Genomic DNA, 288,358 nt, shown 5'->3' on the forward strand with positions numbered 1-288,358 from the left:
ATTAAATGCCAAGGGTACAGATAATGTCCCTCCATTCATAAAAATTAGTCTATGGAAAGACACATTGCAAATAAACAGTATACATGAAACTACATACATATGTTTCAAGGTGATAAAGGTGGGGAGGGCTTGATTAGTCAAATGAAAAACATAGTCCAAAGCAGAATGAAAACAAGTGGATTAAATGGCACCTATAAAAGTCCATTAAATAACTGATCTAATGAGGGAGAGATAATGTCTGGGGACAGGAGGAGGGGAAAAGATTATGAAGGACCTTGGAAACCTTCTAGAGAATTTAAGAATAAAGCAAAGCAATTAATGACCAAGGAAGTAGTCTGTTAAAATGAGTTTAACAACAGACCTTGGCTCTTTTGTCTATAGTGAAGATTGACTCTTTGTCTTATGACAGGATAATTTTGTGGGTGAGAAAAAGAAGTCAGGGAAAGGAACTGAGGAATTTTAACAATTTGCCACATTTGTCCCTATTTGCCACAGGTTTTACTTGTGTACTAAACTGGAAACATATGAGGTCTGTCCAGAAGGTATCCAGTCATGTAATGTGAAAACTAGAGACAGTTATTGAGGAAGACACAAAAAACATTGTACATAGGACAGCGATGCCTCATTCCCCTTCAAAAGTAGGCACCTTGGGGCCTCACACAGTTCACATCATCATCAGCTGCTTTGTCATATTTTCCTGAATTTCATCAACAGTCTAAAATCTCTTCCCTTTTACAGGTGATTTTAGTTTTGGGAAAAGTCAGAAGTCACAGGGCACCAAATCTGGGCTGTAGCAGGGCTGAGTCACTTGGGTCATTTGTTGTTTCACAAAATAATCTCTGCATGAGATGTGATGCATGAGCAGGTGCATTATTGTGATGAAGCTGGCAATCACCAGTTGTCTCTAGCTGTGGCCTTCTGAATCATCCAAATAGTTTCTGCAGAAGAATGTTCAACCTTAAAGCAAAATTTGATGCAGATTCATTGCTCTACTCACTCAATCGTGTTGAATGTGATGGCCACACAGTACACATTCTCACTTAACGGCATCTACTGTCCTCACTGACTAGTACAGTGAAGTCATCAAGTGCTCACAGATGCACATCCCAGTCCACTCTCCTTGGCTGCCAGGTTATGTTGATGTTGTGTAAACCATTATCATTATATTAACAATGGCTGTACTTTTTCCAGACAGACCTCTAAATGGAGAGGAAGTGGATTCAAAGTGCTACTTTTAAATCTAAGTTAAGAATAAAATCAAAAGGTATCTAATCATATTATTAAATTTAGAATAACTCACAATAAATATTATTAAATATATTTTATTGATTATGCTATTACAGTTGTCCCATTCCACCCTTTATTCCTCTCTGCTCTTCTCCCCTGCCCCCACATCCCTGCCCCTTAGTTCGTGTACATGGGTCACACATATAAGTTCTTTGGCTTCTCCATTTCCTATACTGTTCTTAACCTCCTCCTGTCTATTTTGTGCACTTGATGCACTTCATTATGGTACACTTTATTATGCAATTATTAGAGCTAAATATTTCTCATGTTTGAAGTATCACTGAGAAGTCCCATGAATTCAAATAGAGAATCCTGAGGAAAATTTTAGGATATATGTTCTCTTCTTGACTTTACCTCAACATGGTCATCAAACCACTTTTCTAAGTCTAATAGCCTGACATTTTCCAGTTTCTACTTGGGCACACCAAATGTAAATAATAATAATAAAGTAGATAGAAACTACCTTCAGAAACACAACTTTGTTAATTTAAACTCATATTTTTTTATTTTAATATTTGAGTTATTTAGTATCTCTTATTCTGCTCACCCAAAGAGATCTTATATTTGTATATAATAAAAAGGATTTTAAAAGTTAATAAAACAAAACAGAGCATTAAGTAATCACTGCCAATATAATTGACTAGATCACAGAAAATAATTTTTATTTGAATGAATTTATTGTTTACAAATAGGGGCAAAGTTGAATGTAAAATTCAAGAGGCTTTTTTTACTTTCTAAACTCCACAATCAACTCTCTGAAATATAAAGAAGAACCACAATATATTAATGCTTTCAAATAATTTCTATAGGAAGCAACAAAGATATTTTAACGCTTTCAAAGGAAATGCACCTAAATTAATTATGCTAGTTAATTATTTTCTAGACTCCTTACCTTCCTCCTCACATAATTTATGAAAGTCAGAACTATGTCTTTTGTTGCTTAGTTGGATAGCATGTCTGTTCTTACATCATAATAAATCAGAGCGTATGTTCTAGTGATGGTGAAATTTGCAATGGTGAGATCATATAGCATAAACACATCTTTAAATTTTACCTTTTAGGTTTTTAAATTTTACCTTTTTTCTGAAACAGATCCTCCACTCACAGCCCTTAGAAGAAACTAAAACCCTGAGCACTGATTCCAGGGACACCGTCTGTACACTCTCCAGCAGCTACTGGGCCAAGGGCTCCACCATATCTCATTAAGTCCTGTGGTTTTCATCCTTACCTTGGTTGAACTAGCTGAACAGCCTCTTCTTTCTGCCTCTCTCTATACAGGGTGGGGCAAAAGTAGGTTTACAGTTGTGAGTACACCCAACAGTTTATTCTTGTATTGTTATTTATTCATTATTGTATTATTTTCCATACAAACTGTAAACCTACATTTGCATACATTGCATTTCTTTTTCTGACTTTTTCTCAGTTTCTATGTCTCTAATTATACATCATTTTGTTTTCTTTTGTTCCTTTTAATTTTTATTTATTTATTTATTTTTTGCTTTTTCCTGCTTTCTCTTTCCAGGCACACTTCTTTTATTTAATTCTCTGTCTACCTCTCCTTATTTTTTCTGCCAGAGATCTTTCCCTCTTTCTTTTATACTTGTTGTTTCTTCCTGTCTCACTCTATCCCTCTCTATACTTAGCTCATCTTCCTTCCCTCTATGTAACATTTTTCTCTATTTCCATGCTCCTTTGGTCTTCTTTCTTCTATTTTTCTTTCTTTCTCCCTTTATTCTTTTCATTTTCTTCTTTCACTTTGGGCTTTTCTTTTAAATATCTATCCCTACTTCATTATCTCTGTCTCTTTTTAATCTCTCTTTTCTGTGGGGATCTCAATTTGTCACTACCTACTTCTATCTAAGTGTCTACAGGAGTAGCTAATTCATTTCCCTGTGTATTTTTTATTTCTACCCTATCCTCTTCACCCAGTATCTTCTTGTATTTTTTGCTCCTTCTCTTCTCCTTCATTATCATTTTGCATCTTACCAAACCCCTTACTAAATCTTTGTTTTCATAGCCTTTCTTTCCTTGCCTTTTTCTCTCCTCTGGTTTGTACACACACATTCTTGTTCTCCTCTATCATTTTCTTTTACCTCTATGTTTCACTCACATTTTTGCATTGTCTGTATTTTTGTTGTCTACACATGCACACAGGAGTCAAAAGGGGAGGGGGAGGGAGGCATGAGGCTGGAGCAGCAATTTTCAACCTTTTCCATCTTATAGCACCCATAAACTAATTACTAAAATTCTGTGCACACCAAAAAACAACTTTCTCACCTATCTGACAAAAAATAGGTCTAATTTTGATTGATTTACAAAAAAATATAATAGTAGTTAACAATGTTTTTGCTCTACAGTGACTTTTTTAAAAGTCAGGTGCCTTGACTTGTATATAAGGACTTCCATTACCAAAAATTAACCAATCAGATGTAATCTTATTTTGAGACATGACCAATTAAATGCATGTCTATTTTATGGCCTATATATTTATGGTTCAAGACAGGGCATTCACACCAGTTAGCTATTGTTGTGTTGGCTGTTGCACCCATTGAAAGATGCAGGGCTAGAGTTACCCACATGCTGGATATGTGGCTTTTTACTTTGGATACCCATGGGAATTGACTGATTTATTTTCCTGGGATTGGGCCAGTGAATCCAATAAGCATCATGGGTTGAGATCCACTAGTTTAATGATGAAAGCCCTTGAAAGCCAGGATTAATCATATGTACTTCATGCAGTAATCAATACAAAAACAAAGGAGGTTTTGAAGATTATAGTGTAATAAGATCTTTGTGTGAGAGATCATCTGAAAACATTGAGAGTAACAGGACTTGTAAGCAGAGAAACTAATGTAAATTTATATATCTATCTTATTGAGCCTAATTCAAACAGCACTTTGCTAAGCTTCCATTTGAAATCCATTTATTCTTCCCATAACCTCCTGCAAATGTTTATTTCTCTGCTGCACCTCTTATCAAATTCAAGCTTATATTTTAATCACTTGTACATTTGTATGCTTTTCCCTGGACTGCAAATATGTTAGTTGGCAGCACTAGGGTACTTTCTCCACTATTTTCTTTTTAAAACTTTTTATTGTATTTTTTCCATTATCATTTATCCTTCTATACCCTCATACAGCACCTACAATCACCACACTGTTGCCCCTGTCCATCAGTCCTTTTTTTGCTTGACCCCTCCACCCTATAGTCACACCCCCTCCCAGAGCTGTCAGTCCATTCTCTGAGTCTGTCTCTGTTTTGCTTGTTAGTTCAGTTTGTTCATTAGATTCCGCAGATGAGTGAAATTATACAGTAATTGAATTTCACTCTGACTGGCTTATTTCAGTTAGCATAATGTTCTCCAGGTCTATCCATGCTGTCAAGAAAGGTAAAATTTTCCTTTTTGTGGCGAAATGGTATTCCATTATGTAAATGCCCCACAGTTGTTTCACCCACTCATCTACTGGATTGGCTGCTTCTGAATTTTGGCTATTGTAAATAATGTTGCAGTGAATATCGGGGTGCTTATATTCTTTCAAATTAGTGTTTCAGTTTTTCAGATAAATTCCCAGGAGTATAATTTCTGGGTTATAAGGCAGTTCCATTTTTAATTTTTTGAGGTGACTCCATAGTGCTTTCCACAGTGACTGCACCAGTCTGCATTCCCACCAACAGTGCAAGAGAGTTCCCCTTTCCTCCCCAGCACTTGATTTTGATTTATTGATGATAGCCATTCTGGGATGAGGTGATATCACACTGTGGTTTTAATTTGCATTTCTATGATGATTAGTGACACTGAGCATCTTTTCACATGTGTATTGACCATCTGTATGTACTCTTGGGAGAAATGTCTATTCAGATCCTTTACCCATTTTTTAATTGGATTTTTTTGGTGTTGAATTTTATAAGTTCTTTATAAATGATGGATATTAACCCCTTATCAGATGTATGGTTAAATATGTTCACCCATTCAGTGTGTTTTTTCATTTTGTTGATGGCTTCCTTTGCTGTGCAAAAACTTCTTAGTTTGATGTAGTCTCATTTGTTTATTTACTGTTTTGTTTTCTTTACTGAGGAGATATATCAGATAATATATTGCTACAAACAATGTCCAAGATTTTACTGCCTATGTATTCTTCTATGATTTTTATGGTTTCAGGTCTAACATATAAGTCTTTAATCCATTTTGAACTTACTCTCATTTGTGGCATAAGAAGGTGGTGTAGTTGCATTTTTGTGCATGTATCTGTCCAATTTTCCCAACACCATTTACTGAATAAACTATTGTTAGCCCATTGTATGTGCTTGCTTCCTCTGTCAAATATTAATTGACTATAACATTGTGGGTTTACTTCAGGGCTTTTTATTCTGATCCACTGATCTGTCTGTTTTTATACCAGTACCATGTGTTTTTTGATTACTATGGCCTTATAGTATAATTTGATATTAGGTACCATGATTCCTCCAACTTTGTTCTTCTATCTCAAGATCACTGTTGCTATTCAGGGTATTTTGTGGTTCCATATAAATTTTTAAATACTTGTTCTAGGTCTCTGAAATGTATCATTGAAATATTGATAGGAATTATATTGAAGCTATATTGCTTTGGGTAGCAAGGACATTTTAATGAGGTTGATTCTTCCTATCTATGAATACAATATGTGCTTCCACTTATTTGGATCATCTTCAGTTTCTTTTTACAGTGTCTCATAATTTTGCAAATATAGGTCTTTTACATCCTTGGTTAGATTTATTCATAGGTATTCTATTCTTTTGGAAACAATTGTAAATGGGATTGTTTCCTTAATTTCATCTTCTGATGGTTCATTATTATCATATAAAAATACAATGGTATTCTGCACATTATTTTTCATCCTGCTACTTTACTGAATTTACTTATAAGTCTAGCACTTTCTTGGTGGAATGTTTAGGGTTCTGTATGTACAGTATCATGTCATCTGCAAATAATTACCCTTTTCACTTCTTGGTTTCCAATTTGGATGCCTTTTATTTCTTCTTCTTGTTTGATTGCAATGGATAGGACTTCCAGTACTATATTCAATATGAGAGGTGAAGGTGGACATCCTGTCTTGTTTCTGATCTTAAGGGGAATGCTTGTAGTTTTTTGCCTGTCATGTACAATGCTAGCAGTGGGTTTGCCCTATATGACTTTTACTATGTTTATGTATGTTCTCTCCATTCCCACTTTGCTAGAGCTTTTATCATAAATGGGTACTAAATTTTATCACATTTTTTGCATCTATTAATATGATCACGTGGTTTTCATACTTCATCTTGAAGTATGAAAATTGATTCCATCAATTCTTAGCTGAAATTCATCACCCACAGTTTATGGTGGTAATTGGGAGAGAAATTACACCCAACAAGATGGTCTGGCACAATTTCTGGCAAACACTCAATACATGTGACTTTTGCTTTTCTTCCCATCTTAGGTCCAGTCTACAATACAGCTATAACTACTCATCAAATATTTTAGCTTTATTGTCCTTGAACTACAGAACTATTGTGCTACATGAAGAGTTGCACATATATTGTGTAATTTTGTGTTTTTTGAGCAATTTTCTAATTAATTTTTTAGAAAGAGGAAGAGAGAGACATTTATTTGTTGTTCCATTTATTTATGCATTCATTGGTTGATTCTTTTATGTGCCTTGCCTGGGGATGAAACCTGCAACTGTGGTGTATGGGAATGATGCGCTAACAAATGGTGCTGCCTGGCCAGGGCAGTAATTTTATGTTCTGTTAGAAAAGTTGATGAAGTATTGGTATTATTCATATAAATTTTTAAAACAACACCAATTTTTCATGTTTTATGTGATATAAAATATCTATAGTGGAAAAAATTTATTTTTTATACCATCAATGAAATACCAGATATATTCCTAATGTGAATGGTAGAAGTGATAAAACTACTTATTTCAAAAACACATTATTAACTCTGTCCCTCTGTTGTTATTCTTTTATTAAAATCTATTTTAGTTTTCAATCCTTCTTGTCCTTCAATAATCAGTAACCTTCTGGCAACTTACTCTGGTGATTAAAGTTGGAATCAAGGAGCTTCCTAGTTGGAAAAGTAGGAGCTTCTGCATTATTCAGTCTCTCATTCATTCTCTCCATCATTATGTTCTGCTTTTTCTAATCTACAGCTTGTGTGACCAAACACGGCCCCATTTAAGGAATGTACCCATCTCAGTTTTCATGCTCATCCCAACACAAGCTAGTATCTCATCCTCAGATAATCCAATTAGCAACCAGCAGGATTCATAAGTGATGTTGTCTTGAAAACTTGTCCCACTTGTTTTCTGATGCAGTAAAACTACTGGGTTCAAAAGTGAAGCCAGCGACAGGGAGATGAAGCCAAAGCCAGTACCTCTGAGGAACTGTTTTGGAGTAAAACTTTAAGACCTTCCACTCAATTAAAATTAATAGGCCACTCTTTCTTCTTCTGCCTTCACTAGGAAAACAGAAAAACTAATAAAATAGTATCTACTATGATCAACAGTACTTAATCACATGAAAATTTGTTTATTTTCTTGCCTTCCAAGAAAAATAGATATTTAAACACCAGTTACTGATGGTACAATTAAAATTTACTTTTATAAACATAAAAATGAAGAAATGTCATTTGTAGTAAAAAACTCCAATTAAAAATTTTTATGTTTTACATTATTTAATTTCTACACAGCAACAGAGGTAAGAATTTTTTGTGTGATTTATATTACAAGAGAATCTTGTTTTCTTGAAAAGGGACCTTTTTAAAATTCCAAGAAGGTCAAAGTACTATAAAATAATCAAGGTCTGCCCATCCGTAAGTAAAACCCTCTAACTGTTATTGAAACATAAGTATAATTACACCCAAGAAGAAAATGTTATCAGTAGAGAAAAGATGACTTAAGGACTCTTGTTTTCTAAAGCTGATGGACATGAGTGAGCTCTGATATCGTTGTGTTTAAAAGTGGCTTCGTCCAGATCCAGCTGCACGCCGTTAACGTTCACTTCCATACAGCCATTATAAAAGGCATCCACTGGTGTCACATCGAGTGGAACAACTGGGAAAAAGAATATTAAAATATTAGCTGGAGACTTTTAGCATCTTATTTGCTTAGTTACAGGAATTATTCAGACTTCTCATTTCTAACCAAAAGTTAATAATGTAATTTGCTTTAGTAAATTTATATTAAAACACTCCTATGTGTATAAGGTACTGAATTCAGCACATGAGTTACTCTGACTTCATAAATGCAGTCAGTTCCACCCAAACCTAAGATAAACACACCTTAAAAAGAGAGAAATGAGCACATTCTTATTTATGATATTCTACTTCATTATTGTCTCTTTAAATTTGAGCAATAGTTTAAACATTGTTAAATCACTTTTCAACTCTAAATTACAGCTACTTAGAAATCTTTTTTAAATGCCAAGATAAATATTTTTGTTATTATTACTGGAATAAAAGCAAATGTCTGTATTTTCCAAAGAAATAGTTTCTTGCTGAGCATACAGGGAATTCACTTTTATGTAATATTTGTTTCTAAAAAATAACAACTTTCATGATGCTTCTGTGAATAGTTTAGGCCCTTGGGCCTTTTTACACTTTCATCAAACTTAATACTTAGGTAACACCCTCAGATTCCTAAGAACTATGGTTCATCTTAAAAACATCCATCCATCTGTGTGAGTGTGTGTGTGTGTCTGGCATCTCTTCATGAATCTTAATTCCCAGTGAATATTCTCAGTCTTTCTTCTTCTTCAGTACTTTATGCAAAAATATACAGTATATACTTTAAATTTTTCACCTCTAAATTGACAATACAGTGAATAAAGTCCATACTTTCCTGTGGGCTTATACCATGTACTAAGAAACCCTTTCAAGTCTGGCTGAGCACTATAGATTATGCCATTATTTGATTTTTAATTTATAACATGCAATTTAGCACGCATATTTTACATATCAATTATAATTTACCCATCCCACAGTTTATACTCTTAATATCTCAATTTTCAATCTCCCTTCATCTTTCCTCACTCTTTGCTTAAACCCGTCTTGCCTGAAGTCAGGCTTCAGTGCTGTTGCCAAAGTCCTGGAACCACTGAAATTTTCATATTTTCACTTCTTCTGAACACTTTGGTTGTTCGTTTAATTTCTTAAAATTTCTTTTTTTTAATATATTTTTAAAAGATTTTATTTATTTTTAGAGAGGGAGGGGAGGGAGAAAGAGAGAGAGAGAAACATCAATGTGCGGTTGCTGGCGGCTGTGACCTGCAGCCCAGGCATGTGCCCTGACTGGGAATCAAACCTGCGACATTTTGGTTCGCAGCCTGTGCTCAATCCACTGAGCTATGCCAGCCAGGGCTTGATTTCTTAAAATTTCATTCAAATATTTGTGAATAAGATAATAGGTGGATGTCAATGCAGAATTTTTTCATTTGAACTGTAATTATAATTCCTAATACTTCACCATGTTAACTTAACTAACTTCCTAATAATCAACCAACCTGCTTAATACTCTCTGTCTCCCTCTCAACTGTTAGAGCCTCTTTCCTCCTATTCCTCCAAAACCCAGATAAAAATTCCTTTTATGGGAAATGAAGACCCTGCTCAGTTACAGTAATATGATGGTTACTACATGTCCAGACATCAAACTCAGAATTCTCCCCATAAGAATAACCTGCAAAGATTTTTGAAAATTCTTCTCACAAACTTTCTGCCTCAATTTTTTTTGCCATTTAAAGTACAATATTTGTCAATTTCATATTTTCTAATATTACGTTAAAGTGAACCTACTTTTCCTCTAGTTCTCTCCATCTTGGTTTGAAATCTCCACCCATGCTACTGCTCATGTCAGATACCTAGGAGATCCCACATCTGCCTTTCAATCACTAAATCTCATTAATTTTGTTTTTTACATACATCTACAATCATCTCAAGTATCATCACCCTAGTTCAGCACCTTCTTCACCTGGAGACAATAACAGTACCTACCTCACAGGACTATTTTGAAAATTCAGTGAGTGGATACATTTGAAGCACCCTGCTTTCCAGATTATTTATTATGCACCAGTGGATGGTAGTATAGTTGTTACTGCTGTTATTAATACTGCTTCTTCATCTGGACTACTTCAGAGGCCCCCAAGTCATCTTGTCACTTCTGCCTCCCAGCTGTCCACCTCCATCCATTACACAGCATGATTTTTTTAAAAACTCCTATATTGATGATATACAACTTCCTTGTCTAAAGCTTTTTAGTTATTTCCATAGCTGTTAAAATAAGACTCAGAACCCTGAACCAGGTCTAAACACCTCCCAAACCACCCCCAACCCCCACCCAGTTCAGAGCCTCACCCTGCACTGCCATTCCTCCCCTTCCACCCCACGAAACATGCTTTCACCATTCTGATCTATATATTCCTCAAGTATGTCAACCCCTCCCCATTTTTCCCACACAGAGACCTTTTTACTTGTGTAGTAATGCCAATCCCCATCCCTACCACCTGGTTAAATTCAATTAATCCTTCAAATATCTTAATCTTTTCTTCAGGGAGTTTGTTTCTGGCCCTCACAACCAGAGCACTGCCCCATTTCAGGCTCTAGAAGCAACCCATATTTTTCCTTCACAGAAGTGACGGCAATTTTAGTTTTTGAAAAAAATTTCCTAATTATGTGTTTAATGTCTGCCTCAGCCACTAGATTGTGTTTAATGTCTGCCTCAGCCACCAGATCGTAACAGCGGGGACCACATCTATTTGTTTATGACTGCATTTCTAGTTCCTGGGGCATAAATTCCTAAGAAATATTGGGTGGGTGGTGGATGAACTGAAGAATAAACATTGAGTTCACAAGACTATTGTAAGGATGAAATGGAATAATAAATTCTTTCTGGTGAGCATAGTCAAACGCAGCAAAATTTGGTTAGTTTCAGTTAATCGGTAAAAAAATTTAAAAGTACCAATAAATGCCAATACAAACACTCAGGAAAAGAATAATGAACACTGGAATTTTATTTTTCCTTCTGATGCTCTTTGACTAAAATTACATATTTAAAATACTTTCAATTTGATTAAAATACTTTCAATTTGATTAAAAGTAAAACTGATGGAAGCCCTGGATGGTGTAGCTCAGTGGATTGAACGTGGGCTGTGAACCAAAGTGTCACACGTTTGATTCCCAGCCAGGGTACATGCCTGGGTTACAGGCCATAACTCCCAGCAATGGCACATTGATGTTTCTCTCTCTCTCTCTCTCTCTATCTCCCTCCGTTCCCTCTCTAAAAATAAATAAATAAAATCTTTTTAAAAAAGTGAAATTAAAAAAAAAAGTAAAACTGATGGAAATGTAAGCAGATACCTGGAAGGCCACCCAGGTAAGTGGCTACTGTTCCTTTCATGGCTTTGTCCAAGGTGTCAAATTGTCTTTGAAGATCTTCAGAGGAGATGGTACCACCTTCAAGTGGGGTTGACAGCTCCAGACCTTTTCTGTTGATTCTGAATTCCAGATGGGATTGTTGACTGGAACAAAGACTTAAGGCCTCTATCCGAGCTAATACCATGTTTCCAACAGATACCAGGATATCCTGAGGAACAGGCAGACTCAGTATAAGCAAGAACTGATGGTAATGCCACTTAAGAGTGACTTAGTGTTTTTGAAATTAAAAAATTGAATTTCAATGAGAAAAAAATGTATGACAGAGTCTCCAAGTTTAAATGGAAAAAATTACTAATTATTATAAAAACCATAATATTAGAATATACATTAGTGTTATAAACTTAAGGTTGAGCTAAGACATAAATGTATGGTGGCTTCTGAAAATTCAATAAACAGCACAGTTGTGACACCAACAACGGGACCCTCAAGTAGGGTCTTAAGCAATACTTTCCTGTCTGTGAGTCTTCCTAACTTCAAAAATTACATATGAAAAAGAAAGAAATGAATCACTATTTGTTTGGAAGAAATGACTTGAAAAATTTAAAGTGCTTTAGTAAGCATATGCCAGCCAGACTGAGGATTTTCATGCCACCCATGCAATACTATAGACTTGGGATGAAACGTATGAAGAAACTCAGAGACAGAAAAACCAGGGATTGCCAGCAGGAAGTTACAGATAATTTATCAGAAGATTCTCAAAAGACAAAATGTATTCACTTTGCTGAACTTTTCAAACTACTGATACACAAAATTACTTAACTTGTTGAGAGTGATCTATGCATATAGCTTACATAATACAGAGAGGAAATGTAAAACATAAGAGAAAATAAAACCAAAACTAGGAGATGCAGTGCTGTCATGGTTCCCAGATGGCGGAAAGGCAGTCTGAAGTGTTCATTTACGAATCCAAGATACCTACATTAAGTGAAGTCTATACATCTCAAATGTTGGTTATTCCAGAAAATCTGTTACTGTGTTATACACCTTGTATCTATGAACTCATTAAGACTTGAAGATGGCCGGATGAGAAAATGTTCCCAAATGATCAGTAGTGTATGGAATAATGTTATGAAACAATGTATACAGACCTTGAGAAAAAAATAGGACTTGCAAAAACAGAGGACCATGGACACAAACACAAAAAGATAAATATCAGAGACATGGCTGGCAGGAGTTAAGAACCTTCACTGAATAACTGTACTGTTAAAGATGGAAATTTCATTTTGTTTTTATAAACAAAAAACAAACAAGCAAATAAAAAGCTTAAATCCTGATGTAGCAAGCTCCTATGGTGGTAGGTTGGAGATAATAACTCAGCAGGATCTTTTTAGGTTGCTTATGGTTAATAACCACAAACTCCTCCAAATCATCTTTTAAGTTACAGACAGTACCCTTTTTATTACTGCAGGCGTTATTCAATTATATGTCTCTTTCTAAAAGCTACCAAGAGCATCCAAGTCCACCGTGGCACAAATGCAAGCTTCCTGCTGTAACCTGTTGGAGTCCACTGTCAATGACCCATGGACAGAGCTATTATCCTCTAAAAGAAAGATGAATAATACAGATCTGGTAACTCTCGTGTTCCCTTTGAAGAAAGAGTTCTTCCTGTTCTTCCTCCTTATTTCAAATCAGAATCGCCAGCAAGAAGCCAAGTAGACTGGTTTTAGTTTTCTAGAGACTCAATTGGAAAGACTAATTTTCTAGACTCTAGACTCTAATCTAGAAGACTCTAGTCTTTCCAATTGACTCATGGGAGAAAAGATTAAGTGTGCCAGAAAGTACAAAATATTGTAATTCAGCACTGAATATCTGAGAGCCAGATTGTAGTCAGGCTCACTCCTATTGCGTTATTACAAACTAATTCCCATGATACCTCAAGGATTCTGAAAAAGGGTGGATCCCTGTGCACTCTGAGAAGGCACCAAGTGGCCTGTGTGTGAATCTGCCTCATCTTAACTACAGATGCCAGAAGCTTTTCAACTGCTCACCCTCACTTCCTGGTTCAGACCTGGGAATAAGCCAGTAAAAAAGTAACAGTAATGGACATAGTGAGTCCTTAATGACGTGGTAGAAAAGGTAACAAATACTTTACATCAGTTCTCTCATTTAACCTTCATAATAGCACTTTGAGACAGCTACTGTCTCAAAGAACATCCAAAGTTATCCATTTTGACATATTAAAAAAAGAAAACAAGGATCATGAAGGTTTAGAATAAAGTTACCTGAAGCTTTTCAGAGGAGGAGTCCACCAAGGACAAGGCAAAAGGCACCGTGCCACCAGAAACCAAGGCAAACATAACGCCAGTACCCGTAGATGGGCGAATATTCAAAGTCACATTTATTTGCCAAGCCTCAGGATTCGATACATCATCTGTGTGGACAATAAAACAAAATTAGAATCAAAGTACACCAGAAGGAATTATTACAATCTTATTGGTACTCAAAGCCATTTTTGTGTAATACTAGAGATTTTAGTTCTCCCTTCTCCATGATCTATATAACCTAGGCAAAACAAACCAAAAGAAAAAAATCAATGCAGGCAAGAAACACATACATGTAGCCCCATCTTTCTGTTCTTCCTGGAATAGAATACTGGACTATGGTATTTAGGATTATTGTGACTTTACCCTCTTTGCTCTTTAATTGCTCTTTTTTCTGCTTTGCCTATTCACCAATGCTCAAATCTCAGAGTGGTTATATTTTAAAGTACATGTTTAGAAGGAAGTTCAACAAATTACAATGTTTTTGAGGGGAAACTTCATTATGGCTGCCATCACGACCCTGCCACTTCTCATCCATAGAGGGGTCAGGGTAGAGCTACAGAAAGGAAAGATATGATTAATATGCATAGAGGAGTCCAGTAGTTTGATAGAAAAACACTCTTTAAGAAATACTTAAGTCAACGGATAACTCTGACATTTGAATAGAAACTCTTCTCTGTGATTCTCTTGCCATAATACCTAACACCCTTTTTCTTAATGACTAGTTTAATTGTCTACTACACTAGAATGCAAGCTCTCTGCATGTCTCTACCATCACTTTGTTTTCACAGAAATCACTCAACAAACATTTGTTGAATTAATATGTTCCCAAAATAGATTCCTAAAAATGTTAATTCGCAATCTGAATGAAGCCTTCCTCATTTAATATAAAGTAATATATGACAGTAACTTAGGGGCTTTGAGAGGGTGAATGTGAGAAACAATTTTCCTTTGACAAGATGTTCTTCCTTTTAGCCACATCTAATGATGTTACTTTTTTTTTTTTCATTATAATCGTCTAATTCCCACCCACAAGAAAGTATATATATTATGTATAATCATTCTGAAGTAAATTTAGTGTAAGATATTAACAAAGTCAAACTGAAATGAATGTGCAAATGCACAGAAATTATGATGTAGCATTAAATAGTAATTTAGAAGTAGGTCTCTTTCAAGTTATTTATAAAAAACTAATTAGTTATTAAAGTATTCAAATACAATATAACCCTTATTTTCAGTTTTCCTGAGAGTTATTCTCCTTTCAACAAACTGTTGTGGGCCAATTATTTTCCTATATTCAGCCATTAACCCAATTTAATTGGGATTTTTAAAAAATCCTTCATTTACAAAATGAAGTAAAAGTAAAGGCATTGTATTAATTTGTGTTAGAAAAACAGAAAGTACTGGTATAAAGCTCTTCCTTAAAACTGTAGTAGGCCTTTTTTAGGCTGCAAACACAGTTAATATATAATTTTTTCTTACAGCAGAGATATCAGACTAAGCTTACAACTCAAATTCTTAGTAGCTCAAATAATAAACTCCTAAAACAGAAAAAGACAAAGATTTCAATAAAATAATTAATATATACCATATGAAGAGATATTCAACTTCATTCGAAACTGGGATAACACTATTTAAAACTACATATAATATTTAATTTTTCAAATCTCCAGTAGAAAAGAAATCTCAAGCATAAGCCTACTTATTCTGCTGGTAGAAGTATAAATTGATAAAACATCTTTGGAAGAGAGTCTGATCAAACCGTAAGAATTGTACATTTGCATAACCTCTGAGAGACATAGATCTGAGAATCTCTCCCACAGGATTAATTAATAGGAGTACAAGGATGTATGTCCAAGGATATTCAGGGAAGTGTTATTTGAAAAGGTAAAAAACCTGAATCCTGCTGATAAGTCACTTAGTCTGTAGAAAACTGGGAAGAACACTGCTCCCACCCTTACAACATCAAGAGCCCAATTATCTGTAAAATCACAACTTTTCTCAGATTGTCAAAGAGCTAGGATTGCAAAGTAACTACTACAGAAACCTAAAGAAAGGTGCTTCCAAGGAGGGACAGGATGAGAGTACTAACCCATAGCAGACACTAGATACTATATAATTTGGTAGGAAGAATTTGGGTAAAATTTTAGCGACTTGCTAAAGTCCTAGTGGGAGCTGGTATGATATAGAAGCTCTGGGAACTGCAGACACACGAGAAATGCATACCCATTCCCAGCCTTTCTACGTGGACCTTCCCAGGTGCTCCAGAGAAGAACTGGCGGCAGACAAAGAGGAGCAACAACCTGCAGGAAAGGCACAAAGTCCCACCCACATCCTTCTCTGTCACTTCTTCAAAACAAAAGCCTTAAAGCATGCGGGAAGGGTAGCAAACCTGCCATATTGGGACACATGGGAAGACCCACAGTACCTACAGATTAAGAAAAGGAAACAAGAAACAACAACAACAAAATAATCTACCAAGGAAAAGGAACAGAAGAACACCTTGAATCCTAACTAGCAGACGTCTCCCCAACTGGTATGAGGGAGAGACAGACAATGAAGAGTCCACACCCTGAGACCGAGGAACATAACACTCATCTAAGACTGAATCTGTACCAGAGCAATAGAGAACGCTCTCCCCACCAGTCCTCAACTCCCAAACCCCTCTAATATGCTAACAAATGTCAAAGAACAAGTAACAACATTTTGCTGGGTGACAAAGCCCATGGAGAGACACTTTCTTAACACATATCATAAAGAGAATACCTGAACCTTAGTATGGATCAGCTATTAAGAAAAATCCTCTGGTAAACCATCTACTACCCTAGGCACAAGGTAATATTGAAAGAATTTGAAGACTAGTGGCAGAAGCAACAAGGCCTAAGCCATTAGACTCTTGACTACATTGATTCAACACACCGAGCACAAGCAAAGGTGTGCTCATTTTCAGATCTAAATAGTATTTACTCAGTGTCTACACTTCTATATAAGATGCCCACCTTTAGAACAGAAATTATGTGATACACAAGAAGGAAAGGAAAAAAACCAACATTATAGTCAAGAGACAAATCAATCAGCCTGATCAGGCTTAGATGTGACATAGCTGTTGGAACCATCAGACAGGGAACATTTTAAAATTTTGATTACTGTGTTGAAGGTTCAGGTGGAAAAGCTGGGCAACATGTATGAACAGTTAAGAAATTTCGTGAAAGAGGTGGAAATTTTAAGAAAAGATCACATGGAAATGCTAGAAATGAAGATGAATCCTTTTGATGCATTAATCAGTAGACTTAATACAACTGAGAAACTGCTGAACCTTCCACTGAATTTACCCAAAATTAATCAGGCTATGTGTCAATAATCTTTAAATAAAAACACATGCATACTCAACTATCCTCCCCTCAATATGCTGGGAAAATTTTATAAAACGTATATAACAATATGAATAGGCCTAACACTGTGCCTGGCACAAAGCAGGTACTCATAGTTATTTACTGAAGGAATTGATGCTGTTTGTCAGTGAATAAATGCAGTCATTAATGAGAACAGAATGACAAAACAGAAATCACTCACAGTAATCTATGTCAAATTGAGCAACTCCAGAACCAGGGTAGTAGGAGCCCTTTTCCACAGTGATGAAACAATGTTTATTTTGTTTTTCTTGAATAACTTTCTCTACTCTTGAAGTTCCTTGATTCATCAAATTCCAGCCTCGTATACATCCATCTAGACGAGGATTAATCTAACAAAACAAAATATACAACAAGGAGTGCATTTTTAACTTCTAAGTCAGACTGATAATTGTTTAACTGATTATAGATACAGATTTTTGTTTAGAGGGAAAACTTTTTCTTGATGGCATTTTTAAATATTTTAAATGTTTTGAGTTTTGTCTAAAATTTTATTTTCCAAATGTCCTTCAGATGAACAGTCTTTCCCAGTGAAAGTAGTTTAGGCCACACAGGCCTCCACTAAAGTCTTAATAACTTTTAAACCTCAAGCCCTACCTGCCTCTTGTACATCATTCAGGGGTAATTTTTCCGCTATCAGTTTCCAAATATGCTTCTGGCTGTGGCCCTGGGCTCTCTGCTGCTTTTTGTTTTTCTTTAATTGCATTTAAAACACAGGCTTGTCTTGCCACCAGACTCAAGTCATCTTCAGGAACTAAAGTGTTTTCACCCTTCAGCCTCCTCATGGCATTCCATCAGACTGAAGACAAGCAGTAATCATTTCATAAATAGTTGATTCTTTTTTAATAATTTATTTTACTGTTAAAATGGCTTGATTTTTCAATTTAAAAGGACAGGTATATTCACTCTGACATGGGTCCACTAATTCAGGTTTTATATCATATCACAGAACTCATTTGCGCTAAGGTAACTGTGAACTGCCATGAGTGAAAGATGGATATAAAATAGTAGATATTTAAGTTATATCAGCAGGTGCAATTGGCAGATGAAATATTTAAAACTCTTCAAGGGCAGTGATTAGTCTTCTTCCTGAAAGCTATTCTACAGTTAGACAAATATATTAAAAAAATCATCTAGTATATCTAACTTCAATTTATGATAGGCTACAGTTATACTCTCAGTAAAGATTTATTAAAAATAAAAAAAAATCCATATTATATGTCATTCTTATCTCCCAAATTTAAGTCCTAAAATAGACCTAAGAAAGCTCTTGGGCTGACTTTACAAAATAATGTATTTTTGGATTCAAATATATGTGTTTATATGTTTAATGGCTAAGTATGGACTATTATGATGTCAGCAGTGGATTGAGCTTAAGAATTTAATTTTTTTACTTCTCCACAGGTAATACTGGAGGGTTAAATGGGCTAAAAAATACTACACTCATTTTCTTATTTCCTTAAATAATTTCAAAGGCCACTAGTGTTATTTTTCCATGTTCAATTCAAGTTGTCATAGTTGGTATGTTCAATAAAATAACTTCTTTTGACTTTGGTAATACTTTTACACCTATTATAAGCAAAAGGACTTTATCCGCAATGAATGATATCAGCGTGGATCCATTACCGGTTTAATGAGTGTATCCTCCACTTTCCGAGGCAATCCTGCAAAGTATACTTTGGTTTCTACAGATCCATTCGTGGACTCAAAAAGGCTTGTTGGTATATTTATATTCATTGTGGCTTCTTTAGCTATTTTCACACTAATACTTTTTTCTAATTCTTCCACAGAGACCTAAAATTATAAAGACAGAGATTATCAAACAATTAAACATTGCTGCATGTCATTTTAAATACTAAATTTGAAAAACTCTGTTATTGTTCCAGTAATTTTCCAAAGTAATCATTTTAATGTAATTATTAATTTGTTCCAATCCATTTGAAATGTCAAATGATTATAAAGGCAATAAAAACGAGTTTTGGAGGAATAGTACTTGATTGAAAATTAAATGACTTTATATTTTAAACTTCATATTTTAAAGTTTAAAAAATCAATATTATTCTATTAAATTTAAATATCCTATTATATGTCCTTCAAGCCATATACCATAAAATAGCTTTTTAAAAAGTGAGTCACTCTACAAACCCTTAAAAAACTTTTAAGTGCTCTTACTTGGCAATTGTCTGAGAGTGTACTAGAATCAATAATGTAAATTAATTTTTCATGTAAATTAAAAGAAATCAGTACATTTAGCATTCTGGTCATTATACACAAATTATATTTTATTTCCAAGTTCAAAGGTAATTGAGGTTATTAGAAAGCAAAACACATGAAATTAAACTGCTTTTTTCAAATTTTGAAAGTAGTCTGGGTCTCAAAATAAATATTGGTCATAATAGTAAGCAACAATAAAAAATCCTCCTATAAAGGCAATTCAAAGAACCATTGTTGCAATCTCATGTAAAACTGTAGAGCTCAATGTGCAAATTCTTCCCTTATTAATCACAGTGGAAGCCAAACAATAGGCATGTTAAAGCACCACTGCAAGAAGAGAAAAACTATTCTCTAAAGTAAAATAAACTTGGTGACATTTACAGATTTAGATGACGCACACTCTGTTCTTAATGTAACCCTAATGACTATTCCATCTTTGAAAGACATCCCTAATAGCCACGAGGACCAAAGACTGCTTGGTTCTCCTACCTACTTACCATTCCTTCTTGTTCTCCTTGATACATCCTCCTCTTCTCAACATCTATAAAAACCCCAGGGCTCCACCTCCAGACCTTTTCCCTTTAGCCATGCAAGTGTTTCTAGATGGGCACTCTATTGCCCCAGCCTAGGGCTCTTGGAAGATTTAGGGTGGGGTTACTCTTAGTGGTCACAATGAGTAGGAGGTGTGCTGACATTGTAACATAAAGGATAGTAATGCAAAATAAAAAATAAAATATCCAATATCCTGCAAATCTTCTGAATATCCCTACTGGATATTCATGATTATAATTACCTGAGTTTGTGTATATATAAGCACAAAATATTCACTGTACTATTTTAGCATTTACTGAATTTTTCAAGAATGTAATAGTCTTGTAAACCAAGAATGGATTGATTTTGTTTTGTTTGGATCTTCACCAAGAGGTTTCCACCCTTTTGAAAAATTACTATTACTGATGACAACCCCATTTATGCCCCTATGGTATTTTAGTTGCCAGTACAACAACCAGCATAAGTTTGAATTTGTAGCTTTCACATTATTCTATGTACGGGAGCAATATTTGACAAGTATTATACTTGTACTTGAATATTTATATATTGAAGTATACATTATTTTCTTACAAAGTACTTTGCTTCATTTATATAATAATTAAAGTATTCTATTGATTTTGTGTTAGGGATATGTGAAGGTAACTTACATTATTAATACATTTCATTATAGGACAATAAAGGAACACTATAAATATTTGGGCATTGAATGAGAGAGTTTAGAACAGCAAGTTGACATACCCAATTTCATGGCCTTTACACCTCTCTTTATGCTGAATATTCAAAAGTTTATGTCAATCTTGAAGACTTGAACTTAAAAATATATCCAGGATCTGATCACTTATCACCACTCACACCTCCAACACTACGACAAACGTTGCCATCTTCGCGCTACTGGATTATTGCAATGGTCTCCTCATCCCATGTCCTTTTCTACACTTACACTCTACTATTTACTTGTCACAAAGCCATGAGGTCCTCATCAGAATTATCTTTTAGGATGAAAATTAGATTATATCATGTCTCAAACCATCCAAAATCTTTCCATTCAGCATTAAAATCTAAGTGTTCAGTATGTTCCTCAAAGTCCTACACCACATTATTCCAGATTATATTTCTGACCTCATTTTCTACTACTCTCTTCCTGTCTCCCTCCCCTGCATCTACACTGACCTTTGTGTTACTCCTCAAATGCAACGAACACTTCCTCTTGCTGTTCATGTGGCATAGAATAATCTTCCCCCATATATTTCTCATGACTTGTGTGCTCAAGTCTCTGGTCTGTTGTAATCTCATCAGAGGGCTTTCCTGATTCCATATGCACACTCACCATCATCACTCTCTATTGCCTGGCCTTTTCTTTTTCCTCATGGCATTCATCACTATCTGACATATCTATTTGTCCATGTATTTCAGGTTTTCGTCTCACCAACAGAATGAAAGCTCCGTAAGAGCAGTGACTTTGTTTTATTTACTATTGTATTCTCATCACCTAGAAGAAGGAATAGCACATAAAGTGCTCGATAATCATTTTGCTGAATGAATGAAATTATGATAGAAATGATATATTTCCCACCAATATTAGGATTAAACCTAAAAAGGAGATATAAATCACTTATAAAGAATCAATATTTCTATGGATTATAGCCATGCTAACTACTTAATAATTACATATTCTATTCAATTTATCTGAATTATAAAACAATCAAAAGTTATATATTTTAATTTTCATTTCTTATTTTTAAAGTATTGTATTTAAAATTTTTAAACAATTTAAAATTAGTAAAACAACTGCTATATAGTAAATAGTCCACCTGACAGAGCGATTAACTTAACAACTTTGCTGATTAAAATGCTACTTAGACTTCCAGTCAAGATGGAGTCACAGGTAAACACTTTGCCTCCTCGCACAATTAGAGCACAAATTACAACTAGACTACAAAACAAGTAACACCCAGGTTTATCAGAAATGGAGCTGTATGGAAGTTCAACAACCAAGGATTTAAAGAAGCAATGTTCATCCAGATGGGTAGGGGGGGCAGAGATGAAAAGACGTGTGGAGAGGTGGAGATGTGCAGAGAAATGAGGAGACTTAAGTAGCTGGAGAGGTGGCAGAATGGGCAGTCCCACATTGATGTGTAGTGGATAAAAATTGGGAGGGATACCTTGGGAGCAAGGGATCTCAGCCCCACCCAAGACCACCCAACTCAGGGTTCCAGCACCAGGAAGATAACTCTCCATAACTTCTGGCTGTAAAAACCAGTAAAGGTTGGGACAGTGGAAGAAACTGCAGGATTCTCAGGAGACTCCTCTTAAAGGGTCCCCAAAGGACACAGGACTTACACAGACCCATTCCCTCTGGGATTTAGCACCAGAGTAACAGCTGGAAGGGCACCAGTGACATATGGGGAGAAAGTAAAGTGACTGGCAACAGGGCAAGTGCTAGGAGACAACTTCCTCCCCAGCAAATCTCAAGAGGCCAGGCAGTGGCACTAACCCTTGGGCCTTCCCCCACACAGAGCTACGAAGCAGTGAAATGAGTTGCCCCACCTGGGTGATTACCTAAGCCTCCACCCCACACAATTTACAGGTGCCTTTCCTACAACAGGCCATACTACTAAGACAGGGAATCAAGCAGCTCTACCTAATACACAGAAACAAATGCAGGGAGGCTCTCAAATTAAGAAGACAAATAAATATGACCCAAATGAAAGAATAGTACTCCAGAAAGAGAATGAAACAAAATGGATAAAAGCGACCTATCAGATGCAGAGTTCAAAACACTGGTTATCAGAATGCTCAAAGAATACATTGGGTATTGCAGCAGTATAAAAAAGGTCCAGGCAGAAATGAAGGTTGCCTTAAGTGAAATAAAGAAAAATCTACAGGGAACCATCAGTGGAAGAGATGAAGCTGAGAATCAAATCAACAATTTGGAACATAAGGAAGAAAGAAAGCACTTAATCAGAACAACAAGAAGAAAAGAGAATTAAAAACAAATAAGGATAGAATAAGACAACGCCAACTTACCAATATCTTAATCATAGGGGTGCCAGAAGAAGAGGAAGAGCAAGAAATTGAAAACTTACTTGAAAAAATAATGAAAGAAAACTTCCCTAATTTGGTGAAAGAAGTAGACATACAAGTCCAGGAAGCATAGAGAATCCCGAACAAGTTGGATCAAAGAGGACCATCCCAAGATCCATCATTAATTAAAATGCCAAACGTTAAAGATAAAAAGAAAATCTTAAAAGCAGCCAGAGCAAAGCAGATAGTTACCTACAAAGGGGTTCCCATAAGACTGTTAGCCATCTTTAAAAGAAACTTTGAAGCTTAGATGGGAATGGCATGAAGTATTCCAAGTGATGAAAAGCAAGGACCTACAACCAAGATTACTCTATCCAGCAAAGCTATCATTTAGAATGGAAAGTCATATAAAGTGTTTCCCAGACAAGGCAAAGTTAAAGGACTTCATCATCACCAAGCCATTATTATATGAAATGTTAAAGGGAACTATATAAGAAAAAGAGGATCAAACCTATGAACATTAAAATGGCAACAAATTCACAACTATCAACAACTGAATCTAAAAAGCAAACTAAGCAAACAAGCAGAACAGGACTGAACTATAGGTATAGAGAACATATGGAGAATTATCAGTTAGGAGAGTGAAGGGGGAGAAAGGGGGAAAAGGTGCAGAGATTAAGAAGTACAAGTTGGTAGGTACAAAATAGTGAGATGTTAAGAATAGTATAGGAAATGGAGAAGCCAAATAATATGCCTGACCCATGGACATGAACTAAGGAGTGGGGATTGCTGGAGGGTATGGGGGTACTTGGTGGAGTGGGGCAAAGAGAGAAAAATTGGGACAACTGTAATAGCATAATCAATAAAATATATTTTTGAAAAAAGAAAATAAAATGCTACTTAAAATATTTACTTCAAGTAACTTCTATGCTGCATAAATTTGTTTGAAGCATTTTATTTACTAATAAACCTTCAAAATTATAAGCTGATAAAATATCATGTGGTAATTTTTTAAAACAAAAGATATGAAGTAGGAAAAAAATCCTACTTATATGGGGAGGAATTCATAAATTCTTCAAATACTGAATTAAGAATTTAAGAAAAACCACCAGTACCATATTTACTGCCAGATTAACATTTTTCTGTGACTTGTTTATTTTTCCTAAATTCTGTTTTTAGTTTATTTTTCCTAAATTTTGTTTTTATATAAAATGCATTCAGTTTAAAAAGGGAGATTTTAACTAAATTTTTAATGCTCACCCAAGGACAATTTTTCTTCACTGGTTTTAGAGAGAGAGAAATGTCAGTTGGTTGTCTCCGGCAAGCTCCTGGACAGGGGACCATACACACTGGACCAGGGATCAGGGATTGAACCTACAATCTAGGTATGTCCCCTGACCAGGAATCAAACCCCCAACCTTTCAGTTACATGATGATGCTCCAACCAACTGAGTCACACCAGTCAGATCTTAACTAAAATGTTTTCATTGAAATGTGGCTATACAGTAAATAGTTTCTTTCAAACAAGGATCATAAACATAGGAGATAAAAATGTATGGAACTGAGTTTCTGCCTTCCATCCAACCCTATATCCTGCCTTTAACAGTATGATTCACAGACAATTCTTTAATGAACATGATCTGCAACTCACAATTGTTAATCTCATAGCTAAACATTTGCCTTCTTCATGATCCATAATAAAATCTAATTAGGCATTTATCAAAATTCTACTTCAATCAACTTTTTTCTATTTGTATAAACTCATTGGGGGGGAAATGCTCTCTTTTGCTGAAAAAGTGATCTTAGTGATTTTCCATACATTATTTTGGGACATTAGGTAATCCCTTATCCAAGAAAATCTCCATTTTAATCCAGTTTATTAAAATGATGTTACTGATCATTAAAATAAAGGCCTATTCTTAGGGATTATCTAAACTGCTAGTTTCTAGGCACTCTAATCGCTACTGGCAAATGTAAACTGCACAGATTGATTACCTATATGCTAATATTTAAAATTGAATTAACTTTTATTTTGTTTCTATGTGTAATTCTCTTTCATTGAAAAAAAAATTGGTGGCTACCCAGTATAGCTGTCCTTGATCAGTGGTGTTTTTGCATAAACTATTATGACAGCTAATAATCCACGACCTCTAAGAGAGACACCACTGTTCACCCAGCGACAGCCACTAAAAAGGGTAAGAAGTTAGCTCTGGCCAGTGTGGCTTGGTGGGTTGGAGCATCGACCAATAGCAGAAAGGTCGTGAGTTCAATTCCCAGTCAGGGCACATGTCTGGGTTGCGTGTTGAATACTCAGTCCCAGCGCCTAAGATCCCCAGTCCTAGTGTGTACAGAAGAAGCAACCAATCAACACTTCTCTTTAGCTTCAATGTTTCTATTTCTTGCTTCTCTTTTCCCTTCCTCTCTCTGGGGACAATGAAAAATGTCCTCCAGTGATGATTAAAAAAAGGGTTAAGAAGTTAAAGATAGACTAGGTCAAGCAAATAACTGAAAACAACTTCAGTCATGAGAAAACCTTAATACATTAAGTGAGGTTATCATTCTTCAGGCCATTTCATGGATTTGTAGTGCACAGAATATATTTCCTATAACGTCAGATTAAACCCAACCCCATCTGGTTCAGTATCACAATAAAAATTAAGTATTAATGATTTATACAAACTATGTCAAAGCGGAAAGATTCTTTATAAAATCTGCACAACATACCATATTCCACACACCATTATTAATAACTTGGCCTCCAGTTGTGATCTGGGTTGTATGTTTATTCTTAACCTGAATTTCAAGCTTTCCATCACGAACTGCAATCAGGAACCAAGCTGACTGGTCAACAGATTCTGCGTAAAGTATAACACCTTCTGAATCATATGTCCGGAAATCAAATGTGGCTGAAAATCTAAACAATAGACAAAGAGAGAGTCTTAATAGTGAGAATATGGAAGGCTCAATGTATTATTCTGTTTTTCTTGTACTGGCAAAAAACCAATATGTTGAAACAGTCAACTATTTCTGTCCCTGGGATTAATAAAAGACCAGGGCAGAATTAGACTGCTGCTGTATTATCTCTGGTTCCATGTGTGTTAAAATTAAGTTATTACACTTTTTTGCTTATTCTTGGAGTCTTTCATCCCAGTGAACAGATAGTATTTCTCATCATCTTTGGTAATTTCTCGTCATTTTTTGGCACTTGTTTTGGAGGCACTCTTTCAAATGTTCAAATTAATATGCATGTACCAATTTTAGCCATATTGTATCCCTCCTAGGATCTTTTATATACTATATAATTGGGTTAAGATTTTTTTTGCTGAATCTGTAAGTGATTAGTAAAAGAGATTACAATTTCATTATTGGTTTATCCATCAAAAAGCATATTTTCCCTATGATTTCATATATATCAGGAAGAAATGACTCAAGAGATACATAAAATATCATCTGGATGACTGCAAACACAGTTAAGCCTTCATGTGTGGTTAAAAAGGTAAAGTCAAAAAATGTATCTGTTAGCTTGATTTCAAAAAGATCTTCAAAACTCTAACTGCATAAATCATTCATACTAGAATACATAGAAATAGAGCTTAAAAGATATAGTCTAATACTAACAAACCAAATTCAACCATACATTAAAAGGATTATATACCATAACCAAGTGGGATTTATTCCAGGAACGCAAGGATGATCCAATATCCACAAATCAATCAACGTGATATACCATATTAACAAAACGAAGAATAAAAATCATACATCATCCCAATACATGCGGAAAAAATATTTACTAAAACTCAACATCCATTTACGATAAAAACTCTCAATAAAGTGGGTATAAAGGGAATGTACCTCAACATAATAAAGGCCATATGACAGACCAACAGCTAACAACATATTCAGGGAAAAAAGTGAAAGCTTTTTCTCTAAGAGCAGGAACAAGACAAGGAGCAGGACAAGACAAGACAAGTGGCTTTCTCTTGCCACTTTTATTCAACAAACTGTTGGATGTCCTAGCCACAGAAATTAGGCTAGAGAAAGAAATAAAAGACATCCAGACCAGAGAGGAAGGAGTGAGAACCATGATTTGCAGATGACATAACACATGTAGAAAACCCTTTACACACCACCAAAAAACTGTTATAATAAATGAATTCAACACAGTTGCAGAATACAAATCAATGTACAGAAATCTGTTGTTTCTATCCACTAATAATAAACTATCAGAAGAGAAATTAAGAAATCAATCCCATTTACAATGGCATCAAAAAGAATAATACCAAGTAATTAATTTTTCCAAGGAAGTGGAATACCTATGCACTGAAAACTGTAAGACATTGATAAAAACAACAAAAACTGAGGAAGATACAAATAAATGGGAAAATATTTTGTGCTCATGAATTGTTAGAATTAATATTGTTAAAATATTCATACTACCCAAAGCAATCTACAGATTCAGTGCACTTCCTATCAAAATCCCAATGGCCCCACCCTCCAGCCGCCTGCCCTCATTGCCACTAGTGTGTGGCAGGCCCCTCCCTTGCAGGCCCCAGGCTGGGCACAGCCTCCACTTCTGTGACTAGTTCTTCTCTCCTTCCTTTCTCCTGGTCACTTTTCCAGTCTCACTGGGTCTGGTTTTCTGTATTCTTTCCTTTCTTTCTCCACCCACCTTTGTCTCTCAGTGTCTCTCTGTGCCTATCTCTGTCTAACCTTCCCAGCCCCGTGTGTTCTTTCTCTCTTTTTCTGTCTCTGGTTCTTCCCATTTCTCCCCTCTCCTTCTCCCTCTCCCTTGTCTGTTTTCTGTCCTTGGCTTGCTCTCTCTCTCCCCATGGCTCCCTATGCTCCCTCCCCCTGGAACTCTCTTGCCTATCTCCCATCCGGTAGACTACACTCCTTTCCATCTCCATCTGTCCCCCTTCTTACCCCCTCTGCCTTCCTGGTCCATAGCCCTCCCTCTCCCTATCCCACAGAGTTTCTCCCCATTCATCCCCTTTTGCAGGGCACTGTCCAGGCCTTAGACCCCAGGCCTGGGCACCCCCAGGGCCAGCTGGGCAGGGGGCACCAATCCATGGTCCCCATGATCTGTCCCCTCAAACAAGCCCATCAAAAATTCCAATGGCATTTTTTGTGGAACTAGAATAAATAATCCTAAAATTTGTAGGGAACCATAGAAGATCCCAAGTAGCTAAGGCTGGAGGTATCATGCTTCCTGATTTCAAACTATACTGCAAAGCTATAGTAATCAGAACGGCATCAAAATGGCTAAAGAAATCGACAAATCAATGGAACAGATTGACAGCCTAGAAATAAAACCACACATATATATCAGCAATCAATTCATGATAAATGAGTTAAGAACATACAATGGAGAAAGAACAGTCTCTTCAATAAATGATGTTGGGAAAGCTAGACAGCCCCTTACAAAAGAATGAAACTAGACCACTATCTCACATCATATACAAAAAATAACTCAAGATGGATTAAAGATTTGACTATAAGACCTGAAACCATAAAATACATAGAAAGCAGGATGTTAGCTCCTTGACATGTGTCTTTGCAAGCTTTTCGTGGATCTGACTCTAAAGGAAAGGGAAACAAAAGTACAAATAAAAAATGGAACTACATCAAATTATAAAGCTTCTACACAGCAAAGGAAGCAATCATCAAAATGAAAAGGCAACCTATCAAACTGGAGAAGATATTTGCAAACCATACCTGCAACAAAGAATTAATAGCTAAAATATACAAAGAACTCACACAACTCAACAACATTAGTTGAAAAATGAGCAGATAATCTGAATAGGTGTTTTTCCAAAGAAGGCATACAGATAGCCAACAAACACATGAAAAGATGCTCAACTTCACTAATAATTAGAATAATGCAAATTGAATCTATAATGAGATATAACCTCAGACCTGTTAGAATACCTATTATCAAAAAGACAGGAAAGAACAAATGTTGGGTAAGATATGGAGAAAAGGGAATCCTCATACACTGTTAACAGTAAAGTAAATTGGTGGACCACTGTGGAAAACAGTATAGAGATTCCTCAAAAAATTAAGAATAGAACTACCATATAATCCAGATTTCCACTGCTGGGTATTTATTCAAAGAATATAAAACATTAATTTGAAAAGATAATGCACCTCTATGTTCCATGTAGAATTATTTACAATAGCCAAAATATAAAAAACAATGTAAGTATGTGATGGATGAATGGATGAAGAAGATGTAGTACATACACACACATGAACACAGAGGACTACTACTCAGCCATAAAAGGAATGAAACCTTGTGATTTGAGATAAAAAGAATAGAGTGAAATAAATCAGATAGAGAAGGACTAATACTGCATGAATTTAAAACAAACAAACAAAACATGAAAACAAAACAAATTCATAGATACAGAGAATAAGTTGGTAGTACTAGAGGGGGAGTTTGGGGGGGTAGGTGAGAATGGTGAAGGGGGTCAATTGTATGGTGAAGCACAGAAACTAGACTTCTGGGGGTGATCACTCAGTAGCATAAACATGTATCAAATTATAATGTACACCTGAAACTTATATATGAGGGAAAGACCCCCCCCAAAATGGAATTATCTTCTAGAGGGCAAGCCCCTTGTAGTATAGGATTCTCCTGCTAGGTGAGTGTTCTAGAAACACATCTGTTATCAGCTGGCATTGTGAGAAACTGCCTTCAGCTTCAGTGAATTTTTTTTGAAGACTCAACACTTGGCCCACTTCATGATGGGTAATTTAGGAGTGCACCTTCCCACACTGCACTGAGTGTTCAGCAGTTTTTGATAAAAAATGGCATGATCCCTATGTCCTCCATCCCATTCATAGGGTCTCTCTGAGAGAGACTTTTTTTTGTTTCCCCACATGAGAAAAGTGCTTAAAGGGAAACATTTGCTGATGTGGAAGAGGAAGAAGCACTAAAAGGCATCAAAATTGAGAAGTTCAAAAACTCTTTTGAGCAGCGGAAAAAATGTCTCGATAGGTATATTGCATCAAATGGAGGGTACTTTGAAGGTGACTAAAGTTTAACATGTAAGAATAAATACACAATTTTTTATAAATAAATTTCAGATTTTTGCCCCCTGCCCCATTGTTGTTATATACTGATTTTATCTTTAAAAAAAAAGAAAAAGAAAGAAATAGTCTAGCCATGTGCTTTGGGCTATTAGAGTTCTGGCAATGCCTGTTGCTATTAAGACTCTGGACATAGATGTAGTTATTACAAGGGGAAAAAAATCTAAAGGATGCTATATTTTAAACTAACATGTACTGATTCAGTGACAATTGGACATTTTAATGAGAATCAGCAATAAATTATCAAAGGGACCAGCAAATCAAAATGATCAAAAAAAGACAAGGAATACAAAAGTATAACTATTAGTCATTTGAGTTCGATTAACACAAAGATAAGTTAAAAAGTTAGGACTTTTGCTAAATACGACAAGGAACCCCACACCTTATCCCTAAGTATAACAGTAATAACAGAGGTACCATTTGCAATGCAGCACTGATCTACCTCAAATGGAACAAAGAAAAGGTGACAGGATAATCTTTTTAATCTTGGAATTCTCCGGAAATATTCTAAAGAGGTAAATGTGAAGTAAAGTGTGGTAAATGGATAACAATGTAGTAGAAATATACTGAACTCAGCTTATTTTATAAGTAATTTTTAGTAGAAAAAGTACTTCTTTTTCATAATCATCCTATTTTGCTGATGCAAAGCATGTGGTATCTTGCCAAAACCTAAATCTGTGTATGCTCAGAATCTTCCTTAATAATTCTATTATGGAGATAATTTCTGTCTCTTTGTAAAATCATGCTGAACCAGTAATTCAGAGCCCTGTTCTGCATTATTTCTTTCTGAAATACATCAACATACTGATTAATGAATCACTGGGGAACAATTCACTATTTCTTCATAAGTACTGTAGAGTAAAAAGAGGAATGAATCTGTTAACTTTTGGGTAGAGTATCTGATCATGGAAAACAACTGAAGGAATTTGCAAAAATAAAAAAAAGTCAAAAAAGCACTGGCAGTTTTTTTCATTGGTTACACAGGTGGCAGTTCATAAATATTTATCAAGCTGTACATTTAGGATGTGTACATTTCTGTATATATTATACCTCAATGAAAAGCTTAAACTAAGTAATTAACTAAGTAAATAAATAAAACTGGGAAAAATAATTATTTGGCCAATTTGATCCAATGTTAGACTCTAAGCTACTGTGAATTGTCTCTGAGAAATGAATACCCCTGAACATGCCTAAAAGTATTCAATAGTTATTTTTTCCTCTCTCATTTTCATTATTCACTTGGCACAGAACAGTCATCTCCAATCTATCACTATACGATATTATCTATTCTGAGATGTTAAAGGGGAAAACCAGGTTGTAGCAGAACATAAAGTGTTTAAGAAGCACAATTAGATCAGTGAATCTTAGAATAAATTTCAATGACTCTAAGTGGTACGATTTCTTTGATTCACATTTAATGAAAAAATGTTCATTGCTCATGCACATAATGAATTAAATTCTAAATATGGTTGCTTATTTAATTAAAGTATTTTAAAATCTGGACTCTACAACCACTCTCAAACATGTTTCCTTTACATTATTCCAGCTCCAATTTCTTTTTTCAGATAATGTATGACTCTGAGAAAATTTGATAATTAAAGTAGAATCATGACTCAAAAACATAAGCAACTACTTCTTCCCTAACATCACCCTAACTACAGAACAGAAGACAGAGTACTCAGAGAGTCTATTAAAACCATGTGATTCATTTCTTTAATTGCACTTAAGCAATCTTATGAATTTTCCTTAATAAGTATGAACATAATCATATTTAAAAGCAATACTTTTGAGTCTTTTCTCATTATTTAGTTTTTAAAACATATATAAAAAACAATAGAAGTTTTACACGTACACTAAATCTGCTTTCCCAGCTTCTTAGTAAATGTGTATTCACTAAAAAAGGAAGGATGAGGGAATAAGGGAAATATGGTCACTGGGGAAAGCCCACCTATGATGACCCAAATTGTTTCTGGCATGAAAATTACACATATGAAGGAATGAATTAACTTTATGGATTTCCATATCATTTGATTGATCATATACCAAAATTTCTGATTTAAAATGCAACTTCATACATTTCAAACTTTTTTAGTCACTTCCTTCTTCTGTCCTGACCTGCTTACCTCTAGAAATTGTCATTGACATTGGTACCTCACCTGATGACATCCGGTAAGCGAAATTTTAGATATAAAACAACCCCTGCAAACTGCTGTGCCAAGTAAAGTAGTTCATAATTTTTGTCAAGGTCCAAGGGAAGGCATACTGGAACAGCCTGGAAGAAAGAAAAGAAAACACACAAACAAAATGCATAATTCACTGCTTGATGTTTTTGTCAGATGACACATTGTTTCTTTGGTTGCTAGAGTTCTTGTCAAATGTGTCCTCTATGATACACTAAAATAAATTTAAAATACCTTGGTAATAAAAAGCACTATCTTTTACTTTCTTATAGGGTCCATCAGTATAGTCTCCAAGCATATGTGTGTTTTAAAAATCTTGTTGAATGTGTGTGCCTTCATATTTTTGTCTTTGATATTTCCTTTGTAAATCACAATCCAAAACACAGACTTTTTCTCCTAGTAACAATAGGCAACACCTTATTTCACTGATACAGGTATCAGGCCTTCCACGAATTATTTTTGAAAATTATTTTTATTTGGAATCATAAATAGGTTGTTGGAAAATTAATGTACCAATAAATGTTACCTAATTTGTTCACTTATTCATTAGTAAGCAAAAAGTTTCTGAGCAAAAATTGTGCTATCCAGATAGGAATGGGAATATTGAAAAACTTAGATGGAATAAATATAAATAAGGTATCATTGTAGTCTCCAAGGAAGATACCAAAAAGTGATTTAGAGTCATTAAATCTGAAATCCAGTACTTTCTTCTGAAAAATAAAAATAAACATTAAAATGAAAAGTCTTTTAGAGATAAATTATTAGGCATATATATGGCTATTTTGGAAGGAATTGGATACACAGCACTATATTAAATCTAGGTCCAAAAATAACATTCCATCTCCTCTTACAACTTTAATAAACCTATTCAGAGGTAGATGGTGATGCATAGCTACAATAAATACTCAAATTACAATAGTAAATTACGAAACAGATGTTCATACAGCATGGCATTCCAAGTAAGTACTTCCAAAGTCAGTCCACAGGCCAGCTATCTCACCTTACCACCCTCTACCAAGTAGGTAGGAAAAACTGAATGTCACATTTTGGGGCACATAATACAGCTCTGTCTTGATGATAAAGAGGCACGTGTATACACATGATCAAATTGTTATTAGGATTTTTGTCTTTTTACTGTTTGCCTCATAATCATAAAATTTCACCTTCACTTGTAAAACTAAAAGAGATACAAGAACTACACTAAGAATCACAAACACATGATCCTCATTCAGAAAAGAAAAACAGCTTTGGAGGTTAATCTATTTATTTGAATAAAGGGAAAACTATAACCTACCCCCAACATTCAATTTCTGTGTCAATTATACGTTAAATCTGAGTAACTAAAAGCAAGTTAATACATACAGATGAACAAAATCAGCCTCTAAGAATTTCAACATATTCAAACCCCACTCAGTGGTCTAGTCTGACAGAGTTGTTTCTACCCGAGATTTTATGAGCACTCTTGCAGGTACTAACATGCCTAAGGTGTGCTCAAACTTGTCAGAATGGTGAATAAAGAAAAGTACACACTGGGAAATGTTTTCACTGTTTCAATGCAAGATTTTTTTTTCTCACAAAGAGAGGTATAAACCTCAGCTTTCCTTAAGTTTCTGAAATCAGCACATATATTTTGTATTGTATAAACATACATGCCATATAGATGACCTTCTCTGAACTGTGACCCTGCAGCTTTTCTTCTTACTCAGGTAATAATTATTCCCAATTGTTTATGACTTTCCATGACCACAATTAGTAAATAGATTGTGACTCTCAGTGTAAATGGAACAGTGGCAGTAATTGTAGAACACCTATATTTTCCTGAAAAGTTCCTGGACTCTTCTTTTAGAAGAGACGGGATGTTTAGCACTGCAAAAGTTACCTCACAATTCCTCTGATCTTGGGCAAGTTTGAACCCTTTCTTCCCATCACAGTAACAAGAATAACCTCCAGGGTAATTGACACAAAGCTGAGCACACACGTTGTCAGAGCATTCATCCACATCTGGAGTAAAAGAGAACATAAGTCTTAGTATCTCCTAAATGCTCAATCTAGTAGAAGGAGTATTCTGATTTTAGTATGAGATATCAATGACAGTAGATCCTTAGTGAAAGAGATCTCTATATCAAATTACATTTAAACACTGGGCATGAAAATTTAAATGAGTCACAAGTGTAATTCCTATGAATTTACAAACCCGGAACCACAAATTTAATGTACAAATTCCATTAACAATTAACAAAAATATAACAAGTTTACTAATTTTCTGACTGTGAATTTGAAGGAAAAAAGACTGAACCTCAAGTTAGTTGTCATTTCTGATTACATCATTCCATTGAGACAACCTCCCAATTCTTTTCTTCAAAGAAAAGAAAGGGAAGGGAGAGAGGGGAGGAGGGGGAAGGAGGAAAGGGAGATAGGGAAGAAAAGATCCCTTTTAACTGAAAGTCAATGTAGTTGAAGATTAAATAACAGTATCAAAACCACTTGACTGTTCATAATACAATGATTAATGGTGGCAATAAATTTAAGGATACATCTTTTTTCTTATCTTTAATAAAATAACAAAAACAAAAACCTCCCTGTGCTATATTATCTCCCATATCATGAAATCTTGTGGTCCCTGTTCCCACTCCATATTTTGAGAAAAATCATTCTTGAAAATTTGTAATAATAAGCTTCAGCTAAAGTCCACTTCAGAGCTACTAGCCTTTTTCGATGAATGCACCCAATGAGATCTTTGAAAAGTCCCAAATTCATTGGTGCTATATAACACAAAATGCTTTAAAATAGAACCTCAAAATTAGTGAACCCTCAATACCACTAAAATTGAATGTTATATAATTAAATAAAATATTATGTCATATAAATCATTTTTAAATCTGTCATTCACTGAATAGAACTACAACATCGATGATAAAGTTGGCTAATGTTCAATCTACAGATGCCTAGGGTTTACCACAGTAATTTCTATCTGGAGTGGTGGGAGAGGAGAAATGGTGTGCATGTGAAGGGCGGCGGGTGTTTCTGGTGAGTGCATGAAGGGGTAAGGCCTCAAAATCTCAAGAGGAGTATACATAAATGAAAGACTGTATTCTAAAATTATTATTATTAAATTAGGCAAATTCATGGAGACAGAAAGATTAGAGGTGAACAGGGTTTGGAAGATGGAGAAAGAGCAATTACTGCTAATGGTTAGAGTTCTGTTTGGGATGGTGAAAAGTTTTAGAACAGATAATGGTAATGGTTACATGACTATGTAAAATATAATTAGTGCCACTGAACCATACATGTAAAAATGGTTAAAGAGCCACATTATATCTAATATATAGTTTGCCACAATAGAAAAATTACTATTTATTTTATCAGTTTTAGTCATAGTATTAAATTCATTTTGAAATTTTAAAAAGTTTAAAAGAGGGTGTGAGATAATTTGTATATATTCATGATGACAAAAATAATAATGCCCTAATACATACACCCAAGCTGCCTGAGGCATGCATGCAGCACCACTGCAGCCAAATGAAGTAATACCAAGTCCAAGGGCTTCTGCCCTCATCCACAGGTGCTGACAGTGCTAATCAGTGCTTCTCTCATTTCTAGAGCTGTTATCATTTGGTTATGATTTTATTTGTCTTTTATATGTATTTAATTATAATAGAACTTTACCATTTCCTATTTCACACCCAGAAAATCATAGTTGGTATAAAATTAAGGGTTTCTAACCACCCTTGTTGTAGGTAATGCCTACATGATTCCTTTTCTTTTTTTTTTCCCACATTTTTTTATTGTTGTTCAAGTATAGTTGTCTCCATTTTTAAGCTTGTCTTTTTCTATATGTGTTATTCCTTCCAGCTTCAATTTTTTTCTTTGAATATTATTTAAATGGTGTAAAAATGTGTGTATTTTGCTTTTCTCATACGTGTGAGGTCTCCAATCCATATTTAGCTTAGACAACCAATCAGAGCACATAACACTAAACCTAATGATCATGTGTCTTACATATACTTTTACTCTGGAAGGAAGCCAATGATTACTCAACTGACCAAACTATAAGATGAATTTCAGCACCTTAGAAAATCTGATTGTTGATGTCAAACAGAACCAACACTTCTAACATTAAATCAGGGTTCAAACCCACTCTCTGCACCATCAACAATGACACCACCACAACTCTACCTTCACAAGACTTTGATGTGGGATTGTATCTGTAACCTTCAGCACATTCACATTCAAAGTCTCCTGGTAAGTTCTTGCACACAGCTGTGCCACAAATGCCAGGCTTCACAGAGCATTCATCCACATCTATAAATGAAACCAATATGTTAAAGAACATTTTTCTCATATCAGAACATGCTAGCAAAGAACCCTTGATCTGTGTTTCCTGGACCTGGTTTAATATATGAAATAAGACAAAGAGTGGCCTGGGAATAGCAAAATATTAAATCTATCACCATATTTTAGTTCACTAAATATATCTTTATGCAAATGCAAACAATCTGACTGATGTTTGCAATGTTCCTGTGTAGTTATGTAAAAGAAAAACAGGACTTTACTCTCTTATCTACCAGGTTACAGTATTAAAATAAGTAAGATAAGGGATTCACCATATTCTTAATATGTATTCCTAAATATACATTACTGAATTATGGTCTTAAAAGTGTATTCTTTGTGTTATCACAAATATAAAAAATAAAAATGGGCCAGTTTATCAGTCTTATGTTTTTATCCCTTGGAAATGGACAATGGCTAAATCTGCATACCATTATTGTTGCCTAAAATATTCAAGAATGATTCAGACTTAAAATGAGATTGGTGACTGGGGAGTAGGGGTTAGGGGGTTGGACTGGGCAGAGGAGAGCAAAGGGGGAAAATTGGGAAAACTGTAATAGAGTAAAAATTAAAAATAAAACAAAATAAAATAAGATTGAATAAGGTCTTAAAGTATTTACAAATCTGCAGTTAATCCAATACAAATTTTAGTGCTAAATTATTCCTGAAATTTCAGATGCATTTACTGTATTATATAGTATAGAAGGAGACAAAATATTGATTGCAATTAGTTACTAGATAAACACCTGTGAAAAAAAGAAAAACAAATGACAGAAACAGTTCAATGGAGATCTAATTATAAGTGAACTTTCCTCATCTGTACTCTCTGAAGAAGGTCAAAAGTTAGATTGAAAAATGTATTTTCTACTCTAAAAAGTTGAGAGTTCAATTTTTCAAGTGAATACTAGCCAAAATTTTAGACATTACCCTATTTAGAGTGACATGCACAAAAATAATAGAATCAATCCCTTGTGGTAAGGGAATTTGTCTGTATTTTGACTGTATTAGTGTCAGTATCCCAGATGTGATCATGTACTATAGTTTTGTAAAATGTTACCATTGGGAAAAACTGTGTAAAGGGTATACAGGATCTCTTTTTATTATTTCTTACAACAGCATGTGAATCTACAGTTACTTCAAAATAAAATATTTAGTATTTTTAAAAGAAAATAAAAACATATGCCTACATTATTTGGTCTGAGAAATATTGCAAGGAATTATTTAAGTCATATGAGTTGAGGTTATAGCCCATTGATTTTACGACTCTACAGTGACATCAAATGACTGATGAGAGGTTTTACTCTTGAATTTTTAGACATTTACTGGCAACCTGATCCAAGCATATTCACATGTTGACAAAGGCCTTACTATAATAGCTGTATACATATTCTTCTAATAGTTCTGTACTGTATTCCTTAGCTATCATGGATAAAAAGTTATGCAAATGAAGACCACAGGTTCTAGTCATTGGGGACATTCTTATTTGTAAGTACTTTCTATAATAATTTACAAACACATGTATAAATTCAGTATATAACGATTAAGTGCCTTTTAATTAAAAATGTAAATCACGAGCTTTTCAGGACAGACTATTCAGTTTTTAAGTATAGATGTATGAGTGGGTATTATTTGTTTATGGCATACATATGGTGTCCTGCATTCTGATGTTTTTCTATAACAGGTGTTCTAATGACATTGGTGTTCTAAATTTCTAACATGAAACAGACTTTCAAAAAGGCAACCAAGAAAGATATATGGTCACAAATTAGGTATGTGCTTAGAAGAAATTATTAGTTAATATAGTTCACTTTAGTCATTTAAATGTGCTTTAAATAATATTATACTAAATTACACTATACTGAACACTACAGTGTAGTGAGGGACAGACCATTCCTTGACTATTTAATTTAGCGGAGTTACCAAAGTAGATAGAAATGGAGTTGAACAAGAAAATTTTACATTTTAATTTACTATTTTTTAACCTTGTAGCAAGAACAGGATGAGGAGGAGGAGCAGGAAGAGACAGAGCAAATGGGGGAGAAGGAGAAGAAAAAGAAAGGGAGAGAGGGAGGAAGAAAGAAGGAAGGAGGGAAGGAAGGAAGGAAGGAAAGGAGAGGAGAGGAGGGAGGGAGGGAAGAAGAGAGGAAGGAAGTACAGGGAAGAAAGAAAACTTACTTTCAGTTTCTAAAGGCAAAATTTAAATTCAGGCGAGAAAATTTCATTTTTAGTCATCCACACACCTAGCACTTACACCTAAACATTTAGTTATGGCAGTTAAAGCAGCCTAACGGAAAAGACATTATACAGAAAGAAAAAGGTCAAAACTTGGGGAAAAGAGAAGCATAAAGAAAAAAAAGAAATAAACTAGTAAAATGACTGTTAAGCTAAATTGACAGGAATTATTTAAGTCTGAAATTTTAAAAAATTAAGATTTATGAATAATAATGTGCTCTTGTATGTATAAAAAGAAAGAAAATCAGTTCTTTTTTAAGATTTTATTTATTTATTTTATTTTTAGGGAGGGGAGAGGGAGAGAGGGAGAGGGAGAGAGAGAGAGAGAGAGAAACATCAATGTGCAGTTGCTGGGGGTTATGGCCTGCAACCCAGGAATGTACCCTGGCTGGGAATCGAACCTGGGACACTTTGGTTCCCAGCCCACGCTCAATCCACTGAGCTCCGCCAGCCAGGGCCAGAAAATCAGTTCTTCATTCTTCCAAAACCACAACCAGAAATGAGGTGCAAGAGGAAGCCTTTATATTAGAAATTAGAAAGGTGCTGACAAGGAAATATAAACTACAATAAAGAAGTTACTAACAATTGTGCTGAATTTCTTTGTATAGTTGTTTATCTTATTGAAATAAAGGAACTAATAATACAGAGTCTGAAAAAGAAAGTATAAACAACCATTTTTCAAACACTGTAGTATGCAAGAACTTGCACTGAAATTTCACTTTATCACCGTATAATGAAATTCTTTATTAAAATGTAATCACATGTGTATACACACATATACACACAAGAAAACAATATAACAAACTACAAGAAAACAATAAAATATAAATGATAAAATTCCCTATAAATAATAAACTAAAAGGTAGTACCATAATATCACAAGGCTTCAAGTAGATAATAATGTATATTTACTATAACAGCTTATAACCACAGAGTTTTACAAGAATTTCCTGTGGAAATTTCTTTAACTAAATTTTACTCTCACATGGTGAGTACCTTCTTATTCTACCCTCTTGCTCTTACCTTTGCAGTCCTTTTTATTTGAAAGTAGAACAAAACCAGTTTTACAGGAGCAGTGGTAACTTCCAGGTTTATTAACACAAATCTGAGTACAACCTCCATTTATATTAAAGGGATTTTTGCATTCATTTATATCTGAAAAGGGGAAAATAAATTATTTTTTAAAGTGATAAAGCCTTAAAAAAATTTTCAGGAGGTCAGTCCAGATAAGCCAGATGGGTTTATTATGACACATACCTGATTCACACTTCTCTCCTTGCCAACCAGATTTACAAATGCAAGTAAATGTACCTCTGCCATCTTTGCAGCTCACATATCCATCTTCATTGCATGGCAGAGGCTCACACTGGTTTGGAATGGCTAAAGGAAACAGACATCTATTTAATTTTTTACCATAAGCCATGGTGAGATAAATTATATGCTCTTTAATAGAAATCTTGTGTATAAATCTATAATAAACCAAAAATATTGTAACTCCTTCCTTCATGTAATACTTCTTCATAGAGTAGTGAATCCAAGAGACAAATCTTTATTATTTTCAAAAGGAAACTATTTTTATATTTCTAAATATGTACATTATTTTAGAACTGTAATTTAGATATTTTCATATATATTACCTTATTTGACCCTCAAACCAATTCTGTGAGATATGCAGAACAAAAGTACTCTCAATATCAATAGGAAAAAAAATGTGGACTTCCAATGTAGGCTAAAATGGAGTAACAGGGGCCAGATTTATCTCCCTGCATTAACTACATAGAACTCTGGTCAAAATACATGAAACAATGGTTTTTGGACATTAAACAACAGGTAACAGAGTACTGTAATTCTTAGGGGTGGGGCATAATCATCATAAAATGTTATAACACTTTATCACTATCTTAAATGATATGCCCATTTGTTTCTTTACTCATTTGTGGTTTCTCTCTCCTCACCAGACACTGCAATGGTCCCTTGGTTTCTGCACATTTCCATACTTCCTTCTCAAGCCCTGGGTGTTCCTTCCATTCTTCCAATACAGACCCCTCTGCTTAAGGTAGCTAAAAAAAAACTTGTTACTTGCAAAGAAAAAAAAAATTTTAACCTAGTTGAAACTTAATTACTGAATTTTTAAAAAAAATGTTCTTATAAGTTCACAGTTTTTTGGAAATGTAGTAATAAATTAGGTATTAGTTAAAATGATAGAAAAGGTAATCAGGGAATTGTTATCAAATTATTTCCCTGCGCTTTGGTACACTGAAAAAAGATTAACTGTGAATTAAATATATGTGTTCAAACAGTTTTACGTATGTAAGTAAAACTTACTTTAAATTAGAGAACATCTAATGTACTGGGTACATCCCAAATTACATCTTGAAATTTCACCTTTTTCTCTCTGACTCCCAGTTGGGAAACTGGTAAAGCAGAGACAGATAATGTACTAGACCCTATGTGAACTTCAGAGGGAGAAGACTAATTTGGTATCATAACATTTTCTACATTTATGTTCTTGATACCAGAACTCAGAAGAATAAACATGGCTCCATTTTGATCTGTTATTCAACTATAACATTTGGTCATACTACATGATTATGCAACAACAGTCAAAATATAGCTGTTGGGTATAAAATTCTGATGTCAGTGATTTAAACTTAGTAAACAAGGCACACGGTTTAATTTAAACATTAGGTGGAAATCATTATGCCTAAAACAGCAGCATTTATACAAGAAAAACATTTTTTAAATGCATTTTGAAAATAACTCCTTTTTGGGCATAACCTTCAAGGGTCCATTTGTTAATTTTTAAACATTGTTATTTTCATGGGTGTGCTTTACATGCAGGTTTTTGTTTGGTTTGGTTTTTAAATTGACTGCAGTGATGGTTACCATTGACACAGCTCCTTAGGTCAGTGTAAGCATTACTTGACTGACGTGCAGTAGTGAATAACCCAGCTCGGAAAGAGCCAAGACAACCTGTAAATACAAACAAATGTAATTTTGTTAGAGTATACTTGCTTACTTGATCTGAAATCATGGCAGAAATTATGATCCTGTGGATTTACAGGATTCAGCATTCAAAAACAAGATTGCAAAAATACAGAATTATGAAAAATAGGTTTATGGAAGCTTTTCTTTGGAGTAGAACCTTAAAGCCAGAGGCAAAAAAGATCCTGAATTGGCAAAGAAATTTATTGTCACAAATCTATGTTCTTAATTCTGTAGCAGAGACCTACATTTATCCTCAAATCTGTAGACCAGAGTCTGATATAAAAAATGTCTGTAATTAAATCAATAGAAATAGTGTTTCTGGTTGCTGTAGACAACTTCCAATTCTTCCAATGTTGCATAGAGACTAACATAATATTTGCATAATGCCTCTATATTACAAAGCAAAACAGGTTTACTGTATTCAGTTTATTCCTCACTCCGACCTTTTGAAATTAGATATGGCAATCTGGAAGAAATAACAATTGAGATAATAGAGAAAAAATACTTACAGCCTTTAAAATAATTAGGAAAAAAACAAACAACCCAATTAAACAATGGGCAAAGGACCTGAATAGACACTTCTCCAAAAAGGACACACAGATGGCCAACAGACATATGAAAAGATACTCAATGTCAATAATTATCAAAGAAACTCAAATTAAAACTACAAAAAGATATTATCTCACACATGTCAGAATGGCTATCATCAATAAATCAACAAACAACAAGTGCTGGCAAGGATGTGGAGGAAGGGGAACCCTTTTGCACTGTTGGTGGGAATGCAGACTGGTGCAGCCACTGTGAAAAGCAATGTGGAGATACCTCAGAAAATTAAAAATGGACCTGCTTTTTGACCCAGCAATCCCACTTTTGGGAATAACTCCAAAGAAGCCCAAGGCACGAATTCGAAGAACATAAGTATCCCTATGTTCACTGCAGCATCATTTACAATCACCAAGATATGGTAGCATCCCAAATGGCCATCAGTATATGAGGGAATAAAACAACTATGGGACATTTACACAATGGAATACTCCTTAGCTGTAATAAGGGAGAAAATTTTACCCTTTGCGACAGTATGGATGGACCTGGAGAACATTATGCTAGGTGAAATATGCACTGACCCCAGACCATTGTTTATGTCCGTGGTTCAGGCATGCAAATTCTTTGGCCACTCACTTCCTATACTGTATTTTACATCCTCATGGCTATTCTGTAACTACCTATTTATACTTCTGAATCCTCTCACCTCTTCACCCATTCCCCCACACCCCCCTATCTGGCAACCATCAAAATGCTCTTCATATTCATGATTCATCTCTGCTGTTTTGTTTGCTTACTTTGTTTTTTAGATTCAATTGTTAATAGATATGTATTTATTGCCATGTTTTTTGTTCATAGTCTTGATCTTCTTTTTCTTCAATGAGTCCTTTTAACATTTCATATAATAGTTTGGTGATAATGAACTTCAGTTTTTTTGTCTGGGAAGCTCTTTATCTGCCCTTTGATTCTAAATGATAGTTTGCTGGGTAGAGCAATCTTGGCTGTAGATATGTTTTTCATGACTTTGAATATTTCCTGCCAATCCCTTCTAGCCTACAAAGTTTCTTTTGAGAAATCAGCTGACAGTCTTATGGGAACTCCCCTGTAGGTAACTAACTGCTTTTCTCTTGCTGCCTTTAAGAGTCTCCCATTATCTTTAAACACTGTCATTTTAATTATGATGTGTCTTGAAGTGGGCCTCTTTGCATTCATATTGTGTGGGACTCTCTGTGCTTCTTAGACTTATGTGTCTATTTCCTTCACCAAATTGGGGAAGTTTTCTTTCATTACTTTTTCAAAGAGCTCAAATTTCTTGCTCTCTTCTCCTTCTGGCACACCTGTGATGCAAATGTGGGAATTCTTAAAGTTTTCCCACACACTGCTTACACTACTCTCACTTTTTTGGATTTTTTTTCTGTGTGTGTATGATTCTGATTTTTTTTCTTCCTTATGTTCCAAATCATTGACTTGAGTCTTGGCTTCATCTATTCTACCATTGTTTCCTTGTACATCATTCTTTATTTCAATTAGTGTGTCTTTGGTTTATGACTGGATCTTTTTATGCTGTTGAGGTCCTAAGTAAGTTCCTTGAATATCCTTATAACTAGTATTTTGAACTCTGCATCTGATAGATTGCTTATCTCCATTTTGTTTAGTGCTTTTTTCTGGAATTTTGATCTGTTCTCTCACTTGAGCTATGTTTCCTTGTCTCTTCATTTTGGCAGCCTCCCTGAGTTTGTTTCTATATATTAGGTAGAGCTGCTACGACCCCCTCTCTTGGAAGCATGGCCTAATGTACCAGGTGTCCTACAAGGTCCAGCAGCACAACCTCCCCTATCACTCAAGCTGGGTACTCAAGGTACACCCTTCATGTGGGATGAGTATACCCTCCTTTTATAGTTGAGGCTTGATTGCTGTTGGCAAGTCAATGGAGGGATTTACCCAGGCCAGTCAGCTGCAAGGAATGGCTATGACCACTGACCACAAAACTCTACCCTCCATGGAGGATCAGCTATTCAAAGGCAGGGTGCTCCCACATAGTCTGTAGCTGTCCACTGGGTGTGCAGGTTCTAGGGTTTCCTGGGTGGGGCAGGCCAAGGTCATCCCCCACTTGTGTTCTGCCTGTGGCCAACCTGCATGAGCTATAAAGCAATCTGAGATGGCTGCTACTTGTGATGGGCTTGGAGATTCCCAGTGGAAGCCAACTATGAATCTAAGCTGGCTGCTGTTAGTACTTGGCCTGGGGTCACTTAGCTATTGCCAGTTTGATATTATTTAGGAAGTTATGAAAGATGAACCAACTATTAACTGTGACTTTTCCAGCCATTCATATGTAAAAGTCACAGTTAACAGTTTGGATGGCCCTGTAAGTTGGGTGGAACAGAGTCTCAAGGGATCTCCAGGGTTGGGCGAACAGTGTTAGCCAGGTTGATGTAGTCTCCGATATGGCACGCATCTGTAGGCTGTGTGGCTCCATGGGGGGAGGGTTCAGAAAACTGACAATGGCCTCTGTCTGCCTTTCAGTCTGGGAGAAAGCTGTCCCCCAGCTCAGTTCAGTCCCTCCCTTTGCCACTGCTGCCTTTCAAGCTGTTACCCTGGCAGTGCTCAAGCTCAGAGGGAATGTGTCTGTGTAAATTCACATGTGGGTTCTTTTAGGGGAATTTGTGGGACTCCAGGAGTTTTTCCCACTGACTCAATCCCCATGGATTTTAGCAGCCAGAAGTTATGGAGACTTATCTTCCTTGTACTAGAACCCTAAGCTGGAGGGTCTGGTGTGGGGCTGAGAGTCCTCACTCCCAAAATATTCCTCCCAAATTTTTATCCATCACACATGGATGTGATACTATCCCATTCCATGATCTGCCCCTCCTACCAGGCTGGATGGATGTAGTTTCTTAGATATTCCACAGTTGTCATATTTCTATTCAACTAGATTTCTGCCAGTTGTGGGTGATGGTTGTTCTATATTTTGGCTGTAATTTTCATGTAGTTGTGAGAGGCCATGAGCCTTGCTTACCTATGCTGCCATCTTGCAGCCCTTTCTTTTTCAATGACAGAAGGTGCCATCACATGAAAGTCTAAATGTTTGCTTATTTTAATTTCAGAAGTGGGAAGACTGAGTTATTCATACTCCTCTCTTGATGATACATTACTATTACTTATCTCTGTAAAGCCTGTTGCTTGCTGCTTTTAAAAATATGTCTTTTTATTTCCATTTCCATCCCCATTTACCTCTTATGCAACTATTCTAATGAGTTAATGTGTATTTTTATTTGTATGTATTCTTATAAAACATGTATTTATAATTTCGTGTCCATGAATTTTCATTTCTGTAAATGGTTGTATATTATAAATCATGTTCTCTGACATTCCTTATTTAGCATTGTATTCATATGACCTATTCATGCTACAACATATAATTTACTGTTTCTAACTGTTAAACATTACTCATGGCATGCAATCACCATTTAAAAAATCCTTGCTACCTGCAATACTCAGATTGCTTCCAATTTCCCACCTCTATAAAAGTAGCACTGCAATGAATATCTTCATGCATGTCTCATTACTTCATAAACAATTTCTTTGGAATAGGTTCTGAGGAGTTTCTGGAATTGTAGGATCATTCAGTAGGCATAAACTTAGTGGCTAGGTGCATTCTCTCAAGCAGTGCATATGAATTTCTATATCCTGTCCTAGCCAGTATGGCTCAGTATGTTGGAGCACTGTCTCACAAACCAGGAGGTCATGGGTTCAATTCCCAGTCAGAGCACATATTTAGTTTGAGGGTTCAGTCCCCAGTTGGATTGAGTACAAGAGGCAACTAATCAATGTTTCTCACTTGCCTATGAGAGGCAACCAGTCAATGTTTCTCTCACATTGATGTCTCTCCCTCTCTCTAAGATAAGTCAGCATATCCTCAGGTAAAGATAAAATAAAAAGAATTTCCATATCCTGGTTTTCTAATTGTTGCAGAATAGGTAATAAAGTGACATCTCATTGTTTTTCTGATATCCAGGGAGATGGAGCATAACTTCATGTCATTTTAAAATATTTTGGGTTTCCTCTCTGAATATTTTATTATTTTGTAACCACTTTTCTACTGGCACTTATTTATTGTCTATGTGGGTTCGCAGAAATTTAAAAATGTTTATAAATATCAGTTTATTCTCTCATCTGTCTCCTTCTTAAAAATATATTTACTGTCTTGTGAGAGAGAAGAAGGGAGGGCAGAGAAAAACATCAACATCAGATAGAAACATCAATTAGCTGCCTCCTGTATGTGCCCCTTAAAGAATCGAACCCACATCCTAGGAATGTGCTCTGATCGGAATTGAACCCCCAACCTTCTGATGTAGGGGACAGTGCTCCATCTGAGCTCAGTTGGTACAACTAAGCCACACCAGCCAGGGCCTTTTATCTGTCTCTTAACCTTATTTTTATATCTGTTTTTTAAGAGAAGTTCTTAATTTTGTGTAATCAAATCTACCAATTATTTGGCATTATGGTTTTTGCATTTGAAGATTTTTGTTCCATGCCATTAATTGTGAAAATAGTCTCACACAGTTTTTGTTTAATTCCATAGTTTTACTTTAACATTTGTGACTTTATCTCATCTACCATCCATTTTTACATTTGGTGTTAGGAACACAGATTTATTTTTCTGATTATAGTTAGCCAGTCTTCCCACCATGATCTTCTCAACATTCAAAGTGGTATGTGATATGATCTTTATGAAATATTAGGTTGCCAAATAGAGAGGCATCTGTCTCTGAACTCTGTTACAGTCATTAGTGTACATGTTCCTCTGACAGTAGCAAGTAGTTTTCTTTCTACAGCTTTGTATTATTTATATTTGGTGAGGTGTTTCCTACTGTGCAATTTTAAGATTAATTTAGGCATGTATAGATTTTTACTCCCTGATTTAAATACAGAATTCCTTTAAAAAATCCAGCTGGAATTTTAAAAAGGATTGCTCCAAATACGTAAGTTACTTGATCTCTTTATAGCATCACTCAATTCAGAAGCATGAAATATCTTTCTATAATTTCAGTTCATCTTCTATATCCTTAGTTTGACTTTCAAAGCTTTCCCTACAGAGGTTTTATATATACTTAAGATATTTCTAGATATTCTATGGGATTTGTGAATGGTATCAACTTTTTATTTTCTAGTGAACTACTGTGTAAAGAACTACTACTGAATTTTTATGGGGTAGACTTAGAACTATCTAATATCTCTTACGTGTTCTAATACTCTGTCTATGGATACTGTTTGTTTCTGGTGTATCATCATATCAATTACAAACACATAATTATAGACATATAGTTTGCCTCATGATCTACACAATTCTTATTTTTCTCTCCTTACTGAATTATCTGTAAACCTGTCCTGGATCTCAATCAGAAAGAGACTGCATCTATCCATTAAGTATAATGTTTATTGTAGGTTTTATTCTTTTTACTTCCTTCCTTCCTTCCCCTTCTTCCTTTCTCCTTCTTTCCTTCCTTTCCTTTTTCCTTCCATTCTTCCTCCTTCTCCCTCCTTCCCTTTCCCTTCCTCTTCCCCTTTCTTCCTTCCTTCCTTCCTTCCTTCATTTCTTCCTTCCAGGTTGTCTGTGTATCATCAGCATGACCACACATGCCAACTTACCCAGGAGAGTCTTATTTACTTTTTACTTGACATTTATATGGCAAAGAATTAGTCCTAGACAAAATATAAAAATCTGGAAGATAAATTATATGGTTACTCTATATAACCTTTACTAACTTCAGAAAGTTCTTCTATAATCATAGTTTGCTAAAAGTTTTTTTTTATCACAATTAAGTGTTGAACTGTATCAACTGCTTTTTCTGTGTGAACTGAGGTAGTAATAAACTATTTATGTGGAGAATTATATTAATGAATTTTCTGATGTTAAACCATTCTTGAATTTCTGGAATAAAACCTACTTTACCATGATGTATTATGTTTAATATGCTTTACATTAGATGGGACATTTTATTTAGACTTAAATTATAAATGGGAAGAAATTGTATTTGTATTTTTTGTGTTATCCTTATCTGGTTGGAGAATCAAAATTATAACAGTCTTTTCAAATTAGCTCACAGCATAGATCTTTTTCCTATTTTCCAAGACAATTTTATAAGAGAAATTTTAATAATTTCTTTACATGTGGAAGAACTCACCTAAATAACATCTGGATCTGAATTTGGGAGCTTATAGAGGAGAGGGCTTTGGGATTTTAGCTTATCTAGTACTCATTTGTACAACCAAGTTCTCCATTTCTTCCTGTAAAATTAAAGATGTTCAATATTTTTCTAGGAATGCACCCATTTTATCCAGTTTCTAAATATAGTTTTATAGCTGTTTGTAATACTTTATGATATATTTTATTTTATCCATATGATGATCCATATTTATTTTATGATCACAAATCTCATCTATATTGGGGTTTACAGTATTTCCCATTTTTATCCTATACTTTGTTCTGGCATTCCTTCTTTCCTTTTCTTCTTTTTCCTTGATTATTCTTGCCAGAGGTCAGTCTAACTTATTATACTTTTCAAACAATGAGATTTTGTTTTGTTACTCTCTCTGTTGTTTTCCATTTAGCTTATTTCTAGCCCTATTTTTGTTATTTCCTTATTTCTTGTTACTCAGGGTTTACTTTTAAATGTTTTTTTATTTGGTTGGAATGTTTAGATCATTTTTTAAAATTCCTATCTATCCTCTGAATGGTGTCTCATCACCAATTCCCACATGCACATACTAGGACAAGCTGGCTTTTAGTCTACCCACAGGTTTCTTGTATTTCTTGTTGTATTTTTTATTTTGTTATTATTAGTGCCTAGAATGCTATTGTTTCTCTTGAGATGATTTTAAGAGAAGTCATCACTCTGGGCTAACTCACCAACTTGGCAAGAACAAGAAATTAAAAATTATTTCTAATGTTTATATTTAGGCTCCTAATTAGCATTCTTTTCAAGAAGTTCCTCTCACATTAATAGAATCTTCCACTCTATCAGGTGATATTTTAAAGGTCAATGTCGATGGTAAAGTTATTTATTCTATTTTCTAAGGAAAAGAACATGACTGAAAAACACAGAGTTTAAACTTTGTCTAAAATCTGTTTTCAATGCAGTAATGGAAGATGTGGGTAGACTGAAGTCTTTCTGAATCTCTGAAACTCTACATCTAAGCACTGTCCAAAAAGTATGCGTTATTAGTGGTGAAATCTCTTGGGTGTTCTTACCTTACTGTAAGGTGCTCCATGCATAGGCTGTGGTAATTAGTAAAATTACTATTAGGTTTACCAGGGACAGAATTATAGAAGTTTCTATCAAGTAGGAAAATCTGGCCTACAGAATCTATACATCAAATGACAGAAAAGGTAAACTAAGAGCATTTCTTTTCTGTTTTCAACAGTGGAATTCATCACACATGCCTATGTGTAAGTAAGGTCCTAAATATAAAATTTTAATAAAAAATAAACCATAATAAAAATAATTTTTTGTTTCATATATGGACTGGTTAAGTAATATGTTACATTTAAAGAAAGTTTGATCCAATAAAAAGTATATCTCCATAAGTACTTATTTAGTATTCCCAATAGCTCTGGGGTAAAAAGATATAGCATATATTTAAATGTATTTAAATATATTTATATATTTGTATGTTTCATATTTATAAATTTTATAAAAGTTTATATTTATGTTTATATATTTATAAATATATTTTATATTTATACATTTTAATATATTAAATACATTTATATATTTAAATGCATTTATATTTAATATATAAACATATTATAATTATTTAATATAATATAATTAATTATAATATGTTCTACAACCATGATATATCATCAATTATTCAATTATCAATGATGTAATTAATGTTTATATTTAATGTATAAATATATATTTAAATATATAAAATGTTAAATTACATTCATAACCTGACAGTAGACATTTTTATGACTGGGACTAGAACCTATATCTTATTTACTTATTTATTTATTTGATACTTAGCTTTTCTACTATGCTGCCAAATAAGACAGGCAAAGAGAAGAAAAAGTTAGGTTAAATGAGCAAAGGGGAAGATGAAAGGGATAAAAGGAGAAAAAAGAAAAAAAATTTTATCTAAGGTACTCTTCCAAAACACATAATGTTGTATTGAAGTGTTATTTATCTTTATACAAATACACTCTGTGATCAAAGATATGTATTTTCTAGAGTGTTGACACTCTAGAAAACAGTCTCAATACAAGGACCTAAGAAATGGGGATTAATGCTATGATTTTAATGCAAGCTTGTAATTTTTAATACCCAAATACTGTCTACCTTAGGATAAAATATTCAAATTTCTACCTAAAAGTGAGAAGGTTAAATAGTCTTATTATTCTCTTTTCTCCACTTTAACAGTACAGACCTGTAGTTTTTCCTTGAGAAAGTGAGTCATGTATAACTTTATAAAAGAAAAGATGTTTTTCATGGATGTGTATCTATATCCCATTGTTCTTTTAAGATATAGCAGATACAGGTTTCAGAAAGTCTTGTATCTTCATATGCAGAGACAAAAATAATATCACTACACAATTTTTATAGTGTCCCCTTTCCAAGTTTGAATTAAACTGTTTAAGTCTGTTATTAGTGGCTAGAAAAGGGAAGCGAAGAAAAGAATAAAATGGAAATTAAGAAATCATAGAAAAAATTATCATAATTTTAAGATCTTGAAGGAGAAATGTTGGATTGGAAATTACAAAAAGAATTATAATAAGTCAATTGGAAAATACCTAGTAGCCCATTGAACAGAAATGGGTCATGCCATGGAGTTCTAAAGAGAGATCCCACTGAACTGAGGTCCTGCAGTTGATGAGAGGGTGAAATGAAATGTAGTATGCTATGGTTGAGTCTCCTGGGCCCAGGATGTGCCACACAAACAAGATTCAGACCATCATGGACACTCAAAAATGAAAGGATAACCACTTCAGGGCTACATAAAAGAGCACCTGGTTCTAACAGGGTCTTCTACACAGTGGTCCTAGGCTCTTATTTGTTAATTGTTCTGAAAGGTAGATATAAGTATATACCAGTTTCAATGGAGCTTCCTTAGGAAAGCAGGGAAGGAAGAGACATACCCCATCTAAAGACAGTCTCTGGACTCTTTGCATGGGTATTCAGAAATAAAACAAAAGCAAACAAGAAGTAAAACCCTAAACTGTAATTAAACCCTCAAATTTCAAGAGAAATAAGAGTTTAATAGAAAGTTACTTACAAACTTATATTAATAAATTTTAAGCTGCATAGTAATTAATGTATATCAGAGTACATTTCTACTTTTTATCCAAGGAGGATTAACTTTTCATTTCTAAAAAGCTTGCAGCTCAAGTTGGCTGGGATGAGAGGTGGGGGAAAGATGAACAGATGGGGAATATCCTGAGCCTAAAGGAGGATGGAGAGCACACCTTTGTGGGCTGGACCTATAGAGAATCCCATCAGAAAGAGGTGAATAAATTACACTCAACTTTTATTATGGAGAATGCTGACAACTATCCCAAGTAATATTAATACAAAATGTTTTTATATTTGATTAAAGCAAACCAAAATCTTCTTATCTTTAATTGACATTAAGTTGAAATCATCTCATCTATTTGGGTATGGAAAGGACACCTCACTCCTTGAGAGTCCAGAATTGTGTACAAAAGGGGTACCGCAGGAAATGATGAAATGCTGTTTCCAAGAGAGAAGTTGTTGATAATTTCAATAAGTGTGTATTCCACAAGCTCCAGAGTACAGAGAACTTTCCTTTCATTAAAAGATAACCCATGACCTAAATATAACTTAACATTAGCCCAGTGGGTCTATAAGACAGGAAATTAGGAAACTGAAAAGACTAAAAGTCAAAATGCCACATGTTAATTAGAGAACCATTAAAAACTTTCTGGTGTAAGTTTAATAAAAGGACAGCAATATTACATAGAGAATGGGATCTTACTCCCAGGGCTAATTAAACTATGTTGGATGAAATATACAGGTAGAGGATTGGGTTTGATCATATCTAAGTTCCTTTCCATATCTAGAATTATATGAATGAAATCCTTGGAACTTACCTAAATATCTTGGATAAAAAAACTCCTAGAAAGACAGAAAAATGAATAAATTATCTTAGCAAACCTAAATTTCACTATAAAGTTAAAACAATTTTAAAATGTTTTTATTTTACAAATGCAATTTTTTCCTTTTTATTGAATTTATTGGGGTGACACTAGTTAACAAAATGATATAGATTTCACATGCACAATTCCACAACGCATCATCTGTACACAGTATTGTGTGTTTACCACCCCAAATCTAAAGATACAAATAAATTACATATAAATGTCATTTCCACATTATAAGATTTTTTCTATAGTAAAATATACCAGGAGTAGATAACTAGTAACTTTAAGCTAATAAGATTCTTAGGCTTAAGGCAATATTGATCAATTAAATCATGCTTCAAAAGCTTCTAATCTGAAAACAGGTTCTATTGGAGCAATTAAATGTAATCATATACATCCCCTTTTGTAAATCCTGTATTTTTCCCATAATGATTAGATACCCATTTGACACATTTCGTGCCATGCTGATTACACACAGCAGATTAAATGTTGAATAACACTGGACATTTATCTTTTAGCATCATAGGTACAAGTAATACCTTTTGTATTAATTGGTTAAGTATGCAAAGGTTGTCTGTAAATCAGTACTTTGGAATAAAAATGTACTTTACCAGAGAGAGAAAAAAGTTAAAAATGATTTCTAATGGTAAAGTTCTCAATGGTTCACAAAAGCCTTCTTAAACCATAATGTATCTAATGTGTAACATTACTAGCACAAGAACACCTCATGAGAAACCAGTGTTTCTACACAAAACATTAAGTACAAAACATAACTTCATCCAGTACACAGTCAAAGTCCTCACTGTTTCCTCCTCTCAAATATAAACCTATACAACATTTACCTACTAATTTATAAGGATGGAATCTCCCACCAAGTATTTCAGACAGTGGTGTTACCTTCTACAGAACAAAGGTCAGGAGGATAAGCAGCAATGAATGGATTCAAAAGATTATGTGATGGGTGAAACAGCAGGGTAAAGATTGGGAATGTGGACTAGAGTATTAGGGATGTGGGGCAGCATACAAGTGAGAAGCAATAACAAATGTTTTTTTCTTTTTTCTTTCTCCCATTTCTTCCTTTCTCTGTCATAGCTTTCTCTTCTGTCAATGAGACTGATGTCAGAATGAGTGGAGAAGAAACACACTTCTGAATTTCCCTTCTAAACTATCTTTCCTCCTCTCCATTATCATCTTCAACCTCACTCCTCATTTGCTACTCATATGCTACAGTATAAGAACATATCTACAGTGTTGGAAATGCAGACTCAAGTATTTCTTGTGATATAATATGATATCTCAGGCAATGTGTACTTGCTTTAAAATGTTCAAGCAAAACACAACAAAATTAGAATGAGTAAAGTAGAAAACAGGCAAAACAATCATGGCAGATTGTTGATCATTGCTGAAGTGAGAGAAATGTATTCCAGGGTTTATTATATTGGTCTTTCACTTTGGTATATTTAAATTTCTATAATAAAACTAAATGTGTATGTACACATGTGTGTACAAGTACCTATTTTCTACAAAGTAAGAATACTCTGTATATTGTGTAAAATAAAATATTTTTGTCTTGCTGATTGTTTATCCAAAATAGCAACAAAATTGAGAGAAACATTTTGATTCAATGCCAGAGAATATTAAAACTGAATCTTTGGGTATCTACTAGGGTAAGTGGAGGTAAAAGATTTGAAGAGAACACAGGTTACTACTGTCTCCGACAAGTTCTCCAACTACAGAGATGGTTCTTGATCATTATCTCTCAATTAGTCTCATGGTCCCAAGAGCCATAGCAGAGGTAAAGGAAGTACTTTGTGTACATTTTCACCCTCGTTTCCCTTTGGTTATATAGTTCATCTCAGAAAAAAATAAATGAGGTAACCGCAAAGGTTATCAAACTTGAATACTTAGAGGCACTATTTACACTCCTGCCACCCACAGGATATGTCAGAGAATACCTGCCCCCAGGAAACAAGAGGACTAAAGATAAGGTCATATTTCTGTATGATATTTAGGGATGCTTATGACTAGATTCTTCTAAACTAACTTGGAAACTTTTATACACTAAGATATAAATTCTAAGCCCAGGAATCACTGAACACATAAAATGGCTCAGGAAATTTCCCAAGGGTTTATAGAATAAATTATAATATACTCAGGGAACACAGTGTTGAATGAATTCTTTAGTAAGCATTCACTGAGTACCTATTATTACCAAGCTTTATGTTTAAAGGCTGGTTAAAAAGGCAATGAAGGCATTTAATGAAGTATAATGATAATGATGCAATCACATACTCATGCATGCACACACACACACACATACTTGAAGTGTCTTCCCCCTCACCCAACACTCTCAAATTCTGGTTGGATGAAAGTATACAAACCATGAGGTCAATAACTGAATTATACTTGGGTCAAAGCACATTGCTTTTAGCAATAATGTCTTCCTAACTAGTCCACTTTCCTTTGAAGGTACTTCTTTCTGAAATGCTTAAGTGGTTACATGTGAAACATGATATATGCCAATCATTAACTATACAAAGGAAAACAATGGAACACGGACTCAAGCTGGAAATATTCTGTTGTTTCTATGCTTGGGTAAGCTAACATTAATTTTCATGAGTTCTTACCGTTTCAGGGTTATTTTCAAAGATCTCCCTGGCTTCTTCTTTATTGCACAGTTCTTCAATGCACTCTCTTTCAAGATTACCCTGGTGGGCTTCTTCAGCCCAAGCGTTTGCACGGCGTTTCCTAACCAGAACTTGTGAAGCATGTTGCTTTGACAAAACTGAAGGAAAACAATAAGTTCATATAAATAAATCTTTCATTTCTCCAGCTAAAATATATTATTGTATTAAACAATGAGAATTAAAATCATTTCATTCTTTTAAATTGTATGACATTTAAAATCAGTATGGTTGAACTGAGAAAAAATGCAGATACATAACATTTTCATTAACAACTCAATGAGCAAGTTTGGTATACAGCTACAGTGCTTTTAATAATCTACACAAATTATTCAAGTTCCTGCTAGAGGTCATACGTAACAGACAATACTTACTGTTTACCTTATGAACTACATTGGCAATAGCACCATGCTGAAATGACTATGTGAAAAACCATAGCCATCCCATCTTTAAAGCTACTTTCTTAATTTTAATGAAGAACTTACATGATCACTGAAGCAGGATTATAATTCAATCAGCTATTTAAAATACACTTGATAGGCTAACACACTTAATTATTCATACCAACAGGAAAATAAAAATTCATGATAAAAGCAAGTCCAAACAGAAGGCTCTTGAATCCACATGGACTAATCCTATCATGCCCTTTACAACCTTCTTCATCCTCTAATGAAGGACATTTCAATCCTATCAGAAATGCCCCCATTTCTTGGCTCTCCTTGACATAGTTGTCTATATTCATAGTCCCCATATCCTCTCCTCCCATCCTTTCACACATATACAAACACACACACACCAATCAGGCTTTTGTCTGTGACTCCACCCATGCTGCCTGAATTCTAATGGTTAATCATCAGTCATCTTTTTACCTGACCTACCAGCAGTATTTGACAGCAGTGATTATTGCTTCCTAAGTACAATAGTTTAACCAGACTAACAGGTCATCAAGCATTCTTCATTATTCTTATATCTCATTGCCCAGGCCCTAGTCATCTCTTCCTTCTACTGACTTCTAAATATTGGTTACTTTGGGTTTCATGGCTGTATCCTAATATACTGTATCCTCAGCTCAAGGCTCCCTCCTCACTTCAGATCATATGTCCAGTTGACTATTGGACTTCCCCACCTGGGTGACCAAAAAAGTCTCAAATATGGCATCATAACAGAGAAATTCTAATTACCACACTCTATCTGACTGGCTCCATTTGAAACCTCTCAGTTGATAGTAACTTCTAGGAGCTTAGGCCAAAAAACTTGAAACAATCTTTCATTCCTTCCCCACCCCCAATGCCACTGACATCCCAATTCTACATCATCACAAAATCCTCTCGGGTTTCTCTTCCAGATTTATAGAAAATATGACCACTTCTCACCACCTCAACTGTTTTTATTGATGTAACTGTTTTCATTTTAAAACTTCCACAGTTAAAATTAATAAAACATTCTCTTTAATCAACTATGAGTCAAATTTTAAAAATCAAGCAATCCTATACGGCACCTGAGTATGTGAAGAACGTAAGTTTTTACAAAGTTATTGATAATTTTGGGAATTAAACTAATTAACTAATATTATTTATTATTGTGACAAACCAGTATGTATATATGAGTTTGTCCACCTTTTTAAAAAAGATGATTAATGGGGTGGGGGGAGTGGAGGGGGGAAAAATGCAGACAACTCTAATTGAACAATAATAAAGTAATTTAATAATAAATAAACAAATAAATAAAAAGATGATTAATATAATTAAAAATGGCTAATGTATAACTTTTTAATTTGGTATTATAATACTTATTTTACTATTTTACTTTAAAATATATTTAATGGGATATTTAGGACTTCTGGCCAAGATGGAGGCATATGTAGATATGTTTCACTTCCTCGCACAACCAAAAGAGGTATAACAACCAATATAACAACAAAACAACCAGAACTGCCAGAAAATCTAACTGTATGGAAGTCTGACAATCAAGGAGTTAAAGAAGAAAGATTCACCCAAACTGGCAGGAGGGCAGAAACAGGAACCTGGGGTGGTGACACATGGCAAGGTGGTGGCTGAAGGACGGGCAGTCCCACATTCATTTGCAGATGAACAACTGGGAAGTGAGACAGATTGCACAAACCTGGGTTCCAGTGCAGGGAAATAAAGCCTCAAAACCTCTGGCTGTAAAAAACTGTAGGAGTTACAGCAGCAAGAGAAACTTCCAGTCTTACAGGAGAGTCCATTGGAGGGGCCCACAGGGCTCGTACCCTGTGGACATACACAAGACCACCCAACCTAGTATCAGCACTGGAAGGGCCCGATTCACTTGTGGATAGTGGAGGAAGTGGCTGAAAGTGGGGCAAAAGCCAAGCAAATGGCATTTTTCCCTCTTTCACCCTTCCCCAGCATACAGTGCCACAAGGCAGCGAGGTGGGTTGCCCCTCCCTAGCAAATACCTAAGGTTCCACCCTTTACAACGTAACAGGTGTGCCAAGACAAATACAAATCCCCAAATGAAAAAAACAGATCAAAACTCCAGGAAAAAAAAAAACTAAGCAACGAGGAGATAGCCAACCTATCAGATGCAGAGTTCAAAACACTGGTAATCAGGATGATCACAGAGATGACTGAGTATGGCAGCAAAATAAAAGAAATGAAGGTTACACAAAGTAAAAGTAAAAAAATATATGCAGGGAACCAACAGTGAAGGGAAGGAAACTGGGACTCAAATCAATGATTTGGAAGAAAAGGAAGAAATAAACATTCAACTGGAACAGAATGAAGAAACAAGAATTCAAAAAAATGAGAAGAGGCTTAGGAACCTCTGGGACAATTTTAAGTACTCCAACATCCAAATCATAGGGGTTCCAGAAGGAGAAGAGGAAGAGCAAGAAATTGAAAACTTATTTGAACAAATAATGAAGGAAAACTTCCCCAACCTGGTGAAGGAAATACTTACAGGAAGTCCAGGAAGCCCAGAGAGACCCAAAGGAGATAGTTCCCAAGGAGGAACACACCAAGGCACATCACCATTAAGTTACCCAAGATTAAAGATAAAGAGAGAATCTTAAAAGCAGTAAGAGGAAAGGAGAGCATTCCTACAAAAGAGTGCCCATAAGACTATCAGCTGATTTCTCAAAAGAAACCTTGCAGGCAAGAAGGGGTGGAAAGAAGTAGTTGAAGTCATGGACCTAGATCCAAGATGACTCTATCCAGCAGAGTTATCATTTCGAATGGAAGGGCAGATAAAGTGCTTCCCAGATAAGGTCAAGTTAAAGGAGCTTATTATCACCAATCCCTTATTGTATGAAATGTTAAAGGAAGTTATCTAAGAAAAAGAAGATCAAAACTATTGAACAGCAAAATGACAACAAACTCACAACTACCAACAATGGAACCTAAAAAACAAAAACAAATAACAAACTAAGCAAAGAAGCAGAATAGGAACAGATTCACAGAAATGGAGATCACATGGAAGGTTATCAGCAGAGAGGGAAAGGGGAGAGAATTGAGAAGAAGGTACAGGGAATAAGAAGCATAATTTGTAGGTATCAAATAGACAGAGGGAGGTTAAGAATAGTATGGGAAATGGAGAAGCCAAAGAACTTACATGTATGACCCATGAACATGAACTAAGGTGGGGGGAAAGCTGAAGGGAGGAGTGTGCAGGGCAGAGAGGGATAAAGGGGAGAAAAAAATGAAACAATAGTTAATAGCATAATCAATAAAATATACTTAAAAATAAAGTAAAACATATTTAATGGCATCGTATAAAGAATACGTAAGAAAAAACAGAAGGGAAAGAAAAACATTTTAATAGGCGAGTAACAACAAAAAAATGACACAGCAAAATTCAACATCAAGCAACAGATTGGAAGGAAATATTTGTATCATACAGAATAGAAAAAATTATATCCACAAATTATGAGCAACTTTCTGGGGGGAAAAAGCAATCGGAGGTTTGGGTATGATGGCTGAATAGGTGGAAGCCAAGTCCACTTGCTCTTGCCTCAAACTCTGATTTTTAGCTTATTTTCCAACAATTAACCTGAACAATCAACAGAATCTTAGCTTATATGAAATTCTGAAGCCAAGGAGTACAGAAGATGCTTTGTTCCATCCATTAGGGTGATTTTATAACTTGAAGGGGAAATATCCAGTGCAAAAGGCAGCAGCAAAGGGACAAGACAGAAACAGCCACTTTGGAGCTCCCTCCCATTTCAGAGCAGGGAGTCTTAGTCCCACAAAGGGATCCCCAACCCTGACTGGGAAAGACTCGGGGGGATATATGGAGTCTGGGAGACCCAGGCTACACATACACACACACACACACACAGCAACCAGCATATCCATAAGTGTAGGGCCAACCTGTAGAGCTCCAGATAGGGAGACAATCTCCTAAAATGAGCAGGTTGCTGCACCTGGGCCTGTCAGAGGCACCTGAAGGCTGCAGCCAGCTGTGACCTTGAGAGACATTTTGCTTTTTGGGGAGGCCGTATGCAAGAGAAACAAACAGTGACTCAGTACTGTGGTGCTGCATAGAGACTTTTTAAAAGGAACTGAAATGTGGCTCAGCAAGGACCCCACACACAGGAAAGAGGCCAGTCTGAAAGTGCTGTTGCGGACAGAAATCTAGCAGAATGGAAAAAGTGCCTCTCTTTGACTGTTCTGAATTTCTCTCTGCTGCACCAAGCTATGCTGGATCTATGGATTCTTTCCCATTGAGACTGCAGAGAAATCAGAAATTGGCACAACACAGGGAGGAGGCCAGAAGGGAGATCTTGCTGAGTGGACCAAGAAAACTGTCTCAAGTCTGTGAACAGTACCCTGCCTCCCTGCCCCCGCCCCAGCATGAGCTAACACTGCTGCTGCTTTTGTGGCTGTGAAGAACCTTATGGAACAGGAAAATTGCTTTTTGACCCGTTCTGAAGTTTTCTCAGCTGCGCCAAGCCATGCTGGATCTCCAGGTCCATTCCCATTGAGTCTAGCAGGGCAGAGAGATCAGAAATTTGCACATCAAGTAGTTTGCTGTGCTATGCTCAGCTCAGCTTGCAAGCTAGCTGGGGGCTGGGCTATATAGAAAGTTCTGTACTATGTCTCCTGCAAAGGCTGTGGGCTGGAGTTAGGCAAGAGGTGAGCACTTGAAATTATCTGCAGCCAGGCAGACCCCCTACAGAGTATAAATCTCTGGGAGGGGTGGGAGGGGAAGGATGTGCCCACCCCACCCCTTTTACAAGGTTGTAGACATGACAAACAATGGGGAAATTCTGCATAACTGTCGTGCCAGGTTCAAGATCCCCCTGCTGGGTGCATTTGCACAGGGGAAAGAGAGAGAAACTCCAAAATGGGCCATGGTGAACTTTTTTCAGCTGTGTGAGCCATGCTTGTTTTTTGGATCCTATCCCATTGAAAGCACCTGGGCAGAAAGATCAGCTATTGGTGCAACAGGGGGTTGTCTGGGTCATACCCAGATCAACTCACAAGAAAACTAGGGACTATGCAGAACAGATTATTCTGGACTGTGTTTCCTGCAAAGGTTGTGGGATGGAAATTGAGCAGCCAGGCAGGCACCCTTGTAAACTACTCCTCTTTCTTACCCCATTTTGCCTTCTTCCTTCCCTTTCTTATTTTCATTTGAAATTTTATCTTTCTACTTTCTTTGACCTTTTGTGGTGATTCTTTGTTTTTATTCCTTGCTCTTATTATTTCTCCTCCCTCTATGCTCTCACAATAATTTTTCTTTTCTTTAGCATCTCATATTTTTTCTTATAATATTCTTATTTTCTTTCTACCTTTATTAACCTTTCCTAACTTGTCATTGATATTGCCGTTGTTGTTGGGGATATACTGCTTGTGTGGATTTTGTCCTGTGTTGTTTTGTTCTGTCAGCAGCTGTATAACAGTATACAAACATAGTGGGATTTCAGACTCTCAGTCAGTCACCTGGAGAAGGAACCCACCAATGAATGGACCAACAAATATCAAAACCCAAATACAACAGGAGAGCCCATACAAACTACATAAAAGGCATCCCTAGAGATCTGGAGATGCCTGGAGATCAAGGAGACTGCGCCACTGAGTCCCATAGGTCTCCTATCACATAAGACCACCCCACAAAGATAGGGAGACAAATCAGACCAATCTAATACATAGAAACAAAGAGTCAGCTAATATGGGGAGACAAACAGCCCCAATCAAAAGGAAAGAAGGAATCCAAAGAAAAAGAGCTAAATGAAAATGAAATAAGTAATTCATTAGAGGGTTCAAAGTAATGGTTATAAGGATGCTCAAAGAACCAAGTGAGAACTACAAGGAACTTTATGGGAACTATGAGGATCTTAGTGGGGACTACATCAGCATAAAAAAAGGACATAGAAACTCTGAATAAGAACCTGGTGGAAATGAAAAATACAATATCTGAAATGAAGAATACACTAGAAGGAAGTAAAAGTAGGTTAGATGAGACAGAAAACCAAACCAATGAGTTGGAAGACAACATACAAAAAAACACCCAGTCAGATCAACAAAACAAAACAAAAAAAGACTTAAAGATAATGAGGATAGTTTCAGGGACAACATGAAACATAAAAATATTAGCATCATGGGGATACCAGAAAAAGAAAAAAGGGAGCAAAGGATAGAAAAGTTGTTTAAAAAATGACAGAAAACTTCCCTAACCTGGTGAAAGAAAAAGTTATGCAACTTCAGGAAACACAGAGACTCCCAACAAAGATGAACCCAAGGAGGCCCACTCCAAGACACATCACAATTAAAAGTGGAAATACTTAAAGACAAAGAGAGAATCTTGAAGGGAGTAAGGATGAAACAGCTAGTAACATACAAGGAAGCTGCAAAAAGGTTAGCTAATTTTTCAACAGAAACACTAGAAACCAGAAGGGACTGGCACAAAATATTCCAAGTAATAAAAAACAAGGACCTGCAACCAAGACTGCTCTACTCAGCAAGGCTCTCATTAAAAATAGAAGGCGAAAAAAAAAGAGCTTCCCAGATTAAAAAAAAAAAAGAGCTAAAGGAATACATCTTCACCAAACAGAATTTCCAGAGATACTAAAGGGACTACTTCAATAAGATGAAGAAAAACACACAAATGCATATGCATCATTTTCAAAGACAGACCACATGGTAGGACACAAAATGAGCTTCAACAAATTCAAGAAAATTGAAATAGTATCAGGCATCTTCTCAAATCAAAATGACTTAAAACTAGACACCAACCTCAAGAAACAAACATAAAAACATTCAAATACATGGAACTTGAATAGAATGTTATTAAATAATGACTACGTTAACAAAGATTTCAAGGAAGATATCAAAATGTTTCTGGAAAAAAATAAAAATGAATACACAACAACCCAAAACTATCAGATACAATGAAAGTTGTCCTGAGAGGTAAGTTCATAGCACTAGAGTCCTACTTATAGAAAACAGAAAAATCTCAAACAAACAACCTAACCCTACATCTAAAAAAACTAGAGGAGGAACAACAAACAAAGCCCAGAATGCATAGTAGAAAGAATGAAATGACCAAAACCAGAGCAGAATTAAATGACATAGAAACTAAAAAAAAATCAATTCAAAGGATCATGAATCCAGGAGCTGGTTTTTTAAAAAGGTAAACTAAATTAAAAAACCTTTAGCCAGACTCATCAAGAAAAAGAGAGAGCCCTGGCTGGTGTGGCTCAGTGGATTGAGCACTGGCCTGCAAACCAAAGGGCCACTAGTTTGATTCCCAGTCAGGGCACATGTCTGGGTTCCAAACCAGGTCCCCAGTAAGGGGTACATGAGAGGCAGTCACACACTGATATTTCTCTCCCACCTTTCCCTTCTGTCTATTGTGTTCTAAAAAATTTTTTAAATTTTTTTTTTAAATAAAAAAGAGAGGGCACCCAAATGAATAAAATCAGCAATGAAATGAGAGTGGAGAGGTAACCACTGTTACCACAGAAATACCAAGGATTGTAAAAATTACTATGAACAACTATACACCAAGATATTGCACAACCTGGGTGAAGTGGATTAATTTCTAGAAACATAAAAGAAGCAAAAAACCTTAATAGACTAATAACAACCAGAGAAATTGAAGCAGTGGCTTCACAGGTGAATTTTACTAAATATTCAAAGAAGAGCTAATACTTATTCTTCTCAAAACCATTCCAAAAATTCAAGAAGAGGAAAGACTTCCAAACTGTTTTTATGAGGCCAGTATTATCCTAATTCCAAAACTAGGTAAAGACACAACAGAGAAAGAAAATAACAGGCCAATATCTCTGATGAACATATTGCTAAAATCCTTAACAAAATATTAGCAAACCAGATCCAGCAATACATTACAAAATCATACACCATGATCAAGTGGGGTTCATCCCAGGGATGCAAAGATCATACAATCTTTGCAAATCAATAAACATGATACATCACATAAACAAAATGAAAGACAAAAAAATCACACCAATAAATGCTGAAAAGCATTTAATAAAATCCAGCATCCATTTATGATAAAAAAACTCAGCGAAGTGGGAACAGAGGGAACATACCTCAACATAATGAAGGCCATATATGAAAAACCTACTGCCAATATCATACTCTATGCGACAACTAAAAGCATTTCCCTTAAAGTCAGGAATAAGACAAGGCTCTCTGCTTCCACCACTCTTATTCAACATAGTACTAGAAGTCCTAGACACAGTGATCAGACAAAAAGAAGAAATAAAAGGCATCCAAATTGAAAAGCAGGAGGTAAAGCTGTCACTATTTGCAGATGACATGATAATGCACATACAAAATCCTACAGACTCCACTAAAACACTATTTGACCTACTAAGTGAATTCAGCAAAATAGTGGGTACAAAGTAAATATTCAGATATTGATGGCATTTTTTGTACGCCAAAAGTGAATTATCAGAAAAAGGAACTAAGAAAAAATCCCATTTACTTACTACAGCAACAACAACAAAAAAAAGTGCCTAGGAATAAATTTAACAAGGAGGTAAAAGACCTGTACTCAGAAAACTATAGAACACTAAAGAAACAAATTGAGGAAGATACAAATATATGAAAGTATATACTGTGTTCATGGATTGGAAGAATTAACATCATTAAAATATCCATACTACCCAAAGCAATCTAGAGATTTAGTGCCATTCTTATTAACATACCAATGGCATATTTCACAGATCTAGAATAAATATTTCCAAAATGTATATGGAACCAAAAATGACTCCAAATAACCTCAGCAATGTTGAGAAAGAAGAACAAAACTGAAAGGATTACAATACCTGATAAACTATACTATAGGACCACTGTAATCAAAACAGTCTGGTACTGGCATAAGAATAGGCAGAGAGATCAATGGCACAGAAATAGAGACCCCAGGAATGAACCCATGCTTCCATGGTCAATTAATATTTGAGAAAGAAATTCTGTTGGGAGAACTGGACTGATATATGCAATAAAATGAAACTAGACCGCCAATTCAAAGTCAACTCAAAATGGATAAAAGACTTAAATATAAGTCAACTCAATACCATACACCAAAGTCAACTCAAAATGGATAAAAGACTTAAATATAAGTCATAATGCCATAAATATCCTACCAAAATACATACACAGTAAAATTTCAGATCTCTCATATAGTAACATTTTTGCCGATATATTTTCTAGGACATGGGAAATAAAGGAAAAATAAACAAATGGGACTACATCAAGTTAAAAAGCTTCTGCACAGCTAAAGTAATCATCATCAAAATGAACCAACTGTATGGGATAACATATTTGCCAATGATACATGGGACAATGGTTTAATCTCTAAAATATATAAAGAACTTCCCCTGGCTGGCGTAGCTCAGTGGATCGAGCGTGGGCTGCGAACCAAAGCATCGCAGGTTCAATTCCTAGTCAGGGCACATGCCTGGGATGCAGGCCAGGTCCCCAGTGGGGGCCACGTGAGAGGCAACCACACATTGATGTTTCTCTCTCTCTCTTTCTCCCTCCCTCCCCCTCTCTAAAAAAATTAATAAACAAAATCTTAAAAAAAAACTCATATGACTCAACACCAGAAAGACAGAGAATCCAATCAAAAAATGGACAAAAGACCTGAATGGACACTTTTCCAAGGAGGATATACAGATGGCCTACAGGTATATGAAAATATGTTCAACATCACTAGCTATCGAAGATTCAAATTAAAACCACAAGGAGGCCCTGGCTGGCGTAGCTCAGTGGATTGAGCGCGGGCTGGGAACCAAAGTGTCCCAGGTTCGATTCCCAGCCAGGGTACATTCCTGGGTTGCAGGCCACAACCCCCAGCAACCTCACATTGATGTTTCTCTCTCTCTCTCTCTCCCTCCCGCCATTATCTCTCTAAAAATAAATAAATAAAATCTTAAAAAAAAAACCCACAAGGAGATCACCTCACACCTACCAAAACGGCTATCATTAATAAATCAATAAATAACAAGTGCTGGAGAGGTTGTGGAGAAAAGGGAACCCCAGTGCACTATCAATATGAATGCAGACTGGTGCAGCCACTGTGGAAAGCAGTATGGAGATATCTTATAAAATTAAAAATGGAACTGCCTTTTGACCCAGAGATCCCACTGCTAGGAATACACCTTAAGAAGCCTGAAACGCCAATTCAAAAAAATTTATGCACCCCTATGTTCACAGCAGCATTACATAATGGTAGAGAAACATTATGTAATGTTAGAAACAGCTTAAGTGCCCATCAGTAGATGAGTGGATTAAAATCTGTGATACATTTACACAATGGAATATTAAGCAGCAGAAAGAAAGAAGGAATTCGTATCTTTTGTGACAGCATGGAAGAAACTGGAGACTATTATGTTAAGTGAAATAAACTAGTCAGTGAAAAACAAATACCATATCATCTCACTTACAAGAGGAATCTAATCAACAAAATAATCTAATGGGCAAAATAGAAACAGAGGCATAGAATCATGGAAAGGATTGAGAGGAGAGGATGGAGGTGAGAACTGCTTGAAAGAAGGTAAAGGGGTTAGTTAATGTACACATTTGAAGGATCCATGGCCATGGGCAACGGCGTGGGGAATGACTATGGAAGTGGGGAGTGAGCAGGGTGGAGGGGGACAAAAGGGGAAAAAACTGCGACAACTGTAATAGTATGAACAAAAATAAAATAAAATATTAAAAAATAATTTAAAAATTAAAAAAAGCAATAACAAGCCAGTCCATATAGGATTATGTGCTAGATTAAATTAAAAAAAAAAAAACGTTTAAATAGTATACATGAAACATAAATAAAACAGTATAAATAGTCATATAAACATAAGTACAGAGAAGAATATTGGCAATAAACATATGAAAAGATCTTCAATACAAAATTAAAAAAACAAATATATTTGCCTATTGAATTTGCAAAAATTTAAAAGACTGATAATATCATGTATTAGTGAGGAGTACAGGAAACAAGTATTCTTTTACATTGGTGGTAAACAGAAACTGGAAAGCATTATTAGAAGGTAAACTGGTAGTACCTGAAAATTTAAAGCACATATACTCTTCAACTCAACAATTCTGCTTCTAAGTATGTCCTACAGATATGCATTTACGCTAGAAAAGGAAATGCATAGAATGTTTGTTAAATCACTGCAATATCAAAAAAGAAAAAACAACCTCAATAACTGTTAATCAGAGAATAAGAAAGAAGAAAAGGTCTGAAATACATCTGTACAAGCAGCTATTAAAAAGAAAGACACTTTTGCACTGAGGATCTCCAAGACATATTAAGTTAAAAAATGCAAATTGTGGACTGCCAGAACTATAGTATACTACTATATATATCAGCCAAACTTGTAGAGATGTAAATACTATGTAGACAAATAGAGAGAAAAGAGTAAACACACTTCAACTACTTACTGCAATTATACTTGAAAAAAAGAATAGACAATATAAAGTTTTGACTTTGTTATTTTAGTATATGAACACAGCAAAGTTTTTAACAAAAAATTTCACAGCATAAATATAACCTACAAGAAAAATTTTAAATCCTCATTTTAACCACAAATGAGTCTTTCACTAGGAAAATAACAAAATAATATAAATAACTTAGTTATTTTTCTCTTATTTCTCTTATTACCTGATAATTAACAGGAAATAGATACTCAAGTTGACAATAAAGGAAAGAAGAAAAGCAAAAGAACTAATTAACCAATAATCACCATAAATATTGGTTAAATAATTAAACATCTTTCAAAGGCTGTTTAATTGTTCATAAACGGTCTTTGAAAAGACAGGGTTCTCAGACCACAACCCTATCTTTCAAAGGTTAAAAGGACTCCTACTTTCTTTCTCTTATTTGCCAAAACAGAAATTTAAATATTATAAGTAACTAAATAAGTAAGGTACTTGGGTTATATTTTTAAATCTATCTCTTACCATCTTTACTACTGCTCATTAAGATAAAGATTAAATCAAGCCTATGAGTGTAAAACTGCTATTCTGTGAGTATGCTACCTGCTAAGTATATTACTGACTGGCAAATGGCAGCCCTATGAACAATGAAAAAGTCTGACATGGACAGTTATGTCATTTATTTAAAGTAGGCTAAAGTATGCTATTTTATAATACATATAGCAAAAACGTGTCCTTTCTGAACTTGGAAGAAAATACATGAGTGTCTTTCAAAATGAATTTACTGATTCAATAACAAAAAAAAGCCAAGGTCAAATACATTTAGGAAACAAACCAACAAACTATAAACATCACTCTTTGGCATTTCTTCCTTATACAATATTGATATTTAAGAATGCTGCCTACCCTACAAGGGTCTCCACTACAGGGCACAGGCCAGGTATAACAACACATTATATTCACGTTTGTGAAAAAAGAAGTTTTCAACTGTCCAGAGAGAACTAAGGTGGTTTAAAGTAATGTCCACATAAGCTTAGAAAACTAGAAGGAAACATAAAAACCTCCATTATTTCAGAGATGATGCAACTCAGGTAAAGAGCATGCAAGACATTTGACATTTGCCTCACATCATAAAGCTGATAAATAGCAAACGTACGACTCGGATCACAGACATCCCAGGGCTGCGAACTGTGACCAACACTATCATTCGCTGCTTCTCAGACAAGCAGAAGTCTCTGTGTCAACTGATGAAAGGAATATTTAAAAGGAAAATTATTACACATTTGACCTAAAGGATAATGAAGCTAACAATAAAAAACTAACTTTGTCTAAATAAATTTTGTCTAAGTTTGAATGTTTGTTTTATTTCATCCAGGTATAACCCAGTAATGCTTCAAAGTGGCATAATATTTAATAATTTTCAAAGTGTATGTTATTGATCCTTATATAAATAATAAAATACACTATAGGATAGAATTATCATTCATATTGAAGAAACTGGGACAGAAAGAGGTTAGATGATCTGACCAAGGTCGTAGAGCTAGGAAGTGGTACTAGTGGGACAGGAATTGAAATATACCCCTTCCTCCTAGTCCAGTGCTCTTTCTTCTGTGTATGCTGTCACTTGACTATCCACAATGTACTTCATTTAAAAAAAGAAAAGAAATTATGTGGCTGTGGAGTTCACAAGTTTGATAGCTTAAATGAGACAATTATTGTCCTTTGTACAGTAAAACTATCCAACAGCGTGTTCTCAAAAGAGTTTTTCAAACATGGCATCATAGATCCAAACGAAGAATTACAGAACTGTAGGATAAGACAAGTAAGTGATTAGACATGCTTTTAACAGCTGACTCAGAGTCTGTTCGTCCAAAAACATCCACCCTACTAGCCTGCAGAAATGTCTAAAAATTCCATTATATATGAAATTAACAACCATGTCACATAAGCAAATAAATGCTGTTTTGCATTAATCCTAATCACACCTAAAATAGGAAGAAGATAATATTTTTCCTACTTTATACATTAGCTAAAATGCAGGGAATTTATTTTAATTTTACCAGATTCACAGAGCTGAGAACAAAACCAAGCCCGCCTCCAAAACCTGTTCTCTTTTTGCTTTACCATGGTCTCTAATCACATTTCACTTCTTTAAATGAAGAAGTTTTCAAGAAAGTCCTTGTTAAAACCCAACTATGTTGTTTGCAAAGTGTTACATTCAGATTCAAAATTTTAAGTTATGTTTTGTTATGTGCCTTTCGAGATTAAAAGTATGACTGAATCAGCTTGTTTTTTTTAACTTATCTGAGTCATCCCTTCTTCAAAATAATGATCATAGCAGGTTGAACAACTATTACCAATAACAACCATTGCTCAAACATTAATGGGAGTTCTCTTTTGAAACCATCTTAACAGTCTTTGCATATTCCTTCAATATTTTCTGTGGAGGCAAATCTTTTTTTTGTTCAGCATAAGTTTGACTGTTTTGTCTCCAAAAAAAGTAGCTTATTATTAGTAGTACTTCACTTAGGCATCTGTAATAAGGATAATGAAGTTAGTCTTGCCTCTACTCACAGGAAAACTCCTTCACTACTCAATTCAGTTGGCCCTTGGTAAAGGGGAGGTCCTTTCTTCAGGCCCTTTTCCCACTTGGTTGTCCCCGTTTGCTCCTCTCAGTTCAGGCAGGTCAGGACCATCAGTCTGCAGGTTGCCCAAAACGGATGAATCACATGAGAAAGGGGAAGCAGATGGAAGAGGTCCAAGCTTTAGGACAGCTCATCCTCTAAAATTCTTCCAGTCTTCCCTCTTGTACAACTTTGCAAAGATTATTTGTACTTTCCTCCCTCCAAAAGTTGATCTGTTTCCTTAGTTTTGCTTTCTGTCTCTCCTTTTCCCGTACCCTTATCATCTGGCATCCCAAGAATGAAAAACTGCTCCTAAGAGAATGTGTCTGAGAAGAGAATCTTTGGCTGGCATTTGGGTTGGCAGAGTCTTCGTATCTTTGTTTCTGCTTCAATGTGGACAGGGTCAGGGAAATGCTTTTCCAAGTACAAAATAGAGCAACTAGATAATAATTTGAGATACAATTGTGCCTCTTATGTTTCAACTGTTAAAATGGCATATTTTCCTTAGTCAAAGCCTGAGAAAAATAGCATTGCAGGTTAATATATAAAAACCTTTAGTCAACAATAACAGGAAAACATATGACCACATATTACAAATTTTACTTTAAATTATCACATATTAATTAACTATAAAATCTTTCATTGTTAATGAAGAATTCTACTACATAAGATTTCCCATTGAGGAGGGATATTTAACAATGTAAAGGCTGCATAGAATAAGAAAAATCCACAGACAGAGTTTTAGTTAGGCATTCATCAGCGCATATAATTATTATGAACTTTCAGAAAAGCTGGTGTTAGCCTTTAGAAAGAAATGCATGTATCTTTATGTATGATACACTTAATCTTATAAGTCTCTTTTAAGAGAAAGCTTTCCTCTAAATCTCATTTCATGTTGAGCACTATACTGCTGAACAACTGATTCTTCTGATATTTTTATGTTAAGGGTTAGAAGACCATTAGAAAAAGTTTTCTTTAAAGGTGAACTATGACTCTGTCCTTCAAGAGGAGTAAGCAATAAATAGGCTGCTTTAAATGAGTCAAACATCGTAAGAGATAGATCTGGATAAGGATATAACTCTAAGAAAAAGATGAAATAATTTGTGAATTATATGCTGCAAACATAAAGGTGAGTTCTAAAACATTTGGGTTTGAAGGGGTGAGGGCTGACATTTGTTTGGACATAGGAAAGCCACTGGTAGCATTACAAGAAAAACAACAATAACAACAACCTGTGATTGTGGACCCCCTCTGGGGCAGATCAATGAATGGCTAGGGAAACAATAATTAAACTGTTCAGCCTCAACAGAAGTGAAATGGACCTCTCCTAACTCGAAGACTTAATTATAACTTCACAGCATCAGTTTAGAGGGGAAAAAGAAAGAATAAATCAAACACTCTGCCATTGTCTCCTCAAGACGAAAACCTTTGATTTAGCCATAGAGAGAGAAAGCAGTACATTTTAGTTATTCCTTCCAAAATAAATACTTCTATCCAAAAGACAGAACAGGCAGCTTATTACCCAGGAAATAATTACATTAACCATCTTTTTTACTTGACTTGTTTGCTCTCGGTGAGTAACAAATTACTGTACCTCATCGGAGTTTAGATTTTGTAAGGTATGAAGGGGAATTTTCTATAGCCCTGTCTTTTCTTCTCTCAACCACTGCATTGCCAACTGGCTACATATCCTAAGGCTGCAGCAGGAGGTCTCTTTTATGATGTGAAGCAAGATAACCACACTGGCTTTCCTGTCTTTTTTATTTCCTACACTTTCGCACCAAAATACCATCTAATTTTGACATCACATACCAAGAAGGTTACAAAACAGAAAATGTTTTGTTGTTTGTATTGTTTGACATATTTTGTTTAGGGTGCCATCAATGATATTAACATTGATGCCTGTGTGTCTATTTATCTTTAGAAAAGCAACAGGCAAACTGTTTCTGGATGTTTTTAAAGGCAACAATGAAAGAGTTGGACTAATTCTGCAATATCCCAGGTCTCCCCAATAAGCAAGGCTGAAGTATATGTAGAGGCTTTGAAAGACCGTAGATCTCCATGGCTTCTCTTTGACTCTTAGGATATTATTTATTTTTTAAAAAGTGCTAATGTGGATGTGAGATTATTTGGAATATTGGTATATCATTGATTAGGTGTTTCTAATTCAATATAATTTCTGCCAGTCTCTCAGAATTTCCTGTTGACATTCCAAAAGACTGTGAAGACACTGTCTAAATGAAAATAGAATAAAATAATAACTCATTAAGAGTAAATGACTGGGATAAGGAGTCAGGGAAAAGAAGAAAAATAAAACAAGTTATAAGGAAAGGTACATTTAAAGTATAGAAACTCACTTAAAAAATTAATAACCACAGACAAAATATAAAATCTACTTTACTTTCATAATAATAATAATAAAATAAGCATTTGTGTTCTACTTTACAAGTCATTATACACTATATGTGTCTCCCCCAAATTTCGTATAATTTCCAGTGTGGCTGTATTTGGAGCTGGGATTCAAAGGAAGTAATTAAGGTTAAATGAGGTCATAAGGGAGGGGCCCACATCCTATTGGATTAGCGTCCTGAAAAGAAGAGAAAATAGAGAGTTCCCAAGTGAGATTATATTAAGGAAGGTTGAATGAACAATTTAAGAAAATAAAGTCAACAATCTTGCAAAAAATAAAAACAAGCTGTCCTAAAAATAAGTAAATAAAAAATAAAAATGTTAGGGAATCAGTAGAATATAGTAGTTTAAACTGCTGATCAATGAAAACAGGATGTCAAAATAGAACCTCAGAAAACTAACATTTCAGGAAAAGTAGAGACCATCAAAAAAACAGAAGCAGAATTAGTAACAGTTATGTAGAGAGAGAAAGAAATATGAAGAATATAATGCTTATAGATATAAAAGGAGGTTAATTTCAAAAAGACACATTTCAACAGTGTCAAATGTTGCAAAGAATTTATTAAAAACTCTTAATAATAGTTATTATTATTTAGGATGAAAGTTAAAATGTACCATTGGTTTAACAGTAATTCACTAATACCAGTGGGAGAGTAAGAAGAAAGAAAATAGAGACCTCCGGAATAAACTATTCCGAAAAGCTCGATATAGGGAAAAGAAAAAGGAAGCAATAAATTTAGATAGAGACAGAGTTATAGTAATATTTTCCTGAAGTTGGGAAGGTGAATCTCAGAACAGCTATGAAATGCCAAATGTATCATTTTAAAAGATGAAAAATATATAAATGCAGGAAGTTACAATTTCAACATTTTTATAAGGATCTAAAAGCTATTGTTTTTAAATGGATCTTTTTAAAATCCGTTCCAATAACATGGACAAGAGGACTAAGAAGACTGATACTGATGGCCTAGAACCAGTGAGAACCAGTTCCTATTACTTTACTCATCTGTAGAAATACTCAGAATCTATTTAGATAAATTATACTTATTTTACTTTCTGATAAACCTGAAGGATTAAATTTCTATATTTAGAACAATGTAATACAAAGAAACAGCTTAAGTAAAGGGGTTGTCCCCATACTAGAATTAGTAACAAATTATTATATTTTTTAAAAAGTATACAAGTAATAAAAAGCATTATAACTCTACTTTCCAAAGACATTCACTATTAAAATATTATCCATTTCCTTTGGATCTTTTCTGTTATACAGAATATATTACTTTTTTTGCTGCGATATAATTGACATATAACATTAGTTTTGGATGTACATGATTTTATATATGCAGTATATACATATATGCACTATATATATATAAAATCACCCATAATATTGTATCTATGAAAACTTTTAACTTCTACTCTCTTAGCTTTTAAATATGCAATATATTATTATTAACTATAGTCACCATGCCATACCTTGTATTCCCAGGACTTCTTTTATAACTGGAAGTTTATAACTTCTATACTGAGTAAATTCTTTTTTAAAATGATTGAATTCTTAATGACAATCATTACAATATAAAATGTATCAAATTAACATGTACAGTTTAAATTTTCAGTTATACAAATATATTTCAACTTAAAATCTTTAATTAAAAAACTGAATTATTATTGCACATCTCCCCAAGTAATTATATGTATTTCCTACAAAACTGTAAAATAAAACAGGAATATTTAGATAAAAAGGATTTGCATCACTCAGTAGAAGAGGAGTCAAGACACTATTTTTTTGCAGCTCCAAGGTGTTTTTTTTTTCTTTTAGCATAACAAAACATAACCCTCAATCAAAGTGCAGCAATTTAAAGATAACTTAGCTTTGCTAATGTCAGAGATCATCCTGCCCCTTTCATTCACTGAATGGTGACATGAAATACAGCTGCCAGGAACTGAATTCTACTAACAGTCAGTGAGCTCGGGAGAGCTTCAGATGAGACCTCAGCCCTGGCAGACTCTTGATTTTAGCCTCGCAAGACCCTGAGCAGGTCCCTGGACTTCTGACGTATGAAACCAGCAGATAATAAATTGTTTTTCTTTAAGATGCCAAGTTTGTTGTAACTGTTACATGGCAATAGAAAACTAATGCAAAATGGCATGTATAATTTGGAATCAGGCCAAATGTGTTAATATTGCTGATTTCATTTTATGGGCTATCTAGGGCTACCAGCTTCAACTCTAACAGTTCTCTCAATTGGCTAATGCCATCTAGTGAACCTCAGCACATACTAAAATAGCACTGAAAAGCCAGACATTCCTTGGCATAAGGTAAAAGAAAGAATTCACAAAGACTAGGGGGCAGACATTCCGGCTTGAATATTTCATGCAGTTCCTACCTATTCACCTCCTCACTCATTCATCCCTCCCTACCCCTCTTAAGTAAAAAAGAATATAATCCCATAATTATCATAGGAATAGATTAAGAAAATTGTTGGAGTTCTTTTTAAAAGCATGTTACTGATTACCCTCCCTGGATGAAAAACACTGGTGGGAGGGGCTAACTTTGAAATGGGTTCCCATATCTCAGGTGCAATGGGAGGAATCTGGGGTGGCTGAGCTTAGGTAGCAGCCTGGATTCACCTGAATCAAAGTCAGGGTGAGTGTACTGATCAAACCTTGGAGAAAAATCTCCCTAGAATGAGATAGAAAGGCAACTCACAAAATTCTGCATTGAGTTTTTCATCCCAAATGTCCCTGTTCAGTCACAATACAAAGAAATTACCATCTCTCTGTAATTACCAATATTGAATCACTGATGAATCCAGAACCTCTTGAATGAAGGAGAGGAGGGATGCCCGTAAAGAACTATCTGTATACAGCACTGCGAACTTTTCTCCCATTTTTCTCCAAAACAAAATAACTGCACTGGGTAACTGCACTAGGGAAAGAGATTCCAAAAACCTATAGTGAGTATTAAATATTGTTATGTACAGACAAGATCCAGCTGTCAACCTGCAACAGCCAGAAACACACACACACACACACACACACACACACACACTATAGCCTCTCTTAAGAGTGCTCCCGAGGAGCCCTGGTAAAACAAAACCCTCCTAATGGACAGACATAGCAACAGGATTTCTCAGTGTTCACTTTGCCTGGAATGATAATTTATCTGAAATGAGACCCTATTCTACTTCCCGAGTTGTTGAAACGGTCTGTCCAGTTGTTCAGGAACCTGTAGAGAGCTAGATCTCAGGCCTAGGGACAAGGAAATTTGGGCAAGAACTGGCCCAGAGCTGAAATATTTGTGTTCCAGGTGACTGTTCATAGGATGGCTTCACACCAGAGTTCTTAATCATAAGAGGCGACAGAATGACCCACTTAATGATTGTCAGTTGTGTTTCTTCTCACGGCAATCTAGCATAAGAGTCACAAACACAAAAACCTCTAAGTATCAGATAGGTACCATAAACAAGGGAAGAGAATTTGGTGAGAGACAATGGCTGATGCTTGGAATTGTGGCAAACTGAAAGAGAATTTCTGTCTAAAGAAGGCAGCTCTGAATCAGCTCTAGCTGTACCTGTCCATGTTGGACTATGGGCCTAGTGTTGCTGATCTTCCTTTATTTGTTTTTCAAGAGAAGTCATAAAACCTTCAGCTGTTGGAACTGGACATATAACAGAATCTAATCAGATACCTAGTGGATGGTTGATTAGTTAGAGCTTGTCTATCAGGAAGGAACAGCAACTTGTACTCAGAGAAAGAGACATTTATTCTGTATTTGGTTTAATTTTTTTGTCAGCGCTACTATTGGTAGACTAATTCAATGCTTTATGCTAAGCCACACAACATTACCTCTAACTAAAGAATTAACTCAATTAAGGAAATAAGTGAATGGGATGATTATTATGGTTTTCATTGGTCTTGTTCTGTACTCTAATAACTTAAAGGAGCTAGCATCAAGGAATGAAATACTGACCAATTATTGAGGGCTCAGTCACTATCTTTGGTATACAACACTATCTTCTATTGTGGTTTGAAAAAAAAATGTAGTACCTTCTCAGTATCAGCAGTCATTCATATATGCTCCTTTTTTCCTAAAGCTATTTCCTAAAATACCAAGGTATTTTCTAAAATACCAAGTCAGGAATGGAGGCAGTCACGATTTGAGGCTTAGTGCCAGTTATGTGTTGAACTGTGTCCCCTATAAAGATGGTGAAATCCTAATTCTCCAGTACTTGTGAATATGACTTTACATATTTGGAAAAAGGAATGTTGCAGATAATGAAGTTAAGACGAGGTCAGCCCTGTCTGGTGTGGCTCAGTGGACTGAGTGCCAGCCTGCAAACCAGAGGATCACCAGTTTGATTCACAGTCAGGGCGCATGCCTGGATTGCCAGTCAGGTCCCCAGAAGAGGGTGGGCAAGAGGCAAGCACACATAGATGTTTCTCTCCCTCTCTTTCTCCCTCCTTTCCCCTCTCTCTAAAAATAAATAAATAAAATCTTAAAATAAATAAAATCTTTAAAGTGGTGACTGAGTCACCACTTTAAAAAAAAAGACAAGGTCATAAGCGTGGTTGCTAATTCATTATGACTGGTGTTCTCATGAAAAGGGGAAATTTGGAACAGAGACAGGCAGGTACAAGCAAAGACGATGTGAAGACATAGGGAAAATGCCGTATCCAAGCCAAGGAATGTCTTTGGAAACCGGAAGCCACCAGAGAAGCGTAGAACAGATTCTTCCTCACAGTCCTCAGAAGGACCCAACCCCGATGACTCCTTGATCTGAGATTTCTAGTCTCCAAAACTGTGAGAGAATAAATTCTGTTGCTTAACCACCCAGTTTGTGGTACTTTGTTCCAGCAGACCTAAGAAACTAATCCAAAGACCTAGTCTCGAAATTTTTGCTTTCTTCCTTCACAAATGGGTTCTGTCCATCTAGAAATTAAAAACTAAACAAAACAGGGAGGAATACATTCACGAGGGGACCTAATATATTTTCTACTGAATTAAAAGATGAGACTGCTTTATGGCCATTTAAAGTTCTTTACTCTTGTTGAGAAAGAGAGGGGGGATTATCCTGGAATGACAATAGTCAAGACAAAATAGTGCTGTTGCCACATATAAACGAGGGTTAAAGGATAGTTACTACTCCACAATAAGTTCTGTACACAGTAGAAACTGTGAAAGTAAAGACAGGAACAACCATCCACAGGTAGGAACAAAAGGGCTCAGATGGTTTTGGATGAAGGGTGTGGTTCATTCAGCTCATGGAGCAGACAAAAACCGAAACATGAGGAACTGCCTAAGAGAAAGAGAGATATGAATTGAGTAGTGAAGGATGAAGTCCTTAATAAACACCAGCTCAAGCTTATCAACAAGACAGTCAGGCAAGCCCTAAAGTGAGTACCTATATTCCCCTCTTTTTTTTTATTATTATTTTTGGCATACAGTAGGTGTTGGTACACTACAATGTATCATTTGGTCCATAAGGCATAACACATTGACAAGGGATTGTGACAGAACTGGATGAGGTATGGATATCACCCAAGGATGCTAAACTAAGAAAGGGTAGCCTTGAGCCTTCCTCTCTGGTTACAGTGATAAAAACCTATTGAGGAGGAGATACTTTCTGTTGTGCATTACTAGGTTACATTGTATTAGAAATGTATGCATATATTTGAAATACTTTCAAATAGTTTTATAAAAAGAAGGCCGTGTGTATTTGTTGTACAGCCAATAACTAGAATGTGTAGACTTTTCTTGTTTCTGCTTCCTTCCCAGCATCTATTCCTTTGTGGGAGCTGTCCAGGCACTCTACCTGACTCTACTGAGATATCAATCACAAAACTCCAGAAATAAGCTAAGCCAAAATAATGAGGCTCTCTTTTCTAGGAATTTCAATTGTATATAGAGACACATAGGACTAGAAGGCTGTTAGAACTAGTCATACGGTGGCAGCTCCCAACATAGTGAGCACATGAGTCTCCATTATATTGATCACCTATATTCCCAAGTCCCTGACTTCCCTAGGCCTGGTTATTCAGACTGCCATTCAGTAGCCCTCCAATAAATCCACTCAGCTTTTTCTTTCCCTCCCTCCCTCCCTCCCTTTCTTCCTCCATTCTCTCTTTCTTCTCCTTTCTTTCTCCCCTCCCTTCCCTTATCCTTGCCTTCTCGCTTTCCTTTACCTTCCTTCCCCTTTCCCTTTCCACCCCCTTCCTTTCCCTCCTTCCCCCTGCCCTTCTCTTCTCTTCCCTTTCCTTCCCTTTTCTTTCTCTTCCTTCATTATCATTACCATTGCTTGCAGTTAAACAATACTGATATATATGTATTACCAGGCTTCTTATATATTTTTCTCATAATATTTTGAAAGTTTACATATAGGTATAGAACATTTATCTATAAAGAGGCTATTATACTTGGTGAAAAGAAAAGGTCTATTGTAAAAGCACCTCTGTGTTTCCTAGCATAGAATGGTAAGAGAATATAGCACAGAGTGTTGTTGTTGCTGCATACCAGAAATTGTTTCTAACTCTTGTAGCACCAACCCCAACTCTAACCTAACCTTGATAAAATCTCTCCATCAGTGCAACATTTTAAACTCTGAAAAAAAAGGACTTTAAGTTAAGACAAAGATGGATAAGCAGTGAAAGGAATAGTTAAAAATGAAAAGACAAGTAAAAAAAGAGAAGGAAAATATGAGTGTGTAATGTCTAGGATGGACTGCATCTACCCACAAGTGGAAGTCTCGGCAGCACCAAATTAGCACAGCCAAAAGGGGACATCTCCCTTCCTCCGGTTCTCTTCACCACAGCCCTTAGTGGGAAATGACATGAAGTATGTATACAGTATATGTTTTAAATCTCCTTCTTTCCATATATATATATATATATATATATATATATATATATATGTATGGTCTGAAAATGTCTGGAAAGTCAGTTAACATCTCTGAGCAATTTTTTATTGTTAAAATGAAGAAGTTAATCTGGATTTCTCACTCTCAAAACTAAACCTATGATTTGCTTTTCTTTAAATAGCAACTGAACATGAATTACAAATATTTATATCTCAAATTTAAAATATTAGGGAGTAAATTAATTCCATCTGTATAACAGTTTCTTCATCAGCAAACCAAGATGACTTTCAATCTGATTGAACTATCAAATTTTTTTAAAATGAAGAGACCATAGGGGCTTTATATGCTATACTGATGGAATTAATTTATCTACTCTAATAGTATCTATACATAACAAGTATATTTCTCTCTACACATAGAATCTCTCTACACATTTGAATACCTGCATATAATACACACATGCACACTTTTTAACTGTCTAGATTCAATGAAAATATAACAATTTCTATTTTTTTAAAAAAGGGCCTAGCAAATTCCTGTAATGACAAGCAGTAAGCATGGCAAGTCACTTTTGCTTCTTTCTCTTCTCCAAAGCACTGGTTAGCAGACAAATATATGATTGTCTTCATGAGCTACATAGAAGATAATAAGGTAGTGCCTCTGGGCCACATGCAGGCTTAATAATACAGGCTCGAGTGTTAAAGTTCTGCTACTGCAGTTCTTTAATATAAAATCAACAAATAATGTTTTAGCCTCTAAATCAGAATGTAAAATACCTCATTCACCCTGAACAGTAATTAGTAAAAACTGGTGGATTGTTAGTAAATTCCCATTTAATTCTCCTGACATTAATTCTTTGAAATTTTTATACTGGAGCCTTATGCAGCCTAAAAGTTATTTGTAAATCAGAGTTTTTCTCTCCCATGACATTTCCGGAGAATAAAACAACACAAGTAAGCATTTTAAATCAACGAACATTCTTAAACTTCAGAAAACAAACAAATTAACTGACAACGAACATGTTCTAAATGCCTTAATAATTCTCATGTATTTTCCAGATAAAACGCAATATCCTGCCTTAAATCCAGGCATGGGAACCTACGGAACTGGGAATGCAAAGATAAAGACAAAAATTCATGCCACGACCTCAGATTAGTGGCACTCAGTGTCAAGAACCCTCTGAACAATATGAAGTTTAACAAGCCTTTTGATTTCAAAGTCAGAAAATGACATCTGCCAACTGCTATCCAAAACTTCACTCATTCTAAAACAATTCGTTTGTCAATGTTGAAATAAGCAAACCAAGCTCAAAGTCGAGAAATTGCAAAAGGATGATAGGCTGCAGCAGGGGGTGCCCGTTGGGGACAGGCTTGTGTACAAAGGGAAGATAGTGGGTTTCCTTTTCCCTACTTTTATACTGTAACGTGCTTATCCCTGTCCTCCGACTGGGAACTCCAGCTGTTGGGGGCAAATGGGTAAGGCGTTCTAACTCCTTCAATACTTAGTGTCACTCAGGTTTTTCAGTCTGTCCTGTAGGCAACACATCATTCCCAGAGCAGGGCAAATATTGACCGTGCCCAACCATCAACACTGTGGGATAGATCCATGGCTGCTTCCATCAGCCGGTGGTTGCCCCGACTTGCAGTAAACTTTCTAGGAGACTACAACCTTCGCAAAGAAAATCCAACAAGGCTGGCAGTTCAGTCAGCATTGGGGGGAAAGGACACAGAACGCTATTGACTACTCACAGTTTGCCTCTGCAATGGGAAACACTACGACGACGAGGCACACCAGCAGCGCCCTGCAGCACCCACCGAGGACCCTCATGGCCAGGCCGGCAGAAGCACGGGCGGGGGCTGTGGCACTTCGCAGCGGACCCTGAGCGCTCTGCTCCCGGCGGAGCTGCAAGCCCGGACCCCACTGTAAACCCCGGTGCCGCTGCTTGAGGACTGCAGCGCAGTGGAGCCCGCGAGCTAGCGCGCCAGAGGATCGGCGTGAGCCGGGGGCGGAGAGGACCGCCTGCTCCCAACCCCCAGCTGCGGAGGGGAAGTGATAACGAGGACATTTCCAGGAAGCTTTTGGGAGGTGGGGGCGGGGGGCTGGGCTCAGGGAACGCGTTGGAGGCCTAGTAAACACTGTGGGGACAACCTTCCTTGCTGCTTTCCAAACTCCAGCGTTGAGTTCCAGGACTCCCAAATGGGGTGTTTTCGAAGGGGCGGAGAAAGCAAACGCAGTGAAAAGCTCCGAGGAACTTAGATGGGAGGCTGAGTGACCTAAAGCACTTGGAGGAATCAGAGGACAGACTATACGTTCTTAGAAGGAAAAGTCGTGAGAGATCGACGTTGGGGATGAGGACGTTAACCTAAACCCAGAAGTGAAAGAGGACTCGAGAAGACTTGGTAGAGAACAGTGATAATGAAAGTAAATGGGATAGTTTTGGTCATCACCATTTTTATTTTGTATCTGCATGTATGGTGTAAAAAAAAAAAGCTACGGCAAAAAAATGTTTTGAGGAAAGAAGAGAATATCAAATTCTATCACCTTCGAGCAGCTCGTTATTTTTTTTATGTATATATTACCTCTGCTTTTCGTGCTTAGACATACACATTTGAATATGTTATTTAATGTTTAAGGTGCTTGTGGAACTAAACTGCCTGGATTTAAATCATAATACTCTGCCACTTACTAATTATGTAACCTTAAGCAAATTGATTAACCTCTCTGTCCATTTTACAGATGAAACAACCTCTCTTGTTTCATCTGTAAAATGGAGATAATAGTGTTAAAGTAAGTGTTAACGTAAGGATTTAAGGAGATGACACATGTAAAGAAATTAGTGTGTATTAAATAGTAGTACTTAAGGCTTATTTACTATTATCACTTGTATTTCTGACCAAGTGAACATGTAAATTGTTTTCCTATGTGTGTGCACAAAACTTGATAGGCTGATCATCTTTCAAGAGTCTCTTCCAGCTCTAGCGTTCTGTAATTCTTTGATCCAGCTGGATGGAAGTTGATGCTAGTGACTTTTTTTAATAAGAATATTTGCAAAGGAATTATTGAATGTTTTTGAACCTTCCCTCTTTAAATTCTCTTTCTTACTGTCTGACTCAACCATGTCAGTCTATTCACCCTGTAATCCCCAGCTCCAAATCATTTAATTATAAATATAATTCTAATCTCTGTGTGTTTTTCTTTTTTTGGTGTGCTAGCAATCATAACAGACAGAATAACCTTTCAGTAGTATATTAATTACTTAAATGCATTTAGGCTACCAGCCTTTTGAGCAGAGGCTTGATTTGGGACTCTCATCTTCATGAGAAGGAATTAAGAGTAGATTATCAATTTCGAGATCCCAAAATTCCACAAGGAAGGAAAACCTCCAAAATTTTGAATCAACAATATTCACAACAAGTCATCTCTGATACAGACATTTAAAAAAGAAGACTGTAAAGAACAGGAGGAAAGGAATGTTAGAGAAACAAAGGAGTGAATACTTAAAAGGAAAATCTGATTCTTCCAAAGACTTCAGGTGAAAGTGAATGGACGCTCTATCGGGAATTAACCAGAATTCAGCCATGCTGCAAAGAAGAGGTAGCACAGGTTTTCCAGGATCCTCTTCACATGGAGCAGAAACACAGTATCAGGACTGATTTTGATTGAATGACCATATCTTCAGCATGTTGTTTTTGAGTTATACATTACTTACTGATGTTAATTACTTGCTGACCTTAAATATAGTAGTTACAATTGTTATTTAATCTTTGGTTGCAATAAAGTGTACATGTGTTTAGAGGGATATTTTTCCATCTAAATATTGTGTTGTTGAGAATTACACTGTAGTTTGGTTTTTAGTATTAGCAAGTCAAAACTATACTAGACCCTTTGTCTAGGCAGCCACTTATTAGATGGTGACTCTTGTTTTGTAATTTGTATTTTGCTCTTGTAGATTTCATATCCTACCACCAGCACATACCATCCTTCTCACTCCAACCAGGTCATAGAGAAATGCTTGCCCCAAAATAAATGCCAACTAGTCTTTGATGAGTGCCTGTCACATATTAGTGGTAGATACTATAAAGTTCCTCTTCCTAAAGGAACTTAGTGTCTAGTTTGAGATGTAACTAATGCCTATCCGTATAAGAGCAATATAGACAATACAGAGAGTGTGTTATAAATTACAGAAATTATGCTATAGAAATTCAGAGTTGGGAGAAAAGGTTAGGGTGGGTTTGGGATTTGACTTAGGTTGTTTCTGATAGGGCAAGTTTCAGGCAATTTACATATTTTTCATGTACAGTTATCCCAACATTTTACTTGATTTTAGCATGTGATTTATAGTTATTTGTTTTTGTGTTTTTGTTAATTAGCTGGAAAACAATGTAATCTCTTGTGTTTCATGTTTCATCTAAGTCCCAAATAAAGGTGATGTTCTAAAAAATAAAAGTATAACACCAAAATTTTAAAAAAGTGAATATCCTTTTAATATCACAAATGTGTATCACAGTGCCAGCAACTATAGTCAGTGCTGGAAAATTATGTATCGTACCTATATGGTAATGTTAAATTGAAAAATTATATACAGAAATTTTTAAGACTAAAATTTAATACTATATGTTTTGAATAAAATTTTTAGATTTTAATTTATCTCAGAACTTCAGTGGTGGTGATACCTGGCTTTAGCTCAATATCAGTAAACACTTGGTCAATTATATTTGGCCAATCTTGTTTTCAGTACAGTTATAAATATGCAACTAAATCTATCCAAACTTTAATTCCTAATCTAATCTCATTCCCAGTCCTAATCCTAGACCCGTTCCCTTACCCAGTTTTATACATCTTCATATGATCTTCTACTAATATATGGTCTAGTTGACTTATTTTTTTTTTATTATCTGCCTCCTCATCCTTCCCACTACTAGAATGTAGATCCTTTAGGATAGGACTTTTTTTTTTTATGTTTTGTTCACAACTATATTTCTAGTGCCCAGAACAGTGACTGGCACATAAACATTCAACTTAACAGTGCAAATAAAATTCAATTTAACAGTGCAAGCCTGGGAACATTTTCATGCCAAAATATCCATAGTGATCATTTCCAATTGTCGAATTATGGGTCATTTTCCTTTTGCAGATTTATACAGGGTGGGGCAAAAGTAGTTTTACAGTTGTGAGTATGGGAAACAGTTAATTCTTATATTATTTATTATTATATTATTTTTCATACAAATAATTATAAGCCTACTTTTGCCCCACCCTGTACATTTTTTCTACAAGAATATTTTAATATTTTCTTGGTGAAAACCATCAGGCTAAAGTGTTTACACCACAGGCAATGAGGGTTAGTTTTATTTGCTTGGTTTTTTGTATGTTTGTTTGTTTTAGAAACAGTAGTGATTTTTGCGGTTGTACTTTAAGAATGCTACCTTGTGAAAAGTTTACAAAATGGATCAGAGCTGGGGAAGATTAGAAACCAAGTAACAGACAACACATAAATGTTGGCAAGGATATGGAGAAAAGGGAACACTTGTACACGGTGGTAATGTAAATTGGTACAGCCAGCCATAGAGAAGACAGTTCAGAGGTTTCCTGATAAATTAAAATCAGAATATATATATACTCTATATTTATATATTTTTATTTATTTATTTATTTATTTATTTATTTATTTTTAGAGAGGAAAGGGAGGGAGAAAGAGAGAGAGAGAGAAACATCAATGTGCAGTTGCTGGGGGTTATGGCCTGCAACCCAGGCATGTACCCTGGCTGGGAATCGAACCTGCGACACTTCTATATTTATATTAACATAAAATACTATGTGTTTTAGTACTAAAATATTAAAACTATATACACATATACATAGAACTACTCTATGTATAGTAGATATAGAAATACCGTGTGATCCAACAATCCCAAGTTTAGATATAGAACCAAGGGAAATGAAATCACTATCTCACAAAGATGTCCATGCTTCCATGTTTATCGTAGCATTGTTCACAATAGCCAAGATATGAAAAATACCTAAGTGTACATCCATGGATGAATGCATAAGTCAATGATATATAAAAATGTATTGTGTAATCATGTGTTATATGCACCAGATATATACTATATATTCATATACATTGCATATATATGATATATAATAGAATATTAAGACTTACTCCACTCCAAAAAAAGAAAATCCTGCCATTTGAGACAGTATCGATAAAACTGGTGGGTAAAATGCCAGTAAAATAAACCAGATAGTAAAAGACAAATACTTCATGGTGTTATTTATATGCAGAATTAAAAGAGAGCAACTCATTGGAACAGAGTAGAATGGTGATTGCCAGAAGCTGAGGGATACAGGAAAAGGGGAGAAGTTGGTAAGACACAAATTTTGAAAAAGATGAATAAGTTCTCTTCCCACAAGCAGCCCGAGTTGACCTCTGAAAATGGTTCACTATTCATTTGACCAAGAAAAACCCACAAAATCATGAAAAGCAAAGAGGTTCAAATCTTCTTGTTCCAAGAACAGCTGTAAACAACCCAGGCCTTCAAGGCTGTGCATACCTCCAAAGCCATTAAGTGTCTGAAGGATGTGACTTCACAGGAGCAACGTGTGCCATTCCCTTGTTACCATGGTGGAGTTGGTAGGTGTGCCTGGGGCCAAGCAGTGGGGCTGGGCACAGGGTTGGTGGTCCCAAGAGAGTGCTGAAATTTTGCTGGACATGCTTTAAAATGCAGAAGGTAATGCTGAACTTAAAGGTTTAGCTGTAGATTCTCTGGTCATTAAGCACATCCAGAGAACAAGGTTCCCAAGGTACAGTGCAAAACCTGTACTTGAGCTCTCCCTTCCACACTGAGATGATCCTTACTGCAAAAGATCAGATTGTTCCTAAACCAGAGGAGAAGGTTGCATAAAAGAAAAAGCTATCCCAGGAGAAACTGAAGAAACAAAAACTTAATGGCCCAGGTGTAAATTCAGCATAAAATAAATGCTAATAAAAGCAAAAGCAGGAAAAGAAGATGAATAAGTTCTGAGCATCTAATATAACGCATGGTAACTAGTAAATTATACTGTATTGTACATTTGAAATTTGCTAAGAGAGTAGATCTCAAATGTTCTCACCAAAAGAAAAAAAAGATTATATGAAGTGATGAATGTGTTAACTCATTCACTCACTCATAACTCAAATTAACTCAATTGTGGGAATTATTTCTCAATGTATATGTATACTAAATCATTATATTGCACACTTTACGTGTATGATAATTTTATTTGTCAATTATACTTTAATAAAGTTGGAAAAAGTAAAAGAAACCAAGTAATACTCAGGATGTTATTTCAACAATCCCAGAAAGATGAGAAGAGATTCTTAACTAGAATAATGACAGTAAGGCTTTCTCCAACACTCAGAATAAACTAGGTTATAATGTGATAAAACAGCCACCATATTACAGTGGTTTTAGTTAACAAATGTTTCTTTCTTGCTCTTAGGAAGTCTGCTTTAGGACTTTGCAAGCAGCTGTCCTCTGTGTGTTGGCTCAGCTTTCCATGCTGTTCTGATTTTGTGTTACTTCAAAGTTAACAAAAGCTTCTGCACTTCACACTGCAAGGGAAAGGAGAACATAGGGAATTATGCACCAGCTTTTAAATGTTTTCACCAAGAAGTGACACAACTACTGCCATGCACATTTCATTGGACAAAGCAAGTTCATGACTTCAAGAGGTGGGAATAACAATTTCAAGTGGTTACAAGAAAAAGGGAACTGGAAATAACGAGCAACACTTAAGTTTACCAAAGCACTTAGTATATTGAAAAGTAATATTCAACTCACTTATCTAATTGACTGACTGTATGTTGGCACCAAAAATATTTGGTAATGTATCACTGTTAGAACTGAGAAAGCCATGAAGTATAGCTGGACTGATTATATTTAAAAAAAGGTGTTAAATATGATTCCAGACATACTCAGGAAACATCCACATAGTAATTCCCTCAGGCACAGAAGTAATTGGATTCTCTAGGAGAACATGGTTTTAAAAAGGAAAGCAAAGGAAAAGGAATGACCAGTGAGATCAGAAGAGAACCAGAATAGTGTGTAATTGTGAAAAGCCAAGTGGGGAAAGAGATTTAGAAGAGTTAAAAGTAGTAACTGATGTGAAAGAAAAGAAGAACTTCTCTGGTAATTTGGAAGACATAAGTTATAAAAACACGTAAGTTATACGTTTTGAGTAGTTTGATGGGACAGAAGGCCATTCTCAGTGAGTTGATAAAAAGATTGAACAGCAAAAATAGTGCTTTAGGGTTTGTGAATCATTAATTTAAGAAGTTGGATTGTGGAATTAAAGAGTTATTAGAACAGTTGTAACCTGGCTCATAATTAAGGATGTGTGGCCTTATCTTGCCCGGCCCTCTTAACCCCACCTCACCCTGGCAATTGTAGCCTAAGATTTAGGGAAAACATTAAAAGGCATATATTTAAGATGTTGGATAAAGAAAAAAATAATTAAAGGAACAGGATTTCAGAAAAGTGGAAAATGGTGTTTGTCAGAGTCCCAAGAAAGTTGTTAATCTTGGAAAAGAGAAGGTAGATGTTGTGGGTTATTAGAAATTAAAAAACAGAGAAGGAAGAAAAATTGTGAAAGTACCATTGAAGTTTTTCGTTAGTACTATATAATAGAGGCATTTTAGTATATGCACAGGACAATATGGGCAGAAGTAGCATCTAGTATTGATGAGGAAAGACAGGTTCTTTTAGGAAAATCAGTAGAAGTCATAGATCTGTGAGCTAGTGGAAAGAAAGTCGAAGATATCAAGGCAGACAGTGAGAATGGTGAAAAAGAACTAGCAGTTAGGAGAGAGGTAGTAGGACAAGTGCCATTAACATTTAAGGGACAGTGACACGCACTCCAAAATCTGCTGTTATTTGTTAGAAATTGCACATGAGCTGTGTTTCTCTCTTTTCATCATTTTAGCAATCTTGTAAAGTAGGTATCATTATTCTCATTTTACAGTTAAGGTATTTTGTTTCAGAGACAGTAAACTATAAGTGATGTATATGGGTTTGAATTACGGTTACACAAATTAGTAAAGAGCTGAGAATAATTTTAAACCTAAATCTATCTTAGTTCCAAACCACTGCTTTCCCCTGCATACACTGGGATTGCCAGGGTCCTCTATCCTTTTACGAGGATATGAAAACATATTAGTAGAAACAAAGTATACACAGGCCCCTATATATTATGCATATATTATTTCATATAGAAATGTACTTTCTTTTTTCAGTGCTATAGAAAGAAATGCAGATATTACATATCTCTTTAAATAAAACAAAATGGATTACAAAACGGCCAGTAGATCACCTTCTCTATCTTGCAGAAATCAAATAGCTAGCAATCTATTTATCTAAAAATTCTGGAAAGGACATACATCAAAATGTCGACACTGGTTATCTTTGAGTGATGACTGTGTGATATGATTTTCTTCATCTTTTCAGTGTTTTTTTTTACATTTTCTACAATGAACACATTCCTTTAGTAGTCATATCCCCCACACAATAGACATAAATTTCCACTCCACATTTTACGTAACTAACAGCAATACCACTATACTGATGAAAACGTCACTCTCATCTGCACTACTGATATAATTAGCAAATATGTTTTTTGCTTGTCTTATAATTATTGCCCCAGTGTATTGTTTCTATAGCTAGCTGTGCAACCAAAAGTCTGCTGTAATCTCACTTCATCCTTATTCCTAGCGTAAACAGCACAACAAAACACGCACAAATCTTGAGATATTTGGATCTCAGCTGTGGTTGGAGATAGACGGAGGAGCAGCACGATCGGCTGGTAACACACTTTTGGATGAGCGTACAGGTAAACCTCGCCAGAGATTTCTCAGGAATCCTTTAGTTCATCTCTAAATGGTCCTGTTGCCTAGCAACGAGAACCACTTTCCCGGAGCTCCACCTCCTTCTCTTAGACCCCTCCCCCTTACCCCTCCCATCTCTCCGGCAAAAAAGGGGACTGGCTACACTCTCCGGGTGTAGCCAGTCCCCTTCAGCCACTCAGAGGCCAGGAACGTCGGCCCTCGAACGATGATTGGAGGAGTGCAAGGGCGGTGCTTGGGAAGAACCTTCCAAGCCTGGGAGGGGTGTTTCACGCCTGGGAGGGACGTCAGCACGTCGACGCGGGGCTTTTCTCTGGTCGGCGCCGCTAACCCTCCTCCGGTCTGTGAATCGGTGCCCCTTCTTTGGCTATCTCAGGCTAGTAGGGCAGTCGTTGTCCACCTGAGGGCTGGCGGTATTGTACGAACTTTGTGCTCGGACTGACGCTCCTCACCTCTCTCTAGTTCTTTCCTCCCGGCTCAACCGCGGCGGCTTCGGGATTCGGCCCGGGGGCCAGTAGGGGCCCAAACTTGCTCAAGGCTCGGATGGGAGGCGGAGGGAGGAGCGCCCTGGGATGTTCAGTCTAATGGCCAATTGCTGCAGCTGGCTCAAGCGGCGGCAGGAGCCTGTCAGGTAGGCTGGAGCCGGCTGGCCCTGCGCCCTCCTAGGAGATCAGGACAGACGCGTCCTGAAGAGCTGGGAGGGAAGTCGCCTCCCCTCTTCTGTGCGCGGTTGACCCTGTCCAACCCGGGGGCGGAGGGGGGGGGATGCTTTCACTCCCAGTTTGATTTGTCCCCGGAGGGAAGGATGCGGGGATATAACCTTTTTGTATACTTGCATTTAAGTCTTCATCAACAGAGTTGCTTATTGCTATAATTTAAATGTGTTCAGATTTCTTAAGTTGTGGATTTTGTACACGTGTGTATGGAATTGGGAACTCTGTTGTTTATTTTTCCTCTGAAGTTTTTGTAATGGGATTTTTTTTTTTTTTTTTGAGTAGAGAAGCATGGGGTTTAGTTTGCATAAAGCCACACATCCCTTTCCAACACACACACACGTGTTTTGTTTGAGACTTACTTGGGCTTGAAATCTGGCCCCTTTGCTTCATAATTATAGTGTATGACTTTAACATTTTTGGCCCCACCTTCCTTATATATTAAATGAGGGGTGATAATATCCTTTAGGAGTGTTGTATTAAATGCTGATGGAAAGTGTTTTCTTAACAGTAGTTTAGCGTCAATTTTCTTATGAAACCTAGTTAATCCTTCTAATTAAAAGAGCCCAATTCTTAACTTTTTATTTTGAAGTGCTAGATATATTTTCAGTGTCTGCTACTAGATATTTATTCATTCCTTAACAGATATTTATTGAGAAAATAATCATGTGCCAGACACTGTATTAGGAGTCAGTGAAAATGATGTTTTTTATAATTGAGAGGCTCGATATGTAAAGAAAGCTTGTTACTTTTTATAAATAATATCGACTTCTTATAGTTCTACTTAGGAATTAGGCCAACGGTAAATTGTAGTGAAGTTGGAGTGTTTTTTAATTAACATTTCAAACAGTGTTTGCAGTAGGATGAGCTAACCTTTAAAGAATAAATCTGAAAAGCTATACTTACAAGGAAAAATATGTCTACATTTGGAAAAGAGATTTTCTCTAAATGAAACTTTTAAAATGACCTCCCCTTTATTAACTCAACTGGATTTGAGTGTTTTAAATACAAGTAATATGATTGACAGTCAAAGATGTGTTTGGGTGTATAGATTTGTTTTAATGGTGTTTTGTGATGATGTCAGAGTTTACAAAGATTTGAGGATCATTTGTAATAAACAGTCCCTTAATTTTTTTCTATTTGTTTTTTAAAATGTATTTTGTTTTTTGAAAGAAGGCACAATGCCATGAGTACATTTAACTAAAAACACAAGCTTGCACTCCAAAGGAGTTTTCAATTAAAGTCATCATTCTTTGTTTTTGTTTTTCATAGCAGGTATTGTGTAATCTCGGAGATAATTGTTTAAAGAAAAGACAGAGTTCAGAGAAAGGAGAATGTATTGATGTCTAAGTAGCTTCTACATCTGTGTTGTCCAGAAGAGTAGTGACTAGCTGCATGTGGCTGTTGAACATTTGTAATGTGGCTAGTCTGAATTGATATAAGTACAAAATACAAAGTGGATTTAGAAGATTTATTATGCAAAAAAATAAGTAAATGTCTGATGTTTTTTAGTGTGATTACATGTTGAAATAACTTTTGCATATATAGGATTAAATAAAATATATTTAAAGGATTTCATCTTATATTTTCACTTTTTAAAAATGTGGTTACTAGAAACTTTAAACTTACATATGTGGTTTACAGTTTATTTGTATTCGACTTCCCTGATCTAGATCATGGCCTAATAGAGACGGCATTGGTAAATACCTCTCAGTGTTGGATAGGGTTAACCGTCAAAGGAATTAAAAATAAGTTGGATTGCACCCATTTTTTAAGTATCATTGTTAAGTGCCTAGTTTATAACAATGACGAAGTAAATGTTTGCAAAATATAGTATGTAGTTTAATCACTCTTCAACAATAAACATCTTAATGTAAAAAATGTTTACAAGTAGTTCCAGTTACTAGAATAAATGAGAGGTTGAGCAAACTGATTTAAAGTATATATCAGATTTTGTGGATTTATGATCTATTGTTTTGTGTTTTTAAAATTTTTGTTTATGCTACTCCTTATTGAGATCCTTCTTCATGTTTATATATTATGAAGATGTGTTTGCAAATGTGGGTATAAGAGATGTTTATTAATACATTATGTTCTAACATTACTTTGCTGACTTACCTAATATATCCTGAACTTTTGGGGTTTACCTACCTGTCCTCATTTAGATGCTCTCCCTCTGAGTATATTATTCTAGAGAACTGAGATCAAGGATTAGGTGCAGTATTCAGAATGTGTGATAAGGACAAGGGAGGAGTCAGAGATCAAGTGTTAAGACTCAAGTCTAGGTGAGGAATCAGGATCAGGCTGCCAGGCAATTCAGGGACAACATGCATGCTATTGCTAACCACCAGTCAGAATCTGAACCTAGGCTTTCAATCTATGTAAATTACTCTTGGCTAGACTAATGGCTAGACCCATAGTTAAGTGTTTTGCGTACAGAAGCAGTGTAACATAGTGTGGGGTTTTTTTATCAATTTTTTTATTTTGAGACCATAATATAGTGGTCAGAGCTAAGAAATTAACTTTGGTACAGTACTGTCAAGTAAATTATAGGGTTTATTCTCTGTTCATCAGTTTTAGCACCTAATGCCCCCCCATATACTTTTTTTTCCTGTCCAAGACCTATTCCAGGATTCCACACTGCTTTGTCATGTCTCTTTGATCTCCCTCAATCTGTAATTGTTCCTCGCTCTTTCCTGGTCTTTTATAACCTTGAAACTTTGAAGAGTACTTGTCATTTGTTTTGTGGAATACCCAATGTGTTTGATTATTTCTTGTAATTTGATAAAGACAGTGTTGGATTAATTGGGCAGAAGGATGCCACAGAGGTGAGGTATCCATCAGTACTTTACATCAAGGGGTATGTGATGTTGATATGTCTTATTACTGGTGGTGGTATCCTTGATCACTTGGTATGGTGGTGTCTGCCCAATTTCTCAGTATAGTGTTTGGAGTCAAATAGATTTGCATCTGCATCCAAGGAGCTTCAGCAATTTTTTTTTTATTTGTCAAGTGTGGATAATTTGTTTCATCACACTCTGAGAAAGAAAATTTATGCAAATACTTGATGCTTTGCACATAGTACTTACTCAGTAAATAACACCTAGGATTTAGGAGACAAGTGCTGATTAGTAAATTATCCTCCTTAATTCATTTTATACTTTTCATTGTTAGTGGCAGAAGGGTCCATTTTGTTTTCCAAGATTAATTCTTATGTCTTTATTTCATTTCTTCCCACGTCCTCATGAACTTCAGTTCAGCATCTGGTTAGAGATCAGAGAACTACTGGGATGCACGAATAAATCTAAACTTTTACCCCCAAATTTATTGTTCAATTTTATTTCTAAATTTAAAAAATCTTTTTGTTTTGTCCTCAGAGTTCACTTTTATTCTTTTTTTAGTACATAAACATGCTCAAGGCCCTGTTACTGTTAGAGAAGAGAAAGAGTTCATCCATTTGGCACTAGCAGAGCCAGACACTTGACACCGAGAATTGCAGTGGAGAAAGACTATTGAATGGTGCCATCCAGGAGAACAGAAAGCTAATGCTAAAAAGCCTGAATTCCTGGATGGCATGGCAAGTAGGTTCTAGATTATATAGAGCAAAATCACAGGACACGGTGGGCTGGGGTTTGGGGTTGTACTGATTGGTTGGAGGTGGGGTAAGGGTAATGAATCATCTCTTCAGGTCTTGAGGACAGCTCTGAGGTGTTTTCTGGCATCTCTGCATCTGGTCTCATGGGGCAGTAGCCAGGCAGTTGTTCTACCTTAGGGCTACCTTAGGGCTCGGGAACTGAAACATAATTTAGGTCAAGGTGTTATTGTTAGCCTACCAGATGTCCAGACCACATGATCATTAGTCAGATATGGGCTACTGTCTTCTGCCTTAGAGGTTACTGATCATCTGGAGGAAAGACTGGGTCTCTGAGGTATATATATTATATATAGAGAGAGAAATATGATTTCTAGACTTATGATTTAAAACTAAATTTAATCAAAATCTTAAGGACCTTTGGTTTCATTACCTGAAAAAAAAAACACCACAAAAGTGTAAATGTTTTTTATTGCTGCTATAACAAATTAGATTAACTTTGTGATTTCAGAGAACACAAATTTATTATCCTATTGTTTTGACTTTAGATGCCTAAAATGTGTCAACAGGGTTGCAGACCTTCTGGAGGATCTGTGGGAGAATCTGGTTTTCTTTGCCTTTTCCAGCAAAGAAAGCGGCTATGTGAGTTACTTGACCCAGGGCCCCTTTCCTCTGTTTTCTCCTCTGATCTTTTGTCTCTGCCTTTTAAGCCATCTTGTGATTTCCTGACTACTGTAAAATAAACTACCCATTCCAGATCCTTAATCATGTTGGCAACATTTCTTTTGCTATGTATAGCAATATACTTACAGGTTCTAGGGATTGGGATGTGGACATTTTTGGGAGGCCATTATTCAGAGTCTATCATAATAAACAACCCTCATTCCCTGTAGCCACTAACTACCTTTCCTCCCCTTCACCCAGATTTAACAGTTGGCAGTAGATTATAAGTACCTTCTCAACTTCTCCTCTCTCATGCATTCCTTAACTTCTTTCTTTAGAAGACTTCTGTCCAGAGCCTTCAATGCACTTGTTCTTAACTATACCAGATATGGCCTGGTTATTAAACAAATGGATTCTTTCAATCTCTTAGCATCATTTGATACTCAAGACAAGTGTATTTATTTCTCTGATATTTTTTTCCTGAATTTTTAAATCTTTACCTTTCTGCCATTTTCCTTTTCTGTGCCTTTTTGCCAGTTAGCCTTTCTTCCTCTGACTCCCAAGTTTGCCCAAGGGCCGGTCTTCACCTCTTCTTCTTCAACACATTCTCCCTTTGTGGTCAATATCACCTTGTATTGGGACTTCAGCTGCCACCTTAACATGGACTCCCAAGTCCACGTTTCCAGCACAGAGATTCATCTTCAAGATGACTTGAAGACACACATACCCAGTTGCCACAAACCCTCAATCCCAGCATATCCAAAACAAGCTTAAATTCTCTCTCATTTCCATGCTGAATTGCTTCTGCCTTCTTCTTACCCAAAGCAGAAGCCAGGAGTAATCCTGGATACTCATTTGTACTTTGTTCTCTTCAAGCATCAAGACCATTGGTTTCTGCCTGTTTTTTACCACTTTGCATCTTACACTCTTTCAGCCCTTCCATACCTACTGCTCTGCCCAATATTCCATTTCCAGGTCTCTGACACTTTCCACTATCCCCTTTTTATTAATTCTCCACATTCCTGTCTATGGTCTTCTTAGGATACAACAGATATTAAATCTTCAGTCTTTCCTAATTGCCCTCAGGATAGCATCTAAATTTATTACTTACAACTTACTCATGATTGGACCTGAACCTGGCTATGTAGACTCTTCTTCATAAATCATTCTTTTTTCTTCTGTCATGCCAAATTTGGGGTACTTAAGTTCTCTAGTTCCTCCTTTTCTCCCAAATGCCTTTTTCTTCTTTGACTATTCCTACTCATGCTTCAAATCTCAACTGGGAGATTCTTTTATTCAGGAAACTGTCTTTGAATTCCAGCTACATTCTTTATCCTTTTAAGACATTGAAAAATAATTTATGTTTATTGCTATTTAAAGGTAATGCATATTTATTGTAGAACATTGAAGACTTGGTTAAACAAAAAGAGGCAAATTTGTTACCTGTAATCTCACCCCCCCAGAGATTACCTCTTTAATATTTTAATGTAGAATCTCTTACATGATTAAAATTTTATTTTAAAATAATATGAAATAATAATGCTGTGTCACAGCTTCTTATTTTTTCCTTGAATGTGTAATTCACATCTTTTTACATCATTATGTATTTTCCTTCAACTTTTTAATAGCAGCAGAGTAGTATGCTGCATAGATTCATCAAAGTGTGTTTGCTCATTCCTGTTATTATATATTTAGTATTTAAAATATTTAACCAAATGGTTAAATATTAGTTTGTGGAGCAATAATAGTTTGGGGAGCATTTGTAAAATTTATTTATTAATTTTTAGAGAAAGAGTGGGAAATATCCATTTGTTGTTCCACTTATTTATGTATACATTAGTTGATTCTTATATGTGCCCTGACTGGGGATTGAACCCACAACCTTAGCATATTGGGAAGAAGTGCTAACCAACTGAGCTACCAGGCCAGGGCTGGATATCCATATTCTTTGGGGATATTCCAATGATTCTCTTTGATGTTTTTCTTTGGGGGCAGGTACATTTTCTCAGTGAATTTTCTAGAAGAGATCTTAGGGGCTTAATGTAGCAACTGTTTTTCTAGTCTATAGTATGTGTTGAATATGTCTTCTGTTATCTTTTTAAATTTATTGGTGGCTTTTGAAATCGTACACATTTAAAATATTTTACTCAAACATACCACTCTTTCAGCATAATGTTTTGAAACTTCATTACTATTCAACCAGTAAATACGTGTAAGCAGGTCCCCACCCTTCCATATTGTCATCTATACACTCTGAACTCCTATTTTTTTATACCAGATATTAACTAGTTGATGAAATAGTGCTTATTAAGTATGGTAGAATACGAAAGAGTTGGAAAATGATTTTCAAGATTTTTATCAGGAATTGACAGCAGGATTTTGGAAGGGGTTTAATTTTATCTGGATCTTGAAGAAATTTACCTCCCTAAGATCATTATGAGAATAATTTCAGGAATGGCCCATTAAGAAAAGCAGAAAATTCACATTAATTTAACTGAATTTTGGCAATGAGAATTCTGTAATTAATTTAAAACACTGGTTAAAAAACTGGTAAAGTTTTTACCAGTATTTAATCAAAAAGAAAAATAGAAGTACTCATGTGCTTACCACCCAGGTTTTGTAAATATTAATCTTTGCTTGTGGCATTTCAGGGTTTTTTCCCCCCAAGAGATAGACAGTTAAGTCCTTCACATTCCCTTCATTGTATCCATCTCCTCCCATTCCTCCCCACAGTTATGTACTTGCTGGAATTACCAGTTTCTTGCCCACCTGTTTTTTGATGTCATATTTCAGACTAGCAAAGCTTTATTTCAAATTTGTTGTTCACTGTGGCCAAGTCCAAAAGAGGAGTCTCAGATACCACAGTAAGCAGCGTGCATTGATCAGTGTGGTGTCTGGTGAAGCATGCTGTGTTGTGAGATGTAGTCTCTGCTGTGATTTTTTTCCAGTGGGGAAGCAGCACTCTAATAGTCATCTTTCTTGGTCTAAATAAATATACCTATAAATCTATACTGTATATACAAATTGCTGTGTTCTTAATTTCTTAATTAAGCTGTACATACAGATTAGCAAGGATTATCTGATGTGCTATATGCAGAACTGGAATATCTCACATTTCTTTTTATCCCCCTACAGCTTCTTGTTAATTCAGTGTAAGAATTTTAGAATTTTAGATAGGTAGGGACCTTGAGATATCCTGATTCTACCACTTTATATTTTAGAAATGAACAGACACTAAAAATTTTACTTGATCAAGACTTAAAAGCTAGCACATAATCCCAAGTTTGGTCCTCTTACTATTTGTTAGTGCTCCATAAATTTAGATAGTGATTTTGGTGTGATATTATCCTGGACTGTACAATCTAAATTTACAATAAAATCACAGCATAATTTTGTTGGTAATTTTTTATTGTATCTTTTTTGTGGTGGTTTTTTTCACTCCCTAACTATAAATTACTAAACAGTGTTTCTAAGTCCCTTTTCATATGTTACTTTTAAATTTAAAACTTGCTACATGTAGTTTAAGTATTTTAATTAATAAATATCAGTTTTGATGTGTCAAATTTTGTTTTTTAGTGTTTTTAATGAAATATTTTATTTTGACTTGAATATTTTTGTTAGAAATAGCTTTTATGTAATTACCTCATTTGAAGTGTTGACTTCCTTAGTTAATAGATGAGGCTTAGGGTGTAGATGTTTAAATGACTGCAGTAATGTCATTCAGAAAAGATTCAAAATTCAAATGTTTTCTAAGTTCAAAATGCCAAAATTTGTTGCTTATATTTTGGGTGTGCTAATTTCTATATCTTTTATATAAAAGAGGGACCATGAGGTAAAAATATATAAACCAGGCCTTTGGTCTCTTAATCCCTATGTTTCGCTTTTTTTACTCAGAATTATTTCAGTTTTAAAAATCTTTTCCACTCTCAATTAAGATTAACACTGTTAACTGTTACCCTGGAACCATGAGCATGTAAGCTTTTTAAAAAAATTTTAGCTATTTTGATGTTAGAAGATAGGTGATTTTCATTACATTCTCAAATATTGAACTATTATGTTGATGTAAAGATTTTTACAAATTAAGTTTATACAGTATTTTTTCAACTTAAAGTTATATATTTTAATTTTACTTAGTGTAACAGCAAATAGGGATCAGAAATTATATTTATGTTGTTTCATTTGGTAAAGATGCCTAATGTGTGCCCAGTACATTTGATCCGGGGGTACAGAGTTGATGAAGAGAAATTGACTACAGGATGAGCTGCATAACAAAGTTGGGGTCTGCTTATTGTGGTGGCACAGATGGTCAGGAAGGACTGGGGGAATCCCTGCCCTAGTATAGCCTGCTGGTGAGCGGCAGAAGAGTAAGATGCAGAATTTGAACTTGATTCTATTTAAGGATTTTAAGCTGAAAAATACCATCGTTTGATTTTCATGAACATCCTGAGTAGCTTTTATTAACAGCATGCAATTCATGACTTTAGTTAATATACCTATTACTAGGTGATATACCTCCTATTAGGTGCAGGAACCAGGTTATGATTGTGATAAGCTTAAGTCTGGGGAAAAAATTAAAAGATACCTTGATGAAACTGAACCAGACTACCTAGATACCTGATATATAATCTGTGTGTGTGTGTGTGTGTGTGTGTGTGTGTGTATACATATATAATGTGAATAAATATATTCATATATATGAATAAATTTTAGGATAAACAAAATGGTTCAAGTTAGCCTTTAAAATAGTGATAATTATTATTGTTTTTACAAACTGCTGTAGTTAAACTTTCCATGGAAGCTGCTGTTGACTAACTTCTTATTAGCACTGTAATCTTGGGTAATTTGTACCTGCTGTACTCAGAGGGACAGTGTGAAGACAAATAACAGAGTGAAATAGCTTTGAAGTATCAAGACATGCCATGTAAATTCAAAGCATTAGTTATTTGCAGGGTTTGGGGAAAGCTGAGAGCATTTATTTCTGAGGTACTTAGTTTGGGGCAATCACCAAAAAGCTACTTTTATTTTACAAAACTGTAGTTTATTTGATATAGTTCACTTTTTAACTCTTCTGGAAGCTGTTCCAGTGCTGCCATTTTTTTTGGTCTCCTCATTTTTCTGTCACAATTTTAAGGTTTCTTCAAAGATTCTCAGAGTTCCGTGGTCCCTTGTCCACTGACTCCTTTTCCTCCTTTGCTGTCCCTGAGTTCTTTTATCTGCCTCATAGTTTCAGCTACTGTGGATATGTCTCATAAACCCACTACGGATCTCTCCTCCAGCTTCAGACTTCAGTGTGAGACAAGCACCCTGTCAACATGTACAACATTGAACCCACTAATCCTGCTGTAGTACTTGGTCCCTGTGCATCTCTCTGGTCTCATCTTGTGGTCTTGAATTTGATGCTGTAATAAGAATAGCTGTTGGTTGAGCATTTACTGTATGCCACAGGCATTGTGCATTTTATTTGCATTGTCCTATTTAATTTTGGGGTGAATATTGTTATTATCCCATTTTACTAATGAAATTCTGAGAAATTAAATAATGTGTCCCAGATCATTTAGCTTGGAAATGGCATATCTGGGACTTGAACACAGATCTAATAACCAGGTTTGTGGCTATATATAAGTGCCCACAATTCCTGTTATGTTTCATACTACTAGTACAAATATACTGTGCATTTTACAATACAAGAGTTCTTTTCATATCAGCCTTTATAGTTTAGTACGTAAAGATCAGAAATAAGTGGTCAATTTCAACTTCTGGAAAGGTCAGATTATTTACTATTTGATGATAGTGGTGTCTTAAGTAGAAGTACATCAGTTTCCCTTTAGACTTAATACATAGTTGTATTGACTTGTGATTATGTGTGAATCTAACAAGTATGTTTTCCTTTCCTTTAAGGTTGCTGTACTGAAGTGTGGTCTTAACCCCTGGGGTTAGTAACTGAACACCTTGCCCCTTCTCACCTCCTTGATGTGTTGTGTTTTTAGGCAGTGTTCTCAGTCTGGAATCTCCTCCTTTTTCTATTTTCACCTTCCCTTTGCTTGACAAACTTCTCCACTTTAAGAACTTAACTGAGGCATCATCTTGTGTTAAGAAGCTTCCCTGACCTTCCCTTATAGCTCTAGGGTGGATAAAGTCCTGTCTTCTTGCTCTGTTTTCCTTTAGTATCTTGTGTATATAAATGAGCATTTTAAACTGTTATTGTGTCACAATCTTCTAATGTTTGTTTACATTTTAGTCACTCTCATTGGAGGATAGCACTCTGGCATAGAAGACATAGCTCAGGCATTTTTGTGTCCACAGTGCCTAATGTACTTGTTCTTGAATTACTGTCTGACCAAATGAATAAATGATTGATTTATTACTAGTCAACTTTTCTAGATACTATAAACCTAAGGACACTGTATATTATTTTTTCAGTTGAAGGGCTGATGTATTTGATCAATAATCATGAGATTAAAAGATATAGACAATCTTTTATCTTAGAGTTGGTCATAGAGCACCACAGCCAAATGTTTCCCATCAGTGATAATTTACTGTTTTTTAAAAAGCTAAAATGAGATGTGCCTTTTAACATGTGTTAGATTGTAGATCTTCTGTATTTAAAGAGTTGCATGGAATTTTGAGCAGAAGATAAATGTTAACCTTTTAAACACACTCTATTATTAACCTATAAATTTAATGTTTTATTAGGCATTGCAGGAATTCACACTGTGATTTTTATTTGTATGTTAATGTTATGTTTATTCATTAAGGGTTTAATTCCCTTAAATATTTAATTAAAGCCATGTTTTCAAGTATATGGCTTAATGATCTAAATATTAACTACTTGCAAGGTTAGTCAAAGTAAAAGTAGAAATCCAGAGAGGCTTATTTTGTGCCAGTCTCAGCATGATTATAATTTTCCTGAGTGATTTTCATGATTGAAGGATTTTTTAAATATTTGAATCTAATATTCTATTAAAAAAATGGAAAATTCTTAAGGTAAAAGCTAAACTCCTTGGTAGCTAGTTTCAAGAGCCATGTGTAATAGTAATACTTTGGGAGGTTTTTTTTTTTTTAACTGAATATTGACAAGAATGGGAGTTGGGGGGATATAAGACACTACCCATAAGACACAGCCCCTGTAAGACAATGAGGGGCTATTTTCCTTAAAAATGCATATGTAAAATTTTTTTGTCTCATAAGGAATAGAGAAAGGTTTTATGGTGTTGGTAGGAACTGCTGACCCAGTGTGTATATTTGTAGTGTGGTTTTCCTTGACTTCTACAACAGGCACAGTTGCCTGTTATCTCTTCCTGCAGCTGCCTGTGCTTTCCCTTTACACCAGTCACCAAACATAATTCCCTCTCCAATTCCTATTTTGCTAGGCTCCAAGCAGGGGAGTCCAACCTGCGGCCTGTGGGCCACAGGTGTCGCAGGATGGCTATGAATGCAGCCCAACACAGAATCGTAAATTTACTTAAAACATTATGAGTTTTTTTGTGATCATGTGTCACAGTGTCTTTAATGTGTAGCCCAAGACAACTCTTCTTCTAGTGTGGCCCCTGCAAGATTTGTGAGGGGAAGGGATTGTTTGCTACTATATAATAGGTACTTAATATTTATAGAGTAAATTGTGCAAACAATTAGAAAATGGTGATTTGTTTCCAAAAGTAATTGTTTTGGTTCATGGTGATGTTAGAAGCACTATAGATCTTGAACTGGATTACAAATTATGAAAGAGCAATTGAATTAGCTTTAATGTAATTTTAGTTTAATTCCTTGTGTATCTAGTGTCTTGATTTTTCTAAAATATTATTTAAGATGCTATAATATTTATCTTTTTAGTATAGTCATGTACTATATTTTGTTTAGGAAATTATTTTGTGCTTAAATCTTATTTCTTGATATTTGGTAGTTATAAGTCCTTCAAACAAAATGATAAATTATGCTCTAAAGAAGTAAGCTCATTTTTCAAAGTTGATAATATAGGTAAAATTTCCCACATGAATAAAGGTGCCTACATACTACCTCAACTCCTTAAATTCATAGTTGGCTGTTGATCTCTTGGGCGTTCCCACTGACCTCACCACTGACTGCCCAGGGTGAGGTATGTGGATGCTGCTAATTGTAACTTACTTTATTTTTCACTGACTTGAGCATAGACATCCTTTCATTTGCCATTGTGGGTAGGAATGGTTGAAACATTTAGAAAAGAAGCAGCCTTCTGAATAACAAAGGGAATTAACATGGAGAGTAAATTAATTTCACTCACAAAATCCAAAGTCCTCATCATGGCCTGTAAGAACTTACATGATCTTGTCTTAGATGTTTCTGATCTCCTATCTTTCCCTGTCCCTTTCTTACTGGGTTTTACCACATTGGCTTCCTTGATGATACCGCAACATTCCAGCATGCCCCCACCTTAGTGCCTTTGCCCTGGCTGTTCTTTTGCCCCAGATGTTGGCATGACTAACTCCCTCTTTCAAGGTCTTTCTCAACTTTACCTCTCAACCAGGCATACCCTGATCACCCCACATAAAACTGCAACCCGTCTCCTATCCCCACTACTGCTCCCCTTTACCCTGCTCTCTTCTTTTCTCTATAGTTTATAGAGAAACTATATAATTTACTTATAATTTACTCATAATTTACTTATTTCTTATATTTATAGTTATTGTTTTCTGCCACAAAATGTAAGTTTAATAAGGGAAGAGTTTGTTTTCCATTGTTTTGATTATTTTGATAAACAACTGTATCTCAAATACCTAAAATACTAGTATCTGGTACACAGAAGATGGTCAGTAACTATTGGTTTAACAAATGACGAATTCGATTTTTGCAAGGTTTTCTGAGTTTGTTCTTCCTCATCTTGCGACCCATGGCTGGACTGCCACTGTAGGGAACTGATCTGCCTGGCAATGGCGATTTGTAGCTCAGCCCTATTGAAAAGCCCAGTAGGCACAGTGTGGCATGCAGGGGCCAAACCCATGGATCGGTTCTCCCGAAATTGGGCCTGCATTATACCTAGGCTGCTTTGAGACTTGCTCTTGCTAAAACTCCCTCACCCTGAGTTCAGGCAGCAAATGCTTACTGCATATCTTTAAAGTAACTCCCTGAAGTCTGTGCTAATTCTCCCAAGGATTGAAGTGTAACCAGACCAATTACTCTTATTGTTCCCTTGCATTTGCAACATTTTTTTCCTTGTTAATCTGTAAGAAGTAATTAGTAGCTTCCTTTCCGTTGCTATCTGTAAAAAGTAACTACCTAAATCAAACCTAAGTGTAATGAATGAAAACCTTCTTTGCTGTATGCTATTAGAAAACCAATATAAGCCTGTCAAGGCCAGGGTCAGGGCGTTCTCCCTTTGAGAGAGTGGCTGTACTGTCCCTTTTCCTCCATAAGACTCGGAAGTCCATTTGAATTTATCTCATCTCATCTGTAACACCGCAGGCACTGCTGGCTGGCTGGTTCTTTTTAACCTACTCATTGTCTTATGTCTCTTGTTTCTGGGCTTATGGTTTTTCAGGTGTAAAATTGAACTATACTATATTTTTTTTCTGACTCTCTGAAGTTTAGCTATATTGTCAGAAGCATTTTAAGCTTTATAATTATAGTCTTCTTTCAAAATATCTTAGCATTAATAATCGTGTTATTATACTATATTTAAGATATATACTTCATAAGGTGTTACACATATCTAAAAACAGAATTGAGCATATAAGTAGTACCTAGAATATAACAGTAATTCTTTTCTTACATAATTTCATAAGAAACAGGGTTTTAATAATCCTTATAATTCAATTAACTGGAAAATTTACTTTTATTTATTGTTGTTCAGTTACAGTTGTTCCGTGTTTTCCCTATTGCTCTCACCTACCCTGTCCCCCTACTCTCACCATCAGTCACCTCTTGTTCATGCCCATGAATCCTCCATTCATGTTCCTTTGTTTGCCCATTCCCCTTCTTTCCCACGTTATACCCCTCTCCCCTCCCCTCTGGTCACTGTCAGTTTGTTCTTTATTTCCAGGTCTCTGGTTCTGTTTTGCTCATTTGTTTGTTTTGTTGATTAGGTTCTACATACAGCTGAGATCCTATGGTATTTGTCTTTGACCACCTGGCTTCTTTCACTTAGCATTATGCTCTCCAGTTCCATCCATGTTGTCATGAAGGGTAGGAGTTCCTTTCCTGTTTCTTTCTGCTACGCAGTATTCCCCTGTGTAAATGTACCACAGTTTTTTGACCCACTCATTTACTGATGAGCACTTAGGCTATTTTCAGCACTTGGCCATTAAAAATAACACTGCTATGAGCATTGGGATGCATGGGTTCTTTTGAATTGGTTATTCAGGATTCTTAGAGTATAGTCCCAGCAGTGGGATCACTAGATCAAAAGGCAGTTCTATGTTTAATTTTTTGAGGAAATTCTGTACCATTTTCCATAGTGGCTGTACCAGTTTGCATTACTACCAACAATATACCAGGGTTCCCTTTTCTCCACAGCCTTACCAGCACTTGTGATTTGTTGATTTATTAATGATGTCTATTCTGACTGGTATGAAGTGGTATCTCATTGTGGTTTTAATTTGCATCTCTTTAATGGCTAGTGATGTTGAACATTTTTTCATGTGTCTATGGGCCTATGTGTCCTCTTGAAGAAGTGTCTGTTCAGGTCCTTTGCTCATTTTTTAATTGGATTGTTTGTCTTCCTGCTTTGGAGTCATGTGAGTTCTTTATATGTTTTGGAGATCACACCCTTGTCCAAGGTATCATTGGCAAATATGTTTTCCCATACAGTTAGTTCCCTTTGCATTTTGTTGACATTTTCTGTAGCCGTGCAGAAGCTTTTTAGTTTGATGTCGTCCCATTTGTTTATTCTTTCCTTTATATCCCTTGCCCTAGAGGGAGTATTGGTGAAAATATTGCTACATGGCATATCTGAAATTTTCCAGCCTATGTTTTCCTCTAGGACTTTTAATGGTGTCATGATTTATACTTAAGTCTTTTACCCATCTTGATAAAAGGACTTATTTTGCTGTATAGTGTAAGTTGGTGGTCTAGTTCCATTTTTTTACATGTCCTTGTCCAGATCTCTCAACACCATTTATAGAAGAAGCTATTTTTACTCCATTTTATGTTCCTGCCCCCTTTGTCAAATATTAACTGACTGTATTGACATGGGTTTATTTTGGGGTTCTCTATTCTGTTCACTTGGTCTATGTGCCTGTTCTTATGCCCATACTGGCCTGTTTTGATTACATTGGCCTTGTAATGTAGTTCGACATCAGGTATTGTGATCTCTCCTACTTCATTCTTCCTTTTCAAGATTGCTGAGGCTGTTTGGGGTCATTTATGGTTCCATATCAATTTTTGAAATGCTCTATATCTGTGAAATACGTCATTCATATTTTGATAAGGGATTGCATTGAATCTATAAATTGCTTTGGGTATATGGACATTTTGATGATGTTAATTCTTCCAATCCATGAACACAGTATATGCTTCCATTTATTTGTGTCTTTCTTAATTTCTTCAGTGTTGTGTAGTTTTCTGAGTACAGGTCTTTTACCTCCTTGGTTAAATTTATTCCTAGTATTTTACTTTTCTTGTTGCTACAGTACATGAGATTTTTTCTCTAATTTCTGTATCTGATATTTCACAGTTGGTATACAAAAATGCCTTTGATTTCTGAATATTGACTTTGTATCCTATTCTTTTGCCAAATTCCTTTATTAGGTCAGGTAGTTTTTTGGTGGAGTCTGTAGAGTTTTCTATGTACACTATCATGTCATCTGCAAACGGATAGCTTTACTTCCTCCTTTACAAGTTGGATGCCTTTTATTTATTTATTTATTTTTTTCTTATAGCTGTGGCTAGAACTTCCAATACTATGTTGAAGAGGAGTAGTGAAAGTGGATACCCTTGACTTGTGCCTGGTCTTAGGGGCAAATGAAAATTTGTTCTTCCACTGTTATACATAACTCATTAAAATCCATCTCCCTCTCTCAATTTTTTCCTTCCCTTATCCTTTCAATTACCTATTATACAATTTTCCTTTTTTTTTGCTTAAAGAACAAAAGGATGACACTTTAAAGGTATTCTTCATGAATTTTGCTTTTTAGATATATGCGTATTCATCATTTTATCTCTAGTATCTAGCAGATTGTCTTGTACAGTACCTGCTCCTAAATGTTGCTTGAATGAATGTATGTATTTGCTTTTGTTTCCCAATATTTAATTAACTCGGTGATTTTTAAATTTTTATTATTTTAAGAAAGGTGACCCTTGTGATGGTGGGACTTGATAATGCTGGTAAAACGGCAACAGCAAAGGGAATCCAAGGAGGTAAGCTGAAAATATTTATTATTAAATTATTCCAAATTATGTATTTATTTACATTGCTTTGTTACATATTCATTGAGTAAAGCTAGTGTGCACTCCATTAATGTATATTCTCACTATACTGTGGCTAATGGTGAATAGACGCTGGCTTCATAATACCAGCTTGTTATCATGTGTCAAATGTGAATAAATGCAAAGAGGCTTTTTGAGGTTTTTTATCAGCTAATAGGAATACATCTGTCTTCTGGCGCTTAGGAAGGGAAAAGTAAAAAAAAAAGCTACATGCCTCTTCTTATAAGGACACCCATCTCCTACTTCCATTTTCTTGTTCAGAATTTAGTGTCAAGGCTACGCCTAAATAAAAGGGAGGTAGAAATACAGTTATCCAGCACAGCTGTGTGCATCTTTTGATTTTTTTTATATGTAATTTTTAGAGTTATATTAACGATAGGGCCTGTGTTATTAAAGGGTTTTATGTCACTTATATTTCAGTTCATTGGATGTATTTCTTTAGTCTTAATTTAATGCTTTGTACTACAGTGTAGAAATAAATGTGCTAGAGAGTTTTTTTTGTGTACCCAGGAGAGGTAGTACCATCCAGGCATCTATCTTAAGGGTATGAATTGGGAGTATACCTAACTTATATTTGTTTCTGAAAATGGATGTTTCAAGAAGATATCATGCGTACAGATGGGAGGAGGCTTTTATTTATGGATGTTTATGAAAGAAAACAATTTGCAAAACTTTCTGTTGGAGAAAACATTTTGTCATCGTAAATTTTACTATGTGACATTAGGTGTAAATAACATATTATTGTCTGTGGCATTCTTCTGATGCCTTTTTGGTACCTTCAGGGTATATCTTCCCAGAGCACTCATTGTCATCATATAAACCCAGGTTGGCAAACTTCCCTGAAGAGCCAAACAGTAAATATTTTAGACTTTGAGGACCATAATGGTCTCTTTCCCAACTATACAACTCTGACATAGTAGTATGAACATCCATAGACAATATGTAAATAAATGAACATGACCACGTTCCAATAAAACCTTATTTGGTGTGTTATGAAATTTAAAACACAGTCTTATTAGCCTGAGAGCAATATAAAAACAGGTGGTGAGCCAGATTTGGCCTTTTAGGCCATGACTGCTTTATCCAAACATCTTCCCTTCTTCCATTCCTTCAGAGCCTTACATTCAAGGGTACAGACCCTAAGAATCTGCTAATTAGATCATGTGGTTTGTTATGTGTACTTAGAATATCTTCCATCTGTTAGGCTCTTCCTCTTTTAATTTCCACCTCCATATATCCATCAGTGTCCTTGTCTGAGATTAGAAAATGCTGAAGGTGTCAAATGAACAAACAGTCAAAACCGCCTTCAACTTTGAGCTTCTTTCTGGCTCTGTTTTTGGTCTTTATCTCATATTTACTATTTAGCCTACTCCAGTGACTGATTTCTTACTTTTTTTTTTCTTTTTTAAAGATTCTAGTTACATAGAACTCCTTGAGCTTTCCCAAATTGTACCTTTTCATGCCTTTGTATTTTTGTTTATTCTGTTTCCACTTGTCTTACTAAAGGGAATATTTCTGCTTATCTTTAAAGACAGAATTATCTACTTATCTCTGAAGACATGTTATTGTAATATAGTCTCCTTCTTAATGAAATCTTTTCTGATCTTCTGCTATCCTCACTCATTACCGTCAGTAGAATCAACTTCTTCCTGTTTTGACCTACTCTTACCTAGTCCTGCTTGGATCACTACTTAATTGTCCTTTTGTTCATGTATTTCTCAACCTCTTTAAACTGTACTTTCCCAAAGGATAGTTTTACTCATTTTGGTGTCCCAGCTCAGGCTATGCCTTAAGTGTAGCAGTCACTATTCTTAAAACATTTAACTCATGGCTTCTATTCCTCAGCTTATTTCTGGCTCTTCTCTGTTTCTTTGTTTTGATATTTGCTTATTTCTTCTGAGGTATATCTCCTCCCTCTTAACTGTATTGCCATTGTCTAAATCCAGACCAGAACTGTCTCTCATTTAGATTGTTACAGTGGCTTCTAATCTAAGAGTGCTTTCCCTGTCTTGGAGTTTAACTTTCAATCCTTCTTTATGTCTGTCAAAATGATTGTATTAATTACAGATTTGGTTGTTGTAACAGAAACAGAATAACAGCAGCTTAACAAAATAGAGGTTTATATTGTACTAATTGGAAATAGGTTTGGTTGTTGTAACAGAGAAGTAAAATAACAGCAGTTTAACAAAATAAATGTTTATTTCTCTCATAGCAATGCAGGAAAACTAGTCTAGGGTGGCATAGCATCTCCATGGTGTTAGGGACTCAAGTTCCTTCTCCTATTTGCTTTGCCATTCCAAGTGTTCTCCCTCGCTTGCCAGTGTAACGTGGCTCATGACTATAGCTGGAAGAGACTAAAGGGCAAGGGGAAGCCATTCTTTCCTTTAATGTGTGACCTGAAGCCAGCACCTGCCATTCATCTCACCTGCCATTTACTAGAATCAGTGGTGTTCTGGATCTGGCTCCTACTTGTGCTTATTGTCTTATATCAGTTAGCAAGAGCTAAATATGCACATTTCTTTTCCAACTCTGTGTTCAGGTACCTCGTGTTAGTAGTTTGAAATTGGCCATAGTGGGAGTATTTATACCACGGAAATTGGCAAACACTGCATATCATAGTTCCCCTGGCTTGATTAAACATTTAATAGCATACCACTAGCACACTACCTAGAGCCTGCTCTCACGGCCACACCTAACTGCCGTAGAGACTTAGGGAATGTAGTCTTTATCCTATTTAACCCTGTGCTTAGCTAAAATAATCTAGGATTCTCTGACTATCCAATGTTATTTCCTAAAAGTCCTAAAGAATTATTGGTATTTTAAGTATAGATTGGCCCCTAGCATTGTTGGAAATTAACACATCTTTATTATATTGTAGTTGATTGGTTTATATTGGGTTGGTTAAAAAGTTCTTTTGTTTTTTTCTGTAAGATAGCTTTAGTAGTGCTTAGTTGTCTTTAACTTCATTCGAAATAATTTTATTATGTTATATTGTGACAGCTGTCATATCAGTGTGCATTTAAAAAAACATCAAAATTGGTATATTTTTGTGTAGCCATTTTAATACTGAAGATGGAAGAAAATACACAATATTTTTGGCATATTATGTTTTATTATTTCAAGAAAGGTAAAAACACAGTTGAAGTGCAAAAAGAGATTTGTGCAGTGTATAGGGAAGGTGTTGTGACCAATCGAATGTGTCAAAAGTGGTTTGTGAAGTTGCATGGTGGAGATTTCTTGCTGGATGATGCACCACAGTTGGGTAGACCAGTTGAAGTTGATAGAGATCAAATCAAGACATTACTTGAGAACAATCAGTGTTATGCCATGTGTGAGATAGACAAATACTCAAAATATTCAAATCAATAAAGTTATTGGTGAAAATGAAAAATGTATCTTTTATTTTATAGAAGAAAACATACAGACTTTTTGGCCAACCCAATAGATGTTTCCTCTTTTTTTTCCCTCTTATGAATAAATAGCCTTTTAAGATCAGAGGATGGATATTATTATTATTAATCTTTATATATGTAAGACCTTACACAATGAATAGGTGAATATCTGTTTTATGTATATAACAGATATTCAATAAATAGTTATTCATTATATATTGGATTTTCTAGTTATTGTCTTAATACATTTACTTTACTGAAATCCTCAGGGCTGGGCACTGTAGTCTTTGTACTTCTGGTTCTTGTGTGATGCCTGATCTACTTAGAATGGTCTCTCAATAAATGATCACAAGCATGGATGGATGGGTAAATATGTAGAAGGAAAAAGGGAGAAGGGACACAAGGACAGTAGCTTTAGGTATCTTGGCAACCTGGTGTTGTGAAATTGAGCCACTATATACTTTGTGCTGAGTGCTAAGATTACAAGGACAGGTCCCAGCTCTTGGGAAGGTATAGGTTATTGTGAAGACCAGCAAGAAGACAGAATTTATGATAGACGGTATAAGTGATAGCAGACTTAAAAAGGACTCATCAGAGATGGATTTAGGGGAAAATTGTAACCTGAATATTTGTCTTGTGTATTGAAACACAGAATCGTAAGTAGGAATCAGAGGAAAGAATAAGAGAAGTGGGGTAGTGTGTTTCATGTATCCAAAGAAACAAGCTTTTAAAGTCCTGAAAACCTAGATTTGACTTCTGGCTCTGCCTACCATGTAACCTTGAAAAAAATTAGTTAATCCGAATTGGTTTCCTGGGAATATTGCCATCATTTTATCTGTGCTTACATTGCTTCCCTGCCTAGAATGGTCTTCTCCCTTTGTTATAATTTTGTAGCTTTTAAGAGTTCACTGCCATTTCATTTCCTTTCTGAAGCCTTTCTAAACCATAACTCACCCCTCCCTCCTCTTTGCCCTTTTCCTCTTTAATGCCCTCTGTCTCAGTTTGGGCTGCTATAACAGAATGCCACAGACTGGGTGGCTTAAACAACAGTTATTTCTCATGGTTTTAGACACTGGGCATCTGCAGTCATGGTGCCAACATGGTCATTCTTGGTGATCCCCACTTCCTGGTTTACTAACATTCATCTTTCACTGTGTCCTCAGGGCGAAGAAAGAGAGAGAGGAAACAAGCTCTCTTGGGTCTCTTGTAAGGGCACTGATCTCATCATGAGTGTTTCACCCTCATGACTTCACCTAAATCCAATTACATACCTCCTGAAGGCCCCAGCCTTCAAATACCATCACATTGAGTGACAGACCTGACATGAGAGTTTTGTGGGGGCACAGACATGCAGTCCATAGCACCTTCACGCTATCCTCTCCAGACTTTTTCACAGAACTCATTGGTTCTTACACTGTTCCCCTGGATAACCTGTCTCTCTGTATTGCATTGTGTATAGGATAGCAACACTATCTTATCTGTACATCCTAATGCTTAACAAATCCTGGCACTCAATAGATGTCCTGTATGTTTTAGTTCCCATATCTCCAGTATATTTATTTTCATGGATAATGTCTTGAGGATATCTTTCAATCATACTCAAAGACAGCTGCCTATTTTAACTGTAGAAATCAGCTCTGGCCTGGACTAGATTCACATTTTTAAATGTCTGTTATAATCCTATTTTTTTTAATATCATGCTGCTTATACTGCTTTCAGAACTTGCCTGTTTCTCCTAGATAAGGAAGTCTTACAAAAATGTGACTCGTTCTATTTTGCTCAAGTCACAGTTTTATAAAACTAAGAACAGACTGACAGTGACCAGAGGGAAGAGGGAAGGGAGATAACAGCGAAAGAAGGGGAAGGGGCAAGTCAAGGAACACGAATAGAGGACTCATGGGCATGGACAATGAGGATGATTGAGTATGGGAGGGGGGAGAGCAATGGGGAAAAGGGCAGTACAACTGTAACTCAACAATAAATAAAGTTTTTTAAAAAATGTGACTTGTAATGTCTGTTAACTTTCTTGAAAGCTCTGAAATGTGCCCAAAAATGATTGGTGAAAGGGAGTGAGTGGTGCATCTCAAGTCTATTTCTCAGTCATACCTAAGTGTAGCAGCTAAAGCCTTTCAAATTTGTCTTTGTAATAGCACATTTTGAATATGGGATAAAAAGCCCTCTAAACCAATGTTATTCATTAAAGCTTTCTGCAATGATGGAAACGTCTGTAGTGGTTCTGTCCAGTAGGATGGGTAACTAGCCACATACAGCTTTTGAGCACTTAAAATGTAGTTAATACAGCTGAAGAACTGAATTTTTTATTTTATTTAATTTTGATTGATTTCAGTTTAAAACATCTCATGTAGTTTGTGTCTGTGCAGCTGTAAACAAAGTCCAGTGGAGTAATAGTTGTGGATTCCAGTGATGGAGAGAGAATAAGAAGAGACAGACATGAAGTTTAAACTCTTCTCCATAACCATTGAGACACCAAATTTGATTACCCTTTCTTAATCTCTCTGGCTATCAGTCACATTTCCATTCAGCTATAAACTTTTATAAAGATGAATCTTAATAAAGCACAGCTTTAGTCACCTTAATTATATCATTGGTTTGCTGAAATACCTTCTGTGGTTCTCAATTCTCTTATCTTCAGAGCTCTCTTCAGTCTGCATTCAAGGTCTTAAGGGTTTGACCCAATCAGAGTGTTCAATTTGTTTGTACTTCTTTCCTTTGCTGTTTCTGTTAATTAGATAACTTCTGTCTAAATCATAGCTAATTTTAAGGCCTAAGTCCCAGCTTCTAGTTCAAGTCTGCCTTGAACCTTGGTGATCTTTTTAATCTCTTATTGTCTTTACCACTCCTTGGTATTTATAAGCGTTTATAAGCATCCTGTACCTTCTCTGTGTTGTCATATACAGAAGTAAAAAAAACACATGTAAATTTACAAGGGCACCCAAAACACATTCCTGTAGAAATAGTGAAATCTACTCTTTATATTTGTAAGCTGTCCTCACAAGGCTTTTTATTCCAATTATAGCTTGAATTCAGTTAATTAAAAAAAATACTTCTACTCTTCATAGCTTCTGCCATTCTTTGGTTCTTTTAAACTGTCCTCTAAATGTTCATATTTTCTTTATAATTCCACAGAGCTTATTATGGTTTCTGGGGGTGCCTGTGGTATTGAATGGTTAGAAATTTTATTGTTTGTAACTTGTACATAGTCTTAAAGGTAAAAGTTCATTCATTCATTTAGAGGTACTTATTAAGTACCTGTTATATGATAGGTATTATATTAATAAAAGCAAACAAACAAAAACAGAAAAAGAAATACTTATCTTCATGGAGTGTACATTCTAGTTGGGTATTTTTATAGTATCCACTCTTCTCCTGAACCAGTAATGCTTACTCTATAAGGAAATAATAAACATTTCATTCCATTCTGCTAAAGTATGATACTTTTTATATGTCATTTAAGTTGTGAAGTTAAATTGTTATTTATTTAAAATCTAAAGATGTTTTTTAATATCATTTGAAACAGAGTATCCTGAAGATGTAGCTCCTACTGTTGGATTTTCCAAAATTGACCTTAGACAAGGAAAATTTGAAGTCACCATCTTTGACTTGGGAGGCGGAAAAAGAATTAGGGGAATCTGGAAGAATTACTATGCTGAGTCCTATGGGGTAATATTTGTTGTGGATTCCAGTGATGAAGAAAGAATGGAAGAGACAAAAGAGACAATGTCAGAAGTGCTAAGACATCCTAGGATATCTGGAAAGCCTATATTGGTGTAAGTAATGTTGGTTTTACTGTAAATGTAGAAGTAGCAGCATTAGCCAATAAAGAAATTGACCTAAGTTACACAAGACTGAATAAGCTAACATAGTCAAGCCTTTTAATTGACTGGGAGTTATTAATATACAGAGGCCTTATAATGCTCTCCTCAGGGATTAAAGGTCAAGCCAGTATTATGAAGAAACCCTATAATTAGCGCTCCTGGGTATTCAGATATAAACTCTTTCTTTTATTTGATAATTTACATCAAATTTTGTACTTTTAAGTGGTTTATTAACAAGGCTCTAGAATGTTTTTCAAATGTTTCCTCCTTTAATAACTAATTTGTGTTTTGCTTTTGTCCTTTATTCCTTGAAGAATATTCTTGTTTGAAAGTTATTTAAATGGTTTATTCTTCTAATGCCATGTTGATTTCTCAGTTTTTAATTCTGTATTTCCAAATTAAACATATGATCTGTCACTTAGTCACGTGCTTACATCATTATATACAGGCACCTAAACCTTTCTAAAACACTGACAAAGGACTTTTGCATTACTTGCCCTCATAGCATTTCAGCATAGTAAACACCAGATGGTGCTAGAACTACAAGACAGCAAAGTGAAAGGAGTTTAAATTGCTCTTAAGATTGGAGTAAGGTGAATGTGTGCCCTTGCTTTTTTGTTCATTTGCCCTCATTCTTGTGATTCATTGGTAAGAATAAAAAAAACAGACAAACATGTACTTAAATGAGAAACTGTAAGCAGAGTTTCTCAGGGGTCCTCAACAGTAAATGAGTAATTTTAAATGAAGCAGTTTAAAAGCTTTAATTATAAGAAGCACAACTTCCTGCCTGGCTGGCGTAGCTCAGTGGATTGAGCGTGAGCTGCGAACCAGAGTGTCACAGGTTTGATTCCCAGTCAGGGTACATGCCTGGGTTGCAGGCCATGACCCCCAGCAACCGCACATTGATGTTTCTCTCTCTCTCTCTCTTTTTCTCCCTCCCTTCCCTCTCTAAAAATAAATAAATAAAAAATCTTTTAAAAAAAGAACTTTCTCCTTTAAAAAATAAAAAGAAATATCCTATTTCAAAAAAAAAGCACAACTTTATTGCATCATTTATTAGTAAAGCTTACACTGTTTAATTTTTATACATTTAACCTGTTATAGAAGTTATTTGATTTATGTAATCAATTCTCACCTTTTTCAATTTGAAGGAAACTTTAAGAGATGTACAAAGAGGACACTTTGTTGAACCCCATAGGCTAAATTAGTCTACAGATGTTTAAGCAGAAAAATCACTGTCTTCTAAAGTAAAAAAATGTTAATGACTGATACTCATTTGTGAAGTAATTGTGTATGCTTTTTAAATTAATAGTCATTTATTTAATTTATTCTTTCATGCATGTGTTAATGTAGCAAATATTTATTGAGCATCCACTATGTGCCAGGGATTATTCTGATGATGGGGATGCATTTGGGAACAAACACAATAAAACCATGTGTGACCTCAGGAACTTATATTCTATATGGTGCGATGTGCTGAATGTGTTAAATAACATATGTCATACTTTAGGTGATGAGTGTATTGAAAATAAAGCAGGTAAAAGAATATCAGGAATCCTATACCAGGGGCACATTACTCTTATAATTATGGTAAACATAGTAGATTTGATGGAGAGGATGACACTTGAGGTGAAAGAGTCAGTCATACAGATAGACATGGAAAAGCCCCAAAGCAGGGGCATGCAGTTCATGAGACTACAGTGATTACTGAGTAACCCAGTGACTGTCAGCAAGAGATCTGCTTTCAATTCCATCACCTCTCAGCTAGTAAACTTCTAGAATAGGGAAGATCCACAACTAGGATGATTGCTTCACCATTAGTCAGTAATTTCATAGTGAGATCTCACAACGATATGAGAATTAATTATGGCTGGTATATTAATGTGTTTATGAAATATGGTTTGCTGTTTGACCAGTTTTTCTCAAGGGAGTTTTACAACCATGGAATTTTTATTAAGAAAGGTAAACTGCTTTTTAAAATGAATGTGCTTCAAAAATATACAAAATGTACAACAAAGTATATTCTTAATAAATTAGGAAGATATAGGAAAGAATGAATTTTTATAAAATGATTGATCTACCATGCAGAGTGAACCACTTCTAATATTTTGACAAATTTCCTGTGCATATTTTTGTAAAAATATAATGTATGCTGTAATCATATAATATATAAAATTTTGTATCTCACTCTTTTTATGTTTATATCCCTCTTGAATATCTTCCCAAGCCCCATATTTGAGATTCCCTTCTTTTCCTCTTTCTCTCTGACCTACAATTAATTTCTCTTATTGATGTTACTGTCTGAATACTATTCCAATCTCTTTACTACTCTCTATTCCCTTTGATGTTACCTCCTTTCACCTCCTCTTCACTCCCCTCTGTGTTACTGAGAGCAGTGGTTTCCTACCCAGCCTTTCTCCCTGCCAGCAGTCTTGCCTTTACTCTAATCTCCTGTACATTCCTAGCAGGAACTCTTTTATTTATTTGATATTTTCTAAATTATAAAAACTGATACATGCTTTTAAATGCTTTAACAAGTGATATAAAGCAAGAGTGTAAAAAGAATATGAGTGTTCTTTTAAAAATGCAGATTTGATCATTTTACTATTCCTCTGCTTAAAGTTCATTTAGATTACCTTCACAGTTCTAAGCAGCTAGGAAATTTTGTTTTTTAACTGATCTAGCTCTGGCATCTAATAGGTATGGCATTGAAAAGTCTACTGAATAATAAGTGGGAAGAGCCTCCAGCAGAATCAACCCTGCTTAGCTCAGTGCTAGGGGCTGATGGTCTTTGGAGAAGTACTGGGAAGATACCTGACTTAGGAGGCAGTCTACAGTGCTCCTTGTTGCACACACGTCTTGACTGCAGAATCCAATTACAGCATCTAATCTCTTTTGCTCACCCCTTGTCTGAGCCACACTAGTTGAAACAGGTCCCAGAAAGCCTCTTAGAACTCACTTCAACACCTAGATGATTTTCTTTTCCCACCCTATAATAATGGGCACATAGAGAATCAACCATAGACCTCTGAGGAGATTCAGTCATTTATCAAAAGAAAATAAACCTGAGGAATTAGAAATGTCTATAATCACAAAATTACAAATTGACAGAGCCAGATTCATTCATGTTATGGGAAGCAGATAAGATGACCACAGTAGCAGGTCCTAGACCTGTCTCACCCTTGCCTGACTGGCTCCTGCACACCATTCTGACAGCATGTGTCACTGCAAAGGAAGCCTCAGCCATATGTCACTTCATGTCATAGACTCGAGGCTTCTCTTGAAAGGTCAGAATCATAGAACACTCACTGGGCTTCTGTGTTTTATTAGCTTGGAAGTTCTGTTCAGCAGATACTGGTTGACTGCCACTTCTATAATGGGAGCTGTAAAATATTGTAATTGTGCATTTCTATTCATCTCTATAATAACATGAACCATACTGTAGCCACCCCAAGAATCCATTTCACTAAAAAAGATAAAAGTGATTTGTATTTCTTCTACAAAGAGTGAAAATAGATGCCATGCAAACATTCTGCTCTGTAATTAACCTGTTATTTACCTAGAAAGTCTTTCTTTTTCCCTTATATTTACTATAGGGATTAACTTTAATTTATATTCTGATTTACTAAGGTGTGAACTGTTATCTACCTTTATGTTACCCACACTCCTGTTTTAGCCATTTATAACTTAATTTATTTATTTTTTACTTTTTAAAGATTTATATCTTTTTGAAGAGAGGGGAAGGGAGAGAGAAAGAGACAGAAACATCAATGTGTTGCCTCTCACGCGCCCCCTACTGGGGACATGGTCCGCAACCCAGGCACGTGCCCTGACTGGGAATTGAACCAGTGACCCTTTGGTTCAGAGGCTGGTACTCAATCCACTGAGCCACACCAGCCAGGGCTATATCCTAATTTTAAACCTAAAACTAAATTATACCAATAGATACAGAAGACCTTTCCAAGAGAAAAAAATAAACAATTTTTGCAGTTTCATATAGCACTGAAATCAGCAGTAATCCCAAATTTGAAGCTCAACATCTACCATAGATATTTTCCATTGATAATACAAGACATGAAGATATTTCCAGCAAAGCTATCATTTAGAGTTAAAGGGCAGATAAAGTGCTTTCCAGACAAGGTAAAGCTAAAGGTTTTCATCATCAAGAAGCCATTATTATGTGAAATGTTAAAGGGACTTGTTTAAGAAAAAGAAGAAAGTCAAAACTATTAACATTAAAATGGTAGGCCCTGGCTGGTGTGGCTCAGTGGGTAGAGCGCCAGCCTGTGAACCAAAGGGTCGCAGGTTCAATTCCCAGTCAGGGTACATGGCTGAGTTGCGATCCCTTGGTGGGTCCCCAGTTGGTGGTATGTGAGAGGCAACCAGTCAGTGTATTTCTCATACATCAATGTTTCATTCTCTTTCTCCCTTCCCATCTCTCTAAAAATAAAATCTTTAAAAAAATAAGATGGCAATAAATTCACAACTATCAGTGACTGAATCTATAAAACAAGCTAAGCAAACAAGTAGAACAGAAACAGAATCATAGATGTGGAGATCACTTGGAGGGTTATCAGTTGGGAGGGGAAAGGGAGAGAATGGGGAAAAAGATTCAGGGATTAAGAAGTACAAAGTGATACGTACAAATTAGGCAGGAGATGTTAAGAACAGTGTAGGAAATGGAGTATGTAAGAACTTATGTGCGTGACCTATGGACATGAAAACTAGGGGTGGATTGCTGGAGGGAATGGGAGATGGGGGTAGAGGGGAGCAAAGGGGGAAATCGGGACAACTGTAATAGCATAATCAATAAAATATATTAAAAATAATACAAGGCACTATTTGTTGATTACCTATGGAAAGAACTGAGTTGGAATATATTTTAAACATCTTTTAACTTATTGAAAATTTCAGCATCCAAGGTTACACTGATGTTATAAGAAGGCACATGCTCTTTCTACATCTTCTTTCTCCAGTATAGTCTTAAAAGTTAGTGTCAGAGAAATAGTAAATTACTCTTCTGTTTTTATGGTTGAACCTCCTAATATTTATCATTGGAATAATTCTAGAAATCCACGGGCTAACATTTCCTCCCAGGGTGATAACAATTCTACTTCGTATTAGCACATTTGAACTCTTGGAATGGTGCTGCTTCCTCATTACATACTGTTTGCTTTTCTGTGGAGTTCTATGACCTTACTTAACTTTTGGCCAAATCTCACAAATAGAATGCTTCACAACAAAAGTGATAAATATAGAGGAGTTTCACTAAGGGAAGAAACATAATACCTCTGATAAGATCCTAATAGATGTTACGAACATTTCAATAAAAAGAGGCTTTATTTTTTTCCACATTTAAAATGTGGAAATCCATTAAATAAATATTCCGTGTTTTTCATTCAAGAAATGTCAGAGCAGCCTGGGTCCTTGTTTCAGAAGCAGATGGATGACACAGTACCAAAAGCTAAAAAAGAGTTTTCTCTGATCTGGAGGTTTTATACCATGGGTGCCTCCCAGGACCCATGGAAATCACATACACAATTCTCCATATATATGCATTTTCTTGGGAGCAGATTGCCACCCTCATCAAATAGTGAAAGGATTTCATGACCAAAAATGTTAAAAACCATGACAGTGTGTTTCCATATTATGAGAAACAATAACTAAGCTTTTATCATTACTATTTCAATGTGGGATTTTTGTCTCTGACCTTTATATGCCTACTTGACTTACCTTCCTTCCAGATAATATTACAAGCAAATGTTAGTTTGCAGGTATTTTTTAATCATACTCTTTACTATATGTACCTAGGAGAAGCTAATAGGTTACAATTTTCCTAATACTCATTAGAATTTTAGTCAAATGTTCTTTTACTAAGTAAGACCTTTAACTAATAAATAGGAGAGCATAGGTCCTTTTTAGAGCACTAGGAATCTAGAAGTATGGATTACTTATGTCACTAGATACTTAGATATAGCAGTGAGTCCCTTAATTTTACTATTTTTTACCATCTGAAACCCCTACTTACTGTATTTATAGGGTCCATTGGCTTAAGATTCTTTCCTTCGATGGAACTTTACCAAGATGTCATCTTCATAAACCTCATTTAGTTCACTTACCTCCAGATTTCCTCACGGAGGGCTTCCTTTGTCTCTGAGGGTATCTAGCTTTTCTAATAGCAGCTCTAGTTTACAATGAAGCTTCTCAACTGGTTGATTTCCTTGGTAATTTATGTACAAGCAGCCTGAAGAGGTTTCCATCCTTCCCCTCCCATGCCCTAGCACATTCTATTTAAAGACAAAATAACAAAGAAAAACCCATTGGCAGTGTTGTTAAGCAGCAAGATGTTGTCTAGGGAACACCAGCATCATCATCAGCCCATGCTTCCTAAATTTTAGGTGGTAGAGCCAGGACTTCTCTGTCCTCCCCTCCCCCAAAGGTTTTTCCAGATCATTCTGATGCACAGCAGAAATTGAAAGCTACTGGTAAGAAAGGGGAAAGTGGGCTTTGGACTCAGACCTTGGATAGTTTACCTAATCTTTCTGAGCTTCTGTGTCTCCATTGTAAATAGGGTTTTATGCCTGTGTTGTCACATGGATTCCAAATAATGTGTTTAAAGCATCTAGTGCAGTGCTTCACTGGTATTCTATAAATATAATGGTGGGTATGAATAATTAATTATTAATATATTGTGTCCAAATGGAGATGAATTAGGAGATCCAGTTTTGAAGTATCTCATCATATGAATTTACATGAAGCTTTTTTTTTTTTTAGATTTTATTTATTTATTTCTAGAGAGGGGAGGGAGGGAGGGAGAGAGAGACAGACAGACAGACAGAAATCAATGTGCGGTTGCTGGGGGTTATGGCCTGCAACCCAGGCATGTGCCCTGGCTGGGAATCAAAGCTGCGACACTTTGGTTCGCAGCCTGCGCTCTATCCACTGAGCTATGCCAGCCAGGGCTACATGAAGCTTTTGATTACAGAAAATAATATAAGTTTGGTGGGTAAGAATATGAGCACAAGTACTCATATTACTTTTATTTTTAATATTCATACTTTCAGAACGAATAGGTTACTGGTATTGTGCATCCATTACTTAAGATTTTTTTCAATGAAAGTTATTTTAAGGAAAAATTACTAGTAGTGTCTATTAAGTATGTGAATAAAATATACAAAATATTCAGTAACTAATTTGTTAAGTATCATGCTATTTTTGTTGCTAGGTTAAGATGATACAATGGTTTTAAAATATAACAAAGTCGTATGTAATACATTGCTGTGACAGTTTCTGTGCTGAAGCCTTGCTTTAAAAGTGCTATGCATTGATATAAACACTAATAAAAATTATTATTTTACAAATCTATTTGGATATAATTATGCCAGTGATTATTACATAGTACTTAATATTCTCCATTTTCATGGTAAACAGTTTAGGAACAATTGTAAACAAGTATCAGTAAAGCACTAGGTAAAAAGATACAGCACAGCTTTAGAAGGGACAGAAGAAATATGTCTGTTACCATCCGATTAGCTTGAGAGTTGATCATCAGTTTTCAGCTTATGCTTTTTATAATATTCCTTAAACATTTGAAGCTGGCATGTGTGATACATGCTTTTTTTCAGTAATGCTTGGTAACTGACACAGTGGAAGGCTCTCCAATTTCTTTATATTCTGTAAATGTAAATTATTTAATAGTTAGGAAGTAGTTGTATGTACATTTCTGTTCTCCCGTATTCCCATTGTGCTTTCAGTTAATCATCTTGCCTCATACTTCCTTGAGGAAATAGAAACTGCCCCATTAGAGTTCCCATTTCTCACCACTAAATTTGCTGAACTAGATGCTTTTATTCTAAACCTTGCCTTTCTCCCTATAATATGGAAGAATTGTTTCTGCTGCTATGCTATCCAGGGCAGCTTCTACATTTATACTCCAGATCCCAGCCCTTTCTACTTCGGCTGCTTACCCTTCGCCTTTCTTGTATCAAGAGTTTCTCTCTCCAGATTATTCCCATTAACAGGTGTTCTTGTGTTTCTTAACTTTATTAGAGTCCTCTGACTCCACATCCCTCTTTAGCTCTTGACTCCTTTTTATAGTCCATTCAGACTTCTGGAAAGAATTGTCTGTAGTGGCTATTGTCATTCCTCATATCGCATTCTTTCCTCAGTATACTCCACCTGTGCCTTCATCCCTACAATTCTTTGAAACTGTTCTTGTTGAAATCAGTAAATTATCTCCATGTCCCTAAATCCATCATCACTTTGCCATTCTCTTTTTACCTCAATTTGACAATTTCCTCAACTTTGTTTTTCTTAAAACAGTCTTCTCTTGCATTTTGCAGTATTTGCAGTACATTTTATGATTTTCCTCCTACTTCATTATTGGTTTCTTCTCAAGTCTCCTTTACTAACTCCCGTTTTGTGCTTTAAATGTAAATTTTGGAGTAGTTCAGGCTCTTTTTTTAACTTCCAGGTTTTTTTTAATATATATACTTTTTAAGTGACTTCATCCTAAAGTCACCTGACCTAAAATACCATTTATTTACTCAGAAGACCCAGATTTATACTTTCAGCTGCCCTGTCATCTCCCAAGAGCTCCTGCTGATGTAACTAATATCTTCTAAAAATCCTCACTTGGACATTTTATTATCATCACAGTTTCTCTTAGTCAAACCTTCACTTCTGTCTTTTTCCATCTTGTAAATGATACCAGTATCCTGTAGTTTCTACCTCTTTTTTTTTTAAGATTTTATTTATTTTTAGAGAGAGAGAGAGAGAAACATCAATGTGTGGTTGCTGGGGGTTATGGCCTGCAACCCAGGCATGTACCCTGGCTGGGAATCGAACCTGGGACACTTTGGTTCCCAGCCCGCGCTCCATCCACTGAGCTACGCCAGCCAGGGCAGTTTCTACCTCTTAAGTCTATCACAAGTTAGTCTAATTTTTTTATCACTACTGTATAATATATAGTAGTTAGGAGCTAATTCTGAAATCATACTGCCTGGGTTCAAATCCTGACTCTATATATAGTTTCTGTGACCTGGGATAGTTTACTTAGCCTTGCTGTATATCTCAATGTTCTTGTTGGTAAACTTGTAAAATTGTTAGAACAATGCAGGCACATAGCAAGTACTTCATTAATCTTGAGTATGAGTACTGCTGCTACCACCATCACCACCTCTACTCCCATTCTAGTCCAAGCCCCCATTATCTCTTACTGAGATGACTTCATTAACTTTCTAATTGTTTTCTATACCTATATGCTTGTCTTCCACTCAGATGCCCGAATCCATACACTAGACAGAATGATTTTCCTCAGATATAAATTATATAATATTATTCCCAGGCCAAAATTATAAATTATATAATATTATTCCCAGCTCTTCATTGATTATACTTGATGTAAATTTCAGACTTACGTGGTTTACAAAGTTTTAACTATAGCCCCTGCTCACCTTTCTTAACTTCATCTCATCTCTCACTGTTTTTTGCCACTGTGATACAGCTCTACTATTCATTTTTCTTTGGACACAGTAAATTATACTTTCCACAGGGTCTTTCTACTGTTTGTATCCTGTGACTGGAATATACCAGTCCTTGTCCTCCTCATTTAGATTTTCACTTAATATTACCTTTGCAAGAGGCCTTCATTGACCACCCAACCAAAAGGAGCTACCCTGATAGTCTGTCTCATTATATCCTTATTTTGGGTCTATCAGGGACTTAACATGATCTGATATTTGTATTAGTTTGTTACCTGTTTTCTTCACTAGAATATGAGTTACAACTTCTTTCACTTTGTGAGTTTAAACTATATCCCTAACCCATAACATCTGGCTTTAGAAAAAAGTGATGGAGAAACCTTTGAGAATATAGTTACCTTTATTTTTTTCTTTATTTGCCAGCCCTCTTGATCTGTATGTAATACAGTGTCTTGAGTGGACCCCGTTCAGGAAAACAGTGCCTTAATTTACCTTCTTAGGCCTTAAACTAGATTCAGCTTCTGGTAACCAACTAGACTCTTCATTAAGTACCTAGTTGATTTTATCAGGATTTGTTGAACACTGAATTATCTGACATATTGAGCATAAAAGATTTGATACAGCTTCCAGTTTAGTTTTACTTGAATATATAGCATCCTTTGAGGTCTTGCTTTATACACATTTTAACTACAAAAATATTCTCAAATGAGCCAAATGATTGTTAAGTAGTTGTCACTTGTTGACATTCACCTTCTAAAGGCTTTGGAAATTACAAAAGTGTGTAATAGAGCTTGATACCTGATTAGAAATTTGAGATCATTCATCTCATTTTTAACAGCTAAGTATACTATTTTTAGTTTAGGAAGTGAAGACATTTTATGTCACTGGCTTTAGAAGTTTATGTAATTCTAGTGGGTGAGGGCTAAAGGGGGGAATTTTAACTTAATAGTGGTGAAAGGTATGTGAATTAATCTGTGAAAGGAAGAAAAAACAAGATACTAAAATACAAGAGACATCATTCTATAGCTGGAAACATTTCTAAAATAGCTTCTTTATTTTGAGCCACAGCATGGACAACACCAACAACACAGTACCCTGCAAGGATTTCTTTTTTTATATTTTACAGCTAGTCCAAATTTCTCCTTAGTAGTGTTAACGTACTCTTTTGTACCATTCACTATCATTTCAATATTGTTGATGCTTTCTCCTTGTTCTTCTACTAAAAGAGATATCTGAATGAAAAGCTCCCTTAAATCCTTTATTTGATTTTCCAAATTAACAAGTTCCTTGTGTCTCTGTTCTATCTCTGAAAGTTGTGCTTTAGTGATATTGATTTCTGTAAGCAAATTTTCATTAAACACTTCCCATTTTCCTTGCTGAAGCATATCATTTACTTCTTCTTCAGGTACTTCTTTTCCAGCAACTTCAAGCTGACGGAAAATAAATGTTTTGCACTTCTCTTGCTTTGCTGCTATTGTGTCATTGTATATAAACATAGTTTGCTGAAAATGGCGGAACATTGCAGCATGCTGAGATTTAAGTATCCTTGTGACCACTGATGACGGACCATTTTCAGCCTCTGATTTTTTTGCTTCTTTTACTAAATTATCCAAACCTCTCATTATGTGTTCTGCTTGGATTTTTATCTCCTTTATAATGCTAGACTCTTTCTTAAGTAGACTAAACCTTCTCATTGAAGCCACCAGACTTTTCTGTTGCTGCCCAAATATTTGAACACCATCTGTCAAATTGTTAAGACTCTCCTGTAGCTTTTGGATCTCATGTAGGTGTCTCTCTGCTACAGGCTCTCTTTCATAAATAACAGCTTGCTGCAGAAACATTCCTTGTTCCTCTCCTTCTGTAGTTGGCACATGCCTGTCTCTAGAGAGTTCGAGTTCTTTTGTTCGTTGTTTTAGTTCTTGAAGTCGGTCCTTCATCTTCCCTCTTTTCCTAAAAAGCAAAAATGGTTATGTTGAACAAAGAAAAGTTTAGTATTTTCCCATGGGGTAGTTGGCTTCACAAAGCTATACTTACGTCCTAGGGGAAATCCTCCTACTTCTCTGGAAAGAGGTTAACAAATTAGAAAAATCAATAAGAATTTTCTTATAAACAACAGTACAATAGAAAAAGTAATGTGTAATAATTCGTAAATTGCTTTGCATGATGTGGGACTACTATGAGTTCCATTCAGTGAAGTAGCTGAGAAAGCAGTGATAGAGATACAGCTGCCTCCAAATAGTATTTCATGTCATGAAGCTGCCACATAAGAATAGATTTTCTTTGATATAGGAAGATATATCTTAGAATGGAGGATTTGACTTGAGCATATCTTCAGCTTTTAAAATTAAAAGGATTCCCTGAAAGTGTCCTTATTGCTAAAGATAACTGTTCCTGGTCAATTTGGTCTGTGTAATGTTAAAAATATACTCATTCTTCTAAATGTGCACAATTTAGTTAAAACCAGTATAGTGGCAGGGAAGATTTCTTATGAGAGGTTTAAGCAATAGAGATAATGTTGAACTTATCTTAAAATTTCCAAGGCTTTTGATTGATTAACATTATTTGACATAGTTTGGTTTTCTTAAGCATTGCATATGTACGAAAATATATTCTTGGTCTGAGTAAACTGATTTCTCATTCTTAGGATTCCTTTGCAAAGATATCCAGGCCATTTTAGAACAAAATTTATATTAAGTGATGTTTTTACAAACATAAGAATATATTAATATAAAATCTTATTTTGGGAAAACTGATAATATTGACATTTCTCACACCTTATGTTGCTAGTTATCTAAAGGATCAAGATGATGTGCATAATTTATATATAATAATATGTATCATTATATATATAATGAATAAAAAGCAACACTGTTAATAAAATACTTAATTTTCACAGAATATATTGAATTTAGAAAGGCATTTAAACATGCCTTTCATGATTTTTTGGCAGCTAAGAAGTTGTTAAAGGAGCTACAAATAGCTCATTGAAACACACAAAACATCAGTATCAGAGAAAAAGGTCTCCTTAATGCTGTTATACTATGGGACTTAGTTTTGATATATTTTTACAAATGTTTGTATCAGTGATTTGGATGTTGTCATGAAACCATGCTTATCAAATATGTTGATGGTACAGAATGTGGAGAGATCTTTATTATGTTGAAGTACAGAGTTGGGATTTAAAGATTAAAATAACATGGAACACTATACTAAAAGTAACAAAAATGTGTTTAACCAGGGTAGATGTGAAATATTCATGGAGTTGTTTAGAAAACATCTTCACATCTACAAAATGGAAGGCCTTTGCATTCATAGCAAGGCTTATGAAGATTACTGGGGATTTAAGTTAATGAGATTTCGGTCAGAACCATCAGAATAGTCTTTGTGCTCTCATGAATACCTGTGATACCTTGGTTGACTAAGAAAGGTGTTTGATCCACTGACTCTGTGCTAGTCAGAGCAAATGGGAGAGGGACTGTGTTAAATTCTGACTGATATTTTGAGATGAAAATTCGTAAATTAGGAATTTCCAAACTGTCATGGAAAAAAGATTTGAAGACCACACATAATATGTGGAAATTATTCAAAGAAATGGAAATATAGGGAATATCTATAACTGTTTTCTAAAATGTGTAGGTCTGGATATGTAAAAGGAATTAGACTTACTTGGCATAACTCCAAATGACACTGGATGGAAATTACATGGAGATAGTTTTAATTTAGTATAAGGAAGACTCTTCAAACAAGTAGAGGTGTTCCGAGATGGAATGAACTGCTTCATGAGTCAGTAAGCTTGCCATCACTGGAGATGGTCAGTGAGATGTTCTTGAATGATGATCCAGTCAAGGATGTTGTAAAAATGATGCCTGCATTGCATAAAAAGTTAAACCAATGTCCTGATAATATTCCTTCGGTTTTAAAGGACTGACATTTGTCAAATAATTACTTGGGCTTATTATATGCAAAATTTTAAGTGCTGTAGTATACGAGTATATTCAGTAATACCTGCCCCTGAATAATTTACTATGTGAGGGGAGATGGACAGTATGCAATTAAAAGTGTTTAAGATATTACATCACTTTTGATGTAGTCATAAGCTTTTTCTGTTTTAAATTGGCTCTCTTTAAACATGATTTTTATTTTCCTTAAGTTAACGCATATGCACAGTTTAAGAAGTCAAATGATGTCAAGGCTTATAAAAGACACACAGCCAACACCTACCTGCCCCACCACACCTCATTTTCAGTTCCCAAGTCCCAAAGAGGGTCATCATCAACTCCTTAGCTCCTGTAATTTGCTTAGGTAGGTGTTCTCTGCTTTTTTCAGATTTAAAATTTATACTGAGTGTTTGTTATAAAAGATGTGGATTTAATTTTTTCTTACATGCCCATCTTTCCCTTAATTTTTACCTATTACTATAGTCATATCACAATTTTTGGTTAATCAATATTCTGTGTTAACATTAGTATGACTAAACAAATATTATATATACCAGAGTCAAATAAGGTATTATATACTTTCTCAAATAAGTTTTTTTAACAAAATTGTTTCTAGGCCATGTCTGTGGATGGATCTAGGAAATTTAATACATTTATTTTAAGAAAGCTTTTCATTGACCTATTAACATATATACAGAAAGTGCCTAAAACAAAATGTATAATTTTATGATTTTTCATAAAGGGAAGTGTAATCATCATACTGATCAAGAACCATTTAACTTGTTATTTTTTTTTCAATTATTATCTGAGTTTTTCAGTTGTTTCATATATATATATATATTTTCAGTTGTTTAATACATATGTATCACTAATTCAATCTAAAACTCTTAAATTGACCTGAAAATGTCTTCTTAGTATATTTAAAAATAATAGGTATTCTGTTTTTTTTTCTTTCATGTTATTATTTCAATTTCTGAGGCTTCTTTTCTGGAACCCTCTAGTTCACAGGTGGCAAACACAAGGCCCATGGGCCAAATCTGGCCCTCCACCTTGTTTTAAGCTGTCGCTTAACTATTAAGGAGTTACATTTATGCAGTTCTAAAATTACATTAGGCCCTTTGAAGGCAACAGCGAGGCTAATGTGGCCCCTGGTGAAAATGAGTTTGACGCCTGCTTTAGCTTGACCTGATATTGCAGGTCTTGTATTGGATTTTTTTTCTTTCTTCTATATCTTGTGATTCCTGGTTCCTATTACTGGTTTATCACGTAATTGGGGTGCATGCTTTAGCTTCCTTTTAAAATGTGAATGTGTAACTTTTACCTCTGAAAATGTTTTTATTCTATTCTTATATCTGAATTATGTATTTTCTGTGGATATAATTCTTTCTTGGAAGTTATATATTCCCTTATAATTTTGAAAAATTTGCTGTTTTCTTTTAACTTTCTTTGCTGCTCTTGAGAAATCTGCCATCTGATTCCTGACATATTTTTTTAAAAATTTTCTATTTCTGATGTTCTAAAATTTCAAAATAACATACCCAGGGTAGGTCCTTCTGCTGTATTTGCTAGACAGTTAGTAAGTAGCTCCTTTCAATCTGAAAATTTATGTATTTAGGATTTGGTGGGGATTGGTCCTAATTTTTAAAAGAACCTTAGCTTCTCCATTTTCATTGTATACTTTTCTTTGAAATTCCCCTTATTTGGATGTTAACTTTCTTAACTACTATAATTTCCCTAATCTGCAAGGTCAAGTTTCTTGTCAGAAGCTACACAACTAAAAAGCTGCTTGCATTCAGATATAAATCTGCCTAATGCAGATTTGTGTTTTTCCCCTAATCCCTAGTGATTATCCTAGTGAATCACACTGCAAATGAAATTAATCTGTATCAAATACTATATTTTGTTAGTATAAACACTGCGTTTGGGAGAAAAAAAGTTCTTGCAGGAGGTAATACAGTATATCAAGTCTAAAATAATTATGTTGTTTGCAGCTTTGGTAGGATTTTTAATCAAACCAAAATAAACACTTTACAGAGAAGAAAAGGGATTAGTTCTGATTTCATAGACCTGTGTCACAGGAAGTATCTAAGAAATTTTGAATCCTATCCTTGACATCATATAGAGATTGGGATTGTGTATTTTCTTCTGCTTTAGCTCATAGTCATAGGCTGAGATAAGATAGATAGGAAGTGAGGTATACTTCATTCCTATTTCTGTAGAGATTTCTGTTTTCAATTCTTATACTAAGCTGTACTATGAATTCTTACAGCTACACACTATATAGCAGATATATTGTTTGTTGCACTAATTTTTTTAAACGGACTTGTGTTCCTGATAAAATAGGATGAAGAAAAGAGTTAACAGTATTGGAGACTCTGGTGAGCAATCAGGGGATCAAAACATTTTGATCTGTCTACTCGTGAGAATTAAGTTCTATGTAATGCTAAGAAGCATTTAAGAACCTTTAAATTTCTCAAGAGCCACGATGTCTCCAACTTTCTCTTTGGTAGTATGACTTAGAACAAATCCTAAAACAAATCCCTCTAACAGTTTTATAGCTGGATAGGTCTTTTAAAAAAAAAAATTAGAAATAAATGATCAGTTTTATCACAAAGCTTTTTTTCCTAAAGCATTGTAGGTTACTTTTTAAAAAGATTTTATTTATTTATTTTTAGAGAGGGGAATTGGGAGAGAGAGGGAGAGAGAAACATCAGTGTGTGGTTGCCTCTTGCCCATCCCCTTCTGGGGACCAGGCCCACAACCCAGACATGTGCCCTGACTGGGAATCAAACCGGCGACCCTTTGTTTCACAGGTGGCACTCAATTCACTGAGCCACACCAGCCAGGGATACTTCTTTTTAAAAAGAAATAGAATATTTCTAATTGATATTGTCGCACAGTGTACCTTTGCAGAATACTTTTGGAAAGTTGAATATTACTGTCACTGATTTTGGAAACCAACATATTTGACTCTGACCCTTGTAAAGGTCATCTTTTCCTGGGTTCCTGTCCAAGGAAGGACAGTTTCCTGAAGGAGTACCATACTCATATTTGAATAAAAGGTACTTGAAGAAATTACTCAAAATATTTGGATATGTATTTTGTATTCATTAACTTGACTATAAAAAACAAGTAAATATGCTGAATCTTTTTAAAATTTCTTTATGTTATTGGTATTACAGGAAAGACAGATTTCCTTTCAGAGCTGTATATCATGGCATATATAATATGGTGAATAAATGATGTTTATATGAAGTCAACCATAAAGTTTATACTGTGTTCATCTTGGTTTATGGATCCTATGTCTATTTATTTCCTTTGAATAGTTAAAGGGCATTTATGTTAAAAGATCCCTTACATTATTAGGTTATTTTGGCTTCTGAAGAATAAATATCTTTCTTGTGGCCACTGTCAATTTCTCTTGGTGGTGGGCAAGTGGATTTAGTGAACTTTGTTAGTCGTTTACCTTCAGTGGGAAATTGTCTTGTACAAGGATATCTGGAGTGCCCTGCATTGTGGATACATTCTCCACTGCCCCCACCCCCAAGTATCCAACACTTTATTCCGGTTCCTGCTAGGTAGGATGAGCTGAGGGAAGAAAACACCCTCACATTCCTGACTTGGACATCAGTCCTCTGAAGAGGGGTTAAAGGAAGAATATTTAACTAAAGTGATGTTTTTTTAAATGGGAACCAGAGATTACAATCTTGACACAAAAAAATGTGGGTGACCAGGAGCTGGAAGGTTACAAAATAATGATGTTAACACTGGGTATATAAGACAAGCTGTCCCAGGATCTCAGGAGGCAGGCTAATATGGCTTCTTCCTGCAATCCTGTCTGTGGTCATCCCTGGAGTCCACCTTGCCAGGGCCAAACCCACCTCTGTCCCTACTACCTCAGCCTCCTCAGAAGCCTCCATGACCCCTGCTTTGGCCTCAGTAGTCTCCCTGATCATAGCCTCCTTGGCCATCATGATGATCATCTTGATAGCTATCCCCCATATAAGAAGCCTCCTGGCCCTCCTCTGGGCTTATATGGTTTAGGGGTCTTACACTGGTTGCATTCATTCTTCCAAGAGAAGTTCATGTTCTCACTTGTAGGATTAGGAAACTTTCCAGTCCCTAGTTCACCGCTGTCCTCCACTGCCACCACTGCCACCACCGCCACTGGGGAATTCTCACTGGCCACCACCACCACTGTCACCATCATCAAACCTGTCAATAGCTGTTTTAGCAAAAGTGGGTTATCAGATGATACCGTTGCCTCTCCCTTCAGCTTGCCTGTTTCCCTGTGTACAGATTAATCGTGGGCTGCCTTGCTTTCTTATTTGTCTTAATACTACCAATCTAATTGAACATGTCAGTCACAGACTCAGTTGTAACATTCTCATCAGGCCTTGCATGAAGATGGTGGTGGTATCTGAATTATCCTATTCAGAGTCATGATGTGATCCTTGGTCCCGAGAGCTACCAAATCTATGGAAGCCACCACAGTCACTTCCACCGACACTGCCACTGTATCCATGGCCTCATCCCCCACTGTCCTGCTGGCCTCCCCTGTAGCCACCACCATCATCACTACTCTGGTCCTGATCGTCATAACCTCAGCCACAGCTGCCACCACTCATGTGGGACTGATCTTGGCCATTGATCTCTCCACCACCTCCACTGCTACTGCTGTACTGGTTCTGTTGTCCATAGCACTGAGGACGATTATAGGAGCTGTCCATAGCTAGGCTGCTGACCACCACCACCACTGTCACCATCTCCATAGCCTCCAAGGCCCATGGGTCCTCTTCGCCCTTGCCCTCCATGACCCCCACTGTGGGTCTGCCCCTAGTTATTGCTCTGAGAACAACTACTGTAACTTCCTGGGGTGCTGCTAGGAGCTGGCTGTGGGTCATAGCCAGATTAGGATGTTGCCCATAAGATGACTGAAAACTAGCCACAGCCATAGCCACCAGTTGCTCTATGTCTGTGGGGAGCTGACTGGTGCCATAGCCTGTGTTTTGGGCCTGTCCAGAAGAACCGTAGGTGTTTTGGCTGTAGCCTAAACTGTCCCCTGACTGGCTGTAGCCACTATAGCTCTGATGTCCACAGGGCTGATAGCTCTGCTGGGAATGACCTTGCGCGGGTTGGGTGGGGCAGGTCCCAATAGCTTTGGGTGGCTTGTTGGGTACAGTCATGAAGCCATGTCTGTGCATGTGCACATAGGCCGACATGCAACAAGATTCCTCCAATGCCACAGAGGACCGATGCCTTGAGGACTCTGGATATATTCTTAAACCATTTTTGTGGTTGCCACTTCTAGGGCCCCATGGAGTTTCCCTGTTGTAGCCTGGGTAGTATAAATATGGGCCTCATTTTTCTCTACTAATTTTTATAGCCCAAGTGGATCCCTCACGTAAAATCGGGGAGAAGCCACAGAGATTTACTGTCTGTGTGTATAGATTGTGTTCTGTTTTTCCTAGTTCACTACTCACTACTTCATCTAAGAAACTCAGTTTTAGTCCCCTAATTAGGCACAAATACTAAACCCACCCCAGCTTTTGGTAGCTCATGGAATTCCTTTAATTCCTACTCTACTTTGTATGTTCCCTCTTCATTTCTGTTACTTGGCACTTTCCTTTTCTTCACATGTAATGATGTAGTTTTATAATTTTTTTTTCACAAGATCGTATCAGACACTTCTGTATGTGGAAGAGGGAAGAATTTCTGTTCTGTGCATCCTGACTGAAGGTCATGGGTGTTTATCCGCATAGAGTTAACAATTCAAAATGTTCCCCAAATTCGTGTTCATCTCTGCAGAAATTGTCTTAATGTGGATACTCAGGTGCACTTACATGCGGTATACAAACTGCATTTTCTAGTAGTTATGTACTCATAACTAGATGTGCAACTATTTCCAATTTAGTTGCTTAATCACCTGTTTTTATAAAATAGAATATTAGGAAAAGTGAGACATCTAAGCATTTATAATTAGAATTTAAAAGTTGGAAGAGACAAAGTTCATGAACATAAAATATTAAGCTCATAGTTATAAAACAATTTAATTGCTTAGGCTAGGTGAAATTGATGATACTATACCATTTTACACAATCTTTTCTGTACCTTAAATTTATTATCTTAATGTCAGAAGAATTTTACTTAAACACAAATTATCATTCAGCATGTTTTTCTTCATTGCTATATAGTTTTGAATTCTGTCAATAACTGACTATATTTTTTAACTTAAACTTGATATTTGCAAAAAGAACACTAACTTATAAACATGGTAATTGACTTAGACCATTTGTTCTGGGAAATAGAAAAGTAAACTTGTATGATTCAAATAAAACTTTCTCTACCCTAATACAGACAAGGAACATTCCCAGGGACAGAAATATGAAGAAAAATTACCTAGTGCTTTAAGAAATGTACCCTGGGATATATACTTTATAGATTTATATATAGGTCCGGCACAAATAACGCCCATTTTTTAACTATAAAATCCTTTATAACAAAATTATAGGCAGGTAATTCCATGACACAACAATGTCACACTCAAGCACATCATGTGACATTTTCGGTGAAATGTTCAAATTAAAACTATAAATTATTACACCCATATTATTACCCTACCAACCACACTCAAGCAGGCCTTCTGCTGGACCCTGTATTTTTTAAAGATAATTTTTTATAGTTATTATATTAATCAAATAAAATATCTCAAGAAATGTACCCAGTCTTATCTAACATAAAATGAGTTTTTTGTTTTGTTTTGTTTTGTTTTGCTTTGTGTATGAGGACAACTTATAGAATTTCCCTAGTTCAAGGTGAAAGGAGCTAATGTTATAGGAATATTCACCTCTAGTTACTTAAATGAGAAAAACAAAAAAATAACAAGTTGCATATATTTTCTCTAAGTTTATTATCTGCCATTTTTTGTAATGCATTCTTTCAGGGCCTTTTTAATTCTTTTTATTTAGCTTAAATAAGTTAATTATTAACTGACTTATTTCATATAATAGTAAAACCTTTTTGTTTAAATATTAAGACCTGTCACTTTGAACTCTTACTTGCCTGATGGAAATACATTGTACATACATAATATGATTTTTATATTATATTTAAAACTGCATAGCCATGAAGACAATGTGTTGTAGGTATTATAGAGCCCGCTTTCAAAGCTACCCTTAAAACTTACTAAAAGCCATTATTATTTTGATTTGAAACAGGTTATTAAGTTCTATAATGGTAACAATTATAAAATAACTTCGAAGAAATATCAGAAAATAAACTATGTTTGGGTTAACTATAGCTTAATTTTGAAAATATCAGATCTACATATATATAGCATTTAAATTATTCTGACTTAATGTAAAACTATCAAATCAAATATAATATTTATATTAAATTTTATAATTATATACTTTTAATACACTAGCTAAATCATTTAAAAAGTGAGTACTTTGATATTTTACAGTAGTCCTTAAAATATTACTTTCTAATTTTTTCAATTTCAAAATATTCTGGAAAACAACAATGAAGAAATTAATTAAAACCTTGTAGAAATTTAATCTTAAGTTTTTAAAAGTTATGCATATGTCAAATTTGGGCATAAGCTTTTCAGAACTCAACGTTAATTAAAAGTGTTCCTTAAAGCAAGCACAGTATGACTAATTTATAGTCAGTCTATAAAAGAAAGAATTTGAAGTTTGTTTTCATAGTATCTGACTTCTAGTGTTCCCAAAATGAGAAGCTATTTTTTTAAAGGACTTAACAGAAAAAGTTGGTTTTCATTACAGTGGTATCTGAGTATCTGAGATATCTGAACCCAAATCCTGTTCAATTTATCAGTAGTAATATATGAGCAGGCCAGCTGCCGGTAGTTCTGTCCAAATCTGAACAAAACAAGTAATTTTAATTATCTGTAGAGCTATTTTAAATGTCATAGATTTCAGGCTATCCATGTCTCACATTAAAAAGCACAGAAAAGAGTGGTTTATTTACCTTTGATCTTGTTCCTTTTGTTGCTTTTCCGCCTGCGGTGTTGGAGTTCTGCCTTTGAGAGAAAAACTGAGTATCACCTGTAATGTTTTGATCAAATATTTAAGTTTCTATCTTATAGCTTACAGGCAGTTTCTGTATGGTTTTCAGATAGTTAAGTTAATTGAAAGCCAAATTATGAGACCAAATAAGTTAGAGATAAAATTGTCTTTTTGCTGAAAGGACAAATTGCTTACTTCACACCTGGAGAATCCGGTTTTGCCTGTTAACCACCCAGTCTTTAGATTAAAGAAAGATCATTTTCATTGGAGCTAGTTGGTAACAGGAAGTCCTTGTTAAGAAGGCCTGCCTGGAGTGTTTGGCACAGGCTCTGTCATCCAATCCTGTATTACATATAAAATACATTAGTCACTTAAAAGGGGGTTTGAATTTAAACAAAGGTTTCTTTGTTTTCTTTAGATATTTCTTTGTTTTCTTTAGATATCAGAACTTGCAAAATATACAGAATTTGGAATAGGAATGGAAAGAAGCTTGGTGTAAAGGCTTTTTTGTTCCATTTACTTTAAAATGATTGAATTGTATCATATTTTAGGAAATCTTGAGGGCTTCACTCAAAAAAAAACATTGAACTTCAGAATTACAACTGCCAAAAAAGAGGTCCTGTCTTTCAACCTTACACCCCATTTTTATTATACCTGCTATTTTTATTTTAAAATAAGTTTCTTCCATAGTTTTCAATATAGACAGTGAAAGTTATGTGGCAATGTGTTGTGCTGTTTTCATATCAGTATAAAAATTCAAAACTTAATTTTTACCAGAGTGAAGTATTTGTTTGAAAAATTAGAAATGAAGTGCCCCAAACACTTCATTTCTTTGTGTCCCTTTTTCTCTGCATGATTTTTATGATTTGAGGGCGAGAGGAAGGACATTGGTATAATTTCCATAAAATAACATTTGCATTTGTTCTTTGATTTAGTATCTCCACTTCCTGGAATCTGTTCCCCAAGTAAGAAATAAGTCTTTCCCATACTTATTCTTCACAGCACTCTTTGTGGAAACAAATCACTGAGAACAACCCAAAAGTCCTTCAGTGTGGGTCTGGCTGAATAAACAATGAAACACCCTATAATGAGCCTTTTGCTCACTTATAAAGAATATAGTAGTAAAGAAGATGGCTTTACACTACTTCAGAGTTATTTTAGGATTTACTAAGAGATGGAAAGTGGAACACAAGAGTATATATATAATATGTTAGTTTCTTAAAAAGAAAGGAAGTGTGGAGACACATGCAGAAACATCACCCAACCGGTAAATAGCAGTTAACATCTAAAGTGCCTACACCGTGATCTTTAAAATGTCATTTTGCCCATATACATGTATATATTTTCAAAAAGAAATAATGGAAGGGGGCAATGAACTAAAAACTAATGAAAATGGTTACTTACAGGAGAATGGATGGGATAGAGAGAGAAGGACTCCTGATTGTAGTTTGTTTTTATAGTTTTGAATTTGGAACCACATAAATGTTTTAAAAATTAAATCTTAAAGTAAGAAATAAAACTGAAAAGCAAAAGCATACTGAAACAAGTGAACCTGGCTCTATGGTGATGTAACCATATGGACAGGGATTGTTTCAAGTAATTTTAAAACCTGGATATTTTGACTCTACATCCCTTGTGTGATATATTTCAGAGACAAGAATAACCACAAAGAGATTTTAATCTGCATTTAGTAATATTTTTAGTAATAATAATGGTATTGTATTGAAACTCATATATTGTAGGATAACGCAAATCGTCAATGACAGTGTTACTAAGAACTGTAGTTTTCAGCTTAAAAAAGCTATATAATTTAGTAATCTAAGTAAAAACTTGGTAATATTTGATTTAAAATGAAAAAGTCAATATGAGCTCATGATTTAAACTTTTTTCTTTTGTTTAATAGGAAAGTATATATTTTATTCATCAAAAGTTAAAATATTTGTCATATGTTTAAAAACCTCTCTATTGCCCTGAGTATTTTTTATAGCATCATTGATTTCTTTCCATCCCCTTTTTATTTTTTAAGTATATTATATTGATAATGCTATTACAGTTGTCCCAATTGTTTTCTCCCCTTTATCCCTTCTCCTCCCTGCAACTCCTAACCCTCCAGCATTTCCCCACCCCTTAGTTCATGTCCACGGGTTGTCATATAAATTCTTTGGCTTCTCTATTTCCTATACTACTATTAACCTCCCCCTGTCTATTTTATGCCTACTAATTATGCTTCTTATTTCTTGTACCTTTCATCCCATTCTCACCTCCCTCCCCACCGATAATCCTCCATATGATCTCCATTTCTGTGATTCTGTTCCCGTTCTAGTAATTTGCTTAGTTTTTGTTTTGTTGTTTAGGTTCAGTTGATAGTTATGAGTTTGTTGTCATTTTATTGTTCATAGTTTTTGATCTTTTATTTCTTAAATAAGTCCATTTAACGTTTCATATAATAAGGGCTTGGTGATGATGAATTCACTTAACTTGACCTTATCTGGGAAGCACTTCATCTGCCCTTCCATTCTAAATGATAGCTTGGCTGGATAGAGTAATCTTGGATGTAGGTCCTTGCCTTTCATGACTTCCAGTACTTCTTTCCACCCTTTCTTGCCTAAAAGGTTTCTTTTGAGAAATTAACTGATAGCCTTATGGGTACTCCTTTTTAGGCAACTCTCTGCTTTTCTCTTGATACTTTGAAGATTCTCTCCTTATCTTTAATCTTGGCTAATTTAATGATGATGTCTCTTGGTGTGTGTTCCTCCTTGGGTCCAACTTGTTTGGGACTCCCTGGGCTTCCTGGACTTCCTGTAAGCCTATTTCCTACACCAGGTTGGGGACGTTTTCCTTCATTGTTTGTTCAACTGAGTTTTCAGTTTCTTCGCCTTCCTCTTCTTCTTCTGGCACCCTTATGATTTAGATATTGGAGCACTTAAAGTTGTCTCAGAGGTTCCTAAGTCTCTCCTCACTTTTCTGAATTCTTATTTCTTCATTCTGTTCCAGTTGGATGTTTGTTTCTTTCTTTTGTTCAAAGTCGTTGATTTGAGTCCCAGTTTCCTTCCCTTCACTGTTGGTTCCCTGAATATTTTGTTTTAGTTCACTTTGTGTAGCCTTCATTTGTTCCTTCATTTTGTGACTGACCTCAATCAGTCCTGTGAGCATCCTGATTACCAGTTTTTTCAACTCTGCATCAATAGGTTTTCTTAACTTATTTTCTGGAATTTTGATCTGTTCTTTCATTTGGGCCATGTTTCTTTGTCTCGGTGCACCTATTATGCTATAAGGGTGCAGAGCCTTAGGTATTCACCAGGGTGGAGCAACCCTCTTTTCTGAATTGTGGCAAGTCTGTGGGGGGAGGGGTTAGAGTGGGAACAATGCCACTTGCTCGCTGTGCTCTAGCCCCACTTTCCAACGAATTCTCCTGTGAGACTGGGAGTTTCTCCCATGGTGACAACCCTCACAGTATTTTACAGCTAGAGATTTTGAGTCTTCAGTTTCCTGGTCAACAAGCCTTTCCTCACCTGCTCAGTCCAGTGCCTCGCTGCTGGTCCCCTCCTACCATCTGGCCACCTGTCTCTGTCCCTCTTACTGGTCCTGATGAATGTTTCTTTAACTCCCTGGTTGTCAGAGTTCCATGCAGTTTGATTTTCTGGCAGTTCTGGTTGATGATTATTTTTAAATTGGTTGTTATCCTTCTTTTGGTTGTACAAGGAAGTGAAGTGCTTCTGCTTATGCCCATCTTGGTCAGAATTCCTCTGCATTTTTTCTTTTTTAAAAAATACATTCTTCCGCCTAGTTTGTCCACTGAAAGGATCTAGAAAACAATAGCAAGTCAATAGCAACAAATGTCCGTAGTGCCCAGGCTGCGGTCATTAAAATACCATCCATTTGAAAGGAAGAAGGCCTCCTTAGGCAATGGCTGATTCTAGGTCTGGAATATTATTTCTTACAAAAAAGCCAGAAGATATCAAAGAGTGTAGGAGTTGTACCAAAAGAACATAGGAGCCAAATAAAAGGGGACTCCCACTGACCAAGAATGGGTAACTGAAAAAGAACTGTGACTACAATATATTGAAATACATCAAATATATTTTAGTAATCCATTATTTCAAAATGCTATCCCCCACAAGCCAAAGAAAGCAACTTGATCACCTTTGGAGGTTGGTAGAGCACAAATTTATTATTATTAAATTAGGAAATAAAGGCAAAGGATTGATGATTTATCTTGACTTTTCTCTGCATTGTATATGTAAATAGAAGTAAGCAAGCAGTTGATGTAAGCTTGCTTTTTAGCAAAAAATCCAACTAGTAAATGCAGAAAGAATATACAACTAGAAAAGTTGTGATTTTATAAGCTATTATAAAATAATGGAATTTAGCAGAAGTCATCACTGGTTGCTAAACTCATTCAGCGATGCTATTTTGGCTGAATCGGGTTGACTCCAGCTGAGTCCACTGATCTGTTTTAACATCACTAAACGCGGTACAACCAGATGCCTCCTAAGTACCAGCACCATATGGATAATTTTTAAAGAGCGTTGGTAAGGGTTCATTAGATTTTTTTGTTCCATGTATTTTTTAAATAATATATATTTACCTGAAATGTCTATCAGGTAAAGACAGTATTTTATTAAACTTTTTGACCTGTGCCGCCTGATATTAAATTGTGGTATTTTGTGATAATTTTTTTAGAACTTATTTTAGTTTTTCATTTTGTTGTTTCCCAATCTGTTTCTAATTGGATATAATGTTCTTTATGTACAGTGCTATGCAAAGTAAATTATTATAGATAGAAGCGGCCCCACTTCTCCAGTACATTGCATATTTATGTAGACACAGTCACACACTGGAAATGCAGATAAGCTCAAATATTACCAGTTCAGATTAAATATTTGGGTATTTAAAACAAGAACATGTTGGCCCTGGCAAGTGTGGTTCATTTGGTTCGATTGTCGTCCCATGTACCAGAAGGTTGCAGGTTCAATTACCAGTCAGGGCACATACCTGGATTGCAGGTTCCATTCCTGGTCGGGTCATTTAAGGGGGATGATCCTTCCATGTTTCTCTCTCACATTAATGTTTCTCTCTCTCCCTCCCCTCTAAAGTCAATAAATATATCCTCAGGTGAAGATAAAAATTTTAAATCATGAACACATATTTAAGAAGATAATGACAGGAGATAAGGCCATTTATATCCTGATGCAATGTATTTTAAGAAGATAAAGACATACTTAATGTGAAAATTAGAATTGATGATGGAGGTTTATGGAAACTAGTCCATTTCTTTATCTCTTTGTAGCCTTTTTTCGTTGGCCTGTTGACATATTGCTTGTTTTCTTAACATTACCTATTTTCTCTTTCTTAGGCCAGTTCTTACAAACTTACTTTACCAGTAAAATAAGGGAAAATGATGAAATGTATATTTTACAGCACTCTCTTAAATTGTTTTTTTTGTCAATAGGTTTAAAATTTTGAAATGAGGACATGGTCAAAATATTTTGAGGTGGCTGTCTGATGATATATTTGCTATAAAACCACCTTATATCTCTCTAGGTTGGCAAATAAACAAGACAAGGAAGGGGCTTTTAGGAGAAGCTGAATGTGATCGAATGTCTGTCTCTGGAAAAAAATGGTCAATGAGCACAAGTGCCTGTGTCAAATAGTAAGTCTTGGAGTTTGTTTGGTTGTTGCCCTATGAAATATGTTCAGTATAATTTAGTTTTTGTAAAGGTGATAGGCGATTAGGTGTAGACAGCTATCAAAATAATTCGTTAGTGTTTAAAACAATTTTTTTCAACACCCAGAAATCACTTTCTCACAGTTTTTTAATATGACTTAATATTGTAATATGTTTTCTATTTAATTATTGACTTCCATAAACTGTCATTTGAGATTTTAAAGACTGGGTTTGCTTTTTGTTTAAGATATTGCTGACAGGGCTTATAAGCTATTCAAATACATCTTGCTATAAATTTTGTAAATGGTAAAAACAACACATAAATACAAAATATACTAATATGTTGTACTAATGTTAGTGGTCATTGCAAAGGTATATTTTGTGAGTTCAGTATGCAAGTTCTTCATATCAATAATTTAACAGTTTGATTTTTATTTACCAGAAATGAATGGTTTATGAGCACATTTTTGTGGAGAACTTTCAGTTTTAATCTTTGAGTCAAATTGCTGTTTTTCAGGAACCTTGTTCAGCAGTCTTGGGATCTGGAAAGAAAATCGACAAGTCCATTAGAAAAGGCCTTTATTGGCTGCTACATATCATTGCAAGAGATTTTGATGCCTTAAATGAACGCATCCAAAAAGACACAACAGAACAACGTGCTCTTGAGGAACAAGAGAAACGAGAAAGGGCTGAGCGAGTGCGGAAATTACGAGAAGAAAGGTAAGTAGGTTAATTTTATACCACAGTGCATTTGAAAAGTCAAAAGTACACCAAAATCTTATGAATAATTTTTTAATTTTATCTATTCAGTTTCCTTTTTTTATCTGAAGGCAGACACTAGGTCAATTTTCTACTTTTATGGATCTTTCTGTATGCAAGTTTGGGTGATAAGACTCTACTTTTCCTTATGGTGTTATGGTAGTTAAATTTATTCCTTATGTATTTATTATTTCTAAGAGTTTTGAAATTTTTATCTTCTATTTTTTACGGGTACCTTTATTGCAGTGGTTTTCAAACAATAAGCTGATTTTGCTTCTCAGAGGGCATTTGGCAGTGTCTAGGGACTGTTTACTCAGCAAAGCTGGGGAGTTGCAGTGCTACTGGCGGTGTAGTGGCCAGAGGCCAGGAAGCTGCTCAGCATCGTATGCTGCACACGACAGTCCACTACAATGACTTACTGAGTCCACTATGTCAATAGATTGAGAAACCTTCAGTCTCAGCAAAGACAGAAGGTAATCTGTTAGTGGATCAGTCAACTGAAGCAAAATCCAATCTTCAACACTAGTATTTTCAGAAAGTAAACTAAATTGCACTGTCTCAAGTTTTTGAAATACATTTTTCAAATTTTAAAATATATTTCTTGAATGTTTTAAACTAAATTTAGCAAAATCTGAATTTAAAAAGAAATGATTACATAAATTCTACCACAGAATCACTTATAATAATCTTTTTTTTTAAGATTTATTTATTTATATTTATTTTTAGAGAGGGAAGGGAGGGAGAAAGAGAGATAAAGAGAAACATCAATGTGCAGTTGCTGGGGGCCGTGGCCTGCGACCCAGGCATGTGCCCTGGCTGGGAATCAAACCTGCGATACTTCGGTTCACAGCCTGCACTCAATCCACTGAGCTATGCCAGCCAGGGCGATATAATATTAATGATGCAAAAAAAGTGCTCAGACTTTATTGAAAGTCGAATTTAGTGCTTAATCCCAAAATTTATCTTTTCTCAAATGGATAATTGAATGGAAGGGGAGGGGAGAAATGAAAAGATATTTATGTGAGCTCCTATAAGATCCAAAGTTGTCTTCCATCTACCTAAGTAATTATTAGCCTTCCATGTGCTTTAACATAGTTACTACCTAGTAGACATGAACCCACTTGGTGATCCCTTTGTGAGGTCTTCTCTGTCAGGGAAATCCTCTGATTATGGGTATCTTTCATTTAATTTAGAGGTAGACTTAAGGGAAAGAAATACAGAGATAACTCTCCATCCCCAAGTGCTCAATAATATGAGCAGGTAATTTATCTAGGTCTCTCTTAATACTGTTATGAGGTTTTAGTTCCTGCAAGAATATTTGGTTTTCTTTCCTACTGTATATTTCCATGATACAAAGCTTAGTACAACCAATCATTCATGTAGGCCTACCTTTTATATATTTGTAAAAGTAAAATGTATGGTCATACTTTTGTGAAGACTCCTCTTCTATTAAGAAAACAAACAAAAAGAACAAATAATTGAATTGGATAAAAGAAACTTAATATTAGTCATTTTTTTCCAAGGTCTTAAGTTTTCCGTAAAGATATTCTAGGTCATGTTATGACAGGCTTTTCAAATACCCATTCCCCTTTCCTCCTTTCTCCTAGCCAGGCCACATATAGTCTGAGGCCTCTCTTGTTGAGCAGAGTCTCCATAATTAAAAATAAATTGGCATTTAGAGAGGAGTGATTAAAAAAAATTGCCCTGGCTGGTGTGGCTCAGTGGATTGAGTGCCAGCTTATGAATCAAAGCATCGCTGGTTTGATTCCTATGCCTGGGTTGCAGGCCAGGTCCCCAGTAGGGGGTATGTGAGAGGCAACTATACATTGATGTTTCTCTCCCCCTTTCTTCCTCCCTTTCCCTCTCTAAAAATGAATACATAAAATCTTAAAAAATACAAACTTTACTTCACTAAATTTAATCTAATAGATTCAGATATTTGTGAAAAAACTATAAAACACGTCATTGTTGGTATCTGAAAACAGTATTTTAATACTAGATACCTGAAATTGCTTGCTAATCAATTAATACCATTAATAACAATTATAGTCCTATAAGTATGTTCATTTACAGAGTGCTTCCACATATATAACTTTAACTGAAGCAACCCTATGAAGTAGGTATTTTTATCCACATGGGAAAGCTGTTGCTCAAAGATCCAGATATATGTCCAAGGTCACAGAGGTAGTAAGTGGCAGATTTCTAAATCTTGGCTTTCTTGGTGTAGAATGAAAAGGGTATATCTTTCCATCAGAAGACATAATTAATAAATATCATAGTAATGAACATTTACATTGCTATACTATACTCGCAGCCTAGTTGTAGGTCTATACTAGTTATCCTTCTGTCTTTAGCTACTTGTTTTATAACTTAATTACTCTTCATGTATGGGACTAGATTAACTGTAAATCACAAAGATAGTAAATGTTTCAGTAGTAACGAATATGGAAATACTTATTTAATCTGAGTGGTGTAGTGCAACTTATCTTTATAGCCTCTTCTATTATACAAAGCAACAGTCATTGTCTAGTTCATGTGTGATAAATAATTTGACACAGCCCTTCAGAAGAGGGTTAACAAGAGGACTTATTTATCTGTTAACATCAGTGATGAGGATTTCATTGGTTTGGGATGGTAGTTAATAAATTGATAAATATAAACAAGTAGCACACAGAAAAATCATTAATATGCACTGTTGACATTAAGAAATCACTCCTAGGGAATGTTATTTTTGTCAGCATTTCTTTCCTTTAAAAATTGAAATGAATAACCTGTACCTGGGGATAAAGGCCTGTTATCTGCATAAGGATTTCTGAAACTCAGCAGTAATTCAAAGCCTCAGCAATTACATTTTTTTTTTCCTCTCAAACAATAGAGAACAAAGAGAGCGAGAGCAGGTGGAACTCAATGGAACCAGTGGTCTGGCTGAGGTGGACCCAGAACCAGTTATTGTTAATCCTTTCCAGCCGATAGCAACTGTGATCATTGAGGTATGGATGGTGGCAAGTGTAATTTTTGTATCTTAAGTTATAAAATTGGAAGTTAAGAAAGGAGGCAGGGAATTAGGAAAGGAGGCAGAAGTGTTTCACCAGAGACCAATTATTTCTAAAAGAATTGAATGGGAGACACAGGTTAAAGGTTTGTTGCTTTTTTTCTCTTCAAATTTCCCTCTAGTATAAAAAGGAAAGGTGATTCAAGCATTAACTGAGAATAAAAATTAAGATTAGATGTAGCCACTGTAATAGTTACTGTTCTGAAAAATCTGTTTTGTTATTTATTTCCTATGGTATTAACATATTTACTTTTATTTACATTGTGTCTTTGTCTCTGTATTGCTGTTACTATTATCTCTTTACAGTAATATTTAGATGCTTATGATGCATTATACTATATAAATGAATTTCTCACTGTTTACCCAGGATACTTAAGAGTGTTTCAAACTATAACAAATTCTTTTATGAATAAATGTGATTTATTTTCATTGTAATTGGCAAAACTTTTAGCAAAATTAACTTGTAGATTATTAATCATGAAGAAGTTAAGGGGTTTTGTGTGTGGTGTGTGTGTGTGTGTCTGTATATCTGCGTCTTTGTTTTTGTTTTTTACTGGTGCCCAGAGTTTGCAAAGTTTACTCACCTTCAGCAGCCATGCCTCCTCCAAGGCAGAGCTTCCTAAACTTGCTCTCCAATCACCAGTGCTTAATGTGGCACCTGGTTTGCTAGTTCCACTGCCTGTATGTTTTCCATTCCTCTTCCCCTGTCACTGCCTCCTTCCACACAGGTGCTCATCTGGAAAGGTGGATGATTGTTTCTTCCTTGGGGCTGCTGCTGAGGAGGGAGGCAGCTCCACAGGTAAGAAGATGATTGGATAATTTTTGTGTTGCTTTGTTTTGCAAAATAATTGGAATATGAAATATTTGGACTTAAGTTGCTAGGTATCAGAAGGTTAATTGTATTTAATCTTTTTATTAATTCCATTGCATTGAACTTAATTAAATGTGTGCTTTTCTAAGTACAGTAAAGCTGTCTGTTTTTAAAAGCTGTTTTAATAAGCTATTGTTTTGTCTCCCTCCTATTAAATATTATCTTTGTCAAGTTTTGTTTTATGCTCTTTAAAACATATTGGTGGAGAAGAGAGAAATCAGGTTGGACTTTTCAGTTTGAAACATTAATTTACATGTCTAATAAAGCTCACCTTGTGAATAATGGCCAATTTTCTAGTACTGTGGTTACTTAGAAAAGACGTAATGCTTCTACCAACATTATATTTTTCACTGGATGAAGATGTAAACAATACTGGTGTATGAAGTAGTATACCTTATATCGAAAATCCCTGAGTCAATTAGTGGCGTGGGGAAAGTACACCAATTACTCTTTTAATCTACAATAATTTTAAGACTTGTAAAGAAATGAAACAAATGAAAACAAATTACCTATAGTCCTTTATATCAAGCATATTTTCCTTTTCCCCCCACAAAATTTATTCCTTAAAATCTTTGCATTTTAGAGAAGCAGCTTATTTTTATTTGATGTTTACCACAGATAAAAATGTTGAGGCATTGGTTCCAATGGAATCAATGGAATATTAATAAACATTGAATAAACTTAATTATGCCTGAGCACTTTGTGTAAAATAAAAATGGCATTTCAGATCTGGGAGAACTGGATGTTGGGACAACTGAACAATCATCTTGAAAAAAGTAAAATTTTCAAACACTTTATATACTATATTAAATCCAGAAGACTGAAATGTATTTTTTAAAAAAGAAGCCTTAAAAAGAACTAGCACATAATAGTATTAAACATTTGTATATATTTGGAGGAGGAAAAACTTTCAAAGCAAAGCAGTCAAGCCACAAACCATGAACTAAAAATAGATCAATCTTATGATGTTATTTTAAAAGCTGTTCTACAAAGTTAAAGGCAATAAAACCCAGACAAACCCTAATGAAAAATATCTGAGACACATAGTACCAAAGAGAACCCTTAAAATTATTATGAAAATGAGAATCAAATAGAAAAGTGGACATTGGTTTACTATGGGAAGTTCCTTAAAGAAAAATTAAAATGGCAATAACTGTATTTAATAGTTCATTTTCCGAGTGATAAACAGTAATAAAACATAAGTTAAACCAACACTGAGATAAAAACACTTACTAGTTTGATAAAGATATAAAAGATGGATAATGATATACAGTATTAAAAAAGATATGGGGAAATATCACTCTTCAACTTTTTGCCTGGGATATAAATTGACTTTACGTTTTCTAAAGGGAAGGTTGTAATGTGTCACATTTTAAAATGTGCTTACCCAGTGTCAACAACAGTTCTAATGGTAGGAATTTATTCTGAAGAACTAATTCAATAGTTGTGTTTCTTTTAGTAGTGAAAAATTTAAAGTAACCCCTTTGTTCATTGATCAGGAATTTGTAAAATAAGTTACAACGACTTATTCATTATCATAATAAATATTCAAAATGGTAATGTAATTGGTGAAAGTAATCATTGCTGACACTTATATGACATTTAGGTAACACTTGACAAGGTGTCAGGCACTATTCGAAAGAAATATACTTAAGTTAAAACTTCAGTTCTTTTTGTTTTAAAGAAACATAGATATGTATATATAGAGAAACAGTCTATCACATTTATGTATGTTCGTGGGTGGTGTATGTCTGTATATGTGTGGTAGGCAAAAAAAAACATCTCTTAGTGATTATGCACCAAATAGTGGTCATCTGTAAGTTGTGGGTTTACTGGTAATACTTGTTTTCTTCCTTTATACAATCTGTTTTTTGGATGTTTGGCAATTAGCATGTTTCAATGATGTATTTAACAAATAATTTTAATGGAAACATCACAGTTTTCTGAAGTTACAGAATACTCTTGGATTATTTGCCTTTTCCTGTAAAGCTATCTTAGATACAACTGTTACATTAAAGATGATATATTTCATTATTTCATTTTTGTTAGAATGAAAAAAAGCTTGAAAAAGAGAAAAAGAGGCAAAATGTGGAGAAAGACTATGACGATTGCCCCCAGAAACACAGAATGGAGCATGAGCAAGTAGAGACACAGAGCCAGCTCAGTGACAGTAGCCGACAAACCAATGAGTTTGGGATAGTAGAAAATTACAACGAAGCATTAGCACAGCAGTTGGAGAATGAAGATGAGGCATACCAGCCATCGTCAGAATCAGGTGATAAATCTAGTTGTTAAATAAGAAGGTTACATATATATGATATAAACTTAATTATACCTCTTTGTCATGATTATTTTCACAATTATATTTTTGTCTCTAAACGCAGTATTTATCATGATTGTCTCATGGTTTTTAGTTATTACGCATTAGCCAATTTGCTAACCTGTGTTTTTATTCAAGATGCCTTAAAAGTAGTCTTTTGCAACTTAAAAGAATTTCAGCAGAAATTTTCAATTTTACTTTCATTAATTTATAATATAGCCCCAGGAATCCTTGAAAAGGCTTTTTGAGGTTTTTGTTTGTTTTTTTTTAAGCCCCATAATGCTATCATCAGCATCATGTCCTTTACTGACCTGTTATTTCTGTAGGATGCAGCCATAATCAGTTGAACATTTTTAAAGTCTTAATCAGATAGTAATTTTTCTCTTATTTTAATATAATAGAAAATTTTCAATTCATAATTACTTTTCCTTTTCTAAGTGTTATATAATTTAACTGGAAGTTTGTGTCTTTTGGTATCATAAAGACACAGCCAGTGTCTGGAATCAGACAACCTGGGATGGAACCCTGACTTTTCCATCTAGATATATGCTATGTTATGTGACATTCTTCAGTCTTCCTCATCTCTAAAGTAGAAGTACGCATCATTTTTAACAGATTTGAAGGTTATTTATAATAAAAATAACTCTACAATGTTCTAGCACAGGCCTGACAAATGGGAGCTACTTAATAATTTTTAGTTCCTTGCTATTCCTAGTTAGCAATATGTTCCATTGTATATAAGGATTTTTATACAGTATCAAAAGTTCATGAAAATAAGATTTCAATCCTCCAGGAACAGATTAGCTAACATGGATATTTTGCTATATAAAAATAATTAGATTTGAGAGTTGTACTTTTTGTAAATTGGGAAGTTAAGGCAGCCATATTGTACCCATATAGCTCTGTCAGCAGAGTTAAAGAGAAACTAGACTTAAAGTAGCCCCTCAATATATTAAAAGAGCTCTAACACACATTGCTAAAGAGCAATATTTGGCAGATATTTTAAAATAAAGCATAAGAAGTTCTAAGATAGTCAATCATATAACTATGATAACAATTATTGTTATAATTAACATTTTAATTTAGAACATGATTTCATATGCCTTATATTATTTGACACAGCATTGTGTTATTAAACAAAGTAATCCTAAGGTATGTTATTCCCATTCTATAGAATAGGAAACCAGGGACTGGGAAGGTTGACTGACCTTTTAAAGATCATATATATTGTCTGTGGCTGGGCTGAGACCCTACCTCTAGAGCAGATCATCGGCTCTAACTTGAACGCTCTTTTGTGATGGTCAGCTCAGTACCATACTTTTCTGGAGGCTCTCTTTCCTTTCTGCCAGCTGTAAAGCTGGCAGCTCTAATTGTAAAAAGATGTCTTTGTTTCCATCTGGAGTAAAATGTGTCAAATGACACTAATTGATTTAGAAAGTAACATGTTTCTAAATGTGTTTGTATTTCTTATTGTTTTATAGGTTTCATAGATGTTGAATATTTCTTAAGTAACAGATAATTCTGTTTTAGAAAATGTTTTACATAGTATATAAATTTAGTATGGATTGTAAACAAAAATATTTCAGTAACTTTTATATTTGGTTATTTAACTACTATGCCATTCTGGGTTACATTGTTAAAGTCTACACACTAACAACATAGATGTTACCGAAATGTTAGTGTTTTAAAGATTATTTATTTATTTTTAGACAGGGTAAGGGAGGGAGAAAGAGAGTGAGAGAAACATCAGTGTGTGGTTGCCTCTCGAGCACCCTGTACTGGGGACCTGGCCCTCAATCCAGGCACTTGCCCTGACTGGGAATCAAACCTGCGACCCTTCGGATCTCAAGCCAGTGCTCAATCCACTGAGCCATACCAGCTAGGGCCCTAAAATGTTATCCCATGCTTATATGAGAATCTGTAGGTAGTTATTTGCTAAAGGAACACAAATCCTGCAAATCTAATGTGATTCTTGGTTATATATACAGCATAGGACAAAAGTAGATTTACAATTGTGAGTACGCAAAACAATTTATTCTTATATTAATATTAATTATTGCATTATTTTTCATACAAATAACTATAAACCTACCTTTGCCCCATTCTGTATTTATATTGGGCATACCTTATTTGGGGGTTATTTTAAAGAGTAATGTGATTGGGTTTGATTAGGGTCTTCTTCACATTTCAAATGTTTATATTTGAACTACTTATACCAGTGGTTCCCAACCTTTTTGGTGCCAGGGACCGGTTTTATGGAAGACAATTTTTCCATGGGCTGAGGTTGGGGGTGAGACAGGAGGTGGAGCTCAGAGGGTAATGCGAGTGGCATCTACATTCCATCAAGAGGGAGGTTGAGGACCCCTTATTTATACCATATATATGAGGTCTGTGCAGAAGATATCCAGGCATATAATTTGAAAGATAGAGACATTTATTGAAGAAGATACAAGATACCAGAAACATTGTACATAGGACAGTAACACCTCAGTCACCTTCAAAGTAGGCATCTTGGGGGCTCACACAGTTCTCCCAGTGCCATCAGCTGCCCTGTCATATTTTGGTGAGTCTCATTGATGGTCTAAAATCTCTTCCCTTTCAAAAGTGATTTTAGTTTTGGGAAAAGCCAGAAGTCACAGGGCACCAAATCTGGGCTGTAGTGGGGTAGAGTCACTTGGGTGATTTGATGTTTTGTCAAAAAACCCTGCACAAGATTTGGTGCGTAAGCAGACACATTGTCATGATGAAGCTGACAATCACCAGTTGCCCATAGCTGCAGCATTTTGAATCATCCAAATAGTTTCCACAGAGGAATGTTCAAGCTTAACTCAAAATTTGATGCAGATTTGTTGCTGTACTCACTCAGTCATTTTAAATGCGACAGCCACACAGTACACATGCTCACTCAATGGCATCTACCGCCCCCACTGACTAGTACAGTGAAGTCATCATTGTTCATGCATGTGCATTCCAGTCCACTCTTCTTGGCTGCCAGGTTACATCGAAGTCATCCAAACCATTCTTATTATATTAACACTGGCTGGACTTTTTTCAGACAGACCTCTATATATGATCTACTGAGACAAGTCAACACCTCTCCTTTTTCCCTAGGTCATTCTGAGTTTTATGGAAATCCTTGCAATAATTGTATTTACTTAATATAACATATGTTACATTTGAAAAAAATATGTTACTTTGGAAATACGGACTTTTTTAGAATTCTGAGTAACCTCTCATAGAACTTAGAATATAGGCTTTTTGTTGTTTGTATCATATTTGTTAATCATTTCATAAGCAATCATTTAAAAATTAATTCTTAGTAAAAGCAAGTTCACATTTTGATATTGGTAATAATTTCCCACTTGAATTAAAGAAGCATTTCTGTGGTAGTAATATCAACATTCTAGTTCTAATCTTAATTTTTATTATATGAGTTTAATTTTTCCCAAGTTCCATGTTTATATTCTTGTAGATAATAGTAAAAAGAAAACTAAGAAACTAAGAATAAAAAGGAGTCACCGTGTAGAACCTGTTAATACAGATGACTCTGCTCCTAAGAGCCCCACACCACCCCCACCTCCTCCTGGTGAGTACTTTGATTTTGATTCTGAATTTAAAATCTGGCTTTGAACAAAAGCAGGATTGAAGAAAAGGAAAGAAATTGTGTACTTTTTATTCAGTGTATTCATTATCCTGTGAATTGGCAAAAAAGGTAGAATCCTTTGCATGATTTTGTTCATAATTGATGAACATAAGTATTTGTTGCTTTTTTAACCATAAGAAATGTTTTATAAAGGTAAAAATAAGTAAAATTAATAAGCAAACCTTACCTGGAAACTTCCTAGAATGGATTCAAATCTTAATTAAAATATCAGTGCATGGATTGCTAAAAGGAATTTAAGTAGAAAGGATGGCTAATGTGAGCTTTTAAAAAACTGCATCTTTCATCTTGAAAGTTAACAGTTGAAACCAAGATACATGAATTTTTCCATTATATTTTAACACACATACCGACCTTTAAGTCGTTATGAAGCTTAAATACAATATTGCATGTAAAGCACTGGGACATAATAACTGCATAATTATTATGAGTAATTTTTCAGCACTAGGCATAGTACCTTGTATACTCTAGGTGCTTGGTAAATATACAAATATATATGTTTATACTGTCCTTTTAGCCCTGCTAGAAGGCTTTTACATCGTAACATTTTCCTTTGAGAATTATTTGAAGACTCATTTGTAGTATTCCATTTTATAAGTAAACATTTCTTATAGCCTCTGCTAGAGGTTAAAATAATAGTGTAAGTTTATTTGTGGTAGTGGTGAAGATGCTTATATTTTAACTAAAGGTAAATAATATTTAAAGCAAATGTTAACATCTATGCATTTTAAAATAGAAATTTAAAATGAGTTTATGGCTAATCATTATTGTGCCATTCAGTATATATGAATTGACATAAAATATTATATACATTCCTATATAGAAAGGGATCCTCTCAACCAACCTAAAGAGACATTATTTAACAGTGTTTAAATGTTTTTCTCTTTCTTTAGTTGGCTGGGGAACCCCCAAAGTCACTAGACTTCCAAAACTTGAGCCTCTTGGTGAAACACGTCATAATGGTAATGCAAAAGCATCAGTTTTCAAATATCTATACATACTACATTCACTTTTCTTTACTTCATTACTTCAACAAACTTTTCATTTTGGAAGAATTCACAGCCGTCCTTTTTTACTATACATCATTTTTTTTCATTTTATTTCATTTTTTTTTTAATTTTTACGTGTCCTTTGCCTCTAAATAATTTGAGTTGGTGTTTACCTTAGAATACAGAGGTCAAAATAATCATAGCATGTGTTTATCCATTATACTTGTATATTTATGTAAATTGTGATGGAAAGTGAAAGGCTTTACAACAACTTAAATTAAATAGAACTTCCAATTATAGTGCTTTAAAAACTTCATTGTCTTATGTACGTGTGCTCAATGTACTCAATGATGGCATATAACTGCTGTTTCTCTGCTTCTAATGAGACACCAAGTTGCTGAGGATTAAAATGAAGTAAATATCAACACAATTGTAGAATCAGAGATCAATTGAGTATACCAACAATCATTAGTGAAAATTAGAAGATTTATTTTCATCTTTAAAGAGAGAAAAGTTTATCCTTAGGCTATATCAGAATTACAGTGAAATTACATCTGTTTGGTTGACTGACTTTACATCACAAAGCTTTTATGGACCATAATAGGTTAGTTTTTATTTTATACTCTGAAATTATATATGTTAGAATACATTATCAGTTTAAATATTCAGTATGTCATTAGAAAAAAATAGGTAATGTTAATATATTTGTGTTTGTGTCTGTGTATATATATGTATATATACACGAACATGTATATATAGAAAATATTAATCTCTTATGACAGATATTTTTTCTCTTACTGAATCAGGTATCCAAGAAACAACTATTTGGTATTTGATACAATCTAAAACATTGGTGATAAGATGAATAAAACATAAATTCTGCCTTTCTGGGGATCCTAGTCTAATAGAGAAGACCATACGTCAGCTTACTTTACTATGTGACAATTCACAATATATAGTTACATGTCTGTGGTGTAGAATTGGAGAGTACTCTATACAAGTTGTTGGGACAGTTAGTGAAAGTGGTATTAGGACTGGCCCTTTAAAGGAGAAGAGTCTGTCAGCACAAGAAACAGTAGACTTCAAAGGTAGAGAGGTTGGAAAGGTCAGCAGGTATTTAGAAAATAGCATAAAGTTACTTGTGACTGGAGCTTATTTCCATGTGGATAGAGTGCGTAAGAGAGGAAATTTAAAGTTATGGAGAGTGTTGAAAATGGAATTATGGTTTAGGGACTGATTGTGAAGGGACTGACATATATGTGAAGCTATTTGGTATAATTTTACAAGAGATGCTATATGTTTTTAGCAGGGAAATAGTGTTACTAGTTTTGTAGTTTAGAAAACCTATTTTTGACACAAATTGAAGTAAAGACTTGACGGTGGCCACATCTGAGGTAAGAAAGGATCCCAGTTAGGAGGCTGTTGCAGTAGTCAAAGTGAGAAGGGAGGAATGGAAATTAGAATGGAGAATAAAAAATGTATGCAGTGAGCATTTTAACAAGTAACTAATTGATGAATGGTTATATGGGTTGAGGGAGAGAGGAATAGAGGATTATTTCACTAGAGGGGTTAGAAAGTTGGTGTTACCTGTAAGACTGAAAATCCATGAGGGAGGAGAAAACCTGCTTTGGAGGTGTGTGTAGGTTTATCTGTTTGGAAATGTCTATACTCCAGTACAAGTGAGATTCTGGAGCTCAGGAGAAGAGAAGGGCCAAGTGTATGGGGGAGGGTATGTAGGTAGATTTTTTTAAATTTATTTTTTATTTTTATTTTTAAGTATATTTTATTGATTATGCTATTACAGTTGTCCCAGTTTTCTCCCCTCCACCCTACCCCCCAATCCTCCAGCATTCCCCCCTGCACCTTAGTTCATGTCCATGAGTTGTACATGTAAGTTCTTTGACTTCTCTGGTTCCTGTACCATTCTTAACCTCTCCCTGTCTATTTTATGCCTACCAATTATGCTTGTTACTCCTTGTACCTTCTCCCCCAGTGCTTCCCCTCACCTTTTCTACTGAAAGCCCTCCATGTGATGTCCATTTCTCTGATTCTGTTCCTGTTCTAGTTCTTGTTTTGGTTTTTTTTTTAGGTTGTTATTAATAGTGTGAGTTTGTTGTCATTTTACTGTTCATAGTTTTTGATCTTTAATTTCTTGGATAAGTCCCTTTAACATTTCATATAATAAGGGCTTGGTGATGATGAACTCCTTTAACTTGATCTTATTTGGGAAGCACTTTATCTGCCCTTCCATTCTAAATGATTGCTTTGCTGAATAGTAATCTTGGATGTGGATCCTTGCCTTTAATGACTTCCAATACTTCTTTCCAGGCCCTTCTTTCCTAAAAGGTTTCTTTTGAGAAATCAGCTGATAGTTTTATGGGCAATCCTTTTTAGGCAACTCTCCTTTTCTCTTGATGCTTTGAAGATTCTCTCTTTATCTTTAATCTTGGGTAACTTAATGATGATGTGCCTTGGTGTGTTCCTCTTTGGGTCCAATTTCTTTGGGGCTCTCTGGGCTTCCTGGACTTCCTGGAAGTCTATTTCCTTCACCAGGTGGGGGAAGTTTTCCTTCATTATTTGTTCAAATAAGTTTTCAATTTCTTGCTTTTCCTCTTCTCCTTCTGGCACCCCTATAAATCAGATATTGGAACATTTCAAGTTGTCCCAGAGGTTCCTAAGCCTCTCCTCACTTTTTTGAATTCTTGTTTCTTCATTCTGTTCCAGTTCGATGTTTTTCTTCCTTTTGTTCCAAATTGTTGATGTGAATCTCAGTTTCCTTCCCTTCACTGTTGGTTCTCTGAATAGTTTGCTTTATTTCATTTGGGGTAGCCTTCATTTGTACCTTCATTTTATGACTGACCTCAATCAGTTCTGTGAGCATCCTGTTTACCAGTGTTTTGAACTCTGCATCTGTTGTCTGTTTGCTCGTCACTTAGTTCTTTTTCAGGAGTTTTGCTCTGTTCTTTCATTTGGGTCATGTTTCTTTGTCTCGGTGCACCTGTTAAGTTGTAAGGGGGTGGGGCCTTAGATATTCACCAGGGCAAGGCAACCCTCTGTGTTGCGTTGTGGCACTATCTGTGAGGAAGGGGTCAGAGAGGAAGCAATGCACTTCACCTGCTCAACTCTAGCCCCACTTTCCAACAAACTCTCTTGTGTGAGACTGGGAGTTTCTCCCCACTGTGACCACCCCTGCCATAGTCCACAGCCAGCTCTGAGTTTCAGTTTCCAGTTCAGCCAGCCCTGCCACCCACCCTGTGCAGTCCCCCGCCTCCACCTGCCCCGCTTCCCATCTCCCTCCTACTGGTCTGGTTGTCTGTTTCTTTAATTCCTTGGTTGTCAGAGTTCCATACAATTGGATTTTCTGGCATTTCTGGGTGTTTATGGTTTTTAGATCGGTTGTTATCTTCCTTTTGGTTGTGTGAGGAAGCAAAGAGTTTTTACCTATGTGTCCATCTTGGCCAGAACTCCCTTTTTTAAAATTTCAGTCGTCATCACACCATAGGAGTGCTTTGCCCATAATGCTCTGTGATTGTTTACTGAATGAATTCAGTTGAGTGAATTATAGTTTCCTATTTGGGGGGGAAAGCATGTAGAATGCAGAAAAAAGAACTAATGTTAGCATCTCAGGGGAACATTATAGTTAAGGGCAAGTGGAAAAGAGTTTAAAAATGGGCTGAGAACATAATTTTGTTTTGTTTTCTCTTTCTTTTTTAAAATTAGAACTGGGAATTATAATAATTAAGTTTAAGACCACCATATTCCTATATTTCAGTTAATTTTCAGTTTGTATCAATAAACTAAGCTTCTCATAGCAGATAAGAAAACACTATAACTTCAAAAAATTAAAAATATCTGTATTATTTTTTCATAAATTGTAAGTCAGATTATACCTAAGCTGAATTAAAAAACCATGTATGACCATTTCTGCTTGTAGTAATAGAGGAAAAAAGCAGATACAATAAATTAAATTTTTTTTAAATGAAACTTTTTTTTTAAGATTTTACTTATTTATTTTTACAGAGGGAAGGGAGGGAGGGGGGTAGAGAGAGAGAGAGAGAGAAAGAGAGAGAGAAACATCAATGTGCAGTTGCTGGGGGCCATGGCCTGCAACCCTGGCATGTGCCCTGGCTGGGAATCGAACCTGCAACACTTTGATTCACAGCCCGAGCTCAATCCACTGAGCTACACCAGCCAGGTAAAATTTTTAATAAAAGTAATTTAATAACAATTTTTAGAGTTTATCATGAGATCTTCAAGATGCTTATAGGTCCCAATGTTATAATTTCATTCTCTTTTCCCCTCTAACTTTGTACACATTTCTTTGCATTTGATTCATGGAAAGTAGATAAGTACATGATAAACTACCTTAGATAAGTAAATTTAACTGTGATTGGCTTGGCACTTAAAATTTACTATGATGAAAAACAATTTGTTGTAGTCAGATGGGAATTTTTAAGGCAGATTCTTTCTTGTTCTTTGATTATAGACATTTACCTTGATAACAATTTGATTCTACTTTTCTAATTGTTTTTATTGTCTGTAAAGCTTATTCAGTGTAACAGGTAAGACAAATGCATTCAGAGAAGAGATGGGAATCTGTTTTCCCTTTGTAAATATTCCCCATCCATACTTCATTAATTTGTTATGTGTTGTACATTATGGGAAATAAGTCAGAAATTTATTTTATTCCAAATTGCCAAATGTATAAACTAGAGAATATTTTCAAACTTTAAAGTTCTGTATGTAGTATTATTACTATTTAATTTTTCATGTTAAAGTGTTTGAACCCTTTATATAAAAATGGGTGTTAAGTTGGTCATACCAGTTGGGCACTAAGGTCAACTTATATTCCCTACAGTTAAGCTAATAAGAAACTTGCTTTGTAGAATGATTTAAGTTTTCTGGCAAAGAACTAATATAATATCAACTGCAAAAATAAAATAATATTTTGGGAGGGAAAGAGATAACTTCTTGCTAGGTTTTTCTACTGGGATACTGGATCTCTTGGCAGTTTGTATTCGTGAATGTCTGCTCCAGTAAACTGAGACTCCCTGCGTTTGCCAGTCTGTCTGTCCAATATTGGATGCAGTGTTCTGTCTTGTGACCTGCTCTCTCTTACGGATCCAAGGAGAGCTGATGATTTTTCAGACTGCTCAGCTATTTACTTCATGTTAGGATGGAGTGATAACTTCCAAGTTCCTTAAATGCTATTAGGATTTTGTTAAATTAACATGTATTAAGGTGAACCCCTGCGTGCTGTATGGTAAGCTTGAGTTCTGAAAGACCACCAGAGAAACTGCAATAGATTTTATTACTCATAAGTTTTGGAGGAGGTACATGGCATGCCTTGAGGCTTCTACAGGGGGCGATCCAGGCAGGCTGCAGGAAGAGAGATCTACAGGATGTGGGCACTTGCCTTTTTTAGGGTATGTGGGTGATGCGCTTTGGTATCTCAGGCTAAAGCCAAACTTGTCCATTCAAAGCAAAAAGAGTGGAGTTTTGTTAGGTTCCACTGGGGTATTACATGAGAAAAGGCCTTGGAGGACAAGGGAGACTCCTGTCCACAAGGGTCATTGGGGAATTCATATCCGGGACTTACTTATGACTCTGCAGACAGTTATGGAGGGCATGTGCTTGCATGAGGAGCTACTGTCTGTTTAAGGTCTCTGACAGCCACTTGTCCAAACAGAATAGAAGCTGAAGCAGCTATACCATGGAGTAAGCTTAGCTCAACTCCAGACACATGCAGAACTGAAAATGGGTCCCTAATACGTTTTCTTTCTTTTTAAATTAAATTTATTTGAGTGACATTGGTTAATAGGATCATATAGGTTTCAAGTGTGCATTTCTGGGATACATGATCTGTACATTGCATTGTGTGCCTAACTAATACATTTTCAGTATATTTCTTTCAAGTAATCCTGAGCACTTATGCTTCTATAGTAATTTTAAGGGATTAAGCCAGAAATAATTACTTACTAGAAGTTTAGATATGCTGTTAAATTTATTAGCCAGTTTGTGATAATGAAGGGATAGGAACTTACTATGAAATAGAAAATAAAACTTTTGTATCAAATATTCCCTAAATCACTAAACTATATTGAAGCATCAGTATAAAAAATTCCTACTTATCAGAACACTAAGATAAGTAATTATTTCTTCCAGAACACCTAGAAGTAAGAACATGGATTATACAAACACTGACTTATCAGGGCTTTGACAACAGGTTCCATAGGTTTTGAATATTTGTTATTCATTCTCTTCTAAGGTGAACATGTAACTGGAAACAAAAATAATAATGTATACATTAGGTGCAGCTTTTTTTAAAATTAACTAGAGATTAATTTACAATATAGTGTTAAAGATTTACCCTAGTGGTTGTGTTTTGAATTTATTTAAGTTTTCTTATATTTTGATTTTTTTCTGTTCTCCTATTGTTTCATCTGTCAAGTCAGTGTCTTTTTTTTTTATAAAGGCATTGGTTGGCAATAATGAATTGTATCAAAAATATGTATTTACCATAACTGTTTTTGTGTTTGTGTTATGCCTTCTATACGTAGATTTCTATGGGAAGCCACTGCCTCCCCTGGCTGTGCGACAGAGACCTAACAGTGATGTTCAAGATATGATCTCATAACCACGTCCTGTGGATGAGCTATCTTAATATCAGCAAGATGAACTGGAGGACCTTCTTTTTCAAAAAAATAAAAACCATGAACACTGATGAATGGGACAAGATAACCATAGCAATTTCAGTGAGGCGATTGATAGCCAAAGATTTAACTGACCTGGTAATTACTTTTCCATGCTGTTCATGGTATTAAAAAAAGAAAAAGAAAGAGAGAGAGAAAAGGGGGAAAAAGTGGGGGAAACAAAAGACCAGCAGATGGGATGAGCATTTTGGACCAAGTTAGTAAGAATTAGCATTGACTGGTTTATGCATCTCCACTCATGGGTATATTCCTGAAGTAAAATCTTTCAGAAAAAGAGCCGATGGACTTTGCACACTTTCATTACTATATGTTTAATAGTCTTATTTCTATACCTTAAACATTTTTTTATAAGATACATGTTCATGGAAGGGGAACTTTTGGGAATTTATAAGCTAAATTTTTAACTTTTTATATTTTTCTATAACTTTTGTTTCAAAATTTTAATTACTGTGATATTGACTATACTTTTCTATAGTGCTTTGTTTTAAATTGTGTCTGGAAAATGGAGTCAATTTACTGGTTGAATATTAACTATACAAATGATATATTTATATGTTTTGAGGTATGTTTTATAATAGTATTGTTCTTGAAGTATACATCCTAATTTGACCTAATTTTAAAATAATACTCTTTGAAAAATAGACTCTAGTTCCTTATTCTAACAAAGAATAGAATTTGAAAGCACCACCCAAGGAGACAGTTCAATTTTTTTGTTGCTTTCTTTGATGATGAGCCTAATAAAGAAAAGAGTCAGAAAAATAAAATAAAAATGTTATGTGAGATACGATTAAGAGTCCCAATATACCCTTCTGTTAGAGGTTAAACCCTTTGAGAGATTAAAATACTCCTCACTCCTTTGTCTATCAGCAGCTGCAGTGATTCTTAGGTTATTGTAATACTTTAGTGCCTTGAAATTAAAGGCAAAAAGCCTGAAAAGGCTACTGTAGGTCCAGAGACTTGTGCTTATGACAGGAAAATGCTGGGATACTAAAGAAATAAGAATAAACAAATAATTTCAAAATAAATTTTGTGAAGAAATAATTCCAAAATAATTTCTCAATTTTAGAATAGTAGCATGTTTCTTGCAAAGAACAGTGGCATCTGTAGGATCCTCTATTTGTCTGGCATTTGGACGAAGTTTAAGATGTATATTATGAGGAATAAATTCATAATGTTGCATTTAATTTAAAGCATATATTTATATCAAAGTGAAAATACTGTAAAACAGTATGATTCCTATATCACCTTGTCAATTTGATAGTTTGGTAACTTGTACTGACAACAGTCATATAGTGGTATCTGACAAAAACATAAGTATGTCTAAGGCAGTTTAGTATGATTATATACTTTAATAGTTTTACTTGAGAGCATAACATTTTATTTACATTTTAAACTCCCTGAACTTTCATTAACTAGGTCACTTTTTACTCTAGTCATCATCATACGCAGTTTCTTTCTTTTTTTCTTTCATTTTCTTTTTTTTTTTTTTTTGAGTTTTGTACCTAGCATTCTACTTCAGATATAAAATTCCTAACCTAAATTTCATAGATGGCTGATATGTAAGGAAATCAACATAAGGAGACATGTATTAATTTTGAGCTGGATTTTAAAGGGAAAAAACTCATTTGTACATCTTTATTTTTTATAACATTTATATTTCTCATTTTTAAAGAGCTAAACTCATACTTTTTCCATCTTTTTAAAATTCATCTAGTTTGAAAATAAATATGCTTTTTAAATTTGCAATTGTGTATAATATTTACTGAGTCCTTTTAATTAAAATGATTTTGAAATTAAATAAATAATGAAGTAGAATTAATGTTTTATGTATCTCAAGAATTAATTTATATTCTTAAAGCATTTAAAAAATTTTAAGTTTTGTAAATCCAGGTGGCTTTTAACAGTTAAATGCCTATTTTGTTATATGCTGCATTTTTATTCTTAACCATCGTAAATTATGACATTTTCACACAATAAAAGTAATTTATATCATTATGCTGTTTCCTCTTGTCATTTGATGAATTTAAATGATTTTTTTGCATAAAAAATAGGAAAGGCTTTTAAAACATGATTGTTGAAAGACATTCTTAAGTCAACAGATTAAAATAATTTTTATTTTAAATGAAAAACTTTTCTCTGCACAAGGTTTAATTAATATATGTGGCAGATATCATTTTAACTCCAGTTAAAAATGAGATTATATTGAAACTGAACCCAGGTTCAGCTGCCTATTGCAAGGAAAGCCAAACTTGGGAGACAGGTATGGTGAGAAAGAAAGTGATTTATTTGAGTGCTGGCATCTCGAAAAGGTGAGTGGACTCCCGTCTTCAAAAACCCATCTTAACATCTCTGGTCAAGCCAGCCATTATTATAGGGAGTTGGTGGGAATTGTGTGGCAGGTGAGGGGAACTTCCCAGGAGCAGTGCAGAAATGCAGGTGCTGGTGAGAGTAGGAAGGGGGAATAAGGGGCAGTGGCTGAAAGGGGAGTGGTGCAGCTTTTGCTCAGGTTATTCCTTTCATTCTGGCGTTATCTCTCAATTTATGTTAGCATTCCTCCCTTGAGGGGACAGCTGTGGTTTGCAACTGCAAGGAGAACTAAGTACAGGGTTGATTATATACTTCGATCTGTTACAGAATACGTAACTTTGATTACAATTGGGAGGTACTAAATCATGGTTACAACTTAACAATTTAGTGCAGACAGAGGTTTTTATGAGGATGGAGGAGAGGAAAAGCAGAACAAAGAGAGCAGGGCATGGGGTTGTGGACAGGCAGGCACTGACCTTGCTGGTTTTGACATTGATCTTTTTGGTCAGGCCCTTGAGTTTGCCTTCTGGTCTTTGTCAGCTTAGCAGGACTCCAAGGTCAGGTTGTTTCTCAGGTTTACACAGGAATTAAACTATAGACTCTAGTAAAGTATACTTAGAAAAGAAATTTTTAGCATGTAAACTCTAGCTTTGAGAGGAAAAAAATCAGGTTACAGTAACAAGTTAGAATTAATGTTTACTAATAGTAATATGTGTAGCTTTATGTAAAAATAGTGTATTCATTCCCCACTAGAATATCATGATTATGATTCAGTGTCTGTGTTTTGTTAAGTTAAAGCTACTGACCAAAAGATGTCTTTTTTACTTATTTGAAAGTTAATTCTATGTGTTAATTATATGTAAAATGCATATATAATGTGTACAGTAGTATATGTGATTGATTTCAGGTGTGAAACTATGAGTGGAAGCAGCATTAGAAAAAGTGTTGCAAATGCTAATAGTTAGATTTTTAGAGTTCTGGTTTTGTTTTTTTCTCACCTTTTCAAACTGATTTTGTAATTTGGCGTTTATAATGGGGAAGCAAATTTGTAATTTTGTAAAGAGTGCCATTATTCTGCAAGTTCAAAATTATGCATACTCTTTTGCCCTGGCCAGTTGCTCAGTTGGTTGGAGCATTGTCCCGTACACCGAAAGGTTTCAGGTACAATCCCCAGTCAAAGCGCATATGGAAGGCAAGTGGTCAATCTCCTCTCTTCTCTTTTCTCCCCTCGACCTCCTCTCTTCTCTTCTCTCTCTTCCCCCACCCCTCCCTCCCTCTCTAAAATTAATAAAAAATATCCTGTGGTGAGGAATAAAAAAATTAAATACTCTTTTAAGTGCAATATGGACGACTTCATATGTAAAACTTACTATGAATAGCTCAGAGACATTCAGCTGTAGAATATACCAGTATACTTGCAGCTGATCTCTTACTAAGTATTCTTTTACTGTGACTATGCTTTAGTTTATCTGTTACTTGGTTCTATATGCTATGTTATTTACCTCATTCAATTTCTCCCATTCCACACTAAAAAAAGTCCAATGCTTCCAGGTAGCAAATGCTTACCAAAAATGAAACTGCTTCACTTAGGAGAAAGGACTCATGGTCATGGACAAGAATGTGGTAATTGCTGGTGGGAGGGGTTGTAAGGGGACTCAGTGGTAATTGAAAAAAAAATAAAGATTAAATCTAAATAAATAAAATACTGTAAAAAACCAAAACAAAACCCTGAAACTGCTTATATAAATAAAGCTGTACCTTATAGACTATTATCCTTGGCTTTAATACCTAAGTTTTTCTGTAAGTGGAGTATATGTTGCAGCTAAGATTCTGCTAATACTAATTTATCAAGAAGTATAATCTAGCTGATCCAAAGAACAAAAAAAATCAGATATTTTAAAATGTATATTAAAGTGTATAAATTATCTAAATAGTAATCATCCATTACCTATGTAGAAACAGAAGAAGCTCTAATTTTTGAGAAAAAAATAGGAAATCATAAATTAATGTCCTTTAATAAGGGGATCAGCATATAATTAAGAGAAAAACAGAAAGAGAATCATTTGCCTGTTTAGAGCCTGAGCTGTAAATTCTTCTGTGTGCTGATGAGGAAACAATTTATGACCTAGGGGATGAATCAAATGTTTATAATACATTGTTTTCAATAAACATTTTGAGTATACATTTATACTAAGATGACTATATTAGTTTGCTAGGGCCATAAAAAGTACCACAGACTGGATGACTTAAGCAATATAAATTTATTTTCTCATAATTCTGAAGTGTGGAATTCCAGACCAAAGAGTTGTAGGGATGGTTTCTTCTGAAATCTCTCTTCCTTGATTTACAGATGGCCTCCTCCCTGTGTCCTTATATGGCCCTTTCTCTGTGTATGTTCTTACCTAGTGTCTCAGTGGGTCCAAATTTCCTCTTTTTATAAGGGCACCAGTCAGGTTGAATTAGGACCCACCCTAAAGGACTCCCTTTAACTTAATCACCTCTAGAAAAATCCTGTTTCCAAATATGTTTGTCACATTTGAGGTACTGGGGGTTAAGTGCTTCAACATATGAATTTTGAGAGTATAAGTTTCATCCTAAAACAGTTATATACATGTTCTGCACCTTGTACATATATCCTTCTAAACGTTGTTTAAAGATTGGATAAAAATAAGATGCAAGTTACCATATATGCTTCCTTGTCCCAATGGATTGCCTGCTGGATTTTATACACACCACTTGGGAAGCCTAAAATAATAAAATAGAGACTCAGCTAACTAGCTATTCATCTGAAGTCAAAGTCCAAGATTGCCTGTAACTAACTGTTTTGTTCTCTTATTTTGATGGCAGGGTTTTCTTGTGTTTTTCTGCCATCCTGATGTTCTGTTAATGTCAGGTGTTTAACTACAAAGCCTGTCTTTACATTTTGACATATACACTTCTATATGAACATGAAGGAAACCTTCATGAGAGATGTTTTATATAAATATGAAAATTCATGAAACAGTGTAGGAGATAGTCTATAAAGTACACTTACTTTGAAACATTTCTTAGATCAGTTGGCTTCACAATAAAATCACTTAGATATGTAGAAATTATTTTCCTGCTTAGTGGCAAGTTGTTACATGCTTTCTTCTAGACAGTGAATGTGCTCTGTAGTTGAAGCATATTCAGACTGCCAAGTGGTATTTTAATTAAGTCAACTGTACGTATGCTGATATTTTGAGGGGATACATTGTATACACATATATAAATATATATGCACACACAGCAAGAGCAAACTCCTCTGTCATCTTCATAGTTACTGCAGGGAAGTATTCAGACTGCCATCTTCTGATGGTGAGTACAGCAAATATAAGAACCCAGAAGAATAAGGTAGATTAATCTTTTTGCTCCTCAGCAGAAAGAAACCATTCTTGCTGAGACTGTGCCAATGGCCATATCACTGCTAAGCTGTATCTTTGCACCCTCATCAAGAAGTTATCCAAGATACCCTGGATGATTGTATGCCTGTGGGTATAATCGTTATTTAGGTTAATTAATTTGACTATCTGCTGTGGAAATAAAAAAGGATGACTAATAACTTGCAAAAAGATGCTTCATTCATTAACATTATAGTAAAAAACAAAAAAATTCCACCCTGGCTGGTGTGGCTCAGTGGATTGAGTGCCAGCCTGGGAAACAGGGTTGCTGGTTCAATCCCCACTCAGGGCACATGCCTGGGTTGCAGGCCAGGCCCCCAGTTGGGAGTGCATGAGAGGCAACCACACATTGGTATTTCTCTCCCTCTTTCTCCTTCCCTCCCCCTTTCTAAAAAACTAAATGAATAAAAATTTTAAAAAATTGTGGTATTTGTGTCAGCTCAGTTTCTTATGTTTACAGTGGTTTAAAACAAGTCTGCTTCTGACAGTTTTTATTCCTAAAACTCACTGTGGAATTTCGTTCATTTTTTTGTAGTTATTTGATATGGGATTGGGGAAATCTATTAACATTTTCATGATAGACTGATACTGACTTTAGACAGATATACAAGTTAAATGTTAAAGATCAAACTGTAGAAAAGAGGGAGGAGGGGAGAAACAGATGTAGCTACCCTCTGTGCAAAGAAATTCCCAAGCCTGAAAGCAATGGAATCAAAAACTCAGTTGATTGCATACAATTTTAAAATATTTTCACATTTAAAGTCATTGTAGGAAAAATTGGAAGAATACTTGAAAATGTGATATAATTAACATCTCTAATATAAATATGAATAAAAGCACTAAGACATCTATAGATAAGTGGACATGAGCAGATTATTTACAAAAGAAATAAAAGATTTGAAAAACTACCAAAACCAAGAACATAATAAAAAATTTTAACATTATCAGACATGCAGAGATTCATGAGCAAAAATGTTTATCAATAATAGGCAGATAACTAAGTATGAGAACCTCCAGACCTTCAAATACTTGGAACTTCTAGATATTATGCATATGAAAAATTATTTTAATTTTTTTCTATTGCCTTTTAATCTCCTTATACTGCCCTTCCCCACCCTGCAGTCACCACACTCGTCCATGAATCTTTTTTCCTTTAAGCTCGGTCCCTTAACCCTTAGCTGTCAGCCTGCTCTCTATCTGAGTCTGTTTCCATTTTCCTTGTTAGTTCAGTTTGTTCATTAGATTCCACGTATGAGTGAAATCATATGGTATTTGTCTTTCTCTGGCTTATTTTCACTTAGCATAATGTTGTCCAGGTCCGTCCATACTGTCACAAAGGGTAAAATTTTATTTTTTTTGGCTGAGTGGTATTCCATTGTGTAACTGCCCCATAGTTGTTTTATCCACTCATCTACTGACGGACACCTGGGCTGCTTCCATATCTTGGTGATTGTAAATAAAGCTACAATGAACATAAGGGTACTTATGTTCTCTCAAGTTAATGTTTTGGGTTCCTTTGGATATATTTCCAGAAGTTGAATTGTTGGGTCAAAAGGCAGATCCATTTTTAATTTTTTGAGATATTTCCATATTGCTTTCCACAGTGGCTGTGCCATACTACCCTGAACGTGCCTGCTCTCATCTAATCTTGGAAACTAAGCAGAGTTGGGCCTGGTTAGTACTGGAACGGGAGACTGCCCAGGAATACTGTGTGTTGTTCACTTACCACTTCTTGGCCTTTTGGCTAAGATCAAGTGTCATGAAAAATTCTTAAGAAAAAGAGGTTACACAATATAGTGTTTGGTCAACCGTGAAAATGCATTAAATTAGAGAAATACACCAAATGTTCATAGTAATTATCTCTAGTAGTATTATACCTAATTTTCATTACATAGGCTTTAAACAGTTTTTTAATGAGAACTAGTTTAGAATCAGAAAATATAAATATGCTGAGTCACAAAATAGAATATAGTCTTTCTAAGAATAACACATCCTCTTTCCTTAATAGAAATATATATGATTTCTAATAACCCCTTAAAAGTCTTTTATGTCTATATTGTTAGTATATTACTATTTTAATTAATTTAATGTAACATGTAATGACTGCAAAAAATTATATAAAATCTCTACAAATACAGGTTGAAAGGTAGTTTTCCCTAAACATCCCACAAATTGGAGAAATCTAATCATTTCACTTCTTCACACTATATTTTCTTTCCCACCAAATCTAAATTTTTAGATTACTGGAGATCTTGTTTAAATAAATAAACTTCAAATCACATTAAAGGTAACATCTGTTTACGTGGTCCTAAGATTTGCACCTACTGTATATTCATTCCTACACTGACATTGTGAGTGTCAAAAGTCTGAAAATTAGATGCTCATTGAATATCAGGGATCACTTTAAGGTCTTTTCTCTGATAAGCCGCTGATTGCTGTTACAAGGGAGCAACGAAAGAGTAACACTAAAAGAGCAAATAAACTGCTCTGCTTATTCGAATGGGTGTAATACCATCTGAGAAACAGTAATACTGCCCCCAGTAAAGGAGGATGAGGTGGCCAGCGTGAACGTTCATTTTGGTCTTTTCAGACATTTGGTGCCAGAACTTGATGATAATCATGAAAATCACGACTGAAAATAACACACAGCAACAATAAATTTAGCCTCCGCGCCGAGCACTTTAGTTATTTCAATCAATTTAATAATCATTTTGCCCTCCCCATTAAAAGAGATTAGCCTAATGGACCATCTCTAGGAAAAGTGTCAATTTCTTTTGCATCATATCCATCCTTTTATCTTGAGTTCTGATTATTTGGGCTAATGGGGGGTCATAAGATTTGGTAGGTTTATTCAACTACCTTAGCCTCGGAGATTTTAAAACAATGATCATGCAACAAAAGCTAATAATGACAAAGATTTCCACTCTCCTACGGAGTCGCATCCCTCCCAAACGCACAAATGCCAGAGATCTTAGGGATAGGCTTGAGTATCTAACACTCCAGCCTCCGCCCGGAAGTAGGTACCGCCTCTTCTAGCCGCCCTCAGCGCGGAACTGCGCGCGTGCCTCTCGCGGTACCTAGGCTTTCACGGCGAGATTTCGACTACGCTGGCAAGGAAATATCTCGCGATACGTTCCCCAGGAAAAGTACGGCAATTAAAGGAATTCCCGCGAAACTCTGAAGTCAGGCTGTTTGTTTGGTATCTTGTATCTTTAGGTGTCCACGGTGAAGTCGTCTGGTTTGGCATCTTGCAGCGGAATGATGTTGACCCGGGTGAGGGTTGCGACCAGGCTGGTGCCCCTGAGTAAACCAGACACTTCTATAAGGGCCTGGTGGGAATGGAGGGGGCTGATTCGAGGGAACTTGGGGATGTCTGGGATTCTCTGGTTTCACAGTCCGAAACGCCTGCTCGTGAGCGTTCTCGGTCGTTTTCCTGCAAGGCACCTCTGCCCCAGGTAATCCGTGTGCAACCCAGCACGCAGACTTCAGTACCTCTTCAGCTGTGAGCAGAAGGCCAGCTCCTCGAGGGCCGAGACTGCCTTTGTCACTGCTCTGTCCTGGGAGCTTAGAACAATGCTGTTATATCGTTGGCCCTCGAAAGGCTTTTCTTGGATAAGTAAACGAAACAGAATTTCAAAGAAGTTTACGAGGAAACCAGAGTGACTTTTCTTCTAAATGAACTTTATTTTGGAATAATTATCCGTTTACAAAACAGTTGCACTGATTTCCCCTATGCTTTTCACTCAGTTCCCCCTAATGTTCTAGAGTGAGTTATTTAAGTTGACTTTTTTGCTTGGACTTATTTAAGTTGACTTTCTGTGCTAACACCACTAGATTCTGCTTTAACATTGTTTTACATTTGAGCAATAATCAATTGGAGAAACACTTAACTTTAAATAAGTAGAGTATGGTAATCAGTTTGCTTATGTGTGAAACACTGCTTCCATTGCAAGAGCTAGTAATTATCTAAAATGTTCTTAAGAAGAAAGACGGCTAATGTTGAAGTTCAATAAATTTGTAATACCAGAGTGTGTCAGCAACTTTTTCTTATCATCATAGCTGAAAGCAAAATCAGAGAGGAGGCTTGCAAAACAGATTTGCAAAGTTGTATTGGATCATTTTGAAAAACAATATTCCAAAGAACTTGGAGATGCGTGGAGCACAGTAAGGTTAGTATAATTCATCTCGATGCTTTGTGATAGAAGAAGAAACCTTTTTGGGCGATGGGTGCTGTGAGTATAAAACAATCTAAACCTGGCTGCCTTTTTTTATGAAAGCTACAGCAGGGAAGAACTAGGAGAAAATGGATTAAGTTATGGGAACATAGAAAGGGGAGATAAAAACTTTGTAGTGATAGTAAACAAAGATTGTTATGCCCTTGCGTTGCACAATGCTTTGATCTTTGAAAAAACAATGCACACAAGTTTGACAAAATTAACTATACTGGTAACAGAGAAATCTTAAAACTTTTGAGAATATTTGAGTAGTTTCTGGAATTCAGAAGACAATACAGCAAATCTTTAAAGCCAGCACTGCTTTATCTTAAATTCACTTTCGGTGATCATATTTCTTCCCTGTCTGTGGCTGGCTATGTTTTGAACAAATGTGTGTGTGCACATGCACACATTATTTAAATGTATTCTACAAAACAAGCATTGCATCCGTATGAGTGAGTGAAGGAAGTTTGGCATGTTAAGTGAGTTTTGCCTTTTGTCAGAATGTTACTCCACAGGGCCGCCTTCACAAGGAGCGATACCAGCATCCCATGCCTGGTGGAATGTAAAGAGCAAGACAGTCTCTGGGATCAGTTTGCTTTTAGTCTAGTGTTCTTGGGAGAGGGGGAGCATGGTTAGAACTCTATAAACCCTCATTCTATAAGTATCCTGCTACAAACTGGCAGGAGTACCTGGTCTTTCTAAGAAAGGCTGATGGTGCCAGCAAAGGCTTAAGGAGAAGCCAGGTCTTGGTGACAGAGTTACCTTGGCAAAAGGATCCAGGCATTTTAGATTGAGAGAAGAGAATGCTCTGCTTGTGAAGTTAGGGTGAAAAACCCAGTACGATTTGCTCAGGGAAGAAAAGTCACATGGCTAATAGATAATATCTGAAACTTGGTACTTGTCTCTTGGCTCAACTCAATAAAAATTTCTTTTTTACAAAGGACAGTTTTAAGCACTTTTTTACTGATTGTTTTGACTAATAAAGTCTGAGGTGATTCTGAGATAATTTTAGGACAAATTAAGCTGTTTTAGTAACATAAATAATGTAATATGAAAATGTAGTTTATTGTGTTTTTTTAGGTTTAAAAACTAGATTTGAAAATGATATTTTCTATAGCAGAGAAGAAATGAGAAAGACTGAATAATGAAGTGTACAGTGAATTCATGAGATTTTCGGTATGCCAAAACTCAAAATAACCAGATAAGCAAATATCTATTGGATACTTATTATATGCCACCCCATACTAACTCTGTGATCTTCAGCACAAACCTATGAGATTTGCTTCCTATTTTTCTCCTGGGGCAACTGCACAAAGTTTAAGTAACTTTCTAAGTTCATTCATCTAGTAAGAGGCAGAGCTGGGATTTGTGCCCAGGCCCTCTGGTTCAAGAATTTCCACTGCTGACTTCTATTCTATATGCCTCTCATACCTGTGATGTAATTAGGCATACATGGATGATTTTTTAAAAAAAGATTTCAAGAGGTATATTGTCATTAGACTTTACAGTAACCTGGCTACCCATACCCTGTAATGAATTATTTTTGTATTTAATGTGCTCAGACAGGTTTATAAATTATTATTTGACCCTAAACAAAACGAGTAGTGAACCTCAAATCCATTTAATTAACTGTGCCTTCTGCTTCATCTACCTTTTTGTTGGGTTTTCATGGTAATTTAAGTTTTGCATAAACATGTGCTAAATTTGCCATAGGCAGAATAAAGGCTTTCTCAGCATAGAAAGTAGTCTGAGCACAGAAGATAGCATGGAGAAAAAAAGACCAGAAATATTTTTGTTTTTTAACTGTTTGCAAAACATAATGTTTGCAATCTAGTTTACAGAGTCTACTCCCAAGGAAGGGCAAGTGTATTTCAGTGCTACCTAAAAAGTAATTTACTCAATATTTTTAGTTCCCTGTGGTAGAGAAGATTTAGTATTTATTTTAATTTTATTGTTTTGTAATAACCTTTTTTGCAAAGCAGCCCTTTCAGTTGGAGTTTACACTGGTTCAGCTTTTGCTCTACCTGTTGTCTGCATGTTCTCATTCAGCGAGCCCGCCATGGTGTGACTTTAAACTTCCCTCAATACACTGTCATTACAGGCTGTGCGGTCCTTCCCAAGCTTCAGTCCCAGATTTCTAAGTGTTTTCTGGTAACTTTACTTAGTTTTATACCAGGCAAACTCAAAAGCATGTTACCATTTTTTATTTCCAGACCTGTGTTGTCAGTTGCTACTTGCATACTTTATTTCAGTTGAAGGCATGACCATTTCTCTTGTCCACACATTCAATACCTTTGTAATAAAATGACCCTTACCCAAAAACAGGTTTGGCGTCTGCCCTTTGCTCCTTGGAGGTGATCTCTGTGCCCTTAGCATGTGTTGCCTAAGAGTATTTTTGTTTACCTGGGGCCTTGGGCCACACAGGAAAGTCTAACGATATGATTTTTGGTGAGGGCTATGAGTGTGATACCACCTTGGCCTGTGGCCTTTGATCATCCTCCAGAGGCGCTGAAGACTGCAGATTAGCCACATGGGCTGTCAGCCATCTTTGTATGGCTGAACTTCAATAAAATGTACACACCAGGGCTCTGGTGAGCCGCTGTGGTTGGCAGTACCCCCATGCATGCTGCAAGGAAAAGTTGTCCTCTGGGTTTCCACCACCGGAGAGGACAACAGGAAGCTTCATGCTTTGAATGGTTTTATACTCTGCATCATGCATCTCTTGACTGATTTTAATCAATATCTTTTTGCTGTAATAAACCATAATCATAACCATGAATAAAACAGTGAGGTTATTGTCCACCTCAAGGTGTTGTCCAGCTAGTAGGTAAACCTGAAAGTGGTCTTGGAACCCCTGGTCTCCAAGGTGTCAGAAGTTAGGGTGGTCTAGACCTGGCTGGTTTGGCTGAGTTGGTTGACTGTTGTCCTGTAAACTGAAAGGTTGCTGATTTGATTCCCGGTGGGGCACATGCCTGGATTGCAGGTTTGGTCCCAGGACAGGACGTGTATAGAAGGCGATAGATCGGTGTTTCTCGAATTGATGTTTCTCTCCCTCTCTTTCTCCCTCCCTTCCCCTTTCTCTAAAATCATAAATAAAAATTAAAAAAGAAAAGTTAGGGTGGTCTTTGGGATTTCCCTATGTACTACCACATACCACTCACTACCCTATCAAAATCTAAAATCTAAATGCCCACCAAATACTTTTGTCTGACTGAGAGATTTGATTGGAATCTCCTTTTATCTGCACTATTACTACTTAGGCCTTTATCATTTCTTACCTAGCATATTGCAACAGCCCTTCTCCATAGCCACACACCTGTAGTATTTGTCTGCTTATTTTAGCAATCACTTTTGTGGCAGTATATGCCTGGCAGTGTCCTAATCACTTCATAAATAGAAACATAATCCTTCATACAATACTCTGCGGCAGTTATTACTATTTTCATTTCACAAATAGGAAAGCTGAGACATACAGAGCTTAAATATCTTGCCCAGAGATACACAGCCGCCTCACATTTGGAAGAGTCTTGGGAGTATGTCTTACACATTCTGTCATGCTATTTCTTAACGTAGCCGTGTTCTATGTGTCCCTCCTGCAGTACAGGACCCCTTTACTCTCCTGGATATGATGTTCCCCCTGCCAGGAATGACTTCCCTTCTTCCTCTGTACAGTGGTTAAAGTATGGGTTCAAATTTCACCTCTGTGTCCACCGGAGAGGACAACAGGAAGCTTCATGCTTTGGTATCTGTATTTTACAGCATATGACTTAGTTAAATTGCTTAACATCTCTGTGCTTCAGTATCCTTATCTATAAAATGGGAAAAAGTATTTCATATAGCTATTTGGGAACGTAAAATGAATTTATAATACACACACAGGACTTAGAATATTGTTTGACATATGATAAGACCTTGATACATGTTAGCATTATTTTTATTACTGTTATTAACCAGTTCTCCATCAGGCTGTCCCATATTTCCTTGGCAAAATTAGTTGTGTCCTTTGTGTTTCCATTGCACTTTGTTGACATAACTGTTGTAATTCTCCCAAGATTTTATTATCATAATTTAGTAACTTGCTTGTCTCTTCGTTGCCAAAAGAGACTCGTAAAGAACCTTGTGAAGGTCTTAAGATTTGGGCAAGGCATTTGCCAATTCACAATTTAGACAGTTTTATATACCAGGCATTATGCTAAGCACTGGGAATAAAAAGATGGATTATATATAGTCTGCCCTCAAACATATCCCTCAAACATATATGAGGGAAGGATTAATTGGAAGTCTTTATGAACTTAGGAAATTTTGTGGATACTTTATGGAAAGCATAGGGGAAAAAAAAAACCAAACCCTAGACTATCTGTAAATATATATTTTCTTATTTGGACATTGTCCTCACTAACCCAGAATTCACATAGGTTACAGTTAGAGAAAATATATAACCAGATTTCATTACCAGGATCTGAAGAGGGGTGGACTGAGGTAGTTGGGGAAAACAAATTAACTAGTAGCTTAGTTTCTATTTTGTCCTTTTTGTTGGCTTTATGTATATTTTCAACATCAAATTCTGTGCAAATCACTGTGAGGTAGTAACTTTTAGCCCCTTTTAAAGTCAGAGGTTAGAAAAATTGCCAGATGTCTTAGTTTATGGCCAGTTGAGACGTGCGACTTGGAAGTCCATGCCTTTTCTTCTACCAAGTGGGCTGCTGGAAGGATCTGTAGTCCCAGCCTTGGGAGTATATGTGCACCTCTCCTTATATAGGGACTCCTTGTATGCAGTGAGCATGTGTCAAGCTATTCCCTTTGTTAGAGACATTGTTAGATACAGTAGCAGGAAGGCCAGGACCACAGGCACCAGGTGAGGTTTGAAGTAGAAATTCTCTGCTCTTTTCTGTTGTATACATTAGTGCTACAGTACCAGGGTCTCACACTTCTGTTAGGTTTCAAGGCCAGCAGATTTTTTTGAATCAGGTATTTCTGCTTAATAGCAATGGGACTGACCTTGGGTAAGTTGCCAAGTTTCTGAAAGCCTCAGTTACCTAACCTCTAAAATGGGGTAATAGCTGTCCCTCATAGCTGTTGTGATGGTTAAATGAGGTAAGCATGCAGAATGCACATTGTAAACATATGATCATTTTTTATTATTATTAATTATTATCAGGGTGATGTGGACCAGGTGGAGTGGGTGGTAGGTGGAAAGACTTGCCCTCTGAGTGGAGAGTAGGAGAGTGAGCTGAACTACAGGTAGGTGAAAAGACGGAAGGTCACTCTAGTCAGAGGGAGCAGTTTATGTTGAACCTGGTAAAGGCTAAAGAAAACTTGGTCCAGGGAATTTAAGAAGTTCAATAGGACTGAGTGTAAGTTAGGAGGGATCAGAAAATTTATTTGTTCTGTGTAGGGTTTTTTTTTTATGTTGTTAAAGAATGAGGTAGAATAATTGTGGAAGATACTTGACTTGTTTAGAAATAAGTACTTGTTTTTAAACCTAGTGAGGCTCTTCTGCTTAGAGCAGGGGTGTCAAAGTCCTTTTCATGGGGTGTAGGTGCACATCAGCCTCAGTTGTCTTCTAAGGGCTGAATGTGATTTTAGGACTGTATAAATGTAACTACTCTTTAACAGTTAAGCAAGAGCTCAGCGCTGCTGCTGGGTAGGGAAGCAAGGTGCCAGGCTGGATAAAACAAGGCGGACAGCCAGTTTCGGCCTGTAGGCCTTGTGTTTGCCAGCTGTGGCCTAGAGTCTTTCAATAACTTTCCATCACTTATAAGATAAAATTTAAACTTTTATTGTATTACACTTAACCCTTATGCCACAAGCCACACCAGACTGCTTTTAATTCTCCAAATGCACTGCCCTTCATACCTCTGCTTGTCCATGTGCTATTGCCTGCACCCTGGAACTTCCTTTCTCCTTGTGTCCTATGGCTGATTCCTCCCCATCTTTAAAGATACTGGATAACATACAAAAATCAGTAGAGTTCCTTAGCAAATAATACTTTTATACAATAAGGCTAAAAGGAAATATGTAAGATTAATAATCTTTACTAAGGGATCTGAAAGAAAATATGAATAAATGGAGAACATATTGTGGTTAGGGGTGGATACATGATATGAGCCAAGCCACTCCAATCTATATTATTATGTTTCTGACCATTATTTCCCTGTTACTACATGACTCAAAACCCTGGCTAGATTTTTTCACTCAGTTTGAAGAGTAATAGTAGGATGGACTGACATAAGATTTACATTAGTGATATTTACAGATTTCCCTTTTGGGTATATTTTAATGCAGTGGTTCTCAAAGTGTGGTCTTGGGGTTCAGCAATATCAGTATCATGTGAGAACTTACTAGAAATACAAATTTTCAGTTCTTTTTTTTTTTTTTTTTAAATTTTCAGTTCTCACCCAAGACCTACTAGATCAGAAACTCCGGGGTTAGGGCCCAGCTGTCCTTCACAGCCACTTGATGTATGCTAAAGTTTGTGAAGTACATTATTAAAGAAACAGGTTGTCATCCTCTAGAATGGCTGAAACAGATACATTGGGCTCATAAGGCACACCGTCATAATAGGCAGTGAAAGGAGAAGGCAGTTGCATGTATAAGCCCCTGATGGAAATTCACATGGCACGCTTGAGGTCACAGGTGTTACTTTTCAACCCAGCCATTTCTCACATAGACAACTCCAGGGTGAGTAGCAGCTGGAATTTATTTAATTGATGATGGTTAATGAGGCTCCCAAATAACTCAGCTAGAAAGGTCAGCTCATAAATAAATATTTCCTGCTGTATCTGTCAGTTGATGTGAAACTGTGATTGTCAAGAGATCAAACTGTTGGACTGAATTAAAAATTAGGAAGGTACATTTACTAGGGGAGGGGGAGAGAGTGTGCATCATCCATAAGTGATTTTTAAGCCATCCTTGGTTTTGTGTCATCTGAGCCACTGATTGTCTCATTAACTTTAACTGTAGAGATCACTATAGTTAGCTTTCCATACTTTTCTTCTTCATAAGGAAAGTTTTAACACTCACTAATTTAAACACCCTTAAATTGTAGTACTTTTTCTTATAATATCAATAGTCTCAGGTTTTAAATTTTGTCTCTGAGAAAAACACTTATGCAAAGAGTGAATGACTAAAATCTATTTTGATGGATTTAGAGGTAAGTAAAGGCAGGCCATGATATCTTTGGCGAGGAATTCTGCAGGGAGGGACTAAGCAGAGGCAAGTGAGTCATGCCTCAACAGTGCAGAATTTTAGGGGCACCTAAACTTGGTAATCAAGATAAACAGTATCTTAATGGCCAAAATTGATTTAAGAGAAAAACCCACAGTGAACAAAATATTTAAAATATTTAAATATTTTTTAATATTAATATTAATATTTGAAGATTTAAATAAAGACAGGATCAAAAGCTCTGGGTTTAGTCATAATGGGGCCTGAGGCAAGAGGCAAAGTCTAATACCAATCTTGGCTATTAAAATCTCACGTAAGTAAAATGTAAAACTAGAGCCACATTTAATTGATTAGTAATATAAAATTGTATTGGTGTTTATAGTAATAGTACTTTGTTTTTGTATTTCTAGGGATATACTGACATCTCCATCATGCTGGCAACATGCTGTCCTTCTCAACCGATTCAATTACCCTTTTGAACTGGAAAAGGATTTACTTTTCAGGGGCTATCACACACTCTTCCAAAGATCTTTACCCTATTATCCTAAATCAGTGCAGTGTTACCTTAGCAGAATTCCTGACCGGATGCCTTCAGAAAGACACCAAATTGGAAGCCTAAAAAAATACTATCTCCTCAATGCTGCCTCTCTTCTCCCAGTACTGGCTCTTGAATTAAGGGATGGAGAGAAGATTCTGGATCTGTGTGCTGCTCCTGGAGGGAAATCCGTAGCTTTGCTGCAGTGTGCTCACCCAGGTAGTGTGCTTTTCTCTCAGCGATCAACCACTTTTAAATGTCCATCTGTGTAAAGTACTTTTAAAGTATGCATTCTGTGGGGAAAAATGTAAGGTTGAATTTGTATACTTGGAAAGCATGAAAATCAGGACAGTAGGAAGAGAATGGAAGTTTTAGCTGAGAAAATCAGTGTGAATAACATTTTTTTTTCTCAGTCACTTATCCTAGCAGGTAATTGGGAACAAAACTACATTTGGGGAATAAAAATCTAGCAGATAATATGAATCCTTATAAACCAATGAGAAAAATTTTTTAAATTGTATTACTTTTATACTTATAAGTCTTATATTGATTTCCATGTGCTACTATGAAGCAGAAACATATATTTAAAATCACTTTTTGTATCACTGGTCCATAAGGTTCTAAGGAAGTTTTTTTATCCAATAGAAATATAATGGGAAATTTATATATAATTTAAAACTTTTTTTAAAGATTTTATTTATTTATTTTTTAGAGAGGGATAGGGAGGGAGGCAAAGAGGGATAGAAACATCAATGTGTTTCTTGCACACCCCTGACTAGGGACCTGACCCGCAAACCAGGCATATGCCAAACCAGCGACCCTTTGATTCACAGGCTGGCACTCAACCACTGAGCCACACCAGCCAGGGCTGATTTAAAACTTTTGAGTAGTGTCTGTGGGGGCAAAAAAAACAAAACAGTCCCGCCCCTGCCATAAGATAATAATCAAATTAAGAGATACAGATTAACAGGAAAAAAATGTCCAAAGTTTATTACAGATGGACATGTCAATGGTTGTCATAAGATAACGAGAGCCCAAAATGTATTGGGCTGTTGAAATATATATGAGGGAGGACACAACAAAACCAGAATTTATTTATAAAAATTTATGTATTTATTCTTACATGTTTAAACTTCAGTCATCTTCAAAGAACTCTCCATTTGATGCAATACACCTATTGAGATGTTTTTTTCCACTGCCAAAAAGAGTTTTTTAAACTTGTCAATTTTGATGCCTTTTAGTGCTTTTGCTGTTTTTTGTTTTGTGTCTTCCACTCCACGTTGGCAGAATGTTTCCTTTTGAGGACTTTTTTCATCCAGGAAAACAACAAAAGTCACTCCAGGAGATCAGATGATTAGGGAGGGTGGGGCATTGAGGTCATGCCATTTTTGGTCAAAAACTGCTGAATACTCAGCATGGTGTGGGCAGGTGCCTTGTAAATCACCCATCATGAAATGGGCGAAAATGTTGACAGAGTCTTTAAAAAAATTCACTGAAGCCAAACACAGCCTCTCACAACAATGCCAGCTGGTACACTGATACAGATGGGATCATAGAACTCTCACCTAGTGGGGAAGCCTGTACTCCAGAGGCCTGCCCTCCAGAAGATAATTCCATTTTTTGAGGGGTTCCCTCTTGTATGTCATTGTGAACAAAGGGGACGGGGGGTCTGAGATTTCAAAAGAAGTCAGCAGTTTACAGATAATTGAAGAATTTATCTGTATATAAATTCTTACTAGGCAACCTAGAATCAGTGGGATACAAGGAGTAATCTAATTAACAGGCCCCTACTTGGAGCCCTCCTGTCTACTATACTTCATTCAAATTAGGCTAAGATGAATATGCAAAGATTTTTTATTTGAACCAGGCCTTTCCATCTGTATCTCAAGGGCAGAAAAGGGGGAATGTCAGATATTTTTTCTGAATCTTAAAAGTCAATGTCCCAAAAGTTAGTTTTAGAGTGGCAAAACTTTGGTCCCCTTCATCTCCTTAAAAAGGTAGAAAGAAACAGATGAAATTAATTTTAATAATACATTATAATCCAGTATACCCCAAATTTCTTTTCAACATGTAATCAAAATAAAAATTTTAATGAGATATTTTGCATTCTCATTTTCTTACAAAGTCTCCAAAATTAATGTGTATTTTACACTTACAAGGACATTTCATTTTGAACCAGCCACACTATAAGTGCTCATAGACACATGTGGTGACTGGGTGTAGTATTGGACAGTGCAATTCTAAAAGAGTTAAAAATCCTTTTTTTTTTTAGAATTGATGTGAGTTTTATTTTTATTTATATTTGTTAAAATATTTTAATAGTTTACTTTTATTATATTTTTTCCATTACCATTTATTCCCTTTATACCCCCCAACACTTCTACCCATGCCTCTCCCCCTACAGTCACCACACTATCGTCTAAGTCCATGATTTCTTTTTCTCTTTTGCTGGATTTCTTTACCCCCATCATCACCCTTCCCCCAGAAGGCTCTCTATCTATGAGTCTGTCTCTGTTTTGCTTGTTAGTTCTTTGGAATTGTCATTACCATTATTATTAGTACAAAAATGATGAAATGTAATGTACATTTGCATAAATATTTGTTAAAAGTAATTAGTCAACATTCATCATAATTATTTTCTTAACGAGGCCATGGGACTTTTAAAAAAATTACTTCCGGTTTCTCTGGGTGAATTACTTACAGCTAGATGAGACAGGGTTTGCATCAATTTTGCCTGGTTTTTGTTTGATGGTTTTGTTTTTATAAATGCAAATGCTTTTGCTCACATAGATAAGAAATGGAAATAGTGGGAGTTGTGTGATACAGTAGTTTCACTAGTTTTTTAAACTCCTGAGAGTTATAATCTTAAATCACACAGTTATCTTTCATCAAGCCTTATTTTAATTATCAACTAGCTGAGCATTCTCTGGGTTCATTTTTTTGTTTGTTTTGTTGAAGGCAGAGGATTGGAGCCATTTCAATTACAATAGTCTGTTTATTGCTTAGTTGTTAAAATCATTCACTTTCTCAGTCAAGGCACTAATGTGGAACTTTGGTGATATGGAGGTTTCTACGCCCTGGCACAATTTTCAGTAGTAAGATACTAGATGAGTGGGAAGTGTGCTCCTCATATGTAAAGTTGGTGAAGGACCATTGTGAATGGAATTGTCCTGACTCAAGGCTTCTCCTCCTTAGGAAGTTGATCTGAAAATTGATTATTTAAAAAACCGTCCAAGCCCACCCATCCTGTAGAAAGTTGTTTGTATCCCCAGGCCATGCATATCTCAGTCTGAAGACTGCTAACTTATATGTCCACTTGAGAGCATTCCAGTTGGAAAAGATTACAAAAATTTTTGTGAGAACTGTGAATCCAGTTGTACTAGGCATTGGTACAAATATATCACTTAACTGTATATTTAGGAGAAAACATCCTGTGTGTTTCAGAATTGTGTTAAAACTCTGATAGTGAACCTTGCTGTATTTTATATAAGAAATAACAAAAGAGATTATTTTTAAAGTTATTATTTTTAAAATTTGAGCTGAAACTTTATGGAATCATGTGTTATAGGAGTACTTGTCTTTCACTCTGTGTTCCTTACAGAATTCTTATTTTCTCTCTTCATTTTGAAAGTAGAATTTTTAGTATTGCAAAAGATGGAAGAGAAATGTCAATTTAGGACACTATTTTGAAGAGAGGGCATTTTAATCTTATTCTTATTAGTAGGCTATAAATATTTTACGTGCTTATTTTAGGGAAGGTGACTTGAAGGTGATTAGAAACCCAAAGGCAAACTGATATATTCTAGGACTTTGAATTGGAGAAGAATCTTCCTGTCCTTACATCAAGGGCAATGAACTACAGGCAGTGTTCCAAGTAAAGAAGCTTTTCGTCTAAGTAGGACTAATGATAATGGTTTACTAAGAAGTCCAGATGTCTTCATGCTGATGCTCAAATCCCATATTAGGTTAGCTACAGTGCTTGAATTTGGAATGCAGAAGCAATGCTAATCAAAGCATTTATAAGCACAACTTAAAATGATGGCTTTGCTTAATGGGCATTTATACACACATTCCTCTAGATTAGTACTGGCCTTTTTTCTGGGCCAAGAGGCTCAAGCTTTGAATAATTAAAAAGCTTATGTTTTAGGTTGATTTAAAAAATTATTCTACTTCTCTCTTGGTCCACCTGCTCCTGTTGTCAGTGTAAGTGGGGTTCTCATGGTATCTAAAGGAAAAGAAGTTACTGACACCTGCACGGAAGGATGTGGCTCTGTAGTATGACTTATTGAAGATGTACAATTAAGGGAATTTCCCTCCCGACCTCCCAATGTCCCATATTCCTCTGCCTTACCATAGAAAAAGTCCAGACTTGTCCTTAGCAATGCCAAGACAAAAACCAATGTCCAGAGTTTTTGCTTTATATTAAAGCTTAGTCCTTTGGAGACCTCAGGAAGCTGCTAAGCAGTCTCAGTCCCCATCCAGGTAGCTTAGGCTTGGACTTTGCCTGCTCTAGTGGCAAAGTCCACATGGCTGCTGGCCATGTAGCTGCCAAGGCCACATGACGACGGACAGAGAGTGGAGAGAGAACATGGGAATGCACAGGGCCAGTGCATTACCAAGTGGGAGAGAATGAACACAATAGCTTCTTTGTTCTTTTGGGATATTAGCTTGTGCTTGGGACGGACCAGTTGCCTTTTCAGACTGACCCATCAATTTCCCAGGTTTTCATGGGCTTGGGGTGGGTTTATACCCCCTAGTTAGACTGACAGGCTTCTATGGTCCAGCACCTCTCCCTACATCCCCCCCAAGAATCTGGCACAGAAGTGGGGAAGGGAGGAGTGTTAATCCAATTGTTGGAGCAATGCTGCAATCCCCTGGGAAGTGATAGCTTCCTGGCTGAGTGAGCAGGCTCATGTCCCCCAGTTTATGAATCTCAGTGTCTAATTTTGATGCTCCCCTTCTCAATATATAGCTAAACACCAATTGTAACACTCCTATCTGTTAGCACAGCAATGGACTATCCATTGTTTGTTGTTTATTTTTGGTCAACACAGCCTTTGGGATGCTTGATTAGTTTTCTTGCTAAGGGTTATGGCTCTCCAAGGCATGAAATTAGTTTTGTTATTTGTGATATCTTTTTGGCATCAAGTTAAGTCTTTGGTGCTAGAGAATATTAGAAAGACTCCTTTCTTTACTGAATTGCTCTTGCCTTCCTTCCAGCTTCCTTCACATCTTATAGATACTATTTATCTCCTCTTCCTCCCTTGCTAACTCCTTTCCATTCTTCCCTGAATTAGGTGTATCTTCTTTGTGGTAATAATAAAAATAAAAATAACCATTTTGGAACACTCAGTATGTGCCAAGGACTATATGGATCACATTGCATAAATCTGTGTTTTTCAAACATTTTTATTAGTCTCTGCTTCCAGCATCTTACATTGAATCACTTTGTAAATATCTTTCTAAAGACCTAGGGCTCTGAGGAACACAGTCTGACTATCACTGGTGTATATGATCTTACTGAACTGTGCAGCCCCTTATTTGGGCATCATTATTTCCATTTTAAAAATGAAACTGAGACAAAAAGAAGTTAACTAAAATGCCCTAGGTTAATGATAGAACTAGGTTCTGAACTCAAGTTTTCGCTCACATATTAGCTCTTGTCTCTGTTCAACAGTCTCCAGCTGTTACTCAACTGCTGTGTTGTCCAGCATCCTCCATTAGACAGCTTTTTGAGGCTTACCTTTGTGTCAGTAGCAGCTAGCACTGTTCCCAGTCCATAACAGGTGCTTAATAAACCAGAATCTTAACATGTTTATGCTCTTAAGAGTATTTTAATCATTTTTCTACCACTGTTTAACAAGTTCATTATTACCATTTTAGTTTTTTTGTGAATTTATTACACTGTTTCCAGGTAGCTGAAAGAATCTTACAGCCTTTACAGCACTTTTACTATGTGGACAATATCATTATTCCAATTTTTACATTGGGAAGGACATACAAAACAATCATATTATGAGGTATCTTCATTACTGCTTTCCATAGTGGCTGTACCAATCTGCATTCCCACTAACAGTGCATGATGATTCCTTTTTCTCCACATCCTCAACTCCTGTTTGTAGATTTTATTTTATTTTTTGATGATAGCTATTCTGACAGGTGTGAGGTGATATCTTACTGTGGTTTTAATTTGCATTTCTCTGATGATTAGTGACATTGAACATCTTTTCATATGTCTCTTGGCCATCTGTATGTCTTCTTTGGAGAAGTGTATATTTAGGTCCTTTGCCCATTATTTATTTGTATTTTACTTATTTTAAAACATATTTATTAATTTTAGAGAGAAGGGAAGGGAGGGGAAAAAAGAGGGAGAGAAACATTAGTGTGCGAGAGATACCTTGATCAGTTGCCTCTCACATGCCCCCAACTGGGGACCTGGCCTGCAACCTAGGCATGTGCCCTGATAGGGTGTCGAACCAGTGACCTTCAGGTTCACAGGCTGGCACTCATCTACTGAGCCACACCAGCCAGGCTTTCTTTGCCCATTTTTTAATTGGTTTGTTTGTTTTGGTGTTGAGTTTATATGAGTTCTTTATAAATTTTGAATATTAACCTCTTATCAGATGTATCATTGGAGAATGTTGTCTCCCATCCATTGGGTTGACTTTTCATTTTGTTGATGGTTTCCTTTGCTGTGCAAAAGCTTTTTAGTTTGATATGGTTCCATTTGTTTATTTTTTCTTTTGTTTCTCTTTCCTGAGTAGGTACATCAGAAAAAATATTGCTACAAGAAATACCCAAGATTTTATTGCTTGTGTTTTCTTCTAGGAGTTTTATGATTTCAAGTCTAATATTTAAGTCATTAATCCATTTTGAGTTTAGTCTTGTGCACAATTTAAGAAGGTAGTCTACTTTTATTTTTTATGTATATCTGTCCAATTTTCCCAACACCATTTATCGAATAGACTGTCCTTACCCCATTGTATGTTCCTACCTCCTTTGTCAATAATTGATCAATGATAAAGGCATGGGTTTATTTCTGCAATCTCTATTTTATTTCATTTTCCATATGCCTGTTTTTAAATTAAACATGGAACTGCCTTATGGCCCAGTGATTCCACTTCTAGGAATATATTTGAAGAAACCCAAATTTGAAAGAAATAAGCATTCCTATGTTCATTGCAGTATTATTTTCAATAGCAAAAATTTGGAAGCAGCCAAATGCCCATTAGTAGATAAGTGAATTAAAAGGCTACGTTACATTTACACAATGGAACACTACTTGGCCATAAAAAAGAAGGAAATCTTACCCTTTTCCACAGTGTGGATGGACCTAGAGAATATTATGCTTAGTGAAATAAGCCACTCAGAGAAAGACAAATACCATATAATTTCATTTATATGGGGAATCTAATGAACAAAATAAACTAACAAACAGAAACAGGCTCATAGATATACAGAACAGACTGACAGTTGTCAGAGGGGAGGGAATATGGGTGCTGGGTGAAAAAAGAAGGGATTAAGCAAACAAAAATAAAAACCTCATAGAAAACAGTATGGGGGTTATCAGAGGAAAAAAGGAATGGGGGAGTGAGGAGAGGGTAAAGGGGGGATAAATGGTGATGGAAGGAGACCTGACTTGGGATGGTGAATACACAATACCATAAACAGATGGTGTATTGTAGAATTATACCCTTGAAACCTATATAATTTTATTAACCAATGTCACTGCAATAAATTCAATTAAAAAATCTTGTTATGGCCAATGGATTTAGGGAATAATTAGCAGAACTGAAAACAATTTTTTTCTAAGTTAGGTATACTAAAATAAATTAATGGAACTTACAGTTTCAGGTCCTTTTCATGGACAAAAGCTACCATGTACTAATATGAGGCCTTAATGACTCAGAAATTTGTTAAATTCACCCACTTTATTCCTTAGATGAAAAAATACCAAGATTTGATTGACAATCTAAGCATGAAAATCATTCTATGTCGGTGTAGTAAATCTTAGTATCTACATGAAACTTGGGTTGTAATGTCTTATAGTGCATGTTTTAAAAGTTTAGCTTCCTAATTTTCAGTTGTAGTAATTTAAGTATTTTTATTATATATACATAGTTTTATTATTATGGCATTTCTTCAAATCAACTCTGCCACATTTACTGAGCACATACTGTGTGTAAGGCATCGAATGGTAGGTATAGAGCTGTGAGGGATATAGAAATGACTAAGACTTCTGTTTCATTAGGTATGACAGACTCAGTACCATAACTAACCCTCTTGCTGAAAACCACCAATAAATGTAGGATATAATATTAAAGAAATACAACATTTTTTAAAATGTTTTAATCATCTCCAAATACTCGGTGGCCAAAATCCAAGAGATAGTGGGGACCTAAAAGGCACATTGATCATTGAATTTGGCTTTTGACTTGACCACATTTGCTTAACCTGAAAAACTTGCATGTTGATTTTTATTACTTCATTAAATGCAGGAGTAGAAGACTAAGCCAGAGCCTGTCCAAGTAGAGCATATAAGATTAAGTTAAATAAAAGTGCTTTCCCTCCATGTAAGGTAAACTAGGAAGAAATTGTCCTCTTCGAGGACTGAAAGGAAAACTGTCAACTTTGGTGGTGGGGAAGACTGGAAATACTCTCTAAAATTTTGTAACCACAACTAAGCCAATATATAGCATTATAGTGAAGTTGCAGAACACTGAAAATAAAAAGACCTTAATTACAGCCAGAAAGGACATTTTATCTTTAAAGGAACAACAGACTAAGAGTTGATAGTTGAGAGTAACAATGGAAACCAGCATTTAGAGGGATGATATTGTCAGTGGGTTAAGAAAAGATAACTGTGAATCCTGAAATACAGTCACCTAAATATCTGGGAAAAGCAAAAATGAAACAGACTTTTCTTTTACACAAAGAGAGAACATGTAAGAGTTTGCCACCAGCAATTCTGAAGGATGTGTTTGAAGGAAAAAGGAAAGATGTTTCCTTCAGAAACATCTGAAGGATGTTCTGAAGGAAAAAGGAAGCTCTATCTCAGCTGGAAGATAGAAGATACCAAAAAGTAAAGAGCAAAGAAGGTGGGAAGTAATACGAGAAAATCTAACAGGCATTAACTATAGAAGCCAATGATATTAGCGTTTTGTGCAGTTAAAAAATGTAAGCCTTTAGTAAAACCCACATATATGAGGTCTGTCCAGAAGGTATCCATCCATGTAATATGAAAAATAGAGACATTTATTGAAGAAGATACAACATACAAGAAACACTGTACATAGGACAATGATGCCTCAGTCCCCTTCATAGTAGGCACCTTGGGACCTCACACAGTTCTCCCAATTGTCATGAGCTGCCCCCTTGTACTTTTCCTGAATCTCATCAATGGTCTGAAATCACTTCCCTTTCAAAGGTGATTTTACTTTTGGGAAAAGCCAGAAGTAGCAGGGTACCAAATCTGGACTGTAGGGGGTGATTCGATGTTTCACCCAAAAATTCTACATGAGATGCAATGCATGAACAGGTGCGTTGTCATGATGAAGCTGCCAATCACCAGTTGCCCATAGCTGGGCCTTCTGAATCATCCAAACAGTTTCCACAGAGCAGTGTTCAAGCTTAACTCAAAATTTATTGCAGATTCGTTGCTCTACTCACTCAGTCATTTTGAATGCAATGGCCACACAGTGCACATGCTCACTCAATGGTGCCTACCACATGCCCACTGACTAGTACAGTGAAGTCATCATTGTTCACACATGCACATTCCAGTCCACTCTCCTTGGCTTCCAGGTTACATTTATGTCACCCAGACCATTCTCATTACATTAATAATAGCTGGACTTTTTCTGGATAGATCTCATATAATAACAATAGTATCTTATTTGGGAATTATTATTATTATAAGATATTTGTATCCTTTTGGAAAATGGTGAAAATTGACTTAATTTAGATTTTTTTTCTTTACACACCCATGTTAAAATCTTTAGAGTTACTACTAAAAAAATAGGAATAGAATGTAAAATATTTAAACCAAAAAAGGGAGAAATGAAATTGAAGATAATTAAGGCATGCTTTCTTCCCCACCCTTTGAGGCCTTCAGTATCTGGTAAGCAGTGGTAGAGAAAAGGAGTAACTTCAGAGGGCTTTCTTGGCCCCTGTTTATGAACCACACAGATTTGTATGGCCTCACATTTCTTCCCACCCTTCATCTCAAAACAAGCCAATTGGGATTGTCTCCAGACTGGAGAAACACTACCTGCAGGTGTCTGCTGCTGTGGTACCTCTGCCATGAATTCAGGAGCTGCTAATCTGTGCCAGCTGACAAGCAGAGTGTACCAGCCTGGGAGCTTGCTATAGCTCATTTTGGGGATGCTCTGGCGTTCTTAGCATTTGACTGGAAGGGCCTGGTAACACAAACCCAAAGTATGTGGGGGTTATCAACACTTGGAAGGGACAATTAACCAATGAAAGGCAGGAGAGAGGAAGAAATCAGTAGATTGTTTTTTCTTGATATTCCACTAAACCTCACAGTTTCTTCCAAGGCTCAATAATTTCAAACTATAGACCTATCTTGAGAGAATAAGCAAAGCTTGATTAAAAACTCTCTTACATTAGTGCTCTCTCCTTGAATGATTCACTTCCTTTTTTTTTTTCTTTCACTCATGCTTTCCTGAGATTGCACCCTTTTGGTAACATAAAGATTTGTCTTAGATTGTATTCTAGTGATTCCAGGCTGAGATAAGAACGTTTAGATACCTGTCCATAAGCTGTATTAGTGAATCCTCCAAAAACTATCCAAAATAAACATGTAGACTAAACAATAAAAATTTTCATACCTGTGCAAATGCAGCTTTAAGTTTATTTTCTGCTTCTTCCTCCCTTTCAAACAAAATTGATGCCATCTCTTGAGCTCTTGCCATATAAAAATTTGGAGCCCTGATGGTAGAAAAGCAGCACATATGAACACCTTTCCTCTGAGATAAAATGGTAGGTCTATAGTAGAGGTACAAAATATGTTTGAGAAATGGACCACTTAGTCAAGTTTCATGGAGCACAGAGTATGTTGGTGAAATAGTGAGACATTAAAATTGAAAGATTATCTTAAGGTTTCACTATTACAGACCTACAATTTAAGGCTAAGTGTTTGAATTTTATTTAGTGGATGATGGGAAGTCAATTGAAAGTTTTTAACAGTGGAGTGACAATCAGAAGAAAACAACACACTTATATAGAGATGTATACACACACACACATTTTTACGTACATATATGTACTTGAGCAAAGTGTTCACAAAAATTTTCCCCCTCTACATTAGAATTTTGCCTTCAGTTCTCTTGCTTTGTTTCCCTGGTAACCAGACAGAAATTATCACTATGTTACCAGGCAACACTGCTTATGATAAAAATGATGATAAAAATGACCCTAATTGGTAAAATGCATGTGTACTGGGAAAAAGAATAAATAAACCCTAGAGGGTCTTGCCATACTTTGGACTCCTTTGAGTGCAGTGATTCTTGTAATTGAGCTTGTCCCTTGTGGGGACCCCAGAAGCTATGCCTGTGGAGTTGTTAGAAAAGGTTTTGGCACCTGTGGGATGTGAGGCTGTTAAGTTAGGACAGCTCCTTCACCCGCTCAGTGTCAATTCTTGAACCTGAATTACCATTTGTGTGAACCATCAGAAGGCCTTCCATGAAAGAGTAGTGTTTCACCCTGCCCTCTTGGTAAGCCATGGGTCCTCTTCTGTGTAGGCTGATGACAGTTGTGATCTGCTTGAATGGTTAGTTTAATTAAATAAAAATCTAATAGTGAAAAGACCACCTTAAATAAGACCCAAAAGCTAGAAGTTATAACGGTGATATGACTGACTACTAAAACCTGAAGCTTGTATATTAAAAAAGATACTCCAAATAAATTCAGAAGACAATTTAGAAAATGTTTACAAATCAGATGGCAGATAAAGGGTTAATATCCATAACATATGTCTTACTTGTTAATAAGAAAAATATAAAGAGTGCAATTAAAAAAAGGGCAAAAGATAAGAATAGGCACTTGACAGAAAAGCAAAACCAAATGGTGAATAGGCAAATGAAAAGATGTTCAGTTGTTGAGATCAAGGGTTATAATACAGCATCACATTCCATATCAGACTAATAATAACACTTTTGGGAGTTTGGTGGAAGGACATGGTAGTATTTACTAAAACGAATAATTTCCCAACCCAAACCTATCCATTCCTCTGGTACTATTCCCTAATAGTAAAAGCACATTATGAAAATGAACAAATATATTTATTGAATGATATCACTGACAACAGTGTGAATGCCCAACAATTGGAATGACAAGTCTATTCCATGCACAGCTTAGCAGGCTTTAAAAATTATATCTCTACCAAATGACTTGATGGTAGTTTCTTTAAAGTGTTGGCATATGTGGAGAGTAACTGGGCAGAGAAGTGTGTAAATATAATCCTGGGTATATAAATAATTATATAGGTTCATTTTGGTGGAGGAGTTGGGCAGTTGGTGGACAGGGTAGATGAAGAATGAGGTGAAAAAATGACATGATAAATACGTCATTCCATTCATGTAAATTTTATCTGCTGGTATATACATGAAGGGCTACAGTATGGTCACTTATCAAAATGTTAAATGGCAGGTATATGAAGACAGTTTCAGGTGATTTTTTACATTTCCTTTATACTTTAATTAATTTTTAAGAAATGTGCTTGTACTTAAATATAATATAACTATTATATAATTTATAGTATATATTCAAATAAAGAAAAATCATAACATCTTTTATTAGGGACAGAACTATTTGCTAAGTGCCTTCTGTAAAGTAGTTCCTCTTCTCCACATTTTCTCTTTCTGTGGTTTCAGTTACCCATAGTCAACCATAGTCTGAAAATATTAAATGGAAAATTCTAGAAAGAAACATTAAGTTCTAAATTGTGTGCTATCCTGAGTAGCATGTGTATCATTTCTCCCCATCCTGCCCCAGATGTGAGTCATCCCTGTTTAGCATGACCGTGCTGTGTATGCTATCCACCAAAGTCTAAGCTCATAATTTGAGCCCATGTCTTTCTAACCACAGTGCTAATTATACTTTAAATGCTTTTTTCTGCACACTGCATATTTTCCTTTATTTAAAATGAAGGTGTTCTGTCTTGGATGGAGCTCAATATATTTAATAGATTATGACATTTACCCTTAAGAGCTTTAGGGGAGAACTGAGGTATTCATTGTATATTACAGGTTTTCACCTCCAAAATTAAATTTGAATGAGTAAATATTGAGAGCTTCTAACAAGCTACCATATTTTGCCATGTATGATGTGCACTTTTTTGGCCAAATTTGTGAGGGAAAAATAGGGACGTCCATTATACATGGGTATAATGATTACATACTGTGGGCATAATAATCCCATGTATAATATGCACAAAAACATGGGTGTGCATCATACATGGGAACACATTATGCATGGCAAAGTATGGTATATATGCAAGACTATAATATTTTATGTAGTATGTGTTTATATTTTTTTAAGGATAGGAATCATAATATTTACCTCTGAGCCCTATTTTTACATAATTTTATTTCTTTTTGAAATTTATTCAATCAAAAGTAGAAATTTAACAATTTTATTGTATTTTAAAATGTTTTAATTCTTTATTTTTAGGTTATCTTCATTGTAATGAATATGATAGTCTGAGATTGAGGTGGCTGAGGCAGACATTAGAATCTTTCATTCCACGGCCTTTGATAAATGTAATTAAAGTGTCTGAAATGGATGGCAGAGAAATGGGAGATGCCCAGCCTGAAATGTTTGACAAGGTACTTATATTACATTGTGACAAACTGATGGACTCCCAATGATACCACTGTTATGTTGCTTTTTTGTTGTTTTCCATCTGCCTCCAGACAGAGCGTGTTAACAATTTTTCAGTAGCCTGGGAAATTTTTATAAAGTGAACATGGAAGCAGTTTTCATTTGCTGGTTAGCATGGTCAAAGGAAGCAGCAACATTGGGATTGGAGATTATAGAATTATTTCTAGGTACCTCAAAGATACTTAGGAAAAGGTCACATATTATTTGGGCCAGTGTACAAACATGTGCATTGTATTGCTCTAATTTAGTAACATTTCATATCAGAGTATGATAGTTGAAGAAAAAGAGAACATTTCAGTAAACTGAAATTGAAATGCTAGTTCCTAAAAATGTATGCTGACAATTCAGAAATATAATAATATCTGTTTAAAATGAGTCACTTTTGCAAAATGCTTTGCTATAGTTGTCAAGAATATGAAATATTATTAGACATCAGTAGACTTTTAGCCCTTTCGTTCCCACTCCCCAACCCCCACCACCAAATTCAAACACTGAATGTGCATGGTAAATTTTGCTAAAAAATACTAGTAAATAAATGTCAGAAAGAAGAACTTACCATGGTGTATTTTTGGCTTTAAAAGAAATATCTTTGTTATTTTTGGTCGTGTTTTCATAGTTTCTCTATATACTTTGTGTCTGAGGATATATTTTCACCTCATATTTGCATTTTGTGTCCTCATTTTCTCTAGGTGTTAGTTGATGCCCCATGTTCAAATGACCGAAGTTGGTTGTTCTCTTCTGATTCTCAGAAAGCAGCCTGTAGGATTAGCCAAAGATGGAAATTGCCTGTTCTACAGATAGAACTCTTAAGGTAAGGACTATTAACACAAACATTTATTTTGGTTTCTAGTGTACTTTAAACAGGCATGACAAAACATGACAGTGGGAAGCCCCCAAGTGGAGGGTTTCCTACATTTGTGTCAGTAATTATTCCTCTAAAGTCTGCACCCAGAAAATTCTCAATCTCTTCCCTTTCAGCTCACATGCTGAAACATTACTTCTGCCCCTGCCCTGTCGGTAAAATACAGTATTACCGTGGATTGCCTTGTAAAGGACACAAATGATTTTACTGTGGTTTAAAACTGTTTTCTTACTGGGACCATCCCAAGCCTAGGGTTCATCACCCTGTTCTTTCACCAAAATTTGAACCAGAATGTAACTTTGGATTGGAATGCATTTTTTTTTTTTGCAACGAACACATTGTTGTGGATGAATCAGCCTCCTATGAAGTTATAGTAAATGGTTAGCACCTATCTCCCCTCTAGGAATTTTCCAGAATGGTGTGACCACCTAAAGATTCTAGGTTTCCTTCATAACAGAAACCTTTTGGGACTGCCCTGGTTTCAAAAAAGATTTCTGCTTATACTCTACTCCCAAGTAATCCCTATTGTTTAAAGCTGAATAGAAATTCTCTGGAATATTTAAAATATAGTTAAATGATACATTATCACTCATTACTTCTTATATGTGGAAGGAGAACAAGTGACAGTGTCTGTGTACTGCTTACAGTGTGCTTTACTTCCTACTTCTGATTGATACACAGCTAAAAACATCTGCCATCACCTAAGCATTACAACCAATACTAATAGGTGGTCGTCATCTGGTATCAGATGAAGTATGAACTCATTATGGTGACTCTTGGTAGTGTCTACCAGAGGATTCTTCTAAATACTTCATATTGGCACACTGTATGCCTCCAATGTCAGCCTTTCATATGCTATAATCCTAAAATATTTTGAAGATTCTGATTAACTTTCCCTTCTATCTCTTGGGTTGTTGCATAGCTTCTGCCCTATACCTTTCTTACATAAACTTTCTTGATCTGCCTTCTCAGATAATTATTCCTGCTACTCTAGGCCTTGAAATTGTTAGACCTTACACCTCACAACAGACGCTGAATCTTATGATGGCTTATTAGCATCATGACCTCAATTTTTTTTAAGTTTTGAGTAGGCAATTAGGCTTCTTGAGAATATTCTTTTTCTTCTATCATAAACAGATATTTCCTTCACTTCTTTTTCTTTCTGTTCATTACTAAGCTTTCTGTGTTTTATATTCTTTCTACTGCTTTCCTCCCACTTTGTATCAATTCATTGTAATATAGTTAGATAATACAAGTGAAGTAAAAGGCTCCCTTGGCCAAAGAAAGAATCAAATAACAGCTTTGTTCACAGAGTTAACTATTGGACTTAAGTTTGGTGTATGGTCTTTTAATTTTTTCTATAGCTTTTCTTACAACTACATATATATACCTAGGGAAAAACATTAAAAAGTAACTGCTGTCATTGTATATATATTGTTCTGAAACTTGGGGGGTTTTTTGTACTTACTATTTCTTAAAGTTTTTTCCTTGTATATCTCTTCAACTGTTAAATATTCAATAAGCTCAGTTTATCATACTCTATTATCTACTTTGTATACTTACATTATTTTTTTCACTTTTTCAAACTATCCTTTAAATTGTCTTATTGGATATACATACTGACATTTTCTTTGATTAAATATCAAGAAGTGAAATTAAGGATCAGACATTTTGGCAGATATATTGAATTGTTCTCTAAAAAAGCTGTACCAATCTTTACTTCCTGTTGCACTTGACCGTTGACTGCTTGTTTCTTTTTAAAAATAGTGTCTTCCCTTGATTTTTGTGATCATAATGCTGTTTTTTTTCTACTTATTTTTTTATTTTGCAGATAATTAGTTCATTCCAATAATTCTGGGTTTCTTTAGGCTACTGATGTTCTCTCTGTTTTCTGTTTATCTGATTACTTCAACTAATATAAAATGCTGTCTCCCAAATATGGGTCTACACTTAGATCTTTCTCTTTTTTTCTCAGACTTATATATTCAATTACTTATCAGAGATCTCCATTTGGAAGCCTCCTGTGAGCCTGAGAGAATCTCCTGGCTTCAACTCCCACAGGTGTTTTCAGTCGGTGCCTTCAGGCTTTGTTTCCTGGTGCTGGGTCCCTGGGTTGCTTGGTCTCAGTCACTGTCCTTTTTCGCTTAGTTTGTCTGCACACGAATGTGTGGCTGTGGACAGCCAGCTGCCTTGCATGCCTCACTGGGTCTGCTTGTTGCCTTCCACGCCCAGGGTCTGCCACTGGTCCGTCAGCTGCCCCCGAGCTTCTGGGTTCCACCAACTGCCGTCTGTGCCCTGTGCGCCTGTGTCTGCCAGCCACCACTTTTTCCTGCTGGGACCCCTCGACCCCTCTCCATAGGCCTCCGACTCTGCCCCTCCTTACCTGTCTCGATGAATGGTAGTCAGACTTCCGTTCAGTTCATTTCTCTCAGTTCTGGTTGTTTTTTTGTTCCTAAATTCTTGTTGTCCTTAGTTTTGGTTGTGCGAGGAGGCACAGTGTGACTGCCTATGCCTCCATCTTGGCTGGAAGTCCAGTTCTCTTACTCCTTAATAACCTAATCTAAACCACCAGCATCTGTCACCTAAATCATTGCGACTGGCTCCTAACTGCCCTGAGCATCTCCAGATGTCAGCTGTACTTCAGTCCCCTAAGTAAAGCCACATCTGATCTGAAATGTAAATCTGATCTTATTATTTTCCTTTTTGAAATCCTGTAGTGGTTCCCTGTTGCCATTAAGAGGTCAAATTCCTTAGCATGATATTTAAGTCTTTTTGGGATATGGTTCCTTCTTACTTCACTAGCCTCATCTTCTCCAGAGTCTTCTTGGATTATTGTGTTCCAACTGAGCAGCTCCTCAAGCTCACTTTAACAGTGAGTGTCTCATTTCTAAGGCCAGTGTGCTTCCTATTCCTTTTGCTTTAAAAAAATGTATCATCAGTTCCTCTGATTGACATTTGACTAGTACTTGTCTCTTTCCTCAACCTGACTATAAGCCCCATGGGAGCAGGGGTTGTTTAATGATTTTTATTCCCATTGTATAATTTGTTGTCAAATGTAGAAGGGGGTCAGTACATAATTGTTTAAAAATAGTAAATTACAAGGGCTGTGTATTTAGAATTTACATCTGTAATTAAATTTATAGCAAAGTTAACCTGACAAAAGTAATGATATGATCATTATTGTGCTGCATGGTAATTAGGCATAAATGTAAAGCAGTTCACATAATTTATTTTGATTAGTATTGCTTTTACATAACCAAAGCATGGTTTTGGTTTTAATTTAGTCTTTTCCTCATTTAAAGCTTCCCTTAACATCATATAGCATTCCAATCATCATCACGAAGATTGTGCATTTATGTGAAAGCTCACATAGCTACCCTCTCATACCCTAACAACTAGGACTCTTGCTTTCTTCCAATCTGGCTCCCCCAAAGGAATGGCTTTAGCACCATGTCACTTTAGTAGCATATTGACTGGGCACAAAATGAACATCGCAATCACAATGAGTGTAGGTTTTTATGTAATTGTATGTGATTGGGAAAGACAGTCATATGAGCCATCTCCCATTGTTTTCCTTGAGCAGCTAAACTGTATTTCCTGCCTCTGATGCCTGGTCTTCGTGAGAAGTTTTGGAGCTACTTGAAGCAGAGGAACCTCTGAGTCCCCTGGTTGTGTGATTATAATGATAAAAGGGGAAAGAGCAGATACCAAGCTGTAGGCACAGGAAATGGTTCTAATTCTCTGACATCTACAAGCCTAGGGGTGTTTAAAAAGCTAAAGGAAAAATGATAATTCTAACCGCAATCTCCTTCTTTATCTCCTGACTCCAAAAATTGAAGAAAGTCTAAAATATTTTTCTGGTCAGGAATGGCTCTATCACTGTATTCCATACAAAAAAGTTTCTCTTCCTTAAATCTTCCTCACCTACTTATCATATACTTTTCTGTAACAAAAGGCAATCTTTTTTTCCACAATAAGAAATAAAAGGTTTTAAATGCAAATGTATACAAGATAGTAAATATATTAATGATGTATGTGTGTGGATCCTCACTTGCATTTGCAAGGAACAATTAGAAAGCAAGCAAACAAATATTGCCTAGCCTGGTATTGTGGACCAAAGGTGGCCCTCAGAAGTGGTCCTCAGGAGAGGAAGAATATTTCAGAGGCAAGTAAGGAAAACTTTTTGATTGTGCTACTTTGTCAAAGACAGGACTGGTATTCATTCACTTTTGTCTTCTTACAGTTATGGTGCTCAAATATACTTTATGTTCTCCATGGCTATATACTCATTTACCTTATCATAAATCATTCATATTTACATTAAGTAGGCAGCCTGCATAGTATTCAGAATTTTAACTTTTGAAAACAGTATATTCTACAACCAAGTAGTCTACAACCAAATATTAATCTTGTACATATTTTTGTGAATGTGATACTTAAATGAAAATAGACACTATTTATCAGAAGTTTCTTGATGTTAAATAAAAAAATTAATGTATGCATAGAATAGATAATATATATAATCATAAAAATAGTAATCTAATAGGATATTTTAGCATGAAAAGCTTACTGGAAAGCACAGTGATGACAGGAGAATCTCAAAGCAGATGAGTTCATTGCACACTTATTAGGGGCTCTCTGATTTATCCAAAAAGAAGGGAAAAATTAGAATTTTCTATTAAATTTATAAAACATGAAGAAAAAAGTTACATACAACTCTCTGACACATCTGTCTCCTTAACCATTTTTCAGAAGATGAGAGTGTGGGAAGTGATATAAGGAGTAATTGAACATAAGCCAATTCTAATTATAGAGTGCCAATTGAAAGTATACATTTATCATCATTTCTCAAAGTAATTTCGGAGAGCAGTCTGTTACATACTATGGGTGTACAGAGTACATAATCATATTTTCTTGCCTCATTTTTTTATTTAAGAAAAACAATGGGAAAATATGCTAAAAATGATAAGTGTGTGTATGTGTGTGTATAATCTTTTTAGAAATTGACCGTGATGTTTGCACAAGAGAAATGTACATGATTTTTAGGTGGGAAAGCAAGAATTGAAAAGTATGATTTATAACAAAAATACAGGTATCATATTGCAGTAATGTATCATGTCATTCATTTCCTCAGAGGAAATCGATCACATTTAAAATACTGACCCCTTCTGGTTTTCTTCTCTCACCAGTTGACAGGTAAAATACAATTTGTGAACTCATTGAAAAAGGAAGCCTAGATTATTTTGTAACATTTTGAAAATTTGTATAAATCATGCAGATAACAGTCTTTTAAAAGTGGTACTTTGACAGTAAAAACTGTATTTTAAAAGAAACATTAAACATTAAAAAACATTAAAACAAATTCACCAACAGTGCTTCTGTTATGCCATTGAGCTAAGATAAGTGATACCTAGTGGCTGTGGAGCATGGGCCTTCATCATTCATCAACATTATCCCCAAAACGTTGATGTGTTTATACTGGAAAAATAATCTTTGGACATATAGTTCTATTAGAATTGATTATTTCCACTATTGTCACAGGTGGGCACAGGTAACCAGGTTCTTGGTGATCGGGACAAAGAATTGAACCGAACACCCAGAATTTATAGCAGAGAACATGGGAGCAGGCCAACTCCAAGCAGAGATTGACCTCATGGGCTGGAGGGACTCTGGCCTTATAGGGCAGATCCTTCCTGGCTAGTTTTGGTGGGCTTTACTGTGCATGTACAAGTAGTTGTATTACTTTAAAGCTACTGCGTAAGTGGTCTCCCATGATCCTCCCTGATCGGCCACCAGGGAAGAGGGTCCCACAATGCTACCGAATTGACCCCCATTTCTCCTGGGGTCCCCCTGTACTAGGTTCATCTTTTCCCTTTGCCAGAGAATTATAGCTCTTCATGTTAGAGATCGGTGAAAAGGAAAGGAATTATTTATTCAAGTTATACAACTTAAGAGTAATGACTTAATGTCTTCATCAAAATCCCAAAATCCCTTAAAATACCCACAAACACACACAGTCCTTCCTTCCCCACTTTGCCCAGTCTGGGGTACCATATCTCAGGGAAAGAAATAGAAGTCCGTGGCTCAGGCAGCTCCCAGTTCTTCCCAGTAATCTGTGCTCAGCTGGTAGGCCTTCCTTGGTTCCCAGCACCATCAGCGGTTTTGCCGGGATCTCCAGCTAAAGCTGCCTGGTGGTTCTCTGCTAAAGCTGCATGGTGATTCTTCTCATGGCTGCGGAAGCGGGGGTCCCCCAATCTGGCCAAAGCCACGTGATTCTTCTCACTGCCACAGCTCCATGTTCCCCTCTTCAATGGCCACTGAGTCTGGGTTTAAATATCCTTCCAGCTTTACTGGGCTGCCATGATGAGTCTGCACAGGGGTGGCCCCATGTTGTGGAACCAGTCATCTCCAAGCTCTCTTGCAGGCTCTGTAACTAGGGGGAGTTGCCTTGTGGGGAAGTACCTTCCATCCCCCTGGCTCAGAGCATGGCCACAGTTATTTAACATATCTCTGCAACCAGTTAAAGGTTATAGATGTGTTAAATGACCCGGCCAGAGGTTAGCTGCAAAACTATTGCTACGCAAAACAGTTCTCAACTGCCCTGTTCCATGTGTCCCTTTCCCCAACTCACACCTGTGGTAGAGGGTGAGGACATACTATATATCTTTCTAATATTTCCTGGACACCTTGAGTTCTGGACCCCATTACAAATCCTTCTTTTGGGGGCCCCCTGGCTGCACCCTCCTACACCATTATTTCAGCAATGTATCTATTTTCTTTCTAATGCTCATCTAATTCAGTTAGCTTTGCATGGTATCACATGCTTAGTCTTATGTTTGAAATCCAGAAGGAAAGGCAAATCTCTGTTACTACTACTACTATACTTTCTACTATTGCTACTACTAATTCTCTTCCTCCTCCTCCTTTTTTTCTTTAGGTTTGCAGCAAGAGTCAGAAATTCTGAAATTAAAAATCTGTAATTTCAGCTGTACTTGAACAACAATAAAAAACATAAAAAAATAAAGTCTGTAATTTGGGCAAAGTACATATTTCTTTTTAATAAGAGTCCACAGATCAAATATTCCACATTAAATGAAATTGTAAAAAATTGAGGAGACATATATAGCTATGATTTGTAACTATTATATTTTATATCATAAAATAGTCTCAAATGTAGATTGATGGTATGAAATACAATCTTGAAAGTAAAATTTTATCATTTATTAATTTATCCAATATTTATTAAGCATATACTTTGTATTAGGAATTTTGCTAGGTATTGCAGATACTAAAATATGTAGGAAATATTCCTTGTCCTCAGGGTCCTCGGGGCAATTATGATAAAGTGTGGTAAGAATGTTACAATAGAAAGAATAGTTAGGGTGCAGAGGGAGCAAGAGTGGGGGCCATATAACTTTGCTGAGGATAAGCATATGGTGTGAGCATAAGAAATTTATTTTACCAAACAAGCAACAGATAAATATTTAAACTGGAAATATTTTTTTCTAATATTTTTAATCATTAAAGTAATGTAGTCTCATAAAGCATTTGGAATATACAAAGAAATATAAAGAATAAAATAAGCTATCTATTGAAAGAAACTGTTTTACTGAGTTGTTTTCTTTGATTGCATATAGTATATATAGTAATAGAAATCATAATTATATACAATTTGATATCTTAATTTATTAGGAACGCTTAATTATATAGTCTTTGAAATCATACTTATGAAATGGCTATATCATATTAAATAACTTCATTCATTCACTTATTCAGATAGTTAGGACTGTCAAAGACTGTTCTTTCTAATAATAGAATCTCACTCATGCGAGAAATAATTACAAAAACTACCTTAATGGAGATTGGAACATCAGCTTTTTTAATGATCCAGGCAAGAGCCTGATAACTCTTTAGAAAAGGAGTTAGCAGCTAGCCTGTTGTCATTTTATTTCTCTTTTGATTTCCCAGGAGAAAGAAGGTCAGGTAACCCAGTTAAACATTTTGATAACTGACCTCTTTGGTAAATAGACTAATGAAGTTAGTCTGTTTCTAAGCTTTTATGGGAAAACTCTTGTTTATGGCATGGTTTGAAGACAATGTCCTTGGTTAGGATTGCCTGTGATAAGCACAACTTAAGATCTATAGATTTATGAAGCATGGCTTCCTGGAGTGTGTCATATAAGCTATCAACCCCCTAAAGAGTATATTGGAGATGGGACAACCTAAATGCTGCCCATGTGTGAGGTGATCTGTGAACTTTACTTAGCTCATCTATTTTTCTGATTAGAAAACATTCTGAGCTGAAGCAGGATTTAGGGAGTCATACTGAATGTCCCTGCCTCTCTTGTGCTACTTGATTACTTGTATAGTTGAGATTATTAGTAAAGCTTTATAATGGGTAAGATCTCTGGTTCATGAGACTGTGATTTGACAATCCAATCTATTGCATTAGGTCACCCATAAACCCAATAAGGTGCCTGTAATGAAACTAAATTGAAAAACATGATTTGGACTTGAGACCCAAGTTAAAGCCTCTTATTTCAGTCCCACATCTAAATCTTACCACTAAATCTCCTCATCCAGTCAGCTTCTAGGAAACATGATTATATCCTGTGCACAGAAATATAATTAAGAGGATGAAGGGATAGGACCTGTTACACCATTGTTCAGGTTGGGACAAGAGAACAAGAGAGGTTGTTCATGGGTAATGACTTTATCAATTTTGTCTCCATCCACTAGTCACGTACTAACCATTGATACCATTCATTGGCATTAACTGCTTCTTCTCTCCTTGTTTCCAAAGGCTCAAATACATAGGTGGAGAGAGTCTTGAATTGTTAACTCCACCAAAATGCCTGCCCCTCTGCCTTGTGGGTAGAGAGGAAGAATCTCCTCTAGAAACATGAGGCAATGATGGTGATGGTTGTTCTCTAACCATTTATTCTTTCTGTGAGTATTTATTGAGTGCCTTTATGTTCCAGGCACCAGTGGTAAAAAGGGTAGGTTAAAACATTATTTGACTTGGCTGCTGTTATTTGAGTGATTCACTGTTCATCATTTCTGATTCAGGAGTCTCATGGCTTCTATCAACATCCATAAAACTGGCAGTCTAACTTTTTTAGCTTGCAAGCGGCATAAAGTAACGGTCCCTTCAAAGTTTTTGACATTGTGGTGCAAATGTCTTATCCCATGTTGTGGATTGGTGCCTTGCCCTTTTTCTCTCTTTGGTGTTTTTCTTTCTTTCTTTCTTTCTTTCTTTCTTTCTTTTTTTTTTTTTTTGGTGGGGGGTGGTGCTAGTTTACAAAGAGAGGTTATTATTTTTATGTAATTTATTATATCTGTATATTTGTTTATAATTAATGCTTTTCATATCCTGTTTAAGGAAAATTTCCATATGCCAGATAATGTCCTGTTTTATTTTCCAACTTCTACATTTAGGTCTATAGAGGAATCTATTTCAGTTGATTTTTATTGATTAGTGTGAGGGAGGAATCTATTTTGTTTCCCTTGCTCCCAGCCTCCTTTCCTAACTTTTTTTTTTCTTGCATATAGATATTCTGAACAGAATGTTATCTGAACAGCATTTATTGAAAAGTCTCTCCTTTTTCTAGTACTCTAGTGCTTTTTCTGTCATAAATTCAATATCCATATTAACATGGATCTGATAGCAAGTCTATTTAATTGCTTCATTTATTTTCTAAATTATTTTATTGTTGTTCAGTTACAGTTGTCTGCATTTTCCCCCCACCACTCCCCCCCACTCCAGCCAAACCCACCTCCCTCCCTTGCTTCCAGCCTCCCCCTTGGTTTTGATCATGTGTCCTTTATAGTAGTTCCTGAAAACCCTTCCCTGCATCTCCCCACTCCCCTCTGGCTATTGTTAGATTGTTCTTAATTTCAGTGTCTCTGGTTATATTTTATTTGCCTTTTTCTTTTGTTGATTATGTTCCAGTTAAAGGTGAGATCATATGGTATTTGCCCCTCGCTGCCTGACTTATTTCACTTAGCATAATGCTCTCCAGTTCCATCCATGCTGTCACAAAGGATAGGAGCCCGTTCTTTCTCTCTGCTGTGTAGTATTCCATTGTGTAAGTGTACCACAGTTTTCTGATCCACTCATTTACTGATGGGCGCTGAGACTGCTTCCAGTACCTGGCTATTGTAAATTGTGCTGCTATGAACATTGGGGTGCATAGGTTCTTTTGGATTAGTGTTTCAGGGTTCTTAGGATATTATCTCAGCAGTGTAATTGCCGGGTCAAAAGGCAGTTCCATTTTTAGTTTTCTGAGGAAATTCCATGCTGTTTTCCACAGTGGCTGCACTAGTCTTCATTCCCACCAACAGTGCACTAGGGTTCCCTTTTCTCCATATCCTCTCCAACACTTGTTTGTTGATTTGTTTATGATGGCCATTCTGACCGCTGTGAAGTGGTATCTCATTGTGATTTTAATTTGTATCTTTCTAATGGCTAGTGATGCTGAACATCTTTTCATATTTCCCTGGACCCTCTGTATGTCCTCCTTGGAGAAGTGTCTGTTCAAGTCCTTTGCCCATTTTTTAATTGGGTTTTTTGTTTTCCTGAAGTGGAGTCATGTGAATTCTTTATATATTTTGGAGCTCAAACCCTTGTCCAAGTTATCATTAGCAAATATCTTTTCCCATTTTGAGAACCAAAAAAGAGTTGGTTCTGTTTTTATTTTAATGCTGTTTTCTTTAGCCATACAGAAAGTTTTTAATTTGATGAGGTCCCATTTGTTTATTCTTTCTGTTATGTCCCTTGCTCTAGGGACATATCAGTGAAGATGTTGCTGCATGGAATGTCTGAGATTTTCCTGCTTATGTTTTCCTCTAGGAATTTTATGGCATCACAATTTATATTTAAGTCTTCTATCCACTTTGAATTTATTTTTGTGTATGGTGTAAGTTGGTGATCAAGTTTCATTTTTTGGCATGTTTCTTTCCAGATCTACTACCCCAATTGTTGAAGAGGCTATTTTTACTCCATTTTATGCTTCTGCACCCTTTGTCAAATATTAATTGACCATAGAGACTTGGGTTTATTTCTGGGCTCTCTGTTCTGTTCCACTGGTATGTGTTCCTCACTTATGCCAGTACCAGGCTATTTTGATTACAGTGGCCTTGCAATGTAGTTTGATATGAGGTATTGTGATCCCTCCTACTTTGTTCCTTTTTCTCAAAATTGCTGCAGCTGTTTGGGGTTGTTTATGGTTCCGTATAAATCTCTGAAATTTTTGTTCTATGTCTGTGAAATATGTCATTGCTACTTTAATAGGGATTGCATTGAATCTATAAATCACTTTGGGTAGTATGGCCATTTTGATGATGTTTAATTCTTCCAATCCATGAGCATGGTACATGCTTCTATTTATTTGTGTCTTCCTTAATTTCTTTCTTCAGTGTTGTATAGTTTTCTGAGTGTAGGAATCTTAACCTCCTTAGTTAGGTTTATTCCTAGGTATTTTCTTTTTCTTTTTCTATTTCAAATGGGATTTTTTCCTGATTTCTGTTTCTTATATTTCATTGTTGGTGTACAAAAATGCCTTTGATTTCTGAATATTTACTTAGTATCCTGCTGTTTTGCCAAATTCATTTATTAGTTGGGGTAGTTTTTTAGTGGAGTCTATAGGATTTTTTATGTACACTAGCATGTCATCTGCAAACAATGACAGTTTTACTTCCTCATTTCCAATTTGGATGCCTTTTATTTCGTTTTCTTGTCTGATTGCTGTGGCTAGGACTTTCAATACTATGTTGAATAGGAGTGGTGAGAGCAGACATCCTTGTCTTATTCCTGATATTAGTGGGAAAGCTCTAAGTTTTTGCCCATTGAATATGATGTTGGCTGTAGGTCTTCATATATGGCCTTTATTATGTTGAGGAATGCTCCCTCTATTCCCACTTTGCTGAGAGTTTTTATCATAAATGGGTACTGTACTTTATCAAATACTTTTCCTGCATCTATTGATAAGATCGTGTGATTTTTGTCTTTCATTTTATTTATGTGATGTATTATGTTTATTGATTTGCAGATATTGTACCATCCTTGCATCCCTGGGATGAATCTCACTTGATCATGGAGTATGATCTTTTTAATGTATTGCTGGATGCGGTTTGCCAATATTTTGTTGAGGACTTTAGCGTCTATATGTTCATCAGCGATATTGGCCTGAAGTTTTCTTTCTTTGTTATGTCTTTATCTGGTTTGGAATTAGGATGAAGCTGGCTTCATAAAAAGAGTTTGTGAGTCTTCCATCTTCTTGAATCTTTTGGAATAATCTGTGAAGGGTCGGGGTTAGCTTTTCTTTAAATGCTTTGTAAACTTCTCCTGTGAAACCGTCTGGTCCAGGGCTTTTGTGTGTCGGATGCTTTTTGATTACTGCTTCAATTTCATCTGCTGTTATTGGTTTGTTTAGGCTTTCTGCTTCTTCATTCAGTTTTGGAAGATTATATTTTGTTTAGAAATTTGTCCATTTCGCTAGGTTTTCAAATTTCTTGACATATAGTGCTTTGTACTAATTTCTTACAATCCTTTGTATTTCTGTGGTATCAGTTGTAATCCCTCCTCTTTCATTTCTGATTGTGTTATTTGGGTCCTCATTCTTTTTTTCTTGATGTATCTGCTTAAAGGCTTATCAATTTTGTTTATCTTTTCAAAGAACCAGCTCCTGGATTCATTGATCCTTAGAACTGTGCTTTTAGCCTCTATGTCATTTAATTCTGCTCTGATCTTGGTTATTTCCTTCCTTCTACTTGGTCTGGGCTCTTTGTTGTTGTTCCTCGAGTTCTTGTAGGCATAGGGTTAAGTTGTTTATTTGAAATGTTTCTATCTTTTTTAGGTAGGCCTATATCGCTATGAACTTCCCTCTCAGGACTGCCTTCACTGTGTCCCAAGTTTTGGATTGTTGCGAATTCATTTTCATTTGTTTCCAGAAACTTTTTGATTTCTTCCCTAATCTCATTCTTGACCCATTCATTGTTTAATAGCATGCTATTCAATCTCCATGACTTTGAGTGTTTTGGGTTTTTTTCATTGAGGTTGGTTTCTAGTTTCAGTCCTGTGTGGTCAGAGAAAATGCTTGATATGATTTCAGTGTTCTTGAATTTGTTGAGGCTTGTTTTGTGTCCTATCATGTGGTCTATCTTTGAAAATGTTCCATGTACATTTGAAAAGAATGTATATTTTGCTTCTTTGGGATGAAAGGCTCTATATATATCAGTTAAGTCAATTTATTGGATATAGGGCATTGTTCAATGCCACAGTATCTTTGTTGATATTTTGTTTGGAAGATCTGTCCATTTTTGACAGTGGGGTGTTAAAATTCTCTACTATAATTTTGTTGCTGTCAATATCTTTCTTGAAGTCCTCCAAGATTTTCTTTATGTATTTCGGTGCTCCTATGTTAGGTGCATATATGTTTACAATGTTTATGTCTTCTTGATGGATTTTTCCCTTGAGTATTATGAAGTGATCTTCTGGGTCTCTTTTTATGGCTCTTTTTTTGAAGTCTATTTTGTGGTATGAGTATTGCTACCCCAGCTTTATTTTCCTGTCCATTTGCTTGGAATATTTGTTTCCAGCCCTTAACTTTCAGTCTGTATAGGTCTTTGTTTTGAGGTGGATCTCTTGTAGACAGCGTATGCGTGGGTCATGTTTTCTTATCCATTCAGCTATACTATGTCTTTTGATTGGGGCATTTAATACATTTACGTTTAAGGTTATTATTGATAGGTACTTATTCATTGCCATTTTTTCATTCCTGTGTTCCTCTTTCTTTCATTGTTTTTCTTCCTGTTCTTAAAACAGACACTTTAGAATATCTTACAGAGCTGGGTCGGAGGAGGTATATTCTTTGAGGCTTCTTTTGTCCAGGAAGCTCCTTGTTTGGCCTTCCATTTTAATTGAGAGCCTTGCTGGGTAAAGTAGTCTTGGTTGCAGGCCTCTGGTTCTCATTACTTGGAATGTTTCTTGTCCTTTGCTTCTGGCTTGGAGTGTTTCCATTGAGAAGTCAGCTGCTAGTCTTTTGGGGGCTCCCTTGTATGTTACTTCCTATTTCTCCCTTGCTGCCTTTAAGAGTCTCTCTTTGTCTTGAAATTTTGCCATTTTAATTATGATGTATCTTGAGGTGGGCCTCTTTGGGTTCCTCTTGATTGGGACTCTATGTGTTTCATATATTTGTGTGACTTTTTCTCTTACCAAATTAGGGAAGTTTTCCATCATTACCTTTTCAAAGAGGTTTTCTATCCCTTACTCTTCTTCTCTTCTTCTCCTTCTAGTATCCCTATTATACAGATATTATTATGTTTCATGTTGTCCTGCATTTCCCTGAACTCCTCTTTGTTTTTTTTGAGCCTCTTTTCCTTTTCTTGCTCTTTTTGGGTGTTTTTTTCTACCTTGTCATCCAGCTCGCTGATCAGATCCTCTGCTTCATCTAGCCTGGTTTTGATCTATTCTACTGTGTTCTTCAGTTCAGAAATTGTATTCTTCATTTCCTCTTTGCCTGTGCTAATAGTTTCTATTTCCTTTTTCATGCTGATATAGTTTGCAGTGAGTTCATTGTTGTTTCACTATAGTTTTTGGTAATTTTTTGTGAGCTCATTGAACTTCCTTATAACCATTGCTTTGAATTCAATATCTGATAGTTGACTTGCCTCTATTTCATTTAGCATTTTTTCTGAGGCTTCCTTTTTTCCTTTCATTTGGGGATTGTTTCTTTGTCTTCCCATTGTTTGTGAGACTCTTCTTGTTTGCTTCTGCTTCTTAAATTGATCTCTTCTGACTCCCTAGATTTATGATGTGAACTTCTATGGTAGAAGACCTGTGAGATTCAGTGGTGCAGTCTCCTTGATCTCCTGAGCTTGCTGGTCTTGGGCTGATGTTTATGTTGGCTCTCTGTATGTCTTTGGGATTTGATTATTGTTGGGTCTCTCGTTGGTGGGTCCTTCCCTCCAGCAGGTTAACTGACAGTCAGTCCATCCATCACATCTTGTACTCTGTTGTGCAGGTGTGGTCAGGCTGTGTTGAAGCTGGTTCTTCTCTGTGTACAAGGTTTTGAGGCTTCTCTCTTGCTGTTGTTCAGTTGTTTATTCTGGGTAATTTCTCCATCATTTAGTTGTATTTCCAGATCAGTCCTGGGTTGAGGTTACTGTGGCTTCCACTCCCCCCACCCTCTTCTGTTGTTATCTGTTGGTGGTTCCTTTGTTGGTGAGTTTCCTCTTCCAGCACATATACTAGTGTTCACAACTCCCACCTACTCATCTGATTTTTTGATGTCTTCTACAATTTCGATGTCCTCTACAAGGACATGTCTTTAATATTCATATATACTGGGATACCATTGGCTGGTTGCTCTGTTCCTCAGAAGATTGACTAGGTGTTTCACCCATGTACAGGAGGAAGTGGATTCTGCTCCCACCTATCTTGCCACCATCTTCCAAAAATCTCCTAATTGCTTTATTTATTGATCTTCAAGCTAGTTCTATACTAACTTAATTACCATGGGATTAATATCATAATATATAGGTGTAAATCTTCCCTTGTTTTTTTTTTTGTTTCATATTCTTTCTTTTGTTAAGAGTATCTTTGTTATTTTTTACTATTTTGCATTTCTGTACACATTTTAGAATCAGCTTATCAAGATTCATGAAAAAAATTTGGGGATTTTGATTGGAATTACGTTAAATTTATCAACTTGAACAGTTTTGACATTTTCTAGTATGTTTTTACTCAGCAACTCCACTGCTTGGAATATACCCCCAAAATCCTGAAACACCAATTTAAAATGATTTATTTACCCCTATGTTCATAGTAGTGCTATATACAAGAGCCAAGTGCTGGAAATAGCCTAAGTGCTCATCTAGATGAGTAGATCAAAAAGCTGTGGTACATCTATATAATGGAAAACTATGCAGCATAAAGAAGGAAGGAATTCCTACATTTTGTGACAGCACTGATGGAACAGGAGGAGCCTCTTATGCTAAATGAAATAAACCAGTTGGTGAAAGACGAATATCATATGATCCCTCTTATAAGAGGAATCTAATTAAGAAAATAAACTAATGAGCAAAACAGGACTAGAGAAATGGAAACAGGGTACAGACAGTTGCCAGAGGAAATGGGGGAGAGGGTAATGATGGAAAGAAGGGGAAAGGATTAGTCAAAGAACATGTATAATTGACCCGTGGACCTGGACAAAGGTATGAGGGTTGACTGTGAGAGCTGAGAGTGGGCTGAGTGGAGGAGAGCAAGGGGGAAGTTTTTTGACAACTGTAATAAAATAAACAAGAATAAAAAATGCCTTTAAAAATGTAAAAATATCAAGGAGTAGGCTTTCATTATAGTCTCTGGAGCAGTTTCTGTAACATTGCCATAATTAAATATGTTTTGACTATTTGACAGGACCTTCAATTAAAGCCAAGTGGGCCTATGGTTTTCTTTATGGGAAAATTTTGACCATTGAATTTGTTTCTACTTGGTTGTAGGACTTTAAATGTTCTCTCTTCTTGAATCAGTTTGTTTGTTTGTTTGTTTTTAAGTCATTTTCACATTTTATCTAAGTCTCTAAATTGTAATGGTACAGAGCATGGGTACCGAGGAAATAGGGGAATCTCTCCAAATCCTGCAAAAACGGGGCAGGGACATGAAGGAATATTCAGAAAGCAGAAGGAACAACATTTAAGGCACATTGCGTAACAAAGGTAGATTAACAGCCTGTGCCTTCCTGAAGGAAGAAGCTGCTGCCTGGGTGAATTGTGAACATGACTGTGAGAATGTGTGCCAGCAAAGTGACTCAAGACATAGTGGTGGGGAGCTCCTACATTTGCTGTTAGAGCTGTGGGGGTGGATGTCCACCCCAGTGCCTGTATGTGGCTTGGAATTCTTGCCATGACCAAAGATGTCAGCAGAAAGAGGGTCAAAGACAGTGAAGAGCTGACAAAAATGACAGAGTATAACACACCATAGAAAGAGCCAGATATTTGGCCACACAGGAATTTCTGGGCTGAGCATTTAAAATTTGAGTGGGGGGTCTTCCATGAGGTCGAGAGGTCTGCAGTGAAGTCTGCCATGAAGTCTGGAGGTCTGCAGAGAAGTCTGCCACAAGATTGTGAATTCTCCCTGGAGGACTATCTGTAAAAGATGCTGGCAGAGCTGCAGAGACCTGCTTGGGCAAGTACACAGACACACTGGTGAGCTGATGGATGAAGTAAATGCGGCTCCAGAGGAAAGAAACTGATGCTGCATGAAGGACTCAGGCTGGTGCACCCCGACTCAGGAAAGATGCTTGGAGACGAACTGGAACTGGAAATGCTGAGCTGAACTGGGACCTCTGCATTTCTGAAGAACAGTACCTTTGAGTAGTGTATTCTGAAACTGGTCTTGCTTGGTAGATGGAGGCAAGGTTATTCATTTTGAGTGTTTTAAGGGGAGTGAGACTTAATGGCAGAGAGCCTCACTCACTCTCCCTCACTTGTGGGCCCATGAGGTGCCAGGCATACCAGTGGCTTAGACCCCACGTGGATATAAGCTCACTCCAGGAGGCAGAGTCCCATTCTGGGATGTGCGCTTCCCTGGACCCCAGCATCTGGGACACCACGATCCAATATAGCACAGCACACCATTCTGGGACAGCTACATGGAAGTTGAGAGCAGTGCACCTCAAAACCTGAATGAGAGAGCTTCAACGAGAAGATGGCGACTCTGAAACCCCCAAGTGTACATGCCGGAGAGGATGGAGATCTGTTTGTGTGACTGGCTTAAGGATAGATAAGAAAGAAAATGGGGAACTTCTATGCATGATTTTGGCTTGTAGCCTTTTGGAAATCAAGGGGAGTTCTGAGTCTTGGGGGAAAGAAAGGCTTAGAGCAGGAGTGCTCTCAGCACCACCATCCCAATGTTGGAACCCTGTTAATAAAAATCTGTTTCCTTCAACACAAATCATTGGGTCATGTGGAATCAAGGTGCCAGACAGCTGAAACCCAGTTTGCATGGTTACAGAATGTATTGACATAAAGTTGTGTACAGTATCTCCTTGTTATCTTTTCAACATCTGCAGGATTTAAAATAATGTCCTTGTTTGTTATTTTTTGTTCATCAGTCTTGCCTGAGGATCTTTTCCAGATCCAACATTTATCTTTATTCATCCTTTTAATTATAAGTTTGTTTTCTATATCCAAACACATATAGGAATTTTCTGGCTTTTTTATTATTTTCTTTTTATTTTTGTGATCACAGAACAGGTGCAATATTATATCAGCCATCTGAAATTTATGTTGACTTGCTTCATAACTCCATATTAGGTTTTATAGATATATCTATAAAAGTTTTTTATAGGTATTTTATTTGTGATTGAGAAGAATGCGAGTTTTACATTTATTAATACTGTATTCTATATATGTTTATTGGGTAACATTTGTTAATTTTGTTATTCAAATCCCCCGTAGTGTTACAAAAAAACAAATAACAGCTGATCTCTAGTCAGTTATTGAAAAAAGTACATTAAAATCTTCAAGTATGATTTGGATTTATACATTTTTCTTTGTAGTTGTGTCAATTTTTGATATATATATTTTAAACTCATGTTATTAGAAACATAAATTTTGCTTTGTTAGTGATTTTTGTACTATCTCCAGCACCCTTGGAGCCACCTTATTTTGGCTCTGAAAAAATAGAGCTCTGTTTTCTCTACTTAGTCTTGAACCTAGACAGTTCTGCTTCTGTATGTTTTAATTGTCTGTACTTCTCAGTAATATTTAATTTGATAGCATATTCCATGATTTAACACAACTATTATATATACATATATACACACACACAGTGGGGAGCTGCTTAAATAAAGGTATTCAAACTAAGGTATGTATTTCATTAAGACATCATAGTTATTCAACTTGTAAAATATTGGTAATAATTAGATTTTTAGTCATTTTTTCTGAAAAGCCTCTAATGATTTTAAACAAAATGAAAATCTTCTTCCATCAGAAAGGTTTTCTGGGGACTTGGCCTTATGTGCTTTCCTTTCTTTTATAACCTGCAGGAGGATTTGAATAACAAAATTAACAAATGTTACCCAATAAACATATAGAATACTGTATTAATAAATGTAAAACTTGCATTCTTCTCAATCACAAATAAAATACCTATAAAAAACTGACCTGTTATGGAGTTACATTTTTAAATAAGAAATAGCTGTTGTTTTTCTCCACAGAATTATTTAAGACAGTGGTATTTATACTTTGCTTTGTAAAGAGCAGGAGCCATTTTGAGGGAAGAAAGGATGACCAGAAAGCTTCTTAGTTCACCACACCAAATCCAACCAGAGGTTTTTTAACTTTATGTGATTAAGCTTGTAGGAATTCACTTGAGGAAAGTTTTTTCTTCTTACTAAAAAAAGTTGGAAAAAACTTTTAAAAATCATTTAAATCAGTGGTAAGTTATCTCTTCATTTATAAGCACATTTTCTACAGGACAAAAGTCAATTCTGGTGGTTTTCTTGAAAGCTTTTTAGTTCTTTTTCTTTGTATGAGTAAAGAGGCTATATTTGATAGTAGATCAAAGATCCTATTTTAAGTTTAGATCTAATGTGTCTTTTGTTACTCTTTTTTAATTTAAGCAGCACAAAACTGGATTCCTTGGGTTTAACCTCAGCAGAGTTTTTAGTCTCTCCTATACCCATCTTAATGAGGTAATTAATTACTGAGATGTATTGAACTAGATATCTCCAAGTAGAAACTGATAAGAAATACCTTAAGACTTGTCACTTATAATCTGTTTCAGGAGTATCTAAGAGTCATTACTCTGCTCTCCCAGTACTATATAAAAATATCCCTTCTCAAGGTAAAAACTTACTACTAATGGAAAGATGATTATCAGCATTTTGTTTGTTTCTTAGGTAAACAAAGGAATAGCTTCTGGGTATGGTATCTCTGAAAATTGCAAACTGGGTCATGTTTCCTTATCTTAAATTTACAGAACTTCTTTGATAATAAACAGTTTGATACCTAGAAATTTGATTGCTTTCTGTGAGCACAGTAAAGAGCACTGGGATATAGCAATGGGTCGCTATTAATATCAACCCAGAAATCTCTGTGTTTTTGATGCTTATAGTACCTGAAAGTTAACTTTAAATCTGCATTTATTTGATAGATTATACATAAGCTTCTATTTTTCACCCCAATGTCTCCTTTGGTTTTAGTACATAATAGTAGTAGGAATTTATTTGCTTTCTTGCCCAGACTGCTATTTATCAGCAGAAACAGTAACTGATACAAATATATCAAGTGAGCGAAATGATGAGAAATAGGCAGTGGAAAAATGAAAGAAATGAGAACTGCTGAAAAGGAACAAAAATGGAAAAATTGCAAATGAATATAGAAACCAACAATGTAACATAGAAAATAAATATGGATTGGTAAGGAAAAGTAAATGAAAAAAAATCCCTGAAATGCTGAGAGGAAAAAAGACATGAAATGGAGAGGAATAAACATTTTGAGTGGGGTCAGGGGCAAAAAAAATAAATAAAGATAAAGGCTTTGTGGAGCTCATAACAGTTGGTTAAAGGTGTGGTTTTACCGTTTGTTAAATTATCTTGTAGTAATTAAAATATATCCATTGGTATATCAAATTAGGCTAATAATTTTTAAAAGACTAGATTTATTTTTTTTCCTTTTAAATCAAATTGACTGCCCCCACACTAACCTCCTTCGTTAGATTTTCCATATGTCTCCAGAAAAGCAGTATTGCGGGGGTAACTTTTGTTTTTAAATGTTTGATGGAATTTTTGTTATCTAAAAAGTGTTCTGGTACCAGTTCCAGTGTAGTGGTGGGGAGTTCCCCATACACCACCAAGCAATTTCCTGCAATACCAGCTGGGTGTCCTACAGTTTAACTATCTATCTAGAGATAGTGTCTGATCCTATAGGTTAAGGAACAGTCCACCCCACCACCCCACTTCAGATCCAGTTGCAAGTTCAGGTTGTCACCTGTGTTTCAGAAGTTCCCAGCACCCCTCCTTGGGTTTGGTTAATTTGCTACAGCAGCTCTCAGAGCTCAGGAAAAGTTTACCTACAATTACAAGCCTATGAAAGGGTATGATAAAGGATACAGATAACATCCAATGGAAAAGATACATAGGGCAAGGTACATGAGAAGGAGCACAGAGCTTCTTTGCCCTCTCTGGGCATGTTGCTCTTCCAGTACCACCACGTACGTGTTTCACCAACCCATAGACAATTGATTAAATTATTGGCCATCTGCATTTTTACAGTTTCATTACATGGGTATGATTGATTAAATCATTGGCGATTAGCATTTGATTCAACCTCCAGCCACTCTTCCTTCCCCAGAGGTCAAGGGATTGATCTGAAAGTCCTCTAGTCCTGTGGTTGGTTCCCCTGGCAGCCAGCCCCCAACCATAGGTGCAGTCCCAGAGTCACCTTGTTAGCACCACTAAAGACAACTTTTGTGGCTCTTATCATTTAAGAATCCCAAGATTTTAGGAGCTGTTATCTGAAAAGGGGATGAAGACCAAATATATATTTCTTACTATAAAGCACAATATCACAGTACCATATATCTCAGTTTAAAAATGGTGGTCAGCCCTGGCTGGTGTGACTCAGTGGACTGAGTGCTGGCCTGTGAACCAAAGGGTCACCGGTTTGATTTCCAATCAGGGCACATGCCTGGGTTGTGGGGCAGGTCCCCAATTGGGGCATGCAAAAGGCAACCACATATTGATGTTTCTCTCCCTCTCTTTCTCCTTCCCTTCTCCTCTCTCTAGAAATAAATAAATAAAATCTTTAAAAGAAAAGTGGTGGCCATGGTTTTCCATAGAGTCAAGTTCATTTTCTCGAGTTACCAAATTTTTCAATTCAATCAGTAATGAGACCATAATGGCTAGGAAATAAACTTCATCATGAGATTATTTCACTTTTTCTAGCAAGAGAAAATAAAGACCTTTTTCTTATTTTTATAAGTTGTTGGCAAAAGTTTTCTTTTTTCCAAATAAAGCCTCTGTTTTTTATCATTTTTATTCTATAATTAAGAGTTGTAAGTTGTGTGAGTTGTTCCCTATTCAGGATTTTTGAGTGTTAATTTCTAGGTATATCCTTTGTTTTACACTGAAAAGTTCTCTGCCTGACCTGCCTCTTAATTAAGGTAGTACTCATTCCTATAGTTGTTAATAAGTGCATTTTGAGGACATTCTTTCCAGTTGTGTTATATATAAAAAATACAAAATGGATATAATATAAACCCTGTTTTCAAGGAGCTAAAAATTAATTGCTTGAGAAAAACAGAAAAGGGAAGAATTCTATGGGAATCAGTGAAGGTTTCAGAGACTATGTAAGCTTTGAAGTGGATCTAGAATGATGAAGAAGGAAAGTTTGCCTGGTCAAAAGTAAACAAAATAATTTTGTAAGCATTACAGACAGTAATGCTTGCAGTAAATGGACAGTAATTTTTGGAATCCTCAGGTAAGCTTCTAGTTGCACTGTCAGTCTGTGATCTTTGTTCATTGTAGCCTGTACATGTTCAACATTCTGAGGTGTTCTGCTTATTGCAGGCCTTCCAGAACATGGATCACTTTCAATAGATTCTCAACCATCTTTGAAGCATTTGTGCCACACTTTTATTTGTGCTGCACTCATTGCATTGTCCCTGAAAGCCTTTTGTATCATCTGAATAGTTTCTGGGGAGGAATATTCAAGCTTAACGTAAAATTTGATGCAAATTCATTTCTCTGTTCAATCAGTCATTTTAATTGTGACAGCCGCACAGTACACATGCTTACCCAACAGCGTCTGCAACCCCTACTGACTAGTACAGTGAAGCCATCATTGTTCACACATGCATATTACAGTCCACTCTCCATGGCTGCCAGGTTACATCAATGTCATGCAAACCATTCTTATTATATTAATAGTGGCTGGACTTTTTCTGGGCAGACCTCCTATATGTTAATACTTTTCGTGTGTAAGACATTTTCGGACAAAGGAGAAAGGTCAGGAGCAGGGTATGAGATATTATAAGTGATAATGGATGATTTACAGGAAGTAGAAGAGCAGAAAAATTCATAGCAAGAAAATTCTTGCTAGGCAACTCAGAAACAATGGGACATGAGGTATCTATCTAACAGGCTTGGAGTCTTCCTGTAAGGGTAAAGTTTCTTAAGGTTATTGTGCCAGGTCTCCCTTCCCAAAGCAGGTTTTCTCTCTCTGAATCTCTGGGGCAGGAAAGGGGAGAAGGTCAAAGGTTCTTTGTTTATTAAGAAACAGCTTCAAATCAATATCCCAAAAAGACAGCTTTAAGGTGGCAAAAGTTTGGTCCCTGCACTGTCACCAGAACCTACATAGGTTAATCTCTTTACCACCACTAAGACTTTAATGACCTGAGTGATCTGCAGAAACCTAGGACATTTTGTCATAGACCTGCATAGGGCCCTGGTATAGGATTCAGAGAAGCCAAGGAAAGATCCTGTGGTTGCTGGAGGAGCTGTCCCCATTCCACCCACAAATTGAGCCAGTGGATCTGTAACAACATGGGTACACCATGCTACATGTTTGTTTCAAGGAATTTGTTTTAAGATTTATTTATTTATTTTTAGAGAGGGAAGGGAGGGAGAAAGAAAGAGAGAGAGAGAAACATCAATGTGTGGTTGCTGGGGGCCATGGCCTACAGCCCAGGCATGTGCCCTGGCTGGGAATCAAACCTGCGATACTTTGGTTTGCAGCCCACGCTCAATCCACTGAGCTACACCAGCCAGGCATTTTCAAGGAATTTTGACGTACAGGCTTGTGTAACCCACAACCCCATCCAGTGAATATAGAGTATTTTCATCACCCCAGATTCCTAGTGCTCCTTCAGAATCCATTCACACCACTCATCAGAGGCAGCCACTGTGCTGATTTCTTTCACTGTAGATTAACTTTGTCCATTCTCTAACTACATAAAATGTAATCAGACATGTACTTTTTATTTTTAGTATGGGACTTTTCCCTCAGTATAATATATTTTAAGCTTGTTCCCATTGTGTGTATCAAAAGTTTGTTTCATTTTATTAGGTGAGGTATGAAAGCAACATCTTTGCTATTGGACTGAATCCTGTTGCCCACACAAGAACATTTATTCAGAAGTGCTTGAGTGAGGCTTCAGGCCACTGCTTTATCTCAGTAAGAGCGGGCTCTTCAGGGATACCTTTTTTTATCACTAGTTCACTTTGGGGCACAGAATCTGTTGACTTTTCCAACCCTTCAAGGCCCAAATTATGAAGTTTTTAATCAATTTAGATTCACAGGCAGAGAGCCTGCCTTAGCAGAGTTGTATTCCTTTCATCTCTGCTTCCAAATTCTCAAGATCTTTATTGAGCCGTCTCTCCTTAACACATACTAATATTTTGAGATTTTCTTCCAATCATCCTATCTAAGTTTTGTTTAGCATGTGATCTGTCTTTCGAGATTATAAACTGTGATTTTATTAAGTGTTTTTCAATGGCATAATAAGGGTTACTGGCTGTATTAGGGTTCTCCAGAGAAACAGAATCCAAAGGGTGAGTTTTGTGTGTGTGTGTGTGTGTAAAGGGATTTTTTTAAAGGAATTGATTCACATGGTTATGAAGGCTGACAAGTTCAAAATCTGCAGGATGGGTCAGCAGCCTGGAGATCCAAAAAAGACCAGATGTTGTGGGTCAAGGCCGAAAGCTATCTGCTGACCAAATTCTGTCCTGTTCAAAGAAGGTCAGTCTTTTGTTCTTTTCAGGCCTTCAGCTGACTGGATCAGGCCTACTAGCTTGTAGAGGGCAGTTTGCTTTCCTCAAAGTCCACCAATTTAAATGTCAATTATAGCTGAAAATATCCTCACAGAAACATCCAGAATAATGTTTAATCAAATATCTGGGCACAGTGGCGCAGCCAGGTTGACACATAAAATTGTAATAACAGGCTTTCTAGCCTGTAGTATTTGTTAAGTAAAAGTCTGAGTGGGCTTTCCAAGGTCCTGGCAATCAGTTGATTGCCAGACTCCACAACCATCAGGGATTGAGGCCCCATCTATCTTCCCCCTCATGGTCCAGGGTTGCTATGCCAGCTCTTGCTATTTAATCTGAATTTCAACTTGTAGGAAGGAGCGAAAAATCGTAACTCAACATTACTTTCACTCACATCTCATGAATATGACTTAGTCATATTACTACCTTTAGTAAAAGGCAGTTTAGGAAATTAGCCTTATCTGTCCCCAATTAAAAATCCCATTACTACCGAAGAAAACGAGGACAGCTATTGAGGAACAATTAGAAGTATTGGGTTGGCCAAAAAGTACGTATTTTTTTTCTGTAAGGTAAAAGACACATTTTTCATCTTCAACAACAACTTTATTGGTTTGGATATTTTGAGTATGTCAGCTATCTCCCACATGGTATAATGGTGATTATTCTCAATTAATGTCTTGATTTGATCACTATCAACTTCAATTGGTCTACCTGACTGTGGAGCATCATCCAGTGAGAAATCTCCAGCACAAAACTTTGCAAACCACTTTTGACAAATTCAATCAGTCATGACATCTTCTCCATACACAGCACAAATCTTCTTTTGCATATTAGTTGTGTTTTTACCTTTCTTGAAATAATAAAGCATAAAATACTGAAAGTGTTGAGCATTTTCTTCCATCTTCAATATTAAAATGGCTACACAAAAATTCACTAGTTTTGATGTTTTTTTTAAAAGACATGCTGATATGACAGTGTCACAATACAATCTAAAAATTGTTTTGAATGAAGTTTAAAAACAACTAAGCACTACTAGAGTCACCTTATGGAAAAAAACAAATGAATTATTTTGTCAACCCAATATTTGTCACAAGTTGGAAATCGCCTGATCAGAGAACAGCGGGGGATGCAGAGAAAATTAACAAGAAAATCCTTTCACAAGAAAACCAGTTAGATGAGGGGGTGGGCTGGAATGGTAGTAAAAGGCAGAAAACTGTACTTGAACAACAATTAAAATAAAACAAACAATTTGAAAGATTTTACAGTGGTCAAGAAGTAGATGACAAAGGCCTTAAATAAGTGAACGGGAAGGGAATAGAGACATGGTCAGGTTTGCAGGGTATTTTCAGTGGAGAGTTAGTATAACTTGGTGATTGATTGGCTCTAAAGGGGGAAGGAGAAGAACGTGTCAAGGATAACTGGCTAAGAGCACACGCTTGCAGCTCTAGTGTTAGGATTTAGATCCTGTTTTGGACATTTACTACCTTTACTGAGTGGACTTGTTCAAGTTGCTTAACTCTCTTACCTTGGTTTGCTTATCTACAAAGTGAAAATGATAATTCATGTTTCAAAACTTAATGGAAAGATTGAAATGTTTGAAATGACATGTAAGACCTCTAACATTAGCAAAAGAGAAAGCAAGGATAAAGTTCTTCTGGGGAAGACTGATATTTAAGGGATAGGAGGAATTGGGAAGGTACAGAAGGAGGCCAGAAGAGAACTTCAGCAAAGTGGGAGATGAACACAAAGACTCACATCCAGGAGGCCAAAGTGATACAAAGTGTTTTGAAGTTGAGGGTGAATGACAGGATCTAATAGAGTAAGATGAGGGCTGCAAAATAAGACTTTCAGTTTAGACTGGTTATGTACTCATCAACAAGCTTATGAGGAAAACATTTTAATCTACCTTTTAGAGTTGTGGAAACAAAATTTGGGTAAATGAATTACCATGTTATTTGGAATAATTACCAAATTACTCCAAATTATTTGGAATTTTAATGAAGTCACTAGCTTTGAATTTCTAACGAGTAATTTGTTAAAATTTTTTAAAACTGATTTAGATGTCAGTCTGTGATGAAGAGGTTCAAAATATGTCTCAGTGTGAGGTATTTGCTTTCATTTATTTTATCGTAAATTCTGTGCAATAGCACTTTAATAGGTGAAGGCTGTATGCTCTGTAAAAGAAGCAGGTAGCCAAAACTCTCAGGTCATATTTTCAGACCTGTTACATCTTAGTTTTTTGTGTGTTAAAAATGTGTTTAAAAGCAGTTATTCTTTACCTTCAGTAAGTATTTGTGACAGTTGGGACGATAAAATGTATGCATGTGGCATTCTCTGTTTTACTGCCCCAGATTCCATACTTATTTTAGCAGTGGTAATATTTGCTTCAGGGCATGTAGCACTGGTGAAGCTCGTGGTCCCTGAAAAGCTTCAGCTTGTGGCAGTCTTTGTGCTGCATTAATTGGCTGTGTAACTTCAGTTAAGTCACCAAGTCTTTGTGACTCTCCTTTTGATAAATTGGTCAGACTATTTACCCTGTGCACCCCATAAAGTTTTATTAAGGCTCTGTGTGTGGAGGCTTAAGCTCTCTTTAAATTAAGCATCAAATAAACATAAGGTAATATGATTAATTAGGCTCATCACTTGTCCTTCACTCATTAACATAGGATCAGCATCTCATTTCATTCCTGGACCAAATCCACATTCCCATCGATTCAGAAATATAATATTCCATTACCTTTTATTCTGTTAAAAAAAATAAGAATCCCTTTTGGAGGAATATGTACTGTGTGTGTAGTGTCCTTTGGAAGCATATTGCCTTTTCAGTTTTGGATTTAGTTAAAATTGTCATTTGAGCAGTAAGATACAAAGATTGCCAGTAGCTTTCATACATTTCTTTCATGGTATTATATAACTGTTTTCTACATAACTTGTAAGTGACCCTATAAAGTAATCTTATATAGAATCTTGGAGATATTAATTGAATATTATTTGGTACAAGGAACCGATTGCAGAATCGATGGTCCTATAATTTTAAATTTTTTAAATTACTACAATCTTACTTGGTTTTAAAAAAATGTTTAATGCCTGGCTGGTATAGCTTAGTGGATTGCCCGCAGGCCTGTGAACCAAAGCATCGCTGGTTTGATTCCCAGTCAGGGCACATGCCTGGGTTGCAGGCCATATCCCCACTATGGAGTGTGCTAGAGGCAACCACACATTGATGTTTCACTCCCTCTCTTTCTCTCTCCCTTCCACATCTCTCTAAAAATAAATAAATAAAATCTTTAAAAAACAAACAAACATTTAATGCTAAAGTTTCTAAAACAAGGGGGACAGACTGACTTGCTAGTATTGTGGCAATATAGGATCTTTAAATCTATTTCTCTTGATTGCTTCCCCATATTTACACCTGGGGAAGAATGATAGCTGTTGCCTTGATGCTTTAATAGTAGTGAAAGGGACAGGAAGAAGGTGAGGAATAAATGTATTAATCATGGTAATGTTTAGCTGTAATCTTAACTGTAATCTTTTTTTTTTTTTAAGATTTTATTTATTTTTAGGGAGGGAAGGGAGGGACGGAGATAGAGAGAGAGAGAGAAACATCAATGTGCGGTTGCTGGGGGTTATGGCCTGCAACCCAGGAATGTACCCTGGCTGGGAATCGAACCTGGGACACTTTGGTTCCCAGCCCGCGCTCAATCCACTGAGCTACGCCAGCCAGGGCTTAATTGTAATCTTAATCTTAATTCAAGAGTATATACATCTATGATTGCTTCTGCCTCTCAAATTGCAGGAGAGACAGTGATTGTAACTTGAAACATGTTACAAGGAAGACATAGAAAGAAGTTATGTATTTCCTGATGTTGAATCATGAGGACAAAAGTTACTTTCTGCTTTGGACAAAAGATGGCACTATTGCTGTGCTGATTGTTTCCTTCTGCAATTTGGGCTCAGTCTTTTTAAATGAAAAAAATAGTTAAATTTAGTGATGTAATTAATACTGACCCTTCCAGCTGAATGCCAAATTTCTAATCAAGGACCTCAAGAATAGAACAGAAAAGTGGAATTTATATTTTAAAAATGTGTTAGGTTGTTTTAATAGCTATTTATAAAAATAACATTCTCTGAGATTCAGAAATTTGCCATAGAAACAACAGGACACCCTCCTACATCATGTTTTCAATTATTGTTAAGTTTGAAATTCCCTCCCTTTGGGACTTTGACAGCTGTCGGGGCTCCAAGATGTTTTAGTTTTTAGTTTGTTTAGTTTTTCAAGGTCATGGAACTTACTCTTTCATTAAAATAATACTTTTTTTTCTTCAAGATGTTAAAATTGGGTAATTATTTTTCTTTTATTTTCCTGAGTCATCACACTTTACTGATAGTTGGAAAGCTACATGGACTAGTCTGGAAGTATAAAAGTGGTCTCTCTTCTTGTGCTGGGAAAGCAATACTTTCTCTTCTTGTTTCTAAGCCAGTATCTTAAATGACTCTTGGGACTTGATTTTCTGTTTTTCTCTAAGCAGATCTTTCAAGGATGGAGAAATTCAGTGAAAGGCACTGAACAAAATGACAGAATGAACTCCTGAGAAAGTGGCTTTGTTATTGATTGTACAGAGTGTTCTTTTAAAAATAACAAACATACGAATTAAAACACCCTTTTTGCCAGGGGCGTGTGGGGTAGTGCTAAGGAAGCCTTGGTGTGTTGATAGAACATAAAAACAATCCCGTTTTCCTTCTTTCTTTGTATTAGAATAAGGAAACACTGATGGACTCCTTCACGTAGACTGCAGATTCGCCTTTCAGATGCTTTTTAAGTTAGTGTTTAAGTGGTTTACTTTTAAAAAGTAATTAAAGTAAGCTTTCATCAGATAATGATGGGACTAATTCTTCATGTTGATACAGTACAGAAGATATTTACAACTCATTTGAATCTAAAATACAAGTACAAAATATTCAAAACCTTGGAGGCCAGATGTGTTTCAGAATTCCATCTTTGTGTTTGGATGTATTTATTTTATCCTCAACCAAGGACATGCTTATTAATTTAGAAAGAGGGGAAGGGAGAGAGAGAGGGAGAGAAACATCGCTGCAAGAGAGAAACATCAGTTGCCTCATATGTGCCCCAACTGGTGACTGAACCCACAACCTAGGCACGTGCCCTTGACCTTTTGTCTTATAGGTGATGCTCCAACCAACTGATCCACACTGGCCAGGGCTTTTTGTGTTTTTTAAAAGGTAATATACATACTTGGTAAATCACCTCACCCAGTAGTATCTGGGGTAGTACCCTGTAGTCAAACAATATGTTTTCAGAAAAACATATGAATAAGTTATACCACAGGGGTTAAGTATTGACCATGAATAGCTTTATATCAATTTAGGTCAGATTTTGAGGCCAAATGAATCTTCTCAAACTTAAGAAAAAACTGTAAGTTGTAGAGCTTTTTGGGTTTCACAATAGTCTTGTAAGACATAGTAGACCTGAAGTACCATTTAGGTACACTCTGAACTGCCAAAAATCAATAAGTTTTCTGTTTGTAAATAGGGAAATTTTAACTTAACATTATATTCTATTTAATAGCTTTATTTTTTAGAATATGTTTTGATCTGTTTTTAGCTGCTTTATTAACTAAGTGGTTCAAACACAGAATGTATTTCAGCCTATTCCATAATACACTGAAAGACAAAGATTTGGAGAATTTTGTCCAGCCAACCTCTGCCATAAAACAGTAGGGTATCTGGCATACGTTCTGTGCCCCCCCCCCCCCCCCCCAAAAAAAGCCATTCTTTCTCTGTTAGGAGTACTTTGGGTAAAAGCATTTCCCATTCTATTTAATGCAATATTATAATCAGGGTCAGCTTTATTTCCTACAATAGTGTTGTGAGATAGAATCTTACTTCAAGAAGAGCTAAGCTTAATCAGCACTTAGGTAGGAGGCTTCTGAGGGGAATATATATGTTTCAGGAAAATGATAGAAGGATCTTACTATGTGCCAAGTCTGCTTCCTTTAGAAATACTTCCGCAGCTCTACATTATAGTTGGACATTGTATATTGAATGATATACAAAACCAAAAATAATGTCTACTAGTTCTTATTTCAGTTCAAAGTATTAGGTTTGCCTTGTACCTAATCTGATCAAAATAATTCTTTTGCTTTATCTGCTGTAGTTACTCATAACATCTTTCTCTGCCCTGTACTGGTATGATTAGAACGCTCTGCGAACCTGTTTTTTAGCATCAGTTACAGTTCAGTGGTAGAGAATGCTTGCCAGTCATAATACAATTTGATTTTTGAGTAATTTCATACAACCTAGTGCTGTAGCACAGGTAAACAATAACTCATTACTCAGGGTCTTGTTAAGCCATAAAAGAAGTCGAAAGACAGCTAATTTGGAGATTAGCAGAGTATATCATTATGCCAAAATGGATGCTGCTTAGTTGTATGGTTTTCCTTCATCTTATTTTTTAAAAAATAAATAATTTTGCCCTGGCCAGGTGGTGCAGTGGTTGGAGTGTCATGCTGTATACCAAAAGGTTGTGGGTCCAATCCCCAGTCAGCACATATGGGAAGCAACCAATTGACACTTCTCTTTTGCATCAGTGTTTCTTTTTGTCTCTCCCATCCTCTCTCTAAAATCAATAAACATATCCTCAGGTGAGGAAAAAAAAAGAATAGCTTTGCATAGCACAGAAATTTTCATAAGCATAGAAAACCTTTTGCCTTTGTTAGAACCCAGCTCCAGCAAGTCTTGTTTTTCTTTTCTAATCCTGCCATATCTTTCCATATGGTCATTACCACAATTTTTCCGGGTATTAGGTGCTACTCAAGTCTTTCTAACTTCTAAGTGTTTCTTTTATCCTCCAGAATTTAAAATTTCTTACTAGGCTTGTTAAGAACTACTAAGCAATATCTTTCTTGAATTCTTACCATTTTTCACCTGAAGCAATACAACCTTTCTCACACCTTACTATCTTGCAAATACATATATAGTCCTTTTATGATTTGAATGAAACCTATAATAATACTTATTATATTCTGATGGACTGTTTTAAAACTTGTGAATTGTTATGGAAGCAGATGATTTATCCTAGGCCCTACTGTAGTGGCCAGAGTACTGTACATTTATGTTCATATATTTTAAGCATGTGCTAATTTTCCTTTAGTATATTGTAAAATATATAATAAATTTATCTTTTGATTTTTAATGGAATATCAGTACCAGAAGTATTGGTTTTTAAATCATTGAACTAATTTGATTATAGAGTTGTTAAATATTCCAGCCTTAATTAAAATTGAGCACCTAGAGCCATTTTTGTATCAAAAGCAAAGAAACTCTTATATGCATTGGTAAATGCTAATATAGAAATAGAGTTATACTTTCTCCAAAACCAGGAGTAAACTCAATATTGGACTGGTTCAGTTTATGAGAAAAACTGCCTTTTATGGCATAAAATAATGTTTAGCATAGAAAGGTCTTGGCTTTATGAACCCTGGGAGTGAGGTTTTTCTTTTTTCTTTCTCTCATTGCCTCTTTTCCCTGATCTTTAAATACAAATGATGGCATTTTTAAAATCCCCCACTACTACAAGCCAAAGGATAGAAATGGTATTTAAAGAACAGTCATCAGCAGCAAAACAGCAACAAACCATTTGACAGGAATCCCTAACATTTTGCCCTAGGATGTTGAGATTAATCCAGTTTGTAATAAAGCCTTTTAAACAATTTCCTTGTTTAGAAATTAATGAGACCAGTTAAGTTACACCAATCTAATTTTAGAAAGATAAGTTATGAACGTTGTAATGAAAACAAAGCAGAAGAATCAGCCAGCATCTGCAACATTGTAGAAATTAATTTAACTTTGCATCAAGCGAGAAACATACTGTTTGTAAATGATAAGGCTTCTATGTACTTTTGTATAACTGTAATGAGAAAGGATTATACTTACTTGACTAGGCATTGGCTTGGCTAATCGTAGAACTAGGACCAAATGCTATAACTTTACAGATAATCTGCATATATTCCTTGCACAGTAATCTAACTTTTTAAAAGAAAATATTTTATCCATTACTGTAGTCAATAGAAAAGGATCCAAAATGAGTACAGCTGTAACATAGTTTTAGCAAAATCTACCGATGCCTTAGTATATCATTATTAAAAAAATAAAAAAAATACCATCACCGAGTATGCATTTGTTTCTTATTGCTGCTATAACAAATTACCACAATCTTATTCTTCTAGAAGTCATAGCTTTAAAATCAAGGTGCTAGCAGAGCTACAGTTACTTCAGGAAGTTCTAGGGGAGTGCAATAGGCTGAGTGCTTGTGCCCCCCATACCTACCCCCAGGCCCAAAATTTATATGTGGAACTCCTAATTCCAAAGGTGATGGTATTGGGTAATGGAGATTTCAGGGGTGATTAGGTTATGAGGGTGGAGCCCTCATGAGTGGGATTAGTGCCCTTATAAAAAAGACTACAGTGAGCCCCCTCTCTCTTTTGCCATGTGAGGGCACAGTGACCATCTGTGAACCTAGAAGCCGGTCTTCATCAGATGCCAAACCTGCCAGTGCCTTGATCTTGGACTTCCCAGTCTCCAGAACTGTGAGAAATACATGCTTACATGGTTTAAATCACCCAGTCTATGGCATGTTTGTTATAGCAGCCCGAAATCATTTCCTTACCTTTTCCACCTTCTAGAAACAGCTCACATTCCTTGGCCTTTGGCCAGCAATCCCGTTATTCCAGCCTTAGCATCAGTGATTACCTTTCTTTCTCTGATTCTCCTGCTTCCCTTTTCCAGTAGTAAGGATCTTTGTAATTACATTAGGCCCACACAGATAATCCAGAATGATCTTTCCATCTCAAGAGCCTTTATTTAATCACATCTGCAAATAACTGTTTGCTATGTAGATCTTTATTTATAGACCTCTGTTACTGGGATGTGCTCTTGTTGTTTAAATATAAATGGGAGACATGGGGCTGACTGTACTCTTAAACCCAGTAAAGATTCTGGAACATGATTTCTTTTTCATGTATTTGAGGTATTGATTAGTAATTGCTCTGCAGTTTTACCACAGCAGCTGGACTAAAACTTTTCTAGCTTTATGTTTCAGTGGATGACCTTGCTTCCCACTCCACTCTTCTTATCAAGGCTGTTTATCCTGAACCCTCATTTACCTTAAAACATCCTGGTTCCATGTTCATGCTCCCATCCTGTTGCCCATGAAGAGCAGAACCCCATCTTTTCAAAGGCTAACTTCTGCATCTGCACTCTGAAGCCTGAGACGTCTCCTCTGCTACAACTGCATTTGTAAATATGTATAGGTCTTCCCTTCAAAAACAAACACACACACAAACAAATAAACCTTTCTTCCCATAAACTATACTTTCATCTGGTGAAGTCTTAATTTCTTTTCTAATTTCTTCCTACTTTTAAGTACAGACGTTCTCTGAGTGTCTGCCTATAGTCCACTTTTTTTAGGAATAAGTGGGAAATCCTACTTATTCACATGACTTCAACTATACCTGTGCCCCAACCCCTCTCCTGAAGTCCAGCTGCTCCACTCCACCTGCCCATGCTTACCATTCAGTGTAGTCAGAGACAAGCCTATTATTTCATATTCTACCCTGATCCTACTGTCCTCAAAAGAACAAAACAGCAAACCAGTCAAATACACTGTCCGTCTTTCCCGTGTTCATTGATTTGATTACCATTTTCCTAGCCATGCACAGGTACATTAAAATGAAATAGTTGTAAGGCAAGAAAACATCCAAAGTTATTACAGTCCGAGTCAGCATAAGTTGTTTCATGAATGTAAGTTTCCTTGACCTCAGACCCCCTAGTTTGCTTTTCACGTAACTAACCAATCTAACATGTTTTCCTGATTACATGCAGGTCTGGGATTAAGGCGTTACGCCCTGGAGGGTTACTTGTGTACTCTACATGCACGCTTTCCAAGGCAGAAAATCAAGATGTGATCAGTGAAATTTTAAATTCCTACAGTAATATCATGCCTGTGGACATTAAAGAAATGGCAAGGACTTGCTCCCAAGACTTCACATTTGCTCCCACCGGCCAGGAATGTGGACTCTTGGTGATTCCAGAAAGGGGCAAAGCCTGGGGCCCAATGTATGTAGCCAAATTGAAAAAATCATGGACTCTTTGAAATTAGTGATGTGAATTTTGTAAACTATGTCAATGTATTATTACTTATTTTTCTAGTCTCTCTACATGTTAATATTTAAATAATTATGGAGTTGCTATCTCTGGGTCTGTTTTGGAATCCTATTTAGTTAATTCTCTGGCATCTCAGAGATTAGGCTTGAGAATTTTCCAGGTGTATATTTTTCTAGAAATGTATCTATAACCATGATTTAAGGTGGTACAGATGGTGTTTGTTCTGTATAATAAATCTGCTGTCTTTTACTTGGCATTTTGTAGTTAAATTAGTCTACCTGCTTTTATGCACAAAATGTTTAGAAATACATTCTATCCGTGATGTTGGTACTATGAACCTTTAAAAATGCACATTTGCTGGCCCTCTTATAAGTTTTCTCCTTATAAAAACATAGATTCTTCAAGAGTTTTCCTCCACCTTTTTCTGTAAGAAATGCTTGGTATTCTGAGACTAACTTCTTAAGCAGCACTATTTCTGGTTCTAGCAAAAAAGTTTCTTATTTGCTAAGTTGTTTTTTGTTAAGGACCACCTTCTGTTTACTGCAAAGATCAGTGACTCTTATGACACCAGCTTTATTTCTCTACTTTTTTGCATTCACAACGACGAACTGAAAGGGTAAATTATGCCGTAAGGCCATTAGAACAGCAGATTCACTTGCACATGTTTGAATGTCGACATTGAGCTTGTAGAATAATGGAGTCTATCCAGCAGACTATAAAGCAAGTACTTGAAACTAAACCGAATGATTAATAACTGCAATAACTGAACTATTTTTGGAGAGTTTTGTTACATAATTGCAGTTATAATGAGCATTACAGAATCTGATTATCTTACAGTTGCAATCTGGAGGAGCTTTTTATTTCACTCGGCTATGAAATGTTATATGAGAGTGTGATGTCACATATTAATGTACAAGAGGGAGCTGCCTAATGAGAGTGGATTATACTATTACCAAAACCCAATACATTTACTAAGTGGCTCTCCCTCTTTACATACATCCTGGGAATACTGCACACATTTCTGTATATGTACTTGGGATTTTAGTTTCAGGTTTGGATCATGTGTTTTCTCTAGAAATCGCTTTACTTAGAGTCCAAACATAGTTTTCCAACTATTAAGAAAAAGTATGTAGCATACTTCAAAAGATTATATCTATTTGGAAATTAGCTTTTTTAAAAAAATAAACTCTGTATAAAATTCTGCTGAAGCTGAATCCTTTTGAATTATTATGCTCTGTATACTTAAACTAGAACTATTTGCTCACTAACTTTTTTGTTTATTTTGCAAGCATGTATAACTGGGTTCCTGTAATTGGGAAGTCCTAGTAAGAATTTTAGTTTTATACCTCTATTCCATTAACCATTTTTTCTTTGTATTTAATCAATATGTTTAAAGAAAAGTGGGATCTCTTAAACTCAATAAGATATACCAGGTTAATGTAAAAGACTAATGATAATGGAAAAGATATTTGTGTGTGTGTGTGTTTATTATTTTTTTTATTTGAAATCCTGGCTTTAGATATTATAGGTTTAAAAAGTGCATTCATTCATTCTGAGTAGGTTAATTACAAAGCAAATTTTTATAGTGCATTTTGTTGAATGTCATTATTTTCCCAACATATTGCCGTGAAGCCTATTCTGAGTACTCAGTGTGCCACTGGATTAGACCTTCCTTTGATTACTGAAAAAGTGCAACTATATATATATATATATATATATATATATATATATGAATATTTATATGAATATTTGTGTATATATGTTTATATTATTAATAGTTATAATGAAGCAACTGACTTTTATGTAGCATTAAATATTTGGTTACATTACTTATATGTTATCCTTTTTGATCTTTTAAACATCTTCAGCACTGAATATTTTAATCACCTTTTGTGAATGAGAAAATCCAAGCTTAGTGCTATTTGTAGCTTGCTGAGGTTATAATGGGTGGATCCAAGAACTAGCTTCAGCCCTGGCTAGTATGTTCAGTGGATTGAGTGCCAGCCCATGAACCAAAAAGTTGATGGTTCGATTCTTAGTCAAGGCACATGCCTGGGTTGTGGCCCAGGTTCCCAGTTGGGGGCATGCAAAAGGCAACCAATCATTGTATCTCTCACACATTGATGTTTCTCTCTCTTTCTCCCTCCCTTACCATCTCTTTAGAGATAAAATCTTTAAAAAAAAAAACAAAAATAGCTTCAAAGGCCAGGCCCTTCTCCCTGCACTGTGCTGTCTCACAGGATATAGGTTATAGGAACCCTCAAGATTATAACTGGCTTTACCTTTATTCCCCCTTGCTCAGTTTTCCAATGCAGTTTCCTATTCCAGGGACATCCAGGGTTAGTCAATATTTGGGGTAAAAAACCTTTGAAATGTTTCAGGGTGTGTTCTAAAGAACTATTTCTTGTGATTGTCATACCCAGAAATATCCCAGTGAGGTATTCTGTGCCTGCCCTTTTTTGCAGATGCTGAACTGAAGAATAAAAATTTGGAGTAGCCTTGCAGCATCAACTGAAAAGCAAAGAATAATTGATATTACTTTCTATGGCATTGAGTTACTTTCAAAATAGCTTTATAAAAATTCAGTTTTTTTTCTTTTTACCAACACATTTACTTCTTTGTGCCACCAGCACACTGAACAGCCACTAGTTTCAGAAATAGACTATGAATAAATGTAATCCATTTAAATGGTTTGTATTGAATTTTTAAAGCATCAGATATTATCTTTGGTTTGAAATCAAGGCAGTCTACAGTTCTTTATCCAATTACATATATCCACATAGCCTTATCCTCAACATTGCATGTTACCCCTGAGCAGTATTGTGAAAAATATCCTTTTATACAATGTGAGTAGGCAAAAAATAATAGAGACCAGAACTTTTGCTACATGACTAAATGAAGTAATCACAAATCTAATAAGCCTTTATCCAACTAGGTTTTATCTTGGGAGATGAGCATCAGATAATCTGCATAGGCTAATACACAACTTATCTGGAATACAAAGAGAAAATTGGAACAAATAGCAACTATTTTATTAGGTACCAGGAAGTCCTTTGATGCAATGAGTGGGCTATTTGTATTATGTGTGTGCTAGGTAAACTTGGCTTTGGGGACAAATATAACAGCACAATTTATTTTCAACCCATTTATATGGTTCAAATCAGTGGTTTATAGTCTCCCTTTCCTTGCCTTATTGCTGCATTGTGCAGGGAAATAAAGATGATGCCCATTACTGATGCTACTCTCAGGCTGACAGTGGAGCTATAATATTCTCCAGGTCCTGTGGGTATCTGAAGGATATTCGAATGAAAGTTCATAAGTTAATTAATATCTGCTGATAATGTACTACTTGTTCTGAAAGCCCTAATAGCATCTGTCCTGAAAACATTAAAAAGAATGTCATAGTTTGAAATGGCTTCTGGCTGCAAAGTCTGGGAGTGAATCAAATAAAATTTTTACAAATTAATTAATTTTCATATTCTAGGAGTAAATACTCAGAAAAGGAATTGCTGGATTATATAGTAATTATATTTTTAATTTTTTAAAGAAACTTCATACTGTTTTCCATAGTGGCTGCACCAGTTTACACCTGAAATTTATATTTATTAACCAGTTACCTCAAAATTTAATAAAAACAAAGAAATACTATGTTGATAGAATAGTTTCTGTTATTGTACTTACTGTGTGACATTTAAAATAAAATGGAAAAGAATTGATTTGGGATTCTCATTAGGAAATGCTTAAACAATAGATTTAAAAATATTTAAATTAGCCTGTAATTCAGTGCTAAGTTTTTTAAAAAAATAGATTTGACTGAATTTAGGGAAAAAGAAAGCCTGGTAACATTTACCTGTTTAAAATTTAATTAACTCAATCAAATATTAACTCCATACCTTTCTGTAACTTTTCATAAATGAAGGAAGTCATTTCCTCAGTCATGTGAGACCATACAGTCACGTTGAAATTGCAAAAGCATATGCTACCTTAGGAAAAGGACTGTTTGCCTCACTGGAAGCTATATGATGGAATATGTCATGACTCAATTAAACTTTCTATGGCTTGTCAGAAAGAATTTTCTGCTGCGTATTGCTGTGGAAGAGCCTATTACACACAAATAACTATACAACCTAACAATCAACAAAGACCAAAAACATATAGCCTATTGAAAAATAAGAAATAAGACTATGATACCCAGCTATTTCCTAGTTCTTAAAAAGAAGTAGGAATAAAATTGTAGATATTAACAAGAATGAACAAAATTAAGAGAGATTAGCATCCGCAACAGGAGAAAAGAGGGACTGGGCTTGTTTCAGTTTATAATTATTAAGTGAGAGAGAGATTCCTCATTTACTCACCTAGACAAGGTGTTAACAGTCTTTCCAAATGGTGAACCTTTCTCCCCTTGTATCACAGTAATCATGGGCATAGAGTTGGAGGAAGGAGAGGACCTAGAACTTGTGCTGACTCATGAATTGTTAGCAGGGAAGGATTATTGTCAGTTTGTAGCTCATAGCTGCCAACTGTTAAGGAAAGTGGGGCATGATGGTGGCAACTAGCCTGGTGCAACTGGAAATTGTTTTATGTGATGTGTGATATTTTTAGCCATGAATAGCCATAGCTAGCCAACATAACTAGCTATGCCACATTACCACATTGATAGACATCCCTCTTCAACATAAAAAAAGACTTAAGTGTCTTAGGTTATAACAAGTGTGTTTAATAAATTCAACACACATACACAGCCTACCTATGCTCTTCATTAAAAATGATTGCTTTTTTCATATATTCTAGTATAGATCATCTTTGTTAAATTTTCCTTATTAAGCTATTGCTATGCCCATAAATGCATTATTTTTAGTGATTTACTTAACCTGACCACATAGAGTTAACTAACTCAACAGCTTCTTTTCTGTCCCACAGTATTGAATTGACTGAGGCAACCTGATACAGTTTCAGAACAGGTGATTTTTTGAACCAAGGGAATGATTCAGAAGAGCTTTAAGTTCAGAAGAGGATCTGGAACATCACTCTGGGGTAGGATTTAGACTGAGTCAGTCAAACATGTTTCGGAAATGAAGGACACTATGATACGCCTGAAGAGTTTAGGATATGTAGGAAGCATATTACAACTCCCAACAAAGTTTATATGTTCATCTACCTGGTCATACCTCCTATAGTCATCGAGGATGTTAGCATCTAGCTCATATCTTCTCCATTGTAAAAATTGCTGGCAGGTGGAGACAGTTGGAGGCAGACCTTGGGGTTCCTAAAGACTTTTGCTGTCCTTCCCCTGGGCCTGGTGCTGGTAAAAGTGAGCCTCGGTGTCCAGCTTGATCCTTCCTGCACACACCCAGGCCCAGCAGAGGCAGCCATAAAATATGAATTGCCCTGTAGCTCCAAACACATTTCCCAGGGCCAGTCACAGGCAGCATCTTGCATTGCAGTGCACCAGAGTCCCTCCAAAGAGACCCCAGAACAAACACACCCAATGGCCAGCTTCAGACAACATCAGAGGAGGATGCAATTAGCTTCATAAGCAGCACATCCAAAGGAAGATCTCAGCAGACACGAGACCCTGTTGAGGTGAATTCTGCTTCATGTGGTCAGCAACTGCACAGCAGACCATACTCTGTGGTCAGAGTTGATACTCAACGGTCAGCCAGCCTGAGGGTTGACCCCATGCATGAACAGCAAGACTCAATTACAACAGGAGGGCCCACATAACCCAAAAGACACCCTGGAGCACCTAGCTCAGGTGATCAAGGAGGTTGTGCTACTGCTTCCCACAGGACACCTACTACATAAGGCCACCCAACCAAGATTGGGAGTCACAACAAATCTATCTAATACATAGAAGCAAACATAAGAGGAAGCCAAAAATGAGATAGAGACATCCCCCAAATGAAAGAAAAGGAGGAGTTCCCAGAAAAAAGAGCTAAATGAAATGGAGGTAGACAATTTATCAGATATTGAGTGAAAAAAAATGGTTATAAGGATGCTCAAGGAACTAGTAAGCGCAACAACATGAAAAAGGACATAGAAACCACAAAAAAGAACCAGTCAGAAATGAAGAATACAATATCTGAAATGAAGATTACACTGAAAGGAATAAACAGGTTGGATAAAGCCATGGATCAGATCAGTGACTTGGAAGACAAAGTAGAAGAAAACACATAAACACAAGCAAAAATGAAAAAAAGAATTAAAAAAATGAGAATAGTTTAAGGCATCTTTGGGAAAACATGCAGTGTAACAGCACCTGCACCTTAGGGCTACCAGAAGGAGAATAGAGAGAGCAAGGGATTGAGAACCTATTTGAAGAAATAATGGGTGAAAAAATTCCTAACCTGGCAAAAGAAAAGGACACGCAAGTCTAGGAAGCACAGAGCATCCTCAACAAGATGAAAACAAAGAGGCCCACAACAACGCATCATGATTAAAACAGCAAAGGTTAACAACAAACAGAAAGCAACAAGAGAAAGACATTTACCTGCAAGGGAGGTCCCATAGGATTGTCAGCTGATTTCTCAACAGAAACATTTCAGGCCAGAAGGGATTGGCATGAAATATTTAAAGTGATGAAAAACAAGAACCTTCAACCAAGACCACTTTACCCAGCAAGGCTATCATTTAACATTAAAGGAGAAATAAAGAACTTCCCAGCACAAAAAGAAAGCTAAAAAAGTTTATTACTACCAACCCAGTATTACAAGAAATGTTAAAGGGTCTTCTTTAAGAAAAAGAAGAAAAGAGAATATTCACTCAGCCAATTCTTTTAACATATATAGAAGAACATAGTGACAATAAATATATACCTTTTAATAATAACTTTAAATGTAAATGGCTTAAATGTTCCAATCAAAAGACATAGGGTAGCTGAATGGAAAAGAAAACAAGACCCATATATAAGCTGTCTATGAGAGACCCAACTTATTATAAGACACACACAGACTGAAAGTAAAAGGATGGAAAAGGGTATCATGCAAATGGAAACAAACACACACACAAAAGCTAGGAGACCAGTACTTAGACAAAATAGAGTTTTAAACAAAAACTATAATAAAATATAAAAAAGGACACTACATAATGATAGAGGGATCAAATCAGCAAGAGGATAAAATTCTTGTAAACATTTATACACTCAACATAGACATACCTACATATTAAAAGCAAATCTTGATGGGCATAAAGGGAGAGATTGACAGTAATATGGTCATAGTAGGGGGTTTTAACACGCCGTTGACATTAGTGGGAAGATCTTTGAGATGAAATCAACAAGGAAATAGCAGCCTTAAATGGCACTCTTGAGAAACAAGTACAAAATTAGAAGCACTGATATCAAACTATACAAGGCCATAGAAATCAAAACAGCACAGTGCTGGCATAATAAAACCAATGTAGATCAATGGACAGAATAGAGAGTGTAGAGGACCCAGAAATAAACCCACACCTTTCTCATCAATTATTATTTGTTAAGACAGGATCATACAATGGGGTAAAGTTATTCAATAAATGGTGTTGGGAAAATTGGACAGATACATGCAAAAAAGTAAAACTAGACCACCTTTTTACACCACACCCAAGAATAAACTCAAAATAGGTTAAAGTCATGCCATGACTGGGTCATGCATGTCATGCTGACATGGCATAGCTAAATTGGTTTGGGTGTTGTCCCAACACACCAAGCTTTAAGGTTTGATCTCCAGTCAGGGCACATGTAAGAAGCAACCAATGAATGCATAAATGGATAGAACAGCAAATCGACATCTCTCTCTCGAGCTCTCTCTCTCCTCCCCTACTCCTCAAACATTAAATTTTAAAAAATGGATTACAATCTTAAATGTTAGTCTTGAAACCATAAAACTCCTAGAAGAAAATATAGGCAGTAAAGTCCCAGACATTAAAAAAAATTTTACTTAGTTTTTAGAGAGGGAGAGAAACACTTATGTGTGAGAAAAACATTTATCAATTGTCTCTTACATGCCCCCAACTGGGGACCTGGCCCATAACCCTGGCATGTTCCCTGACTGAGAATCAATCCAGTGACCTTTCAGTTCCCAGGCCAGCATTCAATCCACTGAGCTACACCAGCTAGGGCTGAGATATTTTTATACCAACATTTTTTTATGATAGTTCTCCTCTGGCAAAGCAACAAAATAAAAAATAAATAAGTGGGGTTACATAAAACTAAAGCATTTTTGCACAGCAAAGGAAACCATCAACAAAATGAAAAGACAACCCACTGAATGGAAGAACACATTTGCCAATAATACATCTGATAAGGGATTAATGTACAAAATTTGTAAAGAACTATACAACTGAACACCAAGAAAATGAACAATTTAATTTAAAAATGGGCAAAGGACCTGAATGGACACTTCTCCAAAGAGGGTACACAGGTGGCCAAAGATATATGAAAAGATGCTCAATGTCACTAATCATCAGAGAAATGCAAATTAAAATCACAATGAATCTTGGCCATGTGACTCAGTTGGTTGGAGATTGTCTCAAACACCCAAAAGTAGCTATCCCGGTCAGGGTATATACCTAGATGCCGGGTTTATCCCTATTTGGGGTGTGTACGAGAAGCAACCAGGAGGCAACCGATTAATGTTTCTCCCACAATGAAATGAGGGGGTTACACACAAAAAACCAGAATTTTCTTCTGGAAGGCAAGCCCCTTGTAGTACAGGCTTCCCCCAATAGGTCAGTGTTCTAGAAATCCATCTGGATTAGTGCACCAACTGGCATTGTTGTGAAAGGCTACATTAGGCTTCAGTGAATTTTTTTGAAGACTCAATGCTTTGCTCATTCCATGATGGGTGATTTACAAGCACACTTGCTCATACTGTGCAGAGTGTTTTTGAGCAAAAACAACATGACCCCCATGCCCAACTTTCACTATTCACCTGATCTCTCCCCGAGTGACTTTTTTTTGTTTCCCCAGATGAAAAATGTACTCAAAGGGCAAAATTTTGCTGATGTGGAAGAGGTGAAATAAAAGGGCAGAAGCACTAAAAGACATCAAAATAAATGAGTTCAAAAACTTTTAAGTGCCCTGGCTGGCATAGCTCAGTGGATTGAGCTCGGGCTGCGAACCAAAGTATCGCAGGTTCGATTCCCAGTCAGGGCACATGCCTGGGTTGCAGGCCATGGCCCCCAGCAACCGCACATTGATGTTTCTCTCTCTCTCTTTCTCCCCCTCTTCTCTCTCTAAAAATAAATAAACAAAATCTAAAAAAAAAAAAATGGTCTTCTTTAAAAAAAAAAAAACCTTTTAAGCAGTGGAAAAAATGTTGCAATAGGTGTATTGCATGAAATTGAGAATACTTTGAAGGTGACTGAAGTGACATGTATGAATTAGTACACAATTTTTTATAAATAAATTCTCAGGTTTGGGGGGTCCTCTCTTGTAACCCCCTCTCTCTCCTCCCCCCTTTATTCTCTCTAAATTCAATCAACATACCTTCAGGTGAGGATTAAAAAAACACAGTAAGATATCACCTCACACCTGTCAGAACCTCTATCATTAATAAATCACCAGATAACAAGTGTTGGCAAGGGTGTGGAAAAAAGAAATCCTCATGCACAGTTGGTGGGAATGCAGATTGGTGCAGCCATTGGAGAAAGCAGTACACAGTTACCTCAAAAATTTAAAAATGGAACGGCTTTATGATCTAGTGATTCCACTCCTGGGAATATATCTGGAGAAACCTGAAACACTAATTAGAAAGAATATAAACACCCCTGTGTTCATTGCAGTGCTATTTACAATAGAGACTTCAAAGCAGCCCAGGTGTCCACCAGTAGATAAGTGGGTAAAAGAAAAAGCTGTACATTTGCACAGCAGAATACTACTTGACTGTAAAAAAAAAAAAGGAAAGGAAGGAAGGGAGGGAGGGAGGGAGGAAGGAAGGAAGGAAGGAAGGAAGGAAGGAAGGAAGGAAGGAAGGAAGGAAGGAAGGAAGGAAAGAAGGAAGGAAAAGAAAGAAAAAAAGGAATTCTTACCCCTTGGGACAGCATGGATGGACCCAGAGAGTATTATGCTAAGTGAAATAAGCCAGTCAGGATACAACAAATACCATATGACTTTACTTATATATGGAATCTAATAAACAAAATAAGCTAACAAAATTGAAACAGACTCATAGATACAAAGAACAGGCTGACAGCCGTTATAGGGGAAGGAAGTGGGGGACTAGGTGAAAAAGGTGAAGGGAGTAAGGAAAAAAACCTCGTAGACACAGACAACAGTGTGATTACCGGAGGAAAAAGGAGTAGAGGGAAGTAGAAGAGGGTAAAAGGGGGAATAAATGGTGATGGGAGGAGATTTGGTTTGGGGTGGTGAGTACACAATACAGTACATGGGTGATGTATTATAGAATTGTACATTTGAAAACTGTTTAATTTTATTAACCAATGTCACCCCAATAAATTTCATAGCAAAAAAGAGAAATTTAATAACAAACAAACAGAAAGTGTCCCAATTTATTGGTTTGGATACCATTTAAATAACTTGCCTCATTTCTCACTCTATAATTAGGTAGAGTTCTACCAGAGGATGTGGTGATATTTTTTTCTAAATGTTCTAGATATTTAAAGGAATAGTTTTTCATTTCTTATACTGCTATGTGAAAACAATATAGGTATATTTTAAGCTCAATACTTAGTTTTTTCATAGTGAATTGAAAAAACAGTCAAATCATTTTCAAAACTTGTGCATTGGGCTGAGAGCTGTAAATTAAATAGAGAATCCACTATATTATGGGCATGCTTAGTCATGCATACAGTGTGGGAAAATTTCAAAATGAAAGAGGCTTAATAATAAGGTTGGAATGCCAGGGGATAAATACATAATTGTCTTCTGGAGGAAACTTCAAACCTACAAGGAATATCCAAGGGCAGAACAGCAGACGAGAATGTCTTAAAATAGAAAAAAAATATTGTACCTCAGCACATCAAGGAGAGTAAAAAATAGGTTATTAAAGTAGCACTTGCAGAAACTACAGAAAACTCTTATTCTGTGTAAACTTACTAGTTACTCTGGAGTTTTTCCTTTATCTCCTTTTGAAATGTGAAAATTAATGTGATTTGGAAGTACTTCTATCTTTAACTTGATCTGTGAGATGAAGTGGACTTTTTAAACGTTGCTTGTGTAATTTTTAAAGTAAAATAGATTATTTTAAAGAAAGGGGAACATATTGTGAGCTGCATTGTAGGCATTGTTTTAAGTGTGTATGTACTTGTTATTTTATTTAATCCAATCTCTTCTTTTTTCCTTAAAGTTCTCCAACTATAACTGAGATTGAGGTAAAGGGCTAATTCTGTTTACAAAAGTCAAGAAGGGCCCTGACTGGCGTAGCTCAGTGGATTGAGCATGGGCTGCGAACCAAAGCATCACAGGTTCGATTCCCAGTCAGGGCACATGCCTGGGTTGCAGGCCAGGTCCCCAGGGGGGACATGTGAGAGGCAACCACACATTGATGTTTCTCTCTCTCCCTTCCCCTCCTTCCCGTCTCTAAAAATAAAAATAAATAAAATATTTTTAAAAAGTCAAGAAGGAGAATAGACAGTAGTGGGGAACAAGGGAGATCTGAGTGGAGCTGATGAATGGAACAGGAGAGTCTGCGTGGGCACTGGGGCTGACCAGAGAAGCAGGCGAAGGGCCTAGCTGGAGAGGACAGCTGCCCGGCTAGTTCATATTCTTGGCAATTAACATTTATTCTGCTAAACTGGCATTCCTGTGCATCCAGCATGCCAGCAAGCCTGGTTTCATCTGTTTGTTTTATTGTAGAAAACCAGTCTTCATTTCCAAGCAAGGTGCTTTTCCCTCTTACATATTTCACACTCTGGTAACATAGGTAACCCTTATAAGAAGCATACTTGCTCTGAAGCCAGTGTTTTTTTTTTTAAAAAGATTTTATTTATTCATTTTTAGAGAGAGGAGAAAGGAGGGCAAAAGAAAGGGAGATAAACATTGACATGTGAGAGAAACATCAGTTGCCCCTCACGCATGCCCCAACTGGGGACGGGTCTGCGACCCTAGCAGTGTGCCCTGACCGGGAATTGAACTGGTGACTTTTCACTTTGTGGGATAACACCCAACCAACTAAGCCACACCAGTCTGTGCAGCCTCAGTGTTTTATCAGTTATTTATTTTAAAATAGAACAGTATATAACACATAGACACAGACAACAGCATGGTGTTAGCCAGAGGGAAAGGAGGGCGGGGGTAGGTGGTAGTGAGTAAAGGCGGGAAAATGGGAAGGTAAAGAGGCTTTGCTTGGGGTGGAGGGCACACAATGCAGTGTGCAGATGGTGTTTTGTTGAGCTGTACACTTGAAACCTGTATGGCTTTGTGAAACAATGTCACCCCAATAAAGTCAATTAAATAAAGAAAAAATAGAACAATATAATAAAGTTCTGTATATATATATAGTTTTATACAACTCTAAAGCCTAGAGAACCTTATAAGGTTTTTAAAAGTTGAAAAATAAAGTAGAAATAAGTAGCATTAATTTAGTATCTCAAACAATGCTGTTCTGTTGAAATCCAGGCCTGGTACTTATTATTAAGACATGCGTCAGCTACCATGCATGATATAATCTCTCACTTCTTTCAACAAGTTTCTCTAATTGCACTGTAGAAGAAAAACCCTTCATTTTTGTCCTGTCCTATTTTGTCTCTAAAGTGTGATTAATACAGAATATATATATTAAGAACATTTGGTAGTTTAAATTATGATGTCGCAGATATTAAAATAGTACTCCTTGATTTTAACTAGATGACAACAGAAACATCTAAAGGGCTGGAATATTACTGTAACCACTTAGAAGATGCAGTGCATGCCTACATTTTCTAAAAATATATAGAATAGCTTCAAATGGAATATAAAATTACCCAATTTCTCATAGGGAGCTCAGTTAACTGAGAATTACTGAGAACCCTCAAGTCCATGAGCTTCAGTCTGAGAAGCACTTCCTGTGGTCTTTATTGACACTCCTGAATAGGAAAATGGGGAGTTTTCTCTACAAGTGTGTCTCAGAAGGTTTGCCTGGAGAAAGAAAAGCACAAGAAAACCACAATTTAAATAAAAGGATGGAACATCTTTGGTGCACAACCTGCGCAGCCTTTCCTCACAAATCTCTAGACCAGGGATATTTTTTCCTTACTTATGGAAAGGTTGGTCATGTAATTTATCATCCAACCAGGATATTTTTGAGAGTGGAAGGGCAAGCTATTAATAATGGACAATCTGTTGTCTCTCTAAATGTGCATGGGGCAGAGTGAGGGGGGCACTTATTCATTTCAACAGATCAAATAGGTCTCGTACTTCATGGGAAGGGCTGTGTCCTCCAAACACTTTCCAGAAGCCCTCCCTCATTGCACAAATGAGGTGGTCTCCCATCTCAGCACAAGTAAAAGCCTCTACAATTACAGAATGACTTCTTTTCCACTTCTCTGCCTGAAATCTGGAGCATGAGGGTCTCCTTTTAATCAACAACTCAAATGCTACTCTCCAAACGCTCTCTAATGTCTTCAAACTCATGTTACTTTTTTATGGAGCTTTGACAAAAAGATCCCAGCTCATATCATTGATAGTCAAGATGAATAGTCTAAGCTAAGGCAGTTGCTTTCAAACTTGTAAAACAATGTGAATCACATTTGTAAAATGAGATACATATGTAGACCCATAGAAATAAAAGTTTTATTTTTATTCCACCATATCCTTAAACTTGAGATGTACCCTGCCCATATATACATATAATTTAAAAAAAAAACTGGTTGCAACTTACTCAGGTGATTTCATCACCCACTAGTGGCTCGTGGTCTTCAGTTTGAAAACACTGCTAACAAGGCATTCCCTTCCTATTTATCTCCCTTCATGTACCCGATCCTCCACCTGGCTTTTATCCTCCTGTTTTGATAGAATCGTCACATTGTGGAAGATGTACTGGCTAAGGGTATATGCTCCCAAGTTAAACAGCTGAGTGTGCCATGTTAGACAAGTTGCTTAACCTCTTAGTATCTTAGTTTTCTCATTAGTAAAATTAGGATAATATAATGATAATATAGTATATATAAAATATAGGTTTTTATTACAGCTAAATGAGATAATATTTTTAAGTACTTAGAACATTGCTTAGCATATAATAAGGGGAAAATGATCAAAGTTATTACTAGTACCATCTAAAATTTTAGAAGCAAATATACAATTAGTTAAGGATTCTTTATTACCTAGTGTTAAAGAACCAGTGAAGTCCCACAAACATAGTCTCATCTGAAGTTAGCATATGTTAATGTGTCTCTGAATGTTATTTTATAAACATCCCTTTGTCAGATGAATTAACAGATGAATGTTTTGTCTTGGAATCTTGAGGCTAGGTAATTCCACCCTACCTCTTACTTCTTTGTCATATTTAGGTGTGAGTTTATTTTTCCACTAGTATGCAATAAACTTGAGGGTCAGGGGCTGTCTTATTAAATTTTTAATTTCCCCAGCACTTTATTCAATGTTTTCCTATAGTAGGTGTTTCATAAATCTTTAATGAAATAAATTAATTAAACAGATTCTTTTCAATGTCAATAGAGTAAAAACAATCTCAATAGAAAGAAGTCTATCTCAGTAAGAATCCCCACAGAGTTTGATGAAAGCACAGAAGGAATTTGATATCCAGATATCTCATTAGCTGAGGCCATGAGCCTGAAGGAGAAGGCTCAACTTTCCTAGCAGCTGTATTTAGGAACATGGGCATTGTTAGTAAATCTGGATATAAAATCATTTCTCTGTGTCACTTGGGCAAGTTATGTAACCCCATTAAGTGTCAGATCCTTTACCTCTACAATAAGAACAATTAAAAGATCATGAATTTAAAGTGCTGAGCACAATGTCATCGATATAGAATGCAGATGTATTAGGTTTTCTTTAACTGTGTTACAAATTACTACAGATTTAACGGCTTAGAAGAACAAAACATTATTTTCACACAATTTTTATGAGTCAAGAGTCCAGCACATTTTCAGTGGGCCCTCTGCATACGGTTTCAAAAGGCTAAAATGAAGGTGCAAGTGATATGCCCTCATCTGGAGATTTGATCAGGGAGAGGTGTATCTCCAAGCTCCCTTAGGTTTTGGTGCAGTGCTTATACTCGCTGTCGGCTAGAACCACTGCAACTAGAAGTCACTGGCAGATACTTGTCTATGGGCCCCTCCATAGGCCTTCTCACTTTATGAAATTCTTAATCTCTTCCTTCAGGAAAGCCTCCCAGCCCCTGTAAGTGCTCACAAGGTTAGGTCAGACCCACCTAAGCATAATTTCCCTTTTGATGAACTCAGAGTCAAGTATCAGTAAACCAATTGTGGGAGGACTAGGCTATCATAGTCACAGGTCTGGCTCACTCCTTAGAAAGGAGATTATGTAAGGGTGTGGATCACAGGAGGTAGGAATCTTAGAATTCTGCCTAACACAGAAGTAATTTCATTTTTTTGAATTCTTATTTGTTCATTCTGTTCTGGTTGAATGTTTATTTCTTCCTTCTGCTCCAAATCATTGATTTGAGTCCTGGTTTCCTTCCCTTCACTGTTGGTTCCTTGTACATTTTTCTTTATTTCACTTTGCATAGACTTCACTTTTTCCTTTATTTTGCGACCATGCTCAACCATTTCTGTCAGCATCCTCATTACCAGTGTTTTGAACTCTGCATCTGATAGGTTGGCTATCTCTTTGTCACTTAGTTGTTTTTCTGGAATTTTGATCTCTTCTTTCATTAGGGCCATATTTCTTTGTCTTGGCACAGCTGTTGGCAAGGAGTGGAGCATTAGGGCTCCAGGGTGGGGCAACCCACTTTGCTGTGTTGTGGCCCTGTCTATGGGGGAGGGGTCAGAGAGGGAACAATGCCACTTGCTGGGCTCTCACCTGCTTTTAGTCACTTCCCCCACTACCCACAAGCAAATTGGGCCCTTCTGGTGCTGATTCCCGGGTAAGTGGGCTTGTATATGTTCTAGGACCCTGTGGGTCTCTCCAATGGACTCTCTTGTGAGACTGGGAATTTTTCCTGCCACCCTAACACCCACAGGATTTTACAGCCAGGGGTTTTGAGTCTTTGTTTCCCCATCCTGGAACTCTGGACTGCACAGTCTGTCTAGCTCCGCAGTTTGTTCCTCCTGGTTTATCTGCACGCAAATGCAGGACTGCCAGCTGCAGCCTCACCTGCCAGGTCCTGTAGCTGCCACCTTGTCACACATAGTCTCTGCCCTGGGTGCCCATCTCCACTCCTCCTACCAACCTGGATAAATGTTTCTTCTTTAATTCCTTGGATGTCAGACTTCCATATAGTTCAATTTTTCTGGCAGTTCTGATTTTTTTGTTGTTTTTAAATTTGTTTTGTCCTTTTGGTCGTGCAAAGAGACAAAGTGTATCCTCCTATGCCTAAGATGAGGAGAGACTTAGAAACCTCTGGGACAATTTTAAATGTTCTAACATTTGAATCATAAGACTGCCAGAAGGAGAAGAGGAAAAGTAAGAAATTGAAAACTTATTTGAAAAAAATAATCAAAGAAAACTTCCCCAATCTGGCAAAGGAAATAAATTTCCAGAAGTCCCGGAAGCTCAGAGAGTCCCAAAGAATATGAAACTAAGGAAGCACACACCAACACACATCATAATTACATTACCCAAAATTAAAGATAAGGACAGAATCTGAAAAGTAGCATGAGAAAAGGAGAGAGATACCTACAAAGGAGTGCCCATAAGACTATTACTTGATTTCTTAAGAGAAACCTTACAGGCAAGAAGGGGCTGGAAAGAAGTATTCAGAGTCATGAAAGGCAAGGACCTACATCCAAGATCACTCTATCCAGTAAAGCTATCATTTGGAATGGAGGGGCAGATAAAGTGCTTCCCAGATATGTTAAAGGAATTCATCATCACCAAGCCTTTATTCTATGAAATGTTAAAGGGACTTACCTAAGAAAAAGAAGAAAATCAAAACTATGAACAGTAAAATGACAACAAACTCACATCTATCAACAACTGAACCTAAAAAACATAAACAGAAACAAAAACAAATTAAGCAAACAACTAGAACAGGAACAGAACCACAGAAATGGAGATCATTAGAAGGATTACCAGCAGGGAGGGGGATTTGGGAGAATGGTGGGGGGAGGTACAGGGAACAAGAAGCATAAATGGTAGACACAAAATAGACAGGAGGAGGTTAAGAATAGTATAGAAATGGAGAAGCCAAAGCACTTATATGTATGACCCATGGATGTGAACTAAGTTGGGGGGGGGGGCAATAATGGTGGGAAGGGGTACAGGGTGGAGGGGAATAAAAGGGAGAAAAAAATGGGACAACTGTAATAGCATAATAAAGTATAATTAAAAAGAAGAAGAAAAGAAGTAATTTCAGATCCTCTCTGATCCAGCATTTAACTGTTGGGAAACAAGTGACTAAAAGAGAGAATCACATTTCATTCTACCATTCCACACTCAGTGAGTATGTACACTGTAGTGAGTATAAGATGAGAGACTTATGGCTGATGTGCTCTCACTGTGTATCTTTGTTACTGTGACCATCTTGCCAGTCTGGGTATGATTCTACTGTGTGTGTGTGTGTGTGTGTGTGTGTATCATGGCCCTTAACTATTTAATTAGGTAGTAAGTTGAAGAAACAACTTTTTCCCCCCCTAAGATTGGGGGGAAAGCTGGCTGTGTTAAATTTCTTGGCAGCTGGTAGGTCTCCAACATATAGCTCTTTCCTGAAATTTTCAAAGATAACTTTATATTCTATTTGCATTTAATACTCTGTTTCTAGACCCTAAACTCAATAAAGAAACTACCTTACTATATTATTCCTATTACTGTTATTGTCATGTAGGACAGCTGGGGATAACCATTGAGAGAAATATGATTGAAAAGGTAGAGAATTAGAAAGATATTAGTTCTCTTTTTTATCTGGACTGTACCAAGTAGTTTAAACAGAAAATTTGTTATAACTTCCCATTGAGTTACATCCAACATCACAGGGAGTACAAAGAACATGAAATTACCTTTATTATCAACATATTTTCAATCCCATAGCAAAGGTAAGACACAAACATGAGGAGTTAAATCTCAGTAGAAGGTGGTATACAATTATAAGCCCAATGAATAGTGAGTGTTAAATGGTGGAGTTATAAGCTGGAGATGTTAAGGGTGGCTGAGAGAAGTGAGGGCCACTGCTAAGACTACAGAGGTGGGCAGGGTGTCATCAGAGGCAGAGAATGAAAGGGGGTATTCCAGGCGATTGGAGCAGCAAGAGCAGATGTGCACACAATAAAACATATCTGTGGCAGTCTGACTGCAGCCCAGAGTTCAGCTAAGTATATAGAAAGAGATAAAGTAAAACATACAGATATTATTTGAAACCTCAAATATGAATCCAAGGAGTTTGGACTTAACTCAATAGGCAATGGTACCCTTTGACCCTTTTTCAGAAGAGCATAATATTGAGTAAGTGTTCTTAGAGAGAGTGAGTGAATACATAATAAATACATTATTTTAAGGCGAGCAATAATTTGGGAAGTTTGAACTGGAGGAAAAAGAATACTGCTCTGGCCTGTATGATACCAAGGATCTGAGGCATGGACTATGTAGTCATAGGCTCTGCCTTAGGTCCTATCACAGCATGGGACTTCAAAAGGAGGGATAGATGGAAAGGAATAATTAATAGGCTTTGAAGAATAATTAGGTATGGGGGAAGGAAAAGAGGAAGAGAGCTAACGATGACTAGCTTTCCAGCCTGGGTAATTTAAAAACCGATGGTAGTACTTTATACTTTTCCTATATGTAAAATCAGAATAATAAGAGTATTTACCTCATAGGTAGCATGCAGTTGTATTATTATTGGTATGTATATAAAGTGTCTCACACAGTGCTTGAGTGATGGCTGACAGTAAGCAGTTATTTTAAAATTGTCACCATCAATAATATTCTTTAATTCACAACCCCAAATTGATAGAGCTTTGAAAATAATTATTTGATGAGGCATTCAGTAACCTGACTTAAGTCCTTTGGTAGCACGACTTTTCCTGAACTGAGAAGTTATTTGTATATCTATTTACTGTGTAAATAATGATATATTTTGCTTGGTAAACATTAATATATTGAAGGTAACAAAGGAGTTTGTTTCAACCTCATGATCCAGATGCTTCCCCAACTGAACTCCTTAGCATCTTTGTGAATACAACAGTGGCTCACACCCGGTGTCCAGGTCAATCAAAGGAACACGTTTGGATACCAACTGAGATACTCCTAGAAGTGTTAAAAATATATGGTATATATAACATATTACTTTCCTAATGTTTGAAAATATCTAATTTCAAATCATATACAGCTCCAGGGTTCTGAATATAGGATCGTGAGCCTGTGTTACTGTTGATGGAAAAAGGAAACTAGAGCTACTCTGAGAAGACAAAGAATTCACTTTGGATGGGTTGGGTTTAGGTGGGTTTTCCCATCCAAGTGGGACTGTTTTCCAGGCAATTGGAGATTCCTGACTGAAATTTCATGCAAACAAATGAGAGACACATACAATGTATAAGTAAAATTTTAAAGCATGAGTAAGAATGGATTCTCCTGGAAAGACTCTGGGGAGGGGGAAAAAAGCAGGGAGGTGATTACTAAAACGTGGGGTATGCATGCAGTGCACGGGAGGAAAAGCCCTAGCTAAGCTATCCCAGTGTAGATGTTAGGTCAGGGTCAAAGCTAAGACAGTAAGAATAGTTTTGGATGGAAAAGGAGCAGGATAGTTTCATAGTTGCCAAGGAAAAGAACTAATTTTAAAAAGGAGCTATTGATCACCAGAGCCAAGTGCTGTATAGAAGGGTCACAGGAAAGAAAAGTAACAACAAACAGATTGGATTTGGTAATCGGGAGGTTCAAAGATGGTGACCGTGTATGCCCAGCTCCTAGCAGAGAAGTGAGAACAGGAGGCGAGAGGATTTAGGGAGGAGGATAGCAGCAGCCTATCTCAATTTCATTACTCTTTGATTATACCCATTGTTTGTTGAGCCAGGGACACAAGATACAAAGAATCATAAAACTTCATAGCCAAATCTGATACCTTATTTTACCCCTTTTGTTTTTTAGTTAAGGATGCTGGTACCTCCACATAGGTTAAAAAAATGCTGAACAGTCAGTCCAGTGTGGACAGGTGTGCTCATAAATCACCCACCATGAAATGAGCAAATGTGTTGCATCTTCAAAAAAAATTCAGAGAAGCCGAAGGAAACCTCTCACAACTCCAGCCGATACGCTGATACAGGTGGGCTCCTAGCACACTCACCTAGTGGGGGAAACCTATACTACAAGCGGCCCACTCTCCAGGAGATAATTCCATTTTGGGGGGTCTCCCCTCATATATATAGTGGGGAAAAAGTAGATTTACAGTTGTTCATATGGAAAATAATAGTTAATAAATAATAATACAAGAATATACTCTGTTTTGCATACTCACAACTGTAAACCTACTTTTGCCCCACCCTATATATATTGGTTTTTATTAAAAGCATATTTTTTCACACTAAATTGCCTCTCACACAATTAGTATTTTATGGGGAATTGAAAATCTTACACATTCTTTTATTACAACTTTCAGTGAACCCAGTGAATGACTCCTTTGTATCAATATCCATGATGGGGGATCAGACTCTCTGTCCATAAGCTCTCTCGGTAGTTTCATTTCTCTTAGGCTTCATCTCTGGAATTTTCCAAATCCTAGCAGCTTGCAAGGAGTGCCACAAGACAGTGAGCTCCTAAAAAGCAGGGATTCTAATCTTACGTTTTCTCTCTTGTACCCCAGAAGATGGAACATAGTACGTGTTCAATCAATGCTTGTTGAATGAATGAGTGAGTGGATGAATGAGTTAAGGAATGAATGAATGAATGTTTAGTGAGCCCCACTGAGGAACAGTGGTGAGAAAGAATACTTGGCACAATTTTCACCTAGCTTGTGCCTGCTTCTCTGACCCAACTCCCTGAGAAATAGGCCTCAGCATATTTGTAAATCCAATAGTAGCCTTCGATCAAAGGAACAAATCTGAATTGTTTATCAGAATTATTAACAGATTTTATGTCTGTGGATGTCAAAACCTTTAATAAAGATTTGGGTCTTGGAAAGGTCATAAGGGTCATAAAGGAATGCACTGATACAGTCTCTCATTTTCTGGTTGTGTACTTCTCTGCCTCTCAGTCTCCCTTTGGGCTCTGTTTCTTCTGAAATGTAGCCAAGATACAAAGGGGTGTACCAGAAAGCCCAGCCTTATTTGAAGATCTCTGTCAAAAATTGCTTACCAATACCTAAGCACTTTCACAAAGTTAGTGCACAAATATGCCCTATTTCAAGAAATGTGCAAAGTACTAATCACATATTTCACTCTGTATTGTAAGAATATTTTCTTCCCTGACTGTGATGTGCTCTCAACTCATAGCATCTAATGTCACAAATTTCTAGCACCACCAGATTAAACTACCTCAAAGACCTAATGGCTCTCAAGTGTCTCACCATAAGCCGGCTATTGCTAAGCAAATGCCCGTGCTTTGCTCAGGCAGCCATGCATTATGCTGGCAGGCTCCCTCACTGGTGGCTACGTTGGAAATGAAAGCCTGCCAAGAGCGGAACACCTTTTCTCCTTAAAGCCCTTTATTTGCTCCCACTCCCACCCCCATCTAGGTAAACTTATATTTCTAAAACAGCAATTACAAAGTACCTAGTCATTTTGTCAGAACTTCTAGATAAATTAGCTTCAATAGCTACACTAGTGGAACTATACCCCTGTGCCTTCTCTGTCAGCCTACCCTGAGAATATTCTGGCCTCACTCCTATCTTTAACAAGACAGAGAAGACAGTCTTTTGCACCTCCGTGTGCAATGTATTTATATAGTCAGAAATCAGCCTGGCAAACCTGAACTAAGAGTATGGAGAATAAACATTGCCTCTGTTCTTTTCCCCCTCAAGTTGAGAATTTAATTCTTGAATATGATGAGAGCTAAAAATTGGCAAAGGGGAGATAACAGCAGTGATGTGACAACTGTCAAAAGCCTGCATTGATCAGTGAGGCCTCTGCCTACTCTGTGTATTCCCAGGCTCTCCAGGGCTTTGGCAATTGTTTTCCTCCTTCCCCTTTCTGTCTCCTGGACTGGCTTCCCTGGGCCTGGCAAGGACAGAGGCAAGCCTCCCACTGCTCACACTCCCGGATTTGGTATGCATGGTGGATAGGAATTAAAATTCAAATGAGTTCTTTTTTAAGCAAAAAAAATGTCACCATTCTCTTTCTAAGATGAGAACCTGAGTACTGACTCTCAAGAGAAAAGATTGGTGTCAAATTATGAGACTGAGCACAGTGGGTTTCTGATTTATGTATAGGAATACATAATTTTTTTTGACAAAGAGCAAGATGAAGTTGTAATTGTATTTATTTGGCAAGTTAATGTTGGCTTTGTTTACCTTTAAGCCATTGGCATACATTTTGTATGTCATGCACACTTATTTAATACCACATGGTAAGAATAGGGACTCAGGGCAGGGGCTAGGCCCCTGGACCGTTGCAGAAAGTGTCCTAAGAGTGGGGGTGAGAGCTGCCTCTCCATATGGTGATGGACATTCTAGGCCCCTCATGTTGTCCTAAGAGCATGATTTCTGTAGCTGTCATCCCTGTCTCCTCCCCTTGTCTATTAAAGCTACAAAGAATTGTCTTTACCTCTGGCAAGTAGAAAAATTGAGTTGACATAAGGATACATAGCCCTTCAAAATTCTTTGGAAATACATATTCAGGTTCTCCCTACCTGCATCCCCAGTGTAGCATGTTGTTTTAGAAGACAAGCTATTTGTATACCAAAAATAAGAACTATACATCACCTAGTCCATCTTTACTAAGGAATAATCATAGATATGAGCACATATAATATTTTCTAATGGAGTATTAAGGATTTTTAAAATTCTGCTTACTTGTCTACAGACCTGATTAAGTGAGAACCATTTGCTCCAAATTCATAGTCATGAGATTGAGAACACGCTACACCAAAATGTGAAGTTATTGGCGTATTAACTATTTTAAGCTGACAGAATTTGAGGGACAGTAGGTGCAGGAAGGACTCTCTGACCACCCTCTTCTCCCACATGCAGGTTATAAGACTCTCTGTGACAGGTGCCCTCCTTCTGCCCAAAGTCAAGGCCTCTTATCTCCAAAGGCTCTCAGAGAAGAGTCTGAAGGAACAGGTGTTGCTGTTTACCTGTTTACTACCCTTAGCTCATACTTGTTCATTCCATCACATTTTCCTATGACTTTCCTCTCTTCCTCCAACCTAGGGTAAAAATGCCCAGGATTAATAATTTCTTCCAGTCTTCATTATTTTTACGAAAGCTTCCAAGTCATGTAAAACTTGTGTTGAATACACTTGAATTATTTCCTTCTGTTAATTTGTCTTTGGTATTTTAACTTGCAGGCTCAGCCAGGGACCCTAAGAGGGTTGAGGAAAAGTTTTTCCTCCCTTACACTAGCTACTGCTGCCCTGTTGAATTCAGGCTGTTCTGGAGAGTGCAATCCTCACTTCCCCATTAACACACAAAGGGAAGTCTCGAAGTTCCTTGTGAGCAGAGCAATCTCTGTATTCTGTTACTTGTAGTTTCCATTATATACAGGGTTGGGCACAAATAACACCCCTTTTTATTACAAACTCTTTTATTACAAAATCATAAGCATGTAATTCTGTAACATAACAATATCACACTCAAGCATACCATGTGACATTTTAGGTGAAATGTTCAAATTAAAACAATAATTACTATACCCATATTATTACCCTACCAACCACACTCAAGTAGGCCTTGCTTCTGCTGGACCCTGTATATGGCCCCTTCAGTAGAGAACAACAGAGACAGGAGGTTCTGAGCCATATTTAGCACTATGCTTCATAAAGCCTAAGAAATCTTGTTTGAGATGTTAAGAAGAGATCAGCACAGACACTGCCTACAATACTGCACTTACCATTTTCAGTTTGTGGTTCCTTCTTGAATCTCACCTTTAGCATCCCAAATGTTGCCTTTGTACATTCAGGTCTATTACCAATGCTAATATTCTCCCATCACATGCCCAGGAAAGTCTTCAGAGAAGAGATATGCCTTATGGGAAGCACACTGTCTTTGAAATGAGTCAGGTGCCTCATAAGCCATGTGGCTTCTGAATAGTTCTTTTTCTCTTCTGTAGATGCTACTAGTTCTTCTCTTCTCTTCTCTTCTCTTCTCTTCTCTTCTCTTCTCTTCTCTTCTCTTCTCTGTAGATGCTAATACTGTCTTGAAGATTACTGATGGTCTAGAGGTTGAAGACCTCCAGGTAGGAAGATGCTTCCTAGCTCATCACCTTTTCTCTTGGCTGGGCCTCACACCCAGTGATCTTACTGCCCCGGGTAACTGCTGGTTGCCACACACAGAGTCCACCACCACAGCCTTTGTGTGCGATTCCTAACGTGTCCAGTCAAACAGCTACTCTGATTGGTGTTCTGAGGCTCTGCACTGTATGGAGTATATGTGTTTCGGGTCCTATAAACTACTGCTTTTAGTTAGTGTTTTAAGTTATTTTTCCTCAGTGTGTAAATAACTTGAAGTTTTCTCTCCCAGAGTCAGGCCTATGACTTATTTAGCCCTGCAACCAACACCCTACTCAACCTCAACCTTAAAGATCCCCCTTATCCCTGGCTGGCATAGCTCAGTGGATTGAGCTCGGGCTGGGAACCAAAGTGTCCCAGGTTCGATTCCCAGCCAGGGTACATTCCTGGGTTGCAGGCCATAACCCCCAGCAACCGCACATTGGTGTTTCTCTCTCTCTCTCTATCTCCCTCCCTTCCCTCTCTAAAAAAAATAAATGAATAAAATATTAAAAAAAAAAGATCCCCCTTATACTGTGCACTTTTCTTTTCTTTCATGTATCATTAACATATTGTATCATTTATTAGTTTTGATTGTTTCTTTCTCCACTATAATAGATGTTTTACTAGGCAGGGATCTTTGTCTGTTTTGTTCACTGATATATCTCAAGCAAATAGAACAATTCTTAGCACTTAGCAATATTTGTTGAGAGCATTTAGAATAGACCATATTTTAGGAACACAGAAAATTGTAAGTTAGCTTTTTCAGGGAACAGTTCACTCAGGGGCTTTCTTAGGGCACTGTAAAATGATCAGAGTTCCACATTAAATATCCATCTTTTTATCTTATGTTCCATGAGGCAAGCAGAGTCTCACTCACTTCCTCTGGGTCCTAAGCGAGCTCTCGGTCTCCTGAGGTCTGTGCTGCCATCATTGTCATCATCACCTAGTCTCCAAGATGGCTCTTACTGATTCTTGCCTCTTGGAATTCACACTCTTCTGTAGTTTCCTTCCATGTTGAATAGGGAGGACCTGTGCAACAAGTAAGATATTGTGGAAATGCTTATGTGCAATTTCTGAGCTAGGTCATAAAAGACACTGCAGCTGCAGCCTCTCTCTCTTGCATCATTTGCTTTTGGAGAAATCAGATGTTATGTCATGAGGACATCAAAACACTGCTCTGGAGAAGGCCACAAGGCAAGCACTGAGGCCTGCTGCCAACAGCGTCCCTGTGAACAAGCCATTTTGGAAGTGCATCCTTCAGCCCTAGCCAAGCCTTCAGATGACTGCAGCTCTGGACAACATTTTGTCTGCAATTCTATGGGAGACCATGAGCCAGAATCATCCAGGTAAGCTGCTTCCAACCCCTGACCCATAGGAACTGTGAGATTAAAAAAAAAAAGGTTTTTGTTGTTTTAAGATACTAAACTTTGAAGTAATTTGTTAAATAGCAGTAGTTATGAATATAATCATCGCAGCACTTCTTGAATGCCTTCCTTGTGCAAGCAAGTATATAATTTCTTTCCTCCACTAACGCCTTGAGTTGGTAGTCATATTCTCATTATATGAGGAGAAAATGGAGGCCCAGAAAGGTTTCCTCACACATCTAGTGAGTGGAAGAGTTAGAATTTTATCTACCTCTTTATCTAACAGACTTTATTTTTAACCACTATGTTGTTCTGAGTAGTATAATCTTTAGAGTATTGGCTTTTGCTGGTAGTGTCTGAACATAGTACCAGGAAAACTGGCAACCACAAACTTCTTTTGGTTACGTTCCTTTTAAGGCACAAGGTGAGGGAACCAAGGTACTTTGAATTTCAGGAATTATCCAAAGCTTCCCACAGTTTCCTAGGACAAATGCATAGGTTCTCTAAAATAACAATCCTTATCTCATGCTAAGTTATTAATTAGCTATTCAGCTAGCTGGTTCCCAATAGAATGAAACACAAGAGAGGGAAATTTGGAGGTTAGAAGATCAGGGAAAATGACATTGAGAGAAGAGACAGATACACAGAAATTATAGTTTTCAAATGTGAAACATAATCTGTCATTTCACAAATTTTCCACCAACTATGGCCTTCAAAGAAAGATACAGTTCTTCAAAGTAAGTGGCAAATAACTTCCCCTGGTTTTTTTATGTGTGTGTGTGTGTGTGTGTGTTTTCTACCCTAGTATTTCATCTTAAAAATGTTTATGTCCAACAGTGGAAGGAAAAATGTAAGAAATACGTAAGAACATAGGAAATCTCTGACCTGAACTTTACTTCCACCCCCATTATATTAGAATGTTTCTCAGTCTGAAATAGGATTAAATGTAATTAATAATTCTCCCATCAATACAGATATATATTCTGATTGTTTAAAATGTTTACATGAGATTCAGGCACAAAACTTATGTCTGTGAAGCAGGTGCAAGTTTAAGATCTAACTGATAAGTGCTTAAAAGATGAGAGTCTAATTTTGCAAATATATAACCACCTCATATGGCCATTTTTGTGCTCAGTACTTCTATTGTCCTTTGTGCTTTGAATCCCTTTGCTGACTTATTTCCTGCACCAGTTTTCTACAGTCAGCATCTTTTAAAATTCGCTTAGAATTTTGCTACAGAAAATGCTGAAAAATCTCTTGCTGATTGTGTATGGCATGTACCCCACATAAAATATACTATATCTCATTTTCTTTTAGAACAATGCTTATTATAAACATGAAATTACAATGGAGTTGGAAAAACTCAAGAAATGAACAAATGATTCTTATGGGGTAAATAATAGTCTCTTTTCTATGGGAACATAACAGCACATAAGACCTTGAACCTAATTCCAAAATACAAGGATGTAAGTATAGAGAAGAGAAGGTTGGATGTCAGCACAAATAGCCAAATAGGAGATATATTCTGCAGGAAGCTTAATGAACCAACAGGGTATTATGGCAGCCAATAAAACTAAGCAGCATTAGCAGAAGAATGCTATCTAGAATGAGAAAGATGATAACCACGCTTGGTTCAGACAACTGTTGGGATGTTGCATTATATCTTGATTAGCAAATTGTTGAAGAAATAGGAACAAATCCTCATAATAAAATTCAAAATGTTGGGGTATTTAAAATCTCTGTCATATGAGAAGCATATTCAAATATTTAATGAGCTCAGAGGATTCAAAGTTTATATTTTTAGTTAAATTTCAAAATATGGACCTAGAATCTATGCACAGAAGAAAATAGACTGACTCAAAAGAACTAAGGAGAGAAGTGGCTGTTTCAGGGGCTGTGTGTTTACAGTAACTGAAGGTGCAAACAGGTGCATCATCTTTCAATACAAAGTCACCCCCTTCACTATCATGTTTTAACTAATCAGTGTCCAGGATTTGGATCAATCATATTAGCAAATCTTCACTGCTTTGGGAGCGGCCAGCACAGTGGTGGGCAGAGCAGCAGAAGCAAGGGGGAGGGCTAGCTCTTACTCTTCCCCTTTCCACACATACACTCTGCAACTGGTAGATTTATCTCCTCTAGAAGAGAAACTTTCTGGAAAACTATTTGGCAGTAAATAGTATGACATTTAAAGGTGCTCACATCATTCAATCTAAGAATTTCACTTCTAGAATATGAAAGATATAAATATATAGTGAGAAACTTTACATACAGAAATGCTCATCACAGTATTAATTATAATAGTAAAAAAAGAGGAAAGAACCATTTTCATTTAGCAAATATTTACTGAACATCTGCTCTGTAATAGATTTTCTTTTAGGTGCTTGGGATATCAGTGAAGAAAATAAGTTTCCTGTTCTCAGGGAGTTTATGGTCCAATGGGGGAGACAAAAGTAAAAGTAAATGTAACAAATTAATATTTATAGAATACAAGTGCTCTGGAGACCATAAAGTAAAGTATTGAGAATTGGAATTGGTGGTTACCGTGTGGCCAGGGTAGGTCTCACTGAGTGGGCAGCATGACCAGAGACTAGGCGATGGCGTTAGTTGTGCAGGTATCTGAAGGGAAACACTAATATGTAAACTGATAAGACTGATTCAGTAAAAAGTACAAAGTAGCCCTGGCTGGCGTAGCTCGGTGGATTGAGCTCGGGCTAGAAACCAAAGTGTCCCAGGTTCGATTCCCAGCCAGGGTACATTCCTGGGTTGCAGGCCATAACCCCCAGCAACCGCACATTGATGTCTCTCTCTCTCTCTCTCTTTCTCTCTCTCTCTCTCTCTCCCTTCCTTCCCTCCCTAAAAATAAATAAATAAAATCTTAAAAAAAAAAAGTACAAAGTAAAAACAAAACAAAAAACCTTGAAATTGAATTTTTTAAACTAGGAAACACTAACAATATAGTATTCAGAGAAATAAAGAGGGTATAAATTCTGTATTAGGTATTAGAGTGTTTTTGTTATGTACACATACATATTCATTTTCCAATAAATATTTATTAAGCACCTACTTGTTTATCTAGCATGTATGTTTCAGGCACTATGAAGTGTTCAAAAATATTAATGTCATTACATTTTTGTAACTTCATAATGAGGTAGGAGCTATTTTGACCTTTTGAGTGGGAAAGATGTTAATTAATTACCTAAGGTCACATAGTCAGGACAATCAGAGCATAGTTCTGAGTCTGTGTTCTTAATCCACCTAAGATCTTTCTCTGCTTTGCTAGGTACTGTTTGGGCATGAGGGAGGAAGCCAAACACACAAACGTGCTCCTAGAAAAAAGTTCTGGGAAGATATGTCAAATGTTAATATTGATTTTTCTGCATGGGTAGAATTATATATAATATTATCTTGCATACATTTGTACATTTTCCAAATTTTCTATGGCAGACTTTTAAAGTTATAACTAGAATACTATATATTTTTAATAATATAGTACTTTTTACAGTGCTTATAATAATAAAAGTATACACAGTTAAAGCTTAAAGGAAGAGCTAGAACAAGATTTTGGTCTCCCCTATTTTAGGTAGTTTTTTTCCCCTTAGCTTTGTTTCTGGTGCATAGTATATTCAGCTAATATGATAGAGAGGTGCCTCTACTGGAAACCAGGGTCCATTGGGACATACTTGTGACACTAGGAAGCTCTGAACTTTTTAACAAGTCACTTAACTAGTCTGGGCTTTGGTTTCCTCTTTTGTAAAATTAGAGAATTGGACTATTTGGTATCTGATACCTTCCATTTATGACTTTTCATGATTCTATGTATTACAGTGACTAAAAAGCTGGTGATTTTGAGGTAGACAATAGAATACCATTTTATTAGCTTGCGAAATAAAATTAAGTGATGCATGAACAAAAATTCTTGAAGTTTGTGTTATAAATTGATTTTCTTGATGTAATCAAACTACAAAATCTCAGACATTGCTTATAGCAATATTTAATCTTCCCAGAAAATGTAAACAAAAGAAAAAAAATAAACAAATGATACTATATCAAACTAAAAAGTTTTTGCACAACAGGAAATCATCAACAAAATAAAAAGACAATCCTTACAGAATAGGAGAACATATCCACTGATACATCTGATAAGGGGTTAATATCTAAATTTATACTTACAAAACTCAAACCAAAAAAAACAAACCCAATTAAAAAATGGGCAAAGGGCCTGAATAGACACTTCTCCAAAGAGGACATACAGATGGCCAATAGACATATGAAAAGATTCTCAATGTCACTAATCATCAGAGAGATGCAAGTTAAAACCACAATGGGATATCACTTCACACCTGTCAGAAGGGCTATCATCAATAATCAACAAATAAGTGCTAGTGGGGATGTGGAAAAGGGGGAATGCTTTTGAACTTTGGTGGGAATACAGATTGGTGCAGCCACTGTGGAAAGCAGTATGGAGATACCTCAAAGAGTTAAAAATGGATGTACTTTTTGAGCCAGCAATCCCACTTCTGGGAATAAATTCGAAGAAACCCAAAACACTAATTCAAAAGAACATAAGCACCCCAATGTTCATTGCAGAATTATTGGAAGCTAAAAATGAAAGCATCCCAAGTGGCCATCAGTAGATGAATGGTTAAAACAACTATGGACTTTTATGCAATGGAATACTACTCAGCTATAAAAAAGAAGAAAATTTTACCCTTTGGACCTGGAGAGCATTATGTTAAGTGAAATAAGGCAGTCAGAGATAGACAAATACCATATGATTTTACTCACTTGTGGAATCTAATGAACAAACTGAGCTAACAAGGAAAATGGGGACAGACTCATAGACAAAGAGCAGGATGAGTTAGGGGGAAGGTTGGGGTGGATGAATTGAGCAAAAAGGAAAAAGGACTCATGGACATGGACAACAGTACAGTGATTGCTGGGGGTAGGGAGTGTAAGGGTACTGAATGGTAGTGGAAAAACATAAAAAATAAATGCTATTTTATAAATAAAAAATAGTCAATTAGCACATTTATAAATTAATACATGGAAATACAATAATGATATCACTTTATGAAATTTAAAATGACTATGACATACATAGAAATACATGTCATTCAATAATTAGAACATTTTACAGTATAGATTTCCAACTTTAGAGTCAGAAGTTTGCTTTTGGGATCAGAATAAGAGAACAGACTGACAGATATCAGAGGGAGGGGATTTCTGGGGCTGGGTGAAAAAGGTGAAGGATTAAGCAAAAACAAAAACAAAAACACCCCCCCCCCAACCCAAAACCGATAGACTCAGGCGACAGTTTGGTGATTAGCAGAGGGGAAGGGGAGGGGCAGAGGTAGAAGAGGGTAAAGGGGGGATAAATACTGATGGGAGGAAGTTTGATTTGGGGTGGAGAACACACAATACAATATACAGATGATGTGTGATAGAATTGTACACCTGCAACCTATATAATTTTATTAACCAATGTCACCTCAGTAAACTCAATAAAAATTAAAATATAATGAAAAGATTATCCGAAGAATCAAGCTGTCTAATGACATCAGAATACCATAGCCTACCTACCTGGAGTTTCAAATTCTGTTGCCTATAATCTCCATATGCCACCTCCCTCCAACCTCACCAGTGGGGCTATGACTTCTTGAAATCTGTTGAAGTGTTGAAGCTACTTTTTTTTTTTTACACATACTGCCAAGGTTAGGCCCTGCCAAGACTGAGAGTCATTTTTCTTTGGTTCCAGACTGGACACAAACTCTTTCCCTATAGGATTGGCTCTTTTGAGTGACTTTGCACACCCATCAATATATCCTTATCCAGGTTACAGTTTAACACTCTAAAGCAGAGGTCCCCAATCTCTGGGCCACAGACTAGTACCAGTCTGGGTCTGTTAGGGACCGGCTGCACAGCAGAAGGTGTGCTTGAGTGTGTAATGCACTTGAATCATCCCCAACCCATCCCCCCCACCCCCCAGGTCCGTGGAAAAATTGTCTTACACAAAACCTCTCCCTGGTGCCAAAAAGGCTGGGAACTGGTGCTGTAAAACCTTTTTATTTTATGAATTTCCTAGTTTTTGAAAAAGGGGAGCAATTCATTGTAAACCCAAGTATTAATGACACAAATTTCTATTTTCATGCAGCACAAGAGCTTATCAGGCTAGAAGAAGCCACTTTTCCTTAAAATTCCAGACTAAGAATAATCTAAGTTACCTGTGAATCCTCTAGAGCACCCAAGCACCTCCAGAAAGCTGTTACTAGCAACTTTGCTGTCCAAGAAAAGAAGCCTCAAATGCACTCACAAATCAGCCTTGTAATTCACAGATGGGGTTATTAACAATGTGCACCATCTGGCAGCTCCTTGTTTTTGACTACTTTGTCTTGCTAACTAGGTTCCGTTATGGCCTATGCTGCTGAGGAAATGCATGTGCTGTCAACATGTATATATAACTAATTTTAAGATTGTGCAACCTAGAAATCATTATTTTAAAAGTTTTCTTTCTGTAAGTTTTGACTCCTCAGTCCTAGATGTTGCTCTGCTTTCATGTCTATAGCCTCAGTTTTCATATATCCTATGTTGACAGGGAACTTACAGAGAATTTTTCTTTTAATGAAACAGAGAAATTATCTACGGGGCACTGAAACAGTAAGCACTGGAAATTTATAAACCCCCTAAATTCTGAAAATTCAACAAAATTATTATATGTGGTATTGTCTGTTGCATAGTTTCAAACTCTTCATCTTATATGAATTCTCTGGACTCTCTAGGGTGGTCTGTTCATCTAACATTATTCTATGGCACGAATATTCTAAGGGAGATATCATTCATCTTCTGTTTCCTCCTGCTTGATATCCTCTTTATTTTAACTACAAAAGAGCAAATTATATTATTCTCTGGTATACAGTTGCTGTGGAGTTGATTATTAAATACAGTTTCAATAACATTCTCATTACAGCTAGACCTTGCTGTCTTTATGAGAGATTACCTTGCCTATTGACAGATCTTCAGATATTTTTAAGTTATGAGGCAGATACTTGACTGAAACCAGCCTAACCAAAACAATGGACTTAAGTACCTGGTAGAGAAGGTAAGGAAGTGACACCAGGCGTGACCAGATCCACGAAACAGAGTATCTTCAGGTCTCTTTCCCTCTATTACTCAGCTCTACTTCTCTTTTTGTGTTAGCCTCAATCTCTCCAATTGCTTTCCAGCTTTCTTCTGCTCGCACCCCCAGCTTCTAGAATACTGATTTAGAATCTTCAAGGTAAAAAGAGCCAACACTTTTCCCCCAGTTTCCATGTTGGAATCCTGGGTTGTTTCTTTTCTTTTCTTTTTAAATTATATTTTATTGATTATGCTACTACACTTGTCCCAGTTTTTCTCCCTTTGCCCTCCTTCACCCAGTCGTGCCCCCCACACCCTCAGGCAATCCCCACTCTATTGTCTATGTCCATGGGTCATGCATATATGTTCTTTGGCTACTTTATTTCTTATGCTGTACTTTACATCCCCATGACCTTCTGTATTACCAGTTTGCACTTCTTAATACCTTCATCTTTTTTACCTATTCTCCTGACCTCCCACCCATCTGGCAACCATCAAAATATTTTCTATATCTGTGAACCTGTTTGTATTCTGCTTGCTTGTTTATTTTGTTTTTTTTAGATTCTATTATTGATAGATATGTATTTGTGGCCATTTTATTGTTCATATTTTTAATCTTCTTAAAGAAGACCCTTTAACATTTCATATCATGCTGGTTTGGTGGTGATGTACTCCTTTAGCTTTTTCTTGCCTGGGAAGCTCTTTTCAATTCTAAATAGTAGCTTTGCTAGGTAGAGCAATTTTGGTTGTTAAGTCCTTGTTTTTTATTACTTTGAATATTTATTGCCAATCCCTTCTAGCCTGCAAAGTTTCTTTTGAGAAATCAGCTGACAGTCTTATGGGGGCTCCCTTGCAGGTAACTAACCACTTTTCTCTTTCTGCTTTTAAGACTCTCTCATTGTCTTTCTTTGGTATTTTGATTATGATGTATCTTGGAGTGGGCCTTTTTGGGTTCACCCTGTTTGGGACTCTCTGTGCTTCCTGGAGTTGTATGTCTATTTCCTTCACCAAGTTAGGGAAGTTTTCTGTCATTATTTATTCAAATAGTTTTCCAATTTCTTGCTCTCTTTCTTCTCCTTCCAGCACTCACAAGATGTGAATGTTGGTACACTTGAAGTTGTCCCAAAGACTCCTTACATTAGCCTCATTTTTTTGGATTCTTTTTTCTTTGTGTTGTTCTGATTGGTTGTTTTTTTGTTTCCTTGTATTCCAAATCGCTGATTTGATTCGTCCATTCTACAGTTGATTCCCAGTAAGTTGTTCTTCATTTTAGTAAGTGTATCCTTCATTCCTCACTGGTTCTTTTTTTATGGTTTTCATGTCCTTTTTTTATATTATTGAAGTTCTCTCAGAGTTCATCTGTTCTCCTAAGTTCATCGAGCATCCATATAACCAGTGTTTTGGAGTCTGCTTATAGAAGCTTGCTTCCGGCAGTTTCTGTCTTCCAAAGCCTCAATCCCCGTTGGTGTTTACAGCCAGAAGTTATGGCAGCTTCTCCTTCTGGCACTGGTACACTGGACTGAGGGACCTGTTGTGGGGCTGGGAACCTGCACTCCTGAAATACTCCTCTCAATTTTCATCCACCACACATGGGTGTGGGACAAGCCCATTTCTATCAGTTTTGATGTAGTTTGTTTTTTAATTCCATAGTTGTAGAACTTCAATTCAGTTTGATTTCTGATGGTTCTGAATGATGGTGTTCTATAGTTTAGTTGTAATTTTGATGTAGTTGTTCAAGAAGGGGAGCTGTGTTTACCTATGCCACCATCTTTAATTAGGTCCCAGGTCTTTTTCCATATTGGAAGGGTCTCTGCTGGATCCTTGCTTGGTTACTTGCCCACCAGTGAACAAATCACAAAGGCCAGGATGGTATGGTATGCTCCTCTGGCCAATCCCTATTCATTCTTCAGGCAAGGAATGGGGAGCTAAGCAGTATATGTCAATAGAAAAGGAAGAAAGGAATGCTTGCATATTATGCAGACAAATATAACTACCATGGCTTATTACACTATCTAAAAGTAAAGACATTTGCAACATTATACTTAACTTTTCATTATGGTAGCCAAATATCCAGGATTTTCTGGAACAACTCTGATTTCAAATATTCTATCCCACTGTGTGACCATGTGTTCAAAGTTTTGGATTGAAAAAATTCCATCATTATACTCTAAGGCACACTGTGATTGGCTCTCACAAAAATAACATTTTAAAAGTGTTTATAACAATTTACATATGTCTTTAAAAGTTTTCAGTAAAATGTTATAGAGTTTAAATTCACGGGGCACATGGTCAACAATAGGTGGTAAAGAAAGTAGTAAAATACTTTTATAAAAGAAAAACTAGTTCGAGGTTCTGCACAAGCCTTCAAACCTTGCCAGCAATATCGCTGGCCACATATAAACTTGTGTAACACTCAACACTGACATTAGGCTACTGTTTTCCTGGCAGTTTTCACAAGCTCATTAATTATGCTTTGAAATTTTACTTTATAAACTATTACTTTTTAATGAGAGAGCTCATTATTTTCCATTGGAAGTACTTCACTGCCAAGTGCTACCATTTCGTAGGAGGCAGGCAGATTTTAATTTTAAGCAGCAGCTCAAGGCTCCAATCTGCTATCCTTTCCCCTCCCTGCCAACATAAACATTTCTCCCAACCAGGCATACGCTCTCAACCCCTGGGACTTGAAGCTGGCTCTCAGGGGTCTACAGATTAATCTGTTCCACCTTTGCTAACAGATGCCACACTGGCATTGGGTACACTGGCTGAACTCAAGAGATTTGCAACACTAAGAGTAAGTGTGAAAACTACAAGCATTCAAAAGGCACACACTGCATTTAATTCACCAGACCTTGACATTTTGTAAAAAATGGTAGCACAAACTCCTTCTTCCTTACCACTCTCAAGTGATGTCTCCTTTATTGGAATAAATGCTTTTTTTTAATAAGCTCCCGAATGAGCACAGCAACCAGATAAGGTCAAGAAAAGTGTAAGAAGCCATAAAAATTAAATATCATGAAATGCTACCAAAAGCTTCTGGACCCAAAGGACTTTTTAAGGTCAGTGTTTCCTGTTCTGTTACAACATATGCATTGTGAGACTAGAGGGAGAACCAACAGGCAGAGAAGAATGAGACTCAGACAATTGTGTGCCTTCTAGCACAAGTTACTCAAGAGGCACTGCCTGTGTGGCTGTTTAAAAGACGGTGTTTTGGAAAGTGAATTTAAAGTATGAGAGTACTTTGTCATAGAATGGACAAAGCACACTACAGCCTTTTAGGAGTCATGAGAGAGTTGGGGTGTGCAGTGCTCTGATTTACAATCCTTTTAAAGAGTGCCCATTTTTTCTTACTTTTTTCACTTCCTGATGATAGAACAGAAAGCACTCCATGGTATGCAAGTGACATATCATTTTATGCATCCAAGTGCTTTATTCGCTTAACCATTTTTTCCAGCAATTTAAATAAATCACAGAGGTGGAATTAGATTTTCCTGCAGAGCTAAAGAAAGGCAGTGAGAGGCTGAGTCACAGTTAATTTCTACTGAGCTGATAGGAATTTCACTCCCTCTATTTAGGTGAGACTCGTGTAGTTTAGAGAGTAATGCCTGGCATCTTATCAGCCTACTATAAAGGCTGCTTAAGCTCCTGACTAATGAATCTCTGAAATGTTTCTAATGAATGGGGGGAGGGGCATGAAGTACCCTCATGTTTATTCATTTCCTTCTTGTAATGCTGGCTGATAGTCGGACTAAAAGATTGAGCACTTAAATAATTAACTCATTTAAAATGTGAATTATATGCATGATTTGCCTGACATACTGCTTGTGCAGTGGAACACACACTAAGCGGTAAGGCAGGGAACAGAGCAAGTTATTTTAGGTCTGGTAGATCTGAGAAGAAACATTAATGGGAATAGAGAAGCAGAGGATCAGATACTAAGTTTTCTTCCGCCAGAACAGGGGTTGGCAATCTTTTTCTGTAAAGGGCCAGACAGTCAGTATTTTAGGCTCTGAAAGCCACATGGCCTCTGTTGCATCTCCTCGACTCTGCCGGTGCAGCATAAACACAGCCATAGAGAGTGTGCAAATGAATGGATGTGGTTTTGTTGCAATAAATCATAATTTCTTGGCATTAAAATATGAATTTCATATCATTTTGAAGTCCCAAAGTATTCTTCTTTTGACATTTTCAACCACTAACAATAGAGAAAACATTCTCTAAGTATGGTAGGATATCTATGTGATAGTACAGTACAAAGAGTGGCATGTCCTTAGTAATTTTTCTTGTTTTGGGATTTGCTTCTTGGTTTTGCAAGTCCAATAATTCTTATCAGAAATTTAGTGCTGTAGATTTTATTACACTAGAGAGGATTGACTCAGGATATTAACCTTTTTTAAAAAGATTTTATTTATTTATTTGTAGAGAGAGGGAAATGGAGGGAGAAAGAAGGAAAAGAAACATTGATGTGTGAGAAACCTTGATCAGTTGCCTCTCATACGCACCCAACCTGGGGACAGAACCTTCAACCCAGGCACAACCCAGACATGTGCCTGACAGGGACTCACACTGGCGACCTTTCGCTCTGCAGAGAGATGCTGAACAAACTGACCCACTCTGGTAAGGCAGGATATTAACCTTTAAAAGCCCTTTTCTCCTTTGCAATCTTATTAAGCCCAAGGTACTGTTTTCAGAATAACTTTTTAAAGTCATAAAACAAAATATACTTGCCAGTGATTGTTTATAATGAAAAAAAAAACCCTATGTTAAAGTACAGTTATAAAATTATAAAAATTTATGGTATGGTAAATATACCTCTTTATTATTTCAATAAATAAGTTCTAGTGAAGTAGTGATGAACATAAATCATATTTTACAAATTTTTCATGTTGCAATGTGATATGAAAAGATCCATAATATGCTTTGGAAATCAAACCTTAGGTACTATTAAAATCTTCTAGAATATGGAAGATAAATCAGAATGCTGATTAATAATTTTAAAAGAGGAATAGAAATATCAAGCAGACCAAATTTTTTCCTTGTCTTTATTGTTTCTTCCATAGGCCAAATTCATAAGTTAAAGCCCAGGGAGTTTGCTGTATGAGCCAGAAGTAAAGCAAAGGTGGTTGTGATTGAAATGCCCTGATTCCCCCATCTCCATAGGCTGATCTGCAGAGCGACAAGATCGTCTGTCTGGCTTTTTTGGGCATCACTCCCCTCAGTAGTACTCAGATGGCTACTGCCAGTATGTGCCACAATGGCAGCATTGTCTGTTTCCTTTGACACAACTACTCTGAATGAGACACTCTTTCTTTTATGAGAAGATTTCCTCTGGTTCATTTACATCTGCAGCAAACCTCCCAAACAACTTGTGGAATCCTTCGATAAGGACCTTGCAGATGCTCTCAAAAAGAATACTTCCTGTGTTATATTGCAAAAATAACCATAAATACAACCCCCCCCCCCATACACACACCCTCAATCTATGCTCTATTAATATCCTCCCCTCCCTTAGCGCCCCACACACCACTTCTCAGCTTGGCAGTGTGATTTGCTTTGGCCAATGGGACATGAGCAAAATAACTCAAACAGGGCCTTAAAAAGCATGTGCACTTTGGAGTTTGCTCCTATGTTCTTTTTATAAATGTAGAAGAGAAAGGTTTTAAGCCAGGGCATGCTTGCTGGATGATGGAAGACACATGGCCCACAACAGAGAGACCATTCATTGCTACACAGCTCGAGTCCAAATCACACATGAGTGAGCTGAGAGAACATCAGTTCAGTTTATGTCAAATCAGCAGAACCTCCCAGCTGATGGATAGATTATAGAGTGATAATACATATCTGTTGTTTTGAGCCTCTGTGTCGTGTAATGATTTGGTCTGCAGCCAAAGCTAACCACTTACAGTATCATTCCCTTTACCCTCCTACTTTATCCCTTTCCAGTGATATTGTCCTCAGAATCTATGGAGATGCCACGATGCTCTGATGGCACTCTGCTGAAGTACACCGCTTCCCAGCTTTTGCCCAGCATCTCTCAGTGCTGCTCTCAGGGGAGTTGCCTCAAGCATCCCAAGTCTAACACAGACAATGTGTGCAAATAACCCACTGATTTGGTTCCAAACCAAACCTGTTCTGTTAGGAGGAAAGATTGTGATAGTATAATAAACTCCTTCGTTAGGGGCATTTGAAGGTAGAAAACTATATCACAGAGAAAAGGCAAGGCTTTACACCAAGGAATAAACTGCTAGAGATAGAATTTCAGGTATCAGTTGAGATATTTATGGGCAAAATAGGTTTCCTAACATACCTTAAAACTGAATAAATGCATTTGTTGAGCTTATATCAAGTCCACAGCCAGCAGCAGGACTAAGTTGAAGTCAGCAAGTTTCCTAGTACACAAAATTTAAGAAGTCGTCTACTGTTAGGGTCATACAAGTGCAGAAAGTAAAAGTCGCCTTAAATTTTGTGCCTCAGGCATCCTAATCTCGGCCCTGCTCCACAGCATTGTGCTGGGCACAGCACTTCATCAGCGTTCACTCCAACCGTGGCCACCACTGGCGGGGGCAACCCTCACAGCCATTTCTCTCCTTTCGTCAGGCTGATAGAAACCGAGTTTGTTCAGGGGCCTCCACAGAGTTCTGTGGTCAGGAATGAACTTCTGCCCTCCTGCAGGGGGCAAGTCATGATCTTTGGGTCAGGACAAGTCTAAGGCCAGCCTGGTGCCCCAGGTCTCTTGCCAGAGATTCATGAGCATGTGATCCAGTCCTCATGAGAGGAACCTGGAGGAATTCTGCTTGGGGTGTTCCTGAGAAAGGTGTCCTCTTTAATCCAAAGGAGTACATAAGAAGGGAGCTTATGTTCTTGCTAAACATGGTCCTGTTGGTAAATGATGCCTAGCCCTGCTATAGCTGTTTGCATCCATGAGGGATGGATGGCTGGCATGCTGGAGATGGCAGATTAGTGCAATGACAAGCACCTGGGGCCTTAATGACAAGGCTGACCCTTTGAATTAACTACAAATGAATGTTACCTCTGGACCTTTAAAATATGAGACAAAGTTTTAAGCCACTTTTAGTAAATGTTCTTTTAATTGAAGCTGAATGTGTATTTGATGCAACCAAATAGTCTAATTTTACAGAGTTATTTCTATGGAGGAGACTGCCACTTCTTTGTGCTTTTATTAAACAGCACACAAAAATATCTCCTTTCCCTTCGAGCATGATTAAAGAAACAACTTTGGAGACCTGAGTCCTTGTGAACCTACTTAATTTAATTTGTGGAGTGAGTGCTATAGCCAAAGGCTTGATATTAATGAATGCATAAAGAAGCCTGCAACCTCCTGTTATACAGAAGGAATCTTAGGACACGGAGTGAGAAACACAGGTGCTAATAAGTAGCATACCTCTGTCTTACAGTATAGGAACAATAAAAGTAACATAGAAATTGGTGGAAAACAAGGAAACTCACTTACATTTAATCCACTGAGATACACATCAGTAATGATTTGGAAAAGCTTAGTAACTATTTGATGGCTACTTAGCTATAGAAATAAATTGAATAAAAACATGACCTGCCCCTGTAGACTTTATTTTTAAAAGAAATTAGAGATATGAGAAGAAAACTGTGATATCATAACTGTATGTGTTTTACAATCTAAGTTTCTCTTCACAGCTCTACCCAATCTCCACCTTGGGAATATGAAACCAGAGTGGAGTTACTATAGGGAGGGAAAGGAAGGTAGAGAACTGGATGAGGAAATTAAAACTCCAGAAAAAAAATGAAAACAGAGAGACAAAAATGAAATTTTTGTCACTCTAAAGAAGTGATGAGAGAAAGAATTAAAAAGAGAAGGCAAGAAGGGAAAGTGCTTATTGTCCACCTACCACCTTCAGGCTCCTTAACATGTTTCCTCATTTAATTTCGCACCAATCTAGAAAAGGAAATACAGTGGTACCTTGGTACTTGTTAATTCATTCCAGAACTCATGAGGAGTGCCAAAACTGATGGGCACCAAGCAAGCACTGAGTGCTGAGACATTTTTTTTTTCTCGGCAAAATGCGACAAGTACAGGGTTTGATGAGTTCTGAAGCCCACAAGTACTAAGGTGTGACTGTATTTTTACCTCCATGTATATATAGATAAGGAAACTAAGTCTCAGTAAGCTTATGTGACTTGTCCATCTGGGTAATAGGACTGGGATACAAACCCAGGTTCAGAGTGTCACATTGCCACAAATAAAAAGCCTTTGAGTTTACAAAATGACCTTCAAAGGCTATAAGACAGGAGAAAGAAATGAAAATCTGTTACTAAAATAAAACCTATATATAGAACCCTTCATGTTGCGAATGAAATGCAAGACCAAATGAGCTGACTGATCTGGGGCAGTGGGTGAGGCCAAAATGGAAGAGAAAAGTGTCTGGCATGTAGCAAAGGGATAAGGAAAGGGGGTTTCTGGGAGATGCAGGTTCAACTTGAATGGGATCTTGAGTAATTCAGTTCCATTGGAAGTGATCCTGTTATGGGGACAGCAGACAACAGAAGTGGCTACCAGATGTGCTGGGGGAGAGGGTATGGGAATATAGTTGGCCACCACATTGACTCAATACCTGAAGGTGTCCCACATGGTCAGTAGAAACAGGTTGACAGAAGTAACTGGCTGTGGCAGTGGTCCTGGCTGAGGTACCACAGTTTTTACACACAATCCCTCTCTTGCTCCTTATCCAGAGTTCAGCTTTGTATTCAAGCTGGAGAGGCTTCCTAGGAGGGAACACATCCCAAGTACAAAGGAAATGTGATTATGCCTGGATTCTCTGGGTTGGTTCTTCCTGGGGCACGTAGTTAGGACAAGCAGCCACAAGCTGTCAGAACAGGAGGAAGAAGCTGTCAAGAGAAACCCCAGAACATCAGTCTTAAAAAGCCTCTGTTTGCCATTTGCCAGACATTCATCTTGAACATTTCACAGATAGATACCTTACTTTTTTAGTTAAAAAAATTTTTAAAGATTTTATTTATTTATTTTTTAGAGAGGGGAAGGAAAGGAGAGAGAGAAACATCAATGTGTGGTTGCCTCTCATGTGCCCCCTCCTGGGGGCCTGGCCCACAACCTAGGCATGTGTCCTAGACTGGGAATTGAACCAGTGACCCTTTGATTTGCAAGTAGGCACTCAACCATTGAGCCACACCAGGCAGGGCACCTTACTGTCAACATATATCAAATTGAACTCATTTTCTTTACCTTTGACCTGCTCTTCCTTGTCGTCCTAACCACAGGTAAAAACATCAAGGCAGACATGCCAGAAACCAGTGTCATCCTGGATTCTCCCCTGTCCCCCTCTGACACATCATGGCTTCCTCCAAGCACACCTCCTCAATCGTTCTCTCATCTGTTAACTCCTTTCAAGCATGCTTCGCTGTCTTGCATCCGTCCCTCACCATATCTCATCTGGAGTCTCCTAGCTAGTCCTGTCCTCCTCGTCCAGTCCCTTTTAGATTCCCCCACCACACAGCCCAGAGTAAACTTTATACCACATGCTCCTGCATGATTAGTTACTGTGACCTACAGAATCAAGCCCATGCTCTTTAGCTACTCAGCATAGTTCATAAATGTCTCCAGTAACTGGCCTTAAGTAGTTTTTAATCCTTATCTCTTTCTATTTTCTGCTTTGAAATTTATTATTTAGCAGCACCTAACAGCTTGCCGTTTTCAGAACAGGTTATGCTGGCTCATGACTTTGAAGTCTTTTACTACCTTTCAAACTCTTTAGTCAACCTCTCCAGTACTAATCATCTTCTTCAGGAATCCTGAACCAAAGATGAGACTTCATTCTGCCCACCCTCCCAACCCCTTCACTTCTGTGCTCCCAATAGAGCTCTCATTTTACCTCTAATTTAAACATATTGAAAATATCTGTTTGTGTTTGCCTCCCTCAGAAGATCATAGAATTCTAGATGGCAGGGCCTGGGACTTCATTTTGTGTCCTCAAGGGTGTTAAATAAATAACACATAGTAGGCAGATTGTAAGTATTTATTAATCCAAATGAAAAGGTTTACAATGACTAAAGCTGGCTCTTTGCACTGGCCATACATTTGGTGCACACACCCCATAAACATACTCTGAGTGGAATGGATGCCCCTAGGCTAGTGGCCTGGGTAATACTTGTTATACAGTCCAATTAATAATCCTCAACTCCTCGGGGTTTTAACAGAAGCAGACAGAAGTGGTTTGTTTTTGTTGTTGTTGTTGTTTTTTTTACACAAATAACTTTTTAAAAACATGCAAGCAAGATTTGGGGAATTAATGTCTAAATCATTACAAGAGAATATTCTGCAGTTATTTCTTGGCTAAATTATCATCTGCAAATTGAACTCAAACATGGACCTCCAGGGAACATCCTTTTCAGGTCATTCTATTCTCCCTTTTTTTCCTTGTTCACCTCTATAAGCTAGTGTGTGCCTCACCACACTGCAAGCTAAGCATGGGGTCCGTGGGCTAGGCTTGAGGTCTTTAGCAATCTGGGAAATTTTTTTCCTGAACTTTCTGTGGGCTAATTTACATTACTTGGGCCTATTGATAAGGCACAAGAGCCTCTGAGACTGAGTGAGTTTTAAGAGCTGACAAAGTGGATGACTTACAGCTATCATGCTTTCCTTGATACAAGGACAGTTGAAATAAGGATGTTTTTCTTTTGCAAAAATAAAGTTTTTGCAAACTGTGATACTGTAGGAAATGAATTTTGTACAGTTTATGCTGAAGACATAGGTATGAGGTGTTTTTTCCCCCATTTTATTTAGGATGGTCTTTTTGCTGATCGACATGTGCACTTTCAATTGGCTTCTTAATAGGTGTGAAATTATAACAAATAATGATTATACAGCCAGAGCAGTGAGCCCCCTGAGTATGTGTGGACCCAATAAATGCTGGTTGTTGACAGTGCAGGAAAATCACGGTGAGCAGCAAAGCAGTAGAGATGGAGGGACCCCATTTCTAGCCCTGGCTCTACAGCTAATAAGCTTTGTGTCCTTGGAAATGCCAGCTGTATTCTCTGCACCTTAATTCTCTCATCTGTAAGATGCAGGGAGTGAACTTTATGGTCTCAAAACTGTCTTTCTAGTTATAAAAATTTACATTTGGTACTAAAATATTAAAAGTTTTAACACTTTGGTTATGTACTTTTTAAAATCCTCACCCGAGGACACTTTTTCTTTGCTTTTGGAGAGATAGAAAGGGAGAGAGAGAAACATCAATGGGAGAGAGAAACATTGACTGGTTACCTCCCATTTGCTCCCTGACTGGGGGTGGACTCTGCAATCTAGATACGTGTCTGACTGGGAATTGAACCCTCAACCTTTCAGTTATGGGATGATGCTCCCATCAACTGAGCCACACCAGACTTTTACTTTGACTTTTTACTTTTTTTTTCTTTTCTGTGTTTTCTAATTTTTCTCAGTATTTCACTGGATTTTTTTTTTCTCCCTAGAAAACAAAAATGATGTGTGGAGTTACACTGCTTTAATGAAAAAATTTACATGGCATTATTATACATGCCATGATACCAGTACATAAATTATCTCGTTTAATTATCACATCTACACTGAGAGTCAGAGATTATTATCCTCACTTATGATGAAGAATCTAAGGCAGAGAGAGATGAAATAACTTTTCCAATGAAACTAGTTAAGTTACAGAATCAGGATGCTAAGCTCTGCATACAAAATCCTAGTAGACCATGCTGTTTCTGTTTAAAACATGTCAAGAAAATAGCAATTCCTCCTACATATTTTAAAATAAACTATACAAGGAACTTGCGAACAAAAAGATTGGTCTAAAGAAGTTAGCTGGGTTATTAAGGAAAGTGCAGTAATAGGCTGTGTTTAAAACACTTTAGGTTTTCTGTTTTCTAGTGGTTGAATTTTACAAATTTACCTGTGTCATGCATGGTAGCTGAAGTACATTTGCCACCTGTTGTAAAAACTCCATCTCCTGGCTGTCCTTTTCCAATCGAGTAGTGTGTGTAGGTCTCATTCTCAGTGATGTATGCTGTGCTCTCCAAGAGCCACTGGTTTGCCCTCAATCCAGCTCTGTACTAGCTGCTACCTAGCATTACTGACAGATTTCAAGTAGAACTCTGCAGACTTGGCCTCTTACCAATTCACACTGCCTGACTTTAATTGCTTCTTAGTTCTTTCATTAATCTCTTGTTGATCCTATAACATGGTCTGCATAGGGCTATTCCAAACCTTCATTCACTTCCAATTCAGAGTTCCTTCCTTCCCTCTCATTTTGAAGTGGACAACTTCCCTTATTTATCAAGAAGTTAGAGGTTAGAACCAGAGATGTGGAAATAAGGAACAGACTGATAGCAACCAGAGGTGAGAGGGGAGGGAGATAAGGGGGTAGAAAAGGGGAAGGGACCTAATCAACAAACAGGTATAAATGACCCATGGACATGGGCAACAGGGTGGGGATTGTGGGAACGGGGGTGGAGGGTGGGGGGTGGTAGGTGGGGCAGGGGAGAGAAGTGAGGGGAAACTGGGACAACTGTAATAGAACAACAAAATAAATAAATAAATAAATAAATAAATAAATAGATTGTGAGCTTTAAAAAAAGTCTCTCCTCTGTACATGTTCTTCAGTCTTCTTTTTAAAAAAACAACTTGAGCATAAAAAGTGCCTTTCCTTGGGTCTAATGATTTCACTTGAGCCAACATGTCATGCCTTCATCACCTCTCTCTCCAGCATCACTAGTATTTTCTCAACTTCATTTTTTCTTTCTATTTTCACCACTTGTAATACACATTCCTTAATCCTGCACTCTGTATCACCCATGTTCCAGTAAACAGTTCTTCTTTCTTTAACTTCTAAAAATTATTCTATTTATCTATATTCAGTATGTCCAAATTTGTACCATCCGTCCTTTCCAGTTTTTTATAATATTGATTTGAAGTTCCATACTCTAGTGAAACTGCTCTCTCAAAAGGCCCCAGTGACTACTTTCCATTTTCTTATGACACATGATGTCCTTTCATAATTCTTCTTCTTGATATCTCTTAAGCACTGGACTTGGTTTTTAGTTCTCTTCTTCATGAATTCTTTTTCCTGATTTCCAAGACTTTTCAGGACTCCTCTGGCTTCTCCATGGCTCTTCTTTCCATCCTCTCTCTGTTCTTCTGTTGTATGATCTTTCATTTCATGTGTCACTCAAACATTGGACAACAAACATGTATCTCTTTTGTTTTAATCATGAGATATTTAGATATTGTATTAGTTTCAGTCTTCTAAATTCATCCCATCTAAAATTAAATTTTATTTCCCCCCAATTTTTTCCTCATGACTTGAGTGATAGAAATAGGACCACCAGTGCTCTATGTACCCATTTCTCTTCACTTGAATCCAAGCAACTACCACCCGTCTAACTGTATTAGTTTTTTTATGCTGCATAACAAATTACTAAAAATTGAGCCACTTAAAACTCCATACATTTATTTTCTCACATTTTCTCTAGGTCAAAATTCCAGGTACAGCTAACTAGGTCCTTGGCTTAGGGTCTCACAAGGCTAAAGACCCTGGCTGAGAGTGAGGGCACTTCTGAAGGCTCAAGTGGGAAAAGATCTACTTCTAAGCTCCCACAGGTTGTTTGTAGAACTAACTTCCTTCCCTTCCTCCCTTCCTGCCTTCCTTCCTTCCTTCCTTCCTTCCTTCCTTCCTTCCTTCCTTCCTCCCTTCCTCCCTTCCTTCCTTCCTTCTTTCCTTCCTTCCCAGCTTTAGAACTAATGGTGGTTTGCTTCTTCAGTGCCAGTCCAAGAGTGAATTTTGCAGAAAATTAATTGCCTGTCTGTCTATCTATGTACTCAATATCTATCTCAGTCAAGAACATGACATCCAATCATGCTTACCATATTCTTTTTGTTCAAGACAAGTCATATCCTTTGAGTCTGTGCTTTTGCCTAGACTCAAAGGATATGGATTATACAGATCATGATACCAGAGGGTTACCTTGGAATTTTCTACCACACTATTTTTCTACAGGATTCAGGCATGGGAAACTATCACATTTCTATTGATGTTTTAAAATGGATAGATGAAAGGATCCTATAGAATGGATTGTTATGTACATTTTGGGGTTAGCACAGCCCATTCAATAGGGCCAAATTGATCTGTCCTTACTCTTCTGCTCTTAATGTTACCCCTCTAATCTAAGATCCCATTATAGGGTATCTGGAATATAACTATAGTCTTCTATTTTCCTCCTGGAATCTACCCACTTTCTCCACATCCATTTAAATGCCTTTTCTAAGACTTCAACTGCATTTAGAGATGCTCAAATAAATGTTTTGTTAAATGCATTTATTTTAGCCCCCCAAATTTCTTTCAAGCACCTACTCTGTGCCAGTCACTCTCTCTGATGCTTAGGCTACATCAGTGAACAAAAAGCAAAACAAAAAAAAAAATCCAAGCTCTTGTAGAACTTACATTTCTTTCACTACATTTATGTTCATAAAATTTCATTTGTCTTATTTTTAACATTAGAATCTATCGACAGCTCAAATTACATAGACGCAGTCACATACTACTAGCGGACAAAACCATGGCTCCCTGTGTTTTTGCACATGCTACCTCCACTATCCTTTCTCAGATGTGTGTCCGTTGAGGACTGCCCTGCCTGGTTTGAGGAAGCTGTAACCCCCCATGACTTAGGCTGAGTGAAAGACCTCCGGACCAGGAGCCACTGAGTAGACAAATCTTATTTCCCTGGCATGAACGCTGCCTGTTCTAATGCCTGGCTTCCCTTTTGCATGATCAGCAGTCAATTACAGGTAACAATTCTCTAAGAAAGAGAATGAACCCAAGAGAGACACGATCACATGGGAATGCCCTAAGGGAAGGGGCTGTGGAAATGAAGGGGTGATGGACATCAACCCCTGCCCCCTAGGCTTTGTCAAAGCCTGAGTCTTTGTTCTTAGATGTGAGAAATCCAAGTCTCTTGGCTGCCTCTGTCTTCTGCCCTTCTCAGGCCTGGGGAAATTGCAGGGGCAGTGTAGCCCAGACCAGAGACAGCGGACCCCCAGGGTGATCAGGCCTGGGACATAGAATATGCAAGATCCTGTGAGATCTGTTTGCTGGAGGATGTTATTAACTTGGAATTTAAAGGCACAGGCAGGAAATCTTTGGAACCTATAGTCCTTTCATATGTTAAAGACCACAGACTTTGCCCAGAATCATAGCAGGAGTTCTGTCTGCACCTTTGTAAGTCACCTACATCTTTTGATCTTTTGTGAATCCACAAACTAAGTTTGTTTTCTCAATAAAAATCTGCTTGGGAATGAACATGGGGCGCTCCCCACTAGAGGGAGTGGCCTTGGTGCTCTCCACGGGAGAGAGTGGCCCTTCTGTCCCTATTCCCCCACAGGACCTGGTTGTCTCTGTGTATATTTTTCTCATGTTTTGACGAGAATCCACATCCATCTCTTTGACGAGATGGAGACTGCTGGATGGTATCCTCCACATATGTCACCACAGAAATACGTTTTTCTGTGCAGTACACTATCTCAAGCCCATGAGCTCAGAACAATAAACTTGTATTTTTGTTTATAAATCTGTGAGTCAGCTGGGCAGTTCTGTTGATCTGGACCAGGCTCAGCTAACCTCAGGTGGGCTAGCTCACACATCTGTGGAAATCTGGCAGGTCAGCTGGGGGCAGCCTCATCTAGAGTAGCCTTACTCATATCAGGCTGTGTGCTGGTTGCTGATTGGGGTGATGGAGGTGACTGGGCTGGGTATATCTCACCATCTAGCCATATAGTTTGGGCTTATTCACTTGCTGTTGGCAAGGTTCCAAGGGAGAGAACAAGAGTGTTCTAAGCCTTTTAAACTTAAGCTCATAATTGGCACATGGACTCCTTAGAACTTTCTATTTTCCAAAGTAAGTTAAAAGGATAGTCAGTATCTAAGGGGTAGGGAAATGGATTCTACCTTTGGAAGGGAGAGGTGAGTCACACTGCAAAGGGCATGAAAGGGGGATGAGGAATTGAGGACATTTTGACGATCAATCTATCACAATTTTCTTCTTTACAGATTCAATATATGGTAAAGTACTTACACAGAGTCTTTTGCTGGCCAGTCATTTTACACAAGTGTCTTATTTCTACATGTTTTATAACTTATTGTGACTTATAATACTAAAATGTAAACCTTAGGTTTTTGTGAGCTCCTTGAGGACAAGGTACATGCCTAACTCAATTCCTCATCTTTCATGGCACATTGCATAGAACAGACTTTCAAAATATTTGCTGAATCAATTATATGAATCTGCAATAATGAGCACAGGGATGCCATGTTCAGATGTCCTTTTACATCTGTGTGGCTTTAAAGGAACACGAAAACATTGTAACTCAAAGTGTTTTCTCAGTATTATTTGGGTAGCTGAAATACTTCTGTATTTATTGGGAAAAACAGCTGAAACACATTAAACTTGACTTACTAACAGTTATCTGGTGCTTCTGTGAAGAGATAGGATTGATTTCTTCAGACAGTTAAAATGCTGGTTAAGAACAACAAAACAAAAACAAGACAACTAGACATGGAAGCAGAGGGGTCAGAAGTCCTGCCCCGTGCCACAGCAAGGTGAAAATGGGTGAAGCTAAATCCACTTAGCACTAAGGGAAGAGGAAGGGTGTGTGTGTGGGGGGGGGACCTATCAAATACCTGCCTTAGCTGAACCAAGATAATGATGCTAAAAAAACAAGCCTTTCACAACGAGCATCTAAATTATTAGTGGAGGCAACAAGGATCTAGCTATCTGGAGACAAGTTCCAGTAAAAAGATAAAATACAGGTAAATTATGGAGAGAAGTCTTCTTCACTCATAAAATTTGAGAGACATGTTTCTGCTCAAAAACTCTGATTTCTTTTTACTAATTTTTCTCCGAGGATTTTTATATAAGTGTATACACTGAGAAGATTTTTTTAAAAAGAAAGATGAATGCTTCTTAGTGTAAATATTTGTGGGTTTTTTTGCATTTTTAAATGTGAATCTGTCAATTTTAAAAGGAGGAAATTATACATATATGTAATTTTAAAAAGTGAACAAACAAGAAAAGCAAACAGTAACTTATAGACACAGACAACAGTATGGCAGTTACCAGAGGGAAGGGGGTGGGGTTTAATAAAGGGAAAAGGGAGTTTCAGGGTAAGTGGAGGCAGTCTGGCTTCCTCGCCCAGGTGTCTGGGTAGCAATGGGAAGCAATGTTCCCATAGCCTTGGGAACCCCTGATAACCAGTGTTCTCATAGCCTTGAGACTGGGTCTGATAAATGGTTCCCATAACATGCAATGGGCTCACATGTGCAGAATTATGTAATTTCTGGCATCTTGCCAGCTTTTTCCCCCTCTGGTATATAAACAGGTAGGGACTCCTGGTTGGGGTGATGATGATGGGAGACACGCAAGGGGACAGGTGCCACCATGGGTGCCACTCTGGGGAGCAAGGACCATGACATGAGACATGCAGATAGATATGCAGTGTGCAGCATGTGTGACTCACCCACCCGTGAATAAAGGCATGCCAGGTATCCCAATGGCTCTGTGGATATTTTCCACCTGCATGAATACTATGAACCTGACTGGCCTCGGAGGGTGGCAACACAGGGGTCTAATATATGGTGATGTGATGCGGGTACTGGCTGGCAGTGTCCAAGTCATTATGGATGAAATAAGACATTCACACAGACCACAGAGTTTGGTGGAGGAAAAGGGGCAGCATGGCTTTTCTCTCAAGGGGAGAAAAAGCCTTGACCTGTGCCATGACCAGCCTTTATTGGGTTTCTCAGCACAATACATGATGGTCCTCATTTACTGTGCACAGGCTCGCTTTAGGTGGTTACCTTTTACAGAAAACAAAGGAGCCTGTGCTGCTAATCACATCACAGAAGAGGGATATTTGCAAATGAAAAGGCAAAAGTGGTTGAACCAGTTATACTCATCCTTGGAAGGTTTAGCATGCATTTTAGGAAGTTACTTTGCAGTAAATTTCCTCAATTCAGGGTGAGGGAGTTTTTTAGCAAGAGCAAGACTCATAGCAGCCTAGGCACATTGCAGGCCTGGTTCCCCATGGGAAAACCTATCCGTGGGCATGGGTCCTGTGCATTTCCAAGTGGGAGCTGGGCCCAGGCCACGCAGAATGGTCTCCTACAGTGATGGAAGATGATTTGACTTTGTTTGGGGAGTGGGCACACAATACAATATACAGATCATGTATCATAGAAATGTACACTTGAAACCCCTATAATTGTACTAATCCATGTGTCTCCAATAACTTTGATAAAAAATAGCCACTTTAAACAATTGCAACCCCACCAAACAAAACAAAACAAAACAAAAAAAGTGACTTCATAAAAATTGAAGAGATGAGTAATTTTTAGTTCCTAACTTTTAGGGTTTTTTTAGTTCATTAAAGAATATTCTATTTTTGTTAGGATAAACTTCATTTTCTCATATGTTATTTACTTTACAAAGGAAGATTAGGATTGTTTAACTTAAATTCTACTTTTAAGAGTTTGTTTTAAATGAAATCAATATCAAGGTATACTGAAAGAAGAGAGTAGAGTCTCTATCATGGGTAATATAGTATAGTTATTACAGTATTATTATGATCACAATAATCTGTAACAAATGGAATAAGATGATCACATTTATGTAAACTGCTGTATTCAAAAAAGTTTATCTTCTTTGGAATAACCCAGGCAGTCAGGTGTAGGTCAGACAACCCCAAATTTGAACTTTGCTCAAGCTGTCCAAATCTGATTACTATAAGCAAACACTATTCAGGAGACAAGTGGATCATGTCAATACCATTAATGTTATTCATGAATTTTACTTCCACAGGAAGTTGGAAACCTGTCACAGATACTCTCTTATGAGTGACCTTATTTAACTTCTGATGTTGAATTTCTGCATTTTTTCATTACAATTTAAAGAGGCTCTGATTTACCTGCCTGCTACAGATTGTGGTCTTTTGTTTCTACCTTTTGCTCCAGTTTTATGTTTCTCCTATTTCTTTTCCTTCCTATTTAAAAAAAAAAATGTATCCTTACAGACCTCTTGGGACCAGTTCATATCAGTAGTCAGGATTGCAGGCTAAAGTTAACAACTTTAGCTTTAGACAACACACAGATTTTAATCTCTGTGTGCATTTAATTGATTTGTAATTTATGACTCTTTCACTGCGCCACCCCCAGGTGGGAATGAGACCATTAAATACCTGTGTGATAGGATAGCTTTGCTAAGTTCCACTGCTCATACCACATGCTATCATTGGGTATATTGTGACCTCAGGAGAATGGAAAAATATACAACATCAAAAACTAGATAAAGCTACTTTTGTACTTTGTAGGAGACCATTCTGTGTGGCATGGGCCCAGCTCCCACTCAGAGATGCACAAGACCCACACCCATGGATAGGTTCTTGCATGGGGAATCAGGCCTGCAATGTGCCTAGGCTGCTGTGAGTCTTGCTTTTTGCTAAAACTTCCTCACCCTGAATTGAGGACATTTGCTACAAAGTAACTTCCTAAAATCCATGCTAAACCTTCCAAGGATGAGTATAACTGGTTCAACCACTTTTGCCTTTTCATTTGCAAATATCCCTCTTCTGTGATGTGATTAACAGCACAGGCTCCTTTGTTTTCTGTAAAAGGTAACCACCTAAAGCTAACCTGTGCATAGTAAATGAGGACCATAATATAATGTGCAGAGAGAGAAATAAAGGCCTGTTATGGTGGATGCCGAGTCTTTTGCTTCCCTTGAGAGAAAAGCCATGCTGTCCCTTTCCCTCCACTGGACTTGGTAGTCTGTGTGAATGTCTCACTTTATCCATAATGACTAGGACACTGTGGGCCAGTGTCTGCATCAGTACTTCATATATTAACATACTTTCTAATCCCTATAAATAATTTTTCCACTTTAGTAAAAATAATATTGAATTAATCTGAGTATCCTTAGGAAATGAAGTCAGGAATTGGGTAAAGACTAAAATTTTTAAATAAAATGCGTTTCCCTTTATAGTTTAGTTATCCATGGTCACATTCAGTCATGCCATTTATTTGCTAATTCACAGTAAATATTTCCTGAACAGCAATAATGTTCCAAGTACTATTCTAAGCCCTGGAGTTAGAACAGTGAAGAAAACAAAGTGCTTGATCTCTTGGAGTTTATATTTCTAGTTGGGAAAGACAGATAAAAAGATAGAAATTAACCAGCTGCTGATAAATGCTGGAACAAAAAGTAAACCAACCGGGAGAAAGGTACTCAATGACAGGTGTTACTTTACATAGTTCATTAGCATCATCCTTGACAGGTGATAATCAGAGTCCTGCATGAAATAAATGGATGAATAGTATGACTCTTTGGAAGAGAGAGAGTGTAGGGTGTGTTTGGTGTGTTAATGAAGGAGGCGAAGGCCAGTTTGGCTGGAGATAATGAGAGTGAGAGTTGGACAGGTGGGCATTGGTGTAGACCCTGTAGAGGATAACGGGGGTCAAGCATGCTTAGCCCTCTGGACCATGGAAAAGGTTCAGAATTTTACTGAATACCTATGAAGTCATGGGAAGATTTTGAGAAGCTCTACTATGATTGTTTGAATTAATTTTTTTTTACCATTTCTCTGTATATAGTTCAGCAGCATCAACTGTACTCACATTGTTGTGTAACAGAGCTCAAACGGTTCTTTACTGCACAACTGAAACTCTATACCCATTAAACAACTTCCCATCTTTCCCCCCTACCAATGCCGGTAGACCACCATTTTACTTCCTCTTCCCATGAACTTGATTACTTAGATACCTCATCTAAATAGAAATACACAGTATTTGTCATTTTGTGAGTGGCTTATTTCACTTTGACATGATTTCTATATTTTTGACTTTATTATGTTATTTTTATGGCGTCTGTGTGAAGGGGACGTAGATTAATAGCGGGACAAAAGTGGGATCAGTAGCACAAGCACTGAGGCGATTGCATTGCTCTAAGCAAGAGATGGTATTACTTTGAACTTGGCTGCAGGAGTAAAGGTGGTAACAAGCAGATAGACTCTGGGGAAATTTGCTGATTTTTTAGATACGTGACATAAGAGAAGGAGAAATAGGATACGAATCATAGAGTGAATTTTCTAAATAAAAAAAATCATCAATCTTTTACCAATCATTGAGCATAATATTTATAAAATCTTCTTAAATGCTGCATAGCTTCTCTAATAGCATGCTGACACTAAAGTTGCCTATTTGATGGCTCAGGGTTATTATTTTGAAACTGAGTGTGTCTGTTGAGGGTTGAGTGTTTATAAGTGTAGGTGTGCATGGTATAAGACCTAAATGATGGGAGGGTATGGAAAACCTGGCTGGACAGGGTGATAGAGTACATTTGCATGTAGAGGAAGAGAATGTCTGATTTTGACAGCAAGTTGGCCCCACCACCAAAAATATTTCGGAATATTGTCTAGATATTGCCCTATTATTAACTGCTTTCTCTATCCTTGTTGCAAAGTCTATTCAGCATTATCTGAGTGTGGGATGAGAGGGTAGAAACTTGAGACACAGGAAAGCTCGGGAATATGGGGGTAGCAGAAAGGAAGAATCCTAGTTTCCTCTTGGTTTTTAAATTTAGTGTGGGAGACAAAACCAAAAAAGATTTCTATAGCAGATTTTTTTAGCTAAAAATATAGTGAATATAAAACATAGCCACTGAGGAATATCTCTAAGTGTTTAAAAGTTATTGGTTAATGTAATAAATGCAATGACAAACCAATTATATTCAGCTTCAGCTTTAAAAAAATCTGGATATTTGAGGCATGCCACATTCTTTATGTGACCATAAGAGATATAGTAAAGGGACCCAGGTCTCCTAGGCTGTGTGTCTCTTCCTCTATCATCAAGTCTTATATTTTCTTGATTGACAAGAGGAGACAGATTGTGTGTTGGAGAGCTGGTTCCTGGCTGTGTGTACATTTTTTTTTTTTTTTTACCATTCTTAAAGCGTGTCAGGCAGAATTTTGTAATTAGCTGAAAAGACTTGAAATTCAGTTTCACTTTGCTGAATTCAATCAGTAGGATTGACAGCATACCTTTACCAGATTCCTTCAGTAGATAATTAGGCCAGTTTAACTGCAAGCGCTGCATGGATTAACATTTGCACTTGGATGTGAATATTCAGGTTACAGTGCTTTCTGTGGTGCAAGTTGTTTCCTCAGAATTTGCAAAAGTGTCTATTAGGTGTTTGTAATATATGAATTAATACAGAATGGCACCAATTAGAGGGTGTGGAGTCACCATCAGTGGAGTCAGAGATGATATGTTCATTGGTGATGCTTAAGCTTTTTCCCATAAACTCTAACCCAGACAACAGATTGCATGCTTTAACTAGTTAGTTTTTAGTTTTGACATGAATTTTGCTTTAAATTGCTATGCAGAAAACTGATAAGTTTCCTGGCCTTTCCTGGAATTATGCCATCTGTTGTTTTCTCTAATCTCTATGAGATTTTGCATCTGTAAAATTAACCGAAAATATCAGATGCTCTAGATGTTATAGATAAATAATTGATTAAATAAACAAAAGAATCAGTGGGCCATTGAAATTTGCCTTTTGTAGTAATAAAAGTTGCTTTGGCACATCTTGTTAGTGCGTTAGTGCATCAAATATTAGTTCAAAATTTTATTTGTATTTAGCTGGGAATTTTTTTAAATTTTAAAAATTTTTATTGATTTATTTTTGGAGAGGAAGAGGGAGGGAGAAAGAAGAGAAAGAGAGGGAGAGAAACATCACTGTGTGGTTGCCTCTTGAGCACTCCCTACTGGTGACCTGGCCTGCAACCAGGCACGTGCCCTGCCTGAGAGTCAAACCAGCAACCCTTTGGTTCCCAGGTTGGCATGCAATCCATTGAGCCACACCAGTCAGGGTACACTTAGCTGGGAATTTTAAAGAACTTTATGGTACTTACAAAATCATCTCTGAGAAAATAAAAACTCCAATGTGCATACTTTTATGATAAATGCAGGACATTTGGAAGTGGAAGGAAGGATTGGGTGCTGAGAATAAATCAAGTTAATATGTCTGCATGGTGATTTAAAGGAAAAGTAAAATCTATTGCCTGAAAGCTGAATGAGGTTGTGTAATGTGGTGGTTAAGAGCATGAACTCTGGAGCTAGAATGCTTGGGCATGAACCCAGAGCTACCAACTAGTTTCCTAGTTGTGTGACCTTGTGTAAGTTATCCAAACTTTCAGTTCTGTACTCTGTAAATAGCATGATGATGACAGTATCCACCTTGCAAGGGTATGAGGATTGGTGAGTTTAATGTATGTAAAGCACTTAGAACAGTGCCTTGTACTATGTAAGCACTGTGTGTTTGCTTTTCACACTTGTTCATTAGTATACATATAGTATAGACACTTTGAAATGATTTCTAAAATACATAAAACATTGAATGTACATATTAACATATGTACATTAACATATTTCAAATACTTGTTATGTATTAGAGGAAACAAGTACTCACTGGGGAGTGAACTTCAGATCTGCCTTCCTCCTCAAGTCTGCACGTCCCTGAGCCTCCTCTGCTCTTCCCTCCATCCAAGACTTAACATGTGTTCTGACAGTGAATGTCAGAGCTGGCTCACAGGTGGAGTTCTCAGGGTCTGGAAATCATTTGAACAATCAAGTGATTTCAAGTGTGCCCTCTGTCATTTTCAATGTTTTAATCCTACGTTTTTGTAACACAGCAAGGATGCGTGTGTAGATTGTGTATGAACACCAGCTTCCAGTCTGTGTGTTGTCCAGCTCTAGGTATTAGGGTAGTTGCATGAAAATAATAAGAATGTTAGAAGCTTCTGCCTGCTCTAATTAAAATTGCCCCCAGGCGTGAATCTCAGTAGAAGACCCATGCTGCTGTCAAAAAAGTGAAAGGGAAAGGAGAACTCCTCTCTGGAAATGTAAGTGGATTCCCTACCCAGCAGAACTGGAGGGTTGTATTATTCTTGGGGTAATTTAGAAATAGCCTGAAGGTTACCTATTCTTTCTTTATGAGCTTTCTAGGTGTTAAGTAAATAAAAGATGCTTAAATTGAGTTGGTGAGAGACCTTAGCTCCCAGAGTTCTAATAAACACCACCCACAAGAGCACAGGTGTCTGTCCTCTTATCTGTTCTTTTTTTTTCTTACATGCCCTAATGACAGAATTCTTACTTTTTGAATTACTGCTTCTGCACAGGCAGGGACGTGGGAGCTGGATGAGGTTATGTTCCCAATATGTCTAAGAGAATTGAAGGATGCTTGCTGACCAAAACAAATTACATTAAACAGAGTATATCTGTGTCTTTTAAAATTGGATTAATCAGGCATAGTATAATCATATTCCCTTTTTTCTTTTAATAAGGTGAAGAATGAATGCTTATGTCTTATATCTATAGGGAAGTTATTCACTTTAGTCACCATACCACATACCACTAAACCTAAAACTCCTGCTGCTCCGTAAAAATAAGGCCATCCTATTCTACTATTTGTTTTTCTGGGGGGATTTCTTTCAGGGAATTACAACAATCGATTTTATATGGGAAGTGCTTTGGGTGAGATGAGTGCTGTGAGAACACAGGAAGGAGGACCTGGGGTATCCCAAGGGTTTCCTCTGAGGAAGGCAGGTATCATCTGTGCGTGTGCGTGTGTGCGTGCATGTGTGTGTGTGTGTGAGAGAGAGAGAGAGAGAGGGTCGGGGGACGCTTACACTCTGCCTTGGATGGACGATAACCACCCTATGCGCATCAATGTCCGGATTCTGGAACATGTCTTTTCTCAGAGTGTGGCTGAAACCAGTTTCCCCAAGTATAGATAAATTGGAATAAATATTTGCTTTTAAAATATCTATCTGATTAGATGAGAATGCCAGCATCACTTCTGCTCCTAAACTTTTCTCTTTCAGAAAAAGAGAAAGAAAATTTCTCTCTCCCAAGTGTAAGTAAGGATTTTCCTAATTTCTTCCTCCCCCCCCCGACTTTAATTTTGCAATTTTATAGCAAAGTTGTGAAACAAAAAGCAAGATTAGTGTCCTATGAATTTCTGTACTTTCCTTTAAGAATCAGGACACAACATTTATTTTTTTAAAGGTTGTGATAGGAGAAAAAGAGGAGAGGGCTGGAAAACACAACTTGCAGAAAATTTGTGTTGCTCTGTTTCATTCAAATCCCACTGAAGAGTAACCATTTTTGTAGGAAACTTAACTGAAGTTATACATTTTAGCAGGATACCGCATTATGTATTAGAGGAGGATATTTCTGTTTTAAAAATGGTGACTTTATGATTAAATTCCAGCATAAAAAATTCTGCAAGAGTAGTCATCAAAGATAATTTAAACAGTTGGAGCAAACTAAGTTATCTTATTATTCTAACAAAATATGTGTATTCTTTGCCCCCAGCCACTCCACTTTTATTAACACTAATGTGAGAAAAGATATAATTGACTGCTAAGTCTATCACTTAAGATGCTGTCTTTCATATGGATGTGTGAGATGTGAATCATACATTAGAAATTGTCACTATTGTTCTTAAGTGAATATTCCATATGAACAACATTGCTTTCTTTCCCTTTAAATTTTTTTAAAATTTATTTTTTCCATTACCATTTAGCCCTTTATACCCCCATTCCTCCACAACCACCACATTGTTGTCCATGTCCATGAGTCCTTTTTCTTTTTTGCTTAATTCCTCACCCCCTAACCTCCCCCACTAACCCCTGCTTAGCTGTCACTCTGCTCTCTATGAGTCTGTCTTTTTTATGCTTGTTAGTTCAGTTTGTTCATTAGATTCCACCTATGAGTGAATTCATATGGAGTTTGTCTTTCTCTGACTGTCTTATTTCAATAGCATAATGTTTTCCAGGTCCATCCATACCATCGCAAACAATAAGATTTTCTCCTTTTTTATGGCTGAGTAGTATTCCATTCTGTAAATGTCCCATAGTTGTTTTATCCACTCATCTACTGATGTACACATGGGCTACTTCCATATCTTGGCAGTTGTAAATAATGCTGCAAAGAACACAGGAGTGCTTATGTTCTTTCAAATCGGTGTTTTGGATTCCTTCAGCTATATTCTCAGAAGTGGGATTGCTGGGTCAAAAGGCAGTCCCATTTTTAATTTTTTGAGGTAATTCCACAGTGCTTTCCACAGTGGCTGCATCGATCTTCATTCCCACCCACAGTGCAAACAGATTCCCCTTTCTCCACATCCTCACTAGCACTTGTTTTTATTTATTGATGATAGCCATTCTGGCAGGTGTGAAATGATATCCCACTGTGATATCTCACAGAGCGTCTATATTCATTAGTGATATTGGCCTAAAATTTTCTTCTTTGTAATGTTTTCATCTGGTTTTGGAATTAGGATAATGCTGGTCTCATAAAAGGAGTTTGGGAGCCTTCCCTCCTTCTGATATTTAGGAAATAGAGAAGTAGAGTTCTTAGTTCTTCTCTGAATGTTTGGTAAAATTTACTTGTGAAGCCATCCAGACCAGAGCTTTGGTTTGTTGTGAGTTTTTGATTACTGCTTCAATTTCACTATGTGTAATCTGTTCAGATTCTCTGATTCTTTCTGATTTAGTTTTGGAAGATTGTATGTTTCTAGGAATTTATCTACTTCATCCAGGATGTCCAGTTTGTTGGCATATGGTTGTTCATAATATTTTCTTACAATACTTTGTCTTACTTTGGTGTCAGTTGTTTCTTCTTCTCTTTGATTTCTGATCTTATTTATTTGGGTCATTTCTCTTTTTTTCTTGATGAGTCTGTTTAAAGGTTTGTCAATATTGTTTATCTTTTAAATGAAAAAACTCTTGGGTTCATTGATCCTTTCTATCATTTTTTTAGATTCTATTTCATTTCTTTCTGCTCTGATCCTTATTACTTTCTTCCTTCTACTCATTTTGGGATTTGTTTGCTGTTATTTCCAAGTTCCTTTCAGTGTAAAGTTAGATTGGTTATTTTAACTTTTTCTTGTTTTTTGAGATAGGCCTGTAATGCTATGAATTTCCCACTTAGGACTGCTTTCTCAGTGTCCTGCAGATCTTGGATTGTTGTGTCCTCATTTTAATTTGTTTCATGGTATCTTTTGATTTCTTCCTTGATCTTATTGTTGATCTCTTCATTGTTTAATAATATGTTATTTTGCTTTCATGTCTTGATATGTTTTTCATGTTCTTCTTATGGTTGATTACTAGTTTAATAGCATTGTGGTCTGACAAGATGCTTATGATTTCAATCTTCTGAAATTTATTAAGACTTGTTTTGTGTCCTAACATGTCATCCGTTTTAGAAAATGTTCCATGTGCACTTGAAAAGTATGTATATTCTGCTGCTTTGGGGTGAAATTCTCTGAAGATATCAATTAAATCCATTTGATCTAGTGTGTTGTTTAAGGCTGCTGTCTCCTTGTTGATTTTCAGCCTGGAAGATCTATCCATTGAAGTCAATGGGGGGTTAAATTCCCCAACTATGATTGCATGTCTATTGATCTCTCACTTTATGTCCATTGAGATTTTCTTTACATATGGAGGTGCTCCTATGTTGGATGGGTAAATGTTCACTAGGGTTATATCACTTTGTTGGATTGTTTCCTGTATCATTATGTAGTTTTCTTCTTTATCACTTAGTTATAACCTTGGTTTTAAAGTCTATTTTGTTAGAAATAAGTATTGCTACTCCAGCTTTTTTCCCTTTCCATTTACATGAAGTATCTTTTTCCATCCCTTTTATTTTCAGTCTTTTAATCTGAGATGGATTTCTTGGTGGCAGCATATATATGGGTCTTGTTTTCTTGTGCATTCAGCTAGTCTATGCCTTTTGGTTGGAGCATTTGAGCCTTTTACATTTAAGGTGATTATTGATAGATATGTATTTAGTGCCATTTTATTGTTAGACTGTTTTCCTCTTTTTTTTTCTCTTTCTCTTTTTCTTCATCTTCTTAAACTAAGCCCTTTAACATTTGTTTGCAGTATTGGTTTGGTGTTAACAAACTCTTTTAGCTTTCTCTTGTCTCAGAAGCTCTTTATTTTTCCATTGATTTTAAATGATAGCTTTGCTAGGTAAAGTAGCTTTGGTTGTAGGTTCTTGTTTCCATTACCTTGAATATTTCAAATCACTCCCTTCTAGCCTGAAATGTTCCTGTTGAGAAATCAGATGACAGTCTAATTGATGCTCCCATATATGTAACTCCCTGTTTTTCTCTTGCAGCTTTTAGCATTCTCTCCTTATCTTTGAGTCATGTCATTTGAATTATGATGTGTCTTGGTGTAGGTCTCTTTGGGTCCAAATTGTTTGGGACTCTCTGAACTTCCTGGACTTGTGTGTCTATTTCCTTCACCAGTTTAAGGAAGTTTTCAGTCATCATTTCTTCAAATAGTTTCTCAATTCCTTGCTCACTCTCTTCTCCTTCTGGTATTCCCATGATGCAGACATTGTTATACTTCATGTTTCTTAAGCTCTCCTCTATTTTTATAGTTATTATTTTTCTTTTGGTGCTTTGCTTGGGTGTTTATTTCTACCTTGTCTTCCAAATCACTGATTTGGTCCTCTGCTTCATCTAACCTGCTATTTATTCCTTCCAATGTATTATTTCCTTCAGATATTGCATTCTTTATTTCTGACTGGTCCCTTTTTTTTTTTTGTCTTTTTTTATGCTGTTGAGTATCCTTATAATCATTACTCTAAACTCTTTACCTGATAAATTGCTTGCCTCCATTTCATCTAGTTAGTTCTTCTGTCAAGAATTCTCTTATTCTTTTATTTGGGGTCTGTTTCTTTGTGTTCCCATTTTGTTTTTATGTATTTGTTTTTATGTGTTTTTATGTATTAGGTAGATCTGCAAAAACTCAGTGTGGGCCATTGTCAGATACTGTTAGTAACTGACACTGGGCAACCTTGTTTGGAGCTATCAGC

The 288,358-nt window shown here is 36.3% G+C and overlaps 5 protein-coding genes across 7 annotated transcripts; 2 read left to right on the forward strand and 3 right to left on the reverse strand.

Annotated features, from left to right (window-relative positions):
• Positions 1–7,947: 7,947 nt before the first annotated feature.
• PROS1 (protein S) lies at positions 7,948–81,370 on the reverse strand. The gene is made up of 15 exons (XM_028504467.2): positions 80,938–81,370; positions 55,349–55,506; positions 52,671–52,695; positions 41,912–41,998; positions 40,283–40,405; positions 40,049–40,180; positions 36,641–36,766; positions 34,344–34,465; positions 32,441–32,556; positions 25,917–26,106; positions 19,029–19,196; positions 17,566–17,734; positions 13,954–14,102; positions 11,654–11,879; positions 7,948–8,357 (listed from the first exon to the last, which is right to left on the reverse strand). The coding sequence occupies exons 1-15, from the start codon at positions 81,014–81,016 to the stop codon at positions 8,200–8,202; spliced, it is 2,028 nt and encodes a 675-aa protein (XP_028360268.1). The 5' UTR covers positions 81,017–81,370; the 3' UTR covers positions 7,948–8,199.
• Positions 81,371–89,339: 7,969 nt separating this feature from the next.
• ARL13B (ADP ribosylation factor like GTPase 13B) lies at positions 89,340–160,708 on the forward strand. The gene is given in 10 exon segments (XM_028504810.2): positions 89,340–89,700; positions 106,294–106,364; positions 113,364–113,613; positions 140,656–140,764; positions 141,297–141,499; positions 144,414–144,528; positions 147,511–147,736; positions 151,254–151,367; positions 152,336–152,404; positions 158,992–160,708. Coding segments are annotated over 10 exon segments (1,293 nt in total). The 5' UTR covers positions 89,340–89,641; the 3' UTR covers positions 159,069–160,708.
• On the reverse strand, positions 124,175–135,641 carry STX19 (syntaxin 19). 3 transcript variants are annotated; one of them, XM_036017960.1, is made up of 4 exons: positions 135,074–135,641; positions 126,810–127,009; positions 125,178–125,203; positions 124,175–125,093 (listed from the first exon to the last, which is right to left on the reverse strand). In XM_036017960.1, the coding sequence occupies exon 4, from the start codon at positions 125,078–125,080 to the stop codon at positions 124,196–124,198; it is 885 nt and encodes a 294-aa protein (XP_035873853.1). In that variant the 5' UTR covers positions 125,081–125,093; positions 125,178–125,203; positions 126,810–127,009; positions 135,074–135,641; the 3' UTR covers positions 124,175–124,195. The 3 variants fall into 3 exon arrangements, with proteins under 3 accessions (XP_035873853.1, XP_035873854.1, XP_028360612.1); XM_036017961.1 differs by lacking the exon at positions 125,178–125,203 and having other exon boundaries at positions 135,074–135,125; positions 135,307–135,375; XM_028504811.2 differs by lacking the exons at positions 125,178–125,203; positions 126,810–127,009 and having other exon boundaries at positions 135,074–135,640.
• Positions 129,945–133,464, reverse strand: LOC118498872 (RNA-binding protein FUS-like). Its single transcript, XM_036017962.1, has one exon. It carries the CDS (start codon positions 132,301–132,303, stop codon positions 131,686–131,688), a length of 618 nt encoding a protein of 205 aa, XP_035873855.1. The 5' UTR covers positions 132,304–133,464; the 3' UTR covers positions 129,945–131,685.
• Positions 160,709–167,953: 7,245 nt separating the features above from the next.
• On the forward strand, positions 167,954–228,337 carry NSUN3 (NOP2/Sun RNA methyltransferase 3). Its single transcript, XM_028504922.2, has 6 exons — positions 167,954–168,143; positions 168,930–169,039; positions 176,665–177,008; positions 190,482–190,636; positions 191,381–191,502; positions 226,227–228,337. The coding sequence occupies exons 1-6, from the start codon at positions 168,129–168,131 to the stop codon at positions 226,495–226,497; spliced, it is 1,017 nt and encodes a 338-aa protein (XP_028360723.1). The 5' UTR covers positions 167,954–168,128; the 3' UTR covers positions 226,498–228,337.
• The last annotated feature ends 60,021 nt before the right edge of the window (positions 228,338–288,358 follow it).

Source organism: Phyllostomus discolor, chromosome 2 (genome assembly GCF_004126475.2).
Source record: "Phyllostomus discolor isolate MPI-MPIP mPhyDis1 chromosome 2, mPhyDis1.pri.v3, whole genome shotgun sequence".
NCBI lineage: Eukaryota > Metazoa > Chordata > Mammalia > Chiroptera > Phyllostomidae > Phyllostomus > Phyllostomus discolor.

Excerpts from the sequence above, each read along its gene's own strand:
- STX19 (XM_036017960.1), bottom strand. The coding sequence starts at position 125,080 with ATGAAGGACCGACTTCAAGAACTAAAACAACGAACAAAAGAACTCGAA.
- LOC118498872 (XM_036017962.1), bottom strand. The coding sequence starts at position 132,303 with ATGTCGGCCTATGTGCACATGCACAGACATGGCTTCATGACTGTACCC.
- NSUN3 (XM_028504922.2), top strand. Across the intron at positions 177,009-190,481 it reads GCTGCAGTGTGCTCACCCAG|GTTATCTTCATTGTAATGAA; the intron begins GTAGTGTGCTTT and ends CTTTATTTTTAG. Across the intron at positions 191,503-226,226 it reads CTACAGATAGAACTCTTAAG|GTCTGGGATTAAGGCGTTAC; the intron begins GTAAGGACTATT and ends GATTACATGCAG.
- PROS1 (XM_028504467.2), bottom strand. The coding sequence starts at position 81,016 with ATGAGGGTCCTCGGTGGGTGCTGCAGGGCGCTGCTGGTGTGCCTCGTC. Across the intron at positions 40,406-41,911 it reads CCTAAGGAGCTGTGTCAATG|CCATTCCAAACCAGTGTGAG; the intron begins GTAACCATCACT and ends TGTTTCCTTTAG. Across the intron at positions 19,197-25,916 it reads ATAATGGTGTGTGGAATATG|GTCTCTGTGGAAGAATTAGA; the intron begins GTATGTTGTGCA and ends TTATAATTTTAG.